The following is a 288,358-nucleotide window of genomic DNA, read 5'->3' on the forward strand; positions in this document are numbered from 1 at the left end:
AATGGGAATATTCTCTACATTGACCTCCAAAATGTAAAGGAAAACATGAATAACATCAGGACTCTGAGAAGCATCTGGAAAGACCAATCTTAACTATAGAGGAGTTAGGATGAAATCTCTTTCCACCTTCTTAGCAGGGCGGTATAGACTGAGATTTACATACTCAGTGTAATTTGTATAGTTTTATTTTTCTGTTCTTGGGGAGGGAAGAAAGGAAGAGGGAGTAGATAGAGTTCTTTTAAACATAAGAACAACAATTAAAAAAAACTCTCTAAAACTAAAATAGAGCTATGAAATATAGTCACGTAAGCACACATAAAAAGATCTGCAGTTACGAAGAGCTTATTACCCTATAAGGCAGTCAGTTTCACATCTGGACAACTGTAGCTATTAGGAAGTTTCTTTTACCTCAAACCCAAATCTGTCTCTTTGCAAAGTAACAAATTCCACCCATTCATTCTAGTTCTGTTCCCGGGACCTTTTTTTTTTTTCTTCTGTAAAATGAAGGGATTCCTGTATGATCCTTTCTCTTTTTAATGATCTATAACTTGTAATCACCCAAGATTACCCAGTAAGCTAATATTTATGTGTCTCCAGTGAGGGCGGTCCTTTTTATCCTTCAAGATTCGAATTTACCTTAAGAAAAGCACACATCAAAAAAAGACATTTAAAAAATGTAGCCATAATCCTGGGCAAGACTTCACAAGACCAGCTTGTTTTTAGTGTGTTTTGCTTTCTTTTAAATCCTGAGGGGAACAGGGAGTGCCCCTCCAGCAAGTTCTCCCTGGGGGAATTTGTAGAAGTTGTATGTGATTGGACAGAATAGAAAACTGTGAAGATTGAGCACAAGTGAACAAAATATAGGTGAAGGTCCATATGTTCAATTCAGAGATTTTACCAGTGGAGCTACTTAGATGGTGCATTTGACCTGAAGACAGGAAGATCTAAATTCAAATTTGGCCTCAGATTCTTACTAGCTGTGTGATTCGAAACAGGTTGATTAACTGCTATTTGCCTCAGTTTGCTCATCTAATAAAATGGGGATGATAATAATATCTACCTTACAGGATTGTTGTGAGAATAAAATAAGACATTTGTGAAGCACTTAGCAAAGTGCGTGGTAAATAATAAGCACTTAATAATTTTTTTTTAACTTTTCTTTACTCCCTTTACTCTTTACTATCTTTACTCCCCTGACTCTTGTTTCCTCTTTGGTAAAATAGGAATGACAATTGAACCTGTATCTCAGGGTTATTATGAACTCAAAAATGAGACAATATTTATAAAATACTTTGCAAACCTCAAAGTCTATGTAAAAGTTAGCTAATGATAATAATATTTACTATAATTATTATCAGTTGAGCAAGACCGTATTCATTCATCATCTACTCTTTCATCTTGTGTACATCTTTTTTTTTTTTTTTTTTTGGCAAGGCATTTGGGGTTAAGTGGCTTGCCCAAGGTCACACAGCTAGTAATTGTTAAAGGTCTGAACTAAAATTTGAACTCAAGTCCTCCTGACTCCAGAACCAGTGCTCTAACCACTGCACCATCTATTGACCTCTGTACATGTCTTTCAAACCTCTAAAGTGCATGAGTTCCCTGTGCATCTACGTTATTCATTTCAATCAATTTCTCCCTTCTTCCCCTCTTTGGAAATTTTTGTGTCTTCAGACTTCCATTTTTGAAGTGCCTTCTGGGCTGATTTTCCTGAATATCCAGCTATGGAAACCTACCTAACCTTAACCTAAACCCACAGAACTCTGTTCTTCCACTATCTTGGCCACTACTCTACAGGAGACTGGGTAAATCCCTGATTCCAGGCCTTGTAGGATCAGAGCAAGACATGCTACCTTTATTTGTTTCACAGATCCCTTTATTAGTCCGGTGAAATCTACAGACCTCTTCTCAGGATATTTTTGTTTTTAAAGCTGAAGAAATGTTAGTGAGAGGTTAGGGAAAATAATATAATTTTTTTTTCCCATCCAAATTCATAGATACCCTTGAAATCTTTCCATAGATCCCTTTGAAGTTTGTGGACCCTAGAATAAGAATTCCCAGATTAGAAGAATGTAAATTTAAAGCTGAGAAGGAACAAAGGGTTATCTGGAGCAGTGTTTTCATTTCACAGGTTTGAAAGCTGAGAGTGAGGTAAACTGTCTTGCTGGAGGACCTTTAAGGGCCTTTCCACTTTTAAGTCCTCTGAAAGTCTCAAATATAACATTTCTGATATGTACAAGTATCTTTTTCTTAAGTATTGCTGAATCATTTGCAATATTGACCTTTAAAAGTCCTACAGCTTTAGAGAAAGTCCTCTTTTCTTTACATTCTTCTAAGTTTAACTTGGCCTTAAAATTTCCAGCAGTTTTTCTCTTAGCTCCTGGCTCAGGCTTTATTCTTAGCATAAGAAACTCAGACAAATTCCTGTGCTGAAATCCACTTCATCTTTCCCCCAAATACAATAGACACTTTCCTTCCAACACTTTGGGGTACTGTGTATATGTGTGTTTAATTTCTCAGAAAGCAGGAACTATTCCATGCCCCCCCCCCAAAAAAAAAACAAAAAACACTCACACTTAAAGAATCTGCAAACCACAGCTCTTCAGAGACTCTTTAGTTATTGACTTCTGAAAATTTTATATTGCAAAAAAAATCCTATTTTAACATGGGCATGAAAGAATTTTTAAAATTATAGAATCAAATTATCACTTGTAAAAACACATACAAAGTATTATTTTATATTTAGATTTGCAAAGGAGAATGAAATGTTTAATGAACTTTATAGATGGACATGGAATCCATAGGAATATGATGTCCCAAACCAGATTATTTAGGTACATGCTAGGCCATCCCATCAGCTTTGCTAGCTTGAGATCAAGAGATTGTGATATTTCAAAGGGGATTATCTTCTACTGTAGATGGGAAGTTAGGATCAGGGATGAAAGGGTCAGAGATGGTGAGTAACTTGTTTGAACTTCCGAGTGGTAAAGTAAATAGAGCAATCTGTGTCTGGGGTCAGAAAGACTTGAATTCAAATATGATCTCAGACAATTCTTGCTGTATGATTTTGGGCAATTGACTTATTCCATTTGCCTCAGTTTCTTTCATTATAAAGAGGCAGGAAATAATAGTACCCACCTTGAAGAATTGTTGGAAGGATTGGATGAAATGATTTTATAATGTATAAAAATATATTGTAAAATATAATATTTATAAAGCACTATGCTAAGTAATTTACAAATATTATTTCATTTTATCCTCACAATAACTCTGGGTGATAGATACTGTTATTATTTCTATTTTACAGTTGAGGAAACAGAGGCAAACAAAAGTTATGTAACTTGCCAAGAATAACATAGTTTTGAAGTGTCTGAGGTCAGTTCGAACTTGCCTCTACATCCAATGCTTTATCCATTACAGCCCTAATATACAGTGCTTGTCATACAGCAGGTACTATATAAATGCTAGTTTATTATTATTATTGCCATTAATATTATTTTAACTGAAAGTAGCAATATATATAGCTACAAGAGATACAGACTTTTTTTTTTTCATTGCCAAAGTTTTATTCTAAAGCTCTTATTTTGGAATCTTAAATCACATAAAAACCCCATGTTTCCTTGGCAAGTCACTTAACTCTGATTGCTAAAACAAACAAACAAAGAGAATATAGACTTACTGGGGAACCAGGAGAGAAAGATGCTCACCTACATAATAAAGGGGATCTAGGTAGCTGGGCAGAGGTATCTAGATAGGAGAAAAGTAAATAATACTCAAAAACTCTCTTTAAATATTTGAAGGAGTGTCTCAGAGAAAAACAATGATGCCTGTTCTTCTTCCAGAAAGAAGAACTAGGAATAGTGGGTGGCATCAGACACTATGATGGAGCTAAAGTTATAAGATATGCGTCATTTGTAATCTGTTGATCATGGGTTAGTCAAGCAAGTCAAGCTTCTTCCTCTATAAAATAGGATTGTGATAATACATTTCATGACAACCCAAAAGGGTCATTATAAGAAAGGTGGTTTATAAGCTTTATAAACTATAAAGTACCATAGAAATGGGATTATTATTGTTTTAGATTTGTGTAAAAAAGTTGTTTTTTTTTTTTTTTTTTAAACAATTAGAGATGCCTAACCATGAAATGGTCTTACTTGTGAGGTAGTGAACTCCCCATTGATGGAAATATTCGGCAAGAGACTTGATTAATGTTTGCTGGGGGATGTTGGGGTAGAGTTAGTAATGATTCCACTGTTTGGTGAAAGTTAAATTGTCAGCTCTAAGGTTATTTTCAGTTGGGAATTCTAGTCAAAGGGAAGGAAACAAGCTTTTATTAATCTCTTACTGGATGCCAGATCCTGTGTCAAGCATTTTATAAGTATCTCATTTGATTTTCACAACAATCCTGGCAGGGAGATGACATTATTAGCCTCATTTTACAATTGAGGAAACTGAGGCAAAATTAGGTTAAGTAACTTGTCAAGAGTAACATAGCAATTAAGTGTCTGAGGTCAGTTTGAACTCATACTTTCCTGACTGTAGGCTTAGTGCACTATTCACTGCACCACCTAGATGCCTCTAAGATCTCATGATTTTAAAATTTTTATTTTTCAGGAAAAATCTGGACTATCATACCTCCCAAGTATGTAATTTATACAGACATATGTCATTTATTCTCAGAGTTAAAGTATAAAGCAGCTTTTCTTTCCTCATTCAGAATAGCTTAGGGACATTATATGAAAAGAGGAAGTCTTTCTATAAATCTGGGTTTATTTTTTCTTTTTCCCAAATTCAGATTGGTCCATTCAGGTCCTGGCAAAGGATCACTGCAGGCTGGGGTGGATCTGTCATTTGCAACTAGGACTGGTACCAGGCAAGGAATTGAAACCCATCTCTTCAGAGCTGAGACCAGCAGGGACCTCTCTCAGTGGACAAGAAGCATCGTTCAGGGCTGCCATAATTCAGCAGAACTCATAACTGAAATCACCACCTGTGAGTATCATTGGCTAGGTCACCCTAGATAGGGTAATGGAGAAGACCACTGGAATGCCACTCTGTCCCTAAAAAGCTTCCTTCTCTGACCCACTTAGATGGCCAAATCTCTCATTTTAGAAATTATTATTATTATTATTTGCTGAGACAATTGGGCTTAAGTGACTTGCCCAGGGTCACACAGCTAGGAAATGTTAAGTGTCTGAGGTCAGATTTGAACTCATATCCTCCTGACTTCAAGGCTGGTGTTCTAGCCATCTAGCTGCCCAAAAATTATTATTTTTAAATTTTTTACTAGATCTGTATTTTCAATAAGCCTAGGAAATTGATGTACTATTTCCTTTACCAAAACAGATCAAACATTCCCCCAAAATGCAGAGCACAGTCATCTGGATCACTGAGAGGTTAAATTACTTGCCCAGAGTCATACTGTCACCATTTGTCAAAGGCAGGTTTTAAACTCATATCTTTCTGACTCTGAAATCAGCTTCCTGCCTACTACTTCACCATAACTCCACTCCTTTTGATTTTTTCTGTTAAAACAGAAATACCTCCTAGGAGTGTAACACGTGGATTTAACCATTATTATAGAAAAATAAAGGAGAATTTATATAAAGGATAGAGTATTGGACACTGTTGGAGACTGAATGAAGGAGACCTGGATTCCAATCTTACCTCCTCTACTTACATGTAGTTTCAAGCAACTCAAATAACCTCAGTACTCCCTAGCTGCCCCTACTATTATTAGTTGCTTAATATGTGTTTGTTGACTTGGTCTGAATCAAAGTTGTTTGATATAGTAGAAAGGATGCTATATTTAGAATAAAAAGACCTGGTTTCAAATCATGGCTCTGTTGCCATATTTGATCTTGGACAAATCATCTTTTTTGAAGATTATTCATCTGTGAAATGAAAGATTTGAGATTAGATGCTCTAAATTCCCTCCCATCTCTAAAACTCAGATACTGACTTGAATAGACAAGCTGGTTTCCAAGGCCTGTCTTGTCCATCTCTAAAATTTTGTAATACAACTTGTTGACACTTTAAGTTCAATTAGTTTATCCCTTATATTCTAGCAGATCAGCCCCCTGAAAACAAGGTCCTTTCAAGAAGGAAATCTATAAAACTTGGAAGATTCTGACAACTTTGTTTCAAAAGAAGAAAGGAAATGAAATGATCACAAACCAAGTCTGAGACTTGGTTTTCTCACTAAAAATCAGTTTCCACAGCCATCCCTTAATATGGGGACTCCCTTCCCAGAATCTCTTACTTAAAATTAAAATTCTTCCTTCTAGGTTTCTATAGTCTTTGCAAACAAAGGTAAAATTAGCTGCTTTGCAGAATTTCCACTTATGACATTGTTGGGATAGAAAATTAATGTCTCTCATTCCCTTCACTGCACTCTCTACAAACCAACAAAAAAACATTATGTACTATCTCTTTTGAAAACCTTTTGGGATTCTCCTTTCAGCTTTTCATTTATGATAATATTTTGTGCCAGGGCACGTGCGCACACACACACACACACACACACACACACACACACACACACACACACACACCAGAGATTTCAAAGTGTGAGCTGGAAAAAGCTTATGCCACCTGAATCTTAAGTATCAGGAAATTTTATTTCATCAGAGAATCCCAGACTTTCTTAGCTACCAGAAGTGCTACAGTGAATAGAAGGAGATGAAGATGCTTAATGGAGCCATATTTCGTTTGCCCTCAACGACTTCTCAAAAATCTTACCCCTCCTCCTCAAACTCAATTTTGAATGTCACAGGCAGGAAGAATAATCCTGTTGTTCCCTTAGAACTCTTGTCAGTTGGAGATCAAGACCTAAAGTAATTTGCTTTTCAGTTAATAAGGAGAACTTGGTATATTTATAGCTGGTGAAGGTTTGCAAAGTGCTTTTTATTATAGCAACTGAGGGATCGTGAAAAGAGCACTGGCTTTGGAGCAAAAGGACCGGATTCAAATTTGGTCTCTGACACTAGCAGTGACACTTTTCAGTTTCCTCATCTATAAATTGAGGGGTTTTGGACTATAGGGCCTCCAAGGTCCCTTCCTTGAAGTCCTATGAAGTTGGACAAGTCTGGTCTGGATCTGTGATTTGACTGGTATTAAGAATTTCTAGTATGAGAAATTCTTCCCAGCAATAAATATAAGCAATTCATTTGTAAATTTGGAGAACAGTCAGTACACTGAAGTTATGTATCTATTATCACAGTCAGTATTTGTTGGTGACAACACTTGAATGTAGGTATTTCTGACTCCAAGGATGGCCTACTTATCCACTATATTACACTTCCTCTTGTGAAGAAAGAAAGAAAAAAAGAAGGAAAGGAGAAAGGGAGGAAAAAAGGAAGAAAGGAAGGAAGGAAGAAAAGAAAGAGGGACAGAAGGAAGGAATGAAAGAAAGAAGGACAGAAGAAAGGAAGGAAGAAAAGAAGGAAGGAAAGAAGGAAAGAAGGAAGGAAGGAAAGAAAGAAGGAAGAAAGGAAGGAGGGAAGGAAGGAAGGAAAGAAAATTTATTAAGTACTTACTATGTGCTGGATACTATGCTTGGCACTTTACATTATTATTTCATTTAATATTACAATATTATATATAATATTACATTATGTATAATTACATTACAAACAACATTACAACATTTTCTCATTTGAACCTCACAACTGTTTGAGGTAGGTGTTGTTATTATCCCCATTTTACAGTTGAGAAGACTGAGGCAGATAGCAGTTAAGGAACTCCCCCAGGGCCACACAGCTGATAAGTATGTGAGGGCAGATTTGAATCCAGTTCTTTCTGATTCTAAGACTATATTGCTTAGCCACAATAGCCGACTGCCTAGCAAATAATATCTGTTGTACAAAATGGTTTGAAAAGCAAACATTCATATATTTATTGTCCTTTCCCAAGCATCTGGATTTTAAAAAGTTGACCATGTAAAAGCAGCCTGAAATGCCATCACCTACTTCTGAGTCACATGGCCAAAATTTTTATTTGCCCTTTGCTAGCACAAAATCAGCCTCTCCATTACAAAGGGGTGGAGGAGGAATGGGTTATTTCAGTAAAAATGGGCAATATTATGGAAAGCTTGTTCCAAGTTTATATTGTTCCAAAGGGAGACATCTTACATACAACAGAATAGTATACAACTGATCGTTCACTGCTGTAGCAATGGTTTTTTTCCCCCATATCTGAGATGGCCAAGTAGGATAAATCAATAAAATAATATACACTATGGCTGATTTATTTTTTGATAAATTATTTAAAATATTGATCATTAGTTCACTTTCAAGTCATTTCCCCCAACCTTGCTCAAAGATAATTCCATTTCTGGACAGTGACAACCTGAGTTCTCACCTTGTAATCCTAACACATTTCTAGATAAATAGACTCCTGCTGGTTTTTTGGAGGCAGAAGGACAGTATAAATAAGACATCCCAAATGGATTGGAACAAATATATTGGGTGCACTGGCTCTGCCATTTACAAGCTGTGTGACTCTAAGCAAATAACTTAACTTCTCTGAGTTTGTTTCCCAATCTGCAAAATCGAGATAATATTTATACTTTCTTTTTCCCCAAATGTTTCTGTCACTTTATGGATTGTAAACTGCTTTCCAGCATTATCCCATTTGATCCTCACAACAATCCTGGGAGGCAGGTGCCTTTTTTATTCTCATTTTGCATAAGGAAACTGAGGCAGACAGAGGTTAAGTAAATATCTAAGATGAGCATGAAACACTGATTTTTTTCCAACTTCAAGTCAATTGCTCTGTAAGATGAGGTAAAATGTTTTATAATCCTAGAATACCATGTCAGTGTAAAGTATTGTTAAGATTCTGTTCAGATTTTCAGAATATAAAAAAAAAGTTTCCCTAATGTCTGTTTGTGAGACTGCCTTTCAAGAAAGGTTGATAGTGCTGCAAATGTCAAATTACCTCTGAGTTTGGCTGTGGCCCAAAAGGCCATTTGAGCAGATTTTCAGAGTAGGGCCATAACATAGATAGATTTTTAGTAAGTACAGCTAGGAAATGTTTATAATATTCTCTCCCATCTATTTCTCCCACTACTCCTAGCAAAATGAAAAAAATTTCCCTTACCTGTAATTTCATCTGTTTGAGCACTTTATTTATCATGCCATTGAATCTTCTCTTTTCATATGATTTTTGTTCTTCCAAAAGTAAGAAAAGAAAATTATATCTAAAGAGTAGATCTTTTAGTCCTATTGGAGCCAATATATAATAGTAGAAAGATTATTGGACTGGGAGTCAGAACATGTGATTTCAATACTCTATGTTACACTATAGTATTGCCAATATTATTTGGGGGAAGTTATTTTACTTCACTAGGCCTCAATTTCATTATCTGCAAAATGGGTGCATTGGATTAGATCCCAGGCTCACTTAAGGGAATTGGAACTGGGGAGACCTAATGGTGGTCTTCAAATATTTGAGGTATTTTCACGTGGAATAGAGAAAGAATTAAACTGGTTTGGTTTGGCCCCAGAAGACAAAACCAAGAACACTGGATGGAAGCTGAAAAGAGGAAAATTTATGTTTGGTATAAAAGAAAATCTCATGATTATTAGAATTATTCAAAAGTGGGATGGCATTCTTTATAAGCCAATAATTTCTTTTTGCTGGAGATCCTTCAAGCAAAGGCTTACAAGCAAATCAGGGTTGTGGCGGGTATTATTTTTCAGGTATATGTGAAATGAAGTCCTTTCCAAATCTGAGATTCTAAAATTGAGATCTGCAAGGGACTTTAGAGTCTAAATAACTGGTCCAACCCCCTCGTTTCAGAAATGAAGAAATCGAGACCTGGGGAGGAGAAGTTGACTTGGCCGGGGTTATCTGTGTGGCAAGTAGGGGAGCCCAAATTCAAACAGAATTTTTTTGAATACCCTAGACAATCTCCAAGGTACCTTCCATTTCTAATATCCTTTGGCTTTCTAATCTTTTCAATGTAGGGTATGAAACCTAGGGGTGACAAAAATGACAGAGGAAATGTGAAACGTTGAACGCCTGAGGAAGTGTGTTGCCCTTATTTGGGTTATAAATTTGTTTCCTCCTTGTCTTGCAGCATGCACATACAAAAACCAAGAGTGCCGTCTGACCATACATTATGAGCATGGATTCTCCATCACCACTGAGCCACAGGAGGGTGCCTTTCCCAAGACAATTATTCAGGCTCCTTATGAAAAGCTCAAAATGTCTTCAGATGATGGGATCAGGATGCTTTATTTAGACTTTGGCGGAAAGGACGGAGAGATTGTAAGTAACTTCATCATCAATATGGTCAGGGATTCATTTTGTTATCATTTATAGTCTTAAAGGCACAGTAGATAGAGCAATTGGACTTGAAGTTCGGAAGTCTGCATTCAAATTCTTCCTTAGATACTTACTATGATCCTGAGCAAGTCACTTAATCTCTGTCAGCCTCCGTTTCCTCATTTGTAAAATTGGGATAATAAAAACACTTCCCAGGGTTGTTGGGGTCTAAGAAGATATTATATGCGAAGTGCTTTACAAACCTTAAAACACTATATAAGTGCTGGTATTTATTGAAAACTTGGGGGGGAGAAAAAACAAAAAAAAATTTTAAAAAGAAAACTTGTGGGAAGAGGAGGGGTGTCCTTTCTGGTTATGTTTGTATAACTGTCTTTGTTTAAGACTTCATGTATATCTTGTACTTTGGTTAAAAAGATTCAGAAAAATTTGAAGTAAATGATAGAATTCCTTACACAGTCAGTGCAAATATTGACTAAATTTGATCTCTAAGCTTTGTGTTTGTGATGTGTGCCAAAGTAGGTGAAAATTTGAGCATATTAACAAATAAAGTCAAAATTTGTTTGCTTTTAGCAACTAAAGACCATCCAGTTGTGTAAAGAGAGTTTTTAGTTTCTTTCAGTTATGGTTTAGAGAAAAGGGTGTTGGAGGGAGTGACAAATTCTGAGCTCGAGTCCATTTGCTACTGTTGTGATTAAATTTGTGAAAACATTCCACTTCCCAACCCCTGATGTCAATTCAGTGTCTTGCTGTTCTCAGCCATGCCACAATTCAAGCTATCTCAAACAGCTGCCACAGGAAGCACTGTGCATTTGCTCTCCCTGAAGGTCCTCAGTCTTAGATCTGATGACCACTTGTAGGGAGTTTTTAATCAAGAATTGCTTTTTGGGTATGCCATATGAAGTAGACTGAAGGAACGAGAGTTGTTTAGCCTGGATAAGAGAGAGCTGGGGTGACAGAATAGCTGTTTTCAAATATTTGAAAGGCTGTCATTTGGAAAGTGGATTAGATCTGTTGTTTGGTCCTAGAGGGCAAAACCAAGATCAATGCTAGGGTAGGAAGGGGAGAATTGCCGAGAGGCACGTTTTAGGATCATAGGCCGCTAGAGTTAGAGCTAAAGGGATTTTATAGATCACTGAAGCCAACATCTTCATTTTGCTGATGAAGAAACTGAGGCCCTGAGAGGTTAAGTTACTTAAATCCACACAATTAATAAGAATCTGGTGATATTTGAATTCAGGTTTTCTTGAATTCAAAAAAATGTTCTAATGCTGAAATTCTGTGATTCACTGAATCCATTCTTAATAATGTATATTTTAAAGCAACTGAAACAGTGTGCAAACTGCAAATGATCTGAAAGCCAATAATTTCAACATGATGCCTTACTATAATTTTCCTTCATCCCCTGGCCCCTTCTGGACTATTTTAGCATTTTCAGGGATCATGTGTAGGTTTCTTTTTCTATTTCAAAAAAAGGGTGCTGATTAAAATGCCATAAATAAACTTAGGAACTTCAGTCAAGAGATTTGAGTGCCATTGATCCAATTGAAGCCCAAATAAAACAGGGATTACACAATCTATAGAATTCTATTGGAGGCCACAAACCACCATAATGAAGTTAATACTGTCTAACTGCCACATAATCTACATGGAATCCCTGTGCAAATCCCTGTTCTAAACTACTTTTTTTTTTTTTTTTTTTTTTTTTTTTTTTTTTTTTTTGCTGATGCAATTGGGGTTAAGTGACTTGCCCAGGATCACACAGCCAAGCCGTGTCTGAGGCCAGATTTAAACTCAGCTCCTCCTGACTTCAGGGCTGGTGCTCTATCCACTATGCCACCTAGCTGCCCCTAAATGAGCCATTTTTTTCTAGCATCCAATATGGCTTCACAATACTTTATTGGATTGTCTTCCTTTTCTTTCTTTCTCTTCCTTCTTTTTCTTTTTCTCTTTCTTTATCTCCCTTTTTTCTTTTCCTTCTCTTTTCTACCATTTTTCTTTTTCTTTTCTCTTTCTCTCCTTTCTTTCTTTTTCTCTCTCTCTTTGTCTCTGTCTTTCTCTTTCTCTTTGTCTCTGTCTCTTTCTCTCTCTCTCTTTCTCTGTCTCTCTCTGTCTCTGTCTCTCTGTCTCTCTCTGTCTCTCTCTCTCTCTCTCTCTCTGTCTCTCTCTCTGTCTCTCTGTCTCTCTATCTCTGTCTCTGTTTCTCTCTCTGTCTCTGTCTCTCTCTCTCTGTGTCTCTCTCTCTCTCTCTCTCTCTCTCTCTCTCTCTCTCTCTCTCTGTCTCTCTCTCTCTCTCTCTCTCACACACACACACACACACACACACACACACACACACACACACACACTCATACTCATTTCCTAATGCTTATAATCTAATTAGAGACAAAATGTATGCACAGGCTCCAATGAGAGAAAATAAGATGTAATTTGTAATGAAATGATAAAAACAATAAAGCACTAAAATGATTAGAGTGTTATATACAGCTTCTATGGACATTTAGGAAGGAGCTTTATTTGTTAGGTTTCTAATTTATGTAAATCCTGTTTATGAAATTGATTTGTAAGATGCACAGTAATGAATACATTAAAAACATTTATTGCTTTTTTCTCTTAGAAATTTAGATTTTAGAACCAGAAGGTATCTTGGAAGTCAAGTCATACAACGTACTCATTTTACAAATGAGGAAATCAAAGCCTAGAGTTAGGAAGTGATTTGTCCAAGGTCACATAGAAAGTGGGAGAGAGCTGGGATTTGACTCCACGTTCTCTAAATCCAATTCCAGTATTCTTTTCATAATGCCATACTGAATGAAAGATAAATATCTTTTAAAGATAATTTGCCTAATATAGAAAATGAACTCTTCTATATCTCTAAATGCCACCTCCCAGTAGATGAGTGGCCAAAGGATATAAGGAAATGATTCTCAGCCAAATTATAGGTCATTAACAAGCACGTGAAAGATTATTTTAGATCACTAGAAATAAGAGAAATGCACATTGAAATATCTCTGAGGTTTTACTAAAGGCCCAGAAAATTGACTATGACAAAACATAAGAGAAGTCAGTCATGGCAGACTGTGGAAAACAAGCATATTAATACATTGTTGGGAGAGCTATGGTTACTGCAATATTCCAGAAAACAATTTGAAAACATACTAAGCTAGCGATTGCAATCTCCAAACTCTCTAAATTAGAGATTCCACGGCTAAACCTACTGGGAGTTAGGGAGGGGAGGAGGTTAGGTTATTTCCAAAGTCTGCCAGAATATACCAATGCTGGCTTGGCTAATATAGTTCTAAGTCTGTTATGACCTCCCTACTCTTGCAACATTGACAATATAAGTCTATATAAAACCAGGCTGGGTACCAAGCCAAGGCGTATATGTGTGTGTGATGGGGCAGGGGGTGAGGAGGGTAATTTCTCCCCCTTCCCATTACATATTTTTTTTCCAACAAGATGGTTTAGCATTTAAATACAATTCCCAAACCCAAAACATATATAGCACAACCAGTCACCAATATCACCAATTCTCATACTACCTTCTATTTTCCCCCTTTTTTTTAAATTAGGGAAAGAGAAGGTAATTGTGTATTTGAGGAAACTGGCTGCATCCCAATGGAGGAAGAGATGTTATGGGGACTGATATGTGTAATGCAGGGTGACTGGAAGATGCAAAAAAGGGTAAAATTAAAAGAAAGTCCCACCAAAATATTCTTAGTCTTACTTTATGCAGTATCAAAAAACTGGAAACAAAACACATGCTCATTGACTAGGGAATGACTAAATGTCATATAGTACATGAATTTAATAGGATCTTATTGTCTGGATACAGAAAAGGCAAAAAAAATTTCCTCTCCTCAGGAAGCTTGCTCTTCAGAGATGGAAGACTATAGACGTGAAGTTATATTATTAACATATATTTTGTAGTCTCAGATTTGTTTTATTGAACTACTTTTTTCTTCTTCCCTATCCTTTGTTACAAGGGAAGTTTCACTGGGAGAAATTGGGATAATTTACAAATTTTTGGTGATGTAAAAACATAAACAAAAGTAAAAAAAAAAAATTTAAAGATAGCTCATCTAATTATAATCAGTTGTTCAATAATAATCAACTTAAAATCTTTCTCTCTTTTTATTTCAGCAATTAGACCTTCACTCCTGTCCCAAACCTATTGTGTTCATCATTCATTCCTTCTTGTCAGCTAAGATTACAAGGCTTGGGTTGGTGGCGTGAATGGAGGAGTAATGATTTCCACAAGAAGAAACAGAGCCACCATGCTTACTGGAAGTATGATTCACCAATCCATGTTAGGTGCTAGCCTGTCACCAGCAGTGCCCCAAGAGGAGCGAGGACATTGGTTATCAGGTCTAGCCAGTCCCAGTGACTCTCCGAGGCATTGTTTTCAGTTTAGTCAAACACTAAGAGCTACGTTAAAAAAAAAAGCAACATCTGGAATTTCAGAACCAGTTTCTTTAGTCAAGGAAAATGTCCTTATCAGGGGGCAATAAACAGGTTGTAAATACTGAAAAAGGAGGCTTAAAAAAAGTGAAATGATTTGAAATGATTTAAAATATACTGTAAAATAGAAATTAGCATATTACTGTGTTCACACTTCAGAATCATTGTTGTACCTATTTTCACATAACTTGTTTATTGATATTGAGCAAGGGCTAAGTAAGTGAAGGATAGACACTTATCACCCTCCTCCCCCAAAATAAATGCTATAGGATTAGAATTGGAATTTCCACCTGCTAAATAAATTTAATTTTTTGAGGGGAAAGCCAGTTTTTCACATAGAATCTGATCTTTCATAAAATTCATAGATTTAAGGACGGGAATTTACAGATCATCTAATTCAACTCCTTCAGATGACAAAATTAAGGCCAAAAATGGGAAAAGAAATGTCCTCAAAGTCAGGCAGGTAATAAGTAACAGAGTTGGGAATCCATATCCTGACTCCAAATCCAACCTCTTTCCACAATCCTAAAATATGATATGACTACAATATCTTTTTTTGATGGATTATATTCCTGAAGTAAGAGAATGATTCTGAAGTGTTCTCCATTAATGAATGTTGAGCAAAAAAAAAAAAATTTTTCATAGAAATCAATCTAATGATTTGTAGAGTTGGAAACTGCCTAGGTTACTTAATGCTTAGGGGAAGATAATTAATCCTGGGATTCTAATGTGAATAATAAAGCCTGTTCTCTAAGAGCAAACCCATTGAGGAGGAAGCCAGCAGCAGGCATTGACCATAAGCTTTCTAAGTTGGAAAGCAAGTCACAAAAGCTATCTTTAACATGTAAAAGACAAAGCAGAAACCCTACTAAATCCTCTAAATTCTTTGTCTCTGGTTCAGTTTTGTTGATGTCAGTGTTGAGTATGGAATCAATGATTCCTTACATGCCATTATGACTGGGAAGAGCAGCATGTGCTGTGGATTATCCCCAAACCAAATTGTATCAGTACTTTGGGTCCTTTTAGAATCATAGAGATTGTAGCTAATGGCCTGGTTTTATTCTACCAAATAATCAGGGATATGTTCAAATCTAACTTTATTGAAACAAAATCTCAGAGATTTTGGTTTATATCAACTCGATTCAACATTTAAAGCAGATTCTTCTCCCTGTGGCTTGTATAGATGAGCTTAGCTCTGATTTTCAGAATCACAGGGTTTGTTTGGTTTTTTTTCCTCTTTTTTTGCAGATATCTATGCAAAGAATTTAAAAGAGGTAAATTTGAAAATTGGCCCACCTGCTCTCAAACCTTTCTGCTGCCAGAGATATGAAATGAAATGATGTGCAAAGCCTTATGGGGGTAGGGTTGGGGAGGGAAGATAGATTTTTCTTAAGTGTGCTTATAAATTCAGATCTTTATCTATATAAAGCTAAAGATTGAAATGCGAGCTTATGTACTGTAGGAAAGGCTTGACAATTTTGTAAGTTGCACTGCATTATTTCCTTATACATCTAAAAATCACTGGAATATTGTTCTACATGAGAATTTTACTTGTGCATTGTAAATAACTTCTTAGGAAACATGCTAGTGCCAAGAGCTGAAGTTGCCACAGTACATAATCCAAGGTGCTCAGTACTACATGAAGAATGAGTAACTTACTCAGAATTAATGTGCAACAATCCTATTATATATTTATAGAAAAATTTAAATGATGGCAATTGCAAATATTCTTTCTTCATCACTTACCAAGTTTTGGACTGATTCATATCTGGGTGGGGTCACAGAATGATACTACCTTCTCTGCATTTATAAAAGTTTAATGAAAATATTTATATTTTAGAAGAAATATATTTGAATAAAATTATTGGATTTTTCTGAAGCAAACTAAAATGTGTCATTAGCAAGTAACTTATCTTTTATTAAGAGAATTGTGTATGTGGGTCATTTGTTGCTCTAAAGAAGCTGGAGTGATTGTGGTGGTGGGCTTATCACAGAGTGTCTAAAATAGACCAGCTCATATATGTGTGCTTGTGTGTAGATAAGTAAAAATTTAGATAGATAGATAAACAGACAGATAGAGATGGAGTTATCTAAATCCTACCTCTCCAAAATAATCTGTCATGAAAGTTACTACAATATGTTCAAAAAGGAATATATAGAGATGTGTATATGTATTATTTTTGTATATATGTATGTGTATAGATAGAAATATATTTCTGCCTATGTAGGTAGATATTTATTTCTATCTATATCTATATCTATATAGAAAGTTAGAGAGGTTTAGATCCATCTCCAGATAGAGATAGATATATAGCAGTAGATACCTACATCTATATAGATATTTAGGTAGATATCTATATTTTTACATATATATTTTCCTTTTTGAATGAAATGCAAATTGTAATAACGTTGATAACAGGCTTTTTGGTTTGAGTTTTTTAATTTTACCTATGTTGGGAGGAACTTCCGGTATGGAAACTCCTTCCATAGTACAATGGGAAAAATGTAGGATTTGAAGTCAGAGATGAATTCAAATGCTGTCTCTGCTGCTTATTGCCTGTAACTGTTAATTTTTCTCCAGTTTCCTCACCTATTAAAATGATAGAGTTGGATTAGTTGACCTCAAAGTTCCTTTCCAACTCAAAATCTACAATCCTACAATCCATTCATAGGGCTATGCTATAACATAAAGCCTGGAAGAGTCTGGAGCATAGAGACATTTAAGTGAATTTCTATTTTTACATAACTAGTATGTTTCAAAAGAAAGACTTGAATTCCAAGGCCAGCCCTCTCACTATACATTACATCAAGCTGCCTGTCATAGTAGGCTTTAAACAAATATTAGTGGAGAAAATTGAGAGAAATTGATCCTAGTAAGCCAATGGAACCACTGGTTTTGTCTATGTGTTTTTTTTTTCCTTTTTTGTCAAATTATTTTAATCAAGCAGATAGATTAGTGACGTCTTCTATTTTAATAAGTAGATTAGCTACATTTGCAAGCCATATATATGTGTGTGTGTATATGTATATATATTTAATGTAAGTTAAGGTTGGTAAAAGTGCACAGTATTATTATCAGCAGATTCACAGAAGACTTGCTCATTTGTAATCAGGAGTGGCAGGTGGATGAAAAATCATTTCATGCATCTCTAAGAGAAAGAAAATGTTAAATGAGGGCTGTGAGTAACACAAATGTCAGAATGAAATAAAATGATGCACCCTGTAGAAGGAATTTGGGATATATATAGACCCTGAAGGCTTTGGACTGTGGTCTCCTTTAAAAAATCGAAGGGGCACCCAAACTGGTTTCTGTGTTGTCAAAGCCTTGTTTATTCTGCTTAACGAATTCATAGCAGTTCAAATAATTTAGAATGGCCTTAAAAAATTCTTCTGAACTTGAGTAGGACCCATCTGGGGTTTTTGGTTTTCATATGCATACTATAATCTCTAGAGATGATCTGAAGACAGGAAGGAAGATGACTTTTTGAATGTAACACAACAACAAAACAATGCCTATATAAATAGTATCATTAAGATATTTTTCTAATGAACCTAGTTGAACTTTAAAAAACAGTCATTATCCAATTTATAGCCAGGCAGCACACAATGCAAAGTCAACAATGATGAACATATGTGACAGGTTTCTCTACAGTTTCAGAAGAAAGAAAGAGGACTGAATGGACTTGAAGATTGTTCAGTTATTTTTGTCTTACTAGATAATTCTTTGCCTGGCATTAGGAAGACTTTAAGAGTGAAGTGAAAAATACAAAGGATTTCCAGCTCCAATAGCTTTTTTCTAAAATTACTTAAATATTACAGAAGAAAATCTATTACAAAGAATTATGAGAATGGCAAAAATTAACTTTTTTGTGATGGTGAAATTTTGTTGAATCAGTTGGTCTTCAGAGCTAGATAGTAAATATTTTTCTTAAGCTGGTATTTGATTGTAATGATATTTCTTGTAATTGACTTTAAACTGTACACCAAATTCTAAAGGTTATCTTGATTCTCTTTTATGGTAAAATTTGATTTGAACTAAATATGGCTTGAAATATGTGATCCACAGGCTAGGGTTTAAGATTTGACATGTCAACTGTCTTCAAGTATTCAAATGGCTGTTATGGGGCACTGGATTGGATTCCCTTAAGCCATAAGGAAGAAAACTAGAAACATGTTAGAAGATTAAAAGAGATAAGAGTTCCCCAATTAGAATGGGCCACCTGGAAGGCATGGGAGTTGAGTGAATGTTGCAAAGAATGAATGTTCCTGGTCAGGAAGTTAGGAAGTTAAACCAAGGAAGTCACTTCCAATTCTGACCATCTGTGATTAGGGGAAAACTTACAGATTTTTATAGTAATAAGATTTGACCTGGAAGAGTTAAAAAAAAAAAAAAGTCCTTTAGAACTAGCTAATTCAACTCACCTAGGCAGTTTAAAGTTCTGACAAATGGTCTTCTAGCTTTTACTGGAATACCTTCAATGATGTTGGGAAGTTCACTACCTCTTAAATAGTTTGGGCAAATTTTTTTTTTTTATTCTATTTTTTTTTCCTTTACAACTTATACTTTTATTTCCTTGAAATTTTCTTCACTTTAGGGAGCTGAAGGTACAGAACTCACTCTATCAAGATGGATTACAATTTACATTTTGTTGTCTAGGACACTGAGAATTTAAGTGACTTTTTTGGGGGTCTCACAGCCAAGATGTCAGCAATAGGATAAGGCTAGTTTTCTCCTCTGTATTACTTTTTCAATCATTCTAATACTGAGCACTCCCACCTCCCATCCCACCCACACACTCTACATGAACCCAGATCAGAAAGTCATTTTATTTAAAGGGGTTTCTTTATCCTCAATATTCAAATGATTGATGCTATCTAGGAGGGTAGTCCATCCTACCAAGCAAATCATCACTCATCCCTGATTGCTAATCCTACAGGCCTCTTTGTCCATGTTCTCCTTCACATTGTGTGCAGGGGCTGCATCTAACATGGTGGGTGCCTTTCTTGCTTTCTCTGGACATCCTGAATAAAGTATTCAGGCCATCCCTTGAGCTGGCCTCTGTGACAGATCTCTTTTTTACTCACACATTCGCCATTAAATTGTGAGCTCTTTGAGGGCAAGGACTGTCTTTTCTTTTTGTATTCCCAAGGCTTAGCAAAGTGCCTAGCACATAGTAGGTGCTTAATAAAATGATCATTGACTGATGGAATCCTTTTTTCTGTTTCTCTCTCACAATTCTACTTATGTGGTAGAATCTACTCACACCCACCATATGCCTTTTGACTGACCTCCATAAACACACATTTTATGAAAAAAATAAAATTGTAAGAGACCTTCTTATTGTGTTGTTTTCTTAAAGGATAAAGAATATAAGAATTCTTTTTTTTTCCTAAGTATAATTGTTTTAAACTATGTGAGGAATTCTTTCATGGTTGTTTCCCTCATATTTTGTATTTGCATGTGTTTATATGGTTCAAAATGACAAAGAATGAGTTTCTCATTCAAATCAGAGGGTCAAATCAGAGCTGAGTGTCTACATTACATCCCAGATTTTGCTGTTATTTAAACAAAAACATTTTCTGTGTTGGTGGGTAAAGTATTCAGAAGCACTTGATTTGTAAACTAGTCTTGTGATGGCAAACGAAACATTGTCTTGTTCATAACAAATAGTATTTCATTGCAGGCAAATCTTTTATTTCTAAAATTTATTTCATAATACCCTATACAATGGAACTCTTTGAACATGAACCCCCAAATCAATTATCAGGACACTATGGTGCTTCAAATCAAACGAAATTTGATTTCCCTTAGGAAGTACACCTGTACAGCTTGTTAAAGTGATTAAGTCATGTTACAAGGTGGGCATGCAATCAATTTTGTATCATTTTAATAGGAATAGCAGCAGGAGCAACTAATTTGTCCCCTTTATTCGTTAGTCATTTATCCTCGGACACTCAAGACACCTTTCTGGAGCAAAAGAGCTCAGGGCTCCTCACATGGGGGGAAAAAAAGGAGTAATTCATTCCCAGACATGGAAACAGGGTCAGAGAGTAATGGGGCTTACTGCAAGGTACTCAGCCCAGATGGAGGGAAGAGTCTTGGCTCCTTCAGGTCTTGGTTATGTCAGAGTCTCAGAATATAAAAGGAAACAATTCTTCTCAAGAAACAATGCTTCCTTTATTTTGAATAATTTTAGACTATAACAACACTTTGGATCATTCAAACAGATTTTCCCCACCAAAAATGTGAAAACCAAATCTTATGTAAAAGTTTTGATATGGTATTCACCTATTACTTCAAACCCCAATGAACTAGAATTGGGGGCAATTTAGCTCTGGTATCAGAGGATGTCTGGTTAGGTAGGAAGTGAGCTTAAAGATCAATTAGCTAATTCTTGATATTTTTGTGGAGAAGCAGCTGGAATTCTGAGGTCATAAAGCTGAAAAAGGGCAGTTACAATTTAATTCCAAGTCTCCTACACAAGACTCCTATAATATACTTAGTTTTCTCATGTCAAATTTCTCAATAAGTAAAAATGAATAAATATTTTAAGATGTCTTATAGTAGGGTTCAAATGCAAAGTTTTTTTTCAAATCAGGGTTCAAGTAATTAATGATCTATTCAATGTGCTTTCAAGTAATAGGTCAACAATGGATTTTTAGATGTTAAAGGACCTTACTGTTTATGGCACATTATGTGTTAATGAAAGCCTATTGTGCAATACAATATTTTCATTAACTTTCCTTATATGATACCTATTTATAACATCACTTATTAATAACAAATTTATCATCTAAAGATAAAAATGCATTTCCTTTCGTGTGTAGAAACATGCATATAATACATATATGTGCATATATATTTTTATACACACACACATAAACACACAGAGGAGTTAAACAAAGAAAGGACTTTAGGAATCATTTAATTCAGCATTTTCATTTTACAGATGGGATAACAAACAGGTCAAGAGGGCTTATATTAAATGCCCAAGAGAATAAACTGAGCTGCTAAATAGGAAAGCCTGGATTTTAAACCCAAGTTCTGACACCCTAACTGTTTGTGTGTTCCATTATGTCACTCATTCCAGCTTTTACTAACTCAGACTTTTCTCTAAGGCTAGCCTACCCTGTCCCTGTCTTGCATTATAAGTAATTAGTAAGATTTTACTGTGATCATTGTTGGAACATGGGAATAATAGTAAGGTCATAGTAGCCTTTATGTCTAGCTTCTCTACCTAATTTGCTCTAGTACTATAGATGGATTTTTTAACCAAAAAGGTCATAAGTCTCTTCCTGCTTTTATAACTACTGCATACACACAATTTTTGTCCCCTTAGCAAGATGGAGTTGTGAAAAGATTTTGAACTCTACATCTGTACATTTTTCCTAGACATATCAAGAGGAGGGAAATTATACAAAACTAGGAGCATGGGCAGCACCCTTGATACATTAACTTTGATGATCATATGCTACTGCTTTAACCAGGCCCATTATAGTGGGAGCAGGAAGGATGAAGTGTTGGGTTTTTATCATGGCAATTATGCCATAGGATGGGAAAGAAATATTGTGAATAAATGATACAAAGCCAGGTTGTGTGTCTTTTAAATCTAAGAAACATGCATGCATTGTTTGCATAAAATTTGCATGCTTCTGCATAAATTGTGCACCAAGGTGTACTCTGAGGCTTTTGTACTCAATAAAATCATCTTGCTGACTTTAAAGAGGTCCCTTCCTGATTTCATCTCTAACCTTCCCATTCTCCTACTTTTCTCTATTTCCCCAACAGACCCAAAGGGAAGGGGCGAGACCTGAGTACAGTTTCCTGTGGGCTATTTAATTTCAAAAATCAGCCTACAAAATGAATTCATTTTCAATGCAGGACTCAGAAGTTATCAAAAAGCTGCAGTATCACCTTATGGTCACCAGAGGGTAGACTATAGATAGACATTGAAAGTTCTAAGGGAATTATGCAAAGTCTCTCCCAGGTTCTACAGAATTCATTATAAAAGATATCCCAAATCTCCATATGACAAAAAAATACTTCGTATAACAAAATCCCATTCAGATGGCCCATTTGAGGCAATATGAATCTCATATGATCCAAAATGATAGCTAGTTCCCAAGGATTTATAGCATTCTTAGATTTTTGATTTTTACTGTGCATAGATTTTCAAATCCATACTTCTTTCCCAATAATGAGAGGGAAGTAATATACTCTCAGACACTATCACAGGATCATAGATTTAGAACCGAGAGAGACCAGAAACTATCTAATCCAACCTCTCTTTATATGTGTGAGCTGAGGCTCAGGGAGGATGAATAATTTCTACAAAGTCACAAAAGTAATAAGCATCAGAGGCAATATTTGAACTCTGGGCTTCTGATTCTCTCACTGTACCACACTGCCTCATACTAGATGAGTTTTTTTTTTTTTTTTTTTTTTAATCAGTCCTCAGGGAAATCAAACATTATTATAAAGCAATCACATTCTCCTAGGCTCTGACTATATTGCTTTTAAATAGTGACTGTCAAAGAATCCAATGAATAACTTTTATTTTTCCCCACTAAGGAATATCTCTTTAGACACCCAAAACTCCATGGATTCAGGAAATAATACCATTAAAATGTATGTCAAAAACAATTATCATCAGTTCTGACATTGTAAAAAATGGTCATATATTTTGCAACAACAAACAGGCAGAGCAAGAAGCCATCAAAAGGAATTAAGTGGAACTTTGGTTTTTAAAGTAATTCAACAGTCTTCCAAAATAAATAGGCTTCCTAAGAAAGCAAATTATAAAAATTATAAAATCTAATGAACCTACAATCATACTTTTGGATATTGCATTACATAACATTACGTATCAAAGATGTGTTTCATGATCTGATCTGCTTCTATGAACAGATTCAGCCAGTGATGAAAGTACTTAACTGGAACGTTGTGATCTCTCACATAATTATAGAATGTCCAGTTTGGACTCACACACTCCAGAACACCCAAGTCAATCCTAAAATTTTAACAGAAGGAACTGAGGACCACAGAGGGAGTATCCTGCCCAAGGTCAAAAGCTGGCAAAAGGTGGAGCGAAGACTCAAAACCCACTTCTTCTGAGACCTAAGATGTTTTTTGCTATTTTGCTTTATACTTTATACCACTGAGATTCAGTATTGCCTCACTTTATATAAAAAGGTGGGAGCAAATTGAATTTTTGTCACTTTACTTTCTCAAATAACCTTGGGGAATCATTACTAGGAGGAAGCCTGGAGTGGAATTTTTTTTTTTTTTTTTTTTGCTGAGGCAATTGGGGTTAAGTGACTTGCCCAGGGTCACACAACCAGGAAGTATTAAGTGTCTGAAGCCATGAACTCAGGCCCTCCTGACTTTAGGGCTGGTGCTCTAGAGTATTTTTTTTTTTTTTTTTTTTTGTTAAAGCCTTATATAATGCATCTAATCAGTTCTCAATTGTTTATTCTGTCCAAAGTGTTTTACAGCGGTCTCTTCCATAGCGTTTGCTGAAAGAGGAGCACATCTGAATCCTAAAAGATTTGTGTTTAAGGAAAACAACCAAAGTCATTATAAGCATGCTGACTGCAATGTTTGGACTCATTTACAAGTGGACTATGAGCAAATGACTTCCTGGATCACAACAGTCCCAATCAATCTCTAGTTAAAAGCTTTCCCTGGGACTGGGTCAGCCAGGAAAGGTTACTACTGCAAAGTAATTAACAGGGAAACAACACTTCTCTCCCCCATCCCCACCTTTTTAAAACTAAGATAGAGGCCTGAACATTTGTTAATAAGGATTAAATTGGTTTTATTTTTAACCCTCCCCAAATGAACTTCCTCCAATAATGGCAGTCAATACTGAGACAACTTAATGAAGACAGCCTTCAGCGCCAGCCCCGGCCTCTGAGAACACAGCTTTTTAAATATCCGTTTTCTTAATTAGAAAGGAGTGTTGAGGATAAATTGGCCTCCCCTCATCTGAACTGCCACTTCTTACACAACAGAAATAGAGCTATTAAAGGAGGGACTGCAGTACATTCTCCCCTTGCTCTCATTGGCGGCTTCATTCTTATTCTACCCACAAAAAGCCAAATATGATTTTAAAAAGAGAGAAATCTTAGTTCCTTGCCACCACATTATGTTGGTTTCCAGATCTCTCCATTTGTGCTTTTTTTTTCCTGATAGCAGTTCCCTGTCCCATTCTAGGAAATGCTACACTGTAAAATGAATGCTTGGCATTAACCTAAGTTCCCAGGTACAGTGGACAAATCCTTTCCTTTCATCTGTTAGAATCGGCCATTGTGTCTTATCCTTATAGTCTGTGAGCTTTTGCTCTACCAAAGTTCAGGCTTCTTTTTCTCTAAGGAATTAACTATATACATGGAACAAGACCCTAATTCAGACTTTGGGAGGCTTCAGCAGTAAGACAAAATTTTAAAAGATAGTGGCTGCTATTCTTAACCTAGTGTTCAAGAGAACTGCCAGGTACCCTATGATTCATTAAAGTGCTCACTATTTAGGAAAAAACACAGAAACCAAAGCCAATTACTGGATTTGTCAATTAAAAGGATTTTTTTTTTTTTTTTTTTTTTTTTAATTTCTGGACTCCATTTAGTATCTAGAGCTAGAAATCAACTTACAATCTGGTCAAATTCCCTCATTTTAGAAAAGAGAAAACTAAGGTGTAAATTAGTAAAGTAACTTGTCCAAGATTACATGGAAAATAAAAGCAGGATTCAGAAGACTTTGGAGGTTCATTTGTCCAACACATCTGCTTCTATTTTACAGCTGAGGAAATTGAGGCCCAAGTTAAATGACTAATCCAAAGTCAAAGGAAAAACAGGACCAGAGATATGAAACTGGAACAAATTTTGAAGGTTAGCTTGCCCAACACTTCAATTCACAGAGGTTCAGATTAACTGACTTGTCCAAAGTCAGAGTGAAATTTGAAAACAGCACTTATAATTCCAAATTTAGTGCATTTTATATAAGCTATTGCTCATTTATTTAAAGTAAACACATTTTTAGGGTTTTCCTTAGTGGTAATATAAATTGAGTTTAATCTCATTCCTTTAACATATGTGCCATCTATATTTCTCAACATGTTAATGACTCAGAAGTACAATAATAACCTCAATTATCTAAAAAAAAAATTTCATCTTTTTTATACTATCCCTACTAAGGCAAAAAGGTATTCTTAGAACATTTTTAGGAAAAAAAAAAAAAAGTTCACCAAAACATTCTGTTAACCCCCAAACCCTTAACCCTATTATTCATTCACTGCTTACAAGTTTTATTGTAGTACTTCAATTAATTATGCTTCTGGGAATTAAATTCTTAATAAAGTCAGTCAGCCTGGGCATAAAGAGTGACCTCTAGATGGATAAGAACAAAGTAGAATTTTGTCAGGGTTACTCTCTCTTGGATTGATTAGGAATCCAGATTCAACTAAGGATAGGTTCATATTTATGATGTTCATACAAGTCAACTATTAGGAAGTAAAAAGATACATTAGTCCTGAGATAGATTGCCTCTTATAGAGAAAAAGGACCAGGAACAACAAAGCCAACTTTTTTTCAAGAGATCATTAATTTATCAGGTACATAAGCTATTCATAAAGATACGAATTTTAAATTCTTCATACTGAGAAATCTTGGAATAAATGGATGAAAAGGCAAAACTTAAGACAGCATGGTTTTTGGCTGTTAATCTATGCCTTTCAAGAAGAAACTCTTATCTGAGAACACTTCTATTATCTTTGCATCTGAAAATTAAAGTTTTATCAAATGTCCCTAAAATATCTCCTCTAGTAGAGGCATTAATTTAAGGTATTTCTGACCACATTAGGGAAATGGCAATATCTGAATCATAATCCAGGACAGCAGTAATGAACTCAAACATGAGGAGGAGCCAGTAAACCACAGATCCAAGGAACTTTGGTTTGCATATAGACTGAGAAAACCACACACTAACATTATCTGTTTTTAAAAAATTTTTATTTATTATATTTTTAATTTATTTTTTATATTTTTATTTTATTTTATCTTTAAATCTTATTTATTGTTATATTTATTTATTTTTATTTTATATTTTTATTTATTTTATTGTTTCCCAATTACTTTGGGAGTGTTCCAGACTTGCAAAGTCTAATGTTTTTAGAAAACAGGGAAAGCAGAAAAATATTAAGTGAGCTAAGCCCAAAGACAATCTTCCAAACAAGGTAAATTTTTCTGATTGCTAAATCAGAATAACCCCTAGTTCAATCCCTGCTATACTACTATTCCCTGTGTGACCCTGAATAAGCCATCATTTTGGCCCTTCTCACTATTCTGTGCTGGCTCCGTCTTTCGGTGTATACAGAGAATTGTAGGAGGGATTAGGAGGTGGAGTAAGACAAGCCAGAGTCACTTTTGCGGTGGACAAGAATAAGGGAGGTTGTGGAGAGCTTGTGTCCATCTCCTTCACTTCTCCCCCTGAAGAACAAGAATAAAGACCAAGAACTTTTGCTTATCCTAACTCTGGCTAATTCTAAGGCATCCAGGGTACTAACCCAGACTTCATAGAAAAACATCAAGTTTTATGTTAGGAATTGATAGTTTGGGCCTAAGAGGAAGAGCAAATAACAAATTTGCAGAGATCTGTAATTTAAGTTGCTCAAATAAATATTCTATCCAAGAAATGGAAAATAAAATTGTTTTGTTTATTGTATTCTTAAAATAACTGTAAATAATAACTATACAAAACATATAAAATATTTTCTCTTATTAAAGTTCAGAAAATTAGTATAAATATGCATATAAATTTAAAAGTATACAGCTAAACATCCCTAAATCTGTAGGGATTAAAGGAAGTCAACAAAATAAAATAATCTTAAATTGAACAAATTTTTGAGCCAAGTTTGAAACTTAGTACTTAAGTGAGACAGAAGAATGTCAAACAACCTCCCATAATTTAACAATATATTCAAACAGAATTAATCTGTTATTTCTTGCTCGTCTTCTCTAATACCCATTCAATCACCTGTAAAAAAGAAAATTTAGATTATTCTGGTTAATGTGTCAATACAAAACAGAAAGAGTTAGAAAACCTAAATGTCTGAGAAAACTATTACATTTTACTTTATGAACTACATTTCAAAAAAAGTATAATGGACATTTTATAAGAAAGAATGTAGATCTGACTTGATCTTAGAAATACAATAATATTTTTTTATTTACTGAAGGACCCTTGTTATACTTTTACTGTAGAGCATGGTACTATCTACTGTCCCACCTTCATAAAATTTAATTTAATTAAATTAAAATTAATTTAATTTAATTTAAATTATCTGTTTTGCATTTTATAATGTTCCCTACTTCTTCTTTGGCCATAAATTCCTCCCTTTTGTGCAGATCTGGCAAGTAGAATATCCTTTATTCTCCTAATCTACTTGTAGTAGACAAGATCTACTTGTCTTATGTCTAAGTTATGAACCCATTTCAACCTTATCTTGGTATACGGTATTAAATGTTAGTTAATGCCTAGTTTCTGCCACACTATTAACTGTCTAAATGTCCCCCTTTCATAGAAAACATATTTCAGAGAGCTCATTTCAAAAGAAGCAAAGCCAGAATATCAGAAATGATTGAAAACAGAACTTGTATTCTTTTTAACTTGGAATTAATACATCTTTAAATAAATAGCCCCATTAACTGTAGCAACCTCTTAATTACTGTCTTGGACAAATGACTTAGGATATAAGTCATAGTCTTCACAAAGGACCAGCTCTAATAAAATCATATATAACTCTCCAAAATTCATTCAAAAGATACTGATTGAATCTCTAGTGCATACATGACACTGGAGTAAAAACTTCAGGAAATTTCTGGACCAGCTAAACACAGTGGTGACAAAGTAAGGCTTATAGGTGAGCATTTTTCTAAAGGGGGAATGGGTGGGGGAGGGGGGCAGAACTTTTCTTAAAATAACTGCACTCTTCTCAGACTGCCCCTTTTTAAATGAATTTTCCTTTAATGAAGCTGCCTGGTTCTACTCTCTGTTTGCTAACTCTGTTATGTTTTTGCACTCTTTCTTTTTTCCTTGAACTGAAACTTGGAACACCAAACCTTCCTAAAACCAGTCAATCAACTATGAAAGATCACTGGCTCTAAATAGGCAACCTACCTGTTTAGCATTGCTATTTGCTGTTTTCTTCATTTCTTCAAACAGACCTCTTGAAGTTTTCAGATCCTAAATGTAATATAACATAAATAATGCTCATGTGAGGTTATGCAGATTATTATATCTTCTTTGAATGGTAATTAATGAAGGGGGAAATTAAAAAAATAAAACAACACTGTTCAGTCTCATCAACTTATAAACTAGAGTATCTGTTATACTTGTGAAGACCATACTAATCAGTTTCTATTTTTTAGCATGATTTATGGATAGGCATTTAAAGTGAAAGATTACTTTCATCCACTCCATTTTATCGCTTACAATGCACTTGAGATTTGAATCCAAATCTTTCCTACTTTTTCCTACTTTAGAGTCTCACATTCTTTCCTCAATTATAATGCTGCCTATTAATTACAGTTTGAATAAAGCAGACTATGGCAACTATAAAACACTAAGGTCATCACACTTTTAGAACTGGTAGGGTACTCTTAAAGTAATGCTTATGCACAGGCTTTTGGTCAACTTACATTCCCATGGATATTTTTTTTTTTTACAAATTGCTGTTTAGTCACTTCTCTTCTAACTCATGCAGTTGACTGTTTGAAACTAAGAAAAAGCTGTATTTATCTCTAATACATTTAATCTTACAAGATTGGTCAAATTATGACCAAATCAATTTCACCATGTTTCTGAATGAGGACTGATGTGCTTCCCTACTTTCCAACTATCTTAACCTCCTAAACTTTTGCTGCACATCAATCCTCCCCATGCTTGTTTTCGCCATTAGAATATAAATTTTATTGAAGGGCAAGCAAGGATGATCTTTGCTTTTTTGTTTGTATCCTCAGAATTTAGCACATATCCTGCTATGTCATAATCATTTTTTATTGATTCATTCATTCATCATTTAGGATTCAAATTTGATACCCAATATATTGACTGTATTGTCTTGTCATTTACTAATCTAAATACATTATATCCAGTAGAGTTTAAAAAAGAAAGACTGAATGTGTATAACAGCTTTCAGAAAGGGTTGGTAATTTTGTGAGCTCTTTGAGAGCAAGGATTGTCTTCTTTGTTTATATCCCTGGCTCTTAAACTATTTGGCATACCAGAGGTAATCAATAAATGTCACTGACAGCCTGAATAGAAAAGATTGGAAAGAGAATACAGAGAAGAAAAGAAAATGCATCTTGATTTAATTCTTGCTATTCCTAAGTCTCGCTGTCAAGGTTCTGAAAATTGGCTATAATTTTGCTGTTTAAAAAAAAATATTATTAAAACCATATACAAATCTAAGAATTAGAGCCAAAACTCTGATCATAGAGGAAGACATCTTACCTTTAGATAGAATTTAGATATCTCAAAGAGACGCTGACTACAGGCTAAAAAACAGTCATGGTCCTCAGAAATGCTGTGTTTCTTTAGAGTTTTAGTAACCACTTCTTTCAGCATCTTGAAGAAAATACAATGCATGACAAAATTTCTGAAAAATGCATAAGCAAAACTTTTGCAAGTTGATAATTTTATATAATTATTTTTGTTGTTTAGTCATTTCAATCATGTTCAATTCTTTGGGACCCTCTCTTTCTACTCCCTGGGGGGTTTTCTTGGCAAAGATATTGAAGTGCTTTACCATTTCCTTCTCCAGCTTATTTTATAGATGAGGAAACTGAGGCAACGAGGGTTAACTGACTTGTCTAAGGTCACACAGCTAGTGTCTTAGGTCAAATCCAAAATCTGGAAGATAAGTTTTCCTGATTCCAGGTCTGACACTGTACTATGCAGAAGCCACTTTTTATTATTTTTTATTTCATTATTCAATATCTGGGTGTATCTGTATACATACAGATATAGCTATATCTATAGCCATATCTACAAATATATAACATCTACTTAAATACTTATGTTTATAATATGTGTGTATGCAATATATATATATTCAGTTCTGAAAAAAAGTTATATATGAAATAGGTAAGTGAATACATATGTTAATTATATTAGCAGGACATGATAACTATTAATTCAGAACTAATATCTGTGCCTTGAATTTCTGTATTACCTCCATAAAATTCTACATTTTTGCTTTTGTATTATTTTAAGAACAGAATATAATTTTCCCAATAATTGTTATGACCAAGTAAAAGAAATCTTTACCCGAGTATGTTTCTGTGATCTTGATTCCTTAGCTTGCCTTTTTGGATCTGATTCTTGTACATTTCTCTGACCTGCCTTTGAAGTTACTTTTCGAACTTCAGAGTTAGCTGCCTGAATAGATGGACAAGTTGCAGATAAAGATCGATGTGGGTTAGATCTTGTAGTTTTCACTGCATGATGAAGTCCACTATTACCACTTGCTTGAGAAAGAAGTGAATCAGAGCTTTCAGATTTTGTTAATCTACTGGGGGGAAAACAAAAACAAAAACAAGTTAAGTAAATATGTATTTGTTATGACATCCATTTTCTATATAAACATGTCTTCTGGTATTTAGGAGTTCAAAAACAAGAAAACAGGAAAATAATGTCTATAATAAATAATAATTTCACAAGTAATCAATACAGCACAATTAGTTTGGTTACTTGGTTTTTTAAAAAGAATAGTGTTTAGAGACAATATTCTAAGCTGATATTTCTAACATATTAGACAAGCAACAGCAAAGACTTCTTTCCCACCTACATAGGAATTGAGTTTTATTATATCCTGGTACTATAAGCTTGTTTAGCTTTAAAAAAAAAAAAAAAAAAAAAAAAACCCTTCATATAGAAGGATGGAATCTAAAAAATCATCTTGGTTCTGCTCTTTCCCACAGCATTAATTTCTTCTATGATTGGTAACTATCATTAATGGGAAACTCACTACACTCATGAGGCAGCCCCTTCTATTTTTCAAATAGAGCTTTTAGAATGGTCTTTCTTACACTGGATCTAAAGCTACTAGTTAAAATTCCTCTACTCATTTCACTTTGGTGTATGTAATTAGAAAATAATTATTCTTAAGATATTAGAAAAGAAAGTGTTTTGTATAGGTAGTAGTATTCAAAAGGAACATGACATACCTTATAAAAAATTGTTGCTCAGGTAAGTAGAACTATTACAATATTAATGTAAGTTAAGTGTAATTATGTAATTCTTATTGCTCCTTAATCTTCCTAATATTCTCATAAATTGCTTTGGAATGAATTAAAATCCCCACCTTTGCAAGAGCCCATAAGTATTTTTACCAAATTTAATAACAAACTGTTATTGTGCTAGAAGTTATCTGCATTGGGGGGAAGTATTTCTTAAAATCATCTTCTCATAACTAATTTGGGTCTCAATTTTTCTAGCAAAAGCAGACCTGATAGACATTTAAAATTTTTTTCCAGCTTATCTCCAAAAGTTTAAACATTTGCCATTTATTTATTACCATTTATACAACTAAATCTACTTTTAAGTTTAAAAAGTGTACAAGGACTTCATTAAGACTTCCCATGAAAAAGTTTTATCTACTTGCTACAGTTGGTTATTATCCTTTGTTCTTGAAGAGGACCAATAGTGACATCACTGTGTTGAAGTCAAGGTATGATTGTGGTTGATCAGAAAACATGAGGTTGGAAAATTCTACTAAAGGTCAGACACAAATAATTCATATGACCATTTGGAATGGAAATGTCTCTAAATTTGCATGGCTCACATTTCGTTTGAACTCCTGAAATTCTACTTTGCTCACAGCAAAGCACCTTCTTTAGTAGGATATGCCATGCTGGGAAGTCTTTTGTCATTGTCTCCCATGTCACACAATTGATTACCAAATTCTTCATAGAGACTTTCAGAGTATCCTTTTATCACTTTTTTTTGACCATCATATGAGTGCTTACATGGTGTGAGTTCTCCATAAAATAATCTTTTAGGCAAATATACAATTGGAACTTGAACAACATGGCCAGCCCATCAGACTTGTGCTCCCTGCAGTAGAGTTTGAATGCTTGGCAGTTTAATTTGAGAAAGGGCCTCAGTTGTCTAGTATCTTATCCTGCCAGGAGATCTTCAGAATCTTCCTAAGACAATTCAGATGGAAGTGATTCAATTTCCTGGCATGGTGCTGCTTTATTGTTCAGGTATCACAGGCATACAACAATGACGGCAGCATAATGGCTCTCTACACCTTCAGTTTGGTGAACAGTCTAATATCTCTCTTCTCCCACACTTTCCTTGGAGCTTTCCACACACTGAGCTAACTCTGGGAATGAACCAACCTCATTATTTGTGTTTATCCCAGTAATTATACTGCCAAGATAAGTTAACTTACCACAGCATTCAGAACTTTTCTATTTGCTTTAACTTGTGGTTCCACATATGGATGGTGTGGTATTGGTTGTTGGAATACCTGTATTTTCTTAGTGTTAATTGTCAGTCCAAAATAAGCACAAGTGCCAGAAAATCAATGCATATTTTGTTATATTTCAATTGTAGAGGTTATACTGAGTGTTCAATCATCTGTGAACAAAAAATCATAAACCCACTTTTCCTCCATTTAGTGCAATATGGTTTTTTGAAGATTAACTATATGGAACTGACTTATATGACTATATGGAATTAATTTCATTTTGTTATTTTAAATTATTCAACAAAATGAATTTTTGTGGGCTGCAAAAGTCTAAAAAGTAAAAGATAAAAATTTAACAGAATTTACATTACATGTCATCAACCTGGATTTTATGATTTTTAAACTTTAAAATTATATGACAAGGCATATAGTAATTTGATTTTGTGATTTTTTTATCAATCTAGCAAGTTATATAAGTTTCTCATATAAAATAAAACATTGTATTATGTCTTTTTGAAACACTTTTTTGGTTTATCTTGAAATCTATGCATACCTATTATTAGGAATAAAAAATGATATTGCTACAACAAAGGGATTAAAGAAATTAGCATCTACCTAGAAAGCATCTTTTAAAAATACAGAGAGATGAAAAAGTTTCATTTGCACTAGAGAGAAACTTTCTGCCAGTGCTTTTTTTTTTTTTTTTTTTTTTTTTTTTAAATTCCTCCTTATTACCTCTTTGTGGGATAAAAGCAATCTGTATCTTTTGATCTCCGCTTCAGTCTGGATACTTCAGTTCTTAGTTCACTCTGCAAAGCTTCTCCATCTGGGACACTCCCAGGCTCTGACAAAACTGCAGGGGATGGAAGAGGGCTCAAGACACAGGGTACAGGGAAACACTCTTTTGTACATGTAGTCTGAGTTTCATAACGAATGAGACGAGACTGAAGTTCAGAAAATCCTCCATCTCTTTCTAAGGCTTTTCGGTCATCCAGACAATATCTAAAAGTGAAGAAAAAGATGCTGAAACTAAAGTTTCTTTGAGTAGATATAGAGGAGGGTTTCTTATCACTTTTCCAAATCAGAAAACAAAGAACAAATAAGACAAGTCTCAAAACAGATTTATTTCCCCAAGAATCAGTGCTCAGAATAAGCTTATTAATAATATTTTGAGTAAACAGTATTGAACAATGAACAATACTCAGTGAATTAATTCTGGAATTAAACTATCCTGGTAGTAAAACATTAAATTAATTCAACTGGAATTAAGTCCCTACTAGGCATAATAAAGGCACTCTCTAAATACTAGGGATACAAAGAAAGATAAAGAGGGACCTCAGTCTGAGTAATGAGAAGGACAACATGGGAATCACTATCTACAAGCCAGATATATACAGGATAAATCAGTAGTAGTCTCAGAGGGAAGATATCAGATTGAAGGACAGGTGGGAACAGTAAGGTTTCAGTTAAGACTTGAAGGAAGCTAGAAAAACTACAAGGGATATTTCAGGGATACAGAAAATCCAGTGAAAATGATCAATGAAAGGAGATCAAAGCTTAACAAAAATGGCAGTTTCACTGGTTCACAGAACAAATAGAGAAGAATAAGAAGTAAGAAGATAGAAAGGTAGGAAATGTTTAAATTGCAAAGGACTTTCAAAGTCAAAGAGAGGAATTTATATTTCACATTACCAAATAGGGAAGTAAATGGGAGGTGGTCAAACCAGTACTTTAGAAAAATCAATCTGACAGCTGAGTGGAAGACAGAGTAGAGAGAGGAAGGACTTGAGGGACAGAAACCAACCAACAGTCTAGAGGTAAAACTGTAGGAAGACTATGATGTATTAAGCCAAGAGAAAGGCAGCAAGCAAATTATACTGTAGAAAAATGAAAGGTGATATATTTTAGGGGGAAGTAAAAAAACATTTTTTTTTTTTTTTTTGGCAAGGCAATTAGGATTAAGTGATTTGCCCAGGGCCAGACATTATTAAGTGTTAGGCCTCTGAGGCTGGATTTGAACTCAGGTCCTTCTGATTCTATGGCTAGTGCTCTATCAGCTGCACTACATAGCTGTCTTTTAAATTATATTTTCATGAACAAGGAAACTAGGCTATTTAGCTTTTTCTGTATTCCTAGCACCTAACACACACTTTAAAAATGCCAACCTATTAATTACTGACCCATCAAGGGAGTTTATTATAGACTATATTATAAACTTGTTCATATAAGTAATTATAGATTTGTTTTCACAAATCATTGGCCCAATGGGCTGCAGAATTGAAATGACTAAATAATTTGAAGTGTCAGGCAGAACACTAGAAACAAAGCATCCTAACAATTAAAAAAAAATCATGGTCATAAATATCTGTACTATCTGTACAAGGTGGATATTGTAGAGGTAGAAAAGATACAGAAAGAAAGTAAAATGATCAAAGTGAAGTTCCTATATTAAAATGACTAAAAAAATCTTCAAAATCACAAAATAAGGTTTACAAATTTTGGGAAAATAGCAGAATAAGTGCTTTCCTAAGAATAGTTCTCCTGACCTTAAGAAAAATACAATTAAAAAGAGCAAAACTTCAGAGGGCTCACCCTTTCTTATTAAGAGTAAGGGAACTTTCTACAAGATAATTCTTAGTAATGAAGGGAATAGAGGTGGGGAGAGAAGAACCTGATGATGCAGTCCTCTGCTGCCATAGAAAACTAATTTTCCTGGGAATATAAGATATAAGTAAGGGAATAAAAGGAAACAACACTTCTTGGAAAGTAGAACTGCAAATTAATATCAGTGGGTAGGACCCCCTTTCCCCATCACAAGGGGTAGGAAGATTAAAGTATCATTCTCTTATCTGAGCTAGGAAAGAGAACAATCAAACTAAAAGATAAGAATTAACAGTAGAGATAAAGGGACAAAGAAAGACTAAGAAGGAAAGTTAAATTCAAGAATAAGGACACACACACATACACACACACACACACAAACATAAATGTGTGTGTGTATATATATATATATGTGCACACACACACATATATATATATTTTCACTTTTAAGTTATTACTCTCATTTGACTTGATTCTATTAACTATAATCTTGTTTACTATCCATCCATCTATCTACCATTTATTCACTCACCTATCTACCTACATCAGGAATTCTTAATCATTTTTTTGTCAATTTGGTGAAGCCTATGGATTCCCTTTCAGAATAATGCTTCAAAGGCAATAAAGATATATAGGATTATAATGGCAACTATACTGAAAAAGTTAATAAATATTTTTAAAAGTCAAGTTGATAAACACTAGATTAACAATCCTTGATTTAACCATATTAGGAAGTAGTAGGAAAAAAAGTTAACTACTAAATTGTATATGAATAGATTACATTTCTCAAAAAAAAAAAATAGAGAAATCAATTTGAAATGAAACTCAAAATTTTATGTAAGAAATGTGTTTAAAACATATAGACACTGAATAAAAAAATAAAGGGATAAAACGAATTATGCTTTCTATATTTCTAGATGATCACCTATAAACAACAGGAATTTAAAAAAAAAAAACACACAAAAAAAAACTCTCCAGAATACCATTAAGTTAGGAAAAAATTCTAAGATTTATGTATTTCAGGTGGTAAAACAGCCAGGTCTATGTAAATGAGAAACAAAAGTAGAAGGAACAGAAATAAGAATAGTCAATGTTTAAAGAGCTGCAGAGAGGGAGATAGTCATACTAATTCATTGTTGATGTGAATTGGTACAATTATTCTGTAAAGTAATTTGGACTTAAGCAGTTAAAGTGACTAAATCTTCATACTCTTTAACCCAAAGATTCCACTGCTAGACCAAATGAGATCAAAATAAATTCTCCATATATACTAAAAATAAACGTTTAGAGTAGCATTTTTTGTAGCAGCAAAGGACTGAAAAGAAAGTATATGTTAAAGTGATGTAAAGAGATGGTATAGTTGAGGATGAATCTAAGATTGAAAATCTAAGCAACCTGGAGGATGGCATTCCTTAGAATCAGGGACTTAAGAAGTAGGGAGATAATGAATTAGAAGAAGATAATGAATTCTATTGTAAAGGTACCAAGTTTAAGATGCCTATGAGATATCCTCCTGGAGCTATATAATAAGCAGTAGATAATATGAAATTGGAATTGAGAAGAGAAAAGGAGATTGGACGTATATGTTTATGAAAGCTGTCCAGGAGATTGTAATTAATCTTTCTAAAGCTGAGATCAATGAGAATACAGTGAGAAAAAAGGAGCAACATAGAGCTCTAGCATATAGCTATGCATAGGAAAGATACATAGACAATGATAAAGCAAAGAAAACCAAGGTCAAACAAGATGATAGAAAACCAAGAGAAAGCAACGTCATGAAAACCTGAGGATAGCTAAGGAAAGATGGTAACTGACAGAGGCAAAAATTAAGGAAAGGTAAAGAAATAAAGACTGAAAAAAGATTATTAAATAAGACATCAAAAAGATGTTATATCAGAAGTAGTACATAATCCAAGCAAAGCTTTGAAGGAAGTTAAAATTTAAAGAGGTGGTTAAAAATGAAGGCTCATTCCAAGCATTCAGGATAGTGTGTGCAAATGCATAGAGGCATACTAGATTCAGGAAATATAAAGCTGATCAATTTGGCTAGAGCATAGTCCCTAAAGAGGGAATAATTTAGAGTAAGTCTAGAAAAGTACACTAGAGACAGACTGTAAGGAATCAAAGTCAAACTGAAGAGTTTACATTTTCCCTCAGGGGCAATAAAACGTCAATAAAGATTCTTAAACAGGGGAGTGACATGAGGAAGTGGCTTTAGGAAAACAATTTTGGCAGCTAAGTAGATAATGGATTAAAAAGAAGACAGACTGGAAGCAGGGAGACCAATTAGGAGTTTACTGTAATAGTCTAAGTGAAAGGTGATGGTTAGAACCTAAATGAACATGGTGACAATGTAAGGAGATGAATGAAAGAGACAGACTGGCAAGAACAGACAGAACTTGATAAATACTTGGGGGTAGCAAAGGTGGAGAGTGAAAAAAATCAATAACTCAGGTTACAAAACCATGAAAGAGGGAAAGGATGATCACCTGAAATGATAAAATTTTTGATTACAGTAATTCATTAGATGATTTACTAAGACACAGTGGGACTGCAACTTTTTTTTTGTCAGAGCTTTTATTCAACATCAATGATCTCACTGATCCTCAAAGTCCTGAAGTAAGCTAAGGGACTACTCACTATAAACTGCTCTAGCTACTCCCTACAAATTTCAGAATAAGATAATTTGGATATCGCTATAAAAAACAAATAAACAAAACCAATTTTATTACCACTGCTATAAAAATCAAAATCAAAGTAATGAAATATTAGTTTATATATATATATATATATATATATATATATATATATATATATATATATATATATATATATATACACACATACATACACATACACTTATGAAGTATCAAGTTCTAGAAAAAAGTTAAACTAGAGAATTTCAGTAAGTCATTTGCATACATAATTAACTTTTCTCATTTCAATTTCCTTTCCAAATTGAGAATTTATGAGAAATGGAATACAGTGAACACCCAAACCAAAGCAAGTAAATGCTAATGAATTTTAATCTGATTATCCAATCAATATTACTTAAGAACAATATTTATTTTGCCTGTTAACAATAGAATCTAGCTTCAGGAATGGAATGTTAAAGTGTCTAAATCTTAATACTCTTTAACCCAAAGATTCCACTGCTAGACCAAAGGAGATCAAAATAAATTCTCCATATATACTAAAATATTTAGAGTAGCACTTTTCTAATTCCTAAATTATTTCACAATTATTCTCTCACCATTATTATCACTCAAGATAAGCATTTCTCTTAAATCTAGAGGCACATCATCTCAGGAAAAAAAAGTTCTTTTCATTTAAAGTACCTTTTTAATTACTGTTTAAATGATTAATGATTCTTCAATTCAGTTACAAGTTTAGTAGACAAGATACACATTGTAACATTCATGGGACTCAGTTAACTTTGAATTCATTATTTAGTTTCTCTCTTTTTAAGATTTTTATTTTTTGGTTCTGCATCTGAATTAATATCCACATATTAAAGTCATTCAACTAAGAGAGTAAAACTCAATAATATTGAAGAAACAAATGAAGAAAAAGTTTGTAATTCACATACTATTTTTAAAATTGTTTTCAAAACTTACTCAATTCCATGATAGTGACACACAGAAGCTTTTTCAAAAGGTAAGACTTGTACTTTTCCAGGTGTAAGCTCTGGTGTCAGAAGAAAAGTATTTTCACTGAAAAATACAAAAAGAATCATTTGATACTTAATATATGAAGCTAAATAAAAAAAAAATAAAAATATTAAATATCAAAAGAAATTTTATTTCTACTTCTGTAACTGATAGCACTTGGAATATAAACCCCATGAAATATGAGAGAAAAAGATAAGACCCATATTCTGTAATCTATTTTCTTTTCCCCACAATTCTGTCTCTTTAATAAGGGAAAGGGGAAAAATGAATAGTTAATGCAATTCAATTCAATAAACATTTAAGTGTGTATTGTAGGAGATACGACACAAACACAATACAAAAGAATAAATGAGAAGTATGGTGATTTGTTAAAAAAAAAAAACATGCCTAGGTGAAGGGACAGGTCAATTCTCCAAGAGTCTCCACAGCTGTGAATCATAACATTTGAAGGAGTTGCAAAGCAGCCTTTGCTAAAGCAGATGTTCCTTGTGGATTGGGAATGAAATAAATTGGAGGAAAGAGGGGAGAGTCCAGATAATGCCACTGCCTCTCAGTGGAGAGGTCAGAGAACAGCAACTGCCTCTCAGTCTCTTTGTATCATCATCATTCTCTCACAGGAAAATATCCATTCTACAGGTCTAAGTTAGACTTCCAGCAACCACTGGCAGATGGCTCCCATATCACAACAGTGGTTGTTATCCTTTGTTCTTGAAGAGGATCAAAATGACATCACCATATTAGAGTCAAGTTACAGTGTGTCTCTGAGCTTGGAATGTTCTACCACAGGCTGGGCAAAAATAATGACCATGTGAACATTTGGGTGTATTCTCTAATTGAGCTACTTCAATCCTGCTTTGTTCACCAAGTACAGTAACTTTTATAAGGGCATACCATGCTGAGTGGTCCTATGCCAATGTCTCCCATGTCACACAATCAATTCCCAAGTTTTTCAGATAAAGGATAATTATAATACAAATACACAAATATGACACAATACACAATTATAATACAAAATAATGAATGAAAAGTATGCAAAAGAGATATACATTTAGTCCATGTAAGGTATAAAAGGCAAATGATCTAAGGTTAGGAATAGAGTCAAATAAAGAAAAACTTCATGGAAAAGGTGGCATTTGAGCTGAGTTTTTAAAAATGGACACATCCTCTCACCTCCTCCCTTAAGTAATTCAAACAAAATATGTTAAACATATGCAATTGTTCAACAATATATTCAACATTTATCATGCTGCACAAGAAAAATCAGATCAAAAAATGAAAAAAAAAAAAAAAAAAAAAAAAGAGAGAGAGAGAGAGAGAGAGAGAGAGAAACCAAACAAACAACAAGTGAAACAACTATGTTGTGATCAACATTCAGTCCCCCAGTCCTCTCTCTGAATTTAGATGGCTCTCCCCACCCAAGTCTACTGGAATTGGCCTGAATCACCTCATTGTTGAAAAGAGCCATGTCATCAGAATTGATCATCACATAATCTCATTGTTACCATGTACAATCTTCTCTAGGTTCTACTCACTTCATTTACCATCAGTCCATATAAGTCTCTCCAGGCCTCTCTAAAATAATCCTTTTGATTGTTTCTTATAGAACAATAATATTCCATAACATTCACATGCCATAACTTATTCAGTCACTTCCTAACTGATAAGCTTCCACTCAGTTTCCAGTTCCTTGCCACTACAAAAAGAGCTGCCATAAACATTTTTGCAAATGTGGGTCCTAGAAAAGTTGTTTTTAAGAACACATAATAACATAAATGAATGGCCAACATAAAATTGACAAGCTTTTCTGCTTTAAGCAATTCATTAAGGACAACTCACAATTCAAACACTAATGGTAAGTGAAATGGAGCTGTGTAAATGTACACTTTACAGTGATTACTGAGGAAGATTCTTTCTTTGATAGGAATAATGTTAACCTGTAAGCAGAGGCCCCCAGATAGAAGTGAGGCATATTTCTCACTGTTGAGGACCTATGTAGTTGTTTCAAGGGAACAGCTCTGAAAAAGCTTCAAATATCATAAATAAAAGTACATGTATTAAGATTATTATTAAGATTAAGATTATTATTAATTTGTTTATGAAATTCCTTTTCACTGGACAAAAATAAACTTCAACCCGGCCACTATTTGAATTCATAAAAACAATAAATTAATAGGTTCCAAACAAATGAAATTTTCCTACATTTTTCAGTATCTATAAATTTTTGTTTTATAAGTTTGCAATTCTCAAGAACTCATGTTTTTTCTGATTTTCTAAACATAATTTTACATACTCAAATTAAAAGCATCCGTGCTAGTCCACTACCAACAAAAGATTCGCTAAAAGATGATAATAGAATTTGATATTTATAAATAAAATATGCAAAATTCAGAGTTATATCATTTGGTTATCTCATTTGGTTCTCACAGGAACCGAGCAAGGTTACAATTGCTACAAGTATACTTGACCCCATTTTACAAGTTAGGAAACTGAGCTTCCGAGAAGTTATATGATTTACCCTTGGTTGTATTGCTAATGTAAGAGGTGAACTTTGGACTCTGGTTGCTGTTGACTTTGAGTCCTAGAAAATATCCCTCTGCAAGTCCTGCCCACTTTTTTTTTTTTATTATTATAAAAATTTTTTGACAGTATATATACATGCGTAATTTTTTTTTATAACATTATCCCTTGTAATCATCTTTCCAAATTATCCCCTCCCTCCTTCTTCTCCCTCCCCTAGATGACAGGCAATCCCATAAATTTTACATGTGTTACAGTATAACCTAGATACAATATATGTGTGTAAATCCAATTTTCTTGTTGCACGTTAAGTATTGGATTCCGAAGGTATAAGTAACCTGGGTAGATAGACATTAGTGCTAACAATTTACATTCACTTCCCAGTGTTCATTCTCTGGGTGTAGTTGTTTCTGTCCATCACTGATCAACTGGAAGTGAGTTGGATCTTCTTTATGTTGAAGATATCCACTTCCATCAGAATATATCTTCATACAGCATTGAAGTGTACAGCGATCTTCTGGTTCTATTCATTTCACTCAGCATCAGTTGAAGTAAGTCTTTCCAAACCTCTCTGTATTCGTCCTGCTGGTCATTTCTTACAGAGCAGTAATATTCCATAACCTTCATATACCATAATTTATCCAACCATTCTCCAATTGATGGATATCCATTCATCTTCCAGTTTCTAGCCACTACGAAAAGAGCTGCCACAAACATTTTCTGCCCACTTTCTTCCAATTATGACTTCCTTCTCGATGGAGCCTCCATTTTGTAGAAGAGCTGAAGCTCAACTGCCTTCAATCTTCTCTGCCCAGTTCTTGACTTCTTCTGGATGTCAAAACCATATTCTCAACTTAAGTGCCATCAACTCTCCCCTTTTTTGTGTTGTCTTCTCCCATTCTAAGGCATACAGGTATGTAGTACCAATAGTCAGGAAGAACTGAATTCAAACCTAGCCCCAGATACACACTAGATGTTTGAATGTAAAGCAAGTTACTTAAACTCTTATCTATCTCACTTCCCCCAAAATGGGGATTAGAACAGCATCAATCTCTTAGGGATTAGCATCTGTGCTCTGGCCTACAATACAGCAGGTTCTTAATCCTTTCTCCTCCTTCCCTCATTTCATCATTCTATATTACCTTATAAAATATTCTATAGGAACTTGAAAGGCAAACTATACATGACACATTGCACTAGGTACAAAGAGAAAGAGAACTATAAGGTTGAAGTAAGGAAATGGATTAACAGAGAAAAGCTCGTAAAAAATTCACCTTAATCCCTATTCATGTTCACATTATTGCTCAAACTTTGTGAAAGCAAAATACTTTTGACCTTCAATGAGTATCACATATATAAAAATTTCAATTCTAGAGCCATTCTTCTTACCATTATTATCTATGTCAATCAAAACAACAATATCGGTATAGATTGTTAATTAGATTAAGACTCATTTGTTCTGAATAATTAGAAGGTAATATCAGGAAGAGAATATGCAGAACTTACTTGAGCAGTCTAAAGATAATATTCAAGACCCTAAAGTTCTCATATCCACCCACTTAAAAATATTTTGTAGTTTTGTTTATAACTATTAGTAAATCCCTTCTCAAATTCACCTTCTTAATTCATGATTTATAATACTACAGTTCAAATAATACCTATCAAGAGGATTAAAATATACTACAATATTAATTGTCTTCTGGAAGGTTTTCTAAACCAGAGCTTCTTAAACTTTTGCCACTCATAACTCCTTTTTGCCCGAAAAATTCTTACATAATCTTGGGTTGTATATGTATACAAATCAAACATTTACTGACAATAATTAAGAAATTTATTTTAAAACAATTCTTTGGTACACATATAATTTTACCATTTATTAAATACAAAAGCAAATTTACATACCAATGAGATGAATATTCTTGTTATATTTACATAAAGAATGATTTGTTGGCAGAATATGTGATTTTTTTAGCCAAATTTTTCATGATTCCCCTCACATTTAGTTATGCAATCCTGTATGGGGTCATGATTCACTGTTTAAGAAGCTTTGTTCTAAATGATGTATCTGCAAAAACAACAAACCAACAAACCAAAAAACAAAACAAAAAAAAAAAACATCAAAACAAACTACTATGTTAAGGGAATATTTCACTTTCTTTTGTTGTCATTCAGTAGTTCAGTCATGTCTGACTCAACAAGTCCATGGAGTTTTCTTGGCAAAGACACTGGAGTGGTTTGTCATTTCTTTTTCTGATGTGATCCTTTTTTACACATATAAAACTAAGGCATTAAGGGGTTAAATGATTTATCCAGGGTCATACATAAGTGTCTGAGGCCAGATTTGCTTTCATGTCTTTTTGATTCCAAATCTGGTTCTCTACCCACTGCATTCCTACTTCCCTTGTACACAGTTAATTGTCATATAATTTAGTCAAGACAATAAAAATATTAGTATTCATTAAGTATTAGTTTTGTAGAAATATGCTAGTCCTATTCCAATAAAGTAGAAGGGAATGTAAGCTTTAGTCCAAGAACTGACAGATTCTTACCAACAATTGTAGAAATCAAAAAGGTTTTCAGTAAAGATCAAGCAATGATTCCTATCCAGATCAAGTCTGATCCCTATCCAGTTTAATAAATTGTTCATTACCACAATTTAGACCAGCGGATAACTTTTTTGGCCACAGAAAATCATGAAGATCATTTACTAAAGCATAAAAGATTTTAAAATATGTATCATGGAGGTATACTTTAGTATATCATCCTAATGCACTAGAACATTAAAGAACTTTGTAGAAAACACTTTTTGTTAAAATAATGTCTAAAACATAAAGGTAAAGAACTTCTTGGGGAAAATCTACAGTATGATGGGTTTCTTCACTTGACTGATATGACTGGCCATGCTAACCATTTTTTCTCCAATAAGCTCCACTGTGATATAATACATATTTATATATGTGTGTGTGTATAATATAAGCTCTAGCATCACATAAATTCCTCTGCTTAAGCCTTTAAAAACTTTCAGAAATCCACTCTTTCCTGCCTTTACAGACTTATTACAAAAGACTCCCTTCCATATTCTCTACCATTCAGTAACACTGACCTTGTCATTCTTCATTTATGACAGTCTATTTCTCATCTCCATAATTCTGCATTAGCAAATCTTTCACTCTACTCCTAGAACACTTACTCTCTTTTACCTCCAAATTTTGAACAACTGGATTTCCTTTAAGATTGTGCTCAATTCCCAGTGAGATCAGGAGTGAAACAAGGTTGCCCACTATCAACATTACTATTCAATATAGTACTAGAAACGCTAGCCTCGGCAATAAGAGCCGAGAAAGAGATCCAAGGAATTAGAGTAGGAAATGAGGAAATCAAACTATCACTCTTTGCAGATGACATGATGGTATACTTAGAGAACCCCAAAGACTCTGCTAAAAAGCTATTAGAAATAATTCAGAATTTTAGCAAAGTGGCAGGATACAAAATAAATCCACATAAATCCTCAGCATTTTTATATATCACCAACAAAATGCCACAGCAAGAGATACAAAGAGAAATTCCATTCCAAACAAATGTTGAGAGTATAAAGTATTTGGGAATCCATCTACCAAAGAAAAGTCAGGAATTATATGAGAAAAATTACAAAACACTTGCCACAAAAATAAAGTCAGATTTAAATAATTGGAAAGACATTCAGTACTCTTGGATAGGCCGAGCGAATATAATAAAGATGACAATACTCCCCAAACTAATCTATTTATTTAGTGCTATACCAATCAGACTCCCAAGAAACTATTTTAATGACCTAGAAAAAATAACAACAAAATTCATATGGAAGAATAAAAGGTCGAGAATTGCAAGGGAACTAATGAAAAAAAACTCAGAGGAAGGTGGTCTAAGTGTACCTGACCTAAAGCTATATTATATAGCAGCAGTCACCAAAACCATTTGGTATTGGCTAAGAAATAGACCGGTAGATCAGTGGAACAGATTAGATACAAAGGACAAAAAAGGGTACATCTATAGCAATCTAATCTTTGACAAACCCCAAAATACCAACATTAGGGATAAAAATTCATTATTTGGAAAAAACTGTTGGGAAAACTGGAAATTAATATGGCAGAAATTAGATATGGATCCACACTTAACACCATATACCAAGATAAGATCAAAATGGGTCCATGATTTAGGCATAAAGAATGAGATAATAAATAGATTAGAGAAACAGAAAATAGTCTACCTCTCAGACCTGTGGAGGAGGAAGGAATTTATGACCAGAGAAGAACTAGAGATCATTATTGATCACAAAATAGAAGATTTTGATTACATCAAACTAAAAAGTTTCTGTACAAACAATATTAATGCAAATAAGATTAGAAGGGAAGTAACAAATTGGGAAAATATTTTTAAAATATTTTTAAAAATTTTAAAAGTAAAGGTTCTGACAAAGGTCTCATTTCCAAAGTATATAGAGAACTGACCCTAATATAAGAAACCAAACCAATTGATAAATGGTCAAAGGATATGAACAGACAATTCTCAGATGATTACATTGAAACTATATCCACTCATATGAAAGAGTGTTCCAAATCACTACTGATCAGAGAAATGTAAATTAAGACAATTCTGAGATACCACTACACACCTGTCAGATTGGCTAAGATGACAGGAACAAATAATGATGAATGTGGGAGGGGATGTGGGAAAACTGGGACACTGATACATCGTTGGTGGAGTTGTGAAAGAATCCAACCATTCTGGAGAGCAATTTGGAACTATGCCCAAAAAGTTATCAAACTGTGCATACCCTTTGACCCAGCAGTGCTACTACTGGACTTATATCCCAAAGAAATAATAAAGAGTGGAAAGAGACCTGTATGTGCCAAAATGTTTGTGGCAGCTCTTTTTGTTGTAGCTAGAAACTGGAAGATTAATGGATGTCCATCAGTTGGAGAATGGTTGGGTAAATTGTGGTATATGAAGGTTATGGAATATTATTGTTCTGTAAGAAATGACCAGCAGGATGAATACAGAGAGGCTTGGAGAGTCTTTCATGAACTGATGCGAGTGAAATGAGCAGAACCAGAAGATCACTATACACTTCAACAACAATACTGTATGAGGATATATTCTGAAGGAAGTGGAAATCTTCAACATAAAGAAGATCCAACTCACTTCCAGTTGATCAATGATGGACAGAAATAACTACACCCAGAGAAGGAATACTGGGAAGTGAATGTAAATTGTTAGCACTAATGTCTGTCTGCCCAGGTTACATGTACCTTCGGAATCTAATAATTAATGTGCAACAAGAAAATGGTATTTACACACATATATTGTATCTAGGTTATATTGTAACACATGTAAAATGTATGGGATTGCCTGTCATTGGAGGGAGGGAGTAGAGGGAGGGGGGGATAATTTGGAAAAATGAATACAAGGGATAATATTATAAAAATATATATATAATTAAAAAAAAAAATTTGTGCTCAAGTGCCAAGTTCTTCAGAAGATCTTTCCTGGTCCTCCTGGGCCCTATCCAAACCCCCAGTTACCTTGTATCTGCTCTGTAGTTTCTGTATACCTTGAAATGTGTATCTATACCTTTTAGAATGTAAGCTTGTTGCAAATAGGTATAACTGTTTCAGTTTGGTAGGCACTTGATAAATGTTTCCTGATTAAAATATAATATACATGAAACTGCTTAAGATTAAAAAAGGTTGTACTTAATGTTATCATCATTTGCAAGAAAAGGAAAATACCTTCATCTTGCTAAGTGTGGCTGGTAAAAAGTTATTTATCTTAAACACACTGGGAAGAGCTCAGGTGAATTATTTGCAACCTAGTTTTTCTAAGCTTTGATAATGAAGAATTAAAGAGGAAAAAAAATTCATTTTACTAACATAGAAACTCTGCTGCAGACTGTACAGAAAATGTTGGTAGCTTTATCTACCAGTAATTTTGAATATTGTAGATTTGCTTGCAAATACAGAAATATTCTGAAGCTCTTCATAAAGAAAATTTTTCCTTCTTTGAAAGATGAAGAAGGTAGAATAATAAGAACTGTTTATACTTATCACAGGTTTGTTTTTTTTTTTTTTTTTTTTAAATAGCTGTATTTTGACTGGCTCTTCAGATTTTAATCAAAACATGTTCTGATTTTAAAACCTGAAATGGATCCCATTTCTATTTTAAAGTACAATATCTGACAGTTTTCAAAAACAAAGACTGTAATGACATTATAAAACACTAGTCTGGGAACTGGAATACTTGGATTAATTCTTAGTTATATAAAATACCTACCCCATGTATTCGATCAAGATTACACATCATCTTTGTTTTCTAGAAATTGAAAAACTATTACATTTGGTTCTTAAGGTCAATAACTTTGATGAGTTTATACAAGCTCAACCACTCCAAGAATAGAGCAGAATCCAGAAGTAATAAAGAATCCTGTGAATACTGAAGTGCTCCCAAAAAACAATCTCAGGTTCTTGTACTCCATAAGAGAAGCCCTTACTCTATTATTCACAGTTTCACCCACACATTCACCACCAGATTTGAAACATTAATCTGGAATGGTGAAATAAGTAGAAACTGGCAAAATGACAGCAAAAGTGATAAATGATAGGAAAACAATAGAGACCACATAAGAATAATCATGTACATAGTAATAATGAATTATATTTCCATAGTACTTTTTATGTTATAAAAATGTTTTCTTCGCAAAAACTCTGTGAGAAAGAATGCAATTATTATCCCCATTTTACAGATGAGGAAACTGGAACACAGAGAGCCTTTTAAGATTCTTTCCAGGGGCAGCTAGATGGCGCAATAGAGCACCAGGCCTGAAGTCAGGAGAACCTGAGTTCAAATTTGATCTCAGATGCTTAACATGCCCTAGCTGTGTGACCCTGGGCAAGTCACTTAACCCCAACTGCCTTAGCAAAAAAAAAAAAAAAAAAAAATTATTGCCTTCCAAAGAGAAGAGCTAAATGTCCCAATATAGAGCCATGGACAAATTACAAACTTTAGGTCAGCCACAGATCAAAAATAATATAGTGGAGACATACATACAAGAACTGTTAGCCACAATTATGAACCAGAGTCATTAAAAAGAACAGAAACTACATTCAGTATTCTCTGACAATTCAGGAAAGTGCATAAAATTTTGGATTATATCTGACTTATAATATCCTATCTCTCCAAAAAAACAAAATCTTTTAGCACTTAAGCCTAATTATATCTTTATCTATTTAATTTATTCACAAAGAACAATTAATCTTTCTTCCTTTCACCCCCAAAATCAGAAAAAAAATAACCATTAATCCCACCGTGTAATATTTATAATAATTTTGCACAATATGTATTTGCATATTTGCAATATGTATTTACATATGGTGTTTTAAAGACACTGAAGCAGATACCCAGGTAATTAAATGGCTAACTTAAATTTTTAAAAGATATGTATAGAAAATGGATGCAAAGGCAAATAAATAAAGATGAATGAAAGTAAAACACAGCCCTCTAAGAACAAGGCATCAAGGTGGCACAATAGTTAGAATGCCAGACCTAGAGTCAAGAAAAACCTGAGCTCAAATTGGGCCTCAAACACTGACTAGCTGTGTAACCCAGGGTGAGTTACTCAACCCTGTTTGCCCTAGTGCTTCATTTATAAAAAGAGCTGGAGAAGGAAATGACTCTTAATCACCACTCTAATATTTCTGTCTAGAAAACCTAGATGGAATCACAGAAAGTCAGACATTACTGAAATGACTGAACAACAACAATATAAGGTTATAGATTTAGAACTGGAATATGACTTTAAAAATGCACAGAGGCTGATAAGAAATACTAAGAACAAAAAACAAAGGGTGAGGTGACATATGATAAACTTTTCTGTATTTTCTTCAAGTTATATGGGGGAAAAGGACAAAAAAAGAAATGGGACAATTGAACATGGAAGGCAGGGATAGTACAGAGAAGACAGATATGCACAACTCATAGATTGCTTCCAGAGACTGATGTTTTGGTCAGAAAGGACAAAACCAAAAAAGGACTAAAATTTAAGAAAGTGGAAAGATAATAAAGGAGGACTTAGCAGTCCATGATGAATTTGAATCAAGATCCAGATAAATTTCTTAAAGTAGTGGAGGCAATTACTGATCACTATGACTGGACAATAATGGAGACTTGATTTAGGCAGTTAGGTGATGCAATGAATAAAGTAATGAGCTTGGCAGTTAGCAAGACCTGTTTAAATATAGCCTCAGTAACTTGCTAGCTATGTGACTCTGGCAAGAAATTTAAATTTAAAGTTTCTCCATCTGTAAAATGGGAATAATAATATCTATCTTTGAGAATTGACATAATGATAAAAATTTATAAGACATTTTGCAAACCTACTATTATTTAAACATTCCCGGCCAAAAATTAAACTGCATTTTTTTAAAAAAGGAATGATCAGCTAGGAAAAGAAGGGTTATAAATAAAAAGCCAATTACTATTATCAAGAACAAACCATAGCTGTCTTGTTTCCTTTTTGAACATGGTTACTATAACAATAATAATAATAATAATGATGATGATGATGACGACGACGACAATCAGGAAAGTCTACCAAATTCACAAAGCACTTTTGTGTGATAAATTCACATGAACTTTGAAAAGAACCCTGTGATGGAGGTATCGTATATTATATTATCTTCATTTTACAATTAAGATCACTGATTCAGAGATTCAATCATTTGCTCATAATGATCTGATATCCCACGCATCCCTAACAAATTGAGCAATCTTCCCTTAGTGTGGTTCCTCTACACTCCCTTCTTCCATGTGGATTAAAGCTCTTCCATACCTCATAGAACATTATAAAAAGTGTTATGATTAAAAAAAAATAAAGAGTAGGGAAAAAAGAACTCAGTACACTGGAACTATCCAAAATGATGCCATATCTGTACAAATGTAACACTGACTCTCAAGATGTGTTCCTATGCGCGGCATTTAAGGATCTTCACAAACTGGCCCCATACTCTCTTTCCAATCTTTTCATAATTTAATCTCTTCTTTGTACTCTTATGATATAACTCTACTGTCCTATTTGCAATTCCTCAAACATGACCTCCTGTTAAGAAATAGGTCAATTCTCCGAGAGCCTCCACAGCTGTGGATCATAACATTTGAAGGAGTTGCAAAGCAGCCTTTGCTAAAGCAGATGTTCCTTGTGGATTGGGAATGAAATAAATTGGAGGAAAGAGGGGAGAGTCCAGATAATGCCACTGCCTCTCAGTGGAGAGGTCAGAGAACAGCAACTGCCTCTCAGTCTCCTTGTATCATCCTCTCACAGGAGACTACAGGTCTGGGTTGGATCTCCAGCAGCCACTGTCAAGTGGTTTCCGTGTATTCCAACAGCTCCCCGGTAGCACAACAATCTCTCATCTCTGGTTCACTATTCTATCCTTCATCATCTCACTTCCACTTCTTACTTTCTCTGATTTCCTTCAAATTCTACCTTTTCCAGGCAGTCTTTCCAGACTATTCTCCCATTCCTCCACCCCTGAGAGGATAATGCCTCTAAATTATTTTCCATATACTTTGTTGTGTCAATCCACTAGGATGCATGTTCCTTGAGGGGAAACACTATTTCTGCCTTTCTTTTCATCCTCAATATTTAACAAATGTTTGTTCATTATAATTTCATCTTTTCCAACCCATCAACTCCTTTTGCCCCAATTCCTTCCAGGAAATAACATCTCCTAGTGGGAACCTAAATTTCTTAATAGCAAAATGTATTCTTTCAGCTGCAAACCACAGAAAGACTTACTATTCTTGCCATCTAGTGGTAGTATCAAAAGCTACAGGACAACCTTAAAGTGACTTTTTATCCATACTATCTTTTCTATATACAGACACATCAATATACAGACATCATCAATAATGAATATGTTTAGAAAGCTTTTTTCCAAGGGTAGCTGAAAAAATAAATATGTAATAGACCATTTACTTCTCACTCCTATTTTCCCTTAGAGTCAACAAGTATGTAAATAAATAACATCTGACACATACTCTGTGTGCAGATTGTAACCTACTACAATATTAGGAACAATGACACCACTGATAACAAACATAAGATTTCTGCCTCATAAATATGGTGCTCTAAACAACAGAGCTATTCAGAAGCTGCATTATTTATTAAGCATCATTTGTAATAAACTTAAGTTTATAAGTGCTAATAGCTTACCTCTTTTGGATTTGCAAAGGCTGAAGATCTCCAATTGGTAAGCCATCTGGTGTAAAGTATTTCAGCAGTTCTTTTGCATCTAATAATGTAACTGATTCTCGATGACCATCCTTATGGCCCAACAATTGCTCAGATGAACGTGACAGCATAGGAATTCTGGAGGGGTGAGAGGGAGAAGAGAAGAACTAGAATTCAGCTTGGCCATAAAAAGCTAGTGATCAACAACCAATAAAACAAAACCTAAACCCTACAGCCAGGGATGAGTAAAGGATTATATACTTTGTTAAAATGTTCCGTTTCCCCTCTCTTATTCTTGTTACAAGGATTGGTTTGATGGAGCAAGAGGAGGAGAATGATTTACAAATAAGGCTAATTCTCTTTCTTTAGATGGGGTTTGCCATTGTGTGTGTATACATATCAATATCCATACTTTTTTTTAAAAGGATGTAAGTAAGCTCTTTGAGGATAGGGATTATTTTGATTTTGTCTTTGTATACCAAGAGTCCAGCACAGTGCCAGAAATGCAGTAGGTACTTCATAAATGCTTGCTACATGAATGAATTAAAAACTGAAAAATTAACTAAATTTTAGTATGAAAGGGCAGCTAGGTGGCGCAGTGGATAGAGCACCAGCCTTGAATTCAGGAGGACCCGAGTTCAAATTTGGTCTCAGACACTTAACACTTCCTAGCTGTGTGACCCTGAGCAACACTTAACCCCAGCCTCAGGGAAAATAAACAAATAAATGAATGAATGAATGAATGAATTTTAGTATGAAAGAAAAAAATCTAGAGATCTGTGATCTCATGCTGCATAAATTCAGCAACACTGGCTTGACTTTTCATGCTGCTACCTAAGGGCATTTATATACCTACTTTACCATACTTCAATTTATCCTTTACATATCACCATTTTTTGCACTTATTTAAGGTTCCTAAAATTTTAAACTCTTCATGCTTTTATGACACTGTTAAGTTTACCTTCTAAAAACCCTGACAAAACTGTAAATTTTTCAGGACAAGGACTATAGTCCTTTATATCACTTTTACTCTATTAAGAATTTACTGAAAGAGATCTGGAATTCAATATGACTGTGAAAAGATGCAGCCATCATAAAATCCTCAAGGTCTCTTCAAGTCATGATTATGGCTCACTATGATGAGGTACTGAATCATCAGCATGAAATACCTGAAATTTGGATATTACTTTATACTTGTCTAAGTCCTTGCTTTCAACATCCACATATTGCTAAATGAGATAATGGGTACAAAAGCACTTTGAAGAACTAAAATCACTATATAGGACCAAGAAACTCTAATTTCACAGATAAGTAAATTGGGAAATAGTAGGGTTAAAAGAGTTACCTAAAATTACATAACTCTTTAATAACACAGCCATGACTAAAACATAGGTTTCTAGACTTCCAACGTGGGTACTTGTTGTAATCAGAAAAAAGTAACCAAAAATATCTGGCTATAGAAAGGAGAAAAACAATTATGTTTTGACCCAAAGAAGAATTTTGTAATACTGATGTAACACCATATTTAATCAGAAGACCATTCAGAACTCCTATCATATCACCCTCTTCCCAAGATATAATGAAATGATACTTTATCTCCACAGAATATTTATTTCATGACTTTACAATAATGAAAGAGAATATCTCTTCTCATTTTCCAAATTGGGTTCTAATTTTTGTGGTTAGAATACTAACACTGTAGTCTTAGAATCATAAATTACTTTTATTAATTGAAGACAAATATATTTATAGTGCTTTTTTGTCTCCATTCAAAATTGTTCTTAATTTTTGGATGAACAATTTAAAAGCTAATAAAAGTCAAATAATTGAGTTTTTAAGGTTTTTTAAAACCTTCCATAGCATTCTTTTATAATGAAATCAGATGTTACATCATAATGAATTTTCTTTTTAAACTTGATATAAAATGCCTCTTGGCTTGGTTTAATCTCTATCTGGCAACTGATAAGTATTGACTCATTATAACACACTAGGTCATCATTTTACATTCTTCATAAAATGGGGAAAATATATAATTTGTATTTATGATGTATAATTGTGTATTTATTTCATACACAAGAATAACAGAGCATTTTTAAAATAATGGTTCATAATGTACTGCTATCCTAGGTGTGTACCAGGTCAGATCTTAAGCTCCCCTCCTCCTCAAATTTGTTTTATACACCAAACAAATTCAGTAACAAAATTAAGTAGCTTTTACCCACAAATATTTACTTTAAAATTAAGGGTTAGGGAGGCATTCCCTTAATTACTGGTGCTGACACAGAATAGAAAAAAAGTAAAATTTGTTAATGTGCATGCTAGAAAAATAAAATGATAAACACCTAAAACCATCAAGGTACTCAATAAACACCACTAAACAGTCTCCTATGTCAACAAATCAACAAATTATTAGGTTCCAGGAACTGTGCTAAGTAACAAGGATGAAAAAAATAAATAAATAAATAAATATATAAATAAAAAGCAAAAACATAGTACTTGCACTTAAAGAGTCCCCCATTCTAATGGGGAGCAAAAATATACAAACAACTCTTTACATGCTTGATATATAAAGGGTAAATAAGATGTGACTTCTTAGGGGAAGCACTGATGGTAGGAGGAAGGAGAAAAGGACTGGGAAAGGCATCTTATAAAAGACAGAATTTGAACTGAGTTTTGAAGGAAATTTAAAAAGCTAATAGGAGAAGTTAAAGAGGGAAAGTATTCCAGGAGGAAGGACAGATAATATAAAGGTATAGACTCAAGAGATGGTGTTGTTTGTGAGGAGCAACAAGGAAAACCAGTATTATTGGATTGTAGAATATGTGGAGGGGAGTCAAATATGAAAATACTGGAAAGACAGGAAGAAGTCAGGCTGTGAAGGCCTTTAAAAATGAAAGCGAAGATTCTGTATTTGATCCTGAAGGTAATAGGGAGCTACTGAAGTATATTGGAAATAGTGGTAATAGAGTCATACATTGTACATTGGGAAGATCATTGTAGCAGCTAAGCATATCTGGATAATAGTTTAATGAAGAGAAGGGGAATATATTGAAGATGCTGTGAGGATAGATACAGTAAGTTTTGACAACAGATTTACCAGACAGTCATACATATGACTCTACACCTACACACTCTACACACCTACTTCCTGTCTAGTTACCATTAATTCATAACAATTACCTGAATTTTTGTCTAGCTTTTTCAAAGGTTTCCAAGTTCTGAAGAACATGTCTTTCTGGCCATTCCAAAGGATTAGTTTCCAAAAATGTGGATTCTGAAGAATTTTTTTTTAGAAATGATTAATAACAACAGCATGATTATACATCATTCTTATAACTTGAAAAGATTTACAAATTTTATAAACATTATTTGATTGATCCTTACAACAACTGTGTGAAGCACTGCAAATATTATCTCTATTTGACAGATGAAGAAACTGAGGTTGAAAAAGGCTGATGACTTTAACCAGTCACAGAGGAAGCCAACAAATCATGGGAGCCGATGACATGGGAATATTCAAATCAAAGACTTTCCTGATTCTAACATTCTTCTTACTACATCTTCTAAAGGTGTAACAAACTGAATTTTGTTACCAAAAAAAAAAAAAAAAAAAAAACTAACAATAACTGTATGTTTACAAGGCCGTTTATACAACAAGGACCACAGACTTATTTATTTATCAAAAATTACTCATTGAGATGACTGATGCCAGTTCCAATGATCTTGTGATGAAGAGAGCCATCTATATCCAGAGAGAGGACTGCAGGAATTGAATGTGGATCACAACATAACATACTCACTCCTTTTGTTATTGTTTGCACTTTTTCTTTCCTTTTTGATCTGATTTTTCTTGTGCAATAAGAGAATTATATAAATATATTTACATCTATTGGATTTAACATATATTTTAACTTGTATAACATATATTGGATTGCTTGCCATCTAGAGGGAAGGGATGGGAGGAAGAAGAAGAAAATGTGAAACAAAGCTATGCAAGGGTAAATGTTGAAAAATTATCCGTGTATATGTTTTGAAAATGGAAAGCTTAAAAAAGAACAAAAACAAGCAAAAATTACTCATTGAGGGGCAGCTAGATGACACAGTGGATAGAGGACCAGGCCTGAAGTCAGGAGAACCTGAGTTCAAATCTGGCCTCAGATGCTTAACACTTCCTAGCTGTGTGACCCTGGACAAGTCACTTAACTCCAATTGCCTCAGCAAAAAAAAAAAAAAAAAATTACCCATTGAGGTAGTTCCTATGCACTCTGTATTCTGCTATGTATTACAGGAGATAACAAAATGTGTTGAGCAAGGAGAAAAATAATAGTTCTATTTGTGCTCTATTCACTTGGTTGCCTAATCTTTATTTATTGTGATGGTTTCTTTTTTATTATTATTATAGCTTTTTATATACAAAACCTATGCATGGAAAATTTTTCAATACTGACCCTTGCAAAAACTTCTATTTCAACTTTTCTCTCCTTCCCTTCACCCCCTCCTCTAGAGCTTGGCTAATTTTTAAAAGTAGACTGGTATATTTTTTATTAATTACAAAACTGAAATTGGCATAATTGAACAATTTTAAGTGAAAAAAACAAATCTGCCATTTTAGAGAAATCAAATGACAACTTAGCAAAGAAAACAGGTAAATTTTCTATTTGGGGAAAACGCTTTTATAATTATGGAAAAGTTGAGATAATCTAGTACTATTTGAGTTCAAATTCCTAATATTCATTTTGTGATCTAATATATTAATATACTATTATATCAAAGAACAGATAAGGACAGGACAGGAGGACAGGAGAAGGTAGGTAGTATAGACAGTCTAAAAAGAAGAAAGAATACATTATTGGAAAATGTGAGAGATTCAGGAAAGAAAAAAGGATTATCAGGCAGCAGTATTGAGAATTGTGACTTTTTAGCTACACATGAACACAGAGATGATGGGCTGAACTACAAGGGGAGTCAGAGGGAGACCAGAGCAGGAGAACAGCTGGTCTCATGAAAGGGAAGGAGATGAAGGAAATGAAGAGAATGGTGAAGATGAAGAAAAACAGCACAGGTGAAGCACAGGAAAAGATAAAAGAAAAAGAAGTTTTTGTTTGAGACAAAAACCCAGAACTTTTTTTTTTTAATTTTTAAAATTATGTTTTAATTTTTTTTTTTAAACAACACACTGCTTTCTGAATCATGTTGAGAAAGAAAAATCAGAGCAAAAGGGAAAAGCTATAAGAGGGGGAAAAAATCTAGGAAAAAAGAAGTGGAATATAGTTACATTCAATCTCCATAATTCTTCTTCTGGATATAGATGCATTTTCTGTCCAAACTTATTGGGATTTCCTTGGATCATCAGAATTCTTTAAAAGGAGGCAGTGTAATGGAGACAGTGAGTTCATGGAAGCATATGGTTGAAGTGGAGTGAAGGTAGACAGCATGGAAATTAGGAAGCTGATGAACTGAGAAGCCAGAGTATAGATGAGATTAGAGATTAAGATGGAAAAGATGGCACAGTGAATAGAGCAGTGCCCTCGAGCCAGGAGAACTCGAGTTCAAATCCAGCTTCAGACACTTTCTTAACTGTGTGACCTTGGGCAAGTCACTTCACTCCAAGTGCTTCCCCCCACCCCCCACACACACACACAAAATGGAGAGGATATCTTTCAGCCAAGTCGTAAAGTTCTTGAAAATAAGGGAAAAGTGAAGTGGTTACATAATGAGATTTGCTCTAACTATGAGTCCATAAGGGTGGAGAAAGAAAATGTTATAGCAAGAGAAGTTGCAGCAAGAAAAAAATGTTTAGAAAAGAACTCTTCCTATCCCAGAATATTTACTCAGAATTGAAGAGAATGGCCAACTTTACAGTGACTCTGAGGAAAATCCGATTTTCAATAGCTCAAGATGATATAGATCAAAAATTGTAGTGAAATGTGAAGTAGTGGGGAAAAGGGTAGGAGTTAAGAATGACATGGATTGTGGAGGACTAAGGTAGATAAAGAATATGGATGGAGACTAGAAGAGGACAGTCTTTTCATCTATGCAATGATTTGGAAGCATGGGTTAAAGAGAGAAGGGATTGAGAATTTGGAAAAGGAAAGGAACCAATATTTATTAAATACCTACAGGTGCTAAAGTATTTAAAAACATTAACTCAATTGATCCTCACAAAAACCCTGTGAAGCTATTATTATCCCCATTTTATAGCTAAGGAAATTAAGGCAGACATAAATTACTTGTCCAAGGTCACACAACTAGCAAGTCTAAAGCCAGATTTGAACTCAAGTATGATATGTGGAAGTTATGAGAGAAAGAATAATCATCTGAACAGATGACATCCACACTGAAGTTCTCTCATGATATAGAGTACGCATTCAATTTTGGCCCTTATAGCTTCTGAATTCCAGAGTGCCAATCTTAAGAGTTCTGAGACTCTGGTGGCTTGGGAAGAATAAGGTTTTGATTAAATGTCTGTGGGCTAAGCGAAAATCATGTTCTGAATTCCAAGGTAGCAGGCCAAGCCCATCCAGAAGATAGCCAGTTCATGTATTTTGTTCCCAATTTGTTCCCAAGGCATTAAACACAAAAACCACCACATGGTTTACCTGCACTGTACTTTACATGCACTGTCTCAGGATCTGAGATGAATTGGAATTCCCTTTTTAAAAAAATTCTGACATCTTGCTTTAATATCATGTTAATGTTTCAATAAATAAAGTTTAATGTAAACAATCTCCTAAGTCTATAAATAAGGAAAGGGAAGGGTATTCTCATCACTCTTCTTCAAGACTAAGCCTGCTCATGATGACATTGTATTTGATGCATCTGGGTTGGCGGAAAGTGGTGTTCTCAGCATGTATGCTTTCTTTCCTGTTATGTGGACTTCACTCTACACTGGGCCATGTCAGTTTTCCATAAATGACTGACAAGATGAGTTACCCTGCAGAGCTCATTTTGCTTTTATACTAGCTCTTGGATACAGACTGTTCTCTCTTCTCACAAAGACTCTAGCAGGGAGCACTATCCTTCTCCTTTGGACTAAGATAATAGCCTCCGAAGTGATCTCCCTGTTTTCAATCTTTCATCCTCCAAACAACTATCAAAATAATCTTCCTAAGATATAAATATAACTATGTCACTCTTCTATTAAAAAAATACTATAGGCGCACTATTTCTTTTGGGATAACAAAATCTTTAGTCGAGCACTAGCAATGTGGCTTCAATACCCCTTTTCAGCCAATGATGATAATGACAATGATGATTATGATGATAACAGCTAACATTTATGGAATATCTGAAGGCAGAAAAATATTCCTCGAATGCCCTCTCATCTGATCTTCACAACACTGTTGGGAAGAGAGATGTTACTATTTTACTATATTATGATGCATACTCTGAAGTACATAGAGGCCAGGTGATATGCACTAAAGTGTCTGAGGAAAAACTTGAACTCAGGGCTCCCTGACTACAAGTTGAGGGTCCCCCATGCACCACATGCTACCTGGCTGCTTGGCTTTACTCAGTTAGTGTCCCATCCAGACTGAACTATTTAACTGTTGCCTGAACTTGCCATTTCATCTTTTTCTCTAGGGTTTCATGTGAATTATCTCATTCCTGCACCTCATTAGTGATTGCTGTTTCTTAGTATTTTGGGCTTCCTTCAGAGCTCAGACTGGGTGCTATGTACTTAATTGTAGGTATTCTCTTGCTCCTCAAATGATCTCAAACTGATGGTGTATCTCCCAACAGTAAGATGACTTTATATGCCTAGGAGCTCAGACAGTGGCTCTATATATAACAGGTCCTTAAGAAAAATCTCTTCAACTGGACTGATGCTAATATCATTGATCTCCTCTTCTTGAAACTTTTCTTCTCCCTTTGCTTCAATGATACTACATTATTCTATTTTTCTATATAATCTCTGGTGCCTTCTTTATTTTCTCTGCTTAGCAAAACTCTTATCTTCTCCTTACTATTCTTCAAATTAAAAAATTTTACCTTCCAAAGATGAATGAAAAAAAGCAACCAAAATTCCCTAATCAACCAATATTTACTTGGCACCTAATACATGCAAGCCATGTTATACCCTAAAAAAAACAAAGATGAAAAACATAGATGCTAATAATAGCTTAAATATTAGCTTATTAAGTGACAGACACTATGCTAAATATTTACAAATTTAAAATATCTTATTAGATCCTCAAAGCAACTCTAGACAAAGATGCTACTATTGTTATTTCCATTTTAAAGGTGAGGACACAACATTAGTAAGTATCTTTGCTTGAATTTGAATTCAGTTCTTTCTAACTCCAAGCCTGGCTCTCTACCTACTCCACACCAAGTCTCTGGAAGCTTAAGACTTAATAGGATTAAAAACCACAAGTATAAAAATAAATATCACAAAGCAGATAAAACAATGTTATTTTATAATGTTTGATAAAATTTGGCCTTTTGAAAAACTATCCAATATATTTTACATACTTATAAAATAAAGGAAAATGTATGAGTTTTGATAAACATGTACAAAATATAAAGATACATTTAAAGAAATGAAATGCTTACCTCTTAATACTTCCGAAGTTTTGATTTTGTTTCTAGTCGTGTGAAGAGTTGTTTTAGGAATACTAGCATCAAAAAATTCTATAAAATGTTCCCTTGTGAGTGATAACAAGGTATTGAGTTCATTAGTAGAAATTGTAACTGGCTGTTCTATAGATTCTTTTCTTCCTATGAGATTAAACAGATCAACTTATAAGAAAACCAAAGACTCTTACTTTACAACCTAATTAAAACTCATTTATCACAATTTAAAGCTTACCCTTTAACAAATACAAGCTTTTTCTGAATCAAATATCTAAACATAATACTAATTTTATTATAATTAATTTTTCATGCTATAGCTAGATAATGATATGTTACACTTAGATTATAGAATATTAAAATTTTAAAATTTACAGAAAATAAAAGCTTTTGATAGGAGATAAAACTAAAAAGTAAACTAATCATAAGTTTTGATAATACTGTTAGCATTAAAACTATTTTCTAAACACTTGTATCATTGAGTGGTATATAAAACCTAACATGTAAGTAAAAAACAAGGTCACCAAACTAGCTGCATTATTTTCAATAATAAAAAGTTACATGTACATACATAGAGAAGTGGCAGATCTATTATAGGCTGAGCTTTGCATACCTTAGATTAGTTTCTGATATGATTTGTGAAGGAAAAAACCCTATAATAAACTCCATCAGAATTTAAATCTTGCCAAAGTTAAGTACATAGATCACAATGTGATGTACTTGTTAAGATAATAAAATTTTGATCAGATTGGCCCGTAACCTAAGTTTATAGAATTATATATTAGGTAAATTAGAATGTTACAAAACAAAGTGGTAAATGAAGTATGGTGAGGAATGTTACTAATGACTAGGGAATCAAGACAGATTCCATGCAGGAAGTAATGTTTAAAACACACACTCGTGCACAACTCACAAGGATTCTTCTGTATGGTTTAGTGGCCCCTATTTCTACTTGAGTTTCATACCAATATCCAAATTTGCAACTTCTTACACAAAAATCATAATAAAATCATTAATATTACACTACATCCTATTTCTGCTCACCAGGCATTTTTTTCATTATTCTTTGGGTAGTCTATATTTTTGATTCTTCAATGTCCATGACTCATAGTCATAGAGCATATAGGTAAGAATAGTTTAAGTAAAACCCTTAGTGATAACAGGAACTTGGACTGTCAGCTGACTCCTAGATCCATTCTACCTCTTTAATTCAGGAACTGTTCTAAAAACTTAAAATATATTCCTTTACTCAGAGCCTGAAATAATTACAAGGTTTTTTTGGGTTGTTTTTCATATAAGAATAGAACAAAGGAGACTATGTTAAATCATAGCAAGAAAGATTTGGGTCAGATACAAAGATTTTTTTTTTTTCCTGTAAAGATAATGTTAATCAAAGTGCTACTGAGAGAGGTTGGAGAAATTTCTTTCTCTGATACATACATTTAATATGTCTACAATTAGGTATAGATTAAAGGAGTTGAGAGGGTATTTAACAGAAAAAGCACTGAGCTAGAAGACTCAAGTCCAAATGCTACCATTAACTAGATGTGAGAGACCCTGAGTAAGTCATTAATCTTTCTGAGGACAACAATCCAAGTTTTATGTATCTTGCAGGTATAGACATTGTGAAGAAAAAAAGGAATAAATTTGGGGAAAAATGACTATAAAAGATTAAGTGATGCTATTTTGTTCCTTTTAAACCTGCAACACACACACACACACACACACACACACACACACACACACACACACACACACACACACACACACACATTTCACTTGACCTAAAATTCAGAATTCAGGTCAGACACCACCTCTGGAAAAGATAAGAAAGCAAATTCAAAGGACATGAGATTCTGTTTCTGTCTTCTATTCCTGATCATGATTCTGTCACAGTAAATTGATATAGACAGCAAAGTGGATGGAACTTTGGTTCTTGGGGAGTCTGACAAACAAAGGTTTAAACCCAGCTGAGAAATACCATGGTGTAATCTGGGGAAATCATTTAATCACACCAGTATCAATTGCTTAACTGTAAAATGAGGATGATAATAGCAGTCCCAACTCGAGGTTTGTTGGGAGAATCAAATAAGGTAACATGAAGTACTTTGCAAACTTTAAAGCATTATATAAATGCTATTATTATGATTATGATAGGGAACTATAACATTCTCACAGCAATTCTCAGGCCATAATCTCCCAAGCAATGGAATTAAGGCAGTCATGCCTATTTTCCTAAAATAAGGCTATGGCTATAAACATATCTCAGATATCTCAGTTAACATCATTAACTGGTTCTCTAAAAACAAGATGTCAAACAAAATGATTTTAAAAGGTGAGCTCTATAGAAGCACTATGGTTGAAGAACTAATGGGTAATCAGCTAGAAGACATTACAAGAAGGATTGGTTATAATTCACAAACAATACTATAAGACAGGCATCATTATGATATATGCTTTTATGTTATTTTAGAAATCATTCCAGGGACATACTAAATAATAACAACAATAATCAATATTTAGTTTTTGTGAGGTAAATATTACAGATATTTTTATCCCAATTCTACATATGGAGAAAGAGGGTTTGAAAGCTGTCAGGTGATTTGCCCAGAAGTAGATGTCCAAGATGGGATCTGAAGCTAGGGTTTCATGACTACAAGTCCAACATGTTATCCATTAAGAAACATTGCCTCACAAACTATGTCAAAAGTTATCTTGCTATAAGTATATATTTACAAATTATAATTATTATCAGGTGAAGGAGAAGTACTATTAAACTAGGAGACCAGAGTTCTAATTCCAGCTCTGCCATTACCTGTGTAAACTTGGGCAAGTTATTAATGTTTTACTCAAGTGCAAAATGGAGAGGGATACAGCACAATAAATGAATTCCAAGTTTCCCCCCCCCCAGCTCTAAAACACTGATATGGCTACTTTTTTCTTAAAGTTGGAAACAATTATCATTATTCATTGATATTCTATGCGCCAGATAATATGTAAGAGAATTTCCTCAAGAATACCTTCCTCACATGGCACATTCAGTTACAGCTGTCCAATTAAGAGAATTCATATTTTGAATCTACATGTTTTATTCTACAGGTAAAAGAAAACTATTGAAGTATATTGATTTGGGGGAGGAAAAAGATGTAATATGACATGGTCCAACTGGCATGTTACAAAGATTTTTTTGACTATTGAGTGGAAGAGGGGAAGACTGGAGTGGGGAAAAACTTGAGGCAGAAAGAGCAAACAACAAACTATCACAATAGTCCAGATATAAAGTGATGACAGCCTACACTAGTGTGGTAGTTGTTTGAGTAAAGAAAATAAGATTGTTGGAAACAAAATTCTGAACCCCAAAGAAGAGAGCAGTTTCTGCAGGAGAAAGTGTGAAAACTCAAAATGAGCTCACACAGAGTTTTCTGGAGCAAGAGCATAATAGTCTTTTATTCCTGATCCCAGCCACAAACCCCCTCCATTTCTCCTCCCCCAAATTGGCTAGAAAGATGAGGTAAACATTCTTTTCTGATCTTCATCCACTGGTTAATGTGCACCCCCCACACTACATACATTGCACGGCCATTAAAATTACGACTTAGCCCCTCCTGGAGCTAAGAGGAAAAGAAGTTAATATTTATGAAATAATTAAGCTTGTTCACTCTAGGATAAGCTATGACCTTGATCTTAACTTCAATTTTTTTTTTTTACTATACTACTAGTTCTGTCCAGTTTTACTTAGTTCCAACTTGTTTCAGAAGCTCCCCTGTTTCCCACCTCTGGATTACTTCCAGTTTCACTCCACTATGGGAACATAACTGTTTATTATTTCTCAGAGGATGTATATGAGAGATGACACTAATACAATGAATTACATGGAACACTTCAGTCACAGATTAATTATTCCTTCTAATGTTAACAATTCAATAAATAATACCCAAATTACCTTGTAAATTAAAATCAATTTGGCCATTCCACCTAATTATAACATTTTCCTTCAGTGCTCTCAAAAATCAAAGACTTTCTTACAATAATGACATAATAATTCAAAGAACTGTGAAGTTAAGTTTATCATACTGAATTAGATACCCAATGAATTTTCCATCATTCTGATACCAGTTGGGAAATAGCAGCAAAAGAATATAGACTTTTTCTGAATGTTTTTACAACTGTGGTGGTGAAATGTGAATCAAGAAGGACATTTCAGTAGGGTTTGAAGAAGAATCAGATGTGTACCACTAAAACAGGAAGTAGTTGAAAATTGCTGGTCAGATCACAATGTAATAATTGTGAAATAATTCTTTGAAGTAGGTGGCACACATTAAAGATTTATTTGAAACCCAATGACAAACATTTTGCAAAGGTTTGAAAAAATATGTATACAGAAAATTAAGTGCTCAGCACCTTAAGATCCTGAATTTTAAAATATAACACTCCCTCCCTCTCAGATTTTAAGACAATGAATCAAAACTTCCCACATGCAGAATTCCTTTTCATTCGCTAAAAAGAATATAATCCTACTCTTTTTTTTTTTTTTTAAATAATAACAACTTAAATTTGTTTCCAACATAGTAAGCACCAAAAAAATCAAACTGGAATTAAGACGATCTGTTTCTGAATAAATCAATATTCAGTGCTAAGCCTACTCCTTCTTACTTACTCATATATTCCTTCAAAGTCAAATCTTGGACTTTAGTCAGTTGCTTTTCCCTTTGTACAACCTGCTCTCCAGAGAAGCATGGTAGTGAACAGATGAAGTCAATAGGAAAGCCTGTTTGGAGTATAGTAATCACCATTAAAGATTACTCACATAATCAACTCTTTTCAGTTTCTAGAAAACTATAATTATAATATATTTTCCAAACTTCTGATATATACAATTTGAGGGGCATAATGACTTATAGGGATGCTAATGCTATATATGCACATTATAAAACAAGTATGGGCTGTGATTGGTCACATATTCAAAAGGCATTTACACAATTAGTACTCAAAAAAAGGCTGAACACAATCTATTTTGTAGAATTCTTCTCCACCTCTAGTAATTCTGATATACTGGAGATATGCTATATTAGAAAATCTCCTCTCAGTTTCAATGAAGTTGCTGAGATACCATCAACAAATGTACATGCTATTACTCATCTCCCTTTCTAGTAATAAAATTTGGACAAAATATAAAATATTTGTAAAAGAGAAAAGCAATTTGGTATAAAAAAGATAAGATCGTTTAGTTCTTTTATTTCACTTAAACCTGTTCAGTTTAAATACTTCACTGCCACCCATCAGGAAGTTAAGTGACAATGGGCCTATAATCAAAATGATAAGTTCAAATTCAGTCTCAACCACTAAACTGTGTGATCCCACCAAGTAACAAAAACTCTGTCTGCCTCTACTTCCTCAACTTATGGGATAATAACAGCACCTATCTACTAGAATTTGGTGAGAATCAAAAGACACAGTATCAGGAAAGAACTTAACCCAGTGCCAGATACATACTAAGTATTTAATGCTTGCTTCCCCTTCCCACTAAATATGCAATTGTTCTTTCCCTCTAAAGTTAACACTTACTTCCTTCTGGCTTTGTTTTCATATTTCCATGAATCAGGTTGAGTGCAGCTGAACCATTGATCTGATTAGCTGAATAAATCAAAGTCACTTTACATCGCCCATTGTTATTACCTTGCAACAAAAGATAATAACTTGAACATTCTCCTTTCACTTCAACATCTGGAACTAATAACAAAAAAAAAATTATATTTAAATATTTGAAAATTAATTTTAACATCTTACAGCATTTAAATGACTATATCAGGCACTTGAAACAAACTGTGGCAGTATTTGTAATATATTCTCATTACTGGTTATAAAAGTATTTCTTGACTATGGAGTGTAAATTTTAGACCCAACAGTTGAATTAGGCATACCTCGTGCTCCAGAACATAAACATCTCATAGCAAAAAAATGAAAATAAGCACTGAACTTATGCAGAATAATATATACCTTTTTATATATAGATAATCTGAATCACATTTTACAAAGATACAAAACACCAAGCTAAACCAGAGTTGACCTCTTCTTTGCAATTCTATATTTTAGACCATTCTCAAGTTGGTGGAAGTATGTGGGATAAAAACTCCTTCTGCAAGGTTTCAGGAGGGGAAAAAGAAATGAGATGATAAAAGGCCCTCGACCTTTTTTCATCTACTATTTATGTCAATAAAAACTTAAAAGCAAGGTTTCTTAAATGTCATCCAGTTAATTTAGATAAGTCAGAAAACTGTCAGTAGGCTAAATTTAAAATATAATTCCATTTCACTCTTCTTGACAAAAAAAGCATTATCTCCATTTAGGACAAATCTGCTTCATTGACCAAATTAATTTTTTCCACATTTCTGCTTATTCATTTCTCACCATCTACCACAAACTTTTTGTCTTGATATGAAATGCTATAAAGCATTCTTGAATTCTATTCCTATCAGCCAGGATATTATTCACTTTCTTTCTTTCTTTCTTTTTTTTTTTAAACTAAGGCATTTGGGGTTAAGTGCCTTACCCAGGGTCACACAGCCAGAAAGTATTAAGTGTCTGAGACCAGATTTGAACTCAGGTCCTCCTGACTTCAGGGCTGGTGCTGTATCCTGGGGTATTCACTTTCAAACTGTTCTGAAGTGTAAAGAAGCAGTGATAAAATAATAGAAGAGGGATTAGCAAATTCTTAGACACTTATCAACACCAACAAGATAAAAAAAAAAAAAAAATGAGACCTTCAAACTTATAAGTAGAAGACAAGAAAAATAAGTAAAGAGTAACAGAAAAGATGCACTAAGATGAGAGAAGGATGGAAAGAGAAAGACAAAATAAAAGACAGAAAAAGAGAAAAAACATTTGGAAGGAAATGGTAGAATGCCACTTACCACTGATTCAATACCATTTCTTGTCAAAAATATCTTAGTTCATAAATATAGTGACAAACTTAAAGCCCAAACACAAAAATTAGTCTCAGGACAACTGTTCCATAGACTAAGTACAGAAACATATATTAGTGTAAATATTACCAGATCCTAGCTACTACTTTTCATCTTTCCCTAAATTTAATTGATGATTACTTGGAATCTGAGTGGCTGAAATACAATCAACATAACCTATCTGCCTTGTGATCCACTTGCCTTAGAACATTAAGGGTTTAAGAATTAATAACACCTTTTTCAAAAGAGAATCATTAGCTAATGATATCAAAAGTTATGAAACAAAATATAACTTTTAAAAGGAAAATAGTATCTGTATCCAATAGCAGATAAAATCCCCTTTTGCCCAGTTCACTTTCCACCTTTTTAGAGAATAGGACCTCTGTTTCTAATTGACATTATTACCAATATTTTACTGCTATAAATGTTTTAAGATTTTCTTAAATCAAAATAAAAGTTGACTTCATTAATATATCTCTGATCATCAGTAATTTTTATATGCTGTCCTAATCTAAGGGAAATCAGTAAGGTCAAACAGAAACAATAATAGGTTTGAGATTTTTTTTTAAGTGTTCCCTTAAGCATGGGAAAAATACTTATGATTTTTATTGTTGTTTTTTTTCATAGTTTATACCCCCAAGGCAAGTTCGATGAACTTCATAAAAATTCATAATAATTTATATTAAAAAGGAAATTTTTAAAAATCAAGTTGCTACATTTTAATTACAAAAGGAATAGATGATTTCATGGCAACAGATATACTATGAATCAAAGTATGTCCATTTTAATTACAAAAGGAATAGATGATTTCATGGCAACAGATATACTATGAATCAAAGTATGTCCATTTTAATTACAAAAGGAATAGATGATTTCATGGCAACAGATATACTATGAATCAAAGTATGTCCATTTTAATTACAAAAGGAATAGATGATTTCATGGCAACAGATATACTATGAATCAAAGTATGTCCACAAAACAATTAACATGGAAATAATGTACTTAATATTATGTACTTAATATGGGTGCTAGTCCCCATACTAGTAAACATTAGCATTAGAAAAGGTTTTAGATGTATTTCTTAAAAATCCAGGTTACTGTGACAAATGTTTGTTGATTTCCATTCTATGAAAAACTAAAGTTTGTCCCAAAAGCAATTGTAATACTGATTCCCTACAATTGTCTTCTTTCCAATATAAATAATATTTCATAGCATGTTTTTTCACATCTAATTATATCATATCACTTCTACTGGCATAATAATCTCTAGAGGAACAATTTAATTTTTAAAAACTTTCTTACCTAGAATGACTATATAACCATTTTAAAATGTTGTTCCAGATTTGGTAGATGTTTAATTGGAGACTTATTAGGTAATTGTTATGTAAAAACTACAGTGAATAACAAAATACATTTTCTCATTTGTATAGCTGGCATGCAACTTTCACATCTATTATCAGAATTATAAAGGTTAATTACACACCAGAGATTTAAATACATTTTTATTTGTCAATTGGACACTACCATCTTATAAGCAAGACAAGTAATAATCTCAGCTTTTGTAAATGACTGATTAGACTTGTGATTTCTTTTTTAAAAAAATCCATCATGAATCTACTTTTTTGGGAGATGAGGGAAGCAAAAATTTTATCATTTTAAAATGTTCATCAAATTTTTCATATATAAAATCAAAGCATTATTAATCCAGAATTGGAAATTACCTTAGAGACTAAGCCAAATTCTTTCTTTTTACAGAAGTGGAAACTGAGGCCCTGGGAGACTTAATTACTTAATTTGCATATATATGGCAGTAAACATGGGAGAAGACACTTTAACTCAAGTCCTTCTGTTCCAGAGTTTAAAAGTTCACTATAAATGAATCATATAGAGAAGTCCAATGGGGGGTGGAGGGAAGAGGAATATCATTGCATTCAGTTTTTTTTACAAGACCTAGAAAGTTAGTTTCCAGTAATTGTAGGTTTTATTTTATGAGAACCTGTAGTTTCAGCATATATTTCTTGAATTTTTAAGGAGCCTAATTTTGATGTCTTCAAATTCTTTTATCAGAATTTAATTCTGCAAACCATGAGCTACATTTTTCTCCATGTCTTAAGTTTCACTTTTAATAAAATTTTGAGAATAAATGTCTTGTAATACACCTAAAAAGTTCACATAATGCCTGCATATTTGACCAACTTCTTCATTAAATTTTTTTTCTATTACTAGCACTCCACAATCTAAACAATGCTCTAGTCTGTAGTTTAAATCAACAAGTAACAGTGGCAGACAAGAATACAGGAAAATTATAAAACATTGCTCTGTTACACATGAGGGAGCCAGATCTACAATCATCAAGCAGTGGTATTAGATTTGCTATTTTCAGGTAAGCCTGTATTTCTAAAGTTCTTTCACTGAAAGGATATCAATTGATGAAACCAATTAAAATTCTTTGTTCATTTCTGAATTAACTTGGTAAGGAATAAGGAAATTTATAATGCCTTGGAAAGCTCTAGGATGATTATATTTTCCAATCATCTAAGGCTTTATTTTTATGTGAACCTAGAGTATTAGCATGCTTAAGAAGTTAATCTGCCCTTATTCTAGTTAAAACTAGCTGCCAATGGATTCAACTTGTAGCTGATAAGGTAGAGCTTGACAAGCATCACTAAAACAGAAGTTTCTCTCCCATTACAAAAATGTTCAAGAGATAAATTATATTCTACAATCAAATAAAAAAAAAAAAAACTAAAAAACCAAAATTTTTTCTGCAACCTCACAGTTAAAAGAATTTTCCTATAGATTTTTAGCTTTTACATGGTTTGGTAACTAAAACACATGAACCTAAAGGTCAACTGCACAAATCTATAATATTTTACTTCTTAAAAGTATTTATAAATATTTGTATTTATAAAAATCTTTTTTACTGAATACTAGGATACAATTTTCTGACTGTTTCCCAGTCCTATGATATCCAATTAATTATCAAATCTTAAGGCTTCTCTCTCTCTCTATAACTTATTACATCTGTCCTCTTCTCTCCACTGAAAATGACACAACCTTGGTTAAGGATTTCATCACTGGATTGACATAAACACAAATAACTACTTGACCATTCTTTATATATCTCCTAATAAATCTCCCTAATCTGAAAGTCTTCTATAATACATCTATACCCCTTCATATAACTACTAAAATAATCATCTGAAGAGAATAGGTTGATAATGTCATATTCTTTTTCAAAATTCTTCAATAGCTTCCGATTGCCTTTAGGAAAAAAAAAATATAAAATCTTTAATCTGGTAGCTGAAATCATCACTGATCTGATTTAAACTTAGTTTCACATTCCTTTGCTTCACGTAGTCCAAGTTTTAGCCTACTAACTGTTCCTGAAACTTGACATAGCTATCTCCCCATTCCCTCCCTCACAAGCTTAAAATGTACTCCTTCCTTCTCTTAGTACCTATTCATTCTATAGATGATGAAAATGGCCTGAGTGACTTAATAAAGATCATTCAGGCAGTGAAAGAGAAAATAAGATAAAAGGGAAAAGGGACTTTAAAAGGAAAAAAAGGAAAAGGATGAGGGGTTTGTCTGATGACAGATATTAAAATAGAAGCAAATAAGCTAGCTAAATCTTTGTCAAGTTATTAATCAGTCCTTTGATGAAAGCAGAGCTGCCTATATTAAATACACCATATAGAATTTCCTCTACAGAAAAAAAAAAACATGAGCAATGGAAGGCAATTAATAATCATCTGTCCATCCTGATTTGGGCTCAACAGCTAAGATTAAAAGAAAACTGTGAAGTCTCAGCCTAATCAGTCTTAATGATAGTCTAATCAGTAATCAGTCTGACTTCAAAGAATGTGATATGATAACCAGCTTATTACAATTCAAAAAGTACAAATATTCAGTCCTAAATTTCTAGAAGTGATCATTAAAAAAAGAAAAATCAATCCACCTGGATAAATTGAGTCATCTCTTTAAAAGTTGTAATAGAAACTGTATAGGTGATATAATCTAATAGCTAATTCAAATTCTAAAAACAACTTTCACTCCAAATAGGACAGAAGAATATTTAAAAACTGTACTTTAATATTTTATTTTAAAATGCATAGCAACTTCCAACCTAGAATATAATAACGTGTCATCTAGGGCTGGCAAATTTTGTCCCAATATCATCCAATCTTTTCTTCTTTTCAAATCTACCAGATTCAACTAAATAATGTTACCTCAAATAATTAAATGAGGTATGAAAGAAAAGAATTAAAATTTTCAAGTCAATAAAGTATCATACTGTCATCCAGAGCAGCAATCCACTAAACAGAATGCCTGAACTAAAGTTCCTTGATAATTTGAATTGTCATTCACGCTCACACCCACACCCTCTAAGTTACATATACACATACATATATACACACATCCTCTATAATAGTGGACTTTTTCCTTCTGCAATACCTCGAAGAACACTGTGCCAAATTTCCCTATTCCTAGCTCTACCCCTTCCCAGTCCCACCATGATGTCTCAGAGCATCAGGGTAGAGGCAAGGGGTAAGCTGCTCTGGTATGTTTTACTTCTTATTCCTATCTCCCTCTTTGTGTTACCTTAGGAACTTCACATGGTCTTACAGAGATTACTATTTTTAGCATTAATAGGCTTATCTGATTCTTCTGCAAAACTCCTTCTAGTGAAAGGAACAAACCCCAAATGATTCATCCAATTCTGGGTACAGAAATAGTAGTGAAAGGATAATGTGTTGGATTATATTTGGGAAATTATATATTGCTAGATGTGCAAGGGCGCCTTAATTTGTATTTCATATGAACACATATTTACACAGTGAGGCAGAAAAGTACTGTGTGAAGGTAATGTAATCATATGAGATCCAAGAATCAAGAGTCAGAACATGAACAATACTATCACTGTATATTATAGGTCCCCTGAATTGAGAAAGGAAGTAGATGAGGGACCAGAAAACAGATCATAAATCTGCCATAAAGGTATGATACAGATAATAATTTCATCCTTCAAAAGACAGTAGAACAACAAGGAAATACTATTCTCATCCAAGAGGAGGAGGCATTTGGTGGTTTAGAAATGATGGCAACTTTGGAAAGGAAGGAAAATTGTCAATCCATCTTATAAATGACAACAGAAAAGAAAACTGGAGATAGCCAAACATACAACTGAAATTTTGAGAGAACAGATTTCAAAAAGACTGAGGAAACAAGTCACATACCATTTTAAAAATTAATTCTACTTGAAAAAATCAGCTCAGGCAGACTAAAAAGCTTTCAAAAATTAAATTCTGAATTTACAGAGAAACAATTTTCACTAAGAAAAAAAAAAAAAAAAAGAAGTGCATAAAATGAACAACATGAATGTAGAGGGAACTTTCTAATATGCTTTTCTAAGTAAAATCCAAAGAAAGAAAATGTGAATCTCTGTAAGCATGACACAATGCTGTGAGAACATTATCCATAATTCTAGAACTCAAAAAAAGATCCGCCTGCATTTTTTTATTTCCTTCACAGGTTAATTGTACACAATTTCAAAGTCTGATTCTTTTTGTATAGCAAAATAATTATATGAATACATGTTATACATATATTGTATTTAACTTATACTTTAACATATTTAACATGTATTGGTCAACCTGCCAATTGGGAGAGGGGGTGGGGGGAAGGAGGGGAAAAACTGTAACAAAAGATTTTGCAATTATCAATGCTTAAAAATCACCAATCACAGACTACCATAACAGATACAATAAAAATGAAAAAGTTTGAAATACTGTGAGAATTACCAAGATGTGACAACTGCAAACTGAGCACATACTGTTGGAAAAATGGCAAAAACAGACTTGCTTGACAGAGTTGGCACAAATCTTCAATTTATAAAGAAGGAAAAAATTCTCACAATATCTGTGAAATGCAATAAAATAAATTTTGATAAAACAAGATAGGCCTGTACTATTTGGCCTGAATAAGACACTGATGCTGTACAAAGGGGAAAGCTTTATCTATCTCTACCAATAAGAATCACCTTTCATTTGGAAAGGACAGAACAAAATCAGACAAAAGGAACTTCAAAACCAAGACACGAAAATAGCAAAAAGGCACTTAGTGATGAAGTTAAGTCATCTGGCCCAGATGCACCACAACCTCAGGAACTTAAATATATGAGAAATTTAATTTCCGAGCCATCATTTTGCAGGCTGCATGATTGACACCTCAGGCACAAAGAATAATAGAGTTAAAATTATTTAAAACTAGCTGAAGGCCACACCCAAATTTGAAAGATGGTCCTTGCCTTATAGATTTGGCCTTATGTTTAATATTTGCATAGATGAATTAAAGATTTAAATAGTATATACATAAAATTTGCAAAAGGCTCAAAGTTGAAAGGGAAAGTTAACACACTAGATAAGATAACAAAATTCAAAACAATCTTCTCAAGCTAGAAGATTGGATTTAATGGACCCACCCTTAACACCATATACCAAGATGAGATCAAAATGGGTCCATGACTGAGGCATAAAGAATGAGATCATAAATAAATTAGAGGAACATAGAATAGTTTACCTCTCAGACTTGTGGAGGAGGAAGGAATTTGTGACCAAAGGAGAACTAGAGATCATTATTGATCACAAAATAGAAAATTTTGAATACATCAAATTAAAAAGTTCTTGTACAAACAAAACTAATGCAGACAAGATTAGAATTGACTCAAATTTTTAATAGTTCAAGCCATTCTACAATTGATAAATGGTCAGAGGATATGAACAATTTTCAGATGATGAAATTGAAACTATTTCCACTCATATGAAAGTGTTCCAAATCATTATTGATCAGAGAAATACAAATTAAGACAACTCTGAGATACCACTACACTCCTGTCAGATTGGCTAAGATGACAGGAAAAAATAATGATGAATGTGGGAGGGCATGTGGGAAAACTGGGATACTGATGTATTGCTGGTAGAGTTGTGAATGAATCCAACCATTCTGGAGAGCAATCTGGAATTATGCCCAAAGTTATAAAACTGTGCATACCCTTTGATCCAGCAATGCTACTACTGGGCTTATATCCCAAAGAAATACTAAAGAGCGGAAAGAGACCTGTATGTGCCAAAATGTTTGTGGCAGCTCTTTTTGTTGTAGCTAGAAACTGGAAGGTGAATGGATGTCCATCAATTGGAGAATGGTTGGGTAAATTGTGGTATATGAATATTATGGAATATTATTGTTCTGTAAGAAATGACCAACAGGAGAAATACAGAGAGGCTTGGAGAGTCTTTCATGAACTGATGTGAGTGAAATGAGCAGAACCAGGAGATCATTATACATTTCAACAACAATACTGTATGAGGATGTATTCTGATGGAAGTGGATATCTTCAACAAAGAGAAGATATAATTCAGTTCCAAATGATCAATGATGGACAGAATCAGCTACACCCAGAGAAGGAACACTGGGAAATGAGTGTAAACTGTTTGCATTTTTGTTTTACTTCTCAGGTTATTTTTATCTTCTGAATCCAATTCTTCCTTTGCAACAAGAAATTCGGTTCTGCACATATATATTGTATCTAGGATATACTATAACATATTTAACATGTATGGGACGGGGTGGAGGGAAGGAGGGAAAAATTCGGAACAGAAGTGAGTACAAGGGATAATGTTGTAAAAAATTACCCATGCATATGTACTATCAAAAAAAAGTTATAATTATAAAATTTTTAAAAAAATTTTAAAAATTAATTAATTTAAAAAAAGAACTTTAAAAAATGATTGGGTTTAATCTAACAGGATAAAATTCAATTATATAAATACATATAAATCCTCATGTGTGGATTACAAAGAAAATCAACTTAATATGACAATAATATAATTCAACTGATAAAAGATACAGGAGCAGACAGTGAGCTCAGTAAAACAACAGTGGCAGCCAAAAAGAGCTAGTAAAACCTCAAAATGAGAGTCAAAGTGTCTAAGAATTGGGAGAGCAATGATTGTTTTGCTGGACTTTGTCTTTTTCAAATCAATGTGTCAAGCACCACATTTTAGGAAAATTAGTTAAAGTTAAAGAGTGTCTAGGATGATGAAAAGCCTGTAGTTCATGCACACCATGAGGATCAATTTAAGTAATTAGAAAGGTCTAATCCAAAAAAAGCATGAGGCACTCAGGATAGGTGTCTTCAAATATGAGAATAACTGTCATGTGATCAAAGTCAGAACTGGGATCCAGTTCTACCTTTTGTCAGTAAATAATGGTTTATTCAAGTAATATTCAAGAAAACACTTTACCTTTTGACCTTAGCTTTCTCATTTCATTGACGCTTTCTCCATTTTCCTGCTCTCCTTTACTCTGTTCTAGCTTCCTTTTCTTCTCTTTACATTTTTGACCCTACGACTGTCCACTTTAACTGTGTACTATCCAGCACCCTCTGGCTCTATATTCTCTCATGCTTTGTCAAATTTCAATACTGGGTTATCCCCAATTCTCTTTGTATTTCCATTTTTGTGCTACTATACACTGCTAAAAGAAGTTATATAACTATCAATTGAGTTCATAAATTTGTGTTACATAACCTGAACTTAAGTCTGTGCTGCTATACAGCCATCCTTTCATCCTCCTCAAGGTGAGACTCTCTATCATTCCCCCATGTAGTATTCCAAACTCCATTTTCTCCCAAGCTCTCTATGTCACTCCTTTCCCACCCTCAGCAGGAGTTTTCTATTTTACAACATAAGGGGCTGTCTTGTAAGCTTCTCTTCTCCTCTATTCCATATTTCACAACCTCTATATGTAGAAAGTTCCTCACATTTATTCATTCTTTGCTCCAGTCCCTTAGGAAAAGGTGGATTATCTTCTTGCCAAGGCTAGCTGACCCACCCATACATCACCTTCCATTTTCTTCAACTTTTTCTCTCTAATGTCCCACTGCCGTATACACATCTCCCAAAACCTGAAAAAAAAACTTTTAATCATTATTTCTTCAGCCAACCTCCTAAAGAGTCATCACTCTTACTCCTTTTGATTTCTTTACCTTCTATTACTTATTTGTTAACTCTTCCAACAATATGAATGAATAAACTGGTATCTAAAAGGTTATCAATTATTTCAATTATTAAATCAACTGGCCTTGTCTCCATCCTCATTCATTTTGATTGATCTTGATTTAGCTTTTGACCCTGTCAGTCACCCTTCCTTCTGGATATTAGTTCTTCCCTTGACTCAAAGGTACTGCTTTTTTTTCTATTTGCCTTACATCTTCTTTTCAATCACCTTTAGTGAATCATCATTCAGTTCCTACTCTGAAAGATGCCTAACCCCTCACTTCCATCTGGGTCCTTTTATTCTTAACTCTGATCTCATCCAATCTCATGGGTCTCAATTAATATTTTCCCCTAATTTCCCTCTGAAATGCCAACATAATCCCAAATCTATACACTTTACTAACATAAAGGCTTGAGATTAGATTAATAAATTAAACTGTTAGAAAGAACATCTGGGTGTCTAGACTATAGCTCAAAATCAATATATCTAAAACAGAACTAAATAAATCCACTCTCTCTGTCAATTTTTCATATATTTATATTGAGGTTACCATATTTCCAACTAACCAGTGTGACTTTCCAAACTTTGGTTGCTCCTCCAATAAATTCAATTCCATTAACATTTACTAAGTGCCTACTAAATACAAGATACTATATATCTATTCAGTTTCTAAGTCTTGTAGATGATACCTTTTTAGCTCCACATGCTAGAGACTACTTCTCGTGATCACATCATCCTAATAAATCTGGACCATAAAGATTGTTTCCTAAATGATCTGCTAATTTTCATCTTCAATCTACAGTTCACGGAACTGACAAAGTCATCTTCCTAAGAAACAGATTTCTCCATATCAAAACTGCTCAAAAATCTTTTTAAATTTATGCTTCTGAGATAAAACATGAAAATCTCAGTCTAGCATTAAAACTTTCAACAATGTGGCATCAATCAATCTTGCTAGATTTATTTCCTATTACTCCATTCATGTATTCTATGTTATAGCCAAATGGCTGACTAATCCTTCCTAAAACTCAATATTCCATCTTACATATTTAAATCCTTATACAGGTTTTCTTGAATTATACTTCTTCCTTTCAGATTCCATAACTTTTTTTAAGGGGTTATCTCATCTTACAGGAATGCCTTTCCTCATTCCCCCAATTTTTAATGCTCTTTTCCCACCTCCAATTATCTTGCACTTAGTTATCTGTATGTGACACTCCCTACTTAATGTAAGCTATTAAGAGAAAAGACATTTTCTTTTCCCTATGGTTTTCCCAGCATCTAGCATAGGATAGGTCCTGAATAGATATTTGTTCCATTAAGTGGAATTAAAAATGTAATAGTGGAATGACAAAATTTTTCCCAAGATCATCTCATCCCCTAAGAATCTGTAATTTGAATAAATGGAGATTAAAACTTTTGTCTTAATTAGATCTTAAAAAGCCCCAGAAAGAGACATTCCAACGGCAACAACTTTTCCAATAAATTCTTATGTATTTGGAATGGATCAAATGATATAAATTCTTTATGTGTAGAGACTATTTTATATTTTGAACTGAATAATTTTATTTCTCAAATTGGCCAACTAAAATATCTTCAAATGATAAATGCTAAATATTCAAAAGAGCTATGCTTTTTCTCCCAAAGCCAACACAGATTTTAAGTTACTTTAAAATTTTCTGTTTAAATGATCATAAAAAATTATCACCTTATAACCTATGTGATATTAAATCTCATTGAATTTAGGTATGCTGGCCTTCACATGAGAGATTCATAGTATCTCATAATACAATTACTCAGAATCCTTTTTGATTTCTATTTTCAATATTAATGAAATTAAATAGTAATGCTACACTACAAATAAAATATAACCAACAATTGGGCAATGGCAAAAAAAAAAAAATGGTCTATTTGTTACTGAATTGTATGAAATGCTACATACCTATTTAAGAGAAATATGGAAAAACTTGTAAAAAATAAACACAATAGCGTAAAAAGAAAATACATACAATGACTTCAGCAACAAACAAACACTTATTAAGAAATTATTATGTGCCAGGCACTGTGCTAATTTGTATAAATCAAGCCATTTTGAAGGGCAGTAACACAGGTCAAAGAAAAACAGTCAATCACAATATTTAGTGCCAAAATTGCTAATTATAAACTTTTCTTGGGGAATAAACTTTGTAAAAAAAGTTCTAGTAGGGGATAGGGGATATTTATTGGGAAGCTATCTTTTCAGTCAAAACCAAATACATCAACAAATTTTTTTTTTTTAATTTAAGTAAACCCTTTAAAATCAGATCACAGATAAGTTGAATTTTTTTTTTAATTTACTAAATCTATGAAGACATAAAGAGGCTATCTACAATTCATCAAAATTTTACAAAATTAACTTGTATTTTCCCAATAAATTCTTAAAATGTTAAATAAAATAAAAAGATCTTTGTATGGGTGAATTCTCCAAATATACTGCCAAATAGACTTTTCTTTTTCATTTGAACATACCTACCAGTGATAGTTTTGGGCTTTTTTGCTATATACTCCTTCCATTTCCTTGTACTCAGCTGGCTTGGTGGTGGAATAAGTATGTTACTTACACTACAAGGTAAAACAAAGAGTGCTCCAACCTGAAAAGACAAAATCCAACATAAACACTATTCAAAAGCTCATCCACTAAGAAAAAAAAAATTCATGACATATCTGACTTACTTCTCTGGTCAACATTCATTCTATTGTTACTGTTGATTTTTCTACCTAGAAAAATAGACTACAACATTTCATTTGTTACCGAAATTTGCAACTTTCAAATTTTCCTAGATCCAAAATAGTATGTAAAATCTCAGGTGAGAAGTAAAATCAGTTGCAATGTTCGCAAATGGTGAAGAGACAGATTTTTCTTACTCATGGACTTTTTTAGTCATCTAAGCCTTTGCATTTACTTTGACTAGATTATTATATTATGCTATATGTAGAACAAAATATGCAGATACTTTAGCCACACTGGGTTAGAAGACAATAGAAAATAATAGAATAGGGGCTATGAAATATTCCAGGCCTCCTCATTTATTTCTGATCATAATTCATAAAACTACTTCACTTTAATCATATGATTAATCACTGGCACTCAAATCTGGAAATTCCAATTTATTTTTAGGTACTTCATGTTTAACATATATTGAATTATTTGCTGTAAGGAGGTTGGGAGGAAGAGATGGAGAAAAATTCAGAATACCAAGTTTTGCAAGGGTGAATGTAGAAAACTATCTTGCATGATTTGAAAATAAAAAGCAATTATTAAAAAAAAAATAAAGGCCTATTAATTGTTAAATACAATAATCCTGTTCAAATATTCTAAAGGTACAAACTTTTAGGAACACTTTTGAATAAACTAGTCTCATGGAATTTCAACTTATTTATTTTTAGTACTTGACATAAAAACATTTTATTTACTCTAATGAAATTGATTACAAGAGATATTGTGCCAAATTTTTACTTTATACTGTATTATAGTTTCTGGAAAGTCTTCAAGTATGTTTCAAGTGACAAATGGTAGCTGTTTTTCACAGCCTAGAATCTCTATGTATAGAAAGATTCATCACCAGTAAGAAAGCCACTTGGCAACAAATTCTTTAGTTATAACAATTCCTAAAACAAGAAAAATACAAAATGGATCTTAGTCCTGTGGAGACTCCATTTGCTACTGATTGTAGTAGGGCAAAAGCTTTAATTTAAGAACCAAAACTTTTTTATACCATCAATCAGCATCTATTAAGCACCTTCTATGTGCTAGCACACATACTGGATTTAATTAATCACCTATTATCAAATCTGAAAACTCCAATTCATTTTTAAATATTTTCTTTTTCTAAAAATGTCAATTAGTTCTATTAAGAGCTAAATATAATACTCATTTAAATCATTAATAGCTCCCTATTTTCAAGAAACAGATTTTTAAAATTATAAATATATATAAAACATAAGCAAGATAAGGCTATAAATCAAGCAAGGCTTTATGAAGAAGGCGGCAGCACTTGATTGAAAGTTATAAGCCAAAAAAAAAAAAAAAAAAGAAAGAAAGTTATAAGGCAATAAGGCATTTTAAATAAATTGAGAAAGCATTTCAGAAACAGGTGACAATTAGAATGAAAAGAGATATATGGGATAGAGTGCTGTGTATGAGGAACATCAAGAAAGCCAGTCTGTAGAGAAGAATATATAATGCAAGTCTGAAAAAATAATAATAGCAACAATGACGATTATGATAATCATAACAATTGCTAACACCTATATTGTTGGGTCCTTCATTTTCTTCCTTTTTAATTTTTTTTTTTATTTACAAAATATATGCATGGGTAATTTTTCAGGATTGACCCTTGCAAAACATTCTGTTTCAACTTTTCCCCTCTTTCCCCCCCACCCTCTCCCTTAGATGGCAGGTAGACCAATACATGTTAAATATGTTAAAGTATATGCTAAATACAATATATGTATACATTACCATAGTTATTTTGCTGCACAAGAAAAATTGGTTGGTCCTTCATTTTCAAAGACCAACATCACAAATGTGTAACTTACTTGCTTGTAAACTAGATTTAAGTGAGGTAGGATTGTACAAAGTTGTCAGTCTCACTCTCTTCCAAAGTCATCAGAATTCATTGGCAAGACAAAAGACAAGGCCAAGTAATGGCCCAAATAGGCACTGTAACAAATTGTTTTCATTCCCTCCTTCCACCAGATAGTCCTCATATGCTTGGGGCAGATATCCTCCTAATTTACTGACAGGTTTAAGGCCTATCAGTTACCCTCAAGCTGGTTTAGCCTGTCTGCCAAGACAGTTTTACTGCAGTATGGTCACTGGACATACTATAGCTTCTTAGAGTTATAAGTGAGTTATATAGCACTTAACTGTAGGTCAGATATTATACTAAACACTTTACAATTATTATTTCATTTGACTTTGATAACAGGGAAGTAAGGTGCTATTTCTTCATTTTATTGATGAATGAAAACTGAGGCAGTTGGAGATTAGGTTGACTTTACAAGGATCATGCAGGTCTCCAGGTAGATTCAAACTCAGGTCTTATTGAGTCCAGGCTCATTGCTCCATCCCACTTCACCAGCTAGCTGTCTTGGAGCTGACAAGCATGTTGAGGTCGGGCTATGAAAGGCATTAAAATCTGAACAAAAGAACTTATATTTGATCATAAGGCCATCAGGAGCCACTAGAATTTAGTGAGTAAGGGAATAACATGGGCAAACCTACAGTTTAGGAAAATCATTCTAGTACGTGTGTGGAGGAAGAATTGGAATTGGGAAAAGACTTGATACAGGAAGACTATTTAGGAGATCACTACAATAATTCAAATAAGAAATAATGAAAGCCTTAACAGTAATTTGGAAATGTGAGCAAAGAGAATAGGATGTATTCAAGAATAAAAAAAATAAAAAAAGATAGCAGATGATTAAACGTAGCCCTCCATGTCTAGAATGCTCTTCCCTTTCCTTCTCCCTTCATAGTTCTGGAGTCACCTTTCAGAGAACGAGACCTTTCCTGAGCTCTTCAATTAGAAGCACCCAGTCTATCTTCTTACTATTCATCTTGCTACTGCACATATACACCCTACTCCTTGTCTGGCTAAGATACCATAATGAAATCAATTATTGCCATTATTCCTGGAAAGAGGATGATGTCACTCCACTCCTCTCTCCCAAATGCCTTTGAAGTGCTGCTTCAGTGACCAAAGCCTTCTTGTATTTGTTCCCTAGCATTTCTAAGCACAGTACTTAATGTTATTTTATTTTCAAAATAACTCTTTAAAATTGAATTCACAACTCTAATATATTAGAAGAGATACATATTCCTAAGAGCCTAAATTTGATTCTGACACAGGCATTGGCAAAATTAAAGAATAGAAAACATCAGTAATTTAGTGAAACCATAGAAAGCACAATTGAAAAATCAGTCTCTTTTCTATACCTAACTCTTCTACCAGAGATGATAATTGTAACATAGCAAAATTAATATTAAGAGAATTTCTATTCTATTGTCATAATACCTAGAACAAAGATAAAGAAATGATCTGAGAAAATCAGTACAAATAAAATTATTTCATTTTCATAAAAATATACAATCCAAATTTTCTATATTTCATTTTAAATTGGTCACTTTACATGTAGAATGTTTAGAAGAAACACAAAAATAAAATATTCACACAACTTGGTCTAGATGATCTACTATTTCCTTTCCTCAAAGATTCTGTTAAAATGCAAAATATATACAGGGATAGTATAGACTTGAAAACATTTTTGAGAACAACAGGTGAAAAACCAAGATATAATCATACCCACCCACAATCTTAAAGATTAAAGTTTTTATACAAAATTTTATACCTTGTCAGAGAGAGATGAAATCTGTTCCAACAGCAATTTGGAATTCTCCTTTGTATTTTTTCTTGTCAATCCTCTGTATTTGGCTGTTAAAGTCATAAAGGAGCCCAAGTTTCATTGCCTTTAAAAATCTTTTTCATAGGAATGTCTCCGAAGTATTTTTAAAATTTCATAAATCCATGAACATTACTTTCAAAGGCATCTCCTCTTTTCCAGTATTTTAATTACTCAAGCAAAGAAAATTTTTTTTGCAATTATTAAAAACTTATGAAGAACCAGCATTGCAGTATTATTATAAAAGATTTTTGGAAATGATAAGCAGAGAGACAATATTCACTATTTATATATGCAGCTTAAAACTACTTCTTTAAGCCAAATATTTAAGGCTTTAGCTTTCCATTTTCATCTCACTATATATTAAAGCAATAGGAAGTGCTAGATCCAGAATATGTGTGTGTACACACACACACACACACACACACACACACACACACACACACACACGAGAGACAAATTATCTAGATTTAGGGTGGTTGCCATAACACAAAGAAAGGAATGGATGCCAGAGATTTTTTTTTTTGAGGTAGAATCAACAAAACATAGGAACTGATTAGCAATGGATGCTAATGTAACAATGAAATTATATATATGTGTGTGTGATATATTTATATGTAATATACATAATAATGCAATATATAAGCCATTTACAATTTGGTGCAAACTTACATTTCCAAGTTTATTACATATTATTCCCCTTTATGAACTTATTAATGAACTAACCAAACTAACCTTATTCTCTATAAACATTCTATCTTCTGTTAGGATTACAAGGTGATAACTCAGGTTGCCTAAACAATTCTCTAGCTCAGAATTCACACCTTTAGTTCAAACCTTTAAAAGGAGTTTCCACCTTTAGACTTCTGAAAAGGAGTTTACATATTTAAAGGAGCTTACACCTTTAAAAGGAGCAAGTTCATTGGTTGAAGTATTTCCCACAAGCCCCTCTGTTCGCACAAGCCCATTCTCTGTGAGTCTGAAGAAGAGTTTAGACTGAGACATTAAGTTTGGAAGAGAGATTGAATTGGGACAGCAGTCTGGATTGGGGAAGGACAAGAGCTGAGGAGATTCACAGCCAGGATTCAAAAAGAAGAAGAGGCTGGCTGGAGGCTCCAGAAGCCTCCCAAGAAACCTGCACACAGAGAAAAGGATTCACAGAGAAAAGAAATCTTTTCCCATATAATTGAGAGACCATCAGAACATCTACAATTTGGCGCCCAACGTGGGACAAGGACTGATTCTGAGCCCTTTAGAGGAGCTAGCCCGGACCTTGATAATCTTCCATCTTCACAATTCAGATTTTCCCCAATATCTAAAACCTATACTATTAAACTTCATTATTAGACTTCCCAAGTCAGTGCTCAGCACTACCACTGAACATGAGACATTTTCTATCTCTTGTTGTAGCAAATGCCTAACTCTCCTAAAGACCTTGCATTATTTTGTATATATCTTATATAAAATTATTTGCTCCTTGAAGGGAGAATGTCATTTGTTTTTTAATCTCTGTATGCCAAAGACCAAAAAGTTCTTGGCCTACTATAAACACTAAATAAATGCTTAATAAATAATTAATCTAATGGTGGAGTGCAGGATGGATTGCATAGGAGAAAGACTGAAGGGAGGAAATTATTACAAAATCTAAGGTAATGGGGTTGAAGTTGATGGCAATGGAAATGAAAATACATGAGTTACTATTAAGAAGAAATTAATAACACCTGATAAATAATTATATGTAAGAAATAAGAAAAATTAAGAATGACCTAGTTTTCAAACAAAGCAGCTGAAACACTGACAAGTACCCTTAAACTGAAGTCGAGACAGTCATAATTTGAAGATAAATATTGTTTTAGATGTATTGAATCAGACTATCAACAGACCATGGAAGTACAAGAAGACAATGAAAGATCAAGTAAATGACAAAGAGAAACAAAGATCATATTAAGTAAGTGGATTTATATCTGGTAAGGTAAGAGTATGGAAAGAATAACAGCAAATTACAGACAACAATTAATCTAGAAGGAAGACCTCCATGAGCAAATTAAACCTCCCACATATGCACCCACTAAAGCAAACTGAGGCTAAAAGAGACTTAAGAGAAACAATTATCTTCAATAATTTGAAAGCTTTCCTATGGAGAGGAATTAAGACTTATTCACCTTAGGGATAGAAATAAGAACAATGGATAAAGACATTACAGGTCAACAGGGGAATAAAGCAACTTCCTAATAATTAAGAGCCAACCAAAAGGAAAAAGGGAAGTATTATCTGAGGAAGAAGTGAGTTGCCCCTTTATTATAACTCTTACAGTTAAGGCTACGTTAGGATTGCTGTCGAAGAGATTCTTAGCAACAGCATACTTATTTTCCATTGTACTAGACAATGAGACATAAAACATCTCCTTACTCAACAATATGAGCAAAGAGAAATTTCAATTATTCAAAATAAAATTTGATTTTAGTAGGTTCTTAAACTATTCATGTTCCCTTTAAACACATTTTCTTTATTATTTTTGTAAAAAATGTTACACTATTTACATTACATAATAATAATTGATATTAAATAGTTCTTTATAGTTTATAAAGTGATATATCATTGTATTTAATTCTCACAGCAGCCCTATATGGTCCATAGATTTCTATCATTTTCTGTCCTGTTTTGTGTACTTCAATGGATCTGTGTTCTCATTGATGTTGGTATATTTTCAATAGGAAAGACACATCTGTGCCTTCTCATCCCATGTGATTTTTGTTCCTTTGGTTCATTTAAAACTTATTTCTTAGAAGAATAACATTTGATCTTTGAATAAAGCAATGTCATTAAAGTTTGCAAATAAAAGGATACAATTCAAATTCAACATCCGACATATAGTATGATGGAAGATCTGACAATGACACCATCTGTATGAACTCTAAAACAGAGCCATAATAATGAAAAACCTAAAAAAAAGACATTACCATTAATTTATGCTATAAAAATTTAATTCAAGCAAAATAAAAGATTTAGTATCTTAAAAGATTTTTATCAAGATTTTATCATTGTTTTCATGAAAACTATGAAACTATGTTTGTTAATGTTCCATATGTCAGAAAAGGTAATGTTTCATTTCAGTTTCTATACTTTAAAATATCAAATTAATGATATTTTTCATTTCAAAAATTCTCCAAGTTTTTTATAAGCTCTGACAATGTTGAATATACAAAATTTAATATATCTTAACATTGAAATGTATTTTAAACTCTGATGCCAAATACTAAGAATAGACAAGTATTAAGACCTATTACAACCAAATAAGACAACATAAGTGTATTTAAATAAAATTTAATTGAAATTTTTAGCATCAAAAAAAGATGAAAATCACAGCAATTCATGATTATTAAAAATTATAATTTAAAGACAGTACAAATGAAATGGGATATATTACTTTTATGCAAATGTTATCTGGAAAAAAGCCACATTCAACTGTGTCACAAAAAATTGCATCATAAAAGAAAAGTTAATTGTTCACTGAAACAAAGTAGGATTATAGTACATAGGCTAGTACAGAATTGGTATTACAATTGCCTGGGAAAAATGAAAAGTGATTTGACCAAGATGTGAACCTGACAAGTATGTACTACAGGAAGGAACTGAACAGAGTTTTCCTGAAGTTCAGGTTCTCTATCTACCCATACTCACATTCACATGTACATAAGATGCACAATAACACAGCAGACACATATATGGAACATTAGGTATCACTTTAAAGGCATTCTGAATTTCCTTTTTAACATTTCAACTATGAAGGAGCAATATAATTTAATTATATAGTTTTAAACTATCAAGAACAAAAACACAACTAATTTTTAGGGTACATTTTAAAAACGGTTAACAATAGCTTCAAAAAAATTTAACAAGAAAAGAGAGCAGTCTACTACTATCTAGCTGATAGAAGATCAAACATATAACTCACCTCTGGCAAAACGTTCCTATCCTTTGATTTTACTGTCTCCTTGGTAGAAGTAGTTAAATAAGATGAGTTTTGAATTTTTGGTGAGATTCCTCTTAGACTAAATTCTGGAAACTTAACTTCAGATGCAAACTAAAAAAGGAAAAATGTAAATAAATATTCAAGACTCATTTTTGGAGATTATAAATTAGATATCAAAGGTCAAAATTTCAGGTGTGTCATGTATTGTAGTTATTTAAATATTAAACTAAATTGTTAGATGATTTAAGTACAAAAGATGTGAAATTTACAATTACATGTAAATGTAGTTTTACAATTCTATACTCAATTCCATAAACATTTACTACACACTACTTGTAAAACATTTTTACAAAGAAAAATGGACATTTGGGATACATTCAACATAAAGTTGAAGTTTAAGTAGCTTATTATAAAATATGCAAATTTACTACAAAAGATGATCCTAACATATCATCTACAAACATTAGGTTCAGGTGATGATATGAAATGTAATTTCAGGTCATTACTTTTTCTATTAATCCACATACATCAGCTGAAGAATGATATATTCATTAGGATATGAGCAAATTAGTCCTGGTAGAGAAGAGAGGAGATGGAGTGCAGAATGTTTAAGGAGAGAAAAGGTGTGACATAGCTAATATATAGAGTGCAGATTGCAACCTTAATCATCTTATTATCATCCTTCTTCCTTTTTCTCTCTCACAACTGGCTTCCAATATAATCAAGTTTCCAGTGTCCTTAAAAAAAATCTTCACTAGATTCTCTCAACCCTCAAGTTACTGCAATTTTCTTCTCTTTTTTAACCTAATGACTAGAAAATATGCCTATATTAAATTGTTAGATAAGTTCATTCAAATGGGTTATAAAACATTTTTAGCATAAAATAATACCAGTCTATTTTATTTCTGAAAAATAAAAGAAACAGAATAGTCTTCTGACATAATAATCTTTGAGAATAAAGTTGAATGCAATACAATTATACTGACAAAGACTGGTTCTGGGGAGAAAAAAAAAAAAAAAAAAGATGAGAAAATATGACTCCCTCCTTTCTTTGCAAAGGGTAGAGGACTATAGGTGTGGAATGTAGTATATATGCAGACTTGTTTAATATACTGGCAGGTTTCCAAACTGCTCTTTTTCTTCCTTTTTAAAATTTTTGTTACAAAAATAATTCCTTGGTTGTAGAAGCATAAAGAAACTTGGATATGAAGATGATAGAAAATCAAAGATATATGTAAAAAAGGCTTTTTTAAAACTAACTACAACAAATTTTATTATTATAGATAATATAGTTCAAAGAAAAAGCTCTCTTGGTTCTCCAAATGTAACAATTGGATAAACTCTAAAATAAAATTTACTTTATATTAAATACTGTTTAAGTAGTGAGAACACAAGAAAACTCTAGTATATAATGAACATTTTATTGTTTTAATAAAGCTGAATTTTAATAAAAGACAAAAATTACATAAGATGAGTAACCAAAATTAAATAGATCATACCTACTGAAATATTTTTATATAAATTTAGTAAAAGTAAAAATCTAAACTGAAAATTCAAACAATTGCCATTTACCTTTCTCTCCCATATCTGAATCTTCCCTCTCCATAATTCTTTGCAGTCAATTACATGTTTTATGTCATCTAGGGCCACAATATCAGCTGAAAGATAGGCTGCAATTTTCTGGCAACTTCTATAAGAATAAAGAAAATTCATGCCCCTAAATATACTTCTCTTGGGATTTCAATAATGAGAAAAGAGTAGAGGTAGACTCTAAAAGTCAGAATCACAAAGAATAACAAGCTCTTCAAATACCACCCAGCCAGAGAACACCAGTAGCAAGATATATAATCAGGATAGTACATCCTAAAAAGGCAATGATTTCCATCTCTTCAACAGACTGTTCTATTTAGCTCCCAAATTTCTACTAGGGAAAAAAAAAATCTACAGTCCTTAATTGCACTTCCTCAGAAGCCATAATTTAGTTATCATACTTTAGTTATATTTTCTCTTCAATGACAACTTGTGAAGACCCTTGATTATCCTAGTTGCCCTTTTATGGATGTTTTCTAGCTTATCAATGTCTTTTCTAAAATGTCACAGTCAGAATCCAAAACATAAATATCCAGATACCAACTGATCAAAGCAGAATACAAGAATACTCTAATCTCCCTTATTTTGACCAAGAAATGTTTATTAATAGTCTTAAGCATCTATTAGCTTTTTGGCTGCAATATCACACTGTCGCAACTTAAATTTTGCCTTTTTTTTATTTTTTTCTATTTCTACTTTTTATTATTAAAGTTTTTTATTTACAAAGCATATACATTGGTAATTTTTCCAACCTTGACCCTTGCATAACCTTTTGTTCCAAATTTTCCCCGCCTTCCCCCCCACTCCCTCCCTTAGCTGGCAGATAGTCTATTATATGTAAAATATGTTAGATCCAATATATGTGTATATATATTTATACAGTTATTTTGTTACACAAGAAAAAGCAGATCAAGAAGGAAGAAAAAGAAAAAAAACGAGAAAGAAAACAAAATGCAAGCAAGTAACAGAGAGAATGAGAATGCTATGTTGTGTTCCACACTTTTCCTAAAGGCCTTTCTCTAAGTATATATATATATGGCTTTCTTCATCACTGCAGAAATAGAACTGGTTTGAAATCATCTCAATGTTGAAGAGAGCCACGTCCAACAGAATTGATCATCATACAGTCTTGTTCTTGCTATGTATAATATTCTCATGGTTCTGCTCATTTCACTTAGCATCAGTTCATGTAGGTCTCTTCAAGGCTCTCTGAAATTATCCTGCTGATTGTTTCTTACAGAACAATAGTATTCCATAGCATTCATATACCATAACTTATTCAGCCAACTGATGGGTACCCATTCAGTTTCCAGTTTCTTGCCATTACAAAAAGGGCTGCCATAAACATTTTTGCACATGTGGGTCCCTTTCCTTCCTTTAAGATCTTTTTGGGATATAATCCCAGTAGAAACACTGCTAGGTCAAAGTGTATGCACAGTTTGATAACTTTTTGAACAGAGTTCCAAACTGCTCTTCAGAATAGTTGGATCTGTTCATAATTCCACCAACAATATCTGAGTGTCCCAGTTTTCCTACATCCCCTCCAACACTCGTCATTATCTTTTCCTGTCATCTTAGCCATTTCTCTGATCCATAATGATTTGGAGCACAAATAGTTTCAATTTCTTCATCTGAAAATTGTCTATTCATATCCTTTGACAATTTATCAATTGGAAAATGGCTTAAACTATCATAAATTTGAATCAATTCTCTATATATTTTAGAAATTAAGCCTTTATCAGATTCTTTGGATATAAAAATGTTTTCCCAGTTTATTGCTTCCCTTCTAATCTTGTCTGCATTAGTTTTGTTTGCACAATAACTTTTTAACTTAATATAATCAAAATTATTTTATGATTAATATGATGTCTAGTGGTAAACAATCCTATGTTCTTCTAATTTATTTATAATATCATTCTTTATGTCTAAATAATGAACCCAGTTTTGTTAATTGTTGATGAAACAATCTCATCAGAGTTAATTTTCTGAATCAAAATGCAAAACTTTAACATTTATCCCCATTAAATTTTATCCAATTAGAGTTACCTTGATGTACTGGTCTATTGAGATCCTTTGGGATTCTATTATCCTTTGTATTATTAATCCCTCCTAAATTTGTGTTAAACTACAAATTTGATCTATATCTTTTGTCTACCTTACTGATAAAAAGTGCTTCTCTGAGTTGGGTCATTTAACCAGTATTAAATCTACCTCATCAAATTATCACTTCAGATCATCTTTCTAAATAAGAATATACAAGACTTTCTCAATTATCATAATATTAACAAAAACAATAATAAAAGCTCACATTTACAATGTTTTAAGACTTGCAAAGTACTATACAACTCAGGAAGATAGGTGTTAAAATCCAGGCAAACTGAATCTGTAACATTTCCCTGATAAACAAATTTAGAAACCCTATCAAAAGAGAAAATGTGGCTTGTCTGGAATCATCTGATCTTTATGAAGCTGTAAAAGATCTTTGTAATCACTGTCTCCTTGTCCTGATGCTCAATAACCATATCCTTTTAATGATATGCTATTAAATTTTGCCAACAATCAAAGTTAAGCTCAGTGGCTTCTATTTTGCAGAGCAATGTATAGCTTGCAGAAACAACAGACATAACAACAGTCATATCCATGTATCAGTTATCTCTGACACCAACATCATTTTAGCCTTCTTTAAAACTCAAATGTGTTCATGATAAAAAGAATTATTTTATTTCCACCAACAGGAAATAAAATATGGGAATTTTTTTTTAATTTAAACTTATGATTTGATTACTTTAAAGATTTTTTTGGTATAGAATCTTCCTCCAACAATGCAAATCAGCAATTTTCCTATAAATCATAGTCTTAAAAAGTGACAGAAGTATCAAGGTAAAGTGATTTATCCAAGGTTATGTGGCTAGTGGGTGTGAAGGGCAGAACTTGTAACCCAGATAGTTATTTTAAAACAACCAAGTCTAAGCAGAACTTACCCTTTACAATTATTTGCAGCTATAGTAATTTTTGCTGAATGCCACTCCCTCAAGTGTTTCAATGCACCAATAACAGGTAAACAGTCTTTCAATTTTGAAGAATCTTGTTCAAAGGGTTGTAGTATTATATCTATAATTGCTCTACCTAGAAAAGAAAAAGTCATCTTACATAAAGTATTTTTAACCATTAAAATTTAAATTAGCTAAAATAGCATCTTAATAATTCTAGTATCAGTTACAAAAATTCAGTTTTTAATGGTTCAAAATAATAAACTTAAGGATTTCAGACTTTTAAGTATACAACATTTAATTTACAACCTTGATGTTAAAAAATTAGGTTTTAGAAAGGTCGGACAAAAGTAGTACTGAGATTTGCTTCCTATATCAAGAAACATCTGACCAGGGCTACCCTAAGAACAAATCTGTAAAGATTTGTTTTCTTTTTTTTCTTAATGCTAAAATCAAAAGGGATCTCAAATTTATTATACAAGCTTAACATATAGCTATATTTCTTTTTTTAAATATTAATCTATCAAATCTAGATACCACACACACACACACACACACACACACACACATCCACTCACCATGGATTGCAACAAAAACTGAGGGGAAAGTTGGATAACATAAGACTGTTTATTGAGAACAGGAAAAAACAAAGTGGAATTGAATAGTCTATGGAGGAAAGTTTATAACTTGCCAAGATCACAGTTTGAATTCTACCATTTACTCAAACATGTTAACTAAATGTAATTAGCTGAACTTTATAATGTTATTTCATATATTTTGTCATATCTTAAAATAAAGTTATCTTTCTCCATACAGATCTCAATTTCTACCTTCAACAATTAAAATTTGGTAAACAACTTCCAAAATAGCATAGTGCATTAAGCATTTTCCAAGTTAAATTGACTTTTATGGATGCCAGGTACTACCAGTTTTAAAAAGTCAGAACAACATATTAGCACAGCTCTACAATTAGCCCACTTAAATAGAAAGAAATCAAGAGGTACTTAATACAATATTCTTTTACGTCTAATCTTATTTTTATCTAGTTGCATGAAAAGAATTCACACTTGAATGACAAATTTGATCAACTAGGGATTTAAGTTTTATACAATGTAGTTAATGGATCAGAATCCATTATCAAGGCTAAAGGTAGCTAGCTCATCAATACCTCAAGCTCAAGTCTGAATTTAATACGATTCATAGAAATTATAAGCTTTAATGCAAGTCATTAGAACTCAGACATAAAAAGTGGAAAATTACCAGGAGCAGGAAGTTTGTCCGATAACTGATGCAAATTTTCTGCAGCTTCTTCAAACAGACTAAAATTAAAAATTTAAGTTAGGAAAACGATAAGCACATCCCCAAATTAATGGGATTTGGATTATATCTAATAATACATTTTCTTACTGTGGAAAGTAAACCACTGCCATGGTTTATTTAATAAAGCTAATGTAGCTTTTTTTTCTCCCTGAAGCCCTAAAAAGCTTTATCAGTCACAGATAGTTAAGTAATGTAGCCCTGTTTGAAAAACATTATACCTAAGAGTCTTTATAAAATTTGCCCTATTATTAACATTTGCTTAAAATGAATATTACAACAGATGAAAACATTTTATATTGTCTGTTATGAGATCATTTACTGAATTTGACTTCATAAAGACTAATCTTCTTTTAATTAATTAACAGGTTTCCTCTTATTCCTCTTCCAGATAATTATACATACCTTTGTTTTTGCTTCTGCGTATTCTTTATTTTTCTACTAATATTAGAAGATGAATAAAAGGAAAACATTAAATAAAATCACCTGTAAGTTACTATAGAAATATTAAAGAACAGGTAATTTTTAAATGTTCATAGTTAAAATAATATGAAATACTACATAAGCAAAAATACTATATAATGCACTATATAGTATTGTCCACTATTTAGAACTACTGAAAGGGAAATTATTAACTGGATTTATTACCTGATTAAAATTAGATATCTACCATACTTTCCATTATCTACAAATGAAAGAAAAACTTAACCAACTGTATAATACTTCAAGTTGAAGATAGGAAAATTAAGACTGAGGTTTTGTTTCACCTACCAGTCACTACCAAAAAGGGCAAGAGTTGATTTTAAAAAACTTATATACTAAAACTCAAAGTTTATCAGGGAACAATGTGGTGCCTAATAAGGTGATAGTAGTACCTAATATTTTTGGCATTATCTATATAAGTGTTGTTCATTCTATTTATTTATGCTAGAATTTTATTATATAATAATTTGAAAAGCACTGGAAAGCATGATTCAGTGTAAGTAGGGGAGAGAAAGAAATCCTCTCACTGTTATCACACGCTCCCCAGCGTTAAGTCCCTTCTTGAAGAAAATTCAAGAACAGTCATCAAAATTTGATCCTAAATAAAGCTTAGTAGGCATATCAGCCAGATATATTCAATGTCTTCAAAACTTTCCCCGAAGATTTTTCAAAACGCTTATACAGTGTCTTATCAATAAAAGGTGAATACTAATGTCACTAAATAGTAAAATTAATTTTTAACTTTGAAAGCTAAAAAAATAAAAATGCACCTTGTTCTGAAATAGGAAACAATTCATCGAGGCATCTCACAGTTAGTTTGTTCAATTTAGTGCCATGTCCATTAAAATCACTTAAAATTGCAGCAAGTTTATTCACGTGGTCACAGATAAAGCTGGCAGTAACCTCCCGGGTCATCTATTGGTAACTTTCCTTTAGAGCTGAGGAAACTTGCCCAAACCCCCTAACCTGTAGACCCCCATTGTTAGTCACCCTCTGATTTTGCATTTAACCTTTCTAAGGGCTGCCCCACCGCCTGCCACCCAGCTGTGCACATACTCAGTCAGGGACAGTGACTCCCTGCTGCTGCTGTCTTCTTCCTCCAAACAATGAACAGCGTTCAGACATTCTTCAATATCTGTTTGAAGAGTGTCCTCTCCATCCTCTCTTTGTGCATCAAAGTGTATTTCTTCCCAATCGGAGCTACAAAACTAAAAACAGAAAGCTTGCCTTCATAAATGCAATACCTATTAAATGAAATATTCAAAGATAACTGAATTGTGCTTCCCTTTTAAATTACCTGATAAAATCCACATATCGCTTGAATGGCAAAGAACCATTTTTTGGCTCCTGGAACACCAACCACTGAACAGGCTTAAAAATAAAACATTCATTTACAACACTTTATCTTTTTAATTTACAACAAATTTTAGTGAAGTACCTATTATAAATTAAAAATTTTTTAAATTTTTTTTAACAAAATTAAGGTAAAATGTTAAAACATTATTAAAGTATTTATATAATACTTTTTAATTATATAAAATATTATTTAAAATAAAAATAATTAAAATAAAATTAAAAATTTAATTAAAAATTTTAAAGTCAGTTAAGTATCTAATAGATAAGTGATAAAATTTGGCTGCGGGGAGGGGGAGGAAGACCAATCTCTGCCTTCAAGGAGCTCACAATCTAACAAAAAAAGCAAACTATGCACAAAAAAAGATACACACACACACTCACAGAGAAGGAGACAGAGAGAACAAAAAGAGATAATTGACTAAAAGAGGGAAGTACTTAAGGGGGAAGGCTTTCTGAAGAAAATAAAATTTTACTTAGGACTCAAAGGAAACCAGATATATCAGCAGTCTAAACGAAGGAAAGAAAGGCATTCCAGGCCTAGGTGACAATCAGAGAGAATGCCCAGAACCAAAATATGGCAAGTCAAGTTTGTGGAACAGTCAGGAAATCAATATCATTGGATCAAAGGGTACAAAGGGGCAATATAAAGCCTAAGAAGCCTGGAAAGATAAGGCATTATGAAGACCAGAAAACTTTTAAAGTGATCTTAAAGGTGATAGAGCCACTATAGTGTATATTGAAAACAGTACGCAGGGTGACATGGTGGGAAGGGGCCAAATGAAGAAAGAATGGATATGGGAGAAACTAAAAGCAGGACAACCAACCAACAGTTATTGCAGCAATCCAGATACAGGCACTGAGGGCCTGCAACATAGTGGTGGAAGACAGCAAGAATAATAAAGAACTACATGAAACATAATCTTGTGATTTTGGACAAGTCACTTTCCCTCTTAGTGCCTCACTTCTTTCATTTTTATAACGATGGATAATTAGTAAGGTACCTTCCAGCTCAATATGTCCATGCCCTTACCAACAGAAATAGTTGAAGATGAAACTGGGAAGGTAGATCACAGCTCTGAATATAAGAGGAGGGAATCTAGAACTTACACATCCTAAAAAATTAGATCTTCAAAAGATCATAGTAAGAAACTTATCAATTAACTTTTTAAAAAAAGCAAAACCAAATTTATTAATTCACAATGTATATTTGTTTCGGCATCACAATATACTAACTTAGAACTGGTAGACAGGTGCTTACTAATGCAGCTTTAGCAGAATGATGAGAATGGAAACCAAATTAGAAGAGAAAAAACAGATAAGAAAATGGAAGTAATAAGACACTGGGAAAGCATCTCTACTACTACACTCCATAAAGGTAATACTTTTATCACTGCCACATTTCTCTCATCACTTAGATTTTGGGGAAAATTACATAAAATGAACAAAGTCTGTGTCCTGCCAATCATGGTCTTTGAAGGCAAGAGGTATGCCTTATTTTTTTATTCCTTCCTCCCTTTCTCCCCTCCCCATGTAGAATAGTTCTCTGCATATAAAAGTTTCTAAACAAGTATTTGTTGAATTCCTACTGCCAATAACTTATAGTATGGGGATTTCTCCTACACTTACCAGGGAAGGTACTATCTTCTGTATTCATTGAGGCACTAATGCTTCTTTTCACATAATGATAAACATTTGCTGCTGTTAATCCTACAACAAAGAAATAGTAATAAAATTCAGTTATGTGACTTAATGCTAAATGCAATAGGTTTCAAATACTTTCAGATCACTGAAAAAATTAGTGGCTTCAAGTCTGAGCAGCTGACATTTACCACTATCTTCCAAACACCAGTACATATTGAAATATCAAAAATATAAAAATTAATAGAATAAATCTAAAAATGGCTGTTGAGCTATTATAAACTTTTTTTCATATTGAAATATAAAAAAATATAGAAATTAACAGAATAAATCTAAAAATGGCTGTTGAGCCATTATAAAGCCTTTTTTTCATAATCCTATTAATTCCCATTTTACTTATGAATACAGGTTAAGTTTTAGTCAACTGTTTTGACTGTTTTTGACAATGGTTTTTAAACGTTAAGAGCACAGACTAAAATCAAGGCTTTCTAATTTCAAATACAACGTTCTTTCCATTTTCTAGCAGAATGTTAGCTTCTTAAAATCAGAATGAACCCAACACAATGCCTAGAATACAGAAGATGCTTAGTAAATGTTTGTTAAATGAATGACACCAAAATTGCCTAGACCTAGTAATCAATATATTAATAGTTAGCATACACAGTATTTAAGGATTGCAAGGCACTTTACAAATATCTCATTTGATCTTCTATTTCCTTGATTTTACAGATAAGGGATTTTGCAGGCAAAGGTTAAGTGATTTGGCCAGGGTCACATGGCTAATTAAGTGAATCTGAACTCGTCTTTCTGACAAATGGTTTAGTGTTCTATCTTCATTACCACTTAGCTAGTTATCTGGCACCAAAAGCTGAGATGGGAATTGACATAATAGTTCAGAAATTAACCCCACCCTCACCGCCCCTCATCCTGGTGTTATCCTAGACAAGACACTCCATCTCATCAGGCTTTATTTTCTTTTATGTTTTACCTATAAAAAGAAAAAAAATTCACTGCCCCCAAAGAGCTCAATTTAGGGGAGAGAACACACAAATAACTAACGATATTCCAGATATATATAGGATATCTTAGAAAGAGAGACCCTAACCTGCATGTGCAAGAATGTTTGTGGCAGCCCTTTTTATAGTGGCCAGAAACTGGAAACTGAGTGAGTACCCATCAATTGGAGAATGGCGGAATAAATTGTGGTATATGAATGTTAGGGAATATTATTGTTCTATAAGAAATGACCAGCAGAATGATTTCAGAAAGGCCTGGAGAGACTTACATGAACTGATGCTGAGTGAAATGAGCAGGACCAGGAGATGGTTGTATACTTCAACAACAATACTATATGATGATCAATTCTGATGGATGTGGCCATTTTCAACAATGAGATGAACTAAATCAGTTCTAATAGAGCAGTAATGAACTGAACCAGCTACACCCAACAAAAGAACTCTGGGAGATGATTATGAACTACTACATAGAATTTCCAATCCCTCTAATTTTGTCTGCCTGCATTTTGGATTTCTTTCACAGGGTAATTGTACACTATTTCAAAGTCTGATTCTTTTTGTACAGCAAAACAACTGTTTGGTCATGTATACATATTTTGTATTTAATTTATACTTTAACATATTTAACATGTATTGGTCAACCTGCCATCTGGGGGGTGGGGATGGAGGGGAAAAATTAGGACGAAAGGTTTGGCAATTGTCAATGTTGTAAAATTACCCATGCATATATCTGGTAAGTAAAAACTATTATTTAAAAGAGAGAGAGAGAGAGAGAGAGAGAGAGAGAGACCCTAGAAACCCAAGGAACCCTGAGCAAGTCACTAACTCTAGCTAGGTCTGTTTCTTCATCTATTAAAATAAATGAGGGGGAGGAGAACCAAGCAGGTTAAATCTTACTCTTTTGGCAATCTAATGAAGCCAAAAGATCCTCAGAATGATGATTTTAAATAAATGAAAAGATTTTTAAACTTCAATTGAAAATTGGTGAAAACGAAAACAGACTATCACTTCCCACAACCCAAATTCAGTTATCTCTTGAAATCTGTCCACAAAAATTGTCCAAGGTATAAGAATTCTCTGGCCTATCTTTTCAACAATGAGATGATTCGAGCCACTTCCAATAGTCTTGTGATAGAGCCATCTACACCCAGAGAGAGGACTGTGGGGACTGAGTGTGGATACAACATAGTATTTTCACTTTTTTATTGTTGTTTGCTTATATTTTGTTTTCTTTCTCAGTTTTTCTCTTTTTGATCTGACTTTTCTTGTGCAGTATATTTGTGGAAATATATATAGAAGAACTGTACATGTTTAACATATACTAGATTACTTGTCATCCAAGGAAGGGGATAGGGGGAAGGGAGAGAAAAAATTTGGAACACAAAGTTTTCCAAGGGTGAATGTTGAAAATTATCTATGCATATGTTTTGAAAATAGAAAGCTTTAATTAAAAAAGCAACAACAACAACAACAACAACAACAACAAAAAAAAAAAAAAAAAAAAAAAAAAACCCACGAGATCTAGATCATCTCTAAAACCTCTTTCTACTTGAGATTCCATAAAACCTACCTGTGGGGGGAATGACTATTTCTACAGGAGCTGAAAATGGCTTAGTCTATGACTTGACTCTTGAGATGCCACGGACTGAAAATGTTTTAAGTTCACAGATCTACAGTGCGGTAGAGTCCACCTTCTTAAAGTGTGGTTCTCCACCACATCTCATAATTGAATATGAGATCATGAAATTACGATTTATTATCAACGTTTGAGTTGTATGCCTATTTAATATATCTATATCCAGGGTCACATAAAAATGAGGGGAGGGGTCACCTTTAGAAAAAAATTTAATTAGCCCAGCACTAATATACCTGTTCCCCCTGCCCTTCCAGCATTCATCATTTTCCTCATTTGTCACCCTCGTCAGTCTGATATATAATAATTGGAACCCCAAATTTGCTTTCATTTGTATTTCTCAAGTATTATTGTTTTACAGGTTTTTTTTTTTAAATCTGATTGTTTATGGCTTGGATTTCTTTTAAAAACTACCTATTTACATCTTTTGATCCTTTATCTATTGGAAAATGATAAATAATTCTTATAAATTTCAGCCAGCTCCGTATGTATCTTAAATTTTCCATATTTCCATCAGCTCCTTGGAAAACCTTTTCCCTCAGCTACATGTTTCTCTGCTAACTTTTGTGCCACTAGATCTGTCCGTGCAAAAAAAAAATTTTCTAATCTTTTATGTCACCAGAGTTGTCCACGTGAGATGGGCTGAGACGGTCTGGGAGCGTCTATAACGGGATTACAGGAAAAGCAGGCTCAAACTCAGATCAGAATCTCTCAGTGAGCGCTGGAAGCGACTCCGGCAAACCCTCCCTCCAGATTCCCCCGCCAAAAAAAAAGGCGTCCCTCCGAATCCGGATCGTGACACCCCCGCCCAGCCCACGGGTTACCCGGAGAAAACTCGAGGCCGTCCGCCGCGGACGTCGCGGGCCGATCCCCCGGCTCTCGGGCCGCCGCCTCAGCCCGCCGCTCGCCCCAGGTCAACAGCAGCAGGTATCGGTCCATGACCTCCGACACAAATAGACGCAGCTGGAGCTCGCGCCGCTCAGTGTATCCGAATGCCCCGCGCTTCCGTGACGTACTTCCGTTTCTTCTCTGGTTCCCCTCCCCTCCCCTACGTAATTTTGCGTCCAGGGCCCGGCTTCCCAGGTACCAGGCAACGGAAATAGTCCGGAACTGGGGTAGGAAGAGAGGTGGGGGGAGTGTTGTGTCGCTTAAGAATTCCGTCTACATTTGAGTTTGTCTCGGTTCTCTTCCCCCATCCGGGAATTTCAAAGAAGGCCGGCACCCGGCGAGAAGGGGCTGGGAACTGTGCGCTGGCGTAGCGTGTTTCGGGCCGAGCCTGAGCGCCCGTGGGACCAGGCCCCGATTCCGGAGCCGTTCGTGGTCGGGTAGCCCGAGACTGGCACGTTTCGGAGGAGTGTGCGCAATGTCGAGTTTCTCCAGAGCGCAACAGGTAACAAACGGGGCGCGCCGTGGCCCGCGAACAAATTTCCCCCCTTGACTGAGCCCGAGAGAAGCGAGGCATGACGGGAGAGTAGCGGCTTGAACTCAATTCTGCCTCTGCGGCGGAGCGTCTTTGTAACTTTGTGGTAAAGCGAAGCTGAATCTTTCTGGGCCTCAATTTCCTCATTTAGGCAAGAGGAACTCTGGGATTCCTTCCAGGTCTGACCGTCCACACACCCCTGCTCTTCATCTTGGGGCTCAAGCTCTTTATCTGTCAAAAGGGAGGATGGGCCAAATTCGGGGTTCTATGCCTTTTTTTTTTTTTTTTTTTGTATTGCATATCATCTTTGGCAGTCTAGTAAAATGTATGTCCTTTTCCAGAATGACGTTTTTAAAAGCATCTAGAACAGGGGTTCTCCAACTGCGGGCCCGCCGAGTTTCGGCCTACGGGCTGAGGGGCGGAGACAGAGTGTGAGGTTTTGTTTTTACTGTAGTCCGGCCCTCCCACAAGGACATTGGATTGGCCCCCTATTTAAAAGTCTGAGGAGCCCTGGTCTAGTATAACAAAGGATTACAAAGATAATTTGTTATATTGAAGTAAAATTATTTAAAATGTGTGGTTTTAACATATATTTAGCATATATATTTTAACATAATATATAATAACATTAACATTTAACATATAACAACATGTTATTTAACATATATAACAATATTTTAACATATATTGCCCATTAGAGAGGGGGTGGAGGAAAGAGAGGGAGGGAGAAAACAAATTGGAACACAAGGTTTGCAAGGGTGAATGTTAAAAACTATGCACATATTTTTTTCCCCCTGAGGCAGGGGTTAAGTGACTTGCCCAGGGTCACACAGCTAGGACCAGTTAAGTGTCTGAGGTCAGATTTGAATTCTGGTCCTCCTGACTTCAAGACTGGTGCTCTATCCACTGCGCCACCTAGCTGCCCCCACATATTTTAAAAATAAAAGCGTGGGTTTTTTTTTTAAAGTTCTTCGTCCCCAAGTTAAGAAACATTGAGTTTAAGTGTTTTCTCAGCTCTGTATTTTTTTTGTTCTTTCTTCCTTCCCCATGTTCTTCAGCTATTAATTTCTAAACAGAAAGTTAGGCTCTGATGGATGGTTAATCTTTTGAAAAGTTCTCTCTGACTAGCAGATCTTAATGTTTTACAATTTATTTGTCACTTTTTACAGTTAAAATATTTTACTCCCACGATAACTCAAATTTCCATCCCTATTCTTATACTCTGTTGTGAGTGTTGTTTTCCTTTTTTAATATACAGATGAGGAAAGGAAAACTCAAGAGAGGTGACTTTTCCCTAAGTTATATGATTTGTCCAAGATAAGCAGATAAGGATCGCAGAGCCAGGACACAAATCCAAACCACCTGATTACAAACCTAATATTCTTTTCCACTAATAGTTTCCAAGATGTATTATCCCTTATAGATTTCTCAACCAACAAAATTAGGGGAATCCAAAGAAATTGTTGTTTGGCGTTGGTAATTTAGCTCCCTTTTCCCTTTCCTGTCTTCAAATAACTTTATTCTCTAACACTTACTTTTTGATCCAATGACACTGACCCTCTTGGCTGTTCCATGAACAAGATTTTCTCTCTCTCTGCTCCAGGCGTTTTCTTTGACTGTCTTTCATGCCTTCTTACATTGGAACAACTGAGCTCCCTGACCTCCTTTAGGTTACAGCTAAAATCCCACTCTCTATAGGAATCCTTCCCAGCCCTCTTAATTCGAATGCCTTGCCAGTGTTAATTATTTCCTATTTTTTTTTCTGTATATAGCTTGTCTTGTTTATATATTTGCTAGCATATTGTCTCGCCCTTTAGATTGTAAGCATCATAAAAGCTTTTATCTCCATTTCTATCTTCTGATTAGCACAGTGCCTAGCACATAGTAAGCATTTAAGAAATGTTTATTGAATAGAATAGGTTATTGCTCTGAAATAAGAGATTTAGTCACTGAAAACTTTATTTTCAGTGACATTCTTCAGGCTTGGCTAGTTATGTTAGCTCTATCAGTAATAGGACTCATTTATATAACTGATTTTATGGTTGAATACTAAACTGTACAAAAATTGACTTTGCTAAACCTATATGTAAGTGATAAACCAATCTTAATCCTAAATTTAAGGTTCTCTTAATGGTATTTCTAATATATTTTTTTATCACTTGATGTTCAATTAGCTGATTTTTGTTTTTAATAAAAATTTTACTTTTCTTTTCTAGCAATGGGCTACTTTTGGCAGAGTATGGTATCTCTTAGATGGAAAAATGCAACCGCCAGGCAAACTTGCAGCAATAGCATCAGTCAGACTTCAAGGGCTGCATAAACCTGTATACCATCAATTGAGTAAGTACTGTTATATCAATCAGTAACATGGCTGGATTTCTTGGCAAAATTGTTGATGTAATAATAGTTTCTATTTCTAAATTGTCCTCTGTCTCCTCGGGACCTTTTTCTTCTTGCCCTGCCCTTTCTCAATGACTCCTTACTTCTCTGTCTATTCCTTCTTTTTCAGTCCACTTCATGTTCTCCCACTCCTCAAGTTTGAAGTCCTCCTCCTCCCCCTTCCCCCCAAGGGTTCCCTCCTCCTGACTCTTCCTTTTCTCTGTCTTGTTAGTCTCATGTCTTTACCCTCTCCATTTATTCAAGAACTCCCAGGTCTTTAGTTTTTGGCCTGACTTCCTAGCTGGAGCCCAAAATCTCCAGCTACAGCACTACAGAACAGGTAGGGCACTGGAATTGAAATTGGAAAACTGAGTTGGAGTTGTCTACTACCTGTATGATCTTGGACAAATTACTTAACTATAACTAACTAACTGATGTTGGTATCTCTTAGCCCTGGATGTCAGGTAGTCAGTAAATACCTATTGAGCACCTGTTCTGTGCTAAGTGCTGAGCTTACAAAGAGTCAAAAGGTAGTCCCTGCCCTCAAGGAGCTCACAGTCTAATGGAATAAGATATAACTTCCCAGCCTCATTCTATTTTATGTTTGTCAGATACTTTCTATTCTAAGCAAACTGGATTGGAAAGAACCCAAACCCTAACCCTATTATTGTTCTGGTTTTTTCTTTACCTTCTATATCTGCTATCTCAGGCTTAGAATGGTTGTATTTTCTCCTGTTAAAGTTTCTTCAAGGCCTAATTCAATACTTCCTCCCCATAATGGGAGCTTAATTGCTTTCCCTATTTTCTTTTCTCTTCATTTGTTTTTCCTTCCTAATCTCCTGTATCCCAGCTAAAAGTCCTTTTTCCCTTGAATAATTTTTCCTAGGTCTGCCTTTTACATTTCCTTCACTGTCCCTTATATCGGATGTATTCAAATACATAACATTGTTAGCTCCAAAATCCTAACCTCATTACATTCCCAGAACAGAAAATAACCTTTTACCTGAGAAATGTATTAAGTGTGCATAGCACAGCTTAAGTGTAACTTAATGGAACAAATATATGAGGCAAAGTAGCCTAAGTCTCATCACTCTTAGGTGGAAATTCTTTTTATATGTCCTAATACTTTCATATTTTCCTCTTAGAGAGACTGACTTTCCTTACAGAGGGCTAATGCTTAAAACACCTGAAAAAATCATCTCTCCCCAAATATCACTCATGTTTTATTTGAATTTGTATGTACATGTGCGTTCTCAGTACTTACCTATTTTGTGATGCCAGAGCAATGGCTCAAGTATAGGTGCATACTGCTGCTTGAATTCATCTACAATTCTAGCTTTGTTCTGGCTAGTTTTTTCTTATTTAGAGTCAGTTTTTGGTACCAGCCTCTAGGCCCTCAGGTTACTTGTCAAGGCAGTTCCTCTTTTATTCACATGTCAAAGTGATTCACTCTTTCTTCTGACCTCTATCCACCTTTTTTGTTGTTGTTGTCATCCTTATCATCGTCATTGAATCCAACTTGAAACTCAGTACATTATTCTTAACATTGTGACTCAAATATTTCCTTAATTTACTAGCCTCATGTATTATTATTAGCCAGAAAGGACAATAATACATGCATAATAATCTTCTTCTTCCCCCCCCCCCCTTAGACTTTCTTACCTAAACATAGCAAAAAAATAACTTCAATACATTAAAGAGCTATGGTTTCATCCTTATGTATTTCTGCCTTATATATCACTGACACTGATCAGAACTCCTCCAGCCTTAGGAGATAATCTTTACTATTTAATGTAGTCAAAAAAAAATCACCTAAGAGCCTCATTTTCATAGAGCTTATCATATCCATTTATCCAAGTTAATTAGTGGTTTGATGACCACATATTAGGGGGTCTTCTTGGAAGGGGGAGCAAATACCTTGAGTAGACAGTCCTCTGATAATCTAATGCTGAATTGATAATTTTTTAAAATGGCAAAAATATTTATGCTGGATCTAGCATAGAAGTAGCTCAGTTATATTTACATATTACATAATAGATTTTGCCTTTTATATAACATTTTACAGTTCATGAAGTGTTCATGTAATAAGTTGATTCTTACAATAACCTTGTAATATGTAATTTGTTTGTTTTTGTTTTGTTTTATTAAAGTTCTTTATTTACAAAACATATGCATGAGTAATTTTTCAACATTGAACATTGCAAAATTTTCCGTTCCAAATTTTTCCTTCCTTTCCCTTACCTCCTCTAGGTGGCAAGTAGTTCAATACATGTTAAATATGTTGAAATATATGTATACATATTTATACAGTTATCTTGCTGTACAAGAAAAATTGAATCTAAAAAGAAAAGAAACCTGAGAAGGAAAACAAAATGCAAGCAAACATCAATAGAAAGAGTGGAAATGCTATGTTGTGGTCCACACTTATTTCCCATAGTCCTCTCTCTAGGAGATGACTCTCTTCATTACTGAACAGTTGGAACTGGTTTGAATCATCTCATTATTGAAGAAAGCCACATTCATCAAAATTGATCTTCATATAGTCTTATTTTTGCCATATACAATGATCTCCTGGTTCTTCTCATTTCTCTGAGCATCAGTTCATGTAAGTCTCTCCAGACTTTCTGAAATCATCCTGTTGGTCATTTCTTACTGAACAATAATATTCCATAACATTGATATACCATAATTCAGCCATTCTCCAATTGATGGCCATCCACTCAGTTTCCAGTTTCTTGCCACTGCAAAGAGGGCTGCCACAAAGATTTTTATACATGTGGGTCTCTTTCTCTCCTTTAAGATCTCTTTGGGATATAAGCCTAGTATAAACATTGCTGGGTCAGAGAGTATGCAAAATTTGATAATTTTTTAAGCATATTTCCAAACTGTTCTCCAGAACAGTTGGATTCATTTATAGTTCCCATACAACAATGTATCAGTGACCCAATTTTCCCACATCCCCTCCAACATTCGTCATTATCTTTTCCTGTCATCTTAGCCAATCTGAGAGGTGTATAGTGATACCTCAGAGGTGTCTTAATTTGCATTTCTCTGATCCATAGTGATTTGGAGCATCTTTTCATATGACTAGAAATAGCTTCAATTTCTTTGAAAATTGTTCATTTCCCAGTATTCCTTTTCTGGGTGTAGCTAATTCTGTCCATCATTGATCAATTGTAACTGAATTAGATCTTCTCTTTGTTGAAGATATCCACTTCCATCAGAATACATCCTCATACAGTATCATTATTGAGGTATATAATGATCTCCTAGTTCTGCTTATTTCGCTTAGCATCAGTTCATGTAATTCTCTCCAAGCCTCTCTGTATTCATCCTGGTAGTCATTTCTTACAGAACAATAATATTCCATAACATTCATATACCACAATTTACCCAACCATTCTCCAATTGATGGGCATCCATTCATTTTCCAGTTTCTAGCCACTACAAAAAGGGCTGCCACAAACATTTTGGCACATACAGGTCCTTTTCCCTTCTTTAGTATTTCTTTGGGATATAAGTCCAGCAGTAGCCCTGCTAGATCAAAGTGTATGCACAGTTTGATAACTTTTGGGGCATAATTCCAGATTGCTCTCCAGAATGGTTGGATTCGTTCACAACTCCACCAGCAGTGTCCCAGTTTTCTGGGGATTTTTTCTTAGGAAGTTGATTAATAGCTTGTTCTATTTCTTTTTCTAAAATGGGACTATTTAAGCAAGTTAACCTGGGAAGCCTATATTTTTGGAGGTAGTCATCCATTTCACTTAGTTTATCAAATTTATTGGCAAAGTATTTGCCAAATTTGGGCAAAGTAACTCCTAATTATTGCTCTAATTTCCTCTTCATTGGTGGAAAATTTTCCATTTTCATTTTTGAGACTAACAATTTGATTTTCCTCTTTCTAAACAAATTAATTAAAGGTTTATCTATTTTGTTGGTTTTTTTATAAAACCAACTTTTAGTTTTATTTATTAATTCAATAGTTTTTTACTTTCAATTTTATTAATCTCTTTTATTTTTAGAATTTCAAGTTTGGTATTTGATTGGGGGTTTTTAATTTGTTCTTTTTCTAGCTTATTTAGTTGCAAGCCCAATTTATTGATCTTCTCTTTCTCTATTTTATGCAAGTAAGCATCTAGAAATATAAAATTTCCCCTTATTACTGCTTTGGCTGCATCCTACCAATTGTGGTATGTTGTCTCATTGTCATTCTCTTGGATGAAATTAATTGTGTCTATTATTTGCTGTTTTACCTATTCATTTTTTTTAGAATGAGATTATTTAGTTTCCAATTACTTTTTGGTCTGTTTTTTCCTAGCCTTATATTGCATGTGATTTTTATTGCATCATAATCTGAAAAAAATGCATTTACTATTTTTACCTTTCTGCATTTGATTTTGAGGGTTTTATGCCTTAAGACATGCTCAGTTTTTGTATAAATTCCATGAACCACTGAGAAAAAAAGTAAATTCCTTTCTGTCTCCATTGAATTTTCTCCAAAGATATATCATATCTAACTTTTCTAATGTTTTGTTTACCTCCTTAACTTCTTTCTTATTTATTTTGTGGTTAGATTTATCTAGTTCTGAGAGAATAAAGTTGAGGTCCCCCACTAGTATAGTTTTGCTGTCTATTTCTTCTTGCATCTCTCTTAACTTCTCCTCTAGGAATTTCCATGTTATATCACTTGGTGGATGTATGTTTAGTATTATCATTATCTATGGTGCCCTTTAGTAAGATATAGTTTCCTTCCTTATCTCTTTTAATTAGATCAATTTCTGCTTTTGCTTGATCTGAGGTAAGGATGGCTATCCCTGCTTTTTTTCTTCTCCTAAAGCATAATATATTTTGCTCCAGCCTTTTACCCTCACTCTATATGTATCACTATGCTTTAAATGTGTTTCTTATAACCAACATATTTAGGATTCTGGCTTTTAATCCAGTCTGCTATCCACTTCCGTTTTATGGGGGAGTTCATCCCATTCACATTCATATTCACAATTAAAATAAGTAATTTTGTATTTCCTGCCATTTTATTTATTACCCTAGGTTATGCTTTTCTAGAAGAAGTATTCTTTTCATAATAAAACTGAGACTGATTCAGTGATAATCATAATTATGAAGTGGTAGAATCCTTGGTGTTCTGATTTCATTTACTTTTTAAATTTTGTTTCTGTTTTTGTTTTTTTAATCCTGTACTGTACTAGTCTCACACAACACTTAAGATATTTTATTAGTATTGGCTATTTAACATTTTAGCATCTGAAGAAATATTATAAGCAGGTAGATTTTAAAATGCCTACTGGTCTCTCTCTGCAGAGATATCATTGCAAATGTTACTGCAAGATTTTGAATGGAAGAATTCCTTCTTATTTACAGAGCAACATCTTGCTTAGAGATGAACAAGTGAGTCCATTAGAGCTATAGCTCACATGATTTAGACCAGTTCAAATGGTCTTGTGATCAAGAGCCATCTACACCCAGAGAGAGGACTGTGGAAACTGAATGTGGTTCACAACATAGCATTCTTACTCTTTCTGTTATTTGCTTGCATTTTATTTTCTTCATCATTTTATTTTCTGTTTTGATTTGATTTTTCTTGTACAATAATTTTATAAATCTGTATATTGAATTTAACACATTTTTACCATGTTTAACATATATTGGACTACTTGCCATCTGGGAGAAGGAGATAGGAAAAGGGGGAGAAAAACTGGAACACAAAGTTTTGCAAGGGCTAATGTTGCAAAATTATCTATGCATATGTTTTGAAAAATAAAAACCTTAAAAAAAAAAAAAAAAACTATGGTTCATCCATAGTTTTTCTCACTTCTTGGTATTAGTTGTTTCTAGTTACCTACCTATTATTTGGTGATGAAGGATAAGTGGTTTGTTGACTAAAAGATAGTTTTTGTCACTTAGGTTTTGTTTCACAGAATTTCATATATTTAATAATACAACTGATGGCCTATAAAAATTTTGGTTAAAAATTGTGATTCATCCTATATCCACAAGGTGGCACTAGATGCCAAATCTAATCACAGGCCAGTCTAATTTACAGATTATATATCTAAAATTCATTTGTCATTTAGTGTCTTGGAGCTTAGCATTCATTTTTCCAGTAATAATAATGTCTTAGTTGTTGGTTAGGTTCCATGACCTAACTACAAAAGTTTATTTAAACAATATTAAAAACTTATCGTACTAAAACTGGTTTTTGTATATAAGGGTCCTTCCCCACTCCCTTTTGGTGTCTGGATTATATGCCTAGCAGGGACATCACTGACTCTGATGGTATGTAGGCATTAATGATGTAAACTTATATCTTTTAGCAGGGGAAAATGATGTGAACTGTGTCCTCTTTAATTTGTGGGGGAAGGGTGATTCAGTTGTCTAAATAAAGCTCTCCCCTGGGAAGGGCACACTTTTCCTAGATAACACTCTTCCCCTCCCTCCCAAGAAGTATATCAGGGCCCCCCCCAAAGGTTAAAGGGGACACAATTTCCATCATTCTCCCCTCAAGCAGTCCTCTCCCAGGGGAGAGCTTGAGACCCCAAATCACTCTTCCCCACAGATTAAAGGGGACACAGTTCACATTTCCCCCCCAAAAAAAAAAATCTGTTTACATCATTGACATTAGTCCCTTGCAATTAGATTGCTAATCTTTACACAATTGAATTTGCCCTTTCAAAAGTTATCAGTGATCTCTATTAGAATCTCACCTTCTCAACTGCAGAGTATACGTCATATTTCTTATTTTTATATCAGTCAAGTTGTTAAAAGCTTATTTGTGGACCTCGGCAGTCGGATGCTGGAGCTGGGGGAAGAAGGGGATGGGGTGTCAAGAGTCTAGAGAACCCAAAGGGGGAGGGGAATAGACGGTTGGGAGGATGTCCAGAAAGGGGGGAGGGGAAGGCAGCAGAGTGAGAGGTGGGGGCAGAAGGTGCAGAAGCTGTGGAAGAACATGTCACTCTTGTATGCCCAATGGCAGTGTTCAGCCATGGGGATAGAAAGAAACAAGGAGCAATAGTTCTGATCCTCAGGGAGCTTATATCCTAATAGAACTGAGAGTCTAGGTGAGTGATGGACTTAGGAGTATACATCCTGCCCTACACACTTATTAATAATGTGAATCTGGATATATCATTTAATCTTTCTCAGCTTCGGTTTCCTTTTCTCTAAAATGGAATAAATAATAGCCCCTACTTCACAGGGTTTTGCGAAGGTTAAGTGAAATAACATGAATAGCATTTTGTAAATTTTACAACATTTTTATAGAAATGCATGCTGTTATTTGCTATTATCTGTTCAGTCCCTATGTGGCCTGTATCAAACACTTTAGTTTCAGACTCTCATTGCCTTTCTCCTAAACTATTAAAATAACCTTCTAATTGTTTTCCCTGCTCCTAGATTCTCTTTTTCTCCCATCCATTCTATACACTGCTTACAATATAATCTTCCTAAGCCACAAAGCTGACTTCAATCACCTCCCCTATTCAAATTAGGCTACCTGTTGCCTCTAGGATAAAATACTAACTCCTCAGCTTAATATTTTATCCATTCCAGAGTTTATTTTCAGTCTTTCTATTCAGTTTTATTTCATAGTACTTCCATTCATTAACCAAATGGAACTGCTATCTAATTCTTAGGTGCTACTTTTCTACCTGTGTGCATTCATTCATTCAGCCTTTCCTCTCTTTTCCTTACTCCTGTACTGTATAGGGCTGGCCTCTTATTTACTTTATCAAATATATGTATCCAGGCACCTATAATTTTGCTTTTATCTATTAAACTCCAACACTGCCACAAGTAGATGCTTCATAAATGTCTATTGAATTTTTTTCACATAAGATATCCAAATTTTTAAAGAATAAAGCATTGGGTTTTCCTTTGGCTATAATGTCCTTTCTTGATCATTCAAAAAGAATTTTTTTATTTGCTAAAAAAGAAAAAATTCTTGGCTTTAATATACCACTAGCTACTAGATAAGAAGGGAGAGTTCACATCCTATCTAGACGTTACCCTGGGCAAGACATATATTTTCTCTCAGGCTCAGTTTTCTCATCTGTGAAATGGGAATATTATCTGACTCACAGTGCTGTTTTAAGGAATAAATGAGATAACATGTAAAAGCATTTTAGAAACTTTTAAGTGTTATATAAATGCTAGCTATTATCAAGCCATTTAACTCTCAGTGCTTCAGTTTCCCCATTTATTTAAAAACACATACGCATATATATATATACATACATACATACATACATACATGTAGTTAATTTCTAAGATTCCTTCCCGCCCTACATTATTTTGATTTTTTGATCTATTTTTTCTGTTCTTTCAATTGATGTATCACTTTACTACAGTGATATCTTAATAATCCACCAAATATCACACTCTTTTTCAATTCTTCATGTAGATTGTTGTCATTCATAAAAGCAAATGCAGAAGGGTAAACATTTTATTGCTTCTTTTATAATTTATAATACAGTACTTTCTTGATATTATTCATTCCCCATCAGAATAAATCTGTAGGTAAACCTAACCTGCACAATATCTAAGAAGCAAATGTATTTCTTCTAGGCGAGTTACTTTAAACTCAGCTGCTTTTCAGTGTTGCTTCTTTTACATTATTACAGTCATGTGTGCTACTCTGGTTGTGCAGGTCATATCTACCATGTGACATGCTAAGCACTTTACAAATATCTCATCTGATCTTCATCATATCCTGGGGGGGGGGGGGAGGTGATGCTGTCATTATCCCCATTTTATAGATGAGAAAACTGAAGTTGACAAAAGTGGATTGACTTGGCCAGGGTGACAGAACTACTAAGTATCTGAAGTAAAATTTCAGCACAGGTCCAAAATAGCAGGTCATTTTCGTTACTTTCTATGGACTGACAGCAAGAAATAAGACTTAGGGTAAAGAGACATCATAAAATCATTACAATAATTATGGGAACAAAATCATTAATAAAAGAACTGAAAATAAACCAGAATCAATAAGGAATCTTAGAGGCGTTAGCTGCAAAGGTCCCTTCTGATCTTCTTTTGAGAAGGGAGGTAAGAGATGTGATTTCAGATCACAAATGAGAGTGTTAGTTAGGTGGATGCAATGACTAAATCCAATAAATGTGATGAATGAATGGATGCCATTCTCAAGCGTGGTTTCTAATGGGATGCCCAAGGGATGTTCTGGAAGAACTGATAGGATTTAGAATTAAAATGGAATTGAGAGAATATTTGTTTCAACCCCTTTTTTACTCATTCAGAGTAAAGTAAGACCTAGAAAAGTTCAGTGACTACCCTGAAGCCAATAATAGCCAATATTCAAGCTTATCTGAGTATTCTGACCAGCAGACTGGCTGTTTATTTGTCTATACTGCCTCTGTCCTTGGCCAAGTTTTATCCAACATTTTTATCAGTGACTGGGATGATCAGCATTGAGGGTATACTTAACAAATCTGAAGAGATCAAAAAGTAATTTAAAGAGACATCTAGTCCCTGGGACTCTTGCCGCAGCTGGCTGAAATAATAATGGTTCACATCTCAGAAGTGATAGCATGATTTTAAAGAACTGCTGTTGGGGAAGGAGAGGCGGGGAGGAAAACAACCAAAAAGGAAGATCATAACAGTGTATATGAAAAGATCACTAAAAGGAAGTTGAGCTTTGGAATTACTGGAAAGCTAGAAAAGGTCTCTAAGAAAGGAAATGAAACATAACCTCCTCATTGTGGCTGCAAAGTGAGGGTTTACAAGGACAAAGTGCTGTCTGCATTTCTAATCTGAAGAGGACCTGAGGGCTAGTTCAGAGTTTTTAAACTTTTTCCACTTGCAATCTCTTTTCACTCAAGAAATTTTTATGTGACCCTAAATGGGGAGATATATAAAAAATAGGCATATAAATCAAACATTTACTGGTAATAAATCATAAATTTATTTTAAAACAATTCTTTGGTATACATGTAATTTTATCATTTATTAAACATGAAAGCAAATTTGCTCATTAATGAGATGGATGTTCTTGTTTATTTTTACTTAAAGAATTAAAATCTTGGCAGAATATTAGATCCCTTTTATTGTTGCCAAATTTTTCACAACGCATTTAGTGTCACAAAAGTGACCCAATGTAAGATCACAACCCACATATTTAATAAGTTTTGTTCTAATTCACCTGTCAGCCCATTTTAAAAAGTCCACTGTGTGTCAGGCACTGTCCTACTCCTTGAGGATACAAATATAATGATAAAACTCTCAAGGGGCTTATGTTGTAAAGAGAAATGACAGTTGATCAACAAGCATTTCTTAGCTACTCATTATGTACTAGGCACTGTTACAAGGGCTGGAAATACAAAGAATAATGATAGAATAAATGCAAAATATTTTGGAGGGCACTAGGGAGTGGGGTACCAGGAAAGGCTTCATGTAGAAGGGAGTCTATGAGTACATTCTAAACCTAGTGCAAAGAGCAGATTTGTCATGGGCAGGGGTTGTCATTGTGTGAAAGAATAAAAGGCAGTTTGGCTAAATTTCAGATTATAGGAGGGGAAGTAATATACAATGTGGCTAGAAAAATATGTTGGGGACAGATTGTGAAAAGCTTTAATAGCTAAACAGAAGAGTTTATAATTTATCCCAGAAGCAATAGGAAATTACTATACTTGGATGAATAGTTGATCTATTTAGAGGTGATAAGATCACTATATAGGAAAAATTTCTTTGGCCACAAGATATGGAGTAGAATGGTAAAAGTCTTAAGAGAAGGACCATTTAGGAGGCCATCGAAATAATTTAAGCAGGAGATAAGACTGAACCTTAATTGTGGGAGTTAAAAGAAGGGATCAGATACAAGTGATATTATGGAAGTAGAAACAGTAAGATCTGACAACGGATTAGATATGTGGGATGAGGAAAAATGAGCAGTTGAGGTTAGTGCCCAGATTCAAGCATGAACACCTGGAAAAGTGATGTCTTCAACAGAAATTGGAAATTTTGATAGAGAAGTGGGTTTTTGGGAAAAGATAAGTTTGGTTTTAGACATGTTGAATTTGAAATGTCTTTGGGACATTCAGTTTGAAATCCAATAGACAATTGATAACATAAGAATGGAACTGGGGGGAAATTTGAGTAGGATATATAGAGATGAGAGTCACTGACATAAAGATAATAGTGAAACTGATGAGTGTTTATGATGTCTATAAGAGAATATAGAGGTAAAAGAAGAAGAGGACTCTATGGCAAAGCTTTAGGGAACACTCAGTTCAGATGCCAGATAATGAGATGATATTAAGAAGGAATGGTTAGACAAGTGGAAAGAGAACCAGGAGAGAATAAGTTAATCAGTGCAAGTAGTGTTCTAAGGGTTTGGCTAAGAGAAAAGGGATTTAGAATGATTAAAAAAAAAAACCCCACTGGAAATATTTAACATAAAGAGAAAGTTGGGTGCATGATCACTGTCTTCCAACTATTTGAAGATATTTGGTCAGAATCAGGCTCTAAATAACATTTACTCTTCTAGCTTTAGCTACCTTAACTGAAGATTAAAATTACCAAATTCCAGCAGCACTACTGTAATATAAATTTGGAATACTGCAATATTGGATTTGGAAGCAAGTAACAAGCATGTATTAAACACCTGCTGTGTGCTGTACCCTATGTTAAACAATTGAGATTGATTACAAAAACAAAAAATGAAATGCTCTTAAGCAGTTTATAACATCCCCCTGTATCTTTCTAAGTGTTGAGATAGTTCAAAAAAATTTTCCTACCTATTATTGTATAAAAATCTGCTGCAAGAGATTGATAATTCCCTATTACTTGCATTGTGTCATCTTGAGATTCTTTGATAATTCATTATTACTTGCATTGTGTCATCTTGAGATTCTTTGATAATTTAATGAACTTTTATTAATATTTTTTTTTGCCTCAGAATTTGGATTTTTTAGAATTTTCAAATTTGAATTCTTTTTATTCTAGGTAAGTGTGGGGATCATGTTGTCATAAAGAACACAAGGCATATTGCATTTTCTGGGAATAAATGGGAACAAAAAGTATACTCTTCTCACACTGGGTAAGTTAAAAGATGACAATATGAGTATAGTTAATAAATTAGTATGATGTTGAACCTGCTACTTATTGCTCTTTAAGATTGGTAGCATTATTAATAAGTTTTTAAAAGAATCTTTTAAAAAGCTTGTTTTTAAGAAGGAACTGCTTTTATCTTTTCTACATGTCTAAATCACTCTTAATTTGACTGCATACAACTTTTACTTTTAGTCATAATGTGTAAAAATGATGCTGGTTGTAATTTTTACTCTTAACAAGACAGCTTTTAGCATGAATAGGTACCAGGCTATCATCTTTTCTTACCTAAAGTATTCTGATTCCTAGGTAGCATTCCAACTTTATGTTTGTTCCCCTTAATTTAAATACAACAACGCTCCTTGGAGAAGAGTTTGACTGTGTCTTTCCACTACTATTATACTGAATTCTACAGCTCTATAGTGCCTTTTAATTTTTATTATCAAAACCATCTTTCATACTAAAACGGTTTCTATTCTAACTCTGCCACACAAAATCCATCACTATTTTTCCTACATAGTGTCTCTAGCTCATTGAAAACAAGCCTTATTGTCTACATCCTGTTTATCTGACTCTTTCCTGGAGATGTTATGCAGGCTTGGACTCCATTTCTTTTTGACAATTTTGGTACATTGAACCAGATCTGGGAGGTCTTACTGAATAAACAAACACTCATCTTTAACACATTTCAGTTCTGTATCTCAGTTGTTCTACTGGTCAGTGACGTTAACCAAGAAATTTATAAAGTCATTAAGAAGATAATACATACAAAGCAAACAAGATAACAAAATCATGACCAAATTAAATCTCCTTGTTGATGCAAAGTATCATTATAGTTATTCTGTCAGAAATAATAGGTGCTTATTTTTGTGCTCTATGATATGCAAAGAATTAATATAGTTCAGAATAATCTACTGTGTGCAAACACAGTGATATACATATATTGATAGTTTTCCTGCCTTCTTGAAGCTCTCTTATATAAGAGAAAAGCACTGGACTTTTGTACTAACTTTTTCAGTTTTACTTTTAAGACTATTATTTGTTTAAAAACAAAATGCTATTAATAGTATTTTTATAGATTTCAAGGGTTACTTGATGCTTTAAGGCATCAAAAAATTATAAACACATTAGAAATATCATAGTAGTTTATTTTTTTAAATCTTTTGAAACAGTAAAATAAGAAAAAAAGACCTCCCCCAATATTATTTCCAGTTATACTTCTGTACAGATTTTCATTCTGCTCCTTGAAATCTCTAAAAAGGTAGACCTGGGTCATAAACACTGCTGACAGTTTAAACCCCAGAGACATAATGCTGGTTGCCTATGTGATGTTTTCTAGTCATCACTTTCTGTACCTTCCCATCCAGAAAGGGATCACTTTAGAACATTCAATAAAGATATGTAGGTAACAAAGGCAATACTTTGCAATTCTCTTGTTTTTTAGTTATGATTTTAAAAGGAGAAAAAAAATCATTCTAGATTAAAACTAAAACATTTTGTACATGGGGGAAAAGTGCACAAGAAATAAAATTACCCATGGCATTTAAATCAGCCAAAGAGATTCACAGTGATCCTTTAGCATGTTGAACTTGATTTTTTAAAGTATTTTTAAAATCATTTGACTGGCCTGTTCATCTTTTTAGAATAATGTTACATTTGCATGGTATTTTGTAATTTTCAAAGCACCTTCACTTATAATCAAAGAAAACTTAAATAAGTCAACCAAATTTTATCGCACCCAGTGTGTCTTTTGAATAGCAGTACTTTGCTGAACTTTTGCCAGTAAACCTATTTCCCAGACACCAAGAAAAATTCAAAAAAGGTAAGACTTAAGTAATCCACAGTCAGTTTTAACAATGGCAAATAGATTTGGCCAACATTACCATTTTAAATTGAAATGATCAGATAACAAAACTGCAGCACTTTTCAAATATGAATACAACATAAGCTTAAATTACATTTCTCATGTACATTACGTTGTAGTTGAGGCACTGTAATACAATTATGCCCCGAAATTTCTAAGAACTACAGTTGTTCTATATAAAGTAATAGTAGTTATAAAAATATTCCAAATGCCTGGCAGTTGAGACATTTTCAGAATAACCACTTTAGGAATAATGATTTTTGTTATATAATATAAAATGACATATTCATTTGTGAAAATTGTGTGTAGAAATATCATCCTCCCTCCTTGTTTAAAAACCTTTATTTATTTAATAGCTACCCAGGTGGTTTCAGACAAGTTACAGCAGCTCAGCTTCACCAACGGGATCCAGTAGCAGTAAGTCTAACATTCTTTTCAAATATATCATTTGGAAAATATTCCTTAAATATATCCTCAAAACAGGATTGTTACCTCTTTCCCTAATAGACATTTTCTTATTTTTATCTCTTTCAAATAAGCTACACTGATTTTAAAAGGTATAATTTGTAAGAGAGGCAGCATTTTGGCATAAGGGAAAGAGACTGAATTTGGAATTGGAAGTCTTAGATTAAAGTGTCAGCTTGCCATTTGACTTGAGCAAGTTACTTTCTCTCTGAGCCTTAATTTTCTCACCTCTAAAGTGAAGATGGTAATTTTTGAAATAACAACCAGCTCAGAAATGTTTGTTCTTATTTTGAAAAAAAATGTTATATTCTTAGTGCATATTATTAGACTAATGAATGCCAAAGTAAATGCCCTATTTTTGGAAGATTAATAGATTTAAATTGCCCAAAAGCAAAAGTTTTTAAATGAAAAAGATCTTTGGAAACATACCTGTTTGATCACAAACTATAACTGTTAGATCAAAGTACATATTCTCTTTGATGTTTATAAATTATGCATCTCAAGTTTTTTGATATTTTAATTTTTTTCAAAATTATACACTAGGAGGCAGTATGTTCTTACTCTAATTTTAAGATCATAAACATTATGCTGCTCTGGATTCTGAGTGTTAATGGATGAGAAGTAGCATTGGTGAGATAATTTCTAAATCAGTAGCAGAGTAAAATTATTTACTTCCGTTTTTTACTCAGAATGTTAGAATTTTGAAGCTGGAATAGATCTTAGAAAACATCTATTCTAGTTTTACTTTACAAATAATCACCAGGACATAGTAGAACATTGACTTTAGCCATATTCCTAAGAGCAAGTCACTTAACCTAGTTTGATCTCAACATGATGTTCCCTAAAATAGGCTCATGGTGCCACCTCCCCCATGAAGCTTTCTCAGATCCCCTTAGCTAACAATAAGTAATATGTGTCCATTTACTTGAATATATGTATTTAAGTCTGTCCATAGTAGAATGTAAATAATTTCCATGATTTCAAGAATTACTGAGTATCTACCTTGTTATCACCAGAATGTAGTACAGTTCAGCTATCAAGTGTATGTTGTTTGCTTTTCATAGTATTAAGAAGTAATTAGGATTCTTTTAATAATGAGAATTTTTTTCTACTCACCCCAAAATACCATTTTTCTTTATGCTAGTTCTGATAGCATCAGAGTGCATTCAGAATATTTGTATATTCTCAATCAGTTTTCATAGTGCTTTTTGTTATTTTAGTTACTAGGACAAAGCTCAAATAAAAATGGAAAGATAATTTGAATTTTAAAAAGTGGTAACTCACATATAGTAATTTAAAGTGTAAAAATAATTTTTCTCATAATAGCCTGATGGAAGTATAGTGCAGATGTTATCTGTATTTTGCAGATGAAGAAACTGAGATTCAGATAGATGAAGTGACATAAAGGAAACATTCAATATTGTCAAGACTAGTGTAATGGTATCAAGCCTACAGGGTTTGACCACCACAACACATAAAGGAGTGCTATTTATTCTGATTATCTATAGACAGTTATTCTTGTATATCAAGACAGACTAGACAATTAGACTAGTAAAATCTTATAATTTGGCAACAAGGAGGAACTTTAGGGATTCTGTATTTTTAAAAGCATGAGTGAATAATCAGATTTTAGTTTTAAAAAGAAAAGTTTTTAAGAACTCTAATTTCCTTCAAGAAAGCACAAAAATATAATCTAATTTTTAAAAGAATCTTATTAAATTTTTTTCCATAGTTTATTTGCCAGTTTTGGGGGGAAAGGAGGAAAATATCCTTTAAAGATTATAGCTTTTGTTTTGTTTACATGTTGATTCATAACAAGCAACTGAATTCAAGGAGGTAAAGCATGGCTACCTGGGCCAGTCCCCAAAATGGGAATCTCAGAGAAGAAATCTGCCAAGGGGAATAGGATGCCAACATGATTAGTCAAATTAATCAGTAAGTGTTTAAGTGCCTATTATGTGCAAGGCACAGAGCATGATGGAGAGATATTCCAAGGTGATAAGTCTAGATGAGACATGGTGGAAAGTCATGCAAATGACTGAAAGCTATAAAGAATATAAGATTCCACTATACTTATTGCTTGTTTGAGGTTATTTTTGGCAGAGAGGGAGTGCCTGGGATATTTGGGGGGGGGGTTGATGCTTATTTTATTTTTCACTGATTTTGATTATTTTATTGATGATATACAACTTGGGACTTGATGCTTCTCCCTATTAGAAGGTCTGTTTGAGGCATGAAAACTCCAATGTAGGGACATATGTAAATATAGATATAGATATGGGATATTTTCATCCCAGCAGAAGAAATTCTGTTTTAGTTAGTGATGAAAATCCATGGCTTTCTGCTTTACTCCATGATGGCCATGTAGACTGTGGTTTTCTATAGTCATTCTTGTTTTCAACCCAATAAATGAACTTGCAAAATGTCTTAGTTTTCTTATCTTTAAAATAAACTCGAGGAAATAGCAAATCACTTCAGAAACTTTGTCAAGAAAACTCTTAAATGGGATCATGAAGAAATGGATACATCTGGAAAAAAAACATTATTTTATTATATTGGCATGGCCTAGATATGAGAGCTAAATAGCTCAGCAGTGTTTGGATTTTTCTTTAAGAAGCACTTCTTAACTCAATCTATGCCAGTCTTTTGTGTGCTTTGTTGGTCAGTTCCTAGATATTCATTATTATCCTCCTAAAATATAGAGAATTCAAGAAAGATTATTAAGTGGATTTTGTGTGGTAAACTTACAGAAGGATATGAAAAAGTATCAGAAATAAATTGTGACCTGCATCAGTGGAGTTAAGCATCTGTGTTAATGAAATCATAGATCCTTTACATTATTGGCATAATTAATAATATTCTAGAATTAAGAGTTTAAATGAAGTTAAATAATGTAGGAATAAGTATATTTTAAAGTTTCTTAAATTGTGTGTCACCACATAATGGAATATAGAAGTCTTGAAAATTTTGGCAACATTATAAGGTATCAGATACTCTGCCAAGACTTTATTCTTAATGTAAAATTTAACAGGCATACCCATCTCATTAATATGTACATTTAATTTCACTTTTAATAAATGACAAAATTCTATCAAAGAATTGTTTTAAAATAAATTTCCTTATGATCTATCAGTAAATGTTTTAATTGTATGTCTATTTTATAGACTTATATATAGGGTCATGTAAAAATTTCTCAGGTGAAAAGGGATCACAAGTGAAAAAAGTTTAAGATGCCCTGCTTTAAAGGACAGTGGCTCTCAAAGGTCTCTCTGAGGATCATTGGGGGGAAATGATATATTTTAAAATTAAGATGTTCAAAATTTTATTGTGTTTAAATATGAATTTATTATTAGTTTATGGTATTTCTCAATAGTAGCTCCTCAAATACAACTTCATTTTTCCTTTTAATTTTTAATTTCTTTTTCATTCAGTGAGAAGTGACACTTAGCTTTTCTTGTCTTTTTAGTCCATTGTCTTGCAAATGTAGCCAATGAACAAAAATATTTAGAGCTGTTGCCCAACGAGAATTATTACATCATGTAAACTTTTTGCTTTTTATCTTATAGATATTAAAACTCCAACACATTTTATGGAATCACAAAGCCCATGAAGAATTTTATATCATAGTCACTTGAACTTCCAAAGCTCAAGACCCAGACCCTTTCATCTAATTTATATTACAGCATGATTTGGAATGAAGGGTACCTTCCTTCAAGTCCTAGCCAGGATACCAGCTATGTAACTCTGGTCAAATTGTTTATTCTTTCCCAGCTTTATTTGCTTCTTCTCTAGAATGAGAATAATTATAGCACTTACTTTAGCAAATTGTTTTGGAGATCAAATAAATAATGTATGCTAAGTGCTTTGTAAATTTTAAAACACTATCAGTGTAAAGTGTTAGTATCATTAGCCTTATGACTACTTTTGATATTAGGTAATACGGTTCAAGAAAGAATTGCAAAAACCTTTACAATTTTAAATCTTTCCTTTGTGTTTTTCCCTTCTTTTTCTAATCATTTCAAAATAAATGAAATAAATTTAGCTCAACACAAAACAGTAATACCACAAGAAATCTTTCTGAAGTTTCCTCTACACCTGTTCCCTTTTCTCATTCTCATATTAATGATGTCATCATATGCCATTCCTGCTTTGTCTCTCAACCCCAAACCACATTCTGCTTATTTAACCACATTATGATCTATCTTTTTATGTTTGTTTTTTCAGATTGTAAAACTAGCTATTTATGGAATGTTACCAAAGAACCTCCACAGAAGAACCATGATGCAAAGGTTACATCTTTTTCCAGATGAAGTAAGTATTAGTTCTCAATAACCATTTATTTTCTCAGTCATATTTTTCATTATCTTTCTCAGTCATGTAAATCCATACACCTGCTTTCAGTAATCTTCTAAATGAGTTTTTCTTATTAACCCCTCTTTTTTTTTCTTCCTTTCATCTACTTATTCAGTTTCATCCTTTTTTTCTTTCCTTTTAATTTCACATATTTATTAGATATTTTTTCTGTTTCTGTGCTCTTTTTCTAAAAGGAGTTTATTTCCGTTATTCTCTTTATTAATTCTCTTAACCTTTCTAAACTAGACCTTTATTTTTGATTAATGATGCTCTACATATTCATTTTTAGTTTCTGTACTCTCCATGGAATTAAAGCTTGTAAGGTACCTTTTTTAAGTTTCCATTTCTAAACAGTTTTTATACCTTATATAATTCATCGACCTTTCCTCCCTCAACTTTTTTTTTTTCTGGTATGCCTTAAAAGTATTCATTTCCTCAGCAAATAGGACAAAAATATTGTCCTGTAGTGGAAATGTTTTTATGCTTCTGATTGTACAGTTCATTACTTCCATGATTATTTTTTTCCCCGGTTGCCAAGAATCACCTCTCTTGGTCCACATACCTCCCACAATCTCCCAGAAGTAGTGGTCTCTCTAAGTACCATGCAAAGTTTCCATTTTCTGCATTAGAATATCTCTCCTCTTATTCCCTGGACATGTTCTTCATTGGTGCCCCCCCCCTTCTCTCTCCCTCTCTCTCCTTCTTTCTCTCCCTTTCTCTCCCTCTTTCCTTCTCTCTCTCTCTCTCTCTCTCTCTCTCTCTCTCTCTCTCTCTCTCTCTCTCTCTCTCTCTCTCTTCTTTTCTCTCCTTTTTTCCTCCCTCTCTCCCTCTCTCTCCTTCCCTCCCCTATATCAAGATTTCCTTTTTTACTTATTGTTTAAATCCCTCCCTTTGCCATCACATTATTCCACACTTCCCTTTTTCTGACAGATAGAGGAGTTATTTTCCCTTGTTGTTTGTACCATTGACGAAATTAAGTTGCATCACACATTTCTCTTCTGCTTCCCTCCTCTCCTTTAATGTGCTCTTGTAATTTACAGTTTAGTCCTACAAAATAACTGATTCACCTGTAGGTGAAGTGTTGTAAAGTTTAATCCTTCGTGTTTCAGAGCCTATTCCTCCTCAAAGACTTTTATTCACTCATCTTCTTATACGTCTAGAAAAAAATCTTTTAATGGTTCCTCCATTGTGGATCCACTTACTAAGGCACAGAATAGTGCCTGAATAGAATAGTTTGAAGATACTCTTGTGCTTTCTGAAGTAAAGGAGCAATCACTTCTTTGTTACTTGTAAGTCACATCATTTAATTCTTTATATTCTGTTACTTAGCACAGTGCCAGCACATAGTTGTCTAAAATCATTAACATTCATTAAGTACTTACTATGTACCAAGACACTGCTAAGTTCTGGTGATGCTAACAAGAAAAAAACAAAACTAGTTTCTGCCTCAAAAAGCTTATGGTCTAATGGAAGAAACGTACAAAAGAAGACTGAAAAGGGAATGGGGAATGTATACCCCTTGAAGCTTGGTGGAGAAGTCAGGTATATACCAAAGTAGTACAGCCTGATGAGAAATGAGATGATCTAAGTTCCCTCTGTAAATGGAAATTTGGAATTCATGGCTCTACCCTTCAGTCAGAATGGTTGAAGTGAGTGATAAAGTGGAAAACCAAGGCTGAGGAGATTTCATCCTGTGATGTAAGAGATGGGGATTTCTTTGTTTTGTTTTGGGGGTGTTTTTTTTGGTTTGTTTTTTTTTGTTTTTTTCCTTTTTTGATATTAGTTCTCCTCCTCTTGCCATGATTGGAAGGACAGCAGTGTTATAAGATTAAGCCTGATGGTCTTTTTTTTTTTAATTTGTTTATAATTTTTTTGACAGTATATATACATGAGTAATTTTTTTTTTAATAACATTATCCCTTGTATTCATTTTTCCAAATTATCCCCTCCCTCCCTCTATTCCCTCCCCTAGATGACAGGCAATCCCCATACATTTTACATGTGTTACAATATAACCTAGATACAATATATGTGTGTAAATCCCATTTTCTTGTTGCACATTAAGTATTAGATTCCAAAGGTATAAGTAACCTGGGTAGACAGACAGTAGTGCTAACAATTTGCATTCACTTCCCAGTGTTCCTTCTCTGGGTGTAGTTGTTTCTGTCCTTCATTGATCAACTGGAAGTGTGTTGGTTCTTCTTTATGTTGAAGATATCCACTTCCATCAGAATACCTCTTCATACAGCATTGAAGTGTACAGCGATCTTCTGGTTCTGCTCATTTCACTCAGCATCAGTTGATGTAAATCTCTCCAAGCCTCTCTGTATTCCTCCTGCTGGTCATTTCTTACAGAGCAATAATATTCCATAACCTTCATATACCATAATTTACCCAACCATTCTCCAATTGATGGGCATCCATTCATCTTCCAGTTTCTAGCCACTACGAAAAGAGCTGCCACAAACATTTTGGCACATACAGGTCCCTTTCCCCTCTTTAGCATCTCTTTGGGACATAAGCCCAATAGCAGCAATGCTGGATCAAAGGGTATGCACAGTTTGATAACTTTTTGGGCATAGTTCCAAATTAAAGCCTGATGGTCTTGAGACCACTGTAAGCTTAGAGAACATACTCATGGAAGAATACTGACAGTAAAATTTTTGGAAGATTGGTACAACTGTGTCCCCCAAATATCTTGTCTACAACCAGCTTGTTTTTCTCCCTGATAACAAATGTGTTTTGTTATAATATTTTGATCTGATATGTAAATCAGCCACCTCTAAAATCAAGATATAAGAATTCCAGTTTCAAAAGGGTATTTTGTAACACACTCACCCTTATAATTGGAGCACACCTTCCTGCTATAAAGAAGTATGTCTCTTTGCTCCCTGATGCAATACTGCTCTTTAAGTATGTTATAGTCTGTTAGTGAATATGCTTGAGTTGCATCCCTTTTTCCTCTTTTCCCTTCTTGTGATAAATCTTTACTTTGAACTGATTCCCATTGTTTTACATATTATTCTCAGAACCCATGCTCATTAAGGGATTATTCTTTCCAAATCTTTGGCTAGCCTATAGATATGCATTGGTTACCTGAATAAGGACTTGACTTAACTGAGGGAATAGAATTTGCTTGGGGGAGTAGGACTCTTCGCCTAGCTGTAGAAAGCAAGGATCTGCAGAAGGATTTTCTTATATGAGAGAACTGTCAAAAAACAGGCAACTATTTGTAAATCCAGTCCCATTACTGATCATCATGGAAGTCTTTCCTAACAATTCAGTACTTAGGAATCTTGATCTACCTTTATTTCTTCCACTTTCCCACTTCCTCACTGCGTGGGGCTTGTCATATTGTTGCCAAACTTAGGGAAGATCCTCATTTGTCTTTAACCCACAGAAATTTAGAACTGAATTCAAGTAATCCATCAGCCTTAACTTCCCCAGAAATAGGAATTATAAGTATGCTACTACTCCTGCCTTTATAATCAGTACTCATGCCCCATTTCTCAAAGATTTAATCTATTAGAAGTTTCCCCTAACATCTCAACATAAAACTTATAGGCAGTCTACATTTTATACCTCCTTTAAAAAAAAAAAAAAAGTTTTACGTGTATTCTTTATCTCTCTCAATCGCATTGCTCCTGTCCAAACAAAAAGTAGACATAGTTTATCAAAACAAATGCTCATATTAGCTATGTCAAAATTTGTATGTCTCATTCTGGATTTTATGATATGGCTTCAGTCCTCTGAATTCATGATTCAGTTATTAATCAAATTTCCATATCTTTTAAAATTATTTTTCCCTCATTGTGTAAATTGTTATATATCTGCTCACTTTGTTGTATCAAATTAGAGAAGTCTTCCCAGTTTTCCCCGAGACTGTTCATTTTCTTATTTCTTATGGTACAATAATATTACACTCTATACCACAGTTTGTTTATCTATACCCTCGTAGATGGGAATTCCTTTGGTTTGTAATTTTTTGCTACTATAAATATTTTGCTTCTCATAGGCCCTTTTCCCTCTTTCTTTGATTCATTTGGAACATGGGCCAAGTAGTGGCATAGCTAGTTTAAAGAATATGCACAGTTTTTGTGAATAATTCCAAATTACTTTCCAGAATGACTGTACCAATTCCCAGCTCTACCAAACTACACTAGTGTGCCTATTTTCTGTAGCCTCTCCAACATGTCATTTTTCTCTTTTGTAATTTTAGTCTGATGGAGGGTGAGGTGTAGAACCTTTGGGTTCCTCGAATTTGTATTTCTCTATTAGTTATTTGAAGCATTTTTCATAATTAGTGATAACTTAGTTTTTGAAAACTCCCTGTTCTTCTTATGGTCTGTCTTAATAGTTCTGTGAAAGATGTTTTTTTAAAACTCCTTTAAGAAATCTGAGCCATCCAAATCTTTCTTCAAGAACAAATATTTTTGATAGCTAGCATATTAACTATAAATCAAATTATCGTATAATTATATATCCATACTTGATAGTACAATAAGCTCATTGTACAATCCAACTGCACAGTAGAAATAAGATCAGTCTGCATGATTTGTTTATGAAGCTACAATGATTCTAAGACTTCTAACAAAAATGAAAAGAGCCTGTTTCAATGTTGGATAACTGTTAAGAGATTTTTTTTTTTTATATAGACAGATCTTCATTTCATACATAGTTTATTATGTCACCTTTCTTTTTTCTTCCTCTTGGGGGGCAGCTAGGTGGCTCAGTGGATAGAGCACCAGCCCTTATGTCAGGAGGACCTGAGTTCAAATTTGGTCTCGGACACTTAACACTTCCTAGCTATATGACCCTGGGCAAGTCACTTAACCCCAATTGCCTCAGCCAAAAAAAAAAAAAAAAAAAAAAAAAGAATTGTCTTTTCCTCCTTTCCTCCTCCTTTGTCTTCTTTCCTTCCTTCATTACTTCTTTCACTCTCTCTGTCACTGCAAAGTTCTACATCCCTGCACACCCCACTTTTGGATAAGACAGGATGATAAAGGCAGGGGAAGATCTCCCACATCTTCTTCCATAATTTCACAGGATTCATTTTGTTAATAATAAAAGATTTTAAGACGTGTTTTTAAATTATTTAAAATGAAAAAAAAAAATCTCAATTGTAGGAGATTCCAGAAGACATACTTAAGAATATAGTAGAAGAGCTTCCTCAGCCACGAAAAATACCTAAGAGACTAGATGAATATACCCAAGAAGAAATTGATGCTTTCCCAAGATTATGGAATCCGTAAGTCTCAATTATTATTATTTTATTACTTTTTAATCTAAATTTAGTTTGTTCCATAAACTTCAGTTAAGTGATAATTTCCTTAAGGCCAAGGAATTTTATTAAGATCTAATGATTAAAACAGTAAATTTTATTTATTTCTATTCTTTCCACAATACCTAATATTATTATTTGCTCCCAGCAAGTACTTTAAAAATATGAGTTGAAAGAACAAATATCTTTCACCCAATGTTTTAAACCTTTCAGCTGATTAAGTGAAGGCCTATTAGTCCTTTTGGACTGTTTGGCACTTAATTTTGAGTAAATAAAGTAGGCTATTTATCATTTTATGTATGTCTTGCCCTGCAAGCTCGTTTGTGAGAATACATCTTTACATCCTTAATACTTCATTTGTCTAGTACTTTGTAAACCTGAAAGGGCTCATAAAATATTAACTGTCATTATTGCATTGGTTTGTCTAAGGTAGAGGTGTGCTAATTGTAGTGAAATATACTACTTTTAACTAACAACAACCAAAAGAAAACCCCAAAATCAAGACATTTAAGATAATTTCTTCAATATAAAAAGTTGTTCCTGGTTTTCTATTCTTTTTTTGTGTGATTAATAAAATATAGTACACAATTGCCTTTTTTGCCCTAAATATTAGCAGCATCTTTTCCAAAGGAGATTTTTTTTTTTATCTGAAAATCATTTTATTAAATTTTTTTTTTCTGAATCAACACTCTTCTAGGCAACATTTTTGATGTTATGCAAATGATTTAGATAATTGTGTAGGTAACTTATTTTCATTTCTGTGGACCTAAATATTGGTTTAAAAACAGCTTTTAGAATGCCCTCTCTTGTAAAATTAAGACATTCCTTAGAATATCCAAGTTATGCAAACTTCTTTGTATTTCAGTCCTGATTTTAAGTACTGAGAATAATCCTTTATAAAGTACTCTGCAGGTGATTCCTTTTAATCATTTAGAACTGAGAACCAGGGTAGCTTGGTATTCATGCTGAAAGGAAGACAAATTATGTCTCAAGAGTACTTTGGCTTAAATAGTATAATTAGGTGAAAGTTAGCAGTATCACCCAAATGAAAGAAGTGGGATTGTGTAATGAGAATATATTAAAAACTCCAGTTTCTTCTGATATTTTGTCAAGATGAAAACTTACTTATTCTTCCTTGTTAAAGTTCATGTTCAGTTTCACATATAAGTCTGTAATTTCACCTAGAAAATTAATCCCTTCTCAGTGCATCTTATCAATCTACTGTAACTTAGCAGATGTTCTCTAATAATTACCTTGACCAAAAAATTCATCACCCTACTACTAACATGATGGTGAGCCTTTCTAAATTTAGTTAGGTTTCCACACACATACAGTCATATAGTTACATGTCAGAGTTCTCTATGTCTAATTTAGCGGAACACATTTTAGAGAATTAGAGTCATCCCTAAACTAGATCCTTAGCTTGAAGTCCTGCATAGCCTAAAAAATTTTAGTCTTCTCCACCTCATATTTTAACATTAGTAGATTTTGTAAAGGAATATTTTCATAGAATCACTTTAGTGCCCAATGCAATGTTCTCGTATTTGTGGGAACTATGACCCTCATAATCTAGCAACCTAAGAATTACTTTTTCACATTTTTAAATGTTATAAAACTTTATTTTTAATTTTTTTTTTTTAATTAGTTTTTTTGGCCAAAAAGAGATTGCAAGTCAGCCAGCTGTAATTTGCCAGCCTCCAGGCAGTACAATTAGCATGCTTGCTATGACAGACCTATTTAATATGAACTATTAAATGTTTACTTCAGATTAAAAGAATTTTTCTTTTAAATGTGCCTCTACTATAACTACTCTTTGTAACATTTCTGTTGATCTCATTATCACTATAACTACTGGTCTTTTTCTAGTTCTTATCTTTCTGTGCTTGTTCTCTTATCTTAGCTTCCTGGCATTATGCTCTTCTGAATCTTCTTTTATTTTCTTGATTCTTATTCTTTTTTCCTTTTCCTGGTTCCTTCGCTTCCTTCTGCAGGGCCACCTCTAGTCATCCTGTTTTATACCCTACCACTGGACTCCAGGGACTCTGGAGAAGGGAGTGAAGCAAATGACTTTGCACTGCTGTCTTACTGAAATCCAATTCACGTGCAAGTCATTATCTTCCTAGTGTCATTGGTCCTCTTGGAGAACAAAGGACAAAAAAGAACAACAGCAATTGCTTCCTTGTGCCCCTTAAATGTAGAATATTGACCAATGCTTCTTTCTTTTACTAAACATGATTTCTCTTGAGAATTTCAATTCCTGTTTCAGTTATTACTTCTATGTAAACACCTCCCAAATCCATTATCCCTACCTCTGGCTTCATTTCCAATCCTGCATCTCCAGTTGCCTTCAAGATAACATCATAAACTACCTGAATTTCAATCTGTACAAAATTGAACTTATGTTCTCTTAAAAATTGAAAAAAAAAAATCTCTTATTCCAACAACTTTTTAAAAATAATGCCATCTCCTCAGTCCCAAAGGCTTGAAACTTCAGCCACCTTTATCTCGTTCTATTCCTTCACTATGCATCCTCACTCCTCCACAATTCCAGTATTTTATATCTTCTCAATTCTTCCTCTACAGAATTTCTTATTTCCCTTTCCAATCCCACTGCTCAATCACCTCTATTTGATCTACTATAGTTGCTTCTTCATTGGTCTTTTAATTTCCAGTCTCTGCTCTTTCCAGTTTGTCATTTAAATTTCTTCCCAAGTTTAATATTGCAAATGTAATGCTCTGATTGTCTCACTTCTTTACTTGTAGGGCCAGGGCTGTAAGAGTCCTAACGGCCACTTAATCTAACCACTTCATCATAGCCAGTAGAAATGAAATGTCTTTCCTGAAGTCTCACAAGGAGTAAATGGTAGAACTTAGGTTTGAATCCAGATTTTCAATTTCTAAATTGAAGATATAAATTATAGTTACTGACTGACTGGCTTCAAGATAAAAATCTAGTTTAGGGACTATTTTAATTCCCTGAAATTTGCCCCACTAAAGTAGATCTAGAAACATTAATTTGGATCCTGAGACAACATCCTACTGTTCCACATTGCTTATAAAATCACCAGTCTCTCTATCTTGGTATTATAGGCCTTCTGTAAATTGTAAACCACTTTTATAACCTCACCTTCTATTCTTTGCCATCTGCTATATTCCATTCCTATCTGCTCTGTATTTGTATTGACTTTCTCACACAAATACATTAATCCGTGCTCTTTCCTGGTTTAGGGATTGATTTTTCTGTATATCTCTTTTTGTTGAATCCAAAACTACCCAGTTTATTAGGATATTATTATGCTTATTGATTTACATTGGTTAAATTTTTTATAAAATGGTTATAATTAGTGTTGGTCTATTTTCCTCAATCCATTTCCTATTTTTTTGTCATTAGTGACTTATTTAAATAGGTTATTTTGGAGTTGACTTTCTTGTTTTCCACTTTTATTCTAGTTTTGTATTTAATTTTGATCTTTGCCCTAATAAGTCTTAGAGTATTTCAAGAATGATTTATTTTATTAATGAATAATTCCCTGTCCATAAAATAAAAACAACTACAAGTACTAACTAGTTATCTTAAATGTGGGAAAAATTTTTTCATATATGTTTCAAAAGCAGAAGAGATAAAATTCAAGTCATTCATCTCTAGAGTCATGATTATTTCAGAGGCTGAATTAAATTAGCCTGGTTCAGTATGTACACATGTGTATACATGTATACACATATGTATAACAAAAATTAAGTTCCTTGAAATGTAATTAATGGGATTGAATAAAATTAGATATGGTGATTTTTTTTTTTGGAAGCATAATTAAAATAAATTTAACTCAAGTACACCGGGAATAAACTAAGGTTTCATATTGTTCGGTTTTTATGAAAATTTATTTTGTAAGTATGGGCAAAACTTATTTTAGCTAAAGTAAGCTAATATTACTTAATATTTGCCTCTTCTAAAGAATAAAAGTCTGGAGTAACAATGATTACTACTTTTTAATCAAAATTTTATAATTGCTTGAATATCACTAAGTACTACTATACTCAACTAAGTACTCAGTAAATATTTGTTTATATTAACTTACATCAATATTTTTTTATTTGCAGTGTTTTAAAACACTGCAAAGGAAGTCACATACACATGCATATGCAAAGTCAAAAAAAAGTTTCTCTTTCAAATCAGAGATTGTTTTTATTTTTTGCTTTTTATCTCATGTGACTTCTGTCCTTAAAAGATAAGGACCTTACATAATATCATAAATAGTAGAATTTGTTAGCCTAGAAAAATCCATTGGAAAAAAACTTTTAAGTGTCTGTCATTTTGGACTTAGTGTCTTGAGCTCTGGAATAGCTGCCTTTCTTTAATTCTCTGCAGTGCTCTGGCTGTCTAAATAATTTTTCAGAAACCTGAATTTATAGGCGACTTAATCACATTTCCTTATGGATCATGAGGCAGATGTATGTATTTGGTATGTACAGATAATGATATATTTGGATTTCTTTTTTCCCTCCTTAAAGGAAAGTGTAAAAAAGGCAATACTATCCATTTTCATAGAGAAATTGTAGTCCCAAATCATTGCTTTCAGATGATCAAATAATTGTATATTCTGTAAACCTCAATAATAATGGAAATAGTAACGGGGCTCTTACTATAATGGAAATTTTTATATTATGAGAGCTTTATTAGAATAACATTTGGATCCTTTTTAACAGGTTTTTTTTTTTTTTTTTTTCCTTTTTATAGAATTCTACAGGATAGATTCCTTAGGAAAAGCCAGCTATATGGAAAGTTTCCATTTTCAGTCAATTCAAATTATGTATGGGACAGAGTAACATTTATAAAAGAAAATTTTTAAAATGTCACCTACTCATAATTCAGAAATATATTATTCAGTGAACCAATCCTTTAACGGCCATCTATTAAATAAATACCTACGTACTAAAGCATTGTACCAGGTAATAGATACAAAAGACTACAGTGAAAATGTCCCTCTCTACAAGGTGATTTATGGGGGGAAATATGGAAAATGCTTAGTTCTAAGATGAATGGCTTAAAGCAGGGGCTTATAAGGAAAAACTGTAAAAGTGAGAGCAAAGACAGATTTAAAAACTTGTGCAGGTGTACAGATAGTACATTGGCCTAGATGGGAGCTGGATGACTGTCCATGATTTTTCTGGAGGGTCCCTTCAGCCAAATCTGTTAGAGGAAGAAAGGCTAACAAAAAGGAAAATCAAAAAAGCAGGCTCTGGAATTGCCCTTGAACAAACTGGAAATAGCTTAAAGGAAGGTGTTCTTAACCTGAGAGCTGTGAATTTGTTTTGTTTTCAACATTTTGATAATTGTATTTCAATATAATTGGTTTTCTTAGTAGTATTTTGTGTTTTGTGCTTTTAAAAACATTCCCCTGAGAAGGGATCCATAGATGTCACCAAGCTATTAGAAGAGTCCATGGCATAAAATAGGTATAGAACCTCAAATTAAATAAGCATTAGTATAAATGAACAACTTTAAAGTTTTGGTTTAACTTATATCCAGAAGAAGTAATAATCTCTTTATTAATGATTCCAATCTGCTCTTTCAGAAACATGTTTCACTTGTCTCAGAAGATATTTAATAGAATATTTAAAGGAGATCATTTATTTTATTTTTCTGATCTCAATACAGAGCTGATATTTGAGCATCCACAAGATTTGCTATAGTTTTGTGCCATTCATGAGGGATATTCCTTTTTTTATTTAGAATTTTGTTTTTCTCCTCAATTATATGTGAAACAAAACAAAAGAGTTTTTAATATATTTTTAAACTTTGAGTTCCAAATTCTTTCCCTTTCTCTTTCTCTAAACCTCCCCATCTCCACTGAGAAGGCAAGCAATTTTATATGTTATACATGTGAATTATCCAAAATATTTCCATAATAGCCATGTTGCAAAATGAAAACAGACCAAAAATAAAAATTAAAAAAAAAAATTATGGTGCAGTTTATACTCAGACACCATCAGTTCTTTCTTTGGGGATCGACAACATTTTTTATCATAAGTCCTTCAGAGTTGTCTTGGTGATTGTATTGCTGAGAATAACTAAGTGGTTGACAGCTGATCATTTTACAGTATTGCTCTTATTTTATACACAGTACATTTCACTTTGCATCAGTTCATGAAAGTCCAAGTGTTTCTGAGAGTGTCCTACTCATCATTTCTTATAGCATGATAGTATTCTAGCATACAGTACACGTTATTCAGCCGTTCCCCATTCAACCATTGAGGGCATCCACTCCATTTCCAATTCTTTGCTCCCAGAAAAGAGCTGCGATAAATACTTTTATATATACAGGTCCTTTTCCTTTTTGTTTTTTATCTCTTTTGGGGGGACAGACTGACTAATGGTATTGTTAGGTCAAAGGGAAAATAGTTTTTTTTTTTTTTTTTTTAAGTTTTCATATTTGTCATGTTATGCCATAAAAATCAGACTATAAGGGAAAAAAGCACAAGAAAAACAGGTACAAAAACAAACAAATTTTTTAAAAGGTGAGAAATACAATGCTTCAATCTATATTCAGTTGCCATACTCTCTTTCCCTGTGAATAAGAATGGCATTTTCCATCCCAAGTCTATTGAAATTGTCTATAATCATCAGTGTGCATGGTTTGAATCAGTGTAATGGTTGAATCAGTTCACAACTCTAAAACAATGCATTAATATCTCATTTTCTCCACATCTCCACCCATTTGTCATTTTCCTTTTCCACCCTGTTATCCAATCTAATAGGTAGAAAGTAGTTCCACACAATTCTTCCAGATGGCATTTCCTTGAGGGACATGAGTTAGAACTTATTAGACTATGAGGGGCCTCAGTTCCTCATCTATAAATTCACTTCCTGATCTAAGCCTATAATCCTATGATTTTAATAATGTAAAGTTAATTAACTTGAATCCTATACAGCAAAATCTAATCTGGTTCACCTAATTCTAGAAAGTTCTCTGAGGACCTCAGAAGTGATTTCCCAAAGTCACTTAGTTACTTAATATCAAAGGCAGAATTTGAACCCAAACTTAAATATGCCTCTTTACAACTCCCACCATAGTTTGTAGTTACCTAATCTGGCCTAGCAAGAACAAGCTTAATTTCTCTTCTAGGTGACAAATCCTTTAAGTATTTGAAGATAACTATCCTGACTTTTAGTTCCTCCAAGGGGAACATATCCACTTAATTCATTCTTCTATATTAAGCCCTGAAGTCAATTATTCTCCACTGAACCCTCACCTCCTTATTAATTTCTTCCCTGACAGGTGGTACCCAGAATTTTATACTTTACATATGTCTGGTAGTGTATTATTTTGAATAGAGTCCCAGCTTTGGAGTCAGGAGGTTAGGGGTTTGAATTCTGTCTCAGATGCTATACATATGATCCTGGGGTTAAATGACTTTATTTTCCATACTCATCTGTAAAATGAGATACTAGTGTCTTACTAAATTAATCTTAGTTATTAATGAAATAAAAATGCTTTACAAACCTTAAAGAACAGTGCAAATGTTAACTTTTATCCAAAGTGTGACAATCACTTTCTTGAGGTCAAGAAATAACAAACTTGACCACTATCTTTTGAGTAATTAAATTACAAATCCAGATGTGAGGTGCTGAGAGTCTGCACCAATCTACTGCCATTGTCAGAGAAGAGATCATGTATGGGAGATGTCACAAAGTAGAAACAAGAGGGCTTGGCAACAAAATGGTTATCAGGGATAAGAAAAGATGAAGTCAAAGATAACACTTCAGTTGTTAGTTTTGGTGACTGGGAGAATAATGATACTTTCAACAGTATCAGGAAAATTAGGAAGAAAAAAAAGTTTGGGAATAAAAAATAATGAGTTCCGCTTTGGACATGTTAAGTTTAAGTTAAGATGTCCAATAGAGGGTATTAGAGATGTAAGACTGCTGATCAGGAGAAAGAAGTAAGGGCAGACAAATAGATCCAAGAGCTTCAGAATTCCACCAAGCAGTCCATATATTACATATATCACAGTTTGTGAGATATATCAAACTTCTGTGTGTTCGAGAAAGATTGAACAAGTATTATCCTGGATGTAATATTCACTGGCTTTGCCTGGAATTTAGATTTATTTTTATTGTTTAAATTAAATAGTATTGAAAGTTATATCACTATTCTATAAGAAAATATTAACACATTCCAGTGAAGCTGACTTAATAAGACATTATTCTAGTATTCTTCTGAAGTCAGAGTTGTGCCTTAAGGAAACGAATACTTTGCCTGTCTTCCTGCCCACTTGCCTATCCTGATTGTACCCCACTTTTCTGAATTCTTTCCAGCAATTTGTGGCGTCACCAGATTTACTGGAAAAACTTAAAGAAGGAAGGTTATACTAAATAATTCCATACAGTGGAAATTACTTGGAACATAATCAAGCTGACCTTTTATTGTTTCTAAGATTAGTTTGCTATCCATATTTAAATTCAGTTATTTGATTTTTTCTTGGAATAATTAGCCTTATTCTTAGTAATTTAAGTCAGAAGTAGAAAAAATAACTTATGGGAAGAATAAAATTATATTAGTAGGTTTGGATTTTTGTTTTACCAGTTTTAAAAGATCTACAACCATAAATCTATTTCTTTTTTTAACATGGAAAATTAATTACCTTAATATGGCAAACAATTTAAAGTGTATCTAATTTTGCTCTGCTGACAGCCATCTGTGACACAGATTAAAGTTGCATTTTATTCATAAACCAAATGGATCTTTTCCCATCTCTTTGCAGTGACAAATAAAAACATCAAAAAAGTTATGTGAAGTGCAAAGTGACATATATAAAGTATTAGGTGAACACCTTTGTAAAAATGATTACCTTTTCACTCTGCTCATCTGTCTTTGAGAAAATTTTCATTTCTTCTTTCTGAGTGGGATTTGAAAAGGTTGGGCTTATTTCTCCTTTATCTTAAGAAATCAGCCACCCTCTTTTCTACCAGCTCCAACTACCACCACCCTGCCTCCTTTCCCAAATAATGGTAATGGATGTGGTATTTACCATGGAAGGAATCTGTATTTTTGCATAAAGTGGTGTGACCTTAAATGTTGAGCAAATCCAAACAACTTTTTTTGATTAAGTTTTTACTCATGAAACATAGATAATATTCTTTTCCAAAAGCTATCTTCTTTCGAGGCAGATAGACCTAATGGCAAGTATTATATATAGAGTAGAGATTATTGTTTCAGAAAATAAAACAATAAATTTCAGTGTGACATAGCAAAAGAAGTTGACATTTTTGCCCATAATACTGTCCCTCTTTAATTAATTCTCTCATCTTTTGCAAAGCATGCTTATAATTAAAAAACTATTATAATTAAAGATATGGTTTATATATCACTTGCTACCTCGGCCCAGTAAGTATGTTAGATTTTATAGACTTGGAACAACTTTAGAGTCATCTAATCTTTACTCATTAATGACTTAAATTTCCTCTCTGAGACACCCAAGTGAAAATTGACATTTTCATGGGCTAAAAAATTTGCAAAAAGTTACATGTACACCTACACTGAGTAATTTATAATTAATGCCTTTAAAAAGGGGTGTGGGAAATATAACAAAAAGACAGTTTATCCCTTTATCAGGCAATAAATTTCTATAATGAAAATATAAAAGATAATCTACTTGATTCAAGAACATATGGAATCTCTCTCTGAAATTGGAAGAAAGGAGCTCCCAAAACCATCTTCAAAATTCCATAATTATTCATAGAACATGCTAAGTTTGTGTAAATATTTTCATTGGTTTTAAACATGTACTTTTTAATCCAAATTACAATTGAAGTAATTTCCAGGGGAAAGTTGGGAGAAAAAAGGCAGGGAGACAAGTAGGTAGTATGTTAAAAGCAAAATACCAAACAAAACAAAAAACCTCAACTCAGTCTTTTTTCTTTTCCCTCAAAAGATGTTACAACTTTGATCATCTCAGCCAACACTTCTTGAGCATCTGCAGGATAGTGAAATTGGAAGTAATTTCATAAATCATTTAACCTACCCTCCTATCAGATACATGATCCTTTTGAAATTCATTTCTGGCAGGTGATCCTCAAAACTTCACTTCAGTACTTCTAGTAAGAAGGAATCCACAGTCTCACAAGACAGACTATTCCATTTTTTAACAGCTCTTATTTTTAGCGAGCGTTTTATTATATTTAGTCAATATGTAATTCTGCCAACTCCCAAATTGATCTAAGTTCTACCCTACAATAGAATAAACATAATTCTTCAAAATAGCAACTCTTTAGTTCTTTGAAGAAGGAAATTATTTTCTGCTTTCCTTGTGCCCAAGGGATTTTTCTTTATCTAGCCCAAGTATCCCTAATTTTCTCAATTATAGTGTTCTTTATATAATCTCCAAACCCTATTCTATTCTGGTCATTCTGTGCTGGATAAATTCAAGTTTTGACAAAATCCTTTATAAAATTTAGCACCTCAAACTGGATAAAACTCCTGATGTAGTCTGACTGAAATAGTGGAACTCTTTCCTCATTTAATGTGAATATTTTATTTCTAATGTGGTATAGTGGAAAGAGCACTGAATCAGAAGTCATAGGACCTGGGTTCATTCCCACTTTGGATACTGTAATACTTGGAAAGAGTCATCCTTATGAGTTGTGATTTCTTCATCTATAAAAATTTAGGACTTGGAAAAAATGAAAAACTAATTTTAAAAATCTGTTTAGAAGGCACTTAAGAATATCCATTGTGTAACCAAAGCATGTGTCATGTCAAATATGTTTTTGTGCAAGTGACCGTTCAGACTTCCACTTAAAGATGTTCAGTGATAAGCCATTAGTGACTAGAGGCAGACCTCCTTTTCCCCAGTTTTAATTTATTAAGTTTCTTCTTAAGTGAGGAAGGTGGTGGAGCATAATGAAAAGATCTCTAGATTTGGACTAAATGATCTTGAAGGTCTCTTAAGAGCTCTAAATCATTTGATCCTAAGGTGAATTAATGCTTCCCTAAAAGCCCTATATGTGCAAAATGTTTATAGCAGGTCTTTTTGTAATGACAAGGGAAAGGGAAATGGAATTGATGCCTATCAATTGGGGAATGGCTGAATAAATTATGGTTTATGAATGTAATGAAATATTATTCTTTAAGAAATGATTAACAAGTTGATTTCAGAAAAGCCTGGAAAGACTTGTATGAACTGATACTAAAGGAAGTAAGCAGAACCAGGAGAACATTGTACATAGTAACAAGAAGATTGTGTGATGATGAACGGTGATAGACTTATCTCTCTTAGTAATGTGGCAAACCAAGACAATTTCATATATAAAAAATTCCATCTGCATCTAGAGACAGAACTATGGAGATTGAATACAGATCCAGGCATATTATTTTCACCTTTTTTGTTATTTGTTTGCTTTTTCTTTCTCATGGTTTTCTTTTTTCTTTTGTTCTTATTTTTCTTTCATAATATAAGAAATATGGAAATATGTTTAAAATGGCTGTACATGTATAATATATATCATATTAATATCTTGGGGAAGGGAGGGAGAGAAAAATTTGGAAACCCAAAATCTCGAAAAAGTAAATGTAAAAAACTTTCTTTACTTGTAATTGGAAAAAATAAAATATTGCTAACAGAGGGGGGGAAAGGAAATAAAATCTGTATCCCTGTTTTATCCCTAATTCTTGCTTATGGGATCAAACACAATAAGTCTAACCCTCTTTCCATTAAGACCTATCTTTTTCTTCCATTCGCCCAACTGTGACTTTAGCCTTGATTCCTACTTTCCTTTCACATTATACTTGTAATTCATGAAATAATTCAGCATTGTCTTATTTATTTCTACTCTCTTGTCCTTTTGTTCCTAATTATGAAATTGTCATTGCAGAACTATGCATACCTCTACAGCATTTCAATGATGTGTGGGAGAACAGGCTGAGTGAGATTGATTTTTTTTTTTCCCCCAGTCTCATTCCCATTCTGATTATGTGAACTAGCTGAAAGGGAGTGTATTTATTTCTTTAAATGCACTGGAGCTTGTCTTAACTGTTTTAATTACATTGCTTTAGATAAGACAAGTTACGAAGGAAACTAGTGATGCTGTCCTACAGTTTGGATAGCTAGCTGGGTTTAATGTTTACAAAGAAACTTTAAAAATACAGTGATAAAATTCTGTGATTTTTCTTGTCATGATTATGTGTGGATAATGTATTGCACCATATTTGACTTATTTCCCAGATTATTCCTTTTTCTTCTGGGTTAAATAATAAATTTAAATTACTACAGTTTATGTTTACTCTGCTACCCAACTATGGTTTTTATAGTTATGCTGTACAGTCTCCTACAAATTAAAACACTGTCAGTATTTAAAATGGACTAGATAAGCTGTTTTGGGGCAAACATAGTTCATTCACTTTTTAAAATGACCTTCAAAATGCAGAACTCATTTCTCAGCTATTCAAATTATATTCCAAAATGTATTTTATTTATTTCTCATAAATTAATTGAGAAAAAAAATTATTCATGAGTTTTGATGTTTGTGGTACAGCATATATGCATGTTTATGCATTAGGCATGTGTGCTTCCAAAACATTATATATCTTCACACACACACATACATACATACACACCCCTTCATAAAATAAAGGTGACAGCTGAGTTTGGCTTTATTTACCTGACATGTCGTTGTTTAATCTACCATATTTTATTGTCTCTCCTAAGCTCTTGCTTAGGGGTCAGAAAACCTAGATTCAGATTACATTTCTGCTATGTATTATTTTTTTCATCTTAAGCAAGTCATTTAACTTAGCTTTGGTTTCCTCAGCTATAAAATGAAGTTGTTCTATATGTCCCCAAAGGTCCCTTTCAGTTCTCTATCTGGGAACCTAATCTACCTTTACTCATAGACCTATTTAAATATTTACATATAACTATTTATGTAACAGACAAATTGTTTTTATACACATATATGTACTTATATGTTTGTTTTTGTGGGTTATTTGAAGCTGAAGAAGCATGGTGCAGTAAGTGAAGATCCAGACCTGAGTTCAGGTCCTGCCTCTGCGTTATAAGTTACAGAGCATTTGCATGTCCCTTCATTATTAGAAGTTTCTTCCCTGGGATTTCTTATCCCATGAAATATCTTATGTGACAGACAAATAAAAATCGCATTCATACATATACACAAAGGACTGATAATTTTATATTCCATGTGTGTCTGTGGAATATATTTAAATATACACCTTTTTAATTAATTATTTGTTCAATGAGAATTTATCCCAGTGGTCCTCAAACTTTTTAAATAGGGGGCCAGTTCACTGTCCCTCAGACTGTTGGAGGGCCGGACCATAGTAAAAAACAAAAACTCACACTCTGTCTCCGCCCCTCAGCCCATTTGCCATAACCTGGCTGGCCGCATAAACATCCTCAGCAGTCCGCATCTGGCCCGCAGGCTATAATTTGAGAACCCTTGATTTATCCTATAAGAGATCTTTGTAAGGGTTTTAAGCTCTTTGCAATATTATTATAATCCTTTGTGCAATGTGCTGTGAAGCAGCTATAATTTTTTTTTTTTTTTTTTTTTTTTTTGCTAATTCACTTCTTCCAGTTTATTTTATAAAGGCAAAATAAGCAAGATTTTTGTGCTTAATCATGTCGATAAAATTCTATTATTAAGAAAAACATATACTTTAAAATTGTTTAAATGAATGTTTAAAATTCTCTTTAAAATATTATTTTTATTAAGTCTATATCATTCTTTTATCACTCATGTTTCCATTCCTTTTTCTGGTTTCAAGGAAGAATTGAGTAGCTATAGACTATACATTAATGAAAGTAGGCAAATATAGCCCTCCCCCCCACAAAAAAATTTTTTTCAGTAATTGAAGATAAAGTACATTCAGTTTCCAAAACTAACCACAGAAAATTACCTGCTTGTTTTGTTTCTTTATAAAGCAAAAAAACATTTAGACAGTATTGTTTATAAATGTTGAGTATAAACTGTCATCTTAATATTGTGATAATATACTTCTTTCCACAGGAAAATAAAATCAAATCATGATTTCAGAAAAAATATATATATTTTTTTTCTTGACTTTTTGTTTTTCAGACCTGAGGATTTCCGGATGTAATTGGGAGAATAAATATACACACACACACACAAACCTCTGAGACTTCTGACAGTTCTGATTTCTTCCTTGAAAATTTTCTCCCAATCTGAAAAATCAAGAGAACCCACCTACTGTTTGGAAAAAGTGTTCTATTAAGCATGGATGCAGAAGATTTATAGGCAAAATAATCAGGAGAGTATAAACAGGAAAGTACAAGAAAATAATGTATTGTACAGATTGTTCAATAACCATGTAAAATGCTCAGAATAAAATCTTTTATCAGCTGCTGATTGTTCTTTAATGAGGAAAGAAGCATGAGTTCTCACTTTTTAGTGGTCTCCCCCAATTCTTCACCACAAAGATGTAAACCGTTGCCTGCAATCATCTACATCCCACATATTTAGGGTTCTGTCACTAGGTCATGATTCTCGTCTCTCCATTAATGTACCATCATGATAGAATACCAAACTGGAAGGTTTGACTTTCACACTAACCTACTTCTTATTTTTAACTTAAAAATTCTAGTCTGAGTTGAATTACATATCATGTATGTACTCATACAATCACATTCCTACTAGTTTTGGAATATTTTTGCTCATAACAAATGAAATAATGTTTACATTCTCTATAGTCTCACATGATGGCCTTCTCTCAAAATTCTGGAAGAATTTGACCCTATGGTGGAGGGTTTGCTCTCAGTGGTAGCTTAGTAAATCATTTTATTTATAATAATAATTTGGATAAGGAATAGAGGGTTACTAGACTTAAGAGTCAAATGACTTGAATTCAATTTATACCTCAGATCCTATGTGATTTACTCTCTCAGCCTCAATATCTGTAAATGTATACCATGGGCACAGAATAATACCTACTTCACAGGGTTGTTTTGAATATCAAATAATACATGTCAAGTGCTTTGTAAACCTTAAGACACTCTACAGATATTAACTTATTACTACTGTTATTGTTATTATAGGACTTTAAACTATTATTGAATATGTAGAGAGGCACTAGGGGTAGATAGAGGTTCCAAATGACTTGGGGTTTAGAATCTTTAAATTTAGAGCTAGAAGTAGAGATCTTAAGAGAACATCTATTCATTCTTATTTTACAGAAAAAAAAAAAAAAAAAAAAACCTGAAGTATAAAGAAATTAAACTTACTGCTTCCAATAAGTAGAAGAACCAAGGTTATACTCCTCCTCTGAAGTTTAAGTTCCCTTCTTGAAATAAAAGACCACAAAGTGGTCTCACAATCCCCACAGTTTTTGGCTCCACAGAATCTGGTGTGAAGGGGACACCTTAACCCTAAGCAACTAGGATCAATTAGGTGCTATTGCAGATGGTGAGCTGATACTGGAAACTCCTCATATTTGTTTGTTAAGACAATTCTTGCATCAGATTTAACCCCTTCTCCAAAGAGACCAAGGAAATACTACTGATATGTGGCAAAGGTTTTGTATTTTCCAGGGATTAGAGATGGAGAAAGTCAGGTAAGAAGTAAAGTAATCTCTCACTTCTTGCTATTAACTCATCAATTAATAGTAAATATCAGTCTTGAACTTATCACCAGACCCAGCTTCATACTATTCAAATTAATTAAGTCTTGTGCTGAGATATAGCCATGGAAGATTCATAAGTAATGGGAATCTCTCTTGGAATGAATACTTTATTCCAAGTGAATTTAAAAATAAAATTAAAAAAAGAATTTTAAATACTTTTAAATATATGAAAAGAAACAGACATCTCCATCCTAAGTTCCATTTATATAATACAATTGATTAATAAAGAAATGAATTTTTCAAGGAGGATAGAAAAATCCCCATAGTCAACTTGATTGAGGGATATTGAAAGATTGAACTGTTATTCAGATAAGTAATATTGTCATCTTAAAAGTAAGGGCTGCTGTTTCCTTGCTGGTTCCATCTGCCCCAGGTCTAAAAGCTATAACTAAGTCTAGCATTTATTGCAAACTATACTAACTTCTGTCTGTAGCTCAACAATTGAATGGTTTGGCTTCTCATCTCCAACTGGAAAAGAAGGTACATCTACATCCTGCCAATATCAACAGTGAGCATCCAGTCTTCTCTCCTAGCCTAAAGTTTCCCCATGGAATAGGTAGCAAGTTCTTGGAGAGGCCGTAAAGCTTGAGTCTTAGGAAAAGATTCTCCTGCCAGTCTCCACAGTCCTGAGTTTGAATTGGCCTGAAGTGCAATATTTTCCTAATTTAGAGTACATAATCTTTCCAAGACAGGCATTAAGGACCCTTTTCAGCTAAAATGGACAGTTCTCTGAAAAAGTGGTATTCCTCCTGCTCTATCCAAAACCTTTAAAAAGCAACAACAGTTGAGTAGTTTTGCAGTATCCCAGCTGCTCTGCATTTCACCTTCGAAGAATGTTCAGGCCAGAAAAGTCTGCAGAGGAAGCAGACAGTGGGTGACTCCTCCTGCCAGCCAACTTTCATCTGTCAGCCGGGGATGAGGTACACCAAATTTTCCACATCAATCCAATATAAACGAGGTATCTGAAAGAAACCTATATGTTATATCTCTGCTTTTTTTTTTTTTTTTTAAAACACCAGAAATTTCCTTCGGTATTCAAGTGAACCTTTATTTCAAGACTCGGCTGCTTCAATCCTCTTGCCTTCCACTCCTAAAAGTTAATAACTATTAAATGCCTGCAAAAAGAAGCTGCTTGGAGAGCTGTATCCTCTTATAGGGCAGGAGTTTTATACATTGATGTCAAGTAACTTAAGTCATTGTTCAGAAGTAGTTCAAAACCAACTTTTCTAATTTATAAATGCCACCTGGCATCTTCCATAGATCTCAAAAGATGGAAGAAAAGTGGCTTTGTAGAGGAAATTTTGAAGACCTAACTTGCTTTTTTGGCAAAATCATAGATAAGTTTTTAGAACAACATCTGTTATAAACTCATATGCTTATGCACTCATACTGTATGGATACAACATTGACTGTGGAGGGATGTGTTAGTAAATCCCTTTGCCTCAGTGAAGAAATGATTTTCTATTACTATCCCTCCCAATGATCTTGGAACTCTTAAAATACTATAATTTTATGCTAAAGGTTTATTAAGTACAAGAAATAGTGTTCTTTATACTGAGGAGTAAACACAAAAATCTAATAATAATACTATTTTGGTTCACTTTGTGCTATAAATTGATATATAAAAACAAGGGGTCTTCATGAAAGCTGTTCTTGGACCTATTAAGATAAAGCAGTGTTCCAAGTAACCATGTCCCAAGTTAAACAAGAACCTGGGATGTTATATTTGTTGTATTTGGTTATATGTTACATTGTATCTTTTATACCAAATGTGATATATGATTATTGTAGTGGTATCAAAATCCAGCAGAAAGAGAAATTCTGTGTGAAATAGAGACAATATAAAATAGGAGTCTACCTGCCAAGACACACATTGGAATTATATGAACACAAGTACAAAGTAATCTTTATATAACTAAAGACAAATCTAAAGATTGGAGAAATATTAATTGCTTATAGTCTAAGCCAATATATTACAAATAACAATACTAATTATTCAGTATCATACCAATCAAACTAGCAAGGATTACTTTTAAGAACTAGAAAAAAATAAGAATGACAAAAGATCAAGTAAATTTAGAGAATGGGGGGGGGATACAGGAAAGGAAGAGGGCTTAACAGTATCAGATCTCTAACTATACAATTTTCTTTATTTTTTAATAACTTTTATTTTCAAAATACATTCAAAAATAGTTTTCAACATTTACCCTTGTAAAATCTTGTGTTCCAGATTTTTCTCCTTTCTCTTCACCCCCCCTTTACTAGACAGCAATATAGGTTAAATATGTGCAGTTCTTCTAAGAATATTTCCACATTATGTTGCACAAGAAAAATAAAATATTTTTTTAAATGAGGGGGGAAAAAAAGCAAACAGCATCAAAAAAGGTGAAAATACATTGTGATCCACATTCAGTCCCCATAATCCTCATAAATCTATTAGAATTGGTCTGAATAATCTCATTGTTGAAAAAAGCCAAGTCCATCACAATGGATCATTGCATAATCTTCTGGTTGCTGTGTTTAATGTTCTCTTAACTCCTCATTCAGTCCCCTCCATCACTGTCCAGCAATATCTGTGGTAAAAGCCTATTGATTTTGCCTTTGTAACATTTCTGGAATATGACCCCTTCTCTTCTCTATTGTCACCACCTAGTGCAGACTTTCATCTCTTCATGTCCAGACTATTGCAATAGCCTGCTGATTGGTCTGCCTGCCAAAGTCTCTCCCCATTCTAGTCTGTTGTCCATTCAACAGTCATAGTGACTTTCTTAAAGTATGTCATGCCCCAACTTTACTCAATAAATTCCACTGGCTCTCTAAACTTCTAGTATTAAATATCAAATCCTTTGGAGTTCAAAGCCCTTTATAACCTAGTTCCTCAACCTACTTAATCCTTATAATCCTTACAATCTCCACATATTCTTCAGTCCAGGGACTCTGGCCTGCTTGCTGTTGATCAACTACATCTGATAATTGACATTTTCAATGACTTTCTCACATCCTGGAATGTTCTCTATTCTCATGTCTGTTTTCTGACTTCCTTGAAAATTCCATCTACAGTAAAAGTGTCGAACTCAGAGCAGGTGCCTGCAAAACTCTGGATTGAAACTTGAACTAGTTTAAAATTTATTTGGAAACAAAAATAAATACAAAATAGATAGCATTAATTTGTGGTTTTCTAGATCATTATGTCACAAGTATATGTTTGTTTTGAGTCTTAACACCATTGTAATACAGGAAACCTTTCCTAATCCCTCTTAATTAATTACTTCTGTATGCTGATTATTTCCTGTTTAATTTATATATAGTTTATTTGTACATAGCTGTTTGCTCCTCCATTAAATTGTGATTTTTTTTTAAAAGGAAGTCTTTTGCCCTTTTTTTTTTTAATCTCCTGTATTTAGCCCAGTGCCCAGCATATTATTGTTGTCCTTTCATTCTTGAAGAGGAACAAAACAGCATAATTATGTTAGAGTCATAGAGACGGTGTGTCCAACTATGGCTCATCAGACCAATACAAGCTCTACCACCCATTGGACACAAATAATCCATATGAACATTTGGGATGGATTCTCTAAATCTGTGCATTTCACCTTTCTTTTGAGTTACTTCAACTCTGCTGATACTGCTGTATTTGCACCTTCTTTAATGAGGGCACACTGTGCTGGGCAGCCCTGTGCCAATGGCTCCCAAGGCATAGAGTCAATTCCAAAGTTCTTCAGAGAGATCTTAAGAGTATTCTTGCATTGCTGCTTCTTACCATCATGTGAGCCCTTGTCCTGTATGTTTTCCATGAAATAGTTTTTTTAGGTAGCCATATGAAGTTTTAAATGTTTATTTAAAATTTAAAAAATAAGAAAAAACAAAAGAAAAAAAGAAAAAAATATATGCCTAGCAAAACATCAGGGAGGATTCAAAATATGTAACAAATTTCCATTTCAAGGAAGCATATATAATAGTAGAAGGCATTATATTCATGACTGTCTTTTTCTTTACTTCCTTGTAGGTTATTCTTTTGTTCTTTGCTGTGAATTTTTACATAATTCTTTTTTTCTTCTTTTAGTCCATCACTTCCCTTAAGCAGGCTACAGTTAATAGTGGATTAGTGGATATAGTTATATGTATGTGTGTGTATTCATATTCACACACATGTATATCCATACATACATCTGCATGTATACATATATATAAATGCACATTTACACATACATAAACATGCATCTAAAACAATATTAATATGGTTGACATGGATTTCTCTCATGTTTGAATCTTTTAAGTTTGATTTTATCTGAGATTAGTGACTCCTACGTTATAGTTCCTAATAAATTCTACTCCTTGGATTTCCTAGCACCTGTGTTTTCTTGGTATTAAATGTTAATCTAAAATTAACACAAGCAGCAGAGAATTGATCCATGCTTTGTTGCAACTTAGCTTCAGAGATGGCATTGAGTCAAGCTTTTTGAAATCCCTGCAACTTTTTGTACAAACAAAACTAATGCAAACAAGATTAGAAGGGAAGTAACAAATTGGGAAAACATTTTTACAGTTAAAGGTTCTGATAAAGGTTTCATCTCCAAAATATACAGAGAATTGACTCTAATTTATAAGAAATCAAGCCATTCTCCAGTTGATAAATGGTCAAAGGATATGAACAGACAATTTTCAGATGATGAAGTTGAAACTATTTCCACTCATATGAAAGAGTGTTCCAAATCACTATTGATCAGAGAAATGTAAATTAAGACAAATCTGAGATACCACTACACACCTGTAAGATTGGCTAAGATGACAGGAACAAATAATGATGAATGTTGGAGGGGATGTGGGAAAACTGGGACATTGATGCATTATTGGTGGAGTTGTGAAAAAAATCCAACCATTCTGGAGAGCAATCTGGAATTATGCCCAAAAAGTTATCAAACTGTGCATACCCTTTGACCCAGCAGTGCTACTCCTGGGCTTATATCCCAAGGAAATACTAAAGAAGGGAAAAGGACCTGTATGTGCCAAAATGTTTGTGGCAGCCCTTTTTGTAGTGGCTAGAAACTGGAAAATGAACGGATGCCCCTCAATTGGAGAGTGGTTGGGTAAATTATGGTATATGAATGTTATGTAATATTATTGTTCTGTAAGAAATGATCAACAGGATGAATACAGAGAGGCTTGGAGAGACTTACATCAACTGATGCTGAGTGAAATGAGCAGAACTAGGAGATCATTATACACTTTAACAATGATACTGTATGAGGATGTATTCTGATGGAAGTGGATATCTTCAACAAAGAGAAGATCTAATTCAGTTACAATTGATCAATGATGGACAGAATCAGCTACACCCAGAAAAGGAACACTGGGAAAAGAGTGTAAACTGTTAACATTTTTTTGTTTTTCTCCCCAGATTATTTTTACCTTCCGAATCCAATTCTTCCTTTGCAACAATAACAACAACAAAATTCAGTTCTGTACATATATATTGTACCTAGGATATACTATGACATATTTCATATGTATAGGAATACCTGCCATCTAGTGGAGGGGGTGGAGGGAAGGAGGGGAAAAATTCGGAACAGAAGGGAGTACAAGGGATAATGTAAAAAATTACCTATGCATATGTACTGCCAAAAAATATTATAATTATAAAATTAATAAAAATTAAGAAAGAAAGAAAAAAGAAAAAGAAATCCCTGCAACTAAAAACTAAATTTTCATTAATTATAGATCTCTTTAGTTTGCAAGAGTGTCACTGTTTCAAAATAGCAATTAGTTTCTCAAAGCACACAAAAAATATTAGTAAAACTACTGACCAAAAAGAGATACTAATAAGGTCCTTAGTTTTGAGAGTCTGCCAAAATATCTCAGGGGTAATTAGGGCTGGGTTGACTCATAATGCAAAATGGTGTTTTCCTGACAGATTGTATTTCATTCATTGTATTTATTTGTTCTTTTATGTATTTGTTGTCCTCCCAATAAAATGTCAGATTGTAGATGGAGCCAAGATGTCAGCGTAAAGGCAGGGACTCACCAAGCTCTCCCCCCCAAACCATTCTAATTTTTAAATAAATGATTCTAAACAGATTTTAAAGCATCAGAATAAAAAGGTCAAATGGAACAGTTTTATAGCCAAAGACATTAGAAGATTAGCAGGAAAAGCAGCATGTAGTCCTAGTGCAGCCCATACCAATGCAGCTCCCATGCCAACCTAGGCACCAGCAAAGCTGGAACAGACTTTGGGGCCTCTGAATTAGCAGCAGCCCTGGTACTGGGCTAAGCATTGGCTGCCATCATGCCCCAAGTGTTTTTTGCCTGGGGCCCTAGGGTTGGGCCCTGAATCCTTTTTCCCTGAATCAATCTACATTCTGATACCCAATGGAAGCCTCTGTTGCATTTCAAACATGGGGTTTTGGGTCTTTCTCTCCCACCCTGTTTTCTCACTCTGTCTCTATGCCAACATTGAGTTTTCAGATGCCCTACTTTACCACACTGAAAACATTGGTGAGTCTCTCTGGAAGTCTCTTGCCAAAAGGGACCCTGTCTTCCCATGTTCCAATCTTGAAAAGTCTACATAAAAACCTGGGTATACAAGGTATTTGTGCCCACTGTGACACAGCATCTTATAATCTCCTCTAAAGGAGCATCCTTGTGTAGTCCTAATATAATTCTTCTACAAACCTCATTAGCATTTTCTTTAGCAAGTTGCCTTATCATAATTTCTGTTGCTGCATTTTCACCAATAGTTTGTATGACAGCTATCTGCAAACATCCCATGAAATCAGCAAAGGGTTCATTTGGCCCTTGTATTATTTTCATGAAGGTTTTCTCTCTATCTTGCCTTCCTGGGAGGGTGTCCCATGCTTTGATAGCAGCAGAAGCAATTTTCTCATATGCTGCTATGGGGTAATTAATCTATGTTGAAGTGTCTGCATAAGGTCTACACCTGTTAGTTGGTCACAGGTGATTGGTATATTAACTCCAGGTTGCTTATTTTATTGGGCTTGTATTCTACAGAGTTCACTATACTCAGAAAGTCACAAGTTATATCCAGGTTCTAAACATGTCCTTGCTATAGATTTCCAATCACTAGGGTTAAAACTTCAAAAGCCAAATTCTCTGATAACATCTTAACATAAGATGATGCAGACCCATAAAGAGTGCAAGCCTTTTTCAGATCTTTGATAATTTTTAGATTAAAAGGAATGTTATTTTCTTTTTTTGTTTTTTGTTTTTTGTTTTTTTTTTTTGACCTGAAGAGTTAAACTCTTCAATCACAGGGTATGTTTCTATTCTCAAATCAGCTATATTCTGTCCTTCTTCTTGAGCTTTAAGTAGTGCCTTTTGTAATCAAGTCATAGTGGGGGGTGGGGTTGCTGTGAGGGTGGTGCTGGTGGTATCATTATCCTTCCCATTCCTCTTCCTCCCTCCACCCAGGAAGGTGAAGTTGATGGGGGAGGGTCAAGACCCTGCTTGGGTGTAGGCAGAGGGGGCTGTGAGAATGAGAATCACCACACCTTTTAAGTTCACTCAACTCCCCATCCTTTCATCTATTTTGTCAGTACTATCCCCCATCTCCTCTTCTTTCTCCTCATGCTTCCTTCTCTGACTGTTCTTCTTAAAACTTTTCTTTTCTTTTTTTTTTTTTTGAACTTGTGGGATTCTTTAAGTCCAATTGTATTATGTTGCATATATAGAATGTTTCCTTAGAAATGGAATCAAGACCATTATCATTGTAATATTCAATTAGTTGCTCTCCCACAAGTTTCCATTTAGCTGCCTCTAATTCTTCTTCCTTGGAGAACCAAGGGGACATGTATTTTAATGTTTCTAAGAGTACACCAATCTGCTCCCAAGTTACAAGCAAACCTTGCCTCTTTATTAACTTAAGTATGCTTTCTATAAACCTCTCTCAGGGTGGGGGTAGGGGAGACTCTTTTCCTAGTATCTGCTCCATTTCACCTAGAAAACAGAAGTTACTAGTTTAGTCCTTTCCTGCTTCTAGTTTAACTTTTCTGCTTCTCTATTTTAATACTCACCCTATTTCCAGGTCATAGGAACTTCTTCACTGAAATTGTGATGGAGCTTTGTGCAGGTACTTAGTCCACATCGTTGCCAATATATAATGTCTGGGCTAGTTCACTGGAGGGCCTCAGAGTCAAGATCAGTCAAAGTCCTTGGTCTTTAGGAGAAGATAGATCCTGAACTCTGGAGTCTGGAGCCTGAAGTCTTCCCTTCTGAGTGTGCTTTGGCAGAGAGATTCTGACCTTCTCCCTCAGCCTTCCAATCCTTGCCTCGGATTACCTCACCACCACACATTCAGGAAGCACCAGTTATGAGGAGAACCATCACATCACCATATCTTTTAAGTAGGTTTATAGAACCATTACCTCATATTGAATAGGTACTTAGCCTTAAGTGCTCTGCTGCCTTAGATTCAAGTACACCTTTTAAGAGTTCCAGCCCTCTATAGATTTTACAACTAAGAATCACCTACCCAGCAAAATAGTATAATTCTTCAGGGGAAAATATGGACATTTAGTGAAATAAGGAACTTTCAAGCATGATAAAAAGACCAGGGTTGAATAGAAAACTTAAGTTTCAAGCATAGGACTCAGAAGAAATATAAGAAGGTAATCATAAGGTACTTACTAATATTTATCTGTTTATGTTCCTACATGCAAAGGTGATACTTGCAATTCATAAGTATTTTCTCATTATTATGACAGTTATGTATAGACAGCAGAGCATATATAGACTGAAAATGAATTGAATATGAAGGGATGATATCCAAAAAAATAAAATAAAATAAGGGATGAGAAGAATGTACTGGGAAAATAGGAAAGGGATAGGTGAAATGACATAAATTATCTGCCATGAAAGAGGCAAGAAAAAGCTTTTATGGTGGAGGAAAAGGGGGGAAGGGAGGGATAATGAGTGAACTTTACTCATCAGAATTGGCTCAGAGGAAATAAGATACATACTCAATATGGATATAGAAATCTATCTTACTCTTCAGGAAATTAGGAGAAAGGGATAATGGAAGAAGGGAGGGTGATAGAAGGGAATATGGGAGAGGGGTAGTCAGAAGAAATACTTTTGGGGAGGGTCAGGATGAAAGAAGAGAGAAAATAGAATAAACCAGGATAATACAGTTAGCAATAATAATTGGGGAAAAATTTTGAAGCAAGTGTTTCTGATAAATGTATAGGAAACCGAGACTTTTTTTTTTTTAAGAAAAGAGTCATTCCCTAATTGATAAATATAAAAAGCCATGAACTATGCTCAAAAGGCTATAGAATCACGCATATCCTTTGATCTAACAATACCCTTACTAGGCATGTATCCCAAAAGAGATTTTTCCCCCCTGAGGCAGTAGGGGTTAAGTGACTTGCCCAAGGTCACACAGTTAGGAAGTGTTAAGTGTCTGAGGTCAGATTTGAACTCAAGTCCTCCTGACTTCAGGGCTTGTGTTCTATTCACTGTGCCACTTAGCTGCCCCCCAAAAGATGTTTTTAAAAAATATTTATAGCTTCTCTTTTCTCAGGACAAGGAATTGAAAATTGAGGGGATGCTCATTGATTGGGGAATGGCTAAATAATTTGTGTTATGTGATTATAATAGAATGATATAGTTCTGTGAGAAATGATAAGGAGGAAGATCTCAGAAAAACCTGGAAAGATTTTTGAACTCAAGAAAGTGAAATGTATTATGAACAAATTAATAACATTTTTGTGGGATAATCAGTTAGCTATGAATAACTTTGCTTTTCTCAATAATACAATAGTTCATGACTACTCTGAAGGATTTATGATGAAAACTGCTATCCTTACTCAGATAAAGAATTATTGTGTCCGAATACAAATTGGAATATACTTTTTTTCTTACTTTATCTTTCTTTGTGGGGAGGGAAATCTGTGTTTTCTTTTACAACATCGGTGGAGGTGGGGAGGAAAGGAGAGCATCTGGAACTCAAAGTTTAAAAGAAATTGTTTTACGTATACCTGTGGAAAATAAAAATATTAAATAAAATGTAAGATCCTCAAGAATGGAATTTTTTTTTATTCTTTGTACTTGTATCACCAGAGCCTAGCACAGTTCTTGACATATAGTTGTGGCTTAAAAAATACTTGTTGATTGATGGATTTATCCAATTAACTAAATGCTACAGCAAAAGAGAATGGAAATTTGGAGTCGAATTAGATTTTTTGAGATTCAAAAGTAATATACAATTCACTGTGTTTCACTAAATTCCTGAAAACTATGTCTTTGTTTAGCTGTCCAGAGAGCAGTGGCAACAGGTCCCATCAAAACCACTTTCACATACTTGCCAGGCTGCTGGTATCTAAAAAAGACAGCTATATGATTTGGGGCAAGAAATTTTTTTAAAAAAAATTTTTAAATAGCTTTTGATTTTCCATCACCTGAATTTCTAAATATACCTACCCAAACCATCCTTTGTCATAATAAAGAAAAAGAGGAAAACAATTCAGCAAAACTAATCAATATATTGTAAAAATATGTCATTATACAAATAATTCTGCAAAGAAGGAGAGGGAAGTGACTTCTCACATTTATTAACCATCATTCCATTGAGACAGAAATGGTCTATGACAAAGTAGTTCTGTGCCTTATGTCCAAGCACTTAATAAAATTTTGTGAAATTTTGCATTTTAGTTCTTCCATCAATATCGCTGTAAAGGCTTTTTTGAACCCATAATAGAACACCTTTGGAGTGGGTCTCCATTCTCACCTCCATCAAAGAAAATTGTCCCCAGCCTTGCTCAAAATTTCCACTTCTGTGGATATCTTCAACATAAAGAAGATCCAACTCACTTCCAGTTGATCAATGATGGACAGAAACAACTACACCCAGAGAAGGAACACTGGGAAGCGAATGTAAATTGTTAGCACTACTGTCTATCTACCCAGGTTACTTATACCTTCAGAATCTAATACTTAATGTGCAACAAGAAAATGGCATTTACACACATATATTGTATCTAGGTTTTATTGTAACACATGTAAAATGTATGGGATCGGGGGGAAGGAATGTAGGGAGGGGAGGATAATTTGGAAAAATGAATACAAGGGATAATATTATTTAAAAAAAATTACTCATGCATATATACTGTGGAAAAAAAATTCTCATGCATATATACTGTGGAAAAAAAAATTCTAAATAAAAAAAAAAAAATTTCCACTTCTGTTAACAGATGCCTGGGCTTTGAAAGTGAGCGTCTGTATTTATCAGATATTTTGAAAACCTAAAAATAATGGTACAAATTCTGCTATTTCTCCTGGTAGGTTAGAGCACTATGGCATCACAGAATCCTTCCATCCTCCAAAATAAGTTCCTTGAAGGCAGGTATCACTTCTTTTTTTTTGTTTTTGTGTTCTTGATGATGATTAGAAAGTCCCAATGCAAATGGAAAACAATTACAGTTATTCCTGTTAGTACCTAGACTTGGTCATTGGAATAGTTCAAAGGAACCTTGTATGTCTCCAGAAAGAGTAAGTGTACAGAGTTTCCCAACATAGCACATGGGCCATCTATTTAGGAAGCATAGGAAAAAACTAGCAAGAGGAAAGACTCAATTTCACATCTGAAAGAAATTATTTTCGTGTGTGTGTGTGTGTGTGTGTGTGTGTGTGTGTGTGTGTGTGTAAAATTTACAACCCAAATGTTTAAGAATTGGGTCCATTTAAATACTGACAAATAATATTGCTTCTGAACCCAAGGTAACATTTGTTACCTCTATTTTGGAAACTGTACAGTTTCATATTATTTGCTGAGATTATATCAGAGAAGGCCTCAAAATAAATGTAGAATTTCTGCTAATTATGCTTATTATTTCCTGACTGACTCATTTATTGTAATTCACTTTACAGCATTAGTGAGGACATTCCAGTTTTGACAATGAACCTTGGATATTAGGTGTTTGTACCCAAAACATGAATATATTTAGCTTGTGAAGAAGATGACTTGAAATGAAAACAAAAAAGTTCCTGATGTCCACATGTACTTTCCCTTGTGCAGTGAAATATAGAGGAAAAATCAAAATGGTATTCATCAGTTGTATTTGGATGTGTTATTTAAATGTGTAGTTCATTTCACTCATCACCCAATAAAATGCACTTGCCACTTTGTTTATAGGAAATGTAAATACATTGTTCATTTGAGGCCTTCTTTCTTACTGACTCTGTCCATGTCTTGTATGGCACTAACTCAAAAAGACAGGACCTCTTATCTAACTCCCACCATTCAAGCTCTGGCCCAGCACTATGCTCTGAAATCTGGACTTTGTGATGCTTTCTATTATAATGATAATATTAAACTAGTAGAGCCTACGTATCATACAACTAAGCTGCTAAAATTTTGTTATAAACTCATCATCTGGAAGCCAACTTTCTAATCAAAACCCTTATATGTATGCACATATATATTCATATACTTATATATCTATAACTTCAAATTCCTATTAGCATGTATTGATGAGACTGTACAAGTCAATTAGTAAGTAAGCTTTAATGGTAGTAATAATTGTAATTATAATCATTTCTTAAGTGGCTACAACTAATAAAATCCAGTCACACAAAGGCTTTCTGGCAAAAAATAAAATATTCTCTTAACTCCTATTTTTTCTAACATAAAAGTATTCTAAAACCAAAAGTTCTATTTTGAACCCAAATTTTTGGGTTTATGCAACTGTATGGCCAATAAAAAAAAATGTTCATTTTATATTGAAATTAACTATGTACTTAGGCCAGAAATACATAGCCTGACTCTTAAAGAAGCATTTATTAAGCATCTTTTATATCAGAGGCATTATGCTGGCTGGGTGCTGATGATACAAAATAAAAAATAATAAATGGTTTCTGCTCTCACGGATATTGATAATAACTACCATATAAAGTGCTTTAAGTTTTCCAAAGTGCTTCATAACTGTTATCTTATTTGATTTTCATAGCAACCCTCAGAGGTAAGTGCTATTATTATTTTTTATCTTACACTTGAAGAAACTGAGGCAAACAGGTTTGCTCTGGGAGACTTGCTCAGTGTCATATAGCTGGTTAATATCTGATGCAATATGTGAACATCCTCCTAACTCCAAGCCTATGCTCTATCCACTAGCTGCCAATTAGTTCCCAAGCTTTGCTAGGCAAGGTAATTTGAGGGAAGAATGAGCACTAATAATCTGAAGGGTCAGGAAAGTTTTTCCATAGAAAATTCTAAAGACAGGTTATGAAGGAATCCATACCAGCTGAGCCAGTCTGCACAAAGCCCTACGTGTGATTCAGCAAGCAAGCCAGTTTATCTTGAAGGAGAGTGATGTAAAATGTCTGAAAAGATTTTGGCCAGATTGAAGGGCTTAATGAAATTGAAACTTATTGCCTATGTTGACAAAAATCATTCTAAATCAGTATTTATTTATCAAAATAAATCTAAGTTTCTTTCTGTAAATATAATGTACTCAGCTATGGCCAGAGCACACTAACATCTGCAGCAGGACAGCAGTATAGTTAAGAGACATCTGAGTGATCCCACCCACAACTTTTGAGAAGGGAAAAGAAAGCCTGATGGTCTAAGTCCTTCTTTCTGAGACTTGTTATCAGGTCAATCAATTGTTGCTTCTCAGGTTGCTTCTGAGTAGCTGCTCTTCACATCTTCTGCCCTTTACCAAGTGATATCTCACCTGAGGGCTTCTGGGATTCTACTATGTCACTTCCTAGGAGGATGAGCAGCTTCTTCCTCCTCACAGCACCCAAGTCTTTGTTCTTTTGAAGACCCTAAACATTATTGTTAAGCTCTAATTGTACAAGTCTTTTCCCTTCCTTTTCTATTTTCTGTAACACTGTCATTCTCTATCAACTTGAAAAGGATCAAATCTTCCTTCCTCCATCTCACAATCCTGCACTTCCTTTTTCCTCATTAGAACTTGGCTTCTATTTTCTTTGAGTTTCCTTTTAGTTCCTTCACTTTTCCAGAAGAGAGATTGTACTCCATTTGGAGCACAGATATTAGTCCCTCAACTATGGCAGAAATTCTCCATAATGGTTGAGCTTTTCAGCCTTTTTTCTTGAAACTTTTTTTGAACATTTGTACTGAAATCCTAGGACCCAGTTAAAACAATTATCCCCACCACTAATAGTACTCTATTTGTTCCATGAGCAGCTAGGTGCCATAATAGATAGAGTGCTGGGCCTGGAGTTAAGAAGACCCACCTTCCTGAGTTCAAAATTGGCCTCAGACACTTAGTAGCTGTGTGATCTTGGGCAATTCACTTAACCTTGTTTGTCTCAATTCCTTCATCTGTAAAATAAATTGGAGAAGGAGATGGCAAGAAAACCCCACATGTGATCATAGAGCAGACATAACTGAATATGAACAATAGCATTGACTTTTTCTTGTCTTGCCATTTGTCTTTTCCTTCATTTTATTGTATTTGGCTTAATATTCCCTAAACCATATATATCCCCTAATTGTCCTTGATCATCATTACTTTCAGAATTCAATAGTAAAATCTAGACCAGTATTTAGACATGGGGGTTGTTTGCTTTCAAATTTTCCTTAAGTTCTTTCCAAATTAAACTTCTGATGGATTTGATTATTAGTCAAATCCTCTTCAAGTCACCAACAGCATTTCCTACCTATTTGGCTCCTTTTCTCTTTTCCTATTTTTCCCATATTTTTTTTCTAAAGAAGCAGAAAGGCAGGCCTCTAAACAATTATTGACCATCACTCTCATTTACATTGGAATAAGAGAATGTTGAACAGGTAGGTGAGAAATATTGCTCAGTAAGTTGTCTTGTTACCATATTAACTAGTCCAGTCTTCTAAACATTGATGTAGTTATTTTATTTAGGTGGTTTTATAGTCTCCTCAACAAACCTAAACTATTGAATTGTCACTTTGCATAAGGAGGAGGTATAGAAACCCAGTGTTTTCTTATTCAGAATAAAAGATGTTATTCCAGTTCCACAAAAAAGTGAAATAAGGTCTAAAAAAAAAAAAGCCCATATGTAATAAATGATTTAGAGGGACAAGTCTCTTTCACCGCCAGATGAGGACTATGTATTGATCAGATTAACTAATCTCATTCTACTTTTGTTTATTAACAAAACACTGTTTATTAACCAGTGCTCACATATGATAAATTGAATGGGTAGTAAAAACATAATAAATATGATCAAATAAAGAAGATTCAAAGGATTTTGGAAGTCATTTGATTCTATGATATTTTCTTCCACTGAAAAAGTAAGAGCAATTAATTCAAGATATAAGCAAAGTGGTTAAAGAGCAGGTCTTAGAATCAAGATGACCTGGATTCAAGTCCTGTCTTTGAGGAATACTAGCTAGGTAGGCCTAAGGAAGATCTCTTAACTTCCCAATAAACGAGGAGATTTGTGAAAGTAAATTGCAGTGCAGTTGCCAATATACATGGATAAAGGAAATTCCCTTAATGAGAGTTCCCTATACCAATTAAATCACAGCTTCAGGCCAAAAAGGAATCTAAAAATGTGAGAAACTATGGAAGTAAAGAAAGGGGACAAAGAAAAATTATGAGAAGGACAAGATGATTCTGTTTTCTTTATGGCTTGTAAAAAGTTTAAATAATAATAAACAGAGACAAGTTCATTCAAACATAGTTTACAGCTTTTATTTGCTTACAAAACATAATGGAAATAGGTAAACAATAAATTATCTGCATGTTCACACCAATCCATGTAGATGAAATGAAAAAATCCCAGCAACCAAAAATTAAAGAATTCTTTCATTAAATATAGATCTCTCTTTGTAGGAGGGTCACTCTTAGAATAACAATTAGTTTCTCAAAACATGAAAAAAAATTGTTTGCTAAATCATTGACCAAAAAAAATAAAAAGAAGATATTAATCAGATCCTTGGTTTTGAGAATCTGGCAAAATATATCAGGGGTAATTAAGGTTGGATTGACCCATAATGAAAAATGGGATTTTCCTGATAGCTTTCCCTCTGAAGAGGAAGCCTTTCCAATAGTCAGTGAGTTTATCTATTGGGTCCCTGAGGTAAACTTGGAATGCCCTTTTACCACATTTCTCCTGGGGGCCCATTTTGCCTTAATACAGTTGAAACTATACAATTCTGGGGTTTCAGATTGTCTATGAGAGCAGGGAGCAGCTTTCAATGTTGGAAATGGATTTTGCATTCTTCACTGAGGATCTTTATCAGAAAGCATTAATAATCCGGCATACATTTAAAATAGTAAAAGAAAGCACCATTCTTTAAAGACAATAACCAATGTACAGGGATTTGGAGTTGTTGGGGTTTTGTGTGTGTGTGTGTGTGTGTGTGTGTGTGTGTGTGTGTGTGTGTGTGTGTGTGTGTGTTTTAAGTTGTTTTGCTCTTACTCCCTTGAGTAAGAGGAATATCTTTTTTGGTTTTCATTATTATTAGACAATGATAATCATAACAATATATCACTCTGCAAATATTTTTTAAAAGGGCAAATTAAACTATTTACTGAAAAAAAAGCTTTACAAATGAACCATACAATTCATATACCAACATTCCCTTTAGTAGCAATTTTAATTTAATGAGTTTTTCCAGTTCCTTTTGGAATAATTGGTTCCTGGGGCCATCAGATCAGGTCTTCCAAATCCTCTCGAACAGGTGTGAACTCCGGCTGATCAGGGTCAGGTGCTGGATAGGAAGACTGGGGGTATGAGACTAGCCAGGATAAAGTCCCCTTTATTATCATAGGTTCTCAAGACCATGAATTGAATATGAGTCAAGTGGTAATTGAATTCAAGGGATGTCTTGACCATTTGGATTACTTTGTCCACCTTTACCCACCACCACCACCAAGAGGATGCAAATGGTTAGCAAAAGAGGAAAAAGCAAAAGATTGACATCACAGCCAACTGTTGAAACAGTACATTGGAACATTGAAAACATTTAGCAGGATTATGAAAGCAAATAGGCAGGAGAGTGGGAAAGTGGTAAAGGAGTAAGAAGAGACCCAAATCATTACTGGATAGCTCAGTGTTATGAGAATAACATCACCAGGAAAGAAGAGGAATGCACCAGATCTGCATACTTCAAGCAAGTGATGAGTAGTATAGCAGATTTCACTCACTAACCTGATGGGATGTGGATGGTGGGAAGGGGAGGCTGTACACTGGGCAGGCTCACATGCCTATTTTCATTTTGGAATCATGCTAGCTAGTTTCTGTGATGCAATTTTGTCTTTATCATTCCAATTTTTCTCATTATGTTGCTTATGACATGAAGACCACAAAAGCATGGAAGGCATAGAAGGCAAATGTGATAGAAAATCTTGTTTAGCAATGTGAGAACAATGATTGTGTACAAGCTACTGGATCAAGCTTTGGTGGTGGTGGTCAATATGGCAGTTCTATATCCATGGCCAATTGCAAGGGAAAAATGCAACCAGAATGCAAGGCTTTGGCTTCAGTGCTGGTAATCATTGTAAGGGATCACGTCTTTAAAGACGGAATTCCAGTCCGAGGTGTTGAGGAAACAAGGGTAGGAAGAGATGAACAACAAAGAAAAAGATATCAGACAAGCTTCATTCTGGACATATGGTTACCAAGGTTGTAGATACATTATAATCAAGTCCAGCAAGCACTTTCTCTTGTTTCTCCCTTCAACTCTATCAGAGAAGGTCCTTCTATAAATTTCATTTGTGAATTGATGCCTGAAAGCATTTATCTGCATAGCATAGCCTTTAACAACATGCATTTGATGGCAGTGTTTAAGGAAAAGAATTACTTATCAGGATCTGACTTTAGTAGTTAGTAATGAGGAGAGGTTATTATATTAATAAGTTTGCTCCTTACTAAAATTATTCTTATTCTCCTAATACATATATATATATACCTATGTAATAGTGGTAGTTGCAGTAAAAGTGGGAATAGCAGTAGTAGATAAATCCCATGCGTAAAACTAGGGAACTCTGTTCATTATGCTGATAACAGGTAAAAGGTTCTCCTCCAAAATGAACATTCTTACTGAGAGACTTTGACCATATCAGAGCAGCAATTAAGAATGAAGTTATAAGACTTTTACCAATTATTTCTATCAACTAGAAAGTCAGTGCCTCCAATTACTTCCCTCAATATTCTGTGACTAGGAAGAGGGAGGGAAAGAAAACCTGGAATCTGCTGTTTTCAATCTTCTACATTTGAAAAAAAAAATTTTTTTTAAGGAGCTACATACATATTTTCTCAGTATATCTACTTTATAGTAGATCTCCCCAGCTGATTCTGGCCTTTGTTGAACTTGAATTAAACTGTCCCATTGTTCAGTGTCTTTTCTCTCCCTTCCCCATAACACCCAAGCCCATTCCCATCACTACTATGGACTATACTCACCTCCAACACCATAACTGGAACAGGAAGAAGGGTCACAGTAGCCAGGTTGACCTGAAGGCCCCTGTGGCCCAGGTACACCTAAGTGACCAGGTGGACCTCTAGGACCAGGTGAACCTTGTGGCCCAGGGCTACCAGTTCGACCTTCACCTGCAGGTCCTATAAGAGCACAAAGGTACAACTTGACTGTTACTATTGCTATTGTTTAGGAAAATAAACTAAAGCTGCTAGTGAAAATAAACAAATTTGCTCTTCAGGTATATCTTTACTATACCGAAATGTTCTTTTCTTCACATCTACTCCTTCCCAAACTATATCTTGCTAATAGAAAATGAAATGGGATTCTCCTTCCTCTTTTAGGCAAATGTCTAAATCATTTCAGAATAGCAAAAAGTAAAACTCATTCTTAACTAATATCTTCTAATATCATCTTAGTGAAAAGATTACATTTTGATTTATAGCATTTTCCATAAAATAAAAAGTTCTTTTCAAATATTCATTTATAAGAATCCCAGGTAAACACACAAACATCCCCACATTTTAACCAAATACTTTAGGAAACATCACTCATATTAAATAATAATATTTGTATCCTCACTCAGCCAATAAAAAAAAATTTAGGGGACTACTTAAAAGAAAATATTATTGTTGTTATTGTTCAGGTATTTTGATCATGTCTGATTTTTTTGTGACCTCACTTGAGATTTTCTTGGCAAAATATTGGAATAATTTGCCATTTCTTTCTCCAGCTCATTTTACACAAGAGGAAATTGAAGCAGAAAGAGTTAAATGACTATCCCAGGATCACATAGCTAGAAGTGTTTGAAGGCAGATTTGAACACAGGAACCTAAAAATTAAACTTTAGGGCAGTTAGATGTCACAATGGATAGAGCACCAGCCCTGAAATCAGGAGCACCTGAGTTCAAATGTGACCTCAGAGACTTAACACTTCCTAGTCACTTAACCCCAATCGCCTCAGCAAAAAATAATAATAATAAAATTAAACTTTGACCCATATTAATATCCTTATATGTTTTCTGTAGAATTATTAACAATAATCTATTCATATACACTTTATACTTAAAAAGTAAGCATTTACTTATATTACCTCATTTGATTTTTACAATTCTATAGCAAGGCCAATTAGGGTTACTGTATGCTAAATCTGAAAGGGATTTTTGAAATCATCTAATTATTCTCTCCCACTTTATAGATGTCTACTTTGAGGCCCAGTAAGGGAAAAGGAATTATCTAAAGCCACACTGCTATTTTGTGATCAAACTTGGACTGAAATGTGGAGATTCTATCTCTCTCTCTGGTGCTCTTGACATATCAATTATTTCTCTATAGGCTAATAATGCTGCTTACACTATATGACTTACATAAGGGGAGAATGGGAATAAGCATCAATATAGTGCCTTGTATTTACTAGGTACTGTTCTAAACATATTACAAATATCTCCTTTGGTTTTTAACAACTTTGTAAGGTGGGTGCTAGTGTTTTTCCCATTTTACAGTTGAGAAAACTAAGGTAAACCAGTTAAGTGAGTTGCCCAGGATCACATGGCTAGTGAATACCTGAGATCATATTTGAATTCAGTTCTTCCTGACTAAAGCCCAGTATTTACTTACTGCGCCACTAGCTGTCTCTAAGTAGTGGGCTCAGTAATAATTTGGAAAAACTTAAGATTTTTGTTGCTTAGTGGCCCATCAGGCTGGATCTACATGTTTGAAAGGTCTTCAAGTTGAAAATAAATGTTATTTCATTTATTGTACTTATATCAATACAAAAATGAAATAACTAATCACTTAATAAAAACTTAATAAATAGATTAATTGGTGCAATTTTCTTTTGGCTCAAGAGATCTTCAATTAGCCATGAAATCTTTAAAGAAGTTGAATAGTAGGGAAATCTATTTACTCCAAAATGTGCTATGAAGTTCATTCCTTCTAGAGAGTTAAAAAAAAAAAAAAAAAAAAAAAAGCTGTTATGAGGGCCAAAACCAGAACTCTATAATGATTTTAATCTAATCAGACTAAAGACATAGCATTGTCAATTTGTAATCTGAAGAGTATGTTTTAACATCAGAAGACAAGAATATATAGAAAGCTATAAATTCTTCTTTAGATATGTAAAATCACAACCACCATCCTGGCACATTGTACAACCTTTAGGCGTTATTTTTGGCTAAATGAGGATAAATGCTGGGAGCTTCTCTGATTACAGTCACACACACAGCTCTCCCTCTAATATCCCAATCTTTTGAATGAGAAATAAAGGATTGTGGAATGAAACATGGAAATAGACATGGTAACTCCCTCTCCTCCATCCCTTTAAACTCTCCCCCCCTTCACTGACAAAGAAGTACCAGAATTTGAGATTTGCCTGCTATTGGTTTGGTGTGTTATATTACCTGCAGGTCCAGGAGGACCTCTGGGTCCTTGAGTCCCAATGCCTGGATTTCCTTTTTCTCCCTTGAAACCTGATAAACCTGTTGAGACAAGCACCATTAGAATTCTATTTAGATTAGGCAAAATATTGACAGAGGTTTTCAATAGCTAAAGAAGGGCAGTTATAGGGAAAGAGTTTGATACAAAGAAATTTCAGAGCAAATTTAAAGTTTGGGAGGGGGGGATGTGCATGTATATGTAAAATATATACATATTATACACATACATATATATATTGTTGTTCAGTCATTTCAGTCATTCCAACTCTTTGTGACCCCATCATTTGGAGTTTTCTTTGGCAAAAAAATACTGGAGTAATATGACATTTACTTCTCCAGTTCATTTTATGGATGGGAAAACTGAGGCAAGCAGGGTTAAATGACTTGCCCAGGGTCATCCAGCTAGTGTCTAAAACAAGATTTGAACTCAAGACTCCTGAATCCACACTCTATCCATTGCTTTGCCTGGCTGCCCAAAAGAAGAGAGAGGTTAGTGCTAGATATATACACTTGATAATATATATAGAAATGATAATTGAGCCCATGGAAGTTGATACGATAAAATTATTTAAGAAAAATACATTCTCTCTCCCCCACACCCACACACCCACCACCACCAAACACACAAACAAGTCATTGTTTTCAATCAATGAATCAGCCAACAAGCACTTATTAAGTGCTAAACATCATATTAAGCACGGAAGATAGGAAAAAAAAATATAGAAAAAAAGTCCCTTGACCCCAAAAAGGTTACAATCTGTTGAGAAGGCTATAAGTATCCATTTAAATATATACAAAACATATGCAAGATGATTTCTGAGGAGACATAGTACCTGGAGAAATAAGGAAAGGTTCCATATAGAATGAGGTGCTTGAATTGAGCTTTGAAGAAAATTAGTCTTAAGAGATAGCGGTAAGGACAGAGAACAACCTGTATAAACTCATGATGGGCGGGGATGGGGGTGGGATCATTGAAGAGTGTGCATCAAGAACAAGAAAGTAATTAGACTGCATCACAATGCACAGAGCCCTGGCCCAGAGTCAGGAATTCGAATTTGACCCCAGACATTTACTAGCTATGTGATCCTAGGCAAGTCACTTAATCTCTTTTTGCCTCAATTAAACAATAGCATCTACCTTTCATAGTTATCATGAGAATCAGATGAAAAAATATTTGTAAATCACTTAGCACAGAAACTGGCACACAGTAAGAGTTATATAAATTTTAGCTATAATTATTAGCTATTAAGATGGCCAATTGGACTGGATTGTAGAATACATGGTTAAGGCTCTAACTCCCAAGAGTCCCCTAAAGTCAATAGACTTTGATACTAAAGTGAAAATTTGGCCCACTTAGGATGAAGTGTCCACTCTGCTGATTTTTCCATCTTCTTACTTTCTAGTTTCTAAAGTTATCTAAGTTGGGTCAGGACCTTGGGGGCATAGGTCCTGTCTGTGCATGCAGAAGCCATTGCAGTGTGTACTGTTGGCACACTACAAATAATACACAATCATAAATGATTGCATCTGACATTTCCTTATGAAATAACTATCACATATCTGCAAAAGACACGAATTATAAATGTCAGAACAAAAATAAACAAACAACTTGCTAAGTTCTGAAAAGTTTGAATTTCCATTAGAAAATTGGAACGATCAGAAAAGCCTGTGCTTAATTTTGATGATTCAGTCCCATAAATAGCCAAACCAACTCATGCTTCTTTTCCATTTAACAGACCTCTGTTAATAAACAGAAGGTTTTCATAGGTACAAATCAACTATACACATAAATAATCCATAGGGATTGTGCTTGCTAGAATCATTACATCTGGCTTGCTGAACAGACTATTCAATAGGGTGTAGAAAGACTGTAGAATAGTTTTAGGACCAAGACAAGATGAGGCTGTATTAGTAAGATTTTCTGAAATGATAAACCCAAATAGAAAATTAAGCTAGGTGTAAGATAAATCAGTGTTACATAGGGTTCTATGTAGTAATGGACTTTATTAAAGCAGGGTGTATGTGTGTGTGTGTGTGTGTGTGTGTGTGTGTGTGTGTGTGTGTACAGATTTACTGTTCAGTGATCCTCAACCAATCAGTAGAAATTTATTATGCTCCTACAATATGCCAAACATTGAGTTATGAGCTGAAGATACAAAAACATAAGGGAAAAAGTCCCTAACAATAACTTATATGCGTTTTTAGAATTATAACTAGAAGGATCAGTAGCACTAATAACTTTTTTTCATGATGCACAGAATGATTGCCTTTGGAATTATTTGCATTTGAATTATTTTGTATTACTTGTCTATTGAATTATTTGAATTATCAGATATAATATTTGTAATTTTCTCCTGCACTTAAAAGAATTATTGACACCTTGGTTCAAAAACAATAAAACTATTTCCAATCACTATTTCCTGGCTCTGTCACATTGCTTGAAATTATATTACCTCATATCTTCCTATGGACTAAATCTTTTTATAATCTATATTAGAGCTTTCTGTGTCTATATCTATAATTCCTTCCTCTATATGTAAGCTCTCCTAAATTAAAGACTATGTTGTTTTTCATCTTTATATTTCCAACACCTACAACAGTGTCTCTTTCCCATTAGGTGCTTTTAAAATGTTTATTAATTTGAATTATGAGTCAACTCTAGTTGTGAAAACAATTATGCTTATATGAAGCTTTTAGATATATGGAATGTTTTCCTTCCTTGTGAAGTAAGAACAAATGTCCTAACTCTAAAGAATTAAGAAACTAAAGCTCAGAAAGGATAAATGAGTTGGCTATGGCCATGCAATTATTGAGCAAAAATCTAATTATTTTTCTACTATATGAGACATAGGCATTCAAATTACACTTCTATCATTTTGCTTAGCGTATTCTTCTGGAAATTGACAAATTCAGTCATTTTTAAAAGGGAAGGGATCATGACATGATAAGATTGCAAAATTAAGGAGAGAAAGAAAAAGAGAAGACACCAAGGAAAAAATCTTCATCACAATCTAATCCAATCCAAACTCTTCTTTTCCCTTTCTGTACCTTCCTTGTCTTCTCTTTTACCTTCTCCTTCCTCTCACCTGGAACCAGGCCCTCCAACCACTTCCCCACCATATTCACATTACACAGCTATTCCTTTCCAGTTCATCTTCTCTCATTAGAATGGATGTCCCTTGAGGTGAGAGACTGTCTTTTTTGAATGTATTTATTGCATGCTTTTGTATTTATATATTGCATAGCACAATGCCTAGTAAATAGCAGCAGTAGTTAATATACTCTCATTTGATGCCTGCAACAATTTTGTGAGGAAGTGCTATTATTATCTCCATTTTAGAGATAAGCAAACTGAAGCTGAGATGAATTAAAAGACTTTCCTGGAATCACACAGCTAGTAGGTCAGAAGTAGAAACTGGATTCAGTTCTTCTTGAATTCAGGTCCAATACTCTAATCACTATGTCACCTAGGTTCTCTAAACATTGAATAAATATCCATCTGTTTATTATAGCCTTAGAGCCAGCCCCAGAGTCAAAAAGACTTGGGTTCACATCTCATCTCTTACATTGGCTGTGTCACCCTGGACAAATCACAACATCCTCTCAGGAGCTCCCAACACATCGATAAAATTATGCACAAATGTACAGAATATATACAAAGTTTTGGAGTGGGGGCAGAATTTACTAGCAAATGGAAGAATCAGAAAAAACCTGACATAAAAGATGATGTTTGAACAGAGTTGTGAAAGAAATGGGGAATTCTAAAAGGCAAATTGAAGAAGGAATAAGTGCATTCCAGACAGCTTAAGCAAAAGCACAAAGACAGGAAATGTCATAGATAAGAAAGATCAAGAAGGCCACTTTGGGGTGGACCATGGAATTTTTAAAGGATGGTATGATTGGAAAAGTAGGTTGGAGCCAGATGGTAATCCTACTGTGTGCCAGGAAATGTGCTAAGCACTGGGGATACAAAAAAAGGTAAAGGACAGTCCCTTGTCTTTAAGGAACTCATAGTCTAATTAATGGAGAAGACAACAAACAAACAAGTATGAGCAAACATAACAACTATACCATAACAACATCAAAAGCACAGGGATTGTTATCTTTATTATATAAATAAGAAACTGAGGCTAAAAGAGATTAGCTTTCCCAAAGCCACAAATGCTGAACTAGAGTTCTGAACCAAGTTCCCAATTTTCTTTCTTATATTAGCTCCAAGTACTTAATGGACTCAGGCTCCTGTTTGTTTGCCTTCTCTCTTGCTCAGATATGGTGCTACTACTCAGATATGCTCCCTTGTAATTATAACAAGGGTGATGGATGAATCTGAGGGCACCTACGGAGGAATTCGTGTGCTAACCTGTTTTCTCAATATCACGGGGCACACTTGGGCCTCTTTTCCTCTTTCTGACCTGAAGATTACAACTCCTGACTTATTAACTGTAATGTTTGCTTTCCTGGCTTACTTCCAAATCAGCCTTCACATTCTACTTGGCACCAGATCCAAAAGCCAGACTCCTGATCAGAACGACTTAATCTCCTTCGTTTGACAACCTCACTTTTGCTGTCAGTAGGAGTGTGTGTGTGGATTTTTAGGAACATATTTACTACCCTTCCTGTGCCTAATGGACAGCTTATCTAAATTTAGGATCCTAGCTGCTTATTACAATTTCTATGCTTATTGCTACAGCTCTTGACCTCTCGAGGGAATCTTAGTTATCCCCTGTGGTAAATTTTACTGCACTAAGAACCCTAAAAGTTTAAACTCAGAAAATCAGACAATTCCAGAAGAGAAGAGATCTCATTTTTAGTCCAACCCACACCCAAAGAAAGAATCCTTACTTCCATACACACATACAACAAATGGTTATCTAGCCTCTTCTTGAAGACTTCCCAAAAGGCAGAACCCACTATTTCCCAAGACAACCTATTCCACTGCAGGATGCCTCTCGTTACTGGCAGTTTTTCCTGACATCAGGATTACATCTACTTCTTTGCAGTTTTCAACCATTATTCTAGTTTGGCTTCTGAGGTCAAAAAAAGAACAAATCTTATCCATTTTTCAGTTGTGATAGCATTTCAATCTGTTGGCAATCTGAAGATTGCAAATATGGTCTTCCCAACCTTGAGTCTTCTCTTTTTTCAGGCTTACTCCAAATTAAGTATGTCTGATGCTGTTCCTTAGTGGAGTCTATCATCTTTTCCTAGTCATCCAGAAAAGTTCTGCTTTTTAGTCTAAGTCTCTAAAGTTTTATATCTCAATATGTAAAACTTATTAACTACAGAAAATGAGATATCAATAGAAGGTTTTAATTGTTCCCCATATATTGTTTTCTAGAGAAATGCTACCTATATATTCTTAAATGGTTACACAGTCAATTGATTTTTAAAGATACTATAGACAATGCAATGTAGATATTTCATCATGGCTTGATCCAGATTCATCAGAAGAGTTGGAGAAGGAAATCTGTTCATTGTGCAGGATTTGGACTAATTATCACAGAATCTCAGAAGAGTCTATCTAGTCACAACCATATCTGGACAAGAATTCCCTCACCTTAACATTATATGATCACCTACCCTGCCCCATTTCCAACCCACATCTCTAGGCCTTCTTTGATATCTGCATGTTCCCACTATAAAGCTAAATCATTAAATTATAGGAGGATATGAATGAAATAGAAGCCTAAAATAAGTCTTTGAATATGGAATTATTCTTTGATGTCTTTAAAACTTTCCTATTGATTTTTCTCCTTTGAGACTGATATAATGTATAAATAGTAATGACAGCTGGCTTTTAGATATAGCACTTTAAAGTTTGAAAGGTATTTTATGCATTATTTCATTTAACTCTTACAACAACCCTGTGGGGAAAGTGATGTTATTAACCCTATTTTATAGATAAGAAAATTGAGACTCAGAGATGTAAAGTGACAGCCAGGGTCACCTAGTAAGTAAGTGTCTGGGAAAGGATTTGAAGTCAGGTCTTCGTGATTCCAAGTCAAATATTTTATCTATCTAGCTATCTATTAGTCTTATATTTAGAGTCTAAAGATCTAGATTCTATATTTGAAATAAACTGATACATGTGACTCCTGGTTAGTCACTTCACTAATCTCTCAGGCTTCAATATTCTCCTGGGAGAAAGAGAATGTAGGACAAGATGATTTGGGTTCAGCTTTAAATTTCATAATTGTTTTTCTTCAATTGGTTGTGTAATATTTATAGCATTCTGATGAGAAAGCTATGAATTATTCAAAATTAGCATAAAAAACTGCCTCAATAGTTCCCATAGTTTGTAATTCAAAATACATTATTTTAAATTCAATCTCTGCTTTTACTTATTCAAATAGCACTGATGATATTTAAATTAGAGCATTTGTCTGCTGTTTCTAATAGGATTATAAAGTGATTTGCAAAATGATTGAAAAGACCATAGGACCTCTAGTTGGAAAGTGCCTTAGAGATAAATCAGTACAATTCTATAAGCATTTAAAGTGGAGTACGCCATTGCCCATGCAAGGTACTATTTTTGGTAATGGATAGATAATGAAAGGATAATAGTAAGTGATATGAAAAGCAGTCTCTGCCCTCTTGATGCTTACATTCTACCAGAAAATACATAACATATAAGCAGATAATTGTAATTCTTCCTCATCTCTCTCAACAAAATCTAAAATAGAATATTTTAACCTCATTATTCAGATCCCCAAAGCTAGGATTATCACTGAACACCACCCATACCCATATTCCACTCTATGAGCACAGGAAGTAGAAGATTTACAAGTGAGAAAAATTTGGAATTGATTGGGAACTTGCTTAAGGTAATAAAATTTGGTCAAACAAATTTGTACTGGTTAAGCAAGAGAAGTTGATCAGTGAAACAGATTAGGTACACAGTATATACCAAAACAAATGAGCACAATAACCTAGTGACAGGCTACATTTATTTGTGATAAACCCCAAGATTCAAGCTATTAAGGTAAGACCTCATTACTCAACAAAAACTGTTGGGTGGTACAGTGAAATGAGTGCTGCACTTGGCATCAGGAAGATTCTTCTTCCTGGGCAGTCAGTTAACCCTGTTTGCCTCAGTTACTTCATCTGTAAAATGAGCTAGAAAATGAAATAGCAAACCACCCCAGTATCTTTGCCAAAAAAACAAAACAAAACAAAAAACCCAAATAGGGTCATGAAGAGTAGAATATGACTGAACAACAACAATAAACTGAAGTAAATTACTTTCCCAATGTCAAAACAGTAATAAATTATGGTCTTCTGAGTCCAAATCAAGACCTCTGGAGATGCTAGTCAGCAGCTCAAGAAAAAGAGGCTAGAACTGGATATATTAGTTTTAGAGATATTTGTTTAAAAGTAGTAGTTGAAGCATATTTCATATATATGTATACAATTTATCAATGAACTTCTGGTAGAATTGTGAATTAATATAGCTATGAAAAGCAATCTGGAACTGATGAGGAAACCCCAAAACTCTTCTCCTTGGACTCTGCCTCAGGGACTCTGCCCCATCCCAAGCACAAACAGTTTCCTCCTTATCTAAAAACTTATTGAATTCTATTCAAATTCTAACCCTGGCTGAAGCTCAAGCAGGAAGCCAATCTGGGACTCCACCCACAGGCCCCTTCAGATGCTCCAAAGCCCTCCCCCCATTATAAAAAGGGCTAAACTGGAGTCCAGTCTTTGCAGAAGTCCCAAACATGGCATCCTTATGTTGGCCATGTCAAGGATTTCTGCCCACCGGTGCCAGCCCTGGCTCTGGTGTCTTTCTTCCTTTTAACCTTACTTCCAAACCTCTTTTATCAATCTAGGTTTTCAGGTCTATAAATTTCTTTACAGAGAACTCTTGTGCTGCTACTAGACCTCATTTAACTCTGTATCCTTGGGCCAAATCCAAAGGGGTTGCAGGGGAGCTCTATTTGACTTCCTGTACCCCGAACCTGCCACTAGACCTCAATTAACCCTAATTTCATTTAAGTACTCCTTAGTTCTCATCAGAACTATGCTCCTAAAGTTAGCAAATTAAAATTACTACCCTTTAACTCAGTGATATCATTGTTAGGTTTATACCCCCAAAATGAGAAGATAGGAAAAGATGATCTCTACATCCTACAATCATATGGCAGAGAAATTTACTAACAAAATTGGCCTAAAACTAGAGAGAATTGGACAAGATGGATAATATGTCTCTTCTATCTCAGGTTATATTAATGCAAAAGTTTAACAGCATTCCCATATGGTTAATTTGATTATTTTTAAAGACAAGTTAAAAATATTCATCAAAAATAAATGGTCACATTTGCAATATTATTACATAAACTATTTTGTGCAGGGTATCCATTTATTAAAAGTCTTCCATTTGAAGGCTCTGTGCCAAGGACTGGGGAATCAAAGAAAGCAAAAGACAGTTCCTGTGCTTGGATAGTTCTCATTCTAATCAGGTTTCCAGAGCATTTGCCTATCAACCCATTTTATAGATGAAGAAGCTGAGGTTCAGAAAAGTTAGGCAACTTATCTCATAGTCAGACTGGGAACTAGAGCTTGACCTCAGGTCCTCTGACTCAAAATCAAGCATTCTTTTCTATCATACCATTTAACAGTAGACAATAGAGAGAAATAGTAAAGTATAGTAGGAAAAAAACCCACAGGATTTAGTATCTGAAGCTCTGGTTCTGTCTCTGTGTCAAATTGTTGACATATTGAATTTGAGTCCCCAAAACCACCAGATTTCTTTGCATAGAAACTGTTCTCTAGCTAGACTTTTCCCATCCTAAAAAGAGATTTGTGAAAGTGATTTTTTGGAGCCCAGACATAGTAGGTTATGTTTATCACTATTTAACTATTATATTTAACTGATTTCCTTATTCTAGACTGTTTGGATTTGGGGGGATCATGGCTGTACTGTCCAACCCAATGGTTAATCCTCTAAACTTAATATAATCAGCCTATCTGACAATCAGGCTATCTACCCAGCCTCTACTCCTCAATTCCTTTGATACAAGGAGGGGACCCCTTTTTCTCCTCCTCAAGATACTCCCTAAGGGGGAGGGGCACACCCTACCCATACAACTCCCAGATAAATAATTTCATTCAATTGGAAATCTTGGCCTGAGGCATACTCAATATGCTCTATTGAATGGTTCAAACTTCTCCCAGCTCCAGGCCAAGAATAACCAAATATAACCAAAGGTTTGTCAACTTATCTTTGCAGAAGTCCTAACAGGATTTTGCCCACTGATGAAGATATTTTCTTCTCAGTGTAAACCCATCTTTGCAATAACCCTAACAGGACCTTGCCCATTAAAGAAGCTGTCTTCTTAGTGTACTGTTTCCTTAGCACAAATAAATCCCCCCCCCTTTTTTTTTTTTTGCCACAAACCTCATGCCTGTATTTATTGGGGTATGCAAATTCTTTTGCAAAACCTGTGCAACCCGCCAAGGGGATCCCATAGCTGTTAGTGGATTTCTTATCCTCATTTCTTACATCTTATCACCTTCACACAATAGGCTCTTAATAAATATTTATTGTTTTATCTCATCTGAAAATATTACTTAAATATCAATTATTTTTAAATTGTGTGACCAACTTTGATAAATTTAGCTATTCTCGGGAATATAATGATTAATACAATTCCAAATGACTCAGGATGGAAAATGCTATTCATATCCAGAGAAAGAAATATGGAGTTTAAATGCCAATTAAAACATTATTTTCACTTTTTGGGGGCTTTTTTTGTAGTTTATTTTTTTGTTCTGATTCTTTTTTCACAAGACTAATGTGGAAATATGTTTAATATGATTGTATATGTATAACCTATATCATATTGCTTGCTGGCTTGAGTAAGGAAGAAGGGGGGAACAGGAAGGAGGAAAAAAAATAGAAATCAAAATCTTATAAAAGTAAATATTGAAAAATAAGAAAAAATAATATTTAAAAATACAATAGGGGGAAGAGAAATTAGCTTCTTATTCTCCACACTGGCAAAAAAAAAGAAAAAGGTTCAGAAAAGTTAATTATTTCTCTAGAGGGAGAGAATTATAGAATGGAAAGAGGCTTGGCCAGAAATTGGGAGGAACTGGCTGTGGTATTTACTAGCTGTGTGTGACCTTGGTCAATTTTTTCTTTCTCTGAATTTAATTTTTCCTTCTACAAAATGAGAAGGTTGAAAAAGACAATTTCAAAATCTTATGATTATATGGCAGGGAAATTTCCAAGTAAAATCAGCCTAAAAAATTAGACAAGAGGAGTGAGGACATCTTTTCTATTTGCAATTTCTATAAGTACAAAAGTTTAGTAGCATTCCCATGTGATTAATCTTGAATATTTTTAAGGACATGTTAAAATTTTTCACTTAAAAAAATGATCACAATTCATATAAACATTTGCAATCATATTATAAACTATTTTGTGCAGATTTCCATTTACTTGTCCATATTGAAGTTCTGGGAATTTAGAAAAGGTTAAAGAACACTTTAAAAATCTCTCTCTATATGTTTTTATGAACTCCATTTATAGAAGAGAGCACTAAAAAGAAAAATCTTGGCCACTAAATAAGCCTGAATGGGCTGATCAATGACAGTCTGAGAACTTTAAAATGATAGCCATAAACAACACTGGGAATCCCAATGAATAGAAAACCTGCCTCAAAGTCAGGGTATTAGGGATAAAAGTCCCCATTTGATAACTTATTGGCTGTGTGACCCTGGGCAAATCATTTTACCTTCAACTTCTCTAGATGACTCTCCAAGAGTCCAAATTGCAAAAGATGTGCTGATTTGTGGAGAAAGGATTGCAAGTTACAAGTATATGCAAAATTAAAAAGTAGAAAACACTGGTAATGGTCTTCAAGAAAAAACAGGATAATTGCTTGTCAGGAATGCTACACAGAAAATTTCTATTTGGCTATAGCCTAGATTACATGACCTTTCATTTTACAAATGAGGAAGCTGAGTCAGTTTCCTTGAAAATTCATGAACATATGAATTTCTTGAGCAAATCACTAACCCTGGATGAGTCTTAATTTTCTCATATGTAAAACAGGGATAATAACAGAATCTAATTCAAAGGACTTATGTGAGGATCACTTCATAAACCTTAACATGCTATGTAAAGTAAAGAAAAGCTGTTATTACAGTATCTTCAAGAGAGAATAGTAATTTCAAATGCCATAAGGAAATGCTAGTTTGAAGGCTAGGAAAGAAAAGTCTTCCCTGCTTTATCATTCATTATGTGGTTTGACTGTAATAAGAGGACATAAAAAGCATGGAAATATTATCATCTTGAAATAATAGAGATCATTTGGAAATATTTAGGCAACTTGCATTAGTGATGATGGAAAGATCAAGGAGGGTTGGGAGGAACCAAATTCCAACAGCTGCCATGAGTATCTTAATTTGATTAATTTTAAACATTTCTCTATCGGTGATAGGAAAGTCATGTGATGCTTGATGCATTGGATGTTGCATTTGGGAGGGAAATTACATTTCAATCTAGATTTGATACTGAGACATGATTCATATTTTTTGTTTCTTATAGGAAACCATGTTTCAGAAATCTCTCATCTTCTGGGATCTTAGTTGAGTTTAGATAGAGCATGGATTGAGTGTTGTTTTCAGTAGACTAAAGGTTAATATTTTCTCTTTCTTGAATGAAATGAAAATAAATTCTCTACAGTTTCCTTCCACTTGGTTCTGTAATGTGTTGATTATAGTTGTTCTTTTTCCCTCTCTTTTCACAGCATTAGAGTTAACTCTTCTGTTACAGTCTCTCTCTTCTTCCTCACTTGGATAAAACCAACATTAGATTCAGCTAGTTAGAAATATCTCCTTTCTGAAAGAACTCTTTTCTGAAATTATCACTTCATTGAAAAATCTTCCCAATGTGCCCATTGATTGGAAAATAGCTAAACAAGTTGATATATATATATATGTGTGTGTGTGTGTGTGTGTGTGTGTGTGTGTGTGTGTGTGTGTATAAAGGGCTAGAACTGAGCAAATGCACTTGGATAATGGAGCACGTGAGACTAATTGCCAATTGGACAATTCTCTATTAACATGTTTGAAGCACTATTCTGTGCTGGCTCCATAGGTGGGGGTGGACAAAGAAGGGGAAGTGACATGAGTGGGTGGTGTAGGAAGAGGAAATTGAGGCATTCTCCTGGTGGTGGAGAGAGAGGAAGGAGGTGTGGAGATCGCTAGATCTAATTCCCTGACCAGGACTGCAAAAGACCAAGAATAAAGACTTTTGATTATCCTGACTCTGGCTGATTCTGGGAAGACAGGGTTCTGAGATATATATATATATATATATATATATATATATATATATATAATGGAATATTACTGTACCATAAGGAACTATGAATATAAGAATTCAAAGAAATATGAAAAAACTTTTATGGACAGAAAATGAAATAAGCAGAATTAGGAAACAATATACACCAATATACAATATTGGTTTGCAAAATACAAAAACAATATAAGTAGAAAATAAACAAAACTGAAACTAAATAGATGCTCAGAAGAGTTGAGAAAATGTACCTTGCTCACCTTGCTCTCCTTATTGCAAGGAGGTAATGTGGATATTATTATTACATATACTGTCAGATGCAATGTATTTATTGCTTTTGCCTAATTATCCATTTTCTCTTTTTAAAAAAGAAGGATGTTACAAAGGAAGTCCCTTTGGGTAAGGAAGATGAGAGGGATATATTTGGAAATGAATGTGATATGAAAGCACAAGTCATCAAAGGAATTTTTTTTTTTTTAAATCTTACTAATGATAACATGAAGCCAAAGGGATAGAGCATTGATTGGAATTCAGGAAATCAGTCATTGAGTCCTAGTTTAGCAATAAGTAGATAGTGTGACCTTTGAAAAATCATTAAACTTCTTCCAGTCTCCGGTTCCTTATCTGTAAAACAATTTCTAAGGTGCTTTCTTACTCTGACAATCTATGACCTATATCATCTAAATTTCCAGAAAACTCAATTTTTGCCTAAAAATCAGAACCATAAGATTATATTATTTGATCTGTATTCATTTTCTCATGTCTCAAACTTGGCTTAATTTGGTTTCCTCTGCACAAATGTAAAACATATTGATTGCCAAGTCCTTGTTAGTGACTGTGCAGGAAGAAAAAAAAATACAAATAATACTGCAAACAATATCTCTAAAAGCACTTAAAAAGTCACTCCATTTAAATGCTAAGGCTTGTACTTATGGGCAATCAACTTGGACATTGCCAAGTGAAAATTTATAGGAAATCAAAAATCTTATAGAGAATGTTCAACATCAGAAAATGATATGAACTTATCATGGAAATGACAGTAAAGAAGAGCCATTACTATCTGTTTTGCCACTGAATCCTAAAGACTGTGAGATCTTTCCATCTGACTTGCAATTGAAACTAGTTAGACAGATATATATATATATATATATATATAGAGAGAGAGAGAGAGAGAGAGAGAGAGTAGATAGGACTCAGTAGATAGTCTCCTCCATTAGAATGTGAGCTTAGTGTCTTGCTTTTCTATTTCTATCCTTAACACTTGGTATAGTACTTTGTACATAGTAAACATTTAATAAATACATAATTCATTCATTCATTTGTGGAATTTGCAATTCTTACTCCTGCTTCATGAGATCAATGGTCCTGATGAAGATAGTAGGAACAAGGAAGGTGAAGTTGAATTCCAAATAATATAGCCTTTCTCTTGTAAACATCAATTTTGACCACAACTATATACTCATAAATAAACAACATTTATGACTATTTTGGTGCTAACCAGTAAAAGTAACAACCATTCTCAGTGACTCAGAGAGCCTTATGCAAAAGAAACTGAGGCCTGTACAAATAGAATTAATGGAAAAAAGAAAACAAATTAAAGAGAAAGACAGACATAAACTAATATAAATTATGTATATTTCATGTATATACTACACATTTCATTGTATATATTTCATATATATATATATATATATATACATTTATGCAAAATATTTAGGTAAGTACCTATATGTCTTTCTCTTTTATCTATACATAGAAGCAAGGTACCTCTGTGTTTTTTCTTTTTTTACCTGTTTTTTTCTTTCATCAGAATGATTGCTACCAGGATTATATTCCCAGCCAGTATGCATTCTGTTCTTCCTCTAAATGTGCAACTGAATTTTACTGCCAGATTTTTGTGAGGCTCCAACAGCTTCTTTCAGCCATGGAAATCTAATGAACATGAGATCCATGCTGATGATTGTAATTCCTCTTCCATCTTGGAGTCATTTTGGTCCTAATTCCTGCTCCTTCTCAGCTGTACTTATCCACAGATTAGTCTCAGGAACACATTCCTTAGCTTCACTGAGATAAGCCTTTCCCCATTATCCTGCAATTTCTAAATTTCTGAGAGGGAATTTCACTCACTTTTAGAGATGTGGCTTGTGGATAAGGGGACAGCTTTTAATTTTCAGTGTTTATTTTGTGGGGTAGTGTAATTTCAACCTGTTCTTCAGTGTGTTTCATCTTTCCATTCTCCCTTCCCTGTGCCCATTTTCTATAACAAAGCTTATCTTTGTTCAAGTCAGCAACAGAAACCTAGGACTAACAGGCATGAACATTAGCCCTTTTCTCTTATACTGGAATCATTCGGACCTTGGTCTTTTGGGCCAGGGAAAGCTTGTGGGGAAAGTCTTCAAACTCAAAGGTCATTCAGAGGTTTTCCTTCTCAAACAACAATACTGTATTAGTCTTCGGAGTTACATGGGAAAAAGAGCCACTTTCCTCTACATCAAAGTCTTAGACAAAAACCTGAAATTTGCTCTTGATTAAAAAATGTCAGTCAAACATTTATTTTTTAAGCCCTCAATTTAAACTACTTAACATTCTCATGACTTGAGGAGTTGTCAGATGAAAAGAAAAAAAATCACTGACATTAAAAACTCCCTCCAAAACTAAGGAAATGAATAAGATAAAGAAGGGATAGTCATTAGGATGCTATCTCTCAGTGATTTCCATTCAACCTTTTCCAGGAAATTTTGAAAGAATGGTAAACATCACAATCATTTAATAGCAGGAAAAGTCAACAAGCATTTGCTAAGTGCCTCTTCTACGTCAGGTTCTATGCTAAGCTGTGGAAAAGCATAGATAGAAAGGCAAAAACAGCTGCTGCTCCCAAAGATCTCACAGTCTGATATAGTAAACAATAGGCAAACAACCACATCTGTGTAAATTTAATGTATGTGTGTATGTGTATATATGTATGTGTTTACATATGGATATATAAGTAATTATATATACATACAGACATACACACACACACACACACACACACACACACACACACACACACACACACACATACATTTTGTGTGTGTGTGTCTGTGGGTATAGTGATTTCCTTGAAAAGGAACTATGAGTAAAGAGGACCAGAAAAGGCTTCCTGGAGAAGGTAGAACTTTCACTAAGACTTCAAGGAAGCCAAGGAATTCAGGGAACAGAGATCAGGAAGGAGAGAGTTTCAATGAAAGAAGGACAACAACGACTAGGGAAAATACTCAAAGTTAAGTGATGTGTGAAACAGCAAGGAGATAAGTCTCTTTGTATCATAAGAATAAACGAAGGGAAATGAGATGTAAGAAAAATAGAAAGGCCAGAAAGCTCTGGTTAAGAAGGGATTTAAAAGCCAAACAAAGAATTTATTTTATTTTAGAGGTGATAGGGAACCACTGGAGTTTATTGACTATAGTAGTGTTATAGTCAAATTTGTGCTTTAGGAATGTCAATTGGATAGCCTATTCAAATACAGACAAGAGAGTGGCTAGGAGTAGGGAGTCCAATGGGCAAACTATAGTTCAGGAGTGAGGTGGTAGTGCAGCAGATAAATGGCATTAATATAAAGCTACACTATTAGCTAATAGCATCAGTCAGTCAAAAAACATTTATTAAGCACATACTCTATTCCAAGCACTGTTTTAAGAAATAGGGATACAAGAAAAAGCAAAAAACATGCCCCCTGTTCTCAAGAAGTACATTTCAATGATAGGAAAAAAACATGTAAGCAAGATAAAAGTGTGTATGTGTATGCATATAATCTATATTATATCTTTATACACACATATACACTTATATGACTATACATGTAATACATGTTTATTATAATGGGATGTAAACTTGAGAAAGAAGACACTAGTAAAGGGAGAGGAAGAAGAATACCATGCAGAAGATGGGATTTGAGCTGAACTTTGAAAAAAGGCAGGGAAATCAATTAGGATGCAGGAATAAGGAGGGAGAGCTAGGCATACAGCCAGTGAAAGGGGATAGTCAGGAGATAAAATATCTTATATGAGAAATAGAAAGAAGGTCAGTGTTGCTTGATTATAGAATTGGCAAGGGGAAAATGATGTGTGAGAAGATTGAAAAGGTAAATAGAGGCAGGCAAAAGAGATAAGTAGAAAACTGAAAGAAATTATGGGAACCAAGGTCTAGTAGAAGAAAGACCTTCAGAGGACCTAAACCGTAACCCATTCGTTATTCTGGTAAAAAACAAAAACAAAAAACAAAAAACAAAAAACAAAAAAACTAAGGCTTAGGAGAGTAAATGATTTGTTTAAAATCATAATAATCTTACTTGAACAGTTTTCTCATCAATAAAATAGAGATAATACATCAACTGGAGAACGCCTGAATAAGTTGTGATTATTATTCTGAAATAAATTATGAACATGTGGAATTCAGAAAAGCCTGGAAAGACTTATATGAATTAATGCTAACAGAATTGAGTAGAGCCAGAAGAACATGGTACATAATAACAGCAAGACTATATGATAATCAATTGTGATAGGTTTAACTTTTCTCAGCAATACTGTGATTTAAGAAAATACCACCCCAGTCAGAGAGAACTAGGGAGATAGAATGTGGATCAAAGCATAGTTTTTTATCTTTTTGTTTATTTGCTTCCTTTTACTTTCTCATGGATTTTTTCCCCTTTTTTTGTCTTTTTTTTTTTTTTTTTTTTGCATAGCAGAATATAGAAATATGTTTAAAAGTATTGTGCATATCTGCTATCTTGGGGAGAGGGGAGGTAAGAGAAAGAGGGAGAAAAATTCTGGAACACAAAATCTTACAAAAATGAATGTGGAAAACTATCTTTACATGTATTTGGAAAAATAAAATAGCATTGAGAAAAATAAAAAATTAAAAGTATGTGCTGGAAACCTACCTGAGGCAGGTGACTAGTCAAGAGCTCTGAGCTGGCTGCCTATCCTATCTTCATCTTGTGCACATGTGTATCTGTGTGTCCTGGAATCTTTTTCCTTTTCTTATACCCTGATTTCTACCTCTTCTCCCTTTGGTACAGGATTCTATCATAGGCTGTTTTCCTCTTCTTCTTGTTTTTTTTTTTTTTTAAACTCATCTAGCCCACAATATTAAAGAATAAATAAATTTTAGTTTATTTAGGGAAAAGAAAAAAAATTGGAACTCAAAGTCTTATAGAAAGAATGTTGAAAATTATGTTTATAGGAAATTGCAAAAATAATATACTATTAAAATAATATTTGAAAAATATTGGCCACCAGGTGCCAGGGATTAACAAAATAAAAGAAAAGAAAAATCTCCCAGGGTTGTTATGGGGATAAATTGAGATAATAACACAATGTCTGGATATACTAAGCTTTGTATACATTATTATCATCATCATTATTATTCCCTTTTAGAAAATTCCAATATCATTCAAATATCAAGAGGTATCATCTTACTATAATATCAGAAAGCAATATAGATTTGTTCTTCATTCCCCCTCACCTTCCATTAGAGTTAAGTGACAGAGTCACACAGCTGGTAAGTGTCTGAGTTCAAACACTTACTAACTGCCTCCAGATGTTTAAGAAAACATGGTGTGTTCTATCAAGATCATCTAGGAAGTAATTGCATATGATATATCAATGACCCTACCACCTGAAATCAGAAAGTAACCCTCGCCCATTAGGTTGTGTTTAGTGGCTCTCACTTTATCTACCCTGAACTGGACCTATGACGCCATTTCCCAGTCATCTAGCTTTGTGCCATGCTTCTCTCCCCTTCCCCCCAGCCACTGCCTTTCCAACTCTAGTTTTGGAAATAATCAGATCAACACTCTTATTATGACAGTCTTTCCTGACCATCATTTCCCTGGTGTGTTTTCTATTAGAATATAAGGACCAGTTAGGTGATATAATGGATAAAGGTGCAAATTTAGCTTTGTATAATTAGGAACCAATCTTGGGAGAGTCACTTAGCTCTGTTTGCCCTAGTTCTCTCATCTGTAAAATGACCTGGAGAAAGAAAAGGCAAACTATTCCAAAACTTTTGTCAAGAATACCCAAATGGGATCACAAACAGTCAGACATAACTGGAACAACTCAATAACAACAAATCAGAACATAAGTTACTTGAGGGTAAAGACTTCTGCTTTCTTGTATTTGTATTCTTAAAGCTTAGCATAGTAACTAGAATATTTAGTAAAGCAGCTAATAAATGCCTTTTTACCCATTCATTTGTAGAATTCCCTTGGGTATACATGATGAAAGGGAAAACACCAGCTGCCTTTCATACACAAATAGAAGTTGCCTTATTCCAGACATAGATATTCCTGGAAAGTCATGAGATTATAGTTATGGAACCAGTATGGGGAATGTGCAAAACCCCTCACCAACTTTTCCTAGCTCAGAGAGTCATCCTTATACCTTAAGACCAGCAGGAAAAAGAGACCTGAGAAGAAGGGATTATAGCTTTAGTATGTACATGGAGTTCTATCAGTAGCCAATTAAAAATATCTTAATGCTGGACAGGAAGCAGTCATCCTGTTCTGAAGTGGGAGTGGAAGGAGTTGGAATGTGGAGGAGGAGTATTATATATTAACCCTCATCATTGAATGGTATTTATTAAGCACATACCTATTCATAGTTCACTTACCCTGAGAAACCTTTTTTAAGCGTTCCAAGTCTAAATGAGTTCTCTTTCCTTTGAATTTCTATAACTTGTATTTTACCTCCCATTTAACACTAATTATATGCTATCCGATGCTGTTATTATGTTTTGTTTTTTTTTTTTTATTTTGTGGATAGTATGGTTTCATAGATTTGGAACAAGAAAGCAGGGCTCCTTCTCAGCTCTGATCCTTAGTAGTTGTATAATCAAGAGCAATACATTAAATACCTTCAGCTTTTTCCCTCATAAAAGTCATCATCATCATCATAATATTTATATAGTGCTTTAAAGTTTGCAAAACGCTTTATCAATATCTCACATTTTATCCTCAGAACAATGTTGAGAGATGTTTCTATTAAATATTGAAGTCTCCTTTCTCTAGAAAAAGCACTCATACACACTGTATCACCTAGTTTTTGGATATTGATACTCACGCCACTTATTTCACCTAGGATTGGAAAGAAAATACACCTAAGTCCTTATTAATGCAAATAATGAATCCTGTGAGGTGGTTACATTTTTTAAATTAGCACTGCATATTTCCAAGGAGTTGGAACCAATCACTATATTTTTTATATAATTTCAAATGTGAATTTGAATCCATGTGGCCACTTTACAAGATTCATTAATAGGAACCTAGGGTGTGGTGGTTATTGTTGTTTTCCTTCATTCTCAGAGGATCATGAAATCAGGGAGGTGATGTCATGATATGCAAATGAATTGGATTTAAGTGAGGGAGGGCTGGGCAGGGTCGTCTGCCTTACTTTCCCCTCCAGAGGCCAGTTTGCCTGTTTCTCTCTACTTTAATCACTATTCATTGCAGCCTCAGTCAAACTAAGATCTGTTGAAGACCTTAGCTTAAAAAAGCCAAGGTCTCTCATTGCATCCAGGGCCATCTCCAGTCATCTTGAACTCTATCTGGCCATTGGACCCAGATGGCTCTGGAGGAGAAAGTGAGGCTAGTGATCTTACACAGCCCTCCCTCACTTAAATCCAATTCACTTGTATGTCATGGCATCACCTCCCAGATGTCATGGTCCTCTTCTAGAAGGAAGAAATATAAAGGAGAAGTTGCATAGTACAATGAAAAGATCATGGCTTTGGAGCCAGAAGAAGCTAGATTTAAACCCTAGCTCTGCCACAAATCCCTTGGCCCCCTCCCTTTTTTGAGGCAATGAGGCCAGAGTTTCTGTTTCCTCTAAGGCACCTCAGTGCTTAACAGAAAGTAGAACCCCAATAAATATGCCTGATTAGCTTATCACCTAAAGAAAAGTCATCAAGTTATACATATGTGATTTATGAAAACTCTCTGTTGGTTGGATAGTTTCTCTTTTCACAATGTGATGACCTTGTCATAAATCACTTAGTTAAAATTCAATAATGAAACAATATTCTCCAAATCAGTGGTTATTTGATATATTTACACAATATCATCTATTTTATAACTAATTGAAATCATATCAGTTAAATAGATGTTTTCAAGTACATGCATTTTCAAGGTCATTTAGGAAAAGAAGACATAAAAGAAGCTTGATTATTTGTACTACAGGGAAGAAAAAATGTGCTCTGTGTAACTAATTTATTTTGAGAAGACAATGAAAATAATATTTATTATCACATATGAAAATTAAGTTACTTTTTGGACATACTTTGTGCTACAGCTTGAGCTATATATAACTATTTGACTTTAAAATCTTATTAGTTTTGTTTTAAAGGTGTTATAAAAATAATGTTCTAGTACTACTGAATTTTTAACTAGTAAAAAAAAATTCCTTTCTAAAGAAGGAAGCTGTATTTTAGAAGTCAAGGCATTAGAACTTGTTTGAAATGATTGTTAAAGCAAGTTTGATATGATAAATATCATATCAGCTTCAAAGGTCAAAAAGTGAAGAAAAAGAAAGGCTAATGAGGTAGAGAAAAATCTAACTGGATAAAAGAATTTCAAAGAAGAACTTATGCTGGGATAGAAGGACCATATATATCTGATGGTTTCTAATTCAACATTCTAATTGGAAAGTTTAGAATAATAATTTACAGCTCAGCTCTGAAGAAGTTATAGCTAGCTGGGTCTCTTGACAAAGATAAAATCAAAGGAAGGGATTATACTGCAAGGGTCTTTGATACAAAACTGGGCAGAAATATTACGTTTATACTGGAGTATATAACATACTTCAATATATTATTTTTTACTTTCTTGTTTCTTCTTGCTTTGTTTTGGCAACATAGCCAATATGTAAATATCTTTTGCATGACGTTACATGTATAATGGATATCATATCATTGCCTTTTCAATGAGTTAGGGAAGTAATAGAAAGAGGGAGAAAATTTAGACCTGAAAATTTTTTTTGATGAATGTTAAAAATACATTTAAAAATATACTTTAGAAAAATTTTACCTCTAAGTTAAGTGTTTCAGAGTGAATTGACAAAAGAATTCTACTCGAGTCTATGCAGAAAAATAGCATTAGTTTAAGCAGTGACTAATAGCTAGCTAAAGGTTATTGTATTAAATATCTCATTTTAGTTATCACTTTTCATTAAATCTTGTTTTATTTTTTTCTTTAGATATGGTATTTATGCTTAGCTGTCTTGATAAAAATGTCCTTAATAAAAAAGCATAATATAATGAAGCAAAAGGATTTCAGTCTCAGCTCTACTCATAACTAGTTGTGGGATTTTTCATGTTACATTTTTTTCTGGAAAAATTTCTTTGTAAAATGAGGGGTTTAGACTAGATGATCTTAAAATTTTTTTCCTTCCCTATTATTCTAATTGAATAGAACCTATGGTTCTAATTGACCAGAAAAGGAAACTAATCTCTCTGTTATCATATCTGTGTGAGAAGCTTACATAAGCAAGCTGAATATCTAGAAGGTGAAGGTGCTTTTAGACAGCTTTGCAAACCTGAAGATGCAAAGTAGTCTACATGCCAATTGGCTGCAATCAGAAAGAATTCCCTTCCACATTCTTTAAGAGGATCTCTATTCACTGTATTGCTGCTGCCTGCCACATTGTTTCAATAAACTTTTCTTGCTTCCTCTAAACTACTAGTATCCTTACTTCCACATCATCTTACATTTAACAACTTTGTATTTATTTTCTCTGTATTTTTTGACCATGTACCTACACACATAAGCTTGAGGGGAAGGATTGTTTCTTTCTTTGTATTTGTATCCCAAGAATTGAACACAGAGGCAGGCATAGAGTAGGTGCTTAATAAATATTTATTGATCAATTGATTACCATTCAAATTTCTGATAGCGCTGTGTCTGAGTTGAGTTTTGTGTCTATGTATATTTAAGGGATTCATACCGTGAAGATACGTGCTGGTGGTCTTCTGGCCATATTTTAAGAATTATTAACCTGCTTTCCTATAATTTAACATGTTAAGTGGTCCTGAAACTCAATTTAGCAGTAATGAAACTGGAAATTCCAAGAACAACAAAGACCTTTTGTGATATGCTGTGTGGGAGTGACAATAGCTGTGCTTCTATTCTAATCATAACTCATTCATCAACATCATGTTTCAGACTTCAGGGCTGATGGTGGGGTTGGGAAGAAGGGGGTGGATTTTTGGGTGTTTAGACCTACACTACTCATCAAGGGACTCTTTTGTTATCTCATCCAAGAGTCAGAACATTATCTAGAGACATTAGGAGGAAGAAGCAAATTAACAAACATTTACTGAGCATATGGCACTCTTTATACTAAGCATTGTGAGGAAAGCAAAGATGTTAAAAATAGAGTGCCTATTCCCAAGAAGCATATAGTCCAGTTGAGGAAAGATGATATAAAAATAATAACTGACATTTATGTAGCATTTTAAGGTTTTCAAAGTTTTGTCTGATCTCAGCTGCTATTGTCTTTTCTCCCTAACTACTTGTATTAATTACTATTTATTTTCATATTTATTGTATATATACTTTGTTGTTTAGTCATTTTCAGTTGTGTTTGACCCTTTGTGATTCCATTGTTGTTGTGTTGTTTTTTTTTCTGGCAAAGATATTGGAGTGCTTTGACTTTTCCTTTTCCATCTCATTTCCCATATGAGGAAACTGAGGCCAACAGGATTAAGTGACTTGCCCAGGGTCAAACAGCTAGTAAGTGTCTGAGGCCAAATTTGAGTTTAGGAAGATGAGTCTTCCTGATTCCAGGCCTAACACTCTAGCCACTATGCCAACTAACTTCTGAGAAGGTATTACAATCTCCATTTTATAGATAAGGAAACAGAAATTTAAAGAAATTGAGTTACCCATGGATCTTTTCCTAGTAAAGGTCAGAGGTAAGATTTGAACTGCTTCTTCTAAGTCCAGCCCTTTCCCACTACAATGTATGGTAAATTTTCAAACAGTGGCGCAGGATTGACCATATAGTAGGAATTATTAGTCCTAAAAGGATTAGGAATTCAGAAAAGAAAGAAATTGTTAGAGATTTAGTTGTCAGGGAAGGCCTTGTAGAAGAGAAAGAATATGAAATTAATTTTGAAAGATGAACAAATTCATATAAGTGGAACAGGAAAACATTCCAAATGAGAAGAGAATGAATGAAAGGGCAAATGCAGAAATGCACAAGGCATCTAGGATGGGATAAAAGTCCAATGACTTGGAGATTCTTTAGGAGATTTAGGAGAGCGATGAGATAAATTAGTTGAAATTATGGATGAGAAAATGACCATGCAAAGAAGCATGAGAGCATATGTTGAACATTTCTCTGCCTTCTATTTCTAGAAAATACAAGAGAAGAATTATAGCATTTTTGCTAATATAATGTTTGTATATCAAATTCTGAAAGAGAAAAGATCAAAACCTTATGTACACAAACTACAAAGGAGTAACCAGTATGGAAAGGTACAGAATAAGAAAAGGCTAGATGATGTTCAAGTGTTCCCTTGGGTTTGTTTCTACAAATGATTTTGAAAAGATTCTAGCTAGTTGTTATCATTACCCTCTCCCTCATTCCTGGATTTGATCTTCCTAGTTCCACTATTTTTGTAGTCTTCTCATTGGGATAAAAGACAGTAGCAGATGAGAGAAAATGTAAAAGAGATAGATTGAGCCTGGGAATGACCACAATCTCACTGGCTTGTTCAAAATCAACCTACCTCTTTCTCCAGGGGTCCCTGGTTGTCCTGGGTTGCCTGGGAAGCCTGGCCGGCCTGGCGGTCCTTGTTCACCAGGAGTACCAGGAGAACCTTGTCTTCCTGGCTCACCAGGAGGCCCTGGAACAGTCCGGATGGATGAGGAATGACTCGGAATCTGATTGAGGATTGAAGTGTACCTAGCCATGTGACCTAAACAAAACAAAATATAGCCAAGTTAATGTAACTTTTCATGAAAGGAGAGGGACAGTAGTTTTTATTTTAGGATTGGAGGGAGGTGGAGTTAGAATTTCCAACAATACATCAACCTTCCTCTCCCTCAGTAAAGAAAGTACTCCTTCTAAAACATTATTATTTGCCAATTTTCTTTTTCAAATTTACTTTGGATCGTGTTCAATGCACATCTAATGTGCTTGGAATTCTACAACAAACTATTCTTCAATATATCTGTAAACACCACAGAGCAGAAGATTATTCTGTTATAAATCCTGTCTTTACCACCAACATTTACCTGACCCCTAACCCTTCACCCAGCTGCCTCATTCTCTAGCAACTTTTCTTGAATTATTTGACTTCTTTCCCAACCACAAAACCCTGCTCCACCCTGCTGCTAGCAATCCCCCTGACAAGTGCCCTGAATCAACACACTTCCTAGCTGCCAAGCCTTTCTTTGGCCCCTTGGGCAGAAACCTTTGCTCATGAATCAGCTGCAAAAACTCCCACTAAGTGTGAAAAAAATAATAAAAACTCACCCCCAAATTCTAGGTTTCTATCCCTAATTCCCTAGCTCAATTATTAAGAAAGTCTAATTCTGAGCATAGACTTATGTGGTGCTTTATTTTATCCAGCAGTGTCAGGGAACAAGTTATGTCATAAGTGAACTATCCAGAGAACTGAAACTTTCCCCTTCACAAGGGAATTTTTAAAAAATTCATCTTTGTTGATGAGAATTATTCTAAAATACTTCATGATTTTTCTAAACCAATCTTTCCTAACTGCCTTCAAACATGCCCATATAGTCCCATCCTAAAACAAAACAAAACAAAAAATTTAACTAGACCCTGCAATCTCAAATCATCCTCATATAACTCTCTTCCCTTTCTAAACCAAATTCCTAGAAAAGCTTTTTACATTCATTGTTTCCACCTCCTCTGTTTCTTTCTCTTTTCAAACCTGTACAATCTGGCTTCTAACCTCATTACTTAATTCCCTGTCAAAAGCTATTAGCTTTTTTTAGTCCTATTTTTTCTCTGCCATTCCTTTTGTATTCTCTGGACCCCTCTCCCCAATATGGTTAGCAAACTTCCTTTTGTCCTAAATCTTTTCAATTTATATTATTTCCATTTCCTGATATTCATTGAAACCTACTTTTCTCTAGAAGCATCAGTGACTTCTGGCAATTTAGGGATATCTGTTTCTTCTTTCAGACCCTCTGATAATAATGATTGTAATAAATTAGCATTTGGGATCAGGAAGGAAGAGTTGGCATAATCCTTTTGCAATAGACTTTCCCCTTAAGTCAGTCTTTCATCTACTCAGTGTATGTCAGGTCAATGCACATTTACATACATATTTTCTCCCTATATTATAACTTAAACACTCTGAGGGCAGAAACTATTTTCCCTTTTCCTTTGCATCTGCATTACTTACTTAGCAAAATGTTTAACACTATATGCTTAATAAATACTCATTATTTGATTGATAGATACCTCACTTCCCAGCTCCTTATACACTCTTTAATTGAATTTGCCCTAGGTGCAATCTTAACAAGGGCCCAACACAGGGGAAAGCCACTAGAAAATATTATTAAGAGGAGGGTCATAATCAAAGGATAGGTAAATAAAGTAAGGGGCACAAGCAAAAAACATCAAGGAAATGGCAGTGATTAGTTAAATGCCACAATTTGGACTGTGAAAAAGTTATCCTTGAAAAGGGAATAAATACTACCAGACTATAGCAAATGCTTCCAAGTGTATTCTTGGGTACAAAGCCCAATGCATAAAAAGGTAAGGACCTTGGACCAAAATAAGAAATAACAGATGTGAAATGGGTAAAAGGAAGTACTAATTTAAACCAAAGAAACTTATGGAAATCAACACTATAAAATATTTCTAGGAGATAACTTACTCTGTACTACCTCTAAAGTTTGGCCTCTGAGTAAGAATATCTATCCATTTTAGTAGACAAGATGGTTAAGACAGATTTTCTTAAGCCAATAAGACTGACATTAAAAGATCCACATTGCAGCCTGACAAAATTGATCATTTTAATTACTTTATCCAGAGAAAAAGTGACACAGTGTATAAATACCAAACAGAAAGACCAGGCTTAAAAAATTATAGCTAAAATTTCTATACAGTGTAAAGATTTGCAAAGCACTTTGCATATGTTATCCTTTGATACTTACATCAACCAGGTAAGAAAAATGCTTTTATTATTCTTTTTTTTTTTCTAGATGAGGAATTTAAGGCTCTGTGGATCTCACAGATTTGCTCAGAATCACACAGATAAGAAGTGCTTAAGGGAGAGTTTTAATTCAGATCTTCCTCTTTCTAACACTCTATACACCATACTATCTTCAAGCCTTATCTTTTATAAATGCTGGCTGTGTAACAACCCTGAGTAATAACATCACAACCTCCCAGGCAATTTCCTAAGGCTAAGTTTCAGAGCAGCTGTGGATATGTACCCTCAGAGGGAATTTCCTAGCCAGAAATTCTGTATCCCAATGAAATCATGGATCTGAACTTTTCCCTCTCTCCAAATACTAATAGATACAGATTCTTGTGGTGATCAGTCTTGCTGTAAGTAGTTTAAAGCTTTGCCTCTGGGCTGGCCTGATAGTTACACAGACAGGCTTGACTTAGAGGTCCCCCTTTTCTGGATTGTTAAAAGGAATGGAAAATTAAAATAATGAAGAACAGGAGCTTACTCTGGATGAGTTGTTCACACACTTGGCGAGCCACTGCACGAACCATGGCGTGAGATTGCAAATCACCCTGGACAAAAAGAAAAAAAAAAACAAAAAAACCAAACATTCTTCACTCTAAGATCAATGTGTGCATAACCAATCAAGAAATATTCAGCAAGCTCTCCTAATATGCCAGGACCTGAGCTAGGGATATAGAAGGCCAAAAAAAGAAACAGACACCATGCCTGCTTTTGGAGAATTTACATTTTACACAGGGAGAAAATATGTACAAATATAAATCTATCATGTACACATATATATTATATATAATAATAAACTAAAGTAAATTAAAATAAAAATTAAATATATGTATATACAAGTTATACATATAAGTGAATATAATTAATGTTGATTAATGTTGATCTCAATATACCATATTATATTGTACATATTATATATTATACATATATGTACATATAATGCATACAAAATGAAATACAATAAAATTGGGATGGGAAGGTTGGGAAAAGATTATAGAGATCAGGAAAAGCCTTGTGGCAGTGAGAAACAGCTAGGAAACTCAGTGGATAGAACTCTGGGCCTGAAGTTAAGAAGGTCCAAATTCAAATCTATCTTCAGATACTTACTAGCAGTATAATCATGGACAAATGATTTGACTTGTTTGCCTCAGTTTTCTCAATTGTAAAATGGAGAAAAGAATATCACTTATTTCTCAGGATTATTCTGAGGACAAAATGACAAGATACTTGTAAAGCATTTAGCATAGTGCCTGGCACATTAGCAAGTGTTATATAAATACTAGCTGTTTTTGAGGTGGTGAATGTCATTCTTGAGCTGAGTTTTGAAGGAATTGATATAGTTACAGTCTTGTCTTTCAAGAAGTTGTAGGGATTTCCCAGAAGGATATCTGATCCAGATCACCACTGAAAGGTGTATGGGGAAGGAGAGACTGTGATCCATTCTATTATCTTATCTATTGAATTTAGAGGGAACCCTTGTGATAGATATAAAAAACAAGAACCTTCTACATTCATATTACCAGTTTCCCCAAATGCTTTGTTCAAAGAACTTCTGTATTTAAGCCTATAAAAGACACTAAAACAAACCCATAGATTCTATCAGAGCTATCTTGCTAACTTAGAATAATCTCTGAAAGGAAAGGGAAGAATTTTAAGCGAAGGTCTGAGCTTTATGAACTACTATTGCCAACACTGCTTAGATTTTAGATGAATAATTATTACATAAGGTTTTTAATATATTATTCAGTGAATTATGATTCTGTTTTTGATTCTGATGTACTGGCTTGTCTTTAAGTTTGAACAAATTCATCAAAAAAATGAATATAATATGATGATAATAATAATAGTAACAATAACAATTACATTTTTATATAAAGCTTTTAACTTTTTGATACATTTTAAAGCTATTAAAACAATTGTTTTTCATGATGACCCTGTAAAGTAAATTGGACAAGTACAATTATTTACAAATGAGAAAATAGATCTAGAGGGATCATTACCAGGAATAGCACTAGAGATCACATTGTCTTGCCCCTACAGCATAATGTCTCATTAATTTGTAATATCAAAGGAGGTCCAGAAGGAACCTAATGGCAAAACCCAGCAAATTCTCTAGCAAAAATATATTTGTATGGCTGACATAAGAGCAGGTGCCAGAGCTATAATGAAGAGTTTTTACACAAAACAGATAGCAGCATGAAAGATGTCCTCAGTCAGATCCCCACGAAAAGGTATATGAAGACAGAAACTATGGGACATTGGAGGCTTCTATTGGAGAAGGCTGCATGTGCTGGGGTTGGGAAAGAATGAGTTTACCAGTCCTCCTTCTGGTAACTTTTCATTTAAAGTTACCATTTTTGCTAAATGGTTTTAGCTTAATTTTGCTAAATGTTTTAACTCTGTTGTTTCTGTGCTGCTGAAGAACTCCAAGGTGTCAGCACTTTCTAAATTCAGTTTTATGATGGTCAAAGCCCCAGTCACCCCATCCTAGTTAATGTTCTGGCAATTGTTTCAAGATAAAATTTAGTCTGATACTAACAAATTCAGTAATGGTCTACTTACCCGTTCCCCTCTTTCTCCCTTTGCTCCAGGAAGACCCTGAAAGAAGAGACAAGTGACAGTTACTTTTGACATAGCAAGTACCCAAATATCTTCTTCCCACTACCCTCCATCGGGAGAAATTGCTGTTTCTAAATGGAAAAATAGATAGTATATGCCAATATTATGACAAATTTTCTTTCAACTTGATTTAATAAAAGATAGTGAAATTCAAGAAACGCAGAGACATTGCTATTTCTCTATTTCTCTTTTTAAAAATGTTACAATATCGAAATGCTCTCATTAATCCTTCTAATAAGAGTAGTTCTCACTCTCAGGAGTAGAATTATTTTGTTCATAATAACACAAGTTAAGAATTGTAAGATCTCACAGGCCATTGAGTTGGATACCTTCATTTTAGAGATGAGGAAAGTTAATCAAAACATTAAATAATTTACCTAAGGTCACACAGCTAACATGTTTTGGAGGTAAACTTGATCTCAACTCCTCTTGACCTGAAGGCCAATTTTCAATGAAGTCTCCTCAGGGGCAAAAATAGTAGGCATTTAAATGTTTTTAAAATGTAATTGAATTGTAAAAGTTAGGAAGTATGTTTATTATATGAATCTTTTCAATAAAACTCAGAGGAAGTGTCAATTATAAACAATTTGTAATGTTTAAAGGCTGGTACTTCTCAATATGACCTATATAGTATGCCACATAATATATGCCGTTAATGTAGTGATTCAATGCAATTTGACAAGGGGAAGGGAGGGAGATATGGAACCAGAACTTATTAATTTTAGTTAATATTTATCACACCTACTATAGACTAGACAAGGCAGCTAGATAGTCCTATGGATAGAGTACCAGGCCTGGAGTCAGGATGATCTGAGTTGAAAGCTGATCTTAGATACTAGCTGTGTGATGCTGCGCTTATTTACTTCAGTTTCTCATATGTAAAATGGGGACACACTGGAGAAAGGCATGGCAAAGCATTCTAGTATATTTGCCAAGAAAAGACAATAGATAAAATATATTTAGTCAGGTAGAATTGGACACAATTGAAAACAACACAATTGACATTAATTTACCAATAATATTATATTTGACCCTTACAACAACTTTGGGACTTAGGGGCTGATAAGGAAACTGAGGCAGACTAAGGTAGACAGAGATTAGTTTTGTCAGAGTCACATAACTAGTAAATATCAGAGGCAAGATTTGAACTCGGGTCTTTCTTTAAGCCCAGTGTTCCATCTTCTGTGCTACCTTGCTGCTTCAACAAGAATTTATGGCCATTTACTATGTGTAAAATATTATACAGAATACTGGGGATACAAAGACAACAAAAAAATCTATTCTTTAATTTTCAGACAAGGTAGAAAAGGTCAGTGGGAGTTTTTGCAAAACAGTGCCCCTGTGTAATAAGAAATTATTGTTTATTCTAACTTGTCTGACCCATTTCCTTTGATTTTGCAAAGTAAAGCAAAATAAAATAAAAATTCCTCACCAAGTTAAATCCCATAACTCCACCAAAAATGTACTTTGAGGGAAAACACATATTCCTTGAAGATGCTGAGTAGAATGGTAAAAGTGGCCAATTTTCCTTTGGACTTTAGTAATATTTGAAATGTAAAGAAAAGTAACTACAATAGTCATATTCATGGAATATTAGGATGGAAGAGACTTAACAAATATCCACTGCCATCTACTTATTTTATAGTTATCTACAAAGCAAATTCTTTAATTTTTAACCATATTTTAAAGTTCCTCCATAATGTGACCTTGATCTACCTTTCAATCCTAGTCTTATTCTTCCTCTGCATAAATTTTATACTTCAACCAAACTAGACTATTAATTATTCACTAAACATGAAGTTTCCCACTTCCATTCCTTTGCCCAGGATTTCCCAACACCTTCACTCTTACATTTCTGCCCATCAGAATTTGCTTGTTGTTGTTCAGTCATTTTTCAGTTGTGCCCAACTCTTTGTGATCCCATTTGGGGTTTTTTTGTGGCAAAGATACTGGAAGCTTTGCCATTTCCTTCTCCAGTTTATTTTAAAGATGAGGAAACTGAGGCAAGCATGGTAAAATGACTTGCTCAGGGTCACACAGCTAACAAGTGTCTGATGCCAGATTTGAACTCAGGAAAATGAGTCTTTCTGATTCCATCTAGCACCACCCCACCCCCTAGCTGCTCCAGTTAGAATCTTATCTATTTTTTGAGGCTCACTCCAAATACCACTTGCTTCATGGAGTCTTCCCTTACTACCTTCCACATTATCTTAATTCAGAAGTAATTGGAACTCCTCCTCTAGAAGAGGAAGCACAAGATATGGACTCAGAAAAGATGGTTCAATATATAGAAATTGTGCTTTTATTCCTTATGTGACCTTCAGCAATCACTTAACCTTTCTGAGATTCATTCCTTTTATCTGTCAAATGAAGAAGGGGTTGTACTAAATGGCTGCTAAGGTCTCTCCTGATTACACATCTATGATCCAATAACCTGAATTCTCCTGGTATTCTGCTTGCCTTTTTCTTATGGCAGTCATCATGGACCACTTCACATTATAATCTTATTTTATTTGTATATGTGTATGTGTACATATAAATATATATGTGCATACACACACAAACACATACATACACATACATATATGAATTTCATAGGTTTTACTAGACTCCCACAGGGGTCTGTGACATGCAAAAAAAACCCTTAAGAATCCCTGTCCTTAAACCTCTTCTATTTCTAAATCCTATGATCATATAAGATCTTAAAAATTTATTTGTAGGATGGGTGGAAAGGATCCAATTTTATAAATGAGGAAATTTTGACACAAAATGGGGAGTGACCTGCCCAAAATATGGTAGAGCCAGAATTTGGACCTATGTCTTCTAGCTCTAACTCCAATGTTCTTTCTGCTTAGGCTGCATGTATAATTCAAGCAGGAATTGGTGCAGTAGCAGAACTTTCTGCACGAAGAGGCAGGAGGCCCAAAGTGGGTGTTTGGCACTAGTATGGGAAACATGTTGTCTTGTTCAAGGGCTGCCTGCGTCTGTCTTTCTTGGCCTCTTTTCCTCCTACCTTCCTAGACAGAGGTCCAAGTAAAACCAAGAACGGCTTCAAGATCCAAATAGGGACCATGATTCACCGAGAATGACAAATAGCTGAGCACAAATTGCTTTACAGTTCGTGGGCACAAGGCAAAAGGAAATCTTGGGCCCAGACCGAAAGTGGGCCTCTTTTTTATAAGAAAAAACTCAAGATCCTTGGGGATCCTAATTCTGAAACCCTAACTGCTCTCTGGGAAACATAGAAGGGGAATCTTGACTGCAACCTTTCCAACTTGAAAGAATAAACATAAGGTGTGACTTTATAAAGTAACCAGAGTGATTTTCCCATGTGGCTCATAACTAATTTCAAAGTCCACATAGACAGATGTGCCTTGTGAGTAGAAGCCCATAGAGAAATCAAAGTATGTGGATGAGATTGCTGATGATAGCTTTGGCCTGTGCAAATTCTTCAGGCAGAGTGAAATTTGGGCCAGCCAAACCATTTTCTGAAACTAGAAGGATACACTATGATTTTAGATATGAGCAGCCAGAGACTGGGGGTGAGGAGTTGGGAAGGAAGAGATAGAATATGAAAATCATAAAAATACTCAGAGGCCTTGCCAGATTTACTCTTCCAGGCACTGGTCACTCCTACCTAACAGCCATCCCTTTTCCTGATTTCTCTACTTCTCATCTTTTCAAAATTATGGTTATATTTGGAGCTGTTTTCATATTTATATGTTCTTTCAGTTAAGTTTTAATATCAGAGACATATGTTATTTAAAGACTACTGACTAATATTTATAGCACAAATTATTAAGTTGCTTTATATTTTTAGAATTAGAGGTCATTTAGTCCAGCAACCTCATTTTATAAATCAAGAAATTGAGACCCACAAAGGTCTTCACTTATTCCTTCCTTCTCCCCATTCCATCAAATTTAAAGAGCAGCTTAGAAGATTTAAGAGGTAAAAATTAAAGATAGGCAATTGATGAAGAGCAAAGATATAAAAGTATAAAATATCATTTAAGCTGTCTGGTGTATATTTAAGTAAAAGATTTCAGCTTTTTTGGGGGGGAGAGAAATCACATTTTCACTCCATATTTGAATTATAAATTATGCAAGCATTTAAAATTTTCAAATCAAGAACTAAGCTTTGCCAACATATCTCTGTTATCAACATCTCTAATATTTTAAAACATCAAGCTGTACTAAACTAAACCTGGTCTTGACACCTAGCTTATAAACAAGCATAAAATTCTGTGTTTAGACTAAAGTTTCATAGGAAGAGTTCTTTAGAACCTTCTCATAGTCCTTAATATAAGCCTCCCTATTCAAGAAATGTTTCTGAGGGACAGAAATATTAACTGGAATAAATGTGTTAACAGAAGATGACTAGAATCATCATGACTATGAACACATCACAGTACTCACAGGGGGTCCTAGGTCACCTTGTGGTCCAGTGCTTCCTGTGATACCTGGAACACCCGGGGCTCCAGGGATACCCTAGTAGATAATGTTAAACATACAGAGTCAAGACCCACATTTCTTCATCAATAATTCAAAATTATTATTAAGCAAATAATAACAAAGTTCCTTTCTTTATCTTGAATTACTGATCAGTGGTATATTTCACAGCCTCTTTCCTCATCCCTATACACCTTCCTCTCCCTCTCCCCCCCCCTCTCACTTCTAGGAAAAGAAGACCAATTTCCAAGTAGACTCCATTCCTGAAGTCAGAAGAGATTTCACCAAATTCATACCCCATTCATATCAAAAGGAAAATTGAATAGATTTGATTATGTGATGAAATACTACAAATAGGCAACTATATTGTTAATATGTCATATAATACTGTATTTCAATTGGCAACATCATATTAAAAATTTTGCTACTACTGTCCAATTATTACTGCTTTTTTCATTTTGCAATATATTGAAATTAGCTTGATGTTTAAATAACAATTTTTCTTTTTTTATTATAGCTTTTTATTGACAGAACATATGCATGGGTAATTTTTCAACATTGACCCTTGTAATCACTTCTGTTCCAACTTTTCCCTTCCTTCCCTCCACTCCCTGAGATAGCAGGCAATCTCATACATGTTAAACATGTTAAAATTAAAAAAACAATTTTTCAAATGAACATATTGTCTGGCATACATTTTTATCTGAATAAAAAAAAGTATAAAATTCTCAAAAGTATCATTCCCTTTGCCATATCATGATTCAATACAATGGATATGTCAGCAAAATAATTTACAAATAAATGGTTTGTTTCTAGTAAGAGTGAAAGTGAAGCTTCAGCAATTTGCCAAATAACTCTTCATCCCAACTGTGTGATCTTCTTTAGAAGAGCGAACCAACCTACTAACATCAGCTAGGTAACAATTGTACACACCTTTCAACAATAACAACAATAATAATGCAATAAAAATAATTCATGTTTAAATAATACCTTAAGGTTCCCAAGCACTTTACATGCTTGACTTTAATGTAGAATCGTTTATACAATGAAGAGCTTATCACTAATTATGAAGAAAGACATAGCAACTTCATAACCCTAATTAGAAGCAGGGTATCCTTGGCTCTCTCTTAGGGTATACATCCTTTCCTCAGCTTCGGAGATTAAATCAACTCAATCTATGTCATGTGCACAAAGATGGCACCTCCACCCACCCACCCAAGAAGGCACCTCTCTGAGCCAATCTTTTACTCTCCTCCTCCCCACCTTTCCTTATACCCTGCTTATATTTTCTATCATTTGGAGTTTGGGATTAGGTCGTTGAGGGATGAGCAGAAACTAATTCAGCTGTCTACTTCCCTTATGCCTTGTTTTTCTCTCTGGCCTATTCAAATGAATTTTCCCTAAGTACCACAAGTCTGAATTAAATTTAATAATCTTGGGAATTTTAATGATGGTGTCAGTATAATAACTAATATACAGGAAAAATTATAATCTTAATACCAAGGAAATGCTGTCCTCCATAAGAACACCATTATTCCCATGTTCATACATAATTTGCTCTTGATAATTGCTCCAGACTGGTAGTTGGACAGCTCCATTAGGACTCTTTAAATAAATGGAGAAAGCAAAGGTTTCCAAGACATTGGGTGGTGAAGGAGAGAATTTTGTAGGGGAACTATGGGAGAATATAAAATAGAGTTACATGTGATGGGCAGGCATGGTGAGCTGCATCAGCAGAAGGAACTCCTAAATTTATGAGATTACATAACTATTTGAGTATCTTCAGGGAAATCTGTTCAGCATCAAAAGGAGATCCTTCAAATTGAAAATGACAGAGAGCAAAACCACTGTGCATCTCTTTTCCAAATTTACTTTAACAATTTCAGAGACTGGGGTTTGCCTGCTGATGCTGTTGAAAATGAACTAATCCATCATATGATACTTAGTACCTTTCGGTTGGAATGAACTATCAGTCTTCCCTAGTGGAGGACAGACACTTTCAAGGAAATGCACTAAAACAGTAAAACTGGGAGGGGATTTAGATATCACCCAATCCAACATGGTCATGTTCATAATCAGTCTATCTTTCACAGTTGCAGAAATAACAATATAGATTATAATAATATGATAATAGTCACTAATATTGATATAGTGTTTTAAGATCCACAAAATGCACATTGTCTCTGGAAAAGAAAATACAAAAGAAATAAAACAGTTGGAAAGAAAGACTATCCCATCAGATTCTGTAGACACTTACAATTGGTCCAGGGGGTCCTGGGGGGCCAGTGGGTCCATCTTTACCAGGCAGGCCCTAGAATAAAGAAGTATAAAGTATATAAATCATTCTTTAGGATGAAGTTTTCATAAAAGGCTTTACAAATTTTGGGGTGCTAAAATCTGTTGTTTATTCTGGGCTACTAAGGAATGGTTTCTTTTAAGCTCTTCAGGGGAATGTCTTTTTGGCAGTATCTTTGGCAATATCTTTGTGTCTTTTGGCTGCATTAAATGGTCTTCTGTGGGACTTTAAGGTGTAAAAATGACCACTTACAAACTTCAACAGGAACTAGTTTCCGGAATGTGTTTTTATAAAATTAAGCATAACAACTGAGAAGGGAGCCATTCCCCTGGTGAATAATGACCAGGTAAGAAAATTAATTAATAACTCTGATTGCCTAAAAGGACCTTAAATGTTGTGGTTGTTGCTGTTGTTGACGTTGCTGTTGTTGACATTCATTTTCAAAAGGCACCAATGACATTTTTTATCCAAGTCAATATTGCTAATTAGATAATTAGATACAACTAGATACAAGATCTAAGGATCTGAAGAGAAGATAATTAAAACCTGTGATTTTATTGGTATGGGGACCCTTCAATGTAAAAACTCTCTTCCCTGATACAGATAGATAAATAGAAAATGTTTTTCTATACACTGAGAAGTTCATTGATCTATCGCCTAATAAATATCAATGAGAAGATGTGAAGCCAAGACAAGTACTCTCAAATATGTTCTCCCTCTTTCCGTCCAGCTCTTTGTGACCTAAGTTGGGGTTTTCTTGGCAAACATATTGAATAGATTTTCCATTTCCTTCTCCAACTCATTAATTGAGGCAATAGGGTTAAGTGATTTGTCCAAGAGTCACACAATTACACTATACTGTATCTCTTAATTATTCTTGTAAGGACTGACAATTTAAAAAAATGGATTGCCTATCCTTGTATAACTAGAATATGTGACTGAGAGTACAGGGATACTTTATCGAAGATTGTGGTGACCCATGTGAATCCCCAGTTGAATACTGTGGTCAGTCATCCATTTAAAACTTTGTTCCTATATTGGTTCATTTAACACTATGGATTCGTGGAATTATTTAACAGTGTTAGCAATATTAATCTTACTCTTGAAATAAACCATAAAATATTAGCTCTTCCTTCTCACTTCTTCCAATAAGTGCCACTATTTACTAGTTCATTGAGGTTTGACAAGCATTTATTAAATACCTACTATATGCCAGATACTGTTCTAAGTAATGGGGACAAAAATTTAAAAGTGAGACAGTTCTTGTCATCAAGGAACTTAAATTTTACAACAGCATATGCAGTGCTGTACTGGTAAATGTTTAACAATTAGCTCTCAAAAAAAGAGGATACACTTTAAAGTTTAATCTGCATTATTAATATTCTCTATCACTTTTTGAGAGCAGATGGATGGTGCAATGTATAGAGCTCTAGAGTTAAATATGCCCTTAGACACTTGCTGCTTGTATGATTCTGAGCAAGTCATTTAACCCTGTTTGCCTCAGTTTCTTCATTTGTAAAATAAGCTGGAGAAGGAAATGGGAAACTACTCCAGTACCTTTGCCAAGATAACCCCAAATGAGGGTCACAAAGAGTCAGATATGATTGAAACAACTGGACCACAAACATTACTTTCTTAAGTCTCTATAGTTTAGATGACCAGCCAAACAACAAATCAAGCCCTTATGCGTAACAATAGATAATGCCCATGTAAATGCTCACATTCCTTTATAATGATCAGCTCTTGACAGTTGGCTCAAGCTGACTCTTGGGCATATATGTTCATAAATAACACACAGGATAAAAATAAAATGATTTGGGAAGGAATTATATTAATTACTAGCCTCTTGAAAGAAATGGCATTTGAGCTGAACTTTAATTTAATGGAAGTTCAGGGTTCCAAGTGGCAAAAGAGAAGAGAAAGGATATTTTAGATAAATGGAATGGCTTATAGAAAGTGACAAGATAGAAGATGGAATGTGATGTATAGGAACAGTTAGTAAGCCAATCCAGCTGTAGTATAGAATCCTTTAAGATGAGTAACAAGCAACTAATCTATGGAAAAAAGCTGGAACTTAATGGTGATTATATTCTAAATTAGTGGTGTCAAATTCAAATAGAAATGAATTCCTGTGGGGTCATATATTGACACAGAAAACCAGAAGTTAGCATAATCTACATATTAGTTTATTTTTATTTATTTTGTTAAACTTTTCCCAATAACAATTTTAATCTGGTTCAGAATGGAGTCCCATGGGCTGCTGGCTATGTCTGTGAGTGATCTGACACCTTATTTAGAATCTAAATGAGGAACAGAAGAGTTTGTATTTTAACTTTAAGGGTACTGAAGAAGTGAAGAAATGACATAGTCAGATGTGCACTTTAGGGATACCAATTTGGCAACTGTATAGAGGATAGATTGAGGAGTAGAGATAGTGGATGCATGGAGACAAATGAGGAGATTATTACAATAATAAGAAATAATAATTAACATTTATATAGGTCCTACTATTTGCCAGGCACAGTGCTAAAGTCTTTTCAGTTGTTTCATTTGATTTTCATAACAGTGCAAGGTAGGTGTTATTCTCTTCATTTCATAGATAAGTAAACTGGGACAAACAAAAGTTATATGACTTGTCATACTTTATAAACATTTGAAGGCAGATTTGAACTCAGGTCTTTCTGATCTCAGGCTCAGTGAATCATTGGGCCTCAAAAAAATCTCTATTGGGGTAACTGGGATATGAATAGCAAGAAAGGATGTAGGATATTAGATATTAATAGGATAAGCCTTAGAACTGATATATAAGAGAAAGATTGAGTCTTGGGGGAAAGATCATGAGTTCTGTTTCAAACATGTTGAATTTAAAATGCCCATATTGCATCCAACTGGAGAAATCAACTAGACAGTTGAAGATGCAGTACTGATAATTAGGAGAGAGATGTGGGCTAAAATTTTTTTTTAATTTGGTAGGCAATTGCTTAGAGGTAAAAATGGAATCATTTGCTTTCAGCTGGAAGGTAATGAAATCACCAAAGAAGTGAATAGAAAGAAAAGAGGAGAGGACCCAAAAGAGTCCTATAATACAGTATGGAATAGGAAATTTGATAGGAATAATGGTCCTGTAAGGGTATTACCTGACAGAGAGTCAAACAATCATGACAGATTAGTGCCCCAAAAACTCAGGAAGGAGAAGATAACCAGAAAGAAGGGCTGGTCAACACTCTTGAGCATCACAGGAAGGTCAAAAGGATGAAAATGGAGAAAAGTCAATAGATCATCTAATTCAAATCCTTCATTTTAAAGACTGAAGACCAGTAAGGTTGAGTAAAGAAAAGGAAAAAAAAATACTAATTTAATTACTGAGCTTATTACTAATCCTTAGGAAGCTTCCCTTATGATACAATGACTTCTTGAGCCCACGTTCAACTATGTAAGAAAATTATTAATGGGAACTCTTTTATGGTTTTTTTTCATTTTCTAAAGATATAAAAGACTAAATATTAAATGTCAAACACACATGCACATAACAGCCACATCTCTCCAGCACATACTCATTCCCAGCTTGCTTTTTCAATGTCCTCCCAAAGGAATAAGACTTCAAAAGGAACTCAGAGCACTGGGGCTCAAAAAGGGAGAAAAGATGGGTCCAGAGTTTGATTTTTTTTTTTCAAATCTGACTTCCTATAATAGCAGTATTCTAATAAACATCAAGAAGTAATAAATAAACCTGCCCTTTCTCCTACATTTGTAGAAAGGAGTTTAGAAGTAATTATCCTGTGGTACTGAGTTTGAGTACAGTGATTAAATTGCCACGTGTACAATTTGAGGAGGCCCCTGAATTTAAAAAAGCATTGGCTAACCGCATGTGTTTAAACTTCAGAGAAGAAGGGAATTAAAGGTTGTTCTTGACATAGACCCTGTTTGTGCTTTGGCTCAGACTCACTGAATCATAGAATTGCACAATCCCTGACTTGGAAGGGCTCTCAGAGGCCATGTGGTCTAGAGCCCATACCTGACATCCTCAGTAAACGGTCATTCAACATTTTGAATAACAGAGTACTCACTACTTCCAATGAAATCCAATTCTACTTCTGGCTAGTTCTTGTTGTTTGGATGTTTTTTAATTCTGGAAGATCCTCTGCCTCTGTGACTGCCTTATTCCTCTTCTAACTTTCATTTTGAGGAAGGAAGCAATCTTTAACTCTTCTCTTGAGATCTCACCATCCTTCTCCATCAAGTCCCAGTGGGAATCCTCCTACCTCCCTAGTATATGTGATCTTTCCCAATTATAATGTAAGTTCCTTGAGGGCAAACACTATCTTTCTTTTTGCTTGCATTTTCCCCATTGCTTAGCAGTTTCTGAACATAGTGCTTAATAAATGCTTGTTGACAAGAGTTGATCAAATTGGCTTCTCTACAATTTCCACTCCCTTTCCCCCAATTCTCCCTTCTGGGGCTAAGCAGAACAAGTACATTCCTTTTTCAACATGATATATCATCAAATACTTGGAAATAATTACAATGGAACCTCCAAGTCTTTTCTTCTCCCACTTAAATATTCCCAGTTCCTTCAATTAATCTACTCATAGGATCCTAGTCTTGAAGAGTCAGAACTGAAAGGAAACTTACAAAGCCTTTTGTCCAAACTGCTCATTTTACAGATGAGAAACTGAGATTCATAAAAGTTAAAAGTGACTTGCTATAGGTCCTGAATATATAGTATAGTCAGAAATATATAATATAAATAAGAGACTGTATAAGGAAGCTTTAGTTTATCCCAACATCTACTTTTTCTGGAATTAAAATTGAAGTTCAGTGTTCTCTCTTTTTCTTCCAATTTTAAATTTTCAATACTCTCATGTACACCTAGACATTTGCATACTTAAATGCAATGAATACCAACTAAGAAGGCTGCCATATTATCTTTGCTAATATCCCAGAATCACAAGAGGCCAAGGATCGGGAAAGGATCTACGATTTCATTGACAGAGGGAATTCCCAGGTGAAGAGATTCTCACTACAGATTTTCATCTGCTCTGCAACTTTTAGTCTCAGAGTAAGAGATTGAGTGAATTCTCCAAGATCATATAGCCCATGTGTGTCAAAGGCAAAACTTGAACCCAGGTTTTAGATCTTCCTGCTACCAAGGCCAGCTCTCCATCCATCACACCATGGTTGTCTCTTGCCTACTTTAAGCAAACTAAAACAAACAAAAGGGCTGGTGCACATAAAATTTTAAGGCATATTTAATTAAATTCCTTTTATTTTTTTCTGGAATCCCAAAGAACAAAGCGGCCTTTCATTGTACATCTAGCAAACCATTTTTTCCCCTTCTGCATTGCCAGCAGTCTCAACTTTGAAATTTTTCATTTTCCTTACCCAGGATGACTACTTCCCTTAAACCTTTGCTCACATCATCTTCCTTGACTGGAATTGAATTCTCCCCCATCTCCATCTATTGAGTTCTTTTCTCAAAGCCCAAGTCAAGTGGGATTTCCTCCAAGAAGACTTCTCTCTACTCCTCAAGCAAGCTCTTCCTTCTCAATTTCTCTTACTCCTTTCCCTAAGTCTCTCTTTGCATGTATTTTACCTCCTTTCATTCAATTATTTGTATACACCAAAAATTTTCCTCTTTTAAAAATGGGATCAGGTAACTATAGGTGATTTCATTAAGCTAGAAAGGACCTCAGAAGCCATATAATCTATTCCTTTTATTTTTCAGATGAGGAAATTGAGATCCTGTGATTTTAAGTAATTTGTATAAGGTAATAAGGGTAGTAAAGAGGGGTACTCTACCCTGTTGCTTCTATATTGTAAATAGCAGGTATTTGTAGAGGATCACAGTCAGTGGGCAAACTCTGGATGAAGTATAAGATCCTTCATCCCAGAGGGAACCTGCTGAAAAGGTCTGGTTCGGCTCTCTAACTCCCCTAAGGGCTCTCAGCTTTCCTGAGAAGTCAGGGGGGGTGACAACCTATATTATTATTGAAGTAGAGTGATACTAGGTGGAAGAGTGATACCAGGTAGCAAACTACATACAATAGCAAGCTGTTTAGGTGGTCCCATGTGCACAGTATATACTGGGCACATGCCTAGTGTTTTTGTTATATAAGGGTATGAGGGTATAAAAAGGAGAAAGTTCTTGAAATAAACCATCCTCAAGAGTCCTGCCTCATCACTTTTCCACTAGGATGGTATATTTTAATCACCCTGAGGTGGGAGCTCTAGAAAGCAATAGTATGTTTTGTCACCCCAACTTGGGGGCTCTAGAAAGCAGGACAGAACAGCTATTATATCTTATATATGTTTATACCTAAACTGCCTAGAAATATCTTGCACATAGTAGGTGTTGAATAAATGTTTTTTTTAATTCAATTTAGTTGTTTACCTAGAATTTAATTCATTGCCTGTTCTGAGTATGTGTGAAAACTGTCAGATAATAATTCAGTCACATTTTTCATCTTAATAGAGCAAAAAAAATAATGCTACAAAAAGGGCAGAAAAACTTTTGGATGCAAAAACTGTAAAAATGATTCAGGATTGGAAGAATAATTAGAAAATTCCAACATTTTGATTTTGTTTAGCTTAATATTCTTTAAGATAATTATTTTAAGTAGGGGTTTCTGACTTGATTAGGCATGGAAATGCGCTAGAATTTCCCTAACTTTTTAATAACTTATTTTGGAGAGTTACAATCAACAAATCAGGAATAACATAAATAATGTTCTAGATACAGGTAATTTCTCAGCACTGAAAGGTAAATATTAGACAAGAACACTGTTGGAACATGCATCAGATGTTGGATGGCATGATTGAATATCTGAGTATATCATCTGGAAGAGATATGTTTCTGGTTGGCTGGTAAGGGCAGAAGAAGAATTAAAGAATGGAAGCTGAAAAGAGGCAGATTTGGGCTAAATATAGGAGGAAGGTTTCTAATAATTTTAATTGCTCATAAATGCAGTGGGCTATCTCAGCAATGAAGGGAACTCATCATTTGAAGTACAGAGACTAGCCAACTGCTTATTAGTTATGTAATTAATGGAAAGGAATTAATGTTTGAGGATGGACTTGAGATTTCTATAGAAGCTTTGGGCTTCTTTAAGAAACTTGTGCAGAGTGATCATAAATGGGAGGACCTCAAGAAGTGGGGGCTGAGGAAAAAAAAGAGGGGGCTAAGTTCATCTTGTACATAATAGACATTAAAACCAAAGAGTAGAGCTATGTGACTTCTGAGAAACACATCTGAGCAATGCAGTCTGACTTGACTGTATGAAATATCTATACTACAGATATGGTCACTAAATCAATTCATGATCTTTTTTCTTTTCTACATTGAGCTTTTACATGCCCAACTGTCTCTGTACGATAGACTTATCAGTAACACAAACTCAGTATGTTCAAAACTAAAACTATCTTTTTCTTCCTTAAAAATTTATCCTTCCCTATAACCTCCCTATCTCTACCACCATCTTTCTATTCACCCAAGCTCAAAATATCAAAACTACCTTAGACTATTCTTTTTTCCTTTATTCCCTACATCAAATCCATTTTTGAGTCATTTCAATTCTATATCTCTGTTACTTATCCCCTTTGTGGCACTCACAGCCTCACCATCACTTAATATCATCTCTCAAGCCCTCATTGACTCTTATTTAGACTTTGTCAATACCCTCTTGACTGACTACTTCTGCTTCTAATCCCTCCCATCTCCAATCAGCCTTTTCTTCTGATGTCAGGATAATTTTCTGAATTTACAGATGTAACTATATTGCTTTTCTGTTCACAAAATCTCAAATGCTACCAATGGTCTATGGGATAAATTACAAACTTCTTAGCCTTGTATGTAAGGGAATGAATCAATAGGAAGAGAGTAGTAGTCTGCTCTTGATGAATTCAATTCATCAAGTCCAAATGAATGTCATAAGTAAATACTGAAAGAGATGATAATGTGACTGCTGATGTGAATTTTGAATAACTATCAAGAATTGGAAAGGACTGGAAAAGGCAAATATCTCAATTTTCAAAAAATGGAAGAGAGTAAATTCTGTAAACCAGTGGTATCTTATTCAAATAGAAACTAAGGCCACTAAACTATATCTATCTATCTATCTATCTATCTATCTATCTATCTATCTATCTATCTATAAAGAATCCCTCTGGATCACATATTGATTTCATTTTAAAATTAATGTTATTATTGTTCAATCATTTTAGTCATGTCTGATTCTGACACTCCATTTGAGTTTTTTTTTTTGGCTGGGATGATATTCTGCCATTTCTTTTTTCAATTCATTTTACAGATGAGAAAATTGGGGCAAATAGGCTTAAGTGACTTGCCCAAGGTTATATAGTAGTAATTATCTGAGCCAGATTTTAACTCAATGATGGGTCTTCCTCATTCCAGATGGAGTGTTCTATGTACTGGATTATCTAACTGCCCCAAACTTATCTATATGCTATTATATTTTTATCTATTTTGTTACTTTCCAATTACATTTTGACGTGGTTTGGGCTCACCATTACTTAATATCATCTCTCAAGCCCTCATTGATTCTTATTTAGACTTTGTCAATACCCTCTTGACTGACCACTTCTGCTTCTAATTCCTCCCATCTCCAATCAGCCTTTTCTTCTGATGTCAGGATAACTTTCTGAATTTATAGATGTAACTATATTGCTTTTCTGTTCACAAAATCTCAAATGCTACCAATTGTCTATGGGGTAAATTACAAACTCCTTAGCCTTGTATGTAAGGGGATGAATCAATAAGAAGATAGTAGTCTGCTCTTTATGAATTCAAACTCCAAAATGTCATGGGCTGCTGCTATGTGTTCGATACCTTTGTTATAAGCTATATACCAGTAACTTGACTGACTACTCTCAAAAAGAAGGTATAGTTAGCAAAGGAAAAAAAAAAAGGATAGTTAGCAAACATTTAAAAAAGGAAGCAGCAATCACAGAAGATCAACATGGCTTCACTGGGAACAGAGCAAGATGGATTAATCTCATTTTCTTGATCGATTCCTTTGCTTGGCATTCTAAGAGTTTGCAATCTGGTGCCATCATTGGTTTCCAACTATTGGTTATTAGTCTCCTCTTAATCCATGCTCCATCCTAGCAAAACAATATTGATCCCATCCTACCTTTTCCAAAATTCTCTGTACTTGCCCATTTCCATGATATTGCTCTCGTTTTCCATATACCCCCAAGGTTTTTTTTTTTTTTTTTTAACAATTCAATTTTACATGGTAGTTCCAACATCATTCTGTATCTATTTCTGCTTTTACCTGCTGAATTTCTATACAACTCAAATACTACATCCTCACTGAAGCTCTATCCTCCTAGCTGGCAATGATCTTGCCCTTCAGATCTCAAATGTCACTTTGTTTTTAACATCTTTAAGAAATTTATTGTGTAAAATAAGCATAAGCAATTAAATGGGAATTTTGAAGGTCTTTTATAGAAGCCACAGACAATATGTCAAGGTCAGCAGGTTACACAAAAAAATTTTAAAACTCAGAAATTATAGGTTAAGTTCACAATACACAATAGTCAATGCTTATAGTAATCAAGTGTTTGATAACCCAAAGACTTCAGCTTCTGGGATAAAAATTATTTGACAAAATTGCTGGAAAAATTGGAAAATAATATAGTAGAAACTAGGCATTGACCAACACCTAACAATCTACACCAAAATAAGGTCAAAATGGGTTCATGATTTAAAAATAAAGGTTCATACAATAAGCAAATTAAGAGAACAAGGGATAGTTTACTTCTCAGAACTGTGGAGAAGGAAGGAATTTATGTCCAAAGAAGAACTAGAGAACATTATGAAATGCAAAATGGATAATTTTGATTATATTAAATTAAAAATGTTTTATATAAACAAAACCAATGCAGACAAGATTAGAAGGGAAGAAGAAAAACTAGGGGAAAATTTTTACATCCAAGGGTTCTGATAAAGGCTTCATTTCTAAAATATGTAAAAAAATTGAATCAAATTTCTAAGAATATAAGCCATTCTCCAGTTGATAAATGGTCAAAGGATATGAACAGACAATTTTCAGATAAAGAAAGTAAAGTCATTAAAGTCATAGGAAATAATGTTCTAATTCACTATTGATTAGGGAAATGCAACTTAGGACAGCTCTGAGATACTACTTCACATCTCTCAGATTGGCTAAGATGACAGGCAGAGATAATGATAAATGTTGAAGGGGATGTAGGAAAACTGGGACACTAATACATTGTTGGTAGAGTTGTGAACTGATTCTACAGCAATCTGAGACTTACAGGTACAGAGCTTGAGACAAGGCCCTGGAATGAAATATACACTTTCTACATTTGAAAAAGAGGAGCAAAGAAAAGATGATTAACAGTAGCTCCCACAGGTTGAGAGATATGTCTATAATATACCATCTTAGGATTTGCAAGTGACTAGGAGTATTTAGAAAAAAGGAAAAATTCACGCTGGAAAATAATATAGAACTATGCCCAAAGGGCTATAAAACTGTGCCTATCCTTTGACCCAGCAGTGTCTCTACCAGATCTGTATCCCAAAGAGATCATAAAAAAGGAAAAAGGACCCACATGTGCAAAAACGTTTGTAAGCAGTCCTTTTTGAAGTGGCAAGGAATTGGAAACTGAGTGGATGCCCATCAGTTAAAGAATGGGTGAATAAGTATGGTAGTCCAAAGGGTGTGTGTGTGTGTGTGTGTGTGTGTGTGTGTGTGTGTGTGTGTGTGTGTGTGTGTGTATGTGTGTGTGTTCAGGTTCTGGAAGGACAGAAATGAGGAAGATATCTACAATGCAGTTTGGAAATGTTCCTCTTTCCTTTGAGTACATAATGAAACCACCTCTTCCAGTTCTTTTGTTGACTTCACAAAAATCAATGGTGCTATTCTTTCATTTAGATTTCTCCTAATTATGTCTCCTAGTCTCCTAGTTATGTCTCCTAATGGTAGTGAGAATGCCATTATTTATATAATTCCATTCCTACACTAATAAAAGTCTATCACCTCATTTGTCATTGGAAAAATATATTGCATAAACAATGTTAACAGTTAAATTAATGTTCTTAAAAAGATTAAAAAACTGTAAGGTGATTCTTAGCATCTTTTCCACCAGTAATCAGGTACTGAGTCTCTTCATACTTAGCTAAGCTGATCCCTGGGCATCAGACACAGTTCATTACTCAGCCTGTGCCTGAAGCCTTTCCCAACTTGATATGACTTGTTCTGCACTGGTTCTGAAAATCTTGGGATTCAAGGGCCCAGGGCCAAATAGACATACCTTTATGTTAGAGCAAATATTCTATACAAAGCAGCAAGTACTGGGGGGAAAGATAATTTCTCATCTTCAGAAAGGAATTCACATCATGTATCAAATAGAGCATTTGGCATGCTTGAGAGTTATCAAAGGTAGAAGTCTGACCATTGGAAATGAAATGAACAATGAAAGAACAATTTCTTGATACGTTTTACTTAGCTAAAATCCATAAGAAGTCTCAAGTCATCAAAAATTTTGCAACTATCTTCACTGTTATGAAATTAAAACCCCAAGAATCATTAGTCTATAGTGATTATATTTCTCACTGATTTATTATGATTCCAAAACTTTAAATTCTATAGAAAGAAAACATTTTGCCACTTCTCTGGGAACCAGGACATTTACAGAAGTTCTCTGCCAATGTAATTGTTTTTAAAGAGAAAGAATTTCAAATTCTAGTGTAAAAAGATCCAGCAAAAATTCTACAAGTCAGAGCAGGGGGTTTCTTTAGCATCACTAGTTTCTATAGTTAACAAATAAATTGAGTGAATAATGCTTTTGAAACTACCATGTTCAGAGAAGTTAAAATGGAAGAATCTCCATGATCTTGGGAACCTGGTTCAAGCCTTTTATAAAATTCAATTTTATTTCATTTCATTTCTGAATTTTCTTCCCCTCTTCTTTCTCTCCACCATCCAGGGAGAAGACAATAACAACAAAATTCATTACAAATATGTATAGTTATGCAAGATAAATTCTTATATCAGCCATGTCAAAAAAGAAAAAAGAAAAAAAGAGAAGAAAATATGCTGCAATTTTCACTGAGTCCCCTCAGTTCTTTTTCTCACAGTGGATAGTATATTTCCACATTAATTAGAATAGGGGTTGGTCATTATGTAGATCAGAATAACTGTCTTTCAAAGTTTATTGTAATATTACTGCTACTGAATAAATTCTTCTTCTGCTCACTTCATGTTGCATCAATTCATAGGAGTATTCCCAGAATTTTCGAAACTATCTACTTCATCCTTTCTTATAGCATGATAACATTCCATAATATTTGTATTACATATATTCAGTAATCTAAGTCTTTGAGCCAAACATATATATTCATTTAGATATTTAAACCACACATAAAAGAGAATAAGAGCAGTAGTCTTAATGTTGGAAGAACTAGGTTTAAGTTCTTATCACAGAACCAATTAGTTATTTAATTTTGGTTAATTTCACTCAACCTGAACCTCTGCTTTGTCATCTGTAAAATGGGACTAATGATATTTATACTTCCTGCCTCACAGGCTTGTTGAATAAATCCTTTAAAATTGATAATTTTTGCAATTATCATGATCACAACAAGCTTGGCTGATAGTGGGCATGGATTTTACTGCAGTTATAAAATTCATTCAAAATCAATAGAGAAGAAAAATCAATTATTAAACCAACTAACACTGTAAATTAAATATTACATTTCTAAGAGAGTGGTGGAAAGAGGATTAAGGGAGGTAAGAGAAGGAGAGTAGAAGGAAGGAAATGGGGAAAATAGAAGAGAAGAGAATGAAATAGAGAAAAAGGGTAAGAAGAGGAAAGGAAAGGAAACAGTAGAAAGGAAAGGAGATGAGAAGAAATATATCCAAGGATATTATCATTAAAAGGGACTTTTTATTTGACTAATATTTTTTTTCAAATATTTTACCATAATGGTAATAATTCAACATTTAATAAGAGAATTAAAACCAGATATCTGACTTCAGTCCAGCCTTTAAAGTTCAGTTCAATTCTGCCTCATACCTGATAGAATGGAACACATGAACATACTTTGTTTATATTACACCCACATGATAAGGAAATAATTTGTAAGCTCTCTTTTACAATTAATCTTACCACAATACATTTATTATATTACCACAATACAATTAATAGAAAACATATTAGAATAGAAAAAATAACAATAGAAAAGATATTTTTCTATCTTTTATTTCACAACCAGTTCATGATGTATTTAATGTTTACTATGTCTACTTGACATGTTAGGTTTTGGGTATTTTTGAAGTATGACAGGGCTCCATCTTCAAAAAGTTTACATTTATATTGTTAGGGACCTAAAATCACTCTAGTTAGTATGGGATAATACTATTTCAGATTCACTCAACTCTAAACCATGAAACCCTCTCAAGCTTGGCTTCCTTTTAATGGATTCTTTACATAGCAAACATTACTTTAGAAATGTGTGGTCTTAAGGAAAGATTCTTAAAAGTTTAAGCTTAGAAAGCTTCATATACAGTTAGTGGCTGTAAATATTACTAAATTCATCTAAATGTGAGCCTAGATTTTCCTGCACCTCTTTATCCTCAATACTCTTCCAAATCTTGAACTACATCTCATACATAGGGAGTTTAATGGAGGAGAAATGGGAAAGCTGAGAGACTACGATCCAGGGGTCCATCTGGGCAATTTCAGAATCACCTAGTGACAGCCCAGCACCATGAACAGAAGGAAAAAAGAAGTGGAGGGAGCAAGGGAGGGAGAAGGTAAAGAGATTTATAGTGGAAAAGGATGGGATAGACAGAAGTTACGGTCAGTTAGTTGTAATGGCTCAAAAGATGAACTGGAGCTCCAAGTCCATAATAAATGTTGACTTGCACTGCTGCTTTTTTTCAGATGGGGACCTTGCACTGTGGTCTGCTGTCTTCCCAGAAAGAGTATGAAACGTGTTCATTGAATTAGTCCAGCTTTTGCTGGATTTGATTTTACCAAAAATTGGTCTGGCTTGAGCTATGTCCTGTTTATGGCTCCAAGCCTGGGGGATAATGTAAGCTGCCCAAAAAGTCACAGATTCCCCTTTCTAAAAGCCAGAATAAACTAGGGACATGAAGAAAACATATTCTTTATTTAAGGAGGATAATTTTTTAAATGATTCCTTCTCTTTCTTGTATTAATTAGGGGGCAACATAGAAATTGACTCAAAAAAAAGCTGTTAGATTTTTATTTGTATTCTCGTTACTGTGATGGTGCTAGTGGAAAGGTGTCATTGAGAGAGGGTAGAGACAGGCAATGAAGGATCATGGATTAGGAACCATAAGGGACCTTCTGGCTCTACTTTCATCTTTTTTTTCCCCTGAGGCTGGAGTTAAGTGACTTGCCTAGGGTTACACAGCTAGGAAGTGTGAAGTGTCTGAGACCAGATTTGAACTTGGGTCCTCCTGAATTCAAGGCTAGTGCTCCTTTCATCTTCATTTTACAGATGAGGAGATAAGGGTGCAGAGAAATTAAGTGATCTACTCAAGGCAGGTAAAAAGGAGCAGAAGGAAGATTGAATATAGCTTCTCAAAATCTAAATACATTGTCCTTTTCACTGTATCACATATTCGCCATAACTCTATCACAGAAAACGAGATTTGATAATTGGCCTATTTTCCACTTATGACTCTTGCTATGTGACTATGTGCTAGTCATCTAACTTTAGTTTCCTCAAATATAAAGCAGGGAAAATAATATCTATACCTTACAGTGCTGTTGTGAATCTTACATAAGATAATAACATAAAGAATTTTGAGGACCCCTGAAGCATTTTTAAAATGTCAGCTATATTTGGGTTGGGATGACTAGGAGGCAGAAAAATGACTTAGGAACCATTATGGGAATAATTCCCATTGCAATGCATTTTGTTGTTTTTGCTGAGGCAATCCCAATTGCCAATTGTTTAGTGACTTGCCCAGCATCACACAGCTAGGAAGTGTTAAGTGTCTGAGATCAGATTTGAATTCAGGTCCTCCTCACTTCAGGGCTCTGTCTACTGAGCCACCTGCTGCCCTCATTTTAAAATTATTTTTGATCATGGGTATGTTTGGTTTACTCTTGAAATATACACCTTCAACTCATTGACAGATAGAGATAGACACACAGAGATCAATTAATTACATATGTGAAGTTATATAAACATACTTCCATGCTAACCATATTGTGAAAGAAAACACAGCCTCAAAAGAAAAGAAAAGGATAAGATTTAAAACCCATATTCAGAGAAGTGAACACCTGGTAATGATGATACCCAGGGTGTAATTATTACTATGGGTATTTAAGGTAGAGTCATTTAAGAGATCAGAATTAAGGAGATTAAAGAATTGGGAGATTAGAGTGAGAGATGAGCATCAATGTGGATATCAAAGTTCTTTCATATAAGGAAAGAGAGAAAGAGACAGACAGACAGACAGACACACACACACACACACACACACACACACACACACACACACACACACACACTGAGAGAGAGACTCCCAAACATTTATTGTAGCACTTCTTTTTGGTAGTAACAAAGAACTAGAAACAAAGTATATGTCCTTCTATTGGAGAATGGCTAAGCAAATTTCACTCCAAGAATGAAATGAAATATTGCTATGTTGTTAAAAAAAAATAGCAAATGTGATGTATGCAGAGAATCGTGATTAAGTCATAGCATGAACTAATGCAAAATAAAGTGAAAGGTCACCCACCTACATTGAGCATCACCATATAAATGGGAAGAACGATCACAAAACAATTACAAAGAATGAGCTTAGCTCCAAAAGAGAAGAAAGAAAGAAAGAAAGAAAGAAAGAAAGAAAGAAAGAAAGAAAGAAAGAAAGAAAGAAAGAAAGAAAGAAAGAAAGAAAGAAAGAAAGAAAGAAAGAAAGAAAGAAAGAAAGAAAGAAGGAAAGAAAGAAAGAAAGAAAGAAAGAAAGAAAGAAAGAAAGAAAGAAAGAAAGAAAAAGAAAGAAAGAAAGAAGGAAAGAAAAAGAAAGAAGGAAGGAAAGAAACAAAAGCCCTCTTTGTCTCTGCAGGATAGTCAGTATCTCTATGACTCCTGGCTGCCTAAGATCTTTATTCTTCCCCCTCAATAATCATAGGTCCCAGTTATAGAGTTTTAGGGTTTGCAAAGTATTTGCAACAACTCTACAAGATAAAATATTATTCCCAATTTAAATGTGTAAACTTAGGCAGAAAGAAATTAAATGAGTTGCCTAGGGTCACACAGCTAGTAAAGTCTGAGGCCTGATTTGAACTCAGGTCTATCTTGACTCCAAATCCAAATATCTACTTAAATGATTCTCAGATCTATTTGGTTAGTCCTAATATCTCTATTAACCTCCAAATGTCTAGTTGACATTTCAAAAAGGATATCCTATAGACATCTTAATTCATTGGTGATTAATTATGACCACAACTCCATTTGGGATTTTCTTGACAAAAGTACTGCACTGGTTTACCATTTCCTTCTCTAGCTTATTTTACAGACAAGGAAACTGAGGCAAACAGAGTTGTGATTTGCTAAGATTCACACAACTAATAAGTGTCTGAGACAGATTTAAACTCAGATCCTCCAGATTTTAGGAGTGCCATTCTATTCCCTGTGTCACCTAAATGGCCTTAAGACATCTTAAACTCAAGTACAAAACCGAATTCATTATCTTTCTGTATTCTCTCCTGCTTTTAATTTCTCTAAGCAGCTGGCCCCTTCTTTCAAGGATCTTATCTAAAGTCAGGAAAATCTGAGTTCAGATCTAAAAGACACTATCTGTGACATTCAGCAAGTCATTTAACTTCTTTCTGCCTCAGTTTCCTGAACTATAAATATAAAATGAATGTGGTAAAAGCACAAGCCTATGTATCATCTTTGACTCCTCAGAGTCTCACCTCCTCCAATATTCAATTAGTTAATAATTCCAGTATATTCTACCTTTGCATAATCTTTCTTTCTCTCCTCTGTCACTGGCCTTTATTATATCACTTCTAGAGTATTGCAATAGCCTGATGGTTGGTCTCTTAGCCTGGGCTCTTTTCCTTCTTGTCCATCCTCTTATTCACTCATCAAATGTATCTTCTTAAAGCACAGGTCCGAAATTTCCTTATTCAAAAAACTGAAGTGACTCTTCACCACTTCCAAGATTATATATAAAATCATCCTTTGGCTTTTAAAACTTTTCATTACCTGCCCCTTCCTAGCTTTCCAATCTTCTTATACCTGAATCCCCTCCATGAACAGCTGCAATCAAATGACACTGGCCTCCTTGTTGTTCTAGCAAAAGTTGCTCCATATGCCACATCCCCTGCATTTTCATGCTTGGGATCTTCCCTCTCATCTATGCCTCCTAGTTGCCCTGGAATTCCTCAAGTCTCAGCTAAAGTCCCACTTCCACAAGAAGCCTTCCCATATTCCTCTTTATGCTATTGTTTTCCCTCTGAGATTATTTTTAATCCATCCTATTTATAGTTTGCTCATAATTGTTTGTATGTTGTTTCCTCCATTAAACTGTGAACTCTTTAAGAAGAGGGACTGTTTTGTTTGTTTTGTTTTTACTTTCTTTGTATCTCCAACCTTTAGCACTGTGCATGGAACACAACAGTCATTTAATAAAATACTTGTGATCTCATAGCCAGTGTGCCTCTTAATTGCCTCATCAAAACTCATCTCCTCTATTTCTTCCCTCCTAGTTTTACTAAATAGCTAAAAATTATGATAAACTAAAATGTATTAAAATATTAAGAACCAAAACTAACCTAACCCTTTCCCTTCTTCTAATCCCCAGAAAACATTTGTATTTTAGCAATTATCTACTACTAATATAATGGAGAACCAATGGAAGGAATTACATGACTTTGGTGGATGCCTACTTATACTTCAAATAAGATTGGTCAATGTGTTGACTGGTGTTGCTTTACTGTGTTTTTTTATTACAAGGGAGAACTTCAATTGTACTTATCTTTATCTATTCCTGGGCAACCATATACCTTTCTTTACTACTCTGCATCAGGGCCATAATTAGCACAAGGCAAATGGGCACTGGCATAAGCAGGGAAAGGGATTTCCTCCCCAGAAAGCACTTGTTTCCTTGAAAGTCAATCTTCCTCTCCATAGGTATATCTGTTCTTGAACCTTGACTTATGACTATTCTGACCCGAGCTGCCAGTGGCCTCCAAGCACTTGCTGTTTCTCCTCTGACCTACCTTTCCCATCCCCACCTTCATGAAATGGGGAATAGAAGACATTCCCTTTGGAGTTACTTCACAGCAAAGCAAGTTTTCCTCCACCCCCATCCCCACCTCCTCCTGCCCTTCCAACTGTTTTTTGGGTTTTTTTTTTTTTTTGGTTTTTAATTTTGTTTTGGTTTTAGGTTTGTTGTTTTTTGTTTTTGTCATCAGTGAAATAAGATTTATTATGCATGTAAAAAAGATTTATTATCAGCTTATATGAAGAGTTCCATAAACTTTTTAAAGGAGAGACAGAGGACATTTACATTTTTCTAGATCTTTTTGTTACCTCATTTTCACAAGCTTGGATTCCTGATTTCTTTTCATCTTCTTCTGTACTTGAAGCAGACTTTTAAAAAATTCTCCCAAATGGTGTATACAAAGAACTTAGAAAGTATAATTGCTTCTCTCACTTTCTTATGTCTCTTAAATTTACCGATGTTGACTGAAGTCTCCTTCTTTCAAGGCTCTTATTTAAAGAATTCATTATTTAGATAAACAAACCACAAAAATTGTACGTTTGGATGCTTTAAAGAGCATGATTAGCACAACTCCCTCATTTAAAGAGGAAGAATCTTAGTTACAAAGGTATTAAATGACTTGCCCAAAGTTATATAACAAAGATATGACCCGCACCCAATCCCAATTCTTCCCAACAGATTCTTGTAGGAGGAATCTGTATCTCCTGTAATCTCTACCAGAGCAACAAATTTAAGTGTCCTGGAATTTTTCAAAATAGGAATTGGGTTCACCTTGAAAGTTTTATTTCTAAATTGACTAATATGGGAGGAGGAAAGGAATCCCAGTGATATTATTTCTTATCCTACTATTTACTTTATTTTAGTTCCAAAACGTTCATTCTTATAGATAAAAACATATTTTGCCACTCTCTTGGGTTCCCAACATTTATAAAACTCTCTGTTAATGTAACAGTTTTTCAAGAAAAAGAATGCCAATTCTGGCATAAAATGATCCAGCAACAAATCTTCACTGGTATTAATCTCTATAGTTGACAAATAAATTGAGTGAAACTTTTGGAATTGTAGCTTTCAGCATCTCAGGGCTCATGGAAGAATCTAGCCTTCCCTAAGGCTTTTGCCAAAACATATAAATTCATTTAGATACTCATACCACATCTAAAGAAAATTCCATAAATTTCACCTAAAAATTCCTCCTTTGGAAATATTCACTTGGGTTTATGTACAGACTGGATTAATTCAGTTTGGGGAATAGGGACCACACTGAGGTTTAAGATATGTTAAACAATTTTTAAAAATCTAACTCTTATTTCATAGGGACATGATAAAATCTATTTACCATTCCAATAAATTTGGAAAAATAAGCTTCTCTATTCTTGACAAGAGCATTATTCCTGATTTAATGGTAATATTTGAGAAAAAAACTGGAGTCTAATAGTTAGTTCCTACTTAAATTTCCAAAACTGAATCAAATATACCAAGAAATGTCAAATTCACTTCTCTTAAATAGCAGAAATTGATGGTCACTTATAGAAAAGTATAATAAAATAATGAGACCACTGACCATCTGGGGTGACAATTTATGATGAGCCAGCAACAAAGACCTGACTCAACCTTCTCTCTACTGTTCTTTTTATTAATAAATTTAATGACTGTATTGAAGGACACACATGCTGTTGTTTTATCTAGACATTTTATTAAGCTCTGGACAAGATTTATATATAACAACATTCTTGTTTATCCAAAGATGAGACTTTTTTTCTGTAGCTTTTAAAAGTATATATTTAATATAAATTTAATTAAACATTTATTTAATTTCATGCTCTATTAAGTTTTCTTAGAGGAACAATTTCAAAATCTGCCAAAAAATGATTATCAACAACTCCAATAAGTTTGCACCAGTCCATAGTTGACATTAATTAAACTATATATTTATTAAACACATATTAAAATATATATTTAATAAGGAAGTGACACAATTATCTTGTTGGTTTGGTCTTTTTTTCTTCTGAAAATTTCAGAGATGTTTCTAATTTTTGCCACTTCTTACTGACTCAGTCCTCTCCTCTCCCCCCAATTGAAGCCCTCCCTTGTAATAAAAAAAACATTGTCAAGCAACACCAGTCAACACATTGACCAAGTCTAAACCTCTAATTAAGAGGTAAGATTTTTTTTGTCATTAAATCACTTAGCCATCTGAGATATAGCTGTGAACATAGAAATCTCTCAAAAATAAATAAGAAAAAAAAAGAAATCCTTGACTGGTAATTGCTGTCATAAAGCCCATATATTTTATCCTGTTATAGAGATAAAGATACCTTTTGGCTTTTATCCAAATAGCTATGCATAAAATAATGCAAAGTGTTAGAGACAGCAGGACCTATATGAGGCAGTAGGAAGAGAGAGAGAAATCTGAAGTCATTTAGTATCATTGTTCATCCCTAAATCCAAATGGTCCCTGAAGACATCACTATTGTGTAGCAAAGTACCATAATTAATGCTCAGAATAATGAATTATGATTAATTTGTGTTCTATATCATCATTTTAAGAAAACTGGGAATTGTGAAATATACTTTTAAAAGAATTTTAAGAGGCTAAATTCTGAAAAAAAAAAAAGAGAATCAAACCTATTTAGATGGTTTTTAACTGTTTGGGGGCATAGATAGTTGGAGAAGGGAGAGAGGAGTGCTTCTGGGGCTGGAGAAGAGCCTGAGCAAAAGGACAGAATCAGAAGTAAGCAATCTATGAGTGGAAAAGAGATTTCCCTGCCTCAAGTAGACTTCTACCCAGAAAATTAAATACTAGTATTGATGAAAAACAATATTGTTACAAAATATTGAATATTTTCTTACCCTCTGGCCTTGTGAACCATCACGTCCTGGTGATCCAGTACTCCCTGGAATACCCTAAAAAGATTAAAGACCAAAAAAAAGAAAAAAAGATTACCCATCACACTCCTAACTTGCTTCACTGAAATACTTCAAAACCTCAGAGAAGGTGTGATATGAAAATGGAGGTCTTTAGAACTTGGAATAGGGCACATAACTATAATTCATAGAAGAGAGATGCCTCCCTTTCCTTCCCAGCCCCCACTTATGGTGAGGAACTTCAGTGTGACTCATGGAAAGAAAAAATTTAAGATAAATGAATTTAGGCTAAGGTAGTACTGTACTGAAAATAGAAACTGATTTCCAAACTCATAAGCCACTTCTAAAACCCATTGCCTTTTCTTCATATAAGCTTCTTATGCTGACAGCAAGGAATTAAAGAGAATACCTGTGGGCCTGGAAAACCAAGATCTCCCTTCTCTCCTTTTTCACCTGGTGTTCCCTGAAGATCCAAAAACCACATGAAGTTAAACACACTCATCAATTCATATACTGTTTTTTCCCCACCAACCATTCTTCCTTAGTCAACATTAGGTCATATTCATACCAATAATGCACATACCGTATTAAATATACACATACATTAAATATTAAAATAAATTACCTCATACCAACATAAACATAGAACTTAAAGGTTTATATGCAGAAACAGTTTTGAGGGCATGAAGCAACAGATCCTCATTATAGCTGAAAGAAGAAAGGATACCAACTATTTGGGGAAAAAAATCATACACATTAATATAATCCAGAAAAGGGGACAGTGTAATCATGGAAATATAGATGTAATGACCAGATCTTTGCTATTCTAAGTCCCTAGATTTCCAGAAGGGGATTTAAACAATTAAAATTCTGGCTATCTTTTGAATCTAATCATTTCATTGTTAAATATACATATATATATACACATATATTTGTTTTTCCTGCTATAAACATATGACAGGCAGTACAGTATAGTACTATACATATAAATGGACCTATAGTTGGAACTGGACCTCAAATTGTAAGCTTTGGGTGTAAATGTAGCCTTCAACAATTACTGGATCATGGACAATGCACTTAACCTCTCTGTGAATCAGTTTCCTTGTCTATAGCGTAGGGATATCTAATAGGGTTGTAGTGAAGAAAACATCAGAATACAAAGCAGAGAAAAAGGCACATAAACTGAAATGTATTATATGTATACAGGAAAAGAGTAGTTTCCAAAGTATGATCCATGGGAGGAATACTCCAAGAATGAAAAACTGTAGCCAGAGCAACAGTGTCATGAGCATATAAAATATCTCTTAGATGTGGCCACAAAACAAATTTTTAAAAAACTATTGCTTCAAAATTAACAAATAGCAAGTGTTTTCTATAATAATAATGTTGATTTATATAGGTAATTATAATTTTGATTTCTATCAGGCAAAGTTCTTAACCTAGTATATATAAATAAACAAAATTTGAATGAAATGACATGAATAAACAGAATTTTAATAATTATATGTTAATAAAATTGGCTTTCTTTTTAGCCCTCTGATTTTATTTTATGCATTCAAAACATTATTCTGAACAATAAACCATCAGTATTACCAGAAGGCCAATGGGGTTCAAAACACAAACAAACACAAAACAAGGTTGATTACCTCTGGTAAGGTAAGATATATAGAGATAAGTAAGTGGTATCTAATGTGTTTCAATGTGACATGAATGCTTTCTGAAGAAATACAGTCAGATTCTCAGAGCATGGAGCTCTTTGAATCTATTGGGAACAATAACCATTTTATATGTATTGCCATTCAAATGAAATTCACTTGGATGACAATGAAAATTGACAAAACCCATAAATCCATGGAGGGAATGTATTTTGTCTTTCACCATCAAAACTGCTAATTAATAAGAATATATTTATATAGCATTTTACATTTTTATATCACTGTGTAACCATTATGTACTTGGTTTAACAGGCAAGATATATTAGGCAGATGTCATTTGATTATCCCTATACTCACAAGATTTCCTGTGCACATTTTTTCAGTGTGCATATATTATTGCATATTGTCTTATTATGCTAGAAAAATGGATACAAAATGAATTACTGTCCAATACTTCAATATGAGTTGAAGGACTGTTTTTTCTTAGTAAGACATATATTTCACTACTAATTATTCCTTGAAATGTTAAAATAATCTGACATCTCAGTAATATTTATTTACAACTCACCGGCATGCCTTGAATGGAAAGTCCACTTGGACCTTGTGGGCCAGGAGGACCCTGGGGTCCTGGGGAACCTGTTTCACCACGAGGACCATCTGGTCCCTAGAAGGGAGCAAAGAGAAGTCATTTAGGCAGGTAATTAAATCTTTTGATATAAGTTTTTTAAACATATAATTTAGAATTTCAATTCAAATCAGTAAGAAGTTGACAGGAGTTACACATATATATAATTTCTCCATTTACTCATTCTACAAACATTTATTATGTGCAAGGTTCTCAAAAGAGATACAAAGTTTCAATAAAGTACTGTCACTGTGGAGTTTACAATGCTAGATAGCAACAAGACATAAACATAAAAATTTAGAATGTCACAGGATCCTATATTTGGAGATTATTTAATTTGTCCTCTTCATTTTACAAATGGGGCAATAAGCCCAGAGATGTCCTACAATTTGTCCAAGATCATATAGGGAACAAGGATTTGAAATCCAATCTTCAGAATCCAAACCTAGTATTTTGTTTTCATACAATTCTACAAAAATTCTTTATTCTCTGTAAGAAATGGCATTCCTTGATAACTGAATTAGAGAGGCACAAAAATAAAGTACTACCTGAACGCTAAGGGGGAATTCATTCATGTATGGGAAGATTAATGGATGTATTTGGAGTCTAAAGATAGAGGATTCAAATCTTTGTTCTAACATGTTTGTGACTGGGCAAATCATTCGAAGCCTTTGAGTCTCGGTTTTCTCACTTGTAAAGTGAGGAGGAAGTTGAGCTAGGCTTTAAATTCTTTTCAACATTTCAGTGTCTCATTTGGGAAACAAAACAACACAGTCTCTGCCTTTCAGTACCTCATATCCTACATGGCATAAACCATGGCATGGTAAAAAATAAATAACCACAAATCGGCTCACCATTGTAAAAAAGATTTCAACATTAAGCCCATGTAAAAATTCTCCAAAATGAAGAGCATAAAATTCAGTGTAATTAGAAAAAAAAAACTGGATTTAAAAAAAAAACAATTGATAATTTTATTAAAATAACTGATAGATGAGCTTTTAAACTTTATCTTCCTGGGGTTTCTCTTCATACCCTTATACAAGTACCATCTTTCACTCTTCACTTACTAGAACCCACTAGAATGTGAACTTCTTGAGGGGAGGTATCATTTTGGCTTTTTCCCCTCTATTTGTTTATTCAGTACTTAGCTTAGTGCCTGGCACACAATAAGAGCTTAATAAATGTTATTTATATCTATATCTGCATCTACATCATCTATTTATAAATTGTCTGTCAATTTCTCATATATATTCAACTATCTATCCATCTACATAGCTATCCACTTATATATCTATCTATCTAACCTCTGACTTAGGAACAGTAGGATACCAACTCCTAAGAAAAATCAAGGGAAGTACTAAATTGTCTGCTACCAGCCTTAAAAAGAGCTACAAGATTTATTGATAGCTTTTTAGTTCATTTCCTTAGAACATAGTAATAAGGTCAGGTTGTGTGTTTATTCCCCAAATAAGCCAATTATCTTTGTTCCATTCCAAAGCTAAAGGCTTTCTAACAGAATGAACATTCACTCAGATATACTAATAGGAAGAGAAATAGATGTAACTAAAGACATTTCGGTACAAATTTTTACAAAAACTAGAAAGATAACTCAAAAGGAAATGCTCCACACAGTAAGTCCAACACTGCATAAATAGAGAACAGGACTCAAATAAGAGACCTAGAATGCAGAAAGTAATAAGAAGGAGGAAGTACCCCTGAGAAACTAAAGTTCCATTCTTATGACAATTGTGGCAAAGTCTGCTAGTTAGGAATTTGAGAAAAAAACATTCATCAAATAAAAATGGGGCTTAAGAGAGCCTCATTCTTTTTTTTTTTAACCCATTTTCAAGAGAGCCTCATTCTTGACTTGGAAAGCTTTCACTTAATCCAGATTATAAATGACTTTTTGGAGTAAGGATAAAGGAGGCTCTAAGAATAAGGGACTGATTTTAGGTTCATTTTTTATCATACGATGACAACTTTAGGTTGGATAGAACGAATAGCAAAACACACACACACACACACACACACACATACATACATACATACACACAAACCATTCCCATAGGAAAAAAAATAAACACAAGTTACCTTTGGACCCTGATCACCTCTCTGACCCTTTGGTCCCCGGAGTCCTGGACCACCCTGGAAAACATATGTAAAATATCAACTCAAAGGCCAACCTCAAAAAAAAATATGTTTCAATCTTATTTCTTAATGATATGGAGTATCTCATTCCCATTTTTCATAAATGCCAATATACTGAATTAATGTTATAAGCTTCATCACCATCCACAGATGAATATCAGCACAAATCAGTTCTCCCCTCCCTTTAGATGATTTCACATTTTGAGAAGGCTTTCTGCCAAAACTTTTTCAGGCTTTTGCAAATGACCTTGGATATATTTGACAGTTATATAATACACCTATTGCAAATAGAGAGAGGAATATTTTCCCTTTAATTTCTAATCTGAAATGCCATATAAAACACAATATAATTATGATTGGAAATTATCCAACTCAACTTTAAAAAACAAGTGCACATGGGCACACACACACACATACACACACACACGAAACCTAAAATTCTAGTTCTTTGCCTTTTAGAATGAGGTTGGATTAGGTGATCCTTTATGAATCTTTTAAGAATTTTTGTTGTTGTTGTTGAGAGAGATGATATCTTAGGGAGGATAGAAGAAGATGAGTAGAGTAAAACTTGAGAAGATTAAAGAACAAAATTTTGGACCTGACCATGAAATGGTCATTATTCATGATTTTATTATCAATAAAAATCATTAATATTAACAATAGCCAGCATTTATGTGATGTTTTAAGGTTTGCAAAGTACAAATATCCCATTTCATCCTCACAACAACTCTGGAAGGCAGGTACTATTATTAGCTCCATTTTACAGATGAAGAATGAGGTAGATAGAGGTTAAGTGACTTGCCATGACTCACCCAGTAAATATCGGAGGCAGAATTTGATCTCTGGTCTTATATACCTTAGTAAATTACATCATTACAGCATACTGAATATGTGTGAACTAGAAACATCATCTCATCAATTCCACTGAGTTAACACCTTGTTTCAAGTGTATTTCTCCAAAATTCTGGCCCTCTACACTTCCAAGAATAATTGTTTCTTATTGCTAAGGATTCTGTTATTATACGAGGCACTTTTGATAGCTCTCTATGTTTTTATCAAACTAAGAAACATGATGATCCACATGCTTCATGATTGCCATTTAATATCTCTTTCCCCAAGAAAAAAAGTGTATCCCTATAAGTAGTAGTCAGTTTTCCAGGCTTTCACTGGTCAGTGCAAAAAAACCTAGGGATGACCTCACCAGACATGGGATATGGCAGCATCAATAGGTCTTTACACTCATTTACCAATGATATAGATCTCACAGAGAGTTAGATATTCATTAATGCAAACATCCAAGATACTTCTCCCCAATTAAATTTGGATGGTTCCTCCTAAGATATTAATGTATAATTGCATTATTTGAACATGTCTGAGGGCTATAGCTCAAGAAAAGGATTGTGTTTTATACTTTTATTATATCCTTCATTGCAAAGTATAGTGCTGGTACATATGGTATACCCTAAATAAATTCTATTCAATGAATGATGATATAACATTTAATGTTTCAGTGAAGTGAGGAAAAAGACAATATAAACAAGAATACAAGTTTTTTACATGCATGACATAATACAGCTTTTACTTTAGCATTTTTTCCAGCAACCATATATGCTACCAACCAAAAAGTTAAGTTTAATCAGTGGAAATCACTTTGTTTTTTTCCCCCACAAATTTTTCTGCAACAACTGCTCTGTTCTGGTGAGATTGTTTTGGAAGAGAAGATGAATTAGGATGGTATATGAAAAATATTTGAAGGGCTTTCATGTAAAAGAGGGATCAAATTTTTTTCTGCTTTGTACCAAAGACAGAATAATGAACAAAAAAGAGAAATTATAGCAAAGAAGTTATTAGCCCAATGTGGAACTAGATATAATGGGTTCTCCTTTCCTGAATATAACTTAAGCAAAGGCTGAAGGACTACATGCCAGGAATATTAAAAAATAAATAAATAAATAAAAGGGATTCCTATTTAAGTATGAGTTGGATAGGATAATTCTGTCTTTTCCAAGTTTCTATTTCTCGAAGTCTTCAAATGAAATTTGTCATTCCTTTCTTCCTTGAGACTTCATTTTCTTTTTTTTTTTTTACTTCTCTCTCCCTTACTTTGGGAGTACTTACTGCCTTTATATGCCAGCACACATAAAATGGTTAAATCTTAAAGTATTCCATATTATAAGTTACTTGCATGATTCCCTTGAGTGCTAGCAAAGAAATGGGATAGAGAAATCAAATAAATTCAGAAGTATTTCATGCAGGTCTCAGGAAAATAAGGATTATTCCCAAAATCTGTCCAGCAAATCTTTACCAACTGTTTAACAACCCATGAGGGATAAATAACTTATCCACTGCTTCTATCTATTTCAGTTCTTTAGTTATGCCCTCTGGGACCAGACAGAACAACTCAAATTGATCTTGCACATGATCTCTTTAGGGCTTAGCTCCTTAGTGTGGTAAATTGCTAGAACGACATGTGGTTTTCATGGAGCTCAAGGCTAGCTCCATATATGTGGAAGGATGATTTTGGCCATGGGAAGAAAATCTTAAAATAATATGAAGAATGGAATGACTTTGTTGTTTCTCTACAGACTACAGGGTGATTTAGAGAATGGATTTCTATTTTCAATAGAAAATGATAGGTAAATGTGTGCCATAAAATATGGAGAAAATTGGATTGCATGTTTAATGTTGAAGAGATGCTCCTTCGTGCCAAAGATAAAAAAGGAATTGCCAGGATTCATTCCAAAAAACTCTAGAAGGTTCTGTTGAACTTAAAAAAGTAGGGAAATTTATATGATCAGAGCCAACCTGGAATGAACTTTTATCCTGCAAGCCAACTGTCAGTCTGGGTTATCTACTGTGGAAATGTCTAACATGCCAGTTCTGCTTAGTGGAAAGTCAAACATTAAATGACAGGTCTTAGAAAAAAAATTATCCTATAAGACTTTGATTTCCACTAGTTATTCATGGACACTGACTCTGTTTTCTTGTCCCATCAAGTCCCTTCAACAGACTTGCAGTTCTCTGACAATAAACTATTGATGTTTTCTCCTTCTCAAAGAAATACATACTTGCTTTGATAATTTGAGAAAAGGTGAAAAATGGCATCAGTGGGAAAGTTTCAAAAAGATCTTTGAAGAAGGATGTAAACCCTCTGGTTCTAATTATTCTAAATTTGGTTGTAATTTCCCTTGTTTCCTTTGTTTGTACAATATGTAAAGAGGAATAAAACAGGGAAATTCATGCTCACCAAAGGTATTCACCACTGTGATGGAAAATGTATCGTAGAAAGTAAACAGAATAAGAATTCCTCGAGTGCTGGATCTGGATGGGAAGACTTGATTTGACATACTGTTTCAGATAATTAATAGATTTATAACTCCACTCAAACTTTCTATGCCTCACATTCCCTATATGTAAAATAAGAATATTGGATTCAATAACCCATAAGGTCCCTTCTAATTCTATAAAGATGATTCCAAATATATTGAAGTTCTTCATATGCTCCTGTTCGCTGATCATATTGTAGGATGATCTAGTGCTTGCCTTAAACTTCAGAGCACTACAGGATTTCCCCAATGAGACCCAAGATTACTTAAAAGAGATAAGCCTAATAATCCATTATAAGAAAAACTATATGAAAAATAATTCAATGCTTAATGTTTAATGTATAGAATTATGACAAGCAGCTGAATGGTCATCCTCAAAATAATGCATCAGTAAATATATTTTGCTCAGGCAATGAGTTGAGCTCAAAACAGAAAGAAAAAGATAGTGTCTGGAAATAGCATAGTGTTTTTAATAATTCCACAAGCAAAGCACTTAATTTTTGAGCTTCAGAGAACTGTAATATGGGAGATAACAATACCTGTAATACCCATCCACCTCATAGGATTGTGAAGATCAAATGGGGTTTGTATATAAAACAGTGAAGAGGTATTGCTAGAGAACTGGCCTGAAAGTCAGCAATAGCTGTATTCACATCCTGATTGTGATACTTTTTTGGCTGTGTGAGTCTTGACAAGTCAATTAATCCTTTTTTACTCTGTGTCAAAGAGAAATGGGTACCACTAAACAGTACATGGGATTTCTGCTGGACATATGTTGACTTGGAAGACCAATGTCTATATTTTATTATATTTTTATTTATTTTGCTAAATATTTGTCAATTATATTTTAATTTGGTTCCCACATTTGAGTGTTGTAAGTAGCACATTTTACATGTCTGTTCTAGGTAACTCTCAGAATGCCAGCAGTAGAAAAGGTGCTGACCTAAATGGGTAGAGGAAATCCCCTCATTTAGGAATTATTTTTTATCAATGAAAAAGGTCTAGTAGCCATCCCCAAACATGTAAAGAAGCAAGTCAACATAAGCAATTAATACTAAAATTTTCTAAAATTCTACATTTTTTTCATCAGCAATATTTTTGTGTTCAATCATTTTCAATTGTGCCTGACTCTTCATAATCCCATTTGAGTTTTTCTTGGCAAAGATGTTGTTAGAATAATCTGCTATTTCCTTTTCCAGTTAATTTTACAGAAAAGGAACTGAAACAAACATCAAATAGCTAGTGACTGTCTGAGGCCAGATTTGAACTTAAAAAAGTGAGTCTTCCTAACTTCTGGCTCAGTGTTTTATCTGATATACAATATTTTTAACACCTACATTTCTGGATTGCTTGTGGGAAACTCTTGTATTTTAATACTCTCAATGCTTGGCATAAAGCCAATATTTTTTTGAACGCAAATGTTCCCCAGGTGATGTTACATGATTAAGAAACCTGGAATGTCACAATCTCCATTAATTAAAGTTGTAGGTGATTCAAAGAACAATAAAAATACACATGGTAAATACAAGCATTCTGTAGCATATGTCTAATAATATGGACATATATCTACTCATAAGTCTGGCGCAAGGCAAAGTGACTATAGAATTTTACTAATACTGAGACCTCTGAGATGAAGAAAAGACCCATGCCAAAATATTTATGTAGAGCAATATAAGGTTAAGGGACTCAACTAGGGTCACACAACCTGCGTGTGTCAGTAGTTTTTTGTTTTGTTTTTAACACAGAGATTCCTGTATCCAAGGCCAACTCTTTATCCACTTTATTCTATTCTGTCTCTTCTGTGGCATTACTGATATCACTAAGGAAATATGATTGGAAAAAGAGGTGGGATAGTCATATGACAAGAGCACTAAATGTACAGCCCTAAAATTATAATAGTCATGATATATAAGACAATCTGGATGGAAGGCCTTTAGTATTTCAGTGGATGATCCAGAGGAAACATGGGCAAAAAATGTATAGGTGAAGAAGGAATGAATGGGTTGCAATATGCATCAACAGAAAAAGTGCCTATAAGAGGCTCAATCTCACAGATCCACTGATGCCTTAGAATATATTGCTATATAGGAGTAAAAAGGAAAAAAAACCATTACATTTGAAATAGTATTTCAACTTTGTCCAATTAAAAAAAAGGGAAAGAAAGAAAATGCATGACAGAGAGATGAGTTTCTTCATCCTTAATTAGGAAATATTTAATGTAGCTCAAATACCACCTTGGGCAAATATAAATTAGGTTTAGAACAGGCAGAGAGTTTTATAGTTACAATATGAATGTTCATATTGGAAACATTCAGTCAGAAAACAAGGCCTGGGGCTTAGAAAGAAATGGTTTCCAATGTAAATGGATCTTTCTTCTTCTTGAGGAAAACCAACATTTATTCGATACTTACAGGTGGGCCAGCAGGTCCTGAAGCTCCTTTGCTGATTTCAGAACAGGAACAAGAATGTGGAAGAGCTGGGCAATTTTCCTCATCCCTCTGTTAAAAAAAAGAAATAGCCAAATATTAATAAATGTCCTCTGTCAGTAGTTTTTCTAACCCAGGGAAACATTTTTAAAGATTTTAAATTAATGATTTTCAATAAATAAATAATTATTTCAATAAATAATTAATATGCTAGACAATTTTCTATACTTTTTTTTGCTTTTGCTTTTATTTGTAACCTCAGGTTTTAGTCGTGTCTTTCCCTTAAGTTGTTAATGTTTGTTGACTTACTAACTTTGTTTTTTTTTTAAATTTTTTAAAAAAAGTCTACTCTTTTAAGCATCTTCTTTATGTTAACTATTGTGCTAGGTGATAAGAGAAAAAAGTGAAAATTGGCACATATCCTGTCCCCTTAAGGAAGTTACATGCTTAGCATTGAGGAACAGATACAACATACACCTGAGCCAGAAAGTGCAAGGTAAAATATGATAGAGAAAAAGAAAACCAGTTAAAATAATTGAAAAAAAATAGGAGGGACATATCACTTTTGCATGGAGAGCCAGAGAAGACTCCATGAAATTGTGGTGTCTGCATTTTACTTTGAAGGAGACAGGCTTCAATAGACAGAAATGGAGAATGGGTGAAATCTATCCCTAATATAAGGAGAACTACAAGCAAAGGCCTGGAGAAAGAAGAGAGCAGGGTGAGAACAGATGGACTGGAATGCAGATTTATATTAAGGGGAGTACTAAAAAATGCATATGTTATGTAAACATTGAAAGTTGAGGAGATAAAATTTAAAATATTCTCCTGAGGATTGAAAAGGTAAATAGCTCATTAAATGTGAGATGTTCTGCAGATAGAATGCTAACAACATGGGGTTCAGGAAAAATTCATGTAGAAGGTGGAAGCTTGATGAAAGCTCAGGATTCTAAGATTTAGAGGCAAGAGAAAAGTCTATGCAAAGATTTATAAGCAAAAGATTGTGAGTTGTTTTTAGGGAAAGGAAGTCAGTGCCAGCTATAGTGCCAGCACAGTGGATAAAAGGTCGGGACTCCAGTTGAAAGATTCCCTTTTCTAAATTCAAATCTGGCCTCACACACTTACTAATTGTGTAATCCCAGGCAATCATTTATCTCTCTTTGCCTCAGTTTCCTCATCTGTAAAATAAACTGGAGAAAGAAATGGCAAACCACTCCAGTATCTTTGCCAATAAAAATCTCAAATAGGATCATAAGAAGCCATAACCCACTGAACAATTATAAATATAGGTCGGTTGGGTTATAAAGTATATAAAGAGGAATAATGTGAAGGAGAAAAAAAAGTCTAGAAAGGTAGCCTGAAGTAAGAAAAAGAAGAGTTTTTCATGGCAAAGTGAAGCGTTTGTCCTAGATGCAATGGAGAGCCACGGATTCAGGTATGATTCCTAGGTTGTAAATCTTGGTGCTTGGAAGGACATTGGTGCCCTCAAACAATTATGATGTTTTCCTTTTTATGTACAACTTCTTCATCACATCCATTTCTCTATACTTATCAGGTCTTGATGAACAAACCCATTACTATTGTCTAACAATCCATTTGAGAACATTTGCTTCTAAAAGGTAGGGCATGAATCTATTCACAGTGTTATCCATTAGAAGCCACGCACATATGTGTGTTTGTATATATATATATATATATATATATATATAGATAGATAGATAGATAGATAGATAGATAGATAGATAGATATAGATAGATAGATAGATATAGATAGATATAGATATACATATAGATGTATAGATATAGATATATAAATATAGATAGATAGATATAGTCCTATCTGAATGATATTTGATGGTAATAATGGCAAAGATCTAAGATCTTTAAGATGTCTCTAAAGATGGCTAAAATTCAGCCATGTACCATAGACAAAGAGGCAAACCTAGAACAGAAGAAAGTTGGTTAGATCATTTTTGAAAAATTACACAGTGTTTTTAATGAGTAAATCATATATTTTAATCTTAGTTTCCCATGGGTAATACAGAGTTAATAGCATAAAATCCTATAGGGTTTTTCTAGCATTCAGTGAGCAACCAGAGATTCCATTTCAAGTTAAATTTTGGTTTGGTAAACTGCACTAAATTGCCCTGGTAGGGCTAGAGATATTGAAACAGAGGCTTTTGAAAGAGAAGAATCAGTTCTGGGCAGAAACATGTGAACAAAAACCTCACTTGAAGCTACTTAGTGTTAAGTAGTCCAGAAAACATCCTCAACCCATCTTTATTATTTAAAAGTATTTTTTGCCATGCCCTTTGGCTGTTAAGTAGTCACTAATCTATGTGGACCATTTGTGCTTGATCTGTGGTCGAGTGCTCACATTGGTTTGATCAGCCACAGTTAGACACACTGTAGACACAGATGGACACACTTGTCTCCAACATAATGATGTTATCTTAGTTCTCTTCAAGAATGAAGGACAATAACTAGTCACAGAGACCCAATTCTTATGACAGTTTTTCCCCAACAATAAATAAATTGAATTCAAATTCACATTATATTCTTACAGAAATAGAAAGGGTAGATTACACAGAGAATAAACATTACCTAAAGAGCAAAATGAATATGATTTTTAAAAAATGCAATAGACAATAAACATAAAATTCCTACCAGTCCTGGGAGTTCGCAGCATTTGTCTCTGTTGGCCCATGAAGTAGAGCAAACAATGTCAAACATTTGTAGCTGGAACTAAAATTAACCAAAAAAGAAAAAAAAAACCCAGAAACATTTTTAAATAAGAAAAATTATGATCATAACTACTTTTATATTAAGTAACAGCCATATATTTGTAAATACAAAAGTAGATAAAGCAGCATATCTCCAAAATGTACTCTCTTTTATGTGAAAATGAGAACATTTCTATGTCTCCTATATTTCTACTATAAAATGCTGGATATAAAATGATTAATTATAATGTCAAAAATCTATTAAAAAATGCCAAATATTTTAATTTTTTCCTTCAAAAATTTCTCCACACTCTTCCCATAGTCACAGATATATTTCATACTTCCAGGCTAACTGAACTGATATTTACAGATTCTATCATTATATTTCAAGCCCCAAATATTTCATAACTAGATTAGTTTGAAAAATTCTACAGCAATATTTCTATAGTAACTTATGTAGTTATCTCCACTTATATGTACGAGTATATATATATGTATATTCTTACTCTCAGAACATATTACCAATATTCATTATACTGTCATCCCTCACTCCATTCAACTCTATTAAGAACATAAGAAAAAGTTTAATAAGTGAATCTTATTAATCTTCATCCTATATTCATTTCCAATATTCACTTTATATAATTTTTCCTATATAAAGAGAGAAAACATAATCTAGTATAGTATCCAGACTAGTTTTTTTTGAGGATCTCTGGATGGGCCTTGGTCTTAGGTGGAAAAGTGATGAAGTCAGGAGAACCCCATGAGGGTGGTCAAGGACGGAGTCTGGAGTCTGAGTCCAAGCTCAAGTTCACACACTCTTTTTTCCAGTCCTCTCAGCCCTTAAATACCTTAGTACAATTACATCACTACAGCACACTGAGCATGTGCCAACTGTAGAACCATTACATCACCATATTACACTAAGTACAAAGTATATGTGAAGGAGAGAACCATTTTGTCATCAATCACACTGAGTAAACACCCTATTATAAGTATCTTTGCTTCAAGTATACTTTTCTTAGAGTTCCAGTCCTCTACAATCTAGAACTAAAATAAAAGGAGTTGAGAGATAAAATCATAGGTTTGTTTCTTGGCAAATAACCCTTTTTATCTTCTTGCCCTTAACAATTACTAGAACCTCTTAATTCCTTACTTTGTTTTTATAGCTAATATTTATATGATGTTTATTATGTTCCAGGCACTGTACTATATAAGTATGTTCACAACAACCTTAAAGATGGGTGCTATTATCCCCTTTTTACAAATGAAGATGGATAGCTAGATAACACAGTGAGTAGAACTCTGGTCTTCAAATCAGGAAGACTTGAGTACGAATCCAGTCTCAGACATTTACTAGCTTTATGATTTTGGACAAGTCACTTAACCCTGTTTGCCTCAATTTCCTCATCTGTAAAATGAGCTGAAAAAGGAAATAACAAAGCATTCCAGTATCTTTGCTAAGAAAACCCAAAATCGGATTATGAAGAATCAGACATGTCTGAAAAATGACTAAACAACAAATGTTTCAAGTCACCTCCTACTTATTAATATAGACAAATAAAAAAAAAAAAACAAGGAAGGAGACATGCAATGAAAATTGATGTTTCAATGCAATTTAGTGAATAAGGCCTCTCACATCTTTCTAACACAATGGAATCCTTCATTACGTAGGTGTCATTGTAAAGCCAAGAATTGTGTCAAGATGGATCCTCATCATGGTGGTATAGAAATAGATCATTAGTTTATTTCCAACCATTTCTAAGAGAACATTATTTTAATATGTTAAAGAACCCTATTGAGAAAGCTCCTGGCAAGAGACAGATTGTGAGTATAAAATCTGAGCACTATTAATCCTCAAAACTACGGCTCAATTTTTCTTCTGGTTTCTTTTTTAATAAACCAAGTCTTATGGCTAAAGATATAATACTTTGGATTAACCTAAGGATGCTGCTTTGTCTGAGAACATTTGGGGCCCACTTGAAGACAACATCAGATGGACCCTATTAAGTATGTGAAAGCTTCCTGCATGAAGAGGTTGGGTTATTTATCTTGGTATAGAGCATTCAGTTTATCTTGGCCTAAAGCATTTTAGGTTTAATAATTTCTAATTTATGTTTAACAATTCTAAAATACATCATTCTTTCTTGAGGCTTTTTTTTTTAACAATATAAATAATCCACCCAACCATCTCAAATGATAAAATATATTTTTTAACAATATAAATAATCCACCCAACCATCTTAAATGATAAAATATATATATATCAGTAGTTGAAATGTATCATGAGGGAGAAATATACAATAGATAAGTGTTTGGAAAGACTGCAGAATTATTTGCCAATTCACCATCTGACTTGATTTACAATATTTTTATATGTGTTCAATGAAGTCAAACCTGCTATTTAAAAATGCCACATAGGCTGTCTCTTCTGATTTACATAGAATGAAGTAGAAAATGCTTCTTTTCTATACACTTCATATTTTTATAGGTATCTGTAGTGCTGGAATTTTTTGAGTCCTCTGCATTCATTCAGAGATTTTTCTCTCTTATTTGAGTATATATTCCTGATTATACATCAAATAAATGTTCTAACGTCTTATTATTTCAAAGAAAGTGAACATAGAAATATTTGCTATGTCAGGCAAGGATGGGTTGTGATATTATGCCTGGAGGAAATATTCAGATAATAGAGATCATTGATCCATTGGAGATTTGAAATCTCGGAATACATACACATATCCCTGTATCACAGTTTGAACTAGGTGAGTAAATACTTCATCCCAATATTCTGAACAGCCCTTTCACTAAGAGGAAGCAAATGACCAATGGCATTATTCATCCAAGCAGTGTTTGTACACCCAACTTATTTTCTATGGATACCTATGATATATTTTTGTTTGTATGCCAATATTCCAGGGGATTTGTGATCTCATTAATAATACAGGTGCACAAAACACAACACACCCTCTTGTTAGCTATAGTCAATTACTAAGAGATATAATCATGTAAAATACTTTCATTTTGTGGATAATTCCTATTTCATATACTTATTTTTAAAGCTGTATTTTCTTTAAAATCTTGATTTTTAACTTTAAGAATTTTGCAAAGACCTTTATATTATTTTCTTCTAACATGTATTAGGGAAGTATAAAATGAAAATATTTGCAATATAATTGTTTTAGTTGAATGCTAACCTTTTAAATTGTAAATGTGGCTTTAAAATGTCATTTAGAAGATAATAGATTGAGCATCCAGCTTCAGACACTTACTAGCTGTTTGAACCTGGGCAAAACTCATAACACTGTACAACATACTGTCCATGGGATCATGAAGAGTTAGACACAACTGAACAACAATTGCCTAATTATATGACCTTGGGCAAAATATTTATCTTTCTACATCTACCTTTAGAAAAGGAATAAGGAAAAGGAATACTATTTGTAGCCACCTAATTTCAGTGGTGATGATGAGGTGCTGGGTTAATAAGTGAGGTTGGTAGAGAAAGCCTAAAGTACTGCTAAAAATTACTGAGGCAAACAGGAAAGGGTACTGAATGGGATTGGTCCCACCCTCTGTGGAGTGTTAAGGACCATGCCTGGGTGAACCAAAAGCCTCCACAGCTGTGGATGATGAGACTTGAGGGAGTTTCGTGGCAGCTTTTATAGTCTTTACTGGCACAGGTGTTGCTTGTGGACTGGGAATGAAATAAACTGGAGGCAGAGAGAAGAGGAGAGAGGTCAGACAATGCAACGGCCTCTCAGTGGGGAGATCAGACAATGCAACTACTTCTCAGTTTCCTTGTATTATCCCCATGTACTCACAAGAAGAGATAACAATTCCAGATATTGGTGTCTGGATTCTGGAAACCACAAGAGCAGCAGATAACAGTAGAGGTCATGGGTGACTCCACTTTGCTGCATCCAAGTTATATCAAACTCAAGGATCCACATTTCCCCTATAAAACTGTCCATGGCTCACAGGACCTTTCCTGGACTCCTTTTGGGTAAAGCCTGTCACAGCACTCTGCCTCTGGTGTCTTTCCCCTCCCCCCTCCCCTGTGCCTCATGATATCTTTCTCCTAATAGTTAAGTAACTCTTTTAGGTGCTAATTCCTTTTAGGATTTAGCCTGACAATCCATGCAATAATCCTACTTCATTTCTCCTGGTTAATCTATGCAGTTAATACCTGTTCTACCAGTATTATTTGTGTTTCAAGCACTATAAAACTATCAGTTTAGACTCACAGTCCCACGCTCTTTCTGTGGTGGGTTACCCCACCTTTTTGGGAGTACAGCACCAATTGCTGAGATTAGTATTCTGGTACCAAATGGTAGGGTTCAGTCATGTGATGAATCCACAATGGCCATTCTCTTTGGCAAAAGATAGGCTTATTTAGGAGAGAGGCTATAGACAATGAAGAGATACAGTAGACACCAGGAATGGTAAATGTGAAATTGATTTGGGAGATCATATGGTTAGCAAGGAAAGGGGTTTTAACAAGTAATGATGGGAAAGATAAGTTCCCTAGTGGAATTCAGTTAACCAAGAGAAAGAAAATATTTCATGGAGTAGGAGTATACCAGGAATAGTCCAGTCAGCAATCCAAGTTATATCAAACCTCTGAGGTTAAATTTCCCCTAGAAATCTGTCCATGGTTCAAGTCATCTTTTCTGACCCTCTTTAGGTTGGTCCTGCCACAACTCGCTGCCTTGTGGTGTCTTTCCTTTCTCCTTACCTCTCCTCAATGTCATATGGTCTCTCTTCTCATGCCCCACCATGCTTCTATTCTTTCTCCTTCTTATAGTTAACTAAAAGGATTTAACCATCCAAAGGCATGCTCCAATCTTATAGAGTATTCCCTTTTTCCTGGTTAATTGTGACTTTCACTAGGGAAATCATCAATTATTAAGACTCCTTTTCCTTACCAACTCTATTTCATATTTATCATTCCTAGTATCTATTGTATCTCTTGATTTTGTCTGTAATCTCTTCCCCTAAAAAAAAACAACAACAAAAAAACACCCTACTTTTTGCCAGAGAATGGATATTGTGAATTTATCACATGACTGAACCCCAAATTTGGTGTCTATATCAATCTCATTATCGGAACTAGAAATTACCCTCCTAAATCACATCTGTGAGGAAGATCTGAGGTCCACTTCATTAGAGAGGGCCATGGACCCTTTAATAAAGTACAATTGGTTCAGAGCTCTATTTTAGTGTTTTTTTCTTGCAAATTGAACATGTTTAGAAATGTCATACATAATTCATGATTAATAAACATTTCTTGTTATTTTCCCTAAAGATATGGCATAATATTTAAGCAGGAAATTAATGTAATCGAGAACTGAGCTCAAAGGCATGAAGACATGGGTACAAGTCTCTTATTGACATATACTACCAGTGTGATCTTGGACAAGTCCCCTAATTCCTCTGCCCCAGGCAAGTCCTTAAGGCTATATATTACAGAGTAAATATAGCCCTGCATTGGTAAAGTGAGAGATCCTTATTGGGTATTTCCCACATACCACTGAAATAACTGGTCTGGTCCCTGTTCTTATATTTCCCAGAATACATAGCACAATGCTAGACATAAAATAGATGCTTAATATGTCTGGAAATGAAAGAGAATTGGGGTGTGGGAAAGGGAGACTAAGAAATATTGTTTTGTCACAGGCTCACAAATGTCTAGGGCCCTAGTGGTCCTCAAACTTTTTAAATAGGGGCCAGTTCACTGTCCCTCAGACTGTGGGAGGGCCAGACTACAGTAAAAACAAAAGCTCACACTCTGTCTCCGCCCCTCAGCCCATTTGCCAGAATCGTGTCGGTTTGAGAACCCCTGGAGGGTACTGCCCTAACTGGTGTTGTTCTTATGTTCTTAGCTACCAGAGTAGGATAAAGAAGCAAAATAAAATTCATGGCCAGTGTCAAAGACATGGTATATGAACTGTCTGTTTCTATCCATATGTATTTTGACAGCTAAGTTAAGACCTACTTCTTATTTCAGTCCCAGCCATTCCTTATAAAATCTTGCCTGCTGAGATTTCTTTTGCAAGTTGTTTTCCATCTAAGAATGTGTGAATTCAATACAGTAGTTACTCTCCCTCTAAAACCTATTCATCTTTGCTCCACCCAAATGTCTCTGAAAAGAATTTGTCAGAGGAGAAGGAAGCATGAGCTAAATCTCTAGAGTTGTCTAAAATAACCAGTACGTGGAGACTCATTTCAAATTCAGTAAGGATCCAAAGAACCATAGGTTTTTGGTTTTTTGTAGCTGCTGAACCTTCTCAAATACACATTTTTCCATCTGGAGTAACCAGATATTTGCTTATTTCCTCTACCTCCACCCCCTTCTATCCCCCCCCTTTTAAAGCAGAAAATAAAGAAATAAGTATTGGATTTTTCTCCCTTTTCAGCTTATGCCTATTTATTACAAAAAAATTTGGGCATAAACATCCTAATTTGTAATTTACACATGCCACAGCTTGAGAAATGAATTTAATGTTATGTCTCACAGAGGATGGAGAGAGAAGCTTCATTCCTCAAAGAAATAAACCTGAACCTCCAATTCCCCCTTTAACAGAGTCCATTTCAACACAGTTAAATTGTTTGATGAGTGGGCAGTTTGCAAATCAACTAAGTAATCCTTTATAGGCTGCTAGGTTCAAACAAAAGCAAGTATTTCTGTTCTACTGCCCTTACAAAGAATCCCTTTGATGATTGACTGCTGTAAATTTGCCTTTTGTCTGTTATTGCTGGAAATGGACCACAGAGAGGACTCTGTTGAATTGCTTTTCTCTTGTGGCAAGGATACAACTTTTGTCATCCAGAGTCTGAGTTCCAAAGACCCCTTTTGTTTTTCCTTCATAGATGATTGGCTCGATGTTTGGAGTCCAAGTTTTATGTAAGTGGTGCAATTAGGAAAAAGTGTGATTTATGGAGCTGGAATGCTGTAGATTCCATGCATGGAACATACCACTAATGGTAAATCAGAGTGGAAAAAAAAATTCATGATACCAAAGGGTGATATTTAATTCAATTCCATTCACAGGATTACAGATTTAGGGCTGAGAAGTAGGTCAATGAGTCCAACACTTTCATTTTACAGATGAAGAAACTGAGCACTGAAGAAGTTAGCTTGGTTATCCACATACTAAGCTAACAAGGCAGTATTTGAACCCAAGTCTTTCTAACTCCAAATCCAGTGCTTTCTCTATCACACTGAACAATTTCTCCCTTTTATTTAATCAATATTTTCTTATCTAAATTTATTTAACTTTATTGAGAATATTTTTTAATGGGGGAGACAATCTGCAAGAAAACGGCATACAAACAGAACTATACAAGATAAACTTGAGATAATCTTATTTAGCTAAAGGAAGTCAAGGAAGCCAAATGACAGAGATGAGAAGGGAAAACATTCTAGCCATGGGAAGCAGCTAATAATAGTATTTATATAACTTTTTAATATTTGCAATGCACTTTACATAAATACATCCTACACTTTATACTTTACATAAATGCATCCTACATAAATATTATCCTAACGACAACTCACAACTGAGAGGCAGTTATTAATTTCAATTTTACAGATGAGGTAAGTGAGGCACAGAGAGGTTAAGAAACTTGCCTAAAGTCACACAGCTAGGAGTATTTGAAATCCGGTCTACTTGACTCTAGGTCCATACTGGATATGGTCAGCAGAGAAATACTGAAATACTGATAAGATTACTCTCTGAGACAAGCAGAGAAGGGCACTCACTGAGTGGGGTCACCCTCTGTGAAAATCATGGGTAGCCCTATCTTGCTCTGTTCAGTAAGAAATCCAAGTTATGTCAAACCCCTGAACTTCAATTTCCCCTATAAATCTGCCTGTGGCCCATGCCATCTTTTTTGAACTCCTTTTGGATTAGCCTTTCTCTTCACCCCTCCCCCATACCTCAAGATGTCTTTCCTCTCACTCTCTCCCACTGTACCTCCTGGTGTCTTTCTTCTTCTTATAGCTAACTAATTCTTTTAGAGTGCTAAACTCCTCTATGGATTTAGCCTGCCATTCATTCAATGGTATAATTCTACTTCATGGAGTATTTCCTTTCTCCTAGTTAATTGTGGGTTCTACTGGGGAACTTGCCTTTTTCATTGTTATCTATTATAGCTTCTTTCCTTACTCACTATATGCTCTCCCAACTCTGTTTCATATTTGCCACTCCTGGTACCTATTGTATCTCTTTGTTTTGTCTGTAACCTCTTCTCCTAAACAAAGTATCTTTGCCAAAGAGAATGGCTATTTTGAATTCTTCACATGAATAAACTCCAATATTTGGTGCCTACATAAACACCATCATCAGTGTTCTGTGCCATCTATTTGTCTACTACTGTGAAAATGCATGGAGAAGGCTGTGAACCTGGGTGATTGATCCTGCACATGTTAGAGAAAAGGGAGGGTGGTCTTAGGGAGAAAATAATGAGTTTCTTTTGGACGTGTTGCGTTTTAAGATATCTCTCTAGGAATGTAGGTACTTTTTGGAGAGGAGAGCAGAAATTATTTCAAACAGTAAGACTTCCAGAATAATATTACTGATAAAAAATTGCTTGCTCAAATAAAATACCTGTTAACTCTAACAAACAACTTAAATGACAGAATATCCTAATTAGTAATGAACAGGTAGTATTATTTTGTGGTACAAAAATGTTTGTCCAGGATTCTGACATGTAGGTAATGAAAAGAATGTGCTTCCTTGACCAATTTGAAGTTTTCAAAAATTTAATTCTTCATTGCATCATGAAAAATACACCATGTCAGAAAAAAATTAAATACATATTCATTTTGGTGCACTGTGATGGTTCTCTTCCCCCCCCCCCATTCCCCAATGATACATAAAAGGTTAAAATGTATTCTCATGACTCTTTCACAATTGTACAAATTAGATCCCATTAAAACCTAATTCTGAAATAGCAGATATTCATCTTACTGCAGTCCCCACTGCTATGGTAAAGAGAGCAGACTTTTTATTTTACTTGCTTAGCTTAAAGTTCAAAGACTGAGGAGATGAATATAGAAAAAAAAAGTAAGTTCACTTTATCTTGGAGTCTCCTTCCTTAGAAACATAACAGAGGCAAGCTTACTGTCCAGAGCATGGAAACTTTGTGTTTTCCTTCTCTGTTGCCTTCACTCATGGAAAGGCACTGTATATGTTTCCCCTAGATAAGATACACAATTTAAAAAAAAATCTGTCCTCTAACAACATATATATAATAAGGATAAGAGGAGAAAGAGTTTATGCAGGAACTAGAATGGCCCAGAAAGACTTCTTGAAGACAGGACTTTGATTTGAGTTTTTAATATCAGAAGGATCAAAATTCAAAAATACCTCAAAGTTCTAATCTGTGTCGATCAACACATTACATTTTTTTGTTTGATCCATAAGGCAAAGAAAATATAAATAATAGGATGAAAATTTTTGTTTCAAACTAAAATTATAATGTTTTGTGTCAATTAACATAGCTTGGTCTTTCTATATTTGTAACTGAGGGGAACATAAAACATAACATTAACTACATAGTACAAAATGGCAACAATTTTCTATTCCAGTGGGCACCAAAATTTTTCTTGAATAAAATTTTCTTGAAACTTCACTTATTTCTTACTTACTGGAGCAGAGTTTTCCTTTGGTCCTCTTGATCTGACCATTCTTCCCAAGACTTCCATGCCATTGGCAGTGATATTACCAGATGCATTTACGGCTTTTTCACCCACTTGTTTGCAGTCAATAAACACTTTAGCCAACGTCTTGCTAATAACAATATGCAGCTGGGAAAAAAAAGCAAAGGTCAGGTAAGAAAATAAGAAAAAAATTACTGTCAAACTTTCAATCTCATTACATTCCACTCCATTTAAACATTTATTAAGTACTTACTATGTACATAACACTGAGCTAGTAAATAAAAATAATGCCTGCCCTCAAGAAACTTAAATTTTACTGGACTGGATAGCTATAAAGGAAGAGAGGTATTCAAATATTCTGTTTTGTTAAGGATGATGACATGAAACTCATCTTTTCATTGAGACAATTGGAGATCTGTATAAGATATAAGTTTTTTCTAGTGGGTTCTGGTTCATAAACTAGATTGTACTGAATTTCCAAAATTCTTAGTTTTTCATTATTTTAGCAAGACACTTACTAAATCTTATGAGCAAGACAGAGAGCTGTGAGCTAAATGATAGTACAGTTATGTAGAATCAGAAATAATCTAAAGGCTAAACCAACAGAGTAGTCATTAATTAATATGAAAACTTGGAAAGGATTCTTTAAGAGAGCACCCTAGGGATTTGTTCTGCTCTTTGTAGATCTTAAAGATTTTCTCAATAAATTTTATAAAAGTATAGAAGATGAGGGGAAATTGCAAAGAGTAAAATTTAGGCTTTATGAGAGAAAAAATCCTAATGATTAGTGCTATCCAAAAAATGAAATTTACTAACTCTAAAGATGGTGGGTTTACCCTTCATATAAACACATGTCAGATACCAATTTGCAAAAGAGATTTTATTTGAGAATTGGCTAGATTCAGTGGCCTGTGGCACCCCTTCTAACCTTGAGATTCTGGGATTAATAGCATGCTCATCAAATTTGCATGTGAAACACATTTAGGAAGGTTTAGATGACAGTCAAGATACAGATTTTTGTAAATTAGAATACTGTACTATATCTGGCAAGATGTGATATGATATGATATAATGATATATTATGATATATGATGTGACATGATATGATATGACAATATAATGCCATATATGTATATATATGTGTGTGTATGTATGTGTGTCTATACACACAGATAGCTAGGTAACCCAGTGGTTAAAAAAGACCTGGAGTTTCAAAGACTCATTTTTAGTAAGTTCAAATTTAGCCTCAGATACTTATAAACTGTGTTTGACCTCGGCTAAGTTACTTAACTCTGGTTATCTCAGTCTCCTTATCCATAAAATGATTTGGAGAAGGAATTGGCAAATTACTATTTTTACCAAGAAAATCCCAAATAGGATAATCAAAAGTCAGATATGATTGAAAACAGCCCAACAATACAATAATAATATATATATATATGTATGTATGTATATATAATCTTACATTTGGGCTTAAAAAACCAACTTCACACTTGGAAGATGGGGGGAGAGGTCTAGACAGCAGATCATCTGAATCAGATCTCAAGGTTTTAATGGATTGCAAGTTCATGATGAGTCAACAGTATGATAACAGCAGCCAAAAAAGTTAATGAGATTTTTGGTTTGCATTAAAAGATGCAGATGATATTATGTTCAGATCACATCTGGAATAATGTGTTCACTTCTGGGAAGCATATTTTGGGAAAGTCACAGAAAAGCTAGAGATAGCCCAGAAGAGAGTGACCAAGATGATACAGATCCTCAAAATCATGCCACATGAGAACAAATATAAAAAAGCTGGAAATTCTTAGCCAGAAGACCTGGAGAGTTATAGTAGCAATCTTCAAATATATAAAGGGCTGTTATGCAGAAGTTTTATACTTCTTAGTCCCAGAAAATAGAAGTCATAGGTAGAATTGATAAAAAAGGAAATTTTAAACTTCATGTCAGGAAAAGATAAACAGAGCAAAATGGTTTACTATAGGGAGAAACGGGTTTCCTCTCATTTGAAATATTTAGGGAAAAGTTTGATGACAACTTGTCCAGTTTATGAGAACAAAATCTCTTTTAGGTACAGGTTAGATTAAATGACCTATTATGGGCTTTGCAACAAAGATTCTGTGATAAAAATAACTTGATTCATAAAGTTAAAATTTAAAAAAAATAACTTGATCCTAACAATCATTTGGAGAGCCTCACTTTTATTCCTCTATTAATTTTAAGCCTATAAACTTTCTTCCATACTTTCAGAAAACCCAATACATAATAATTTAAACTTATGAAGCTGATACACTAGAAAGTATTGATTCACTTTAAGAAAGGAGACTTCACTGTACAAAAGGAATCTTAGAAGCCTATTTATGTAATAGATAACTAAATTGAAATAAGCACTTGAAAGAAAAATTTATAGGGCAAAAATGTGTATAATTAAAACTAACTGGTGATTAAATCTGAAATGAAGAAACATTATTAATTTAGAGAGAATTCTAGTCATTGAGAGAATAAGATTTGATTTTGAAAAAATTTGCTGTGCTCTCACATTTTTTAGGTATACACATATATTTTTTAAAGAGGAGGGAATAGGTGAGAAGTTTTCTGAAGTAGGGACAGGGAAAAGAAGAAAGGGATTCTTGCACAGTTTAAAGAACTTAGCTTTGGTTTGTGGCTTTCAGGAAGGCTTTTTATAATTATGCTCACTTATTCTGTGTCTCTTAGTTCTGCTGGCAATGTGTGTGGAACTTACAATTTACCTAAGGTTAAGAAAAAAATTCTTTGGAATGAATATTACAAGTTCATCATACTTCACAGAATATCACTGGCTAGCTTCTTAAGAGTTGTGAAATTTCAAATGTGGTGCTTTTTTCTTTCAAATTTTCCTTTGGAGCTGTGCTCCAGATTCTGACCAGGGGAAAAAATCAATGCCAAATAGAATTTAGGAGAAAATAAGAGTAAATCCAAAGAGGCCATTGAAGGAAATATCTCTGGCCATGAATTACAAGATTTTTGTCTCTATAAAGTCTTTCAGAGCAATAGTGGTAATACGGCCTCAACCTCAACTTAAAACATGAAAAAGAAGTTTTTTAATTATGTTACTGCATTTAATGTTCATTTTTTAAAAATTTATAGATGTTGTTTTTTTATATTGTACTTTTGTTCCTATGACTGCTAACCCTTGTCCCTACCTATACATATAAAAATAGAATTCTCTCCTATAACAAAGTACAATTGGGAAAACAAACCCTTTGGTAATATCTGACAATTATATGCTTCATTTCAGCTTATGATCTACTACTTTCCTTCCATGAGGTGAGAAGTATTCTTTATCATAAGTTTTCTGAAATAAAGACTGGTAAATTGCATTGTGTTCTGAAATTTTCAACTTAAATTCCAAATTCAGGATATGGCATTTAGTTAGAAAACAAGAGGGAAGAATGACAGGATCTTAATCCCTTAAAAGGGATCTCAGAAGACTTTTCTTCTAAACTGTTCTTGATGATGAATTCACCTCTAAAAACCCCTAACAAGATGTTGTCCAGTCTTTGCTTGAAGATTTCTAGAGCAGGGTTCCATCAACATTAGGTTCTTTGGCAGCCCTTTCTACTTTAAGGCAATTTTAAAAGTTAGGAAGTTTTTCCTTTTGTAAAGCTAAACAGCCTTTCTTCTATTTCCTACCATTGTTCCTTGTCCTGCCCTCCACTGCCAAGTCAAACAAAACTAATCCCTTCTCCATCTTTTTCAGATGTTTGAAGACAGTTATCAACTCGCCCCCTAAATATGCTCTTTTCTAGACTGAATAACCCCAGGTCCTCCTTGTTATACTATCACGGGCCATATGCTAAAAAGACATCACATAAGATTTAGATGAAAGTTTATGAAAAAGCTTTCTATCATACCAAATGAATAAATGCTACTGATGGAAAGTATAAACTCTTTGAGAAATGTATTTATGTAAAAATTGGAATTCTTCAGGAACAAAGTTTTTGTTGGGTAAGGCAAAGTTTCTGTAGTATGATTAATCTACATGTTTTTGTGGCAACCAATCAACAAACATCTATTAAATACCCACTGTGTCCCAGGCACTGCCTTAAGCACTGGAGATACTAAAAAGCAAATGATTGTTCCTGTCTTCAAGGAGCTCACAATCTTAAGGGATTATACAGCTAAAGATCTTTGCCTTCCTTATTGACTAACTAAATATCATCTGACCCAGAGTAGTGTTAAGTGGGAATTTAATTCCTATATTCTGGATCCTGTTCTTCTCTTAAGATGTTAAACTGTTTCAATTTAATTTCATTCTGGTTTAGGAGAGCTACAGAACTTTTTTTTTTTTTTTTTTAACATATGTGTGTGTATTAAGTAGGGAGCTTTATTCTCTTTACAAGTCATACATTAAACCACAGCAATGAATCTCATGAAGATGAGTCTTAACTAAACACATGGGAAAAATGAGTGTCAAAAAGTTTCATTCCAGGTGACTCCATAGTATAATGGATAGTTCCACAAATTTCTAAGTCAAAGATTTGGGGTATGTGTTCTAATAGAGTCATAATTATTTTTTAGTAGAAATACAGTGCTATAATACAGTAGAAAGCATACCAAACTTGAAATAATGGACCAGGAATTCAATTTTGTGCCCTTTTATATTATACATTCTATGTGATTTTGGGTAATTCTCTCTGAGCCTGTTTCCTGATCTGTAAAATGAGGGAGGGTGGATCAGATGACTTCTACAGATTCTTCCAATTGTAAATCTGTGTTTCTTTGTCCTTGTCTTAAAGAGTAATGAAAGTTTAAGTAATGGCTTTAGGTCACAGATGCCAAATTATAAAAATAAGGTCAGAGAATTTTTACAAATCTTCCTGGATGGCATTCTTTGAGACAAGAGGGGTTAATATAGGGGTGTGTGTGTGTGTGTGTGTGTGTGTGTGTGTGTGTGTGTGTGTGTGTAGACCAGATTTCCAAAATGCTTCAACTGCAAATATTTTCATCTGTGTGTGCAGAAGTAATTAAAGAGACCACTAATCTTTACCAGTCAACATATATGAGTATTTTTACTCTGTGGCTACAAGTGATATTTTCAGAGTAGGAATGTTAGATCCTTTTAAAGAAGGCTGCCTTGTTTTATACCTAAATTTTTATACTTAGATACACTATGATGCTATTACAGAACTTTATATTTTACTAACATACATTTTACTAATTCTCTTGCTTTGATCATTATGGTGAAAAAAAAAAAGTTATAACTGACCTTGTGAAAGCTTCCATAGAATATTTTCTTGATTTCAGGCCCTTCAAAGGTTACAGTTTGAAAGTCTCCCTGGTAGTCATAGTTGAAGTAGGTAATTGTTTTGCCTCCATCTGTTTGGTGGGATAATGAACATTGAGCACAATAAAAGACAAACATAATCAAAACATAAATATATTGTAGATAGGCAAATGATTTTTCTTCCCTGGGTCTGGAGAATGAATCTCCTCAAGGTGATCCTTGAAAGTAAACTGAAACATACCTTAGAGTATGTTAAGAAGCATGGCCTTTGAGAACTAATATATAAAGACAGAGTTTATATGTGGATATAAAGAGACTCTTCTATTCAAGAGTTAGTGAAAGGGATACTAAAGATAAGAATAAATAAATCCAAGTGTTGCTTATATAACTTCAGGCAGTTCACTTAATATCTTTGAAGACAGAATTAAGAAATGTGAAAGTACTCTGTAAAATATATTCAGAATGCTTTTCTCTTGCTTCATTACAGTGGCAGGAACCCTAGGTTCTGCAGAGAGCAATCTCTCACAACAGCTTGTTGCATGAAGACTAATCTAAAATTTCACATGCCAAATGATAGTTAACACACATTAAATGTTTTTCACCGAAGCAACTCATGGTGAGAAAGGGTTTGCTCAGATAAGAAAGGGTTATAATCTGTATTGGCATCAGGAATACCTACATTGATGAAACTACAGAGATTTGTAAGGATAGCAGCATGGCATCTGTCCCTTAAATTTTCTATTGTGATTTCCACATACATGCACAATAACTAAACAGACACAAAACACAAATATAATACATATTCATGTACATACTATCTAAGATGACCCCAACAAGTGGGTCAGAGTCCTTATTTAAAATCTCCCAGAGAGCAAATGGTTCTTCAGGAGTATCAGGCAAGATGCGGAAGAGAAAAGAGATGGTGTAGTCTGAAGGTAATCCTTCTGGATGCAAATATCTGTTAGAGGAGAGAACATCACAGTGTTTTAAATAAATAAATTATATCTAGAACATGCACTAAATTCTTTTTATCCTGCTACCACTCTCATTAAGGCTCTTCTTGCCTAATGCAAGAAATCTTGCACTAACTTCTGTAGCTCTATTTAGCAAGTAAACTGGAGGCTGGATATTAAAGTCTCTTTGTACAGTGGGGGAAAAAACAGATTGGAAGAGAGAAGGCCTTGAATTCTGACTCTGTCACTTACTATTTCAGTAGGTATCTAAATTTCTCCAAACCTCAGTTTTTCATCTGTATAAAGTCATAGGTGCCTTCCAATACTAGATCCAAGTGTCTATGATTCTGTAATCCTTTCAGCTCTAAGATACTTGGATTTAAATTTTTCAGAGCACTATTGCTACAACTATCTATTCTTCTACATCTATTCGTTAAAATATTAACTGTATTAATAAATATATATTATAAAATATAGTATCTATTCTAAAAAGAGGAGGCTCTTTGATATTTTTTTCAGATGTAAACATGAAAACATTTCCTATGGATTAAATAATGTTATAATAAATGCTAAGAGAATAAAAATCTCCAAATCATAAAAAATGATTTTTAAATTCAAACTAATAGCCTATTTATTTCCAATAGCATTTATTATGAGAGCATAACATGGTTCTTGTAAATCACCGTAATGAAACATTGATCTGAAATGTATAATTTTTTTAGACTGAATTGTATTTTTATAAGCCTATAAAAGTTATTTTCTCTCCATTCCAACTTGATCCAATGAATTAATCATTCAAATCTTTATCAAACACCTCATATTCCAATCACTATGGTAGAGCTGGGAACACAAAGACAAAAATGAAATAATTCTTTCCCTCAGAGAATGTTTTAATGGGAGGAGAGAAAATATAAATATGTAGTACACACACACACACACACACACACACACACACACACACACACACACAATATTTGGGCTGTCTTCAAGAAAGCCAGGGATACCAAGTGGAAGAAATGATGCTAATGCTAAGGCACAGAGATGGAAGAGGAATAGTAACTACATCATTATAGCTAGACAGAGAATGCATGAAAGGGATAAATGTGTAAGAGACTGGAAAAACACTTAGGGGCCCGGTTGTAAATAGTCTTAAATGTCAGTGGAATTTATAGTTATTTGAGCCAAGTTGATAGTTAACTAATGGAGTTCATTGAATGGAGAGTGACTTGGTGAGTTGAATCTTTTAGGAAAATTACTTTGCTAGCTCAGTAGAAGATGAATTGGAGTAGAGAGAGACTTGGGGCAGAAACATTAATTAGCAGGTTATGACAATAATTCAGGTAAGAAATCATGAGAGATTTAACTAGGGTGATTTTCTGTGTGAATAGAGAAAAGGGGACAGAAGCAAGAGATAGAGACAGACATGTCAAAATTTGGTAAATGATTGGGTATATGGAGTCAAAGCAAATGAAAGGTTCAGGATAACAGAGGGCTTGAGAAGGCAGAGGAATGTAAAGAGGTCACTTGATAAAGCATTTAAGAGGTCATTGATAACTGTGGAGAAATCAATGTCAGTTGAATGAAGAGGTCAGAGGTCAGATTAAAAAGAGTATAGAAGAGACAAACAGAAAGGAGAGGAAGTGGAAACAATGAATTAAGGAGTTTGAGAAGAAAAAGAGAGATACACAAAGACAGCTAAAGGATTTTTTTTTAACATGGGAAACACCTAGGCATATTTGTAAGCAATAGAAAAGAAATCACTAACTTAAGAAAATAATACTACCCTACTTTTTATAATAGTAGCTAACTTTATTCTCATTTGATTCTCTTTATTATAAATCACAAAACTGGACAATATATGAAGCTAGATTCAAATTCAAATCTGTTTGATTCCAAATTCAGCACTTTCCCTACTAACAGCCTAAATATACATCTTGTTTTCCTTTTTTAAAAAAAAATTTGGTGTGGTTACATTCTTTTTTAATATATGGATAATGTTTGTGTAAAATTACATAAATAACTTTATAGGAAAAATGAGGCAAAAACAGACACATTTGGCAGACAAAGGTTATAAGTAAACTTTTGAGAGCTTATTCCAAAGAAATGAACAGGTTCCACAATGTTTTGTTATTGAAATTTTATGCTCCCAAGCATATCATGACAGTGTTGGCATAAAATAACTTTTTTTTAAGATCTGAAAGAATGATACTTTGATATTCTGAAGTTAAAATGAACATACTTGGTAGGCTGGGAAACTAGAGCATCTTTATGTAGCTGGTAACATGGATACACATTGAAAGTGCCAGGTCCCATAGAAACCCCATCCACTGCTGAAAAATCCTTTTCAACCAAACCAAACAATTCCATCATTTTAAATCCTGAAAAGCATAACATTTTGAACAGGTCAGAGTTGAATTGAATGAACAATGACAGAAAAGAGAACATATCTTCAGATTAGAGCTGTGATCTTAACTAATAAAATGAAAGAGCTTCAGTGAAATAAATGAACATAAGGTAGGATTTATTTTTATCCTCTAGTATTTGCAAAATGGCCCTCCCCAAAGCACTGTACCTGCAAGATTGTTGCCATCTTTGTTGAGCAGAGGGCAAGCTGAAAAAAAAAAAGGAAAGTTACTTAGAGATATTTCCAAATGTGTTTTCCCCATTTCTAACCTCCCCTCACTCCTAACCTAAAAAAAGAAGTTCAATAATTTTTTGAAGATGAATTACCTTGAAGCCCTCAGGTGATCTATGGCTATTATTTTTTCTGGTTTCTCAAAGATACCAAACATTTCACATAATCACCATAATGAAAAACAAAGCCTCAGAGTCCTATTCTTGTGTGTGTGTGTGTGTGTGTGTGTGTGTGTGTGTGAATGCCCACTAGAGTAAATGGACAATTATGAGCATGAGGAGGGAGGAAACTTGCTAGCATTTTTCTGTATTAATAGGAGCTATTTTAAATCAAGCTGGTCTTTAAAGTTAACATTCTTTTGGTTAGGAAAAGCCTTTATCAACCTAAAACCCCCAAATGGAAGAACAAAAATACAGTAAAACTCCCATGTGCTCTTTTGTACAAAAAGTAACATCTGCAATGAAAGATAATATGAAAGCCTTTGTCAAGTTGACAATTCTTCCTCAAATCAGTATGGGATTCATTATTTAACAAGGATTAACTGCTTCAGCCTGTAAACTCCCAATGAATAAGCCACCATAGATTCAAAGAACTAACTTGCAGATGCGGTTTCACAGACAAAAGTAATCAGCTCATCTTCAATTTTCTTAAAGGCATCAAAATCATCAACAAAGAAGACATGTCTTGCACTGGGCTGGCTGCCAATGCTAAGCAGTTCTCCATAATCTGCGTCAGCCACACCAATCGCAAAAATGCTGATGCCTGTGGAAGAAGGAGACCAGATTTCTGATTAATGTGAAGACAAGGGAAAAATACAAGCAAAACAAGACTTGGCTGGTTTCTATTTAAGAACACTGGATTAGGAGTCAAACGAACTGGATTTCATTCCTGCTTCAATCACTTAGGAACTGTATGATGTTGGCCAAGATACTTGATCTCTCTGAGAATCAGTTCCTTCATTTGTTTTTTTAATATTTTATTTTTATTTATTTGGGGGGGGGAGGCGATTGGAGTTAAGTGACTTTCTTAAGGTCTCTGAGGTTCATTTGAATTCAGGTTCTCCTGACTTCAGGAATTCTGCTCTATCCATTGTGCCATCTAGCTAACCTGGTTTCTTCATTTGTAAAATGAGTGGAGGGTGGACTAGTTCAAACCTTCTTTAACTGTGGGTCAGGACCTCATATAGGGTCATGAAACTGGATTTGGGGGGACAATTTGCAAAAAAAAAATCTGGCAACAACAAAAGGCTTGTGAGCACAAGGACCAAAAATTAATTGAAATCAAACATGTATTGAATCTGAGGTGTTTCTGACAGTGCTTGCCCTTATTGCATAGAGTTACTTCACTGCAGCCTTGGTTCTGAACATACAATATGCACTTTTCATAGCACATGCACCAATGCTGCCAGAAACAGCTGGTTTGGATTCAAGACAGGGTTGCAAAAATTTCTCAGGTAAAAATGGATGGTGACTGGGAAAGGTTTGAGAAGCCCTGGACTAGACAGCTTGTAAGGTCTTTTCCAGCTCTAAAGTTCTGGTTCTATAATCTGATAGAAATGTTATCCTACTTATGTTATCTTAGACAAGTAATTGTGCTTTAATTTTCTTTATTATAAAATGTTAGAGTTGGATTATGTAATCACTAAGATCACTAATAACTACAAGTCTGTTGTCTTTGGTCCAAAATTTAAAATATATACATAGAAGGAAGTGAGACAAAACATACATTATAATTCATCAAAACTTATATACCAATTTCATGATTTTGTGTACTGAGTTCATGATTTATATTAGTTTCATGTACCAATAGTGATGATTTCATCATCACTATTCATTTTGTATTTTAAGTAGCTTAAAAACAGCAATGCACAATACAATGAATCAAGTACAGGACAGGAGGGACTTTATAAGTTGAAGGCTGGCCCTGGCCCTGAGTAGTTGAGTTGTGGAGTATAGCTGAGCATACTGTCTCCTCTCCCCAAAAAAAGAGAAACATTCATCCCAGGAGGAACAGCGTGAAAACACCATATAAAAAGAAATCAGGGCACTGAAATGTTGCCTGAGAAACATACTATTCCCTTTGCCTTTGCCTCTATTAGTGTAGAAATCATATGTGTGTATATATATATATATGTGTGCGTGTGTATATATATATATACATATATATGTGTGTATATATATATACATATATATATATATATATATAAATCTTTATGTGTGCACTCATTCTTTTGCCGCTGGTCTTTGTGCTATAAATGCTAATTTGCTTTGCTTTGAGCTAATTTATGTTGTAATTTCTGATTAGTTGGAAGTGGCAGAATAAAACACAAAGCAAAACAAGATGGCTTGTTTATATTTAAGAGCACTGAGTTTGGAGTCAGGTAACCTAAATTTAAATCTTGACGCCATCATTCCAACTATATCTACTACCTAATACCCCACCCCTAATAATAATATAATATACATATACATATATATATATATATATATATATATATATATATATATATATATATATATATTCACACACAAATTTCATGTTTAGGAAACAATGGAAACATATTTTAATCAGAGATTCCACCATACAGCCAATCATTGGCATTAGAAAATTTGGTGTTCAACTTTTCCCTTTCCTTACCTTCAAATCCAATCAGTTGATAAATCCCATCATTTCCCCCTTTGAAATCTCTTTTGTATCTGTCCCTTCCTCTCTATTCCTACTGCCACCATCTTATTCTAGTTTGTTTTACTATCATTTAACATTATCACATACAATCATCATTTTTGTTGTTCCTTTTATTTAAAATTTTTCTTTCTTGTGAACTTAGCAAACATCAACAATTATGAACATCTCAGATACAGAGAAAAATCAAAAAAGGGGTTATAATAACCTTTTTTGGGTATAATAACCTTTTAACTTGTCTCCATTTTCTCTCCCCATACCTTATTGGTGCATATTCTTGCTAAGGTAATCTTCACATGTACATTTGATCATATCACTCCTCTATGATCTTACACTGAATTCTAACTGCCTATAAACATCAAGGTTCTTAACATTCAGGGTTCTCCATAATGGAATACTACCTATCTGTCCAATATTATCCCATACTATTCCCTTTTCTCTATATTACTCTCCAACCAAATAGTACTCTATTGTCAACCTCTCTATATATCTCATTCTGGACCATTTCATTTCCTTTTCTCATGCATTTCTCTTCTTTTAAAATGCCCTAATCCTTCTTATTTCTACTTGTTGAAATCCTTTAAGGCCTAACAAATTCCACATTGTTCATAGAGCCTTTTCTCTGCTCCTGCACCCCCTTTGCCCAAATCAAAAATGATCTTTCTCCTAAGTGTGTGTGTGTGTGGGAGAGAGAGAGACATTCTCCTACTAGACTATAAACTTCATAAGGGCAGGCAGCCTGCATCCTTTAAGCTTTATATCTCTCCTAGCAGGCAGCACAAGGTTCTGCATATAGTAACTGCTTAAATAATATTTGTTGAAGTTGAATTGTTTCTGGCCTCATTACAAATTAATTACCTTCTAGCTGCAACTCCTTGGAAATTTTATTCACATCATCTTGTGAACGCCCATCAGTAATGACCACTATAACCTTGGGTATGCCTCTTCTTGTTCCTCCTTCCGCAGTAAACAAGGCATCTCGAACATGCTTAAGTGCTTTTCCTGAAAGAGTTTTAAAAGTAAAGGGTCCAATTTAAAAATGACTTTCATTAAAACAACCAAAAAAAAATCTGAAGACTTTAGTAAAATTTCCTTGAATAAATGGACTTCAAAAATATGTCTTCAGTAATTAAGTAATAATTATTCATTCTTCAGGGCTTCTCCTTACCTGTTTTTGTATTTCCTCCTTTGTATGAAAGATTCTTAATTCCATCAAGGAGAGTGTCTTTGGTTTTATATGTATTTAGCTTAAATTCTGTTCTGGGGTCATCAGTGAATTGAACAATGGATACCTGGGAATAGAAAGTATATACTTTACTTCATAATAGTTAGCATTTTTCAAGGATCAATAAGCTCTTAATTTTACTTAATTTATCTCATAAACTTAATTGATATTTTCACAAAATATATGTTAAATAGTAAAGACCAAAATTAAGAATAACAAAAAAAAAAAAAAAACTACTCTCCTATCCTTCAAATAGTCTATGGCTGTAAGAAGTTCATTCTTACAACTATATAACAACTTTGGAAGGGAAAAAAAAACCTCCATATAGTGAATAGAATATTTTTTATAGATTAGAAGACCACAGTGTAAAGAGGGCACATAGCATGACAAAGATCATAAAGAGTTAAGAAAAGCCTAGATCATCAGTTACATGTCATGTGGGGCCACTAGCTCATTAGATTTCACTTTGGTATTTATGAGATTTCATAAATTTTAAGAAAGTAATGAAGAAAGCAAAGAAAATACTTTTAAATTGCAAACTCATGTTCCTCTGGCACTTTATTTTTACTGACACTATATTTTCATATGGTCATCAAACAACCCTTTTTTTTTATACAAGTTAGTTTTTTAACTTCTTACAACAATCATGTGAAATAGAATGGATTGAACCATTCATCAGTTGAGAAATATCTATATAGCTATAAATACTAATTGATTTGATGACCAAATCCACACATCAAATTCTGCATTGTTCATTTAGTGCCTTCTATCATACAGAAATGGCTTTCACCTCTCTGACTTCTACACTATTAAAGAGCATTCAGATCTGGGAAGGCCAATTGGAAGAATCTTGGAGATATATTTATATTTATTTATATGTTATATTTATGTATTATATATTATATATTTATGTCATTGCCCATTTTTATCCATTTATTTATGCCCATTTTCTACCACTTCCCTTTATTTCTGGGACATTTTAGTCTTTTGGATGTTCACAAAACAATGATAGAAGACCAAAAAAACCCTGCATTTTCACAGACATCAATTTTACATAATGCTGGATTAGTATAATTGACTAAGGAGACTTACTTGTGTTCCATCAGCTCCAATTTTGTCCAGGGCACCAACAGTATTATATAGAAATTTAATGATCTTATTGAAATTGTCATCTCCAATGCTCCAGGATCCATCTACCATGAACACTAGGTCTGCCTTGGCAGCCTTACAAACTGCAGAGCAGAAATTGTTTAAGAATCAGAGATAACATGCAACTATTCTAACTCTAAAATCAGAAGACATTCTCTTTAAGCTTGCTGAAAGATTTAACTGGAGGAAAAATTCTTCATTTGTGCTTTTCTTAAAACAGGGGTATTTTTGTGTCATGGACCCCTTTTGGCAGTCTAATGGAGCTTATTGACACCTCAGAATCATTTTAAAAAATTAATTTAAGGAAATTCTAAATTTTAGGCAGAAGTTAAGGAAAATAAAGACCTATATTTTCATCCAAATTCATGGACTCTTCAAACTCTATATACAGATCTTTTGGAGATCTATGGAACACAGATTGCAACCTTACAAGATGTTTATTCATAAACTTCCTATTTTTTCTCCCTTGCTAGAAACATTCATTGCTTTTGTACTTTAGACTGAATAAATTGAAAGAAAGGGATCTATTTATAATAGGTAATTTTCTTTCAGGATAGGAGTTGTGGCTTTATGCAGTTGCTTTGGTACTAACTTGGTAGAGTCCAAAATGCCTCTATTATTACAAATAATATATTTAAACAATAAATTTGTGTATTGATATGCAATTAATATAGAATATAGTTCACTAATATTATAATTCATTTGCTCAATAGACTATATCAATAATTTAATAGTAGTCACAGTAAAATAGTTAACACAAAGGATGGTTTTTGACTGTACATTTAAGCTTTTAACTAATCAAATGAAATAGCAAAAATTCAAAGGTACAAATATATTATTATTATCTTACCTTCCCTTGCTGGAGGAATGGTTGGAAGAGGTGTGGTTGTTGCTGGTGGAGGAGTTGGAATTGGCCCTAGAAAATGGAGAAAATTTAAAAGAATCCAAGGAGATAACATTGTTAAAGAAACAATAATTTTGGGGGTCAGGGCTTCAATTATGTTGACAACAACATTGATCTGCTCTTTCTCAGGATTTTTGTGACTATCATAGATCAACAACAATTTGTGGGCAATTAGTTCATCTTTCTCCTTATTTGTAGACACAAAGTCTGGATGCCATTTTCAGATAATTCCATTTAGCCACCTGGAGTAAATGTAATGAAACTGTCAGCTCTAAAGTGGTTTGAACATTGATTTAGTGTAATAGTTTTACAAAAGTTTGTTTCTGTTCTTGTTAATGGCCAAGTTCAAATGCAGAAGAAGGCAGAAGCTCAATGTCTTCCTACATAATTAAAAACAGAATATCAATACTTCTTCAACTGAGCTTCCTCTTCCAATACTATTGAATTGGGCATCATCATCAGAATTTAGACCAAAAGAAGAAAGAGTCGGACCATACTCCAAGCTCATCTGAAAACTCTTGAATTAAATTCTGAAAGCTATATTTCAAAAGGTGCATTGACTGTACACAGTATGTACACACGAAAAGCATTATTTGCTTTGCATTGACCCCCAGAATGGGCAAAAATCAATGGGTTAAAAGTTGCAATAAGAGAATTTTCCATGTAATTCAAGAACTTTCCAAAGAATACCACTCACAAACTGAATAATCATTAAGAATGTTGTAGAAAAGTTTCCTCTGAATATGAAGCTGGGTTAGATAGCTTCTGAAGTCCTAAAGATTATAAGGTATCACCTAGCTCTGAACATCTAGGACTCTCAAACTTTCTTTCCTAAACAACTGTTCCCTTCTTTTTAAAGGAAAGTGATATTATTAATGGCTCTTTATATCTCAATCAATGAGACTTAAAAGATGGAGATATAACCAATAATCCACACACATAAAGATATAAATATAGCCTTCCAATTCCTTGCCTCCACAGGAGTTCCAAGTATACCACTGGGCAGTTGTAGAAATCATACAGTTACTTCCAGAACAGTTATTAAAATGAAGCAGTGTTCTATGTATTCAGACTTTAAATCAAGAGAAAGCTAGTGAGTTTCCACAATTTCCTTGGGCTCCAAAAATCTTCAAATAAAGGACAATGAAAAGTGCATCCTTTCAATTGTGTGATTTCCTCTTCTATAAATCAGATCTATAGCCATGTTGGGGAAAGAGGGAAAAGAGGGTCAATGAATGGGAGCTGATTGGCTCCATTGCACTCTCATACCTCTAGTAATATGGCACTGTTTTAATGTCAGGACCTAGTTATTATGCCCTATTCCTCTTGCCACATACTATAAATGTTTTTATGGATGATGATTACAATATAAGTCTTTATAGCTGGGAATTTATTAACATATGGATTGATATCTAGTTCTCTCTGAAGCATGTACTAAGGGTAAAAAAAAATTGAAACTAAACAAACAAACAAAAAAAAACATAATAATGAGGACCAATGGAGAACTTGCAGTGAATTTCGTGACTGGAGAAGAGACTGGAACTTGAATTACATGAATTATTGGATTACCATAGCTCAATTTTTTATTAATGGAACAAGATTTATGAGCCAATTAGGCTGACCCCCACAAATGTCACTCTATGAATCTATGGATGAGAGAGAATGTACAATTCACTTACGTGTTTTTTCCATTATGCTTACACTGGGTCCTGTTATCTCTTGGAGCTGTGTATAAACACTGATTTTATGCTCTGAATCAGGCACCAGTCCATAGAAACAATGACTAGATGTTCCTCCACCCATGGTAGTTTCTTGCTTCTTCCCATCTATGATGAAAAGAAAAAGAAAAATACATAGTGAGGTCATTTACCATTGACATTCTATATATATGTCTTGTGGTGCCTCCATCAAAGTTTTCATATATATGTTGTAAAGGAGTAGCAAGTAGATTGAGTTTTTACAAACTGAATCATAGTTTAAATCCATAAGAGGCAGAGTGGCTAATTGGGTAGAGACCTGAGCTTGAAGCCAGAAAATCTTATGTTGTTATTGTAACCTTGTGCAAGTCATTTCTTAGTGCCTTCAGCAACTATAAAAGACCTTAAACTGAAAAAAAGGTCCTGAACTGGATTGGTAGCAGGATTTTCCTCATCCAAGAGTTCTCTATTGCAAAGATCCCACCTACTCCCTATACCTAAAGAAGTTTACAATTAAAGGAATCTACAAGTGATGTCTCATTCAGTATCACCAATATAGCCATTATGTGAGTGTGGAAGTTAGTGTAACTTGAAATCAGCTTCAGGTCAGCCAGTCAGTCATTAGACATTTATTAAGTGCCTACAGTATGCTAGCCATTGTGCTAAGCACTGTGAATACTAAAACTGGGCAAAAAAATAATCCCTGCCCTCCAGGAGCTCACAATATAAAGGAGAAGAAAACAACTACATATGGAAAACAACCTATATACAGGATAAATAGGAAATAACAGGGAGAAAACACTATCATTAAGAGGTGTTCAGGAAGGCTTCCAGTAGAGCCAGGGTATCAAGGTCAGAAGTGGAATAGTCTTCTATGTGTTGAGACAGGAAGGTGGAGAATTTATTCCAATGTGATGAAAATTCCTAGGAATTCCTACCAACTTGTATAGTTCAACAGAACAATGGTTTTGGAATCAGGGGTTCTGGGTACCATTTATTGCTACCTGTGTGACCTTGGATAAATTCTTAGTTTCTTCATATGCAAAATGAGAATAGTGCCTACCTCACAAAGCCGTTCTGAGAAAAGTGCTTCATCAATCCTAAATTGCCATAAGAATACAGGTAGTTATTGCTGTTATTACTATTCAGATGGATCCTGTAGGTGATACTCATCTTTATTATAGAAGCATCCCTAAGTGGAACAGTGGATTGAGTGTTAGATTTGGAATTAGGAAGACCCACTTTCAAATCCTACCTCAGACATGTAATAACGATGTAACTCAGAATAAACTAATTTCTTTCAGCTCTAAATCTACCTTGCTGTGAAGTAGTAACCTACCTAAACAACAAATTTCACTGAAATTTAACTGAAAAGTGTTTCAGTCAAATTCTTTTATGTAACAATGTCACAAGTCAATAGATTTGGAGCCAGGAGGGACCCAAGAGAATGCAGCTCTCATTTTGTAGATAACGAGCCCAAGAAACAAAGAATTTAAAGGACTGGCTTTTAGCAAGAAGCACAGCTGGGTTCTCAGACTACCAATCTACTATTCCTTGAATTGCACCAGTATACCTAAGGACATGATGATTTGGGCCCCATAATTTGGGCCCCTGGAAAGGATGCCAATTTAAGTCCCTGCCTGAAGATTCGAATACAAAATAGGAAAGAATAGGAATTGGAGTATAACTTATAAAGTTGATCATAGACCTCCTAGTACTATGGAATCAATAATAATACCTAATATTTTTACAGCATTTTAAAGGGTTTACATGTTTTATCTCATTTGGTTCCCCTCCCCTCCCAGGAACTCTGAGAGGTAGATGCTAAGAGAGGTTATCACTTGCCCAGTGTTACATAATTAGTAAGTACCTAAAGCAAGGAATTTAATTCAGGTCTTCTTCACCAAAGGTCCTAGCTTCCCAGTTATGTTGTTATTGGGTCCCTTCAGTCATGTCTAACTCCCTGAGACACTACTTGGGGATTTTGTTGGCAAAGTTACTAGAATGGTTTGCCATTTTCTTCTCCAGCTCATTTTACAAATGAGGAAGATGAGGGTTAAGTGACTTGAACAGGATCACATAACATGAAAGTATGTGAGACTAATTCGAATTCAGGCTCAGCACTGTATCCACTTCACCAGTTGCCTGTAGTTTCATAAAGAATCAAAGTCCTAGAAATCTGCCCTCTTCCTGTCCCTAATAGATTTCCCTTTTGTTCTGATTACTAGACTACCTGGCAGGGCATCCTTCTAACTTCTATGGGAGTCCATGAGAGGTTCTTGACACCCTCATTGCATAGTACCCTGGAATCAGAATCAAGAGAAGGGGATGCATTCAATATTTATTCTATTGCAATCCTCAGAAAACCCTTAATTTCTCTCTCCTTCAACCCCCAACCAAAAATTAAACTTGAAATACAAAAATTAAAAGGAGAAATCAATAAAATTGAAAGTAAAAAAACTATTGAATTAATAAATAAAACCAAGAGTTGGTTTTATGAAAAAGCCAATAAAATAGATAAACCTTTGGTAAATTTGATCAAAAAAAAGAAAGAGGAAAATCAAATTGATAGTCTTACAAATGAAAAGGGGGATCTTTCCACCAATGAAGAGGAAATTAGAGAAATAATAAGGAGTTACTTTGCCCAACTTTATGCCAATAAATTTGATAACTTAAGTGAAATGGATGACTTCCTCCAAAAATATAGGCTCCCTAGATTAACAGAAGAGGAGATAAATTGCTTAAATAGTCCCATTTCAGAAAAAGAAATAGAACAAGCTATTAATTTCTCTCTCCTTCAATAAGGCTGATCTAGAAAATGAAAACTTGCCATGCGTACTTCACACTTTAGGACTAAATGAGATAGTGTATGAAAGAAGCTTTATAAGTCCTAAAGTATTCTTTAAATGTCAGTTATTTTCTTTTTTAAAAAATCATGCCTGTTGGAATGCCTACAGACTAATTTAAATTTTCTGCATTTTTTCATTCCTTTCAAATTCTTCTTGATATAATGCCTTACATTTATATGGTGCCTCATACTGTAGAAATATATTCAGCATGAGTAGTGCATAGACAGTTGGCCTTGGAGCCAGAAAGAACTCAGTGTCTCTGACACAAGCAAATCATTTAATCTCCTCAGTGCTCTACAGATTCTAGGAAACTCTAACATTCTAAGTAGAAGAGAAGTTGCCAACCTGAATTAATGGAAGGAGTTTCCCATCAGGGAGTTCTCAATGCCAACAATTCACAGGTTCAGTCCCTATCCCTTTATAGTTTTTAAGAAAGATTTCATATGTCCTCTTCTTATTTGACATCCAAAAAACCATATGAGGTAAATTAACAGTTAGCATAGCACAGAGGAAAGAGTATTGACTATAGAGACAAAAGAAGTAGACTTAAATACTGGCTTATTATCAGTTATCACAACTTAATCAACAAGCATTTATCAAGAACTGAATATGGGACAGGATTTATGGCTTTTTATAACTTTTTATAAATCACAGCTAAGGCAGGTAATTGGCACAGTGGATAAAATGCTAGGGTCTGGAGCAGTGTTCCTCAAACTTTTTAAATAGGGGGCCAGTTCTCTGTCCCTCAGACTGTTGGAGGGCCGGACTATAGTAAAAACAAAAACTCACACTCTGTCTCCACCCCTCAGCCCATGTGCCATAACCTGGAAGGCAGCATCTGGCCCATGGGCCGAGCCGGAGTTTGAGAACCCCTGAACTCTGGAGACAGGAAGTCCTGATTTTAAGTCCTCCAATACTAATTGTGTGACTATCGGTAAGTCACTTAACCCTATTTGTCTCAGTTTCCTCATCTGCAAAATGAGCTGAAAAAGGAAATGGCAAATCACTCCAGTGTCTTTGCCAAAAAAAAACCAAACAAACAAATAACAAAAACCAAATGAGGTCATGAAGAGTCAGACACTAAACACCAAGGTCACAAAGGTGGAAAAGAGTATTTGAACTCAAGTCTTCTGATTTCAAATTCAGTCTTCTTTCCCCAGTACCACAGGGAACTCTAGGGGTTAAGGAGGAAACAAACAATCACTATAGTTCCCAGTGGTATCATTTCCTCTTTCATTTAGGTTAATTCTTCTCTATAAATCTTTGTGAAAATATAAGATAAAGAAGTTGGGCTTTGTTTTTTGTTTTATTTTTTACAAAATAAAAATATATTTTCCAATATGGGAGAATTGTGATTGATATAATAAAATCATTGAGGAAGGATTTCTAGTTGCTTCCAAGACAAATAAAGGTTTACGAGAATGCACATAGTGGCCGTGTTACTTCTGACCCTTGTGATACACGCATACTGGCCCTGCTTTAAAGCAAAACATTGTCATTGGTCAAATTATGATGGATTTCTCTAGTGTCATGTGCCAGAAACACTGCATCAAATGAAGCCACAGTTTGCCCTTTGGGACAATTAGAAATTTTCATAGACCAGGAGGGAAAATTGCCATCTTTGTAATACATTTAATTTTATGAGCTAAGACCAAATAAATTATCTAAACTGTTATAACAAATGTTGATGAGTCTACCAATGTAAAACATCAAAAAGTACTGATAACAAAAGCTCAAGACCCATAATATAGAGAATCTGAGAAAATGGGCTGTTGGAATTTTATGCTTTTTTTTTTTTTTTTTTAAATCCCTGATCTGACTTCAATTCTAAAGATTAATTATTTAACAAGTTTAGTCTCAGGAACAAATTGTTCTTCTTATGAGTTTTTAGGCTCTTGATTCCAGAAAAATAGAATGAAATCAGACTTGAATAGACTTACATGAACTAATGCTAAGTGAAGTAAGTAGAACCAAGAGAACATTGTGCACAGGGACAAAAAGATTAAGTGATGATCAACTCTGATGGTCAACTCTGATGGACTCTTTTCAACAATGAGGTGATTTAGGGCAATTTCAATAGACTTGTGATGGAGCCATCTGCATTTAGAGAGGACTGTGGGGACTGAATGTGGATCACATTTTCTGGATCACAACATAGTATTTTCACCATTTTTGTTGTTTTTTGCTTTCCTTTTTTTCTTTTGCATTTTTTTCCTTTGTTATCTGATTTTTCTTGTGTAATATGACAAATGTGGAAATATGTACAGAAGAATTGCACAGGTTTAACATATATTAGGTTACTTGCTGTCTAGGGAAGGAGGTGGGGAGAAGGAAGGGAGAAAATTTTGGAACACAAGATTTTGCAAGGGTGAATGTTGAAAACTATATTTGCATATATTTTGAAAACAAGAAGCTCTTTGTTTAAATATCAGAGAAGTTGCATTATAACACCATGTTGTTGTTGTTTAGTCACATTCAGTTTTGTCTCTGTGACCTCATTTTGGATTTTTGTGGCAGAGAATAATTTATCATTCCCTTCTCCAATTCATTTTACAGATGAGAAAGCTGAGGCAAAGGGGGTGACTTGTTTGAAGTCATACAGCTAGTGTCTGGTGCTGAATTTGAACTCAGGAAGATGAATCATCCTGATTTTAGGCACTGTACCACCCAGTTGCCCATTTCAGAAGATAATAGGAATGATCATGTACTCTATTCAGACACAGAATGAAGAGCCCCAAATTATTCATGAAATATGGAGTAGTTGTGACAGCTGGATATATTGGAAAGGAATTGAATTATAGGGTAATTCCAAGTTCTATCCCTGATGATTAGTCATCTCAAAGATATCTCCTAGAATAGACCAGAACCTCTAGAACATCTTTACAATTATCTTAGTCTTGTAGAAATCTCTGATTCCCTCAAACCCATTTTGTCTGTGGGGTCTAATCCAGAATGAATCAAAGGCAAAGAAAACTCTGATCTTGAACCTGCTATATGGCTGCCTGGCTGACCCAAATTGGTCTATTACTTTGTCCCTCTTGAAAAGACCTTTGACCCCAACAACTTCTTTTTCCTTGACTATGAAGATATTTCAAATTTTCATAGTGTCCATTTTTTTAAAAAGACAGGATTAGAAATAATTTTTTTAAAAAGTCCTGTGATGTCATTATGTGAGAAATTTCCAATGAGAATTTTCCTTCTACTGATGAAGATTAGAATCTGCTCTGCAATTTCTAATTTTAGTTAATGGCATGGGGTGTGTGACAATTAGAGATTAAATTATTTGCCTAGGATTACAGAGTCAATATGTCAAAGGCATTATCTGATCCCAAGTTTTCCGACTCTAAGGCCAGCTCTGAGATTACCTCCCTTCATAGGCCAAGTTGGAAAACTACCAAATTGGAAACCCCTCAAATGGTAGGGGAGCAATATCTTAAAATAAACAGGTGCAAAAACATTTTTTGGGATTTCAGTTGTACCCGATTCTTTGTCAATCTCAATAGGGGTTTTCTTGGCAAAGATATTAGAGTTATTTACCATTTTCTTTCCCAGTTCACTTTATAGATGAGTAACTGAGGCAAACACGGTAAAGTGACTTGCCTGTAGTCACATGCCTAATAAGTATCCAAGGTCACATTTAACTTCAAGAAGATGAGATTTCCTGACTTCAGACCCAACCCCCTAGCCACTGACCAACGTGGAGTTTACCAGTTACCTTTCTATTGACCTACTGTTGCATTGTTATTTTGTCTCAAAAATATGTGAATGGGAATGAGAGAGAGAGAGATGAAGAAAGAGATTGAGAGACAAGGACGGAGACAGACAGACAGAGAAAGCATTTATGAAGTTCTTACCATGGAAGATCAGGCACCATGCTAAAGACTAGGGACACATATTTTAAAAAAGGAAAAAGTACTATCTCCCAAGAAGTTTACATTCTAATAATAATAGTACAATAAGGGGACCAGGAAGCTAAGAAGCTGGGAAAAAATGGGAGCAGAAGGGCTGCTAGTGCTCATATGACAGACAGCATGGCTGCAGATGGATGTGCAATAAAAGCTTGAGCAAAATAAGACCCAGGGATCTACCACCGCTTCGGATGGCTCCAGGGGCCAACAGACCACCTCACTATTCTCTGTGGTGGTGAGTGATATCATTACTTCTAAACAGCTGGTAGTCCTGTCTTAGCTTCCCATGAAACAATGGGCTCCTGGCATCAGAAGATATTCAAAGGTGGAATTAATAATACAGCGAAAACATCCTCTCTGAAAGCCAGTCACTTCTACTTCTGTCACAAAAGGTTCAAATATACATTTCCCCTTTTTCTTGAAGCTACTGATAGGAATTGATTGCTGGTAAGTTGATTAGCCACAATAATGAAAAAGACAGAGTTCAGAGTGAATGAGTTATGGCCTAATTGAATCACAAAATCTTTTGATGTATTAAATGTTAATGAGAAAATGAACAGCACTTTTTGTTCATTCTTGTTCAATCAGAACTGTCTTGGATCCGCTGAAGACATTTCTGGCTGCTTCCCCATTATGCTGAGGAAGTACAAGTTAGGTTAACTCCCAGATAAGAAGGAAGTCTAAGCTCAAGTTCCTGCCAACAAAGATCTTGGCTTTACAAACAGCTTATTTGTTTCAGGCTTCCAGATTAATGTTATCTTTGGTTACCCTGGTTACATTGGTTACGCAGTACAACATAAGAGCCCAATCACTGATCCACAAATAAGCTAACTTTCTAGGAGATTTGTACAAGTAGATTTGACTGATTATACTTGTAAATTATTTTCCATTCATCTTTTGAACCATTCTGTATGACTAGCTTTTTAAAGACTTTCCACACAAATGTATTTCCTTTCATTTTTTCCTTTTAAATATCGAAGAATATACATTTATATTTACATATACACACATGTATATGTTTAGATATATTTGCACACATGTGACACATGTATGATGTGTATATACATGCCTCTGTGTGTGTATATTTTTGTGGTATGTCTATATATGTCTGTGTATACCCCCAAAAAAACCCAAATGAGATCACTAAGAATTGGACATTACTAAAATATCTAAACAACTATATATATGTTTGTATGTATATTTGCATATACACATTGTATGTATGCATGCATATATACACACATATACTTCATCTTAGTGGTATTACTATGAATGACCATTACACCATTATATCAATTGGTAGAGACTTTTCTGCTTATCTATTAATTTGACAAGAAGTCTTTTAAAAAATAATTTCTTTTTTTCTGTTGGTACCCCAGTGCAATCTCTGCAAATTTTAAACAAATATGACACGGTAGAAAGAACATTGATCATAGGATCAGAAATCCTAACTTTCAGTCTCAACTCAGTCAGTTAGTATTTCTGTGAACTTGGGCAAATTATTTCACTTTATCCTCATTTGCTCAGCTGTAAATTGGATGTAATACTCTTTCAATGTCAACTTCACATTTTTGTGACAATCAGATGAATATTATAATTACAAAATGCTAAATGAAGAGGACATTGCTAATTATAACAATAACAAACTCTTTTTTTTTTCTCCATTGGAGTTTTTAGTCCTTTAGAAAAGGAGATTGATTCTAAGAATAATTGAGCAAAGAAAGCTAAAAAGTTTTCAGTTTACTTGAGAATTACAACCCTCAGAAGGAAATAAGGTTGCATATCACATATCATGCAGGTAGTTACTTGAACTACTAAAGGAGGGAAGGAAAATTCTTACCCCAAGTCACCTCAAAAATGATGCCACAACATAGGTTAGGTTCACAGGACAAGATAGTGAATAAAAATAGCAATCTAATCTTTGACAAACCCAAAGATCCCAAATTTTGGGATAAGTATTCATTATTTGACAAAAACTGCTGGGAAAACTGGAAATTAGTATGGCAGAAACTAGGCATGGACCCACATTTAACACCACATACTAAGATTAGATCAAAATGGGTCCAAGATTTAGGCATAAAAAACGAAATCATAAATAAATTGGAGGAACATGGGATGGTTTACCTCTCAGACTTGTGGAGGAGGAAGGAGTTTGTGTCCAAGGGAGAACTAGAGACCATTATTGATCACAAAATAGAACATTTTGATTACACCAAATTAAAAAGTTTCTGCACAAACAAAACTAATGCAAACAAGATTAGAAGGGAAGTAACAAATTGGGAAAAAATTTTTACAGTTAAAGGTTCTGATAAAGGCCTCATCTCCAAAATATACAGAGAATTGACTTTAATTTATAAGAAATCAAGCCATTCTCCAATTGATAAATGGTCAAAGGATATGAACAGACAATTTTCAGATGATGAAATTAAAACTATTTCCACTCATATGAAAGAGTGTTCCAAATCACTATTGATCAGAGAAATGCAAATTAAGACAACTCTGAGGTATCATTACACACCTGTCAGATTGGCTAAGATGACAGGAACAAATAACGATGAATGTTGGAGGGGCTGTGGGAAAACTGGGACACTGATGCATTGTTGGTGGAGTTGTGAAAGAATCCAACCATTCTGGAGAGCAATCTGGAATTATGCCCAAAAAGTTATCAAAATGTGCATACCCTTTGACCCAGCCATACTACTACTGGGCTTATACCCCAAGGAACTACTAAAGAAGGGAAAGGGTCCTGTATGTGCCAAAATGTTTGTGGCAGCCCTTTTCATAGTGGCTAGAAGCTGGAAGATGAATGGATGTCCATCAATTGGAGAATGGTTGGGTAAAGTATGGTATATGAATGTTATGGAATATTATTGTTCTGTAAGAAATGACCAACAGGAGAAATACAGAGAGGCTTGGAGAGACTTACATCAACTGATGCTGAGTGAAACGAGCAGAACCAGAAGATCATTATACACTTCAACAATGATACTGTACGAGGATGTATGCTGATGGAAGTGGATTTCTTCAACATAGAGAAGAACTAATCCAATTCCAATTGATTAATGATGGACAGAACCAGCTACATCCAGAAAAGGAACACTGGGAAATGAATGTAAACTGTTATTTTTACCTTCTGAATCCAATTCTTCCTGTGCAACAAAAAATTCGGTTCTACACACATATATTGTATCTAAATTATACTGTAATATATTTAACATATATAAGACTGCTTGCCATCGGGGGGAGGGGGTTGGGGAGGAAGGGAAAAAATCTGAATAGAAGTAAGTGCAAGGGATAATGTTGTAAAAAATTACCCATGCATATGTACTGTCAAAAAATGTTATAATTATAAAATAAAATAAAAAATTAAAAAAAAAAAAAAAATGATGCCACAAGAAACATAAAACTAAAAAGCAAACAGCCAGATAGGGTGCAAGCCCAAGTACAGTGATAGCTTATTTTATATAATTCTGGTCTCCCCAAGTAGATTGTTAGGAAGTTGTGTGGCTTCATGTACAGGGTGCTAGACTAGGTGTCCCAAACACCAAAGTTTAAATCCTGTTTTAAACATTTATGAGCTGTATGACCATGGGCAAGTCAATTAACTTATGTGAGCTTTAATGTATTCACTTGTGAAATAAGTAAATAGAATTTTCTTCCTAATACTAATAAATGTAAGTTATTATTATGAGAGTTGTGAGTGCATCCTGTGTATCTGTACATAGTATCAAATACAGTGATGAGCACAAAGCAGGTGACTGAAAAGCACTTGTCAAGCGCATCATCTTACCTTTGAGATTCTCTATGGCAACCCGATAAGCAGTAGCATGACTGTGCAGTTTCCATTTGAGGCACAAGCTATTTGTTTGAATTCTTTCTGCTTCAAGATCAGTCACTCCCAGGAACACTAGAATGAAATGGAAATATTAATATTTACACTTTGTGGGAAATGTCTTATAATATCCTATTTGTACATAGAATGAAATTTTTGAGGGAAGGTTTAGAGTTCCAAATACAACTCTGGAACTAAATTCAAACTAATTACTCATTTTTATTCATTTAATACTTGAATTATTATGCCTAGAGTGCTCCTGCATTCCATACTTTCCTAAGGAACAGAGGAGTACTACAGTATAGTAATGAACAAATAAAATATAAAAGTATTAAAGAAAACCTTACTCCTTTGAAATTGCTCTCTTCAAGTTACCAAAGATCTCTTAGTTGCCAATTCCAATGGTCTTTTTTCAACCCTTATTTAGGCTTTTGATTAGCCCATTTCCTCTTGATACTCTTTGGGTTTTTAGACCACTACACTTACTGGTGCTCTTCTAACCTATCTGATTTCTCTTTTTCTGTCCCCTTTATTGGATTCTCATTTAAACCCTCTACTTACAGGTTGTCAGGGTTCTGCTCTGGGCTCTCTTCTCTTCTCCTTATATACTACTTCATCTAATAATCTCATCAGTTCTCAAGAATTTAATTACTGATGATTCTTAAATTTATCTATCTTGTCTCAACCTCTTTGCAGACCAACTCTCAGACATCTCAAACTGGATGTCCAATAAACATCTTGGTTCAACAAACACAAAATGCTCTGTTTCGCATCCAAAACCTTTCATAACCCAGCCCTGTCCTATCATTGCAATCTTCTTGCACCTTGTTCTCCCAAACATATTCTTTGATCCAATAACACTGGCTTTATGACTGTTCCATGAACAAGATTACCTCTCAGCAACAGATGTTCTCTCTGGTGGTCTCCATGCTCCCCTTACTCACTTCTGCCTTCCTTCTGCCTTCTCTAACTTTTTTCAAATTCCAACTTCTTCTATAGAAGCCCTTCCCAATATCTCTTAATTCTGTTAATTATTTATGACAGCTCATATATAATGAGTTATATATTGTATATAGCTTAGTTATATGGAGTTATTGTTATATATAGCTGTTGCCTTTTCCATTAGACTGTAAGCTCCTTAAGGATAAGGACTGTCTTTTGTCTCTTTTTGTATCCCCAGCATTTAGCACAATGTCTGACTAGGCACTTACTAAATGCTTATTGACTAATTGAATAACAAAAGGAATCTGTGTAGTAAAGGAAAGAACCTGGATGTAGAGTCATGGAACCTGTATTCAAATCCTGGTTCTACTAAGCTTGCCTGTATGGTCTTGGGCAAGTCAGTCTCTCTTTACCTCAAATTTCTTGTCTGAAAATGAAAGGATTGAACTAAAAGATCTTGGTGATGCATTCCAGTTCTAAATCTAGGATGCTATGTTCTTAGGCTACTTAACTCCTATGAATCTTGACTTTATTTATAAAAAGATTTTTGATTAGGTGAAGGAAAGAAAACAAGCATTCATTAAATGCCAGACACTATGCTAAACAGTTAAGTGCTGTTATTGTCCTCATTTGTAATTTTCTTGGCAAAGACACTGAAATAACGTCATTTCCTCCTCTGGCTCATTTTACAATTGAAGAAACTGAGGCATACAGGGTTAAGTGACTTGCCCAGAGTCTCATGACTTCATCTGAAGCGAAATAATAATTTGGATCTTCCTGACTCCAGGCTCTGGGCTCTTATCTATTGTTGCTCAGATAACTGTTCTGGTTCTCTCCAAATTAAAATGAATCACCTTAAAGACAATTAAAACATAAACCCTGGTTTCAGGCACAGGCAAATGGATAAAACAAAAATATTTAACTGAATCATGTACAGTAGATCTTTATTTTTCAAAATATACATATAAAATAACAAAAAACCAACTGTCTTTGAGACAGACACAAATGAGATAAGCCACGTGGTATGCCAAGAGACAGCACATCAATTTTTGACAGTACAAAATTATAGACATGTAAGTGATTCAAGTGAAAATTGATGTAAACCAGGGGTTCTCAAACTATGGCCCTCAGGCCAGATGTGCCTGCTAAGGATGTTTATGCAGCCCCAGGGTTATGGCAAATAGGCTGAGGGGCGGAGACAGAGTGTGAGTTTTTGTTTTTACTATAGTCCGGCCCTCCAACAGTCTGAGGGACAATGAACTGGCCCCCTATTTTAAAAGTTTGAGGACCACTGAATTGTAAACAAAAGTTTAATTTTTTCATCTTTGTATTCTAAGAACTTAGGACAATGTTATGCAAAGTATAAATATTTATTAAATGTTATTTTGTTGAATTTTTATCCTATTGAATTGTTATTAAAATTTTATTGAATAGGAAAAATAGAGGATTTTGTTTTTTGGTTTTTTTTAACATATGACAATCTCTCTGAGACACAGCATAATCTAGTGGAGAAAAAACTGTTCTCTGAGGTAGAAAGACCTGTCTACAAGTCCAATTGCTGACCCATCCTTATTGTATGATCTGAGGCAATCACCCTTTCAGAGCTCCTGATCAATTCTCTCAAACTTTATATTGCAAAATAGTACCCATCTGCATTAGCAAAAAGATTTCCTTATCTAGAGATCTCTATACTAATGAAATCAGAAGTTGGGTCAAATAAGAAAAAAAAAAAAAAGGAGAGCTTCTTTCTTGGAATGTCACAACTCTTTCCTTGACCCTATTTTGTTGGACATTTTTTGTCAGAAATTTGGCTCCAAGAAGAATGATGACAGCCTTATCAGATTTGCAGATGACAAGAAACTGGGAGGGATAGCTAATATTTTATGGACTTAAGATCCAAACAAATCTCAACAGCTAGAACAATGAATCAAATTTTAATTAGATGAAATTTAATATAGATAAATATAGCATCCTATACTTGGCTTAAAAAACAACCAATAATTGGATTGGGGAGACAGCTAGAAAGCTATTTGTACAAAAATATCTAGGGGTTTCATGGACTAATGTGGCATAGGGGATGAAAAAAACCTCATGTAATCTTAAAATATCTTTGTAGAAGGAGTTTTTAGAACAAAAAATTTAATTAATACATTGTTCAATACTTGTTGTATTTAATACTGGGTACCTCATTTAAGGAACAATGTTGACAAGCAGTGGTTGTAACAGTGGAATGAGCACTATTTGTAGAGTCAGGGGTCCAGAGTTCAAAACCTATCCTTGACTCTCAGTACTTGTAGGAGCTTTAGCAACTTAACTTTCCTGGGCTTTGGTTCCCTTGCCCATAAATTGAGGGGAGGAGGGGGCAGCTAAGTGGTGCAGTGGATAGAGCACCAGCCTTGAATTCAGGAGGACCCAAGTTCAAATCTGGTCTCAGACACTTAACACTTCCTAGCTGTGTGACCCTGGGCAAGTCACTTAACCCCAACCTGGGGGGGGGAAGAATAAAATGAGGGGAGTTGGACTAGATGACTTTTGAAGGTCATTTCAAAGTCAACATCCAAATTAGATCTTTTGTGTCAATATAAGAAAAATTTCCAAACATTTAAAGCTGTCCAAAAATGGAATCAGCTTTTTCAATAGATAATGAGTTGCCCATCAATGGAAGACTTTAAGTGAAGCTGAATGGCACTTGCCAGGATGTTGTAGAGGATGTCATGTTCAAATTGGATTAGGTATCTGTACTTCTAGTTCTAAGGTGCTGTAATAAATCTTTGCAATATATTTCTCATATTTGCCAGAACATTTTTCCACATATAGAATATAACATCCATGAAGTCAAAGACTGTGGGTTTGTTTGTTTATTTGTTTGTTTTTAATTGTTGGCTTCTCAGCATTCAACATGGTGTCTTTCTCATTAGAAGTGCCCAATCCTGTTTAGCCTTCATTTCACATTTCCTTCTTTCTCTTCCAGGACCAACATAATAAACAATTAAAAGAGATTAAAAACTCACAAAATGACTTTTTATTTCAGAAAAGTAGCTATGGCAATAACTCTCTACTATATGTGTGGCATACTTCTAATTAGTAATTGGAACTTTTTTCTCTATATTTGGAAATAATGATCCACTCAAAATCTTAACTGAAGGTCAAAAAGCCACACAGAAGTCAAATAAAAAGCATATTAACAAGCAATTATTTTAAATTAAATAAATAAAAAGTATAAAAAAAGGCTAATGAAATTAGTTTGGGGATTTAAGAGTGACATCAGAAGTTTGGTTTGTTTTATTTAATGAATAATATAAAGCTTTATTTCATGATGATGAATATTGAAATACACTTCATCAATTTTGTCATATTAATTGATTTCTGTGTATTCAGAGAGAGAAGAAGAAACAGTTGGGAGTTCATGGCAATGACAAGGTCTCAGATTTGTAGGGTAGCATAAGACCCATACCAGAGAAGATTGGCTTAAGTGAATTAAATTTTGAAATGTGAGAGACAGCTTAGAAGAAGACTAAATTTCCCTGTGGAAATTTTGATTAGGATTTATTCCTGCCTGACAGCAGAATTTGTCAAAAAAATTGGGAAATTTTACCTCATTTGAAAAGTTATAGCAAAATTTGTTTTCCTTACTGAAACAATTTAACTTCTCTGCTTCACAGCAACACAGAATAAATAAGTACTATACTTTACCAATATTTTTAGTGCTAATTTAGTGCCACTCTCTGGTCCCCAAAATTTATGTGTCTCAGATGGAGGTATAACAGTTTTTTTCCTACAAGTTTTTATCATAGTTATATGAATTCCATGTAATGCTAATCTGCTCTATCAATACCAAATATGAACTACTTTTCTATCTTTATGAGTATGACAAATATTAGATAAAGTATTTTCTGTTCCACTAATGAGGTTTTAGATATTATTTCCTATAAAAGACTTATGTAGAGAAAAAGAAAAGACCATTTGGGAAAGAATAATTAATCAAGGAATTAAAAGGTAGTCATGTCTGAAGACTAAAACTAACAGAATGTGAGACTTACAAGTCTTCACTTCGCTTGTCAGTGCATCACTGAAGCCAGAAGGATAAGAGGCAAACACTTTCACGTTGTATTCTGTTCCACTGGCGAGGTTTCGAATTAGAATGGTATTAATATCATTCCCCACAAAAGTCTCTAATGCTTGACCAGGAACTGAAGGAACAGGAAAAATGAACTTTAGTAATAAAAAAAAAAAAATTGACAGAAAAAGAAATCACTTGAAATGTACCCAGAGACAATGTTACTTTCAAATGAAAAGAAAAGATCAAGTAGTTATTTGAAAAAATGGGATCAAGCAAATTGACCTTTAAATATTTACTTACCGCTAATGGGTTTATAAACAATCCTGTAGCCTTTTGGTGGTGAAGATGGGGGATCCCAAGTAATTCGCAATCTGTTATACCATTCATCTGAGACACGTAAATTTTGGGGACCAGAGAGTGGCACTATAATGGAGAAAAATATTGGTAAAGTATAGTACTTATTTATTCTCTGCGTGTTGCTGTTAAATAGAGAAGTTAAATTGTTTCAGTAGGAAATGTCAAAAAATAAAAGTACCCTTTTTATAGGCCAGTACAAAAGAATAACTCCTAGTAGCTTAGTCTCCTCAGAATCTAAAACAGCATTCTGAAAGAAATTTCCATCAGTGAAGTCCATCCTTTACAGGTATCAAGAAGCACCTCCTAAATAGTTGATTCATCTTAAGGATGGTCTTGGGGATTCTTACTAAACCCTAAGAAGTACTACGATATCTTTAATGCTTTTGATAAAATATTCACAGTCATGTCCAAACTCTTCTTATGGACATATTTCCATCCCATACACTCATCAAATGTTCCCTCCTCCCTTCTCCCCATCCTTCTCCTATGTTTCAGATGATACAGGCCAAAGCTCATGGCCACAAACTCAGAATAACTGTTAATGTTATTTCTGTTGAAATATAATTGTGGAAAAAATTTCTTGAAAAAATATCCATCAATAGCTGCTTAGGTATTTTTTTATTCTAGAAAGATATAACAAATAGTATGTTATTTGTCTTTGACCCAATTCAATTCAGTAAATAGATATTGAGTATCTACTGTGTGGAAGGCACCATGCTGTGTAGTAGTGTGCAATAATTAAAAAAACAAACCCCCAGCCCTTTGTCCTCAAGGATGCTGTAGTCTACTAAAATTATATTGTAGTACAAGTTGGAGTGTTATAGGGATGAAAACATTCAGCCAGAAGAACATTGTTTTCAAATCTTTAATGAGTAATAGATTTGTTATGTTTGGTCTAAAGGGGCAAAATTAGTAATAATAGGTAGTATTTATAGAAAGACAGATTGGTTTGATATAAAGAAAATTTTCCAGACACTTCAAGAATCCTAAAGTAAAATAGGCTATTTTGAAACAGAGTGGATTCCCCCTCACTAGAGGTTTTCAAGAAAAAGCTGAATGATCACTGTTGATATGTCATAGGCAGGGATTGAGTTCAGAAGTAGGCTGACTAATGTGATATTATATAATTCTGTGATTCTGTGTTCTTCCACTTTGTCCCAAGTCATAATAATATTACAGTATTGTCTAAATGTTAAGTCAGGTCATGTAACTAAGGAAATGGAAATGACCTAAGGAGTACTTAGCACAACCAATTCCATGGAACAAGAGTTTTATCCATCTGTCTTGAATCTAAAATAAATCAGGCAACAGACCTAAAATGTAATATGCTCTTTTGTGAGGCATTGTATTTTCTATAATTACATTTACATTTTCTTAGCCATTGGTCAGCACTGGAAATTAGCAAAATAACTTGGGGACGGGGAGAAAAGGAATATTTTAGTACTATTAAATAAAAGAGCCACTGCAAATTTTATAAGTCAAGTCGAATCTAAACAGATGAATTTTCTTCTTCTCTTCTTCCTCCCTCCTTTCCTCCCTTCTTCCCTCTCTCTCTTCCTTCCTTCCTTTCTTTCTTTCTTTTTCTTTCTTTCTTCCTTCTTCCTTCCTCTCTCCCTTCCTCCCTTCCTCCCTTCCTCCCTTCCTCCCTTCTTCCCTCCTTCCCTTCCTCCCTTCTTCCCTCCTTCCTTCCTTCCTTCTTTCCTTCCTTCCTTCCTTCCTTCCTTCCTTCCTTCCTTCCTTCCTTCCTTCCTTCCTTCCTTCCTTCTTCCTTCCTTCCTTCCTTCCTTCCTTCCTTTCTTTCTTTCTTTCTTTCTTTCTTTCTTTCTTTCTTTCTTTCTTTCTTTCTTTCTTTCTTTCTTTCTTCCTTCCTTCCTTCCTTCCTTCCTTCCTTCCTTCCTTCCTTCCTTCCTTCCTTCTATCTTCTCTTCTCCCCTCTCTTCTTTTACTCTTCTTTTTTGCCATATTCGTTCCCTCTCTTCTTTCCATCTTCCCTTCCTCTCTTCATTTTATCTTCTCTCTTCCTACTTTCTCTTCCTTCTTTTCTGTTCTCTTCTTCTTTTCTTCCTTCCTTCCTTTTTTTCCTTCCTTTCTCTTTTTTTGTTTTATTGCTTAATTTTGGTTTTATATAAGTTATTTCCAGATTTAGTCTATTTTTCCCCTTGCCCTACCTTCTTCTGTCTCCAGTGAGTTTTCCTTTATAAGCATCTGAAAAAATACCATTTAGCAAAATTAAGCTATATAGTGATAATGTGTTTGGAAGTAGATGCAACATTCCCAGTCAGTTTCCCATCTCCCCACTGAAAGGAAGGAAGTATATTTTCTCAGCTCTTCTCTATGGACCAAATTGAGCATCACCATTCAGCTACATTTACATTCACTCTGGTGTCTTTTAATTTATTTAACTATAGATTAAGTTTGTTGTTTTCTTGGTTCCACTTGTTCTGCATCAGTTCATACAAGTCTCCTCAAGTTTCTCTTGATTCTACATATTCACCACTTCTTACGGCATAATAACAATTCATTATATTCAAAAGCCACTATACTCTTTTTTCAGTAATTCCCCAATGCAGGAGCATTCATTTTGTTTCCAATTATTTGCTAACACAAAAGAGCATTTGTTACTTCCTTGGATTATGTACCCAGGAGTAGGATCTCTGGGTGGAAGAAAGGATTATCTTCCTCAAAGAAACTGCTTTTCAAAATGGTTGGATCAGTTTATAGCTCCACCAATCATGTAGTGGTATGCCTTCCCCCAGCAGCTCTAACACTGACTATTTTTATTTTGGGGGTTGCTTTGGCAATTTTGAGGAGCTAAAAATTTAAACTGTTGCACCAGAAATTTTCACATATTGCCAAACTAAATTATGGCATGTTGAGAGGAGACCTCAGGTTCATACTATCATCTGGTCGATGTTAGTTAACATCATAGGACAGATATCAGATTGTACTTAGCTATTTCTCAGGAGCATAAATAATATGTTCCTGAGAAATAATTTTTAAAAAGTTCATTTATGAAAATAATAAATTTTCAGACTATTATCCAGGGGCAGAGGGTTTATACTCACATGTTTTTCCAGGAGCTGACACACTGACCCCTTCTCCATCAGAATAGATGGGAGTCACAGTGACTTTGTATTCAGTATCTGAAAGCAGAGGCTTGAGAAGAAGTTGGTTCTGTTTTCCTGGCACCATAACCTAAATTGAAAACCAAAGTTTTATATTTATAAGTCTCCTAAACTTTTCTTCCTATTATTTCAATATGAGAAGAGTCCCTTAGGCCCCTACCATAATCAGAATTGAGGGCTACATAGAGGGAGAGGAGAGGTAGAGAGAAGAAAAAGAGGAAAGTATGAGATAGATTTTTCTGTCTGTAGCTCATCCTCATGGACATCTTTTGATTCTAATTATAAATATAGAAAGTTTAAATCTGAGAGTCTGATGAGTTGTACTGAGTAATATTATTCTCTCTCTATCCCAAATCTTTGGAAATAATCCACATCCAAATGATTAATGTTCTGTATAAAAAAACAGGTGTTTGTGGTTCTTGGGGAGGTCAGTTTACAACATCGATCTTCTGTCTTTGTGACTCAGTATAAGTAGTCCCTTGAAAATTCAGTTTTCATTATTTTATTATCCTGTCAGCTATAACCCAATCCCAGGATTTACTTGTTTCAATCATAAAATGGCAGGTGTTAGTTGATGACTACAGCCTTACATAGCCCTTGTAATTCTTCTGAGACAGCAATTACAGAAGGAAGAAGAAGAAGAAGAAGAAGAAGAAGAAGAAGAAGAAGAAGAAGAAGAAGAAGAAGAAGAAGAAGAAGAAGAAGAAGAAGAAGAAGAAGAAGAAGAAGAAGAAGAAGAAGAAGAAGAAGAAGAAGAAGAAGAAGAAGAAGAAGAAGAAGAAGAAGGACGAGGAGGAGGAGGAGGAGGTGGTGAAGAGGGAGGAGAAGAGGGAGGAGAAGAGGAAGGAGAAGAGGAAGGAGAAGAGGAAGGAGAAGAGGAAGGAGAAGAGGAAGGAGAAGAGGAAGGAGAAGAGGAAGGAGAAGAGGAAGGAGAAGAGGAAGGAGAAGAGGAAGAAGAAGAGGAAGAAGAAGAAGAAGAAGAAGAAGAAGAAGAAGAAGAAGAAGAAGAAGAAGAAGAAGAAGAAGAAGAAGAAGAAGAAGAAGAAGAAGAAGAAGAAGAAGATAGGAAATTTTATATCTGAGTGGGGCACCTCATAAATGCAAATACCACCTCAGTGTCTCTCTAAGGAACTCTGAAAATAAAGTTGGTTGAGGTGTTAGGCCCTAATAAAAGGAAAGCAGTTTCTTCAAGCATCACTGTAAATAAATTCTGATCTACCCAAATTCTCTAAATGGTAATCCCAAAATAATTTCTTCTAGTCTTCCTGTTGTAGTCCTCTTGCATATCACCTGTGATCAGTTCAGAAAACAAATCATTTTTGGAAAAGATGTTGGGCTGCCAAGCTTGCTTGGAAAGAGTTAAGGAGTCAAAGGGCAGGGACAGCTGGATTTGCTACTCAAAGGAAGGGCCAGGGTAAAAAGCCAGCAGGCGTAACCATGGGGTTTGGCTCAGTTGCTCTGCCTTTGGATGAGAGGAAACCAATAAATCATGAACTAAACCCTAGAAAGCCTTTAGTTGAACCCTGAAGTAAATGTAGCTTGAATTTGGTTAAGCCTTCAAAACAACAATACATTGCTTTTATTATCATTATTATTATTATAAAAGATGTCTAGCTTAGGTAATTTTATACTGGTTTGGGTAGTTAATATGTGCTCTTTTTTAGGAAGACATACAGGAAAATGCTCTTAGCCATAATTAGTTTGGGACTTGGAAGTAAAGTTAAAAAGTCAAAGAGAAAACTTGGTCAAAGCCTTTAGGAAACTACAGTAAGGATGTTTAATTGCTTTATCCTTAGACTAGTCTGTCCTCAAACATAAAAAATGGAAAGGTCTTGGTTTGTTCTAATTTGTATTACTCATTTGATATAGTTTTTTTCAAGACAATTCCCTTCAACTTTCTCTGTCTTTCTCTATTTTTGTCTCTCTGTGTCTCTCTCTTGGTTTTTCTGTTTTTCTGTCTGTCTCTGTGCCTCTCTCTGTCTCTATCTCTGTCTCACTGTCTCTGTCTCTCCTTGATTTTTCCTCTCTGCCTGCTATCTAGCTAAATAAGGAAATTCTTTCCAGGTAATTTTCAAACAAACCATTCATGCTGATGCACCTGAAATTAAGGTCATTGCATAATTCATTATTTTCTATCTCTGAAACAGAAATATTTCATCTTGGGACCTATCAAAATTCACACCTGGAAGCTATTATTATCCTTAGCACCTGGACGACTGAAAGATGGTCAGGGTATTTTCTGCTTCATTTAGTTGTCACTTGCAATGTATTGAAGAAGCAATTGTTAGCTCTTATAATTCCCAAATTACTTTACCTCAGTTACTTTAAATGTGCTCTATGAATATCCTGAGTGTCTATTTCTTGGTGATTGTCTAGCCAGGTAAGTTAGGCAGCTAAGTAATGTGGTAGATGGAATACTGGATCTGAAATCAGGAAGATTCATTTTCCTGAGTTCAAATCCAGGCTTAGATACTTATTAACTGTATGCCTCTGAGCTAATCAATCACTCAACCCTCTGCCTCAGTTTCCTCATCTGTAAAAATGAAATGAAAATGCCAAGCCATTCTAGTATCTTTGACAAGAAAATCCTAACTGGGTAAAAAAAAAAGAAAAAAAAAAAACAGACATGACTGAACAATACCTAGACAAGACTATAATTTCTGGGCAAATACCACAAAAAGATTTTCATTTTCAAATGGGAAGAAAATGAAACCAATATATCACATGAACTTTTCTGAAAAAGAACTCTAGCATAAAGAAAATTCTATTCTGAATCTTCTAATATTCAAAAACTTAAAAAAAAATTTATTGACACAAATAGAACATGGGATTCAGATGTATAAATATATGGATTCAAATCATGCCACAGATTAATTTGATAACTGATTTAATAAATTGTGCCTCAGTTTCCTAATTATAAAATTATGTTTTTCAAGATCACTTCAGCTTTAACATTTATGAATTTGTGAATTCTTCATTCAGGACACCATTGTGAATCTTGATATTCACGATGAAAAGAATCTGGAGTCCATGGAACTTTCATTCTAAATAAATATGAGGCTACAATTCCCTGCCAACAAGAAAAAAAAAACACACACAAAAAAAACCTTTTGAGTGGCTGTCATCCAAATCTCCATAGAGTTGAGTAATGTGATGCTATAAAAATAACTGATTTTGGTCAAGACTGAACTAGTTTCAACTCTCAGGCACCTTTGAGTGCTAATGGCTGCAAAGATGAAATCTGGTACTTTGTTATCTCCTTCCCTGCACTCCAGTGAGTTATTGAGTGATCCTTTCCAGCTATATTATAAGCTTCCGGAGACCAAGAAAACCACCTCTTTTGGGCGGGGCTCCACTCAAAGCTTTGTCCAATTTTACACATGCAGACATATTTAATAATCTGTGTATAACTGAGTTTTCCTACCCAGGATCTCAAAGGATTTGCATTTGAAATTGTCAACTAATATTGGATATACAATATTTGTATATGTGTGCTTTGAAGCACTTCATATTAGCAATTTCACTTTCAAGAGAAGAACAGTTTAAATGTAATTACTTTTCATTTACACATCACAGACTAGATCATAGAAGACCTTGCCACAGACCTGGACAAGGGTGGCTAGAATTGGCAGTCATGAATGGGTTAATACCTAGCACATTGCTTCTGCCATCTAGAAAATGCTTGTGGATAAATTAGTTGGTCATCAGAGATAGTAGCCACAAAGATAAAATCACAGATATATGTGAAACTTGGATTCTTAGAGTTTGAGTCCCAAGCTCAACTCTACTACCTAATAGCTGCATGTCTTCATTTTCTTAAGAGTAAAAGAAAATTGGAGCAGCTAGGTGGCGCAGTGGATAGAGCACCAGCCTGAATTCAGGAGGATCCGAGTTCAAATGTGATCTCAGACACTTAACACTTCCTAGCTGTGTGACCCTGGGCAAGTCACTTAACTCCAGCCTGGGGGGGGAGGGGGGAAGAGTAAAAGAAGATTGAAAGTCAGAAAATTATTTTAAATTGCTCTGAATATTCCTCTTTTGCGTTATTGTTATATTCTGTCCTAAATAAAGGGGGAAAAGGAATAATCTTTTATATAACTGCTATGTCAGTTATGACCAGTCATTCTAGCATTCTTGCCAAGAAAATCCCAAATGGTATCATGAAGACATGACTGAAACAATTTTCTAACAACAATGTCAACTTGACCTTGAACTTGAGTCTCAAATTCAAGCCCAATATTCAATCTACTGCTCTTTCTACTTGCCTGAGACCCCAATTCTATTCATGCTATATAATATTCTGGGAGAGAATCTCTGTTTACTGTAAACGGCATTTCGGTGCACTTCATGAGACTCATCTAAAGATTCTAGTATCCATTCAATTTCGGTTTTTTATTTTGCTTTTATTCTCTATATGTCTGTTTCACTTTTTGTACTACATTTCTGGCATTTTTATATCTCTTCCTGGAAAGTGAAGTTTAAAAATGTTAACTAATCACTTCCTATTTGAAATGCATAAGAGAGCTCCCTTACCCAAAGGACTTCATTATAAAGGAATCTTCACATCTTCAGCAAAGAAGAGTTTCCCTTCCTTTGTTCTGGTGTGTAAATTTGGATTTCCTTACAAAGTGGTTGATTTGTTTGTTTAAAATTATACCACACCCTTAGCTAATAATGCACTTTCCCCTTCAAATAAAGTCCTTCAAAAAATAAATGAATTTGCCTTTCTCCTCTAAAATCACTTTCTCCAAAGTATCTCCAAATTTGCTGGGGGAATAGTTTGAGAATCCCAGTTCAAAGAATAGGACAGAAAAGCAGCAAAGCTATTATTGTTTTTTAAGTTCTCCTTTGTAAATATAAAATAAGAATACAGAGTAATGATCAGAAAAATAAAATATCTGCATCTGTCCTTTTATAATCATGTCATTTTTAATTTCCTAAAAGCATATATATGTTATATTGAATTTATTACAGGGATGAACTTATATTATTACTATGCTTGGAATTTCCATAGGCTTTTCTTTCAAGGGCATTTAATGAGAGAATTTAAGAAATTCTGAGCTAACATTAGGCTGACTTTACTGAACTATTTTCTGCTAATTTCTACATTTTATCAGGTAGATATTCTGAAAGAAAGTATTAGAGTGAATGGGACTCATTCTCTTCTTTTGATGAAGACATGGCAAAGGCCACTTTTTATCCCAACTTCTAAAAATAAATGGGAATTGAGGGAGGGTCAGTTGGTAGGAAACAATAACAATTCTTGGTGGAAAAAAATTCTACGGGCATTCTCTATGGATTTTCCTAGGGGGAAAATGAAAAAAAGGTGGAAAATTTGTGAATTGGAAAGGCTAGAGGAAAAATATTCCAGTGCTATCGAACAACCACGGAGAAAAGGTCTTATTGCTATAAAAATTATGTAAATGACTGGGAATCCTGCTGAATTCCACTAAATTTAAAAGCATAATAAGATTTGGTAAAATGCTAAAAAAAATTTTTTTAATTAAAAAAAGATCAGGGAAGACTATGACCCATTGCCTTAGTATTCTTGTGCCCAGCATGGCTCTCTAATAAAAAGGAAACATATGTGTATTTTATTTTAAGAAAACTCAGTATTTTTTGGTCCAGTGTCTGTGAATTAGAGTGATGTAGTGAATCTGGCTTTGGTAGAGTGGCTTTAGAATCAGGAAAATTGGGGTTCTAGGTCCACCTCCAACACTAAGCTGTGTGGTCCTGGGAAAGTCACCTTATTTCTGTGTGCTTATTTCTTTAAATTGCAGATGAATATCTAATGTGAATCATTTCACTAAATGTCCCTACCCAGAAAAATGAAATCAGAGGCTTTAAACCCCAAAGCTTACTAACTACAAACTTATAAATCATATATGTTAGAGGATTTTACTGATATTTACAAAATGATTCAATGTTTTTTCAACTGAGTTCCTTTAAACAATAACCTCTCCTAAAGCATTAAAGTTTTTGTTACAAATAAATCACTGGGCAAATGAACAAAAGTCAATTGTTCTCAGGAAGGACTGAGAGTTGAAAATTAATTAGAAACAAAAACATCAGCTAAGAATTATAATATATTCAAACAGCAAGCATTTATTAATCACAAGCTACGTGCCAGTTGCTGTGCTAGTCATTAGGAATGCAATTACTAAGAATAAAATGTCAGAGAAAATGAGAATAAAATGAAATTTTGTGACTTCCTTTTTAAGACAGTATCTATCTATGAAATACAACAAAGTGGGTCTCTATACTTTCTATTTTTCCAAGAATTTTGGTGGAGAAAGACAAGTAAGTTTAAAATATAACTACCATTATTGCCATTTGTTATACATTTGTCCTTGTATTGCTTTAGCATGCAAGCCATCGTTAACTAAATAGGAAGAGGAGCAAGATGATGAAAGGGGTTTTGGAGTGGAGTTAGAACCTAGTTACACCCATGGAGGAAACTGGCAGTGAAATTTTTATTAGCTAAGGATATTAATCTCCAAGAGTAAGTGTCTTCTGTTAGCACTGTGTTAGTTAGAAAGCTCTTCAGAGTTTCTAGACAGCTTAAAATCATACAGACCGTTCCTATCACTTCTTCAGCATGGTCTCCTTTAGCAGTAAGATAGGTCACCCTGAACTGCTCCACTCTGTTGTCTGAAATGTCCCATTTTACCCGAAGGCTAGAAGTAGATTCATCATCTACAACCAGGTTTCTGATTCCTGTTCGGAAAACTAGAACAAATATAATTGAAAATTAAAGAACTCTTAATGGATGATACTTCTAAAGAGGTACCCAGGCCTTTGAAGAGAAGGATTTTAGTAACTGCAACTCTACCCCAGCAAATATAAAGGAGGAAAAGTAATATATAGCTCTGCATCCTCTAAAATCATCCTGTTTGGACTTGGAGGGGAACATGAAATCATAAGAAAGGCATTTACTTTCAGTGGGAAAAAATGTCTTCAAGGTATATTTAAGAACATTTAGTCTGTCATTTCTGGATAAGCACTAAAGATATTAATGCAATAAACTCTCCCCATCCTTTTGACTCTAAGAGAATTAATTTTTGGATAACAGAAATTAATATATAGAAGGATTTCATTGGATATCTCCAGTACATTAGCATAATGTTTATCACTTCATCACAGCAACATTTAAATGTTTGTGGATTGTTTTGAATTCTGTTGTTTGTCCTTGACATCTTGATTTGTGTGTGAATTGGATTTAAGTGAGGCAAAGTGATACAAGGTCATCAATCTCAATCTTTCTTCCTAAATCATTAGTCTAATGGCAAGACAAAAGTCAAGATAATTGTCCATCTATAACCCAGAAAGCAGTGGAAGACCTTGATATCTTCAATGCCTAATCCAGTTAATTTTAAGTGCTCCACAATGCCTCCTTTAGATGCCTTTATGGTCATTTTGAACAAATTCTGTTCATTCTACTCTTCTCATCTGTTCATTTTGCTGAGGAAAGTCTCCAAATGGTTGGAGTAGATATCCTTCTAATTCACCAACTGTTCCAAGCTCTATAGGTTACCTTCAACCTGGTTTAGCCTGTCTACCAATATGATTTAGGATTATGACTGCTGCTCAAGCTATGTTTCTTGAAACCATAGATGAGAATTGGTGAACACCAAGGGTGAATGAGTAATCTTGAAAGGGGCTTGGCAAGCCCTCATACCAAATCCTCCCAAGAATTTCATACTGTACCACCATTCCATTTGGTACATAAAGGATCATCTAGCTTTGAATGTATGCACATGTGTAATATGATATCCTAATTCTCATGTGCATCCTAACTCTATACCGCCCCAAAACTCATCACCTTCTTTATACTTGTTTTAAATGCCATCTGATCTTAATGAAGTATTACCCTGTTGCCCTCTGCATAGATTACATTACCCTCTTATCCTGTGTTCAACTAGGATGAATTTCTCCATCCTTTCTAACAATTTTTCTATTCTCCTTCCTTCTGATGTCACTTTTGTCAAGTGAGGGCTCTAAATCCATCGCCTCCATTTCTTATTGCTCATTCCCCTTATAATCTGATTTTTATCAAAAGGTCCCCAACAATTTCCTTTTAGTCAAATCCAGAAGCCTTAGGTTTTATCTTTCTTGACTTTTCTCCAAAATGATATTGTTGTCCATATGTTCTTTCTTGGTATTCTTTCCTCTCTCCATTTCCACGACACTGTGATATTCTGCTTTTCCTCCTAAGGAGGATTGTATTGGTATATGTGTTTCCCTATGGGTTTCTCTTCCTTCTTCCTTGCAGGGGCCTTGTCTTGTACTTCTTTTGTATCTCTCATAGTAGTGCTACCCACAAAGCAATTGGCAATTTCCTTAAGGTTTTTGAGATTAGAAAATATCTTTGATTCACTTATCACTTTTTACTTTTTAAAGTGATTATTGTATCTCACAATGTCTTCTCTCTATAAAACAGATTAGATTAGTGATACAGCAGATAGAGCACCAAGCCTGGAAGCAGGAAGACCTAAATTTAAATCTAGGCTCAGACATTCATTTATTTGCCTCAGTTTCCTTATCTGCAATTTGGGTATAATAATAGCACCCACCTCCAGGATTGTTGTAAGAGTCCATTAAGACAATTTCTGTAAAGCACTTAATACAGTGCCTGGTACATAGTAAGTAATATTAGCTATTATTATTTCATTTTACTACTGAGGAATCTGAGGCACATAGAGTAAATGATTATCTGAGGTCATACAGCTAATTGATGGTATAGAACTGTACTAAAATACAGGTCTTCTCACTCCCAGAATGGTTTTCTTTCCACTAGACCACAATATTCCATATGATGACAAGTCATAGAGAGAAAGAAGGCATCAAGAAGGAGGTGGATAAGCCTGTTAGAGAATGATATATTCTAGGTATTAAAATGGAATATGACAGACATAAGAGCTAGAGATAAGTAACCAGAAGAGAAAGAGTAGAACAGAAGAGTGAACCAAGCAACTATTTTCAAGATGTAGATGGGAAACCTCTTTTCTTTTTCTTTTTGTTTATTAAAACTTCTTATTTTCAAAATATAAACATGGATAATTTTTCAATATTGACTCTTGTAAAACTCTGTGTTCCAAAATTTCTCCCCTTTCTCCTTACCCCCTCCCCGCTTTTCTAGATGGCAAGTAATCCAATATATTTTAAAATGTTTAAAAATGTTAAATCCAATATAAGTATGCATATTTATACAGTTATCATGTTGCACAATAAAAATTGGGTCAAAAAGGAAAAAAATTGAGAAAGAAAATAAATGCAAGCAAACAACAACAAAAAGAGTGAAAATACTATATTGTGATCCACACTCAGTTCCTACAGTCTTCTCTCTGGGATACAGATGGATCTCTTCATTGGAACTGGCCTCAACCATCTCATTGTTGAAAAGAGCCACGCCCATCACAATTGTTTTCATATAATCTTGTTGTTGCCTTATACAATGATCTCGTTCTGCTCATTTCATTTGGCTTCAGTTCATGTAAGTCTCTCCAGGCCTGTCTGAAATCATCCTGTTGATTGTTTCTTATAGAATAATAATTTCCCATAACAC

At 34.2% G+C, this 288,358-nt stretch overlaps 4 protein-coding genes across 9 annotated transcripts in view; 2 read left to right on the plus strand and 2 right to left on the minus strand.

Moving 5' to 3' along the window:
• SNTB1 (syntrophin beta 1) overlaps nucleotides 1-16,641 on the plus strand; it is a 316,488-nt gene extending 299,847 nt beyond the window's left edge. The window contains exons 5-7 of the mRNA XM_074266474.1: nucleotides 4,796-4,992; nucleotides 10,085-10,275; nucleotides 14,434-16,641. Coding sequence (XP_074122575.1) covers nucleotides 4,796-4,992; nucleotides 10,085-10,275; nucleotides 14,434-14,526 — 481 coding nt within the window. The 3' untranslated portion in view covers nucleotides 14,527-16,641. The remainder of the gene's footprint in view (nucleotides 1-4,795; nucleotides 4,993-10,084; nucleotides 10,276-14,433) is intronic.
• Nucleotides 16,642-27,442: 10,801 nt separating this feature from the next.
• Nucleotides 27,443-100,392, minus strand: MTBP (MDM2 binding protein). 5 transcript variants are annotated; one of them, XM_074266504.1, is made up of 23 exons: nucleotides 100,141-100,392; nucleotides 96,656-96,736; nucleotides 94,971-95,044; nucleotides 94,730-94,881; nucleotides 93,596-93,631; nucleotides 93,134-93,192; nucleotides 91,865-92,009; nucleotides 88,866-88,983; nucleotides 87,276-87,404; nucleotides 86,168-86,262; nucleotides 83,270-83,342; nucleotides 79,389-79,506; nucleotides 66,417-66,581; nucleotides 65,509-65,619; nucleotides 60,834-60,998; nucleotides 55,458-55,551; nucleotides 52,260-52,415; nucleotides 39,443-39,538; nucleotides 33,960-34,226; nucleotides 31,076-31,319; nucleotides 30,260-30,373; nucleotides 28,925-28,990; nucleotides 27,443-27,781 (listed from the first exon to the last, which is right to left on the minus strand). In XM_074266504.1, the coding sequence occupies exons 1-23, from the start codon at nucleotides 100,253-100,255 to the stop codon at nucleotides 27,743-27,745; spliced, it is 2,712 nt and encodes a 903-aa protein (XP_074122605.1). In that variant the 5' UTR covers nucleotides 100,256-100,392; the 3' UTR covers nucleotides 27,443-27,742. The 5 variants fall into 5 exon arrangements, 4 of the variants coding, with proteins under 4 accessions (XP_074122605.1, XP_074122584.1, XP_074122611.1 ...); XM_074266483.1 differs by having other exon boundaries at nucleotides 31,076-31,316; nucleotides 100,141-100,314; XM_074266510.1 differs by lacking the exon at nucleotides 93,596-93,631 and having other exon boundaries at nucleotides 31,076-31,316; nucleotides 100,141-100,318.
• MRPL13 (mitochondrial ribosomal protein L13) lies at nucleotides 100,356-141,534 on the plus strand. Its single transcript, XM_074266524.1, has 7 exons — nucleotides 100,356-100,706; nucleotides 102,953-103,076; nucleotides 115,089-115,182; nucleotides 117,414-117,474; nucleotides 121,747-121,833; nucleotides 127,002-127,123; nucleotides 141,249-141,534. Exons 1-7 carry the CDS (start codon nucleotides 100,680-100,682, stop codon nucleotides 141,268-141,270), a joined length of 537 nt encoding a protein of 178 aa, XP_074122625.1. The 5' UTR covers nucleotides 100,356-100,679; the 3' UTR covers nucleotides 141,271-141,534.
• Nucleotides 141,535-158,437: 16,903 nt separating this feature from the next.
• Nucleotides 158,438-288,358, minus strand: part of COL14A1 (collagen type XIV alpha 1 chain) — a 254,691-nt gene continuing 124,770 nt past the window's right edge. The window contains exons 19-48 of one of the 2 annotated variants that reach the window (XM_074266537.1): nucleotides 285,371-285,522; nucleotides 278,734-278,863; nucleotides 275,612-275,734; nucleotides 275,292-275,441; nucleotides 270,268-270,384; nucleotides 259,703-259,849; nucleotides 257,970-258,035; nucleotides 257,063-257,202; nucleotides 255,914-256,037; nucleotides 255,604-255,747; nucleotides 252,661-252,825; nucleotides 252,001-252,039; nucleotides 251,668-251,806; nucleotides 249,291-249,433; nucleotides 248,458-248,567; nucleotides 243,198-243,356; nucleotides 233,487-233,564; nucleotides 230,805-230,891; nucleotides 225,011-225,064; nucleotides 222,863-222,958; nucleotides 221,049-221,102; nucleotides 220,625-220,678; nucleotides 199,473-199,526; nucleotides 197,183-197,254; nucleotides 192,710-192,745; nucleotides 190,629-190,695; nucleotides 187,700-187,888; nucleotides 163,588-163,665; nucleotides 161,176-161,331; nucleotides 158,438-159,481 (exon numbers count right to left, since the gene is read on the minus strand). In XM_074266537.1, the coding sequence (XP_074122638.1) occupies nucleotides 159,420-159,481; nucleotides 161,176-161,331; nucleotides 163,588-163,665; nucleotides 187,700-187,888; nucleotides 190,629-190,695; nucleotides 192,710-192,745; nucleotides 197,183-197,254; nucleotides 199,473-199,526; nucleotides 220,625-220,678; nucleotides 221,049-221,102; nucleotides 222,863-222,958; nucleotides 225,011-225,064; nucleotides 230,805-230,891; nucleotides 233,487-233,564; nucleotides 243,198-243,356; nucleotides 248,458-248,567; nucleotides 249,291-249,433; nucleotides 251,668-251,806; nucleotides 252,001-252,039; nucleotides 252,661-252,825; nucleotides 255,604-255,747; nucleotides 255,914-256,037; nucleotides 257,063-257,202; nucleotides 257,970-258,035; nucleotides 259,703-259,849; nucleotides 270,268-270,384; nucleotides 275,292-275,441; nucleotides 275,612-275,734; nucleotides 278,734-278,863; nucleotides 285,371-285,522 (3,185 nt within the window). In that variant the 3' untranslated portion in view covers nucleotides 158,438-159,419. Of the gene's footprint in view, nucleotides 160,285-161,175; nucleotides 161,332-163,587; nucleotides 163,666-187,699; nucleotides 187,889-190,628; nucleotides 190,696-192,709; nucleotides 192,746-197,182; nucleotides 197,255-199,472; nucleotides 199,527-220,624; nucleotides 220,679-221,048; nucleotides 221,103-222,862; nucleotides 222,959-225,010; nucleotides 225,065-230,804; nucleotides 230,892-233,486; nucleotides 233,565-243,197; nucleotides 243,357-248,457; nucleotides 248,568-249,290; nucleotides 249,434-251,667; nucleotides 251,807-252,000; nucleotides 252,040-252,660; nucleotides 252,826-255,603; nucleotides 255,748-255,913; nucleotides 256,038-257,062; nucleotides 257,203-257,969; nucleotides 258,036-259,702; nucleotides 259,850-270,267; nucleotides 270,385-275,291; nucleotides 275,442-275,611; nucleotides 275,735-278,733; nucleotides 278,864-285,370; nucleotides 285,523-288,358 lie in introns of both variants that reach the window. The other variant, XM_074266541.1, reaches the window with a different exon arrangement.

The sequence above is a fragment of the Sminthopsis crassicaudata genome, chromosome 1, assembly GCF_048593235.1.
Source record: "Sminthopsis crassicaudata isolate SCR6 chromosome 1, ASM4859323v1, whole genome shotgun sequence".
Lineage (NCBI taxonomy): Eukaryota > Metazoa > Chordata > Mammalia > Dasyuromorphia > Dasyuridae > Sminthopsis > Sminthopsis crassicaudata.

Coding starts and splice junctions, on each gene's coding strand:
- MTBP (XM_074266504.1), bottom strand. CDS start 100,255: ATGGACCGATACCTGCTGCTGTTGACCTGGGGCGAGCGGCGGGCTGAG. Junction 87,405..88,865: donor TTCAGATATGGGAGAGAAAG/GTAAATGGCAAT, acceptor TTCCTTTTTTAG/TTTGCATCTGAAGTTAAGTT. Junction 83,343..86,167: donor TCGGATGTTGAATTTGAATT/GTATCCTTTTAT, acceptor AGCCAAATACAG/AGGATTGACAAGAAAAAATA.
- MRPL13 (XM_074266524.1), top strand. CDS start 100,680: ATGTCGAGTTTCTCCAGAGCGCAACAG. Junction 115,183..117,413: donor GTATACTCTTCTCACACTGG/GTAAGTTAAAAG, acceptor TTTATTTAATAG/CTACCCAGGTGGTTTCAGAC. Junction 127,124..141,248: donor TTCCCAAGATTATGGAATCC/GTAAGTCTCAAT, acceptor TTTGTTTTTCAG/ACCTGAGGATTTCCGGATGT.